Source organism: Lissotriton helveticus, chromosome 1_2, assembly GCF_964261635.1.
Source record: "Lissotriton helveticus chromosome 1_2, aLisHel1.1, whole genome shotgun sequence".
Taxonomy (NCBI): Eukaryota; Metazoa; Chordata; class Amphibia; order Caudata; family Salamandridae; genus Lissotriton; species Lissotriton helveticus.
The window spans coordinates 452,139,727-452,428,084 of NC_136058.1; the positions used below are offsets into that span (position 1 = coordinate 452,139,727).

The following is a 288,358-nucleotide window of genomic DNA, read 5'->3' on the forward strand; positions in this document are numbered from 1 at the left end:
ACTGGATTTTGTGAGGAGGTGAGTCCTCATCCCATCCTACATGATTTTTATAATGCCGGTGCCTGGGCTACTGCCCATTTCCTTGCATAAGTATATTTTTTGCGAATCGGAATGTGATTCGAGAAGGCAGGCATAATCATTTCTTCGCCACGAGGGCACTCCCTGACAAACTCTGGGGGCCAATCTTTTTCAGCTAACAGAATATCATAGCCTTTTGAGAGTTTTTCCCAAAATAGACCCCTTATTTTCCTAGTCTTATCACCCTCTATACGCAATGTTATTTCGTATATCTTATGGGGCTCGCTAACTCTGGTGTCGGCAGTTTCAACCTGAATGTATTTATTCGTGTCCACTGTCTCCAGATGACTCATCAAGATCTTGCGGGCAATAGTGATTTCTGCTGCACTGTCTAGCATTGTCTGTGCCCACTCCCCGTTTTTCAACTGTGTCCTCAGTATTCTCGGCATGGTTGATTACTCTAATACTGGCTACCTTCTTTTTTGGAAATTGAGATTTTTTTACTCTGAGCAGGTTCCTTGTCTTTGGACTTGGTGTGCTCTCCTGGGTCTGACTGTCCTCTTCTTTCCGATTTCTGTGAAAAAGATCAAGAGGGAAGTGTATCAATACTTTGATATCTATCAGGTTTTTTCAAATTATCCCTGTTTCTAAGGTTATATCTTTTCTCAGAGGGCTCCCTCTGGGGAGACTGGTGTTCTCGAGTCGGAGTTCTTTCCCTCCGTCGAAGAGACCTGCCTCTGGACTAGAAAACTTTTTCCTTGGGAGTGGATTGTTTATTTCCATCCCAGCTTTTTTTTTGAGTGTTTGAATTATTTTTAATAAATAATTTAACTAACTCTCTATATGCTTTTGTTAATTCTCTTATGTTAACTAAGAGTTCTTCTTTTGACATTTTTTCAATGTCCGGATGTGGTGTGTAGCTGGCTAGAACTGGCCACGTTGCTCCTGGTCTACCTAGTGGACCGAGCCTGGTAATATGATCATTATGTTTTAGGGCGCCTTTAAACCAAAGTAAATGTTCTTGGTATTTTAATGGGATTTTCGTCTCCTCGAAAGGAGCGTACTCTTCCGGTGGATCCTCTATTTTATAATAGTGGAACTCATGTGTTGCAGCGTTTGCCGCTGGAAATTTTATCCATGAATAGAATACCTCTGTCTGCCGATATTCGTGTGCCTCTATCACGAAGACGACTGTGCCACCTTGTGTGGTCAGTCCATTTTCTATAAGTTTTGACGTTATAGATTTTCTTAAATGTGCCGGGATGATTATTGCACCCGGTACCGTATCGTCGGGATCCTGCTGAGTCGCATTTACTGCGGGTGCAGCGGTTCCGTTCTCTAAATCTGACATTTTATTAATGCAGGTTTTGCAGAGTTGGTCTCCAAGGAGACAAAGATTAGGTGCACAATATTTTGGAACACTGTATCCTTCAACGTTGAATAAACCAGAGCTTTACATAGGAATCTCTTCCTACTAAGGTCGGGCGGATTTTAACCTTTCACCCACTCCAGACGTCTATTGGAGTATTTACGGGAGAAAGGGGTCTGTGTGAAAAATGCACGACTGAGCTACTCTAACGTCTTACGTTAGTTTATCGCCTTACCAAACGTTGGGCGCGCAGTGTAGTTCCTATTTTCCCAATAGGCCCTGCGCATTGGAATAACATAAACAGTAGTATCGACGTAGAAGTGCGGATCTTTCAGGCCTCTACTGACTATGCTAAACTTAATTGGGTTTGTTACCAACTAGCTCAGAGGTCACTGGAAACTTTCTTCTCTGAATAGGAAGTGATCAGCTTCTCTGGTACAGACAAGAAGGGATTCAGTTTTCCACCAACCGTGCAACATGACAACTTTGCTCCTCAGATAAGAGTCAATCTCTAGGGTTGTGTGAAACAATAGACAGTTATTTTACTCAGTCAGTTGTTGTGCAGATTACTTTCACAATATGTAGAGAATAGAGAGACGGGCGTTTTCAATAAAGGGTAACATTTATTGAACAGTCTTTCTTCTTGTACAAGAGAAATGAATTGCCACAATTGCAATACTTGTTATTATAAAAAGTACGTACAGTAAGGTGAGTATTACGAAATAATACTGTAAAAGCATTGATATGGTTTCTTAGCCATACAATGGTTTAAAATGAATAAAACATATATACATTCATATATACATTAGGCTAAAATACTCAACTGGTGCTTCTAACTACACCTACCCCAGTGTACCTGACCTAAGCCTAATACTTGGGAGGGGAGTAAGTAAGTAGCTTTAAGTTAAGTTGGTTTTGCCAAGGTTTGCTTCAAGAATTCTCTCTAAGGGTTTAGTCAACACCATACCTCTGGAATAGAATGATGGAGCTCTGGTATCTCCTTCAGGGAACTCGATATCCCAGTCACTCGCAAAAGTAGGCTGGAAACGCCGGAGCTGGATTTCTCAGCAAGAGAAAAGACAGCGTCTCTCTCAGCGCATCGAGGAGGAGGAGGAGGGGCAGCGTCCGCGGGCAGCTTACATCTGCTGGGCTCTTGCAGGGGACGGCTGTTCAGCTCCTAAGTTCACCACACCATCGTTCGCTAGTTAGCAGCAATAGCAGTAGTGATAGCAGCTATGGTATCATCAGCATAACAGCAGCTTCAGCATCAGCGAAAACAGCAGCGTTTGCTTAAGGCAACGTTGGTAATATTTATACCTGAAAGGTGCCTTGTTTGACGTAAGTTTTTGGACATAAGACGTCAATAAAGATGTCACTAGGAAGTGATCGTCTATCAGTGCTCATTAGAGTTCTATTACTAATCAAAACATAGCAAGCGGGGATTTCCCAGGTTGCTGAGTTTTTATCTTGTTGAAGAACTCGGAGTGTTATCTAGGAATATCAGATAGTGGCTTCTGCTATGTCATTGCTCTAATTAGCTGCAAAGGAAGTTGCAGAGGAAGCGATTCTGAAATATGGCTCTGTTCGTGTGAGGCCAGAGACGAGTTTCTGAATATTGCATTTGATCGGTTATGCCAATATAGGGGTATAATGGGATTATAGCCGTATAGGGGCATAAGGTCACAGTATCGATCAGGGTCCTAGATTAGAACGCAACGGGGGACACACATGCATCAAAGGGAACCATGTGGGGGTACAGTTGTCTGTTGACTCCACTGGAGAGTGCCTCCCCCCACCCCTGCCATCTGAGTGCTGGGAGCACAGAGAGCCGGGCATCTTTCAGCCCTTCACCAGGCGCACAATGGCCGCTACAGCCCAAAGCGCTTAGGACCCGCAACGTGATTTAAAGCGCTACAGTGAAACGACACTGAAGGATACTCCCGTCCCCTCCCAAAATGCAAACCTTGCGGCAGGGCACCCTTATGGCGTTAAGTACCACTCCACCCCTCTCTTGGGCGAAGCCACTGACCATTTCCAAAAATCCTCACAACTTGTTACCGCTTCAAGCGTCAGGCAGAGGGGGGGCGCATCCATACTGGAGGGGGCTGGGGAAGCTTGCCCTAGAGGCAGTGTTGACAGTATATAGGGTAGGCTGGAGGACTTTCACGGGCCCAGCTGTGAAATAAACAATACATACACTGTGCATTGTGGCCCAGTAATGTATTCTCGGGGTTCTGATGCCAATCACAACTCCAGCCCTCATTGGCTCGAGGGCCGATTGTCGTGTGATCATGCCAGCCCACGGCATCCACACTGCTTCATGGTATGTACAATCCTCCCTTGATGCACGTGCACGCACGTGTACATACCACACATGTATATCGCATGCGGAACTCGTCAGTTCACTGCTGGTTTCAGGCTGTCGGTGCTCGGCATCCAGGGTCCCCTGAAGGACATGGAGCCCCCGCCCCCACAGCTCTCGCCAGCGCTGCCACAGGGCCGCTCCAGGCCTGAGGAGCCGTCGAAAAGAAGTGGGCAATAAAAGCAGCTCGGCGAGTCCACGGGACACACAGTGAGGCGACCCATGACAGGGCATTAATTGCACCCCAGCGATGTTTGTTGTTTGCTCTCAAACCCCAGTAAAGGGCACTTAATTACCTACGTCCGTCAATAAGCGCTGTTTAAAGTGTAAAAACACACGCACTTCGCCGTCTCCACAAAAGAGGCCAGTCACTTCAGCCGTCGAACACATGCCATCCGCTTCTGAAGGATGAATGGCTCAGTCGTCCCCTCCAGCCCTCCAACATTTTGCCTGCAGTGTGTACGCAGGTTTCAATGAATCCCTGGTGTTCCATGTTTTATTGTGGTGTATTCATTAATTATGCATGATAAAAACTGAAATTTTGATATCCGTGCTCCTGCGGTCACGGTGGGATGGCCTGCACCGCCGCCTTATAATTATGGATGGATTGATCATCATTAACTCGGATCTAGACTGCCGCACCCCAACAGCTCTCCTCTTTGGACCTCCCATGGCCCCCCTGAAACGAAAACAGGCAGAGTCGGCCCGGCTGCGGCTAGATCGGGGCATGGGGGAACGGATCTCTCAAAATGTCCCCAGGTGGGGCACGTGGCTGCCCCGGCAGAGGGACTTGTTTCTGCCCCGGAGGGACCTAATGACCCTGCTGCTGCCCCGGCGTTGACTGACTCTGGAAAGTGCTGAACTTTGTGTGACTTGACGGCGGATACGAGAGGTGAAGAACGCAGTCACCCAGGGCGCACCTAGGGGTCCTGTCAGCTCTCCCACTGTGCGGGATGGGGTGGGTCCGGCCAAGCGCTAGAGGGTCACCCTCTCACTCACCAAGCGCTTCTTCAACCTTTGCGCAGCTCATACATACACAAAGCACAAAGAAGAGCAGCGCTGAAAGACAAGCGTGGCCTTGTGGCCGCGAAAGTTAAAGTTGTGCCTGTACAGCGTTTCCTTTACGGGAGCCAGCAGCGCAGGCCCGATAATTGCTAACAGATGGAGCTGCTGCTGGCTCCCACGAGGGAATCGCCATGCATGCACGAGCACTCATAGGAAGCTGTGCAAAACATGCACGAGTTTCAAGTAAAGTGCTGACTGATTCCAAGAGGTCCCTCTAAGCAGTGCTTACGCACTGCGTAGCAAGACCTAAAAAGGAGGTCACCGGTATGCTCAGACTGAGCACTTAAGCGGTAACTATGGGGGCGCAGTCGAAAGGCTAATGGCTAAGTGAAGTAACTGTTCCGCGGGAGATGTGCCTCTTTGTTGCTAAATTATGTGTTGTCTGTATTTTTAATTGTTCCCTAGGAATACATTCATTTGTGAAAGGAAAGCAGAGTGGTGGTACTGACCCGTGCTCTGAAGATATTGCCTCCAAATCAATAGGCAATGAAACATGTTGGCTCTCTATTATAAAAGAGGCAGCAGAGTGTCCTTTTAATGTGAGCAAACCCACAGCATAGAATAAAGGTGATAAGCTAGTGTTGGTTATAGCTCGTTTTTAAAACATAAAGTGGTGCCTAAATGCTAGGATCTACTTTATGGGGTCAGTTTTTTAGTACTTAGAGCAACACTTTAGTACACATAACCAGTAAGCTCACGACTGGTTTCACTGCACACTTAACATATGTGCACTTCACCATCACCATTATTCATTTGTCTTTACTGTTTCCTTTAGGGTACGGGTGTGCTGAGGCACCCTATACCCCTTCACATTTTTGTATGTTTGTCACTTTATTGGCACTCACTTGCGTTATTAGGATTTTTTTTCTTATTTTTTTAATTTTTTTTTATTTTTAATCCTCATTATTAGGATTGTATCTATTACACTAAGCACTGGGTTACACTGTTTGGGAACATTTCTATACATAGAACAGGGACCTATAGAGAAAGACAGTGTAGGATTCACTGCTCACGCAGGACACGATATTGTGGCAGCTATTAACAGATATTAGGTCCACGTGCATCTGTTCTAGCATTTAGGCCAGGTCTCTATTGTGTTTTACTTCAGTGAGTGGGGGGCTGACCTGGCTTATATAGGACCCCTCAGGCTCCTTGGGGAATTTAGAAATAAAGCAATTTGCCAGAATCTCCTCATGTGCTCACGTGGGTACGCCGGGACGGATCCCAGGTTTTCTTGTTTCTCATTGTGATAGTCATTGTTTGCTCAAGTGGGTACGCCGGGACTGATCCCAGGTTTTCTTGTTTCTCATTGCGATAGTCATTGTTTGCTCAAGTGGGTAAGCCGGGACGGATCCCAGGTTTTCTTGTTTCTCATTGTGATAGTCATTGTTTGCTCAAGTGGGTACGCCGGGACTGATCCCAGGTTTTCTTGTTTCTCATTGTGATAGTCATTGTTTGCTCAAGTGGGTAAGCCGGGACTGATCCCAGGTTTTCTTGTTTCTCATTGTGATAGTCATTGTTTGCTCAAGTGGGTACGCCGGGACTGATCCCAGGTTTTCTTGTTTCCTATTGTGATAGTCATTGTTTGGTCAAGTGGGTACGCCGGGACTGATCCCAGGTTTTCTTGTTTCTCATTGTGATAGTCATTGTTTGGTCAAGTGGGTAAGCTGGGACTGATCCCAGGTTTTCTTGTTTCTCATTGTGATAGTCATTGTTTGCTCAAGTGGGTGAGCCGGGACTGATCCCGGGTTTTCTTGTTTCCTATTGTGATAGTCATTGTTTGCTCAAGTGGGTAAGCCGGGACTGATCCCAGGTTTTCTTGTTTCTCATTGTGATAGTCATTGTTTGCTCAAGTGGGTAAGCCGGGACTGATCCCAGGTTTTCTTGTTTCTCATTGTGATAGTCATTGTTTGCTCAAGTGGGTAAGCCGGGACTGATCCCAGGTTTTCTTGTTTCTCATTGTGATAGTCATTGTTTGCTCAAGTGGGTACGCCGGGACTGATCCCAGGTTTTCTTGTTTCTCATTGTGATAGTCATTGTTTGGTCAAGTGGGTACGCCAGGACTGATCCCAGGTTTTCTTGTTTCTCATTGTGATAGTCATTGTTTGCTCAAGTGGGTACGCCGGGACTGATCCCAGGTTTTCTTGTTTCTCATTGTGATAGTCATTGTTTGCTCAAGTGGGTAAGCCGGGACTGATCGCAGGTTTTCTTGTTTCTCATTGTGATAGTCATTGTTTGCTCACGTGGGTAAGCCAGGACTGATCCCAGGTTTTCTTGTTTCTCATTGTGATAGTCATTGTTTGGTCAAGTGGGTACGCCGGGACTGATCCCAGGTTTTCTTGTTTCTCATTGTGATAGTCATTGTTTGCTCAAGTGGGTACGCCGGGACTGATCCCAGGTTTTCTTGTTTCTCATTGTGATAGTCATTGTTTGCTCAAGTGGGTACGCCGGGACTGATCCCAGGTTTTCTTGTTTCTCATTGCGATAGTCATTGTTTGCTCAAGTGGGTAAGCCGGGACGGATCCCAGGTTTTCTTGTTTCTCATTGTGATAGTCATTGTTTGCTCAAGTGGGTACGCCGGGACTGATCCCAGGTTTTCTTGTTTCTCATTGTGATAGTCATTGTTTGCTCAAGTGGGTAAGCCGGGACTGATCCCAGGTTTTCTTGTTTCTCATTGTGATAGTCATTGTTTGCTCACGTGGGTACGCCGGGACTGATCCCAGGTTTTCTTGTTTCTCATTGTGATAGTCATTGTTTGGTCAAGTGGGTAAGCTGGGACTGATCCCAGGTTTTCTTGTTTCTCATTGTGATAGTCATTGTTTGCTCAAGTGGGTGAGCCGGGACTGATCCCAGGTTTTCTTGTTTCCTATTGTGATAGTCATTGTTTGCTCAAGTGGGTAAGCCGGGACTGATCCCAGGTTTTCTTGTTTCTCATTGTGATAGTCATTGTTTGCTCAAGTGGGTAAGCCGGGACTGATCCTAGGTTTTCTTGTTTCTCATTGTGATAGTCATTGTTTGCTCAAGTGGGTAAGCCGGGACTGATCCCAGGTTTTCTTGTTTCTCATTGTGATAGTCATTGTTTGCTCAAGTGGGTACGCCGGGACTGATCCCAGGTTTTCTTGTTTCTCATTGTGATAGTCATTGTTTGGTCAAGTGGGTACGCTAGGACTGATCCCAGGTTTTCTTGCTTCTCATTGTGATAGTCATTGTTTGCTCAAGTGGGTACGCCGGGACTGATCCCAGGTTTTCTTGTTTCTCATTGTGATAGTCATTGTTTGCTCAAGTGGGTAAGCCGGGACTGATCCCAGGTTTTCTTGTTTCTCATTGTGATAGTCATTGTTTGGTCAAGTGGGTACGCCGGGACTGATCCCAGGTTTTCTTGTTTCTCATTGTGATAGTCATTGTTTGCTCAAGTGGGTACGCCGGGACTGATCCCAGGTTTTCTTGTTTCTCATTGTGATAGTCATTGTTTGCTCAAGTGGGTAAGCCGGGACTGATCCCAGGTGTTCTTGTTTCCCATTGTGCAAGTCGGCATCTATTTCTCTCTCTCATTTGACATAAACGTTAATTATTTGTCTTTAACTCTTGGTACATGAGGTGTGAGTCTGGGTGGCAGGAAGAAGCCACACTTGGGCTCACGGATAGAAGAGATCCTTGTGCTGAGCCAGAGCCAGGCATATGGCTCGAGCCTTCAGTGGTTTGTCCACCTCTATCGCATAATGCCATTCAAAGGGACAAAGACATAGGAACCACTCGATGTGACCGTGGTCAAATAATGTGGTCAAGTAGGAGTATTAACACCACAGCACAAGTTCCCTTGCTAGGCAGTCAATAAGATTCTCACTACTTCGTATTTCAGTGAGTGGGCTCTAAGAATAGGTGTCCTAGCCTTATGGGTAACATAAAATGGATAGTTGGCTTACAGTCCTGTTTTATACTTATTACGTGTTTAGTTTGAATGCAGTTATTCCTGTTACTGATAAAACCGAATACAAAGATCTTGAGAACACAATTTGTCACGAGGGGAGGCTGGGAATTATGAAAAACAAGTATCCTGGTTTTATAGACTTCATCTGGTTTGTTACATAATTTGGGTATCAGTGGCTCTGATGGTGCGACTCGCGGACTGCTCTTATCAATGAAATGCAGATGATGGAGAATGCCCAGACTATTAATAGAGTTCACAACCAGAATATTTTGGCCAGGATGTCAAGCCAGGAGTAAATGACAGTTAGGTTTGTGGCTGCCCAACTCAGTGAACTACGCACCTTGTTGGGGAGTTTCCCAAGGATTTCTAAAAGCACTTGCTACTTTAAATGACCCTGTTTCTAAGCTCTCCAAATGTTTACAGATAAGTCATTAAAAGCATAAGCAGATTGTGAGGCCTAAGAGTGTATTTCATCCCAATTAAATAATCTAGTTACCTCCTGTGTAAACTTGATTGACCAAACGTGGCAATAGCAGGCAGAGAAGGCTCGCTTCAGGGTCCAGTACACGGAGAGCAACTGAAATACAGCACAACACAGAACTGTCAAATCTATGTCTCTTGTAAACACTAGGGGATTCATTTAGAGGGCAGTTTGATATGCCCTCAATAACCCCATGAGTCACAGTCCACACAATATACAGGCTTTGTTTCCCTATTTACAACCTTACATCCCGCCGAATTCCCTGCCATACCCTATCCCTGCTGATGCCAATGTGGCCCTCTGTCACCCAGCAGACCATATGTTTGAGGCATGTGAGCTGTGGATCACATGCTTTGCATACTCCTGCCATCTAGTGTTGGTTCTGGATGTTTGCAAGTTGTTCTTCGAAGAAGTCTTTCCAGTCACGAGGTAGGGGATTCCTCCTTTCGGTGATAGTTCGGATGGGCACCGACTCCATTGTTAGATGTTTTTTTTCGCCATCGGGTTCGGACGTCTATTGCTGCACTCCGCTTCAAAACCGTTGCTTCGGGTTCCCCCGGTGCGCAATCCACTTTACCGACACGTATTCCACTTCTCCACGCATCGTGTCCGTCGAAGAAAAAAATCTACTTCGATCAGAGGTCTTGGAAAGGCCGTCCAGCCTACCCTCTTCGGCCCACTTCGCAGTCGATGGAATGGACCCCATTTAAATTCTGCCCTTGGTGCAGCACTAAGTATACGAGCACTGATCTGCACGAAGTTTGCAACTTGTGCTTTTCTCCGGAGCACAACGAAGAGAACTATGACGTGTGTAAATCGTACTGATCGAAGAAAACGGTCCATGATAGTCGGGCTTGACGTCACGAGATGCAAACTCAAAACGTCGACTACATGCCGGAAATCTTTGGCAAATATTTTGAATAGGAATTCAACGCACAAGGGGCAGATTCGGTTTGAGTCAAGTTCGAGCTATATAAAATTCTGCACAAAAAAAATCCCTGAATCGGACTCAGACGCGGAAGAAGACTTGCTGCAAGGTCAACGTACCGTGAGCAACGAAAGCCCCTTAACCCAAAACCCAAGTGAACCAAAACAAAAGGCTTCAGTCCCACCCCCTCCTTCAGGCCACGGTCAGCACCAACAACATGTTTCCGATGCCCTACCCTTCGGCTCGGCACAAAACACATCTCTAAACCTTCTGGCTCGGGATCGAGTCAGCCAAAGACTGGCACCGAGCCGAAGCATTCAGGCTCGAAGCTGAAATCCGCTTCGGAGCTGAAATCCTTGACGCCAAAGACAAAGCCTCCTTCGGCACCAAAACCTTTGCCGTGAAAAGGAGATTCCACCCCAGCACCAAAATCTTCGGCACCGAAACCCAAAACTATGCCTCCGAAGCAGCAGGGTCCAGATTTCGATGTTCCAACATCCAAATTGAACCTAAAACTAAATGAACTATACATAAATCCTGAGAAAGATGTGTTCTTACTAAGTAACCTCAGAAACGTAAACCTGAGTCACAAGAAAGACCCTTACTTTATTCCTGTCAAGAAGAAGAATGTGGATACTAACCCTACTCCCTTCCCACATTCTTCAACACCAACCTCTCCACCTTTACGTCATTTGTTAATCACACCCACGAACTCTCCAGGATGATGATAAGAATGGGGGGGAGACTCTTCTACATATAGATCCCTGGAGAGACTATCACACAGATTCACCAAGATCTTTACCCTGCAAAGCCTTCTCCTCCTGATGACAATGTAGGACACCTAGCGTTGCTCACTAGAGTTGCAGAATATCATGGGGTGCAGTTACACAAGGAATTTCTAGAGGAAGATTTCCTAACCCTCACTACCACACATAGGGCTAGCCACACTCTGCCTATTCTTAGAGGCATGATGAGACATGCGGACAACATTTTCAAAGATCCACTGCGGGCCCGCATTCTAACCCCCAGAATTGAAAATATAAGGCTGCTCCTTCAGATCCAGTCTTTATTGAAGGTCAGCTACCACTAGACTCTTTGGTAGTCTCTAATGCCCGTAAAAGGACCAATTCACAGACCACAGGGATGCACCCCCTCCAGTTAAGGAGTCAAAACTATTAGACGCCTCTGGTAAGAGAGTAGCTGCTTAAGCAGCAAACCACTGGCGCTTTGCCAACACCCAGGCCCTGCTAGCCAGTTTGACATCGCACAGTGGGTTGAAAGGGAGCAGTTGCTGCAACATCTCCCAGATGAATGTAAAGCAAAGGCCCAAGATTTAGTTCAGGAGGGAAAGCTCATATCCAATTCCTCAATAAGATGTGCTTTAGATGCTGCAGACAGGGCAGCTGGGGGTTTAACACAAGTTTGTTACTTAGAAGACATGATTGGCTAAAGATTTCTGGGTTCAAACTTGAAGTCCAGCAGTTTACTTTAAATATCCTTTTGACAAGGAGCATCTCTTTGACCCCGAAGTAGATAAGTCCTTGGAGAAGATGAAAAAGACACAGCGGTAGCCAAATCTATCGGAGCTCTACAGTCTCCTTCTAACCGTGGCTCCTTTTGTCGCTCTTTCTACCAGGAGGGTCTAAGGCCATGTCTTCAGACAAAACTGCCACCTCTTACAAAGGTAACAACTAATCTTCCTCTACGAGAGGTTTCTTTAGAGGAGCATAACAAAGGGTGAGGCAAGCGCTCAGTACCGCGTAATTCCCACTCTCCCAACAGTGACTTGCTCACACTTCCCCGGCTATTTTACACCTATTGTGGGACTTCTTCTACAATTCCTGCACATTTGGCAATCTATCACTACGGACAAATGGGTGTTAGGAATTATCCAATATGGTCATTGCCTGGAACTTACCAACATTCCTCCAAACATACCACCAGGTTCTCACAAAATGTCACCAGAACATTACACTTACATTTACACTTCAACACGAAGTACAGTCTCTGTTCTCCAAAGGAGCCGTAGAACCTGAGCCGTTATAACATCAAGTAACAGGGGGCGTACTCCTTATATTTTCTATTCCCAATAAAGACAGCTCATTGAAACCCTTTCTAGACCTCAGAGAATTAACCCTTTACATACTTTCAGAGCATTTACACATGGTGATACTGCAACAATTGCTCCCTCTTCTAAAGGAGGGCGCTTTATTGTCTAACCTAGATTTAAAAGACGCATATTTCCACATTCCAATTCACCCCGCTCATCGCAAATACCTCAGAATCAAGGTACTACTGTTTGGAGTCACCCCTGCTCCCAGGGTATTTACCAAATGCCTTGCACTAGTCACAGCACATCTCAGGAGAGAACACATCCATGTCTTCCCATACCTGGACGACTGGCTCATCAAATCAAGCAATTACCAAAGGTGTCTTCAACACACTGAAACCACTATTCATTTACTTCACCAACTAGGATTCACAGTAAATGTGTTGAAGCCTCACTTACAGCCTTCCAATGTGCAAACTTATCTGGGGGCCGCAATAGACGCTCACAAAGCTCTAGCCTCTCCCAATACAGCCAGGATTCACAACATTCAGTTCCTTCTCGCTCAATTTCAGCCCAACCAAGCATTGCCAGCAAGAATATTCATGCAACTACTAGGGATGATGGCGTCTTGCATTATAATTTTTTACCCCCATGCAAGGCTTCACGTGCGTCACCTTCAAGAATGCTTAGCAATGCTTAGCAAGTCCATGAAACCAGTCGCAGGGTCAGTTGACAGTTCTAGTGTTGATAGATGGCCGCACTAATCGCTCTCCAAAGGGCGGCCCTTTATCGACCCTGTTCCACAGACAGGGCTAACAGCAGACGCATCGCTCACTGATTTGGGCGCTTACATACAGACTCTCCCAGTCCAAGGGTTGTGGACTCTAAAATACAAGAGCCTCCATATCAATCACCTGGAGCTACTAGCAGTATTTCAAGTGCTCAAAGCCTTCCTACCTTACCTTACAGGCAAAACTGTCCTAGTATGCAGAGAAAACATGCTAGCTATATATTACATACAAAAACAGGGGGGGAAAGACACTATCTGCAACTGTCACGCCTAGCACAAGCAATTTCAAAATGGGCCATACATCAAAAAATGTATCTCCTAGCAGAATATCTTCCAGGAGTGAACAATCAGATTGCAGACAGAGGCAGCAAATTCACGAGTGGGAACTTCATCCTAAGGTTCTCCTTTCCTACTTTCAGGAATGGGGATTTCCACACATAGACCTGTTGGCCACAGCTCTAAAACACTAAATGCCAAAGCTTTGCCTCCCGGTTCCCACACCTGCTCTCCAAAGGCAATGCCATATGGATGAACTGGTCAGGGATATTTGCTTACGCTTTTCCATCTCTCCCACTCATTCCGCTGGTAGTTCGGAAGCTCAGACAAACATCCCTCAAACTGATTCTCATAGCTCCCTCATGGGCACGTCAACCTTGGTTCACCACCCTGCCAGAGCTCTCAGTAGTTCCACATCAAAAGCTGCATCTCAACTCCAGTCTCCTCACTCAGAGCCATGGAGAAATCAGACATCCAAATCCCAACAAACTCAACCTAGCGATTTGGCTACTGAGGTCATGGAGTTTGGTTATTTACAATTACCACCCAACTTTATGAATATCCTAAAGGAGGCTAGGAGACCTACTACTAGGGCATGTTATGCAGCAAAATGGAAACAATTTGTTATCTATTGTACAAATAACAATATCAATCCCCTTGATGCCTCAGGGCAAAACTTCATCTGTTGCCTCTTACACTTATAGCAATCTGGACTAGCCTACACATCCATTTGCTTGCATTTAGCAGCAGTAGCTGCATACTTACAAAATAGACAACACTTTTCTCTATTCAGAGTACCAGTTATTAAAGCCTTTATGGTAGGATTAAAAAGAGTAATACCACCAAGAGTCCCACCTGCACCAACATGGAAATTGAACATAGTCCTTACGAGGCTGATGGGGCCACCTTTTGAACCAATGCACAGGTGTCCATTACAATTTCTCTCCGGGAAGGTTGCTTTTCACAATCATTTCTTTAACCCCTTCCATGCTCATGATGAGCTCAGCTCGTCATGTAGTACACTGCTTGTGTGCTCATGACGAGCTGAGCTTGTCATGAACAATGGGAGTAATGGATCTGCAGCACAGAGGATGAATTGCTGCAGCATTCATGTGGTTAAGGAGATTTGGTGAACTCCAGGCGCTAACTACACAAGAACCTTACTTTCAACTTCATAAAGACAAAGTGGTTCTATGAACCAATTCCAAATTTCTACCTAAAGTGGTTTCTGCTTTTCACATCAATCTGTCAGTCGAGTTACCCGTGTTCTTTCCTCAACCTGATTCTGTAGCAGAACGAGTTCTACACACATTAGATGTTAGAAGAGCTCTTCTTTATTATGTGGAAAGAACAAAAGATTTTCGCAAGACAAAACAGCTCTTTGTTGTTTTTTTGCCACCACACACAGGCAATATTATATCTAAATCAGGCATTGCACGATGGATTGTCAAATGTATCAAAACATGTTATGTGAAAGCGAAAATAACCTTGACAATACCGCCTAGTGCGCATTCCACCTGCAAAATAGGGGCGACTATGGCCTTCTTAGGGAATATTCTCTTAGCTGACATTTGTAAGGCAGCAACATGGTCTACACCGCACACATTCACCAAACCTTACTTTGTAGATGTGTTAGCGAGGCAATAGGCTAATGTAGGCCAGGCAGTAAATAAAACACTTTTTCAAACAACGGCGACAACTACAGGTTAGCCACCGCTTTGGGAGTTACTGCTGTATAGTCTATGCAAAGCATGTGATCTACAGCTCACATGCCTCGAACGGATAATGGTACTTACCCAGAAACCGTCTGTTCTTGGCATATAGAGCTGTAGATTCACATGCGCCCACCCGCCTCCCCAGGTACCTACACCTGTTGCAGTTCTTCTTACTTACATACAAATGCATGGACATCTCTATTCTACCTTTACTAACTCCATTCTCACCCTCTGCTGGAAAACAATCTAACAATGGAGTTGATGCCCATGAGCACTATCACCGAAAGGAGGAGTCACCTACCTCGTGACTGGAAAGACTTCTTCAAAGAAAAACAACTTGCAAACATCCAGACCCAACTCTAGATGGCAGGAGCATACAGAGCATGTGAATCTACAGTTCTACATGCCAAGAACAGATGCTTACTGGGCAAGTAACATTATCCTTTTGGCCCCTGGGAACATGTTTGAGATTACCCGTACAATAAAATGGTGCAGTTGTAAACACATAGCATTTCTAATTTTTTATGTTTGAAACATTTTATTGAATAATAAAACCTAATAAACATAATATAATTAATAAAGCATAACTAAACATGAGCTGGCATACATATAATAGACAAAAGTGGTACATAAAACTCAACATACTGTAACATAGCATGCTGTAACACAGCATAGTTATGTGGAGCAAAATTCTTCATATCGGGCCACCTAAAAAGTTAATTCAACACAAGTGACCAGGTCCTAAATAGGCCTTTATATTCTTTCAAAAAGTATACATATAATCAAATACGTTGTGTCCCTCTGGTTTCTTTGTCTGTGGAGTGAGGGATCCTGCTGTGGATATTATGCGCGCAATGCCCGGAGCGCGCTAAGGGGACCCGTCTCGTTTTGTGGCCGGAGCTAATAGGGCACAAGTTTCACAGCGTTTTTTGGACTCCAAGGTATTGGAATGCCCTGGCCCCTGCACAAAGGAACAGTGCTCAGACTGCTGAAATACCAGTTTGTGACTGCACGTAGAGGCCAACACACTGTTGCTGTGTCTCCGGATTTGGCTGGACCTTCATGTATGCGGTGAGACGTCAAAGGGGGCCCGGGAGAGGTCTCAGTGCTGCGAGGACACGTGTTATTTTAATCTGCACCCACACTCAACATGTCACAGATCGCCAGCACTCACTACAAGTTACACGGAGTCAACAGCCAGAAACACTTACCTGTATGCCGAGATGGTGCATGCTGGGAGTTGGAGTCCGTACAGAGGGTCTACAAAGAGTTGTTCATGCTATTGGTTGACTCTGCTGGGCCCCCACCAATGGGAGTTAAATGGATCGTTTGAATGCCGGCGGGTGTCAGTCTCGGGCGTTTGGCATTTGATAAAGTCAGTGATGACAAAACGCGTCATGCCTACCACGCTGCATTAAAGAAACTTCTCCTTGGCTCCCCGTTGTGTCCCTCTGGTTTCTTTCTCTGTGGAGTGAGGGATCCTGCTGTGGATATAATCAAATATGATCCTTTATTTTATCTCCCCGCACTTAAATGCTAGTTGGGGTAGAAAGTACACTCTTTATAGGCCAATTTAAAAGAATTCACCAGCATCCCATATTGACAGTCAGACAAAGAATAAACAATAGTGTTCTTAATGTGCCTAAAAAAAGTGTGAAGCGGCGAGATTATCCCTCACAGACGCACCACCATCGGGATATCTGGTTGGTACTCACCAGAATTGCCCTGTTCTCATCATCGGCGGTCATAAAGCCTCAAAAGAAAGTGTCCAAACATAAATGTAATGTGAATGCAAGTGCAGTGAAGAAGGGAGAAAAGAGAAGAAAACCAAGAAAAAGTGTCTTATAAAGTTAGGAATGCACATAACTGGTCACTTTAGTCTTTAAACTTAGTGCAGCCTAACTGGTTAAAAGAAGTAGGGGAATAGGTTGCTAATCATACAGCCCAAACCCACAAGCCAACATGTTTCATTGCCTTTTACCATTTGAGGCAATTTCATCAGGGCGTATATTCTCTTGCCACCGCATCAATGCTGGACACCACATTTACACAAGACTGTCTAAAAAAGATGAAGGGAAAGACCGGCTTCATAATATGCTCGTCTATCCATTTTGTCTATAGACATGTTATGTATACACCACAAAACACACACAACAGTTCATATTTACCCCTGCTGAGCCATGGTGACTCCTACAGGCTGCATGGGTTAGTTAGATAAAAGTGAGGAATGACCCCTCCTGTGAGCCGTCCTCCGTATCCCTTCACGGGACAAAATGGATAGACGAACATATTATGAAGCCGGTCTTTCTCTTCTTCTTTTTTTTTAATCAAATTTATTTTTATTTTGTTAAGACAGAGCATTGTAACTATTGGACAAACACAACGTAGTAGGCGCAATTCCATCCCCTCTCCGGCGCCCGCAATAGAGCTCTGGTCTCTAGGGACGGATGTCCTGTGTCCATGGATGCTGGTGCGGGTAATACCCGTCAAGGTGGTGCAGATCGGAACTCTTACGCCCAACCCCCCCTCAAAGCCCACCCTAACCCCAACTGCCCCCGGCCCCCGAGAACCCCCCCAAAACCTCCCCCCCCTCTCTGGTGTAGTCCGCGGAGTGGCCGCAGAGTTGTTCAATGGACCTGATTTACACTGTGTCTCGCTCATCTCCCGGAGTCTTGTGGAACTCATCCGCTAGTCTAAGGACCTTTAGCTATTTTGGGCAAGTAAGCTCATTAAATTCCTGGGTTAGCAAAGAAAGCAATGGCAACCACGTTTCCCTAAAGGTGTCAGATGTTTGTGTGAGGGAGGCTTGAATCCTTTCCATCCCCATTATGTACCATAACCGGTAGAGCCACCCCGTATGTGTGGGTTTCCGTGTGGTGCCCCATAGTGAGAGGATGTGTTGTGTCGCCGCCCCCATTGCCAGCCCCATCTGCCTCCCCCGTAAGGATTTGAGTGGGAACGTGAGTTTGTTAGGGAGGCCCAGGATTGTGTAGGCAGGGAAGCGGTGGATCTTCGTCTCAAAATACTGGTCTATGTCTCGGAGCACCACCTCTCAGTATTCCTGTACTTCTGTGTATTCCCATAGCAGGTGAAGCATGGTCCCTGTGTGCCCGCATCCCCTCCAGCACCGGGAATCTCGTCTAGGGTTACCTTGGTGGAGCCGCTCCGGGATCAGGTGCCAGTAATAGGCTACCTTGACCGCCGATTCTCGGCTAGCCATGCTTCGGGGTGTGTGGTGCGCCCGAAAGTAGATGTCCTGCCATTCCCTGTCGGAGAGCGTGCGCCCCAGCTCGCGCTCCCATCATTTCTGACCTGCTGACCTAGACACGGGCGGGGGGGTCAGTAGTTTGTACAGTTCCGTGATCGCCCGCTTGTTTGTGGATTTGGTAAGAAGCCATTTCTCTTATGGCGTAAGCAGGCGGCCCACGTGAGGAATAGTGTCTTTATGTGTAAGCCAGTGTCGTAGCTGAAAATATTGGTAGGTGTGTGGGTCTCCGCCTTACACAGAACCACCTCTCCTTCAGAAAACAACTACAAACTTGGATATTCGATAAGTAAAGCATCCCCCCTCCCTCAAGCGCCTTGAGACCCTCTGGGTGAGTAGTGCGCTACTCTAATAAAAGAGAGAGGGACCCCGCAACCACAGGGATGGGGTACCAAATTGACTATTAGGTCAAGCAAGAAATCCCTTTGGGACACCTTTTGTAGTGACACAACGATCAACAAATAATAAAAACAAACAACATTAACATAAAACTATACTCATGAGGCAAGACAAGAATGAAATTATGAAAAAGTCCTGAACAATTTATTATACAATGCAAAGTTAAAACATAATTAAACACCAATTAAAATAACGGGGAAGAGCATAAATTAAGGAAACATTAGATTCCTATTTCATAAAAACGAGGTATAAACAGAAAATTCAATTCAGCGAAAACGTCAGAATTATTTTCTAAGCATTATAATACACAATCCTCCTTATATCATGCAACGCGTTTCGGTGGATCAAATGGTTAGACCACCTTCATCAGGTTTGTACATAGTTTCTTCCCCAAAATGTTCTAAAAACGAAAAAAATCAGTTTTGAGAATGCATTGTTGGTAATAACCAGTGTTTTTTAAAAAGAATAAAAAGAGTTTTATCTCTATCAATTACAGTAAAAAATATTTTTGCACAACATATCTCACAATGACCTCATTGTAATGCCTCCGAACTATACACCAATAAACATTATACCAATAAACATTATAAACAAACCACACATAAGACTATATAATAAAACAATTTCATCACATTTCATTATCATTTCATTACATTTTATCACATTTTATTACGTTTTATCACGGCAAGATATACAAAAAAACTTCATACCATTCTACCCAGCCAATTGATAAACATCATGTGACACATTGAGATAAACCTTCATTCAAGAAATGTATAACATCGGGTATAAGCAGTGCATCCTTTCATTTTATATTCCTGCTAATTTATGGGTAAACCCTCATGATAAATAATTCTCACATATTAACAACATGGGCAAAAGCGGGTATAAACCTCACTCCTACTCAGTGACTAATGGACCCATTGGAGAGTGATAAATAGGTACCTCCTGGGAAAGATCAAATGAGAGAGCAGCAACAATAACCAAATACTATTAGATGGTCTATAATCATGACCTTGAAACTCTCAAACCTTATCGGCTTCTAATGAATGGTTCCTACGTTAATGGAACATCTTATCTCGCCAAATGAGTTCAAAAACCTCTCAGGCTCAATAATCTGTTTACGAGAAACAAAGGTAGAGAATATCTATTTACTAGTCACCTACGTTAGAGCCTTAAAAGATTTCAAAAAAATGATTCCCGGAGTTAGCAACCAACCTTTATAGCTGCTTAAACATAAGGTAAGGTAGGACAGTCTCTCGCTGTGCTCTGATCAGCCGCCGATATAGAGCATGGTATACACAGTAAACCTAAGGAACGATAAATACAGGAAATGCCTATGAATATCTAATTTATCACGCTTTCAAAGAAAGAAAGGAGAGAACGTGTCTACCTTTTCACTTACATTTGTTAAGATTTTGAGGCACTCAAGGGACACACGGTACGAACAAGGAGCTAATGACCCAGCAACGTCCTCCGTCAGTCAGAAGTGCATAAACAAAAAGTTGCCGTGCACTCGTGGTTCCACTATTAAATGCTTTCGGATACCACCTAGATAGCGCCTACGGTAAACAATGAAAAGTATGAATAATAAAAGTTAAGAATAAACCAAAGGCTCAAGAATACAATACTGTAGCCGCAAAGAACGCGTACATGCTTACCGAGATTAATTAGAATGATGTTGTTCCGTGTGTCGGTAACCTTCACCTTTTGTGAACCGCCGAGGTACTAACCCGCCGTTTAAATACCCCTACAAACGCGGGAATCTACTAAGATACAGCAGCTGTGTCAACTGTTCAATGACCCGAACTACAACAGGCATGAACAGCAAAGAAGGACCATCTTTTACACAAGACCTTTGTTTATGTAGGTCCTTGGTTCCATCCAATATGGCCGAAATAGTTGTAAGTTGCCAGTTCATTATTTGGTAAAGCTTGAACCCACGCACAAACTATTTCTTAAACTAAATTCAAATGCCGATAATAGTAGTAGATCGCACCCTTACTCGTCCGTAAATGCCACGCATGCATATTAATGACTACTCCATCCAAAATAAGGATCCTAATCCTAATAGATATCAAATGAGGTGTAAAAATAAACCTCAATAAGTTTTGGAATCTAATGATGGAAAATGAGACACTGTATGTCTCTCACTTCGGGAGCAGCCAACGAATATTTATATAACGCAACTGCCACGTTACCATATCTAAGATTGACAATAGTCGATCCGTCATCAGACACCGCCCGTCTTTAAACTTGGACATCAGGCCAGTATACCAAATACGTGCATGCAGAGTTACATTACTGCATTTGAACTTTATTAGAAAAAATGTTACCCTAGTCTCATAGAGAGGGCTTTATTTACTAATAGTTCCATCGAAAAAATCTATAATTATACAGCTGGCTACTGAAACAATTGTGATCATATTGCCCAAAATACATTTCGAGCACACAGAATATAACAGGTGGAAAAAAGGAACGAGAATGCCCACAATGCAACTAGAGGGCCCCAATAATTCTGTCCCATTCCTCTCTTGAGTTCAGACCATTTCTGACAGTATTGAAAAAAGAGATATACCATTGCTCCCTTTGTTTACGAACAGTGGTGCTGTTACCACCCCTCTTACCAATTTTCACCCTCTCCAGGATGAACCACCTAAAATCACTCTCTCCATGGTTCTTCTCTAAAAAATGTGTCACAATGGGAGCTGTAATTTTTTTGGTTTTTATCGCTGATCGCTGCTCTTGGAAGCGAATACGTGCTTCTCTACCTGTCTCTCCAATATAGCACAGACCACATGGGCACTGGAGAAGATAGATAATGTTTTTACTTCTGCAGTTGTTATGCGTTCTGCATTTCATAGTCATTCCATTAGTAGTGAACTCTGAAGCGACTACACATTGGGGGCATATATTGCATGAACCACATCTCGAGTTCCCAATTACTTTGGTGTTGTCCAATGTTCTTTGTGAATCAATAACATTGTCCCTATAAGTGTGAACCAGTAAGTCACGCAAGTTTTTATTCTTCTTAAATGCATATAGGGGTCTCTCAAGGGGTACTTCCTCGTCATGATTCAAAATGTGCCAATTCTTATTGACCACGTTTTTTATCTGATTACTGAAACCAGAGAATTTGGTGACAAATACAATTTTATTCAAAGGGCCCTTGTCTTTCTTTGTAGTATGGATCAATGCCCCCCGGTCATAGAATCTAGCCCTTTTAAGTGAATGAGATAGCAGTTTTCTTGGATATCCACGATCTTTAAATTTGTTTTTTAATGTTTCAGCGTGTTTATAAAAATCATTAATATCAGTACAATTTCTCCGTAATCGAAGAAACTGGCTAAACAGAATACTCTCCTTCTGTGAGCTAGGATGAAAGCTTGAATAATGAAGGAGAGTATTTTTGGCCATAGGTTTGGTGTATAATTCAACCGCCAAAACGCCATTCGCATTACCAATCGAGATATCCAAAAAATCAACTTTTTTGTTGTTGTAGGACGATGTGAATCTTAGATTAGGGTCTCCCAAGTTGATCCAACTCAGAAATTCTTCAAGGAGTGTAGTTGTTCCCTCCCAAATAAAAAAGATGTCATCAATGTAGCGGTACCAGCCCACTACATTTTCAAAGATAGGGGCCACATCATTGTATATGTGTTTTGCCTCAAAATCTCCCACATATAGACAGGCCAGACTCGGGGCACAGGTGGCCCCCATGCTGGTCCCTTTTGAGTTGTTTAAAGTACTCAGTCTTAAACAGAAAGACATTATTCGTAAGAATTAATCTTACACAGTCCACAATAAATTCTTTGTTGGCACCACCCAGGTCAGCATTAGTCAGGAGCATATCAATAACTTCCACTGTATCGGATTGTGGAATGTTCGTATAAAGAGACTCAATGTCTAGGGTGACCAGACACTGAGTCTCTTCACAGAACGGGAGTCCTTCAACCAGTGAGATAATATGTGCAGAGTCTCTTACATATGACTTGAGGTTGCATACAAGTGGTCTTAAAAAATTATCCACATATTTGCTGACTGGTTCCAACAAAGAGTCAATGCTGCTAACAATCGGCCTCATCGGTGGATTCAGCTTATGTTTATGCACCTTAGGTAGTCCGTAAATAGCAGGGGTCTTTGGTTACAAGTTATTGAGGAATTTGAATTCTTGCTCACAAATGAACCCTGCATCTCTGGCTTCAGTGAGAAGATCTAGACAGTCTTTTGCTATTTGAGCAATGCAGGTAGCATTCACCCGTTTGTAATGTTCTTTCACATTCAGTAATTCATACATTCTATCCTCATAGTCTTTGGTGTCAAAGACAACTACACCACCGCCTTTGTCAGCGGGTTTTATTGTTAGTGAGACATCATTGCTCAAGTCATTAATAGCTATTCTTTCCTCTTTGCTAATATTAAAATTATAGGGTTTCTTTTTGGTACCCAACAATTTATGGATTCCGCTCTCTACAGCCAGTTCAAATGCCTCCACATTTTTACCCACCATTCCCAAGGTGGGTGTAAAGGTAGATTTTGGTTTCAAGCCTGAAATGTTTTCCCGGTCACTACTCTCTCTATTTTCAAAAAATCTGCGTAGTCTGATTTTCCTAAAAAAGGAGCGCATATCTTTCTCCAATTGAAATTTATCCAAATTAGTGGACGGAACAAAGCTAAATCCTCTGCTAAGAATTCCCAATTCAACCTCACTCAAGTCTTTGGTGGATAGATTGATTACTGGTAATCTGCCGGACGCCAATATCGTTTGCTCCGGGTGCTGATATATTCCTGCTGAGGAGGTGCCCGGTTGTATTGCTGTTGGTGGCCACGATTGTATTGACCCCTCCCTCGGTTCCCATTGAAACCCCGGGCCCTCCTCGGGCGTGACGCTAAAAAATGTCCTTGGTCACGTATGTTTCTTCCAGGATTTTCACTAGTCTGTCCACCTTCATCTTCTCTACTTGACCCTGATGATTCAGAGAAGGTGACTTGTTTATTACCTCCCCTTGAGTAGATTTGTTTATTTTGTGGTCTATCCCAGGAACCCTCATTTCTCAACTGATAATAATTTTCATTCAGGTAGGGATATACTCTTTCTTCAGAGTAGTGTTCAATGTCCTTCTTTAGTTTGTTAGTTTTTTTATTTAATAGATAGTCACTATATCCTTCGACATCTTTATTAATTTCATCGAGTTTTCTCTTTGCTTCTTCTAGGGCCGGGCAGTTTTGTGGTTCTGAAATTCTGGACCCTGCTATAATATGGTACCGAGGTCCAACACTCGTGTCGCAAAATATCATCGTACCATGACGAATTTGGTATCGACAGACCGGTAATGATTAGGGCATCATCCCTATGCATTTGCGTTGTGATTGAGTGATGCTAACACCCTTAAATCGTGGTTTCCGTTCCGAACCCTCGGACTCCATTTTGTGAACGCCATCCATCTTATGGCTTGCCCTCATATAAGTCAATTGATTAAGGCCGAGCTTGATCTGAAAGGACACGTCCAACTTAGCTGACTTCCCCATGACCTGGCCGAGCTGACTCCACTGCCTACAGCCAAACCTGTTCGGGCAGTCCCTCGCCCAGTGGCCGAGTAAGATAGCATCAAGGCACAACATGCCATAAACCATTCACTATGTGCAAACCATGTTATCCACACACATACACCTGTCCATGTTTCTTGTTTATGGCCAGTTTTATGATGAGGAGGTGCCCGATTTTATTGGGGTTTCATCGATATCTGATGGTAGTTCAGGGCCGGGCTGGGTCATCCATCACGATCTGGACATCTAAAATATGGGTTGGCCGACATGACTTCGCTCTTTGCCTTATTGTAGAAATATGTATATGACCGTATTGTAAACTCAAGAATTCTTGCCTGCAGCTGTTATTTTTGTATAAAGAGAGAAGGCTGGTTCTGTAAAAACGAACAGTCTCCTTAGAACTTACGACCCGTGCTGTTGTACTTCTAGGACGCTTGTTACTTGGTTGCAGCCAATAAAACTCGATCTCTGACTTCACCTAGAAGACTCTGTGTTTCTGTGGTCCGGAACAGGGAGAACTCAGAGGTCTGTGGGTGTTATCCCCTGGCACCACCGGGTTCCTAAAAACCCGGCACCTCAGTTGGTGCCCAACTCGGGGCGGTATCAAGCGGTATCGGTCCAAGCCAGATGTTCGTGAGGAGCTTCGTGTGAAAATCCCGGAGGACGGCCAGCCACTTCAGCGACCCCTGTATGTCGACGTGGTTCCGAAGGTCTTTGCTGCGAGGTTCCCCGCGTCCTGACGGCTACGAAGGACTGCTGCCCTGACTATCGCCCTGTTTTGGACCCAGTGATCCTTGGTAGAGCGAAACGATAGACGAGTCTTCTAGTGACGTCATCGATCTTCAATACTTCAGTTAAGTATAAGTGGAGCGTCTCCCAGTCCTTAGTTTGGTTCTTAGTTTTGGTATCCCTGAGATACACCTTGTTTGGAACTTGCAAGCGCCAAAACCGAGGGATTCGTGTATTCACGAAAATATCGTATTCAATTATCCCTTGAAGTTTGAAGCTAGACCAGTGAGCAAAGATGCCTGGTCTTAGCAGACTTGGAAACTTGTTTTGTCTTGGTTCTAGTAGGGACTCCTGATTAGAGGATTTGTGTCCGGTTCCTCCGATTGGAACTCCAACATATGAGTTATATATAAAGCACGGAGTAGGCCCTATCACATATAATGAAGTGTGGATAAAGTACACCCGTAAAGATGGTGTTTTAAAATGGCCCCAATATGGTAGCTTTGACCCAGAAATTTTAGATAACCTCAAGGTCAAATTGTTCAAGAAGAAAGCCCGGCCGGCGATGTTTGACTCTTTTCGCTTATGGCGCAAAGAAGCCAAACAGAAAGAAATGAAATTAGCGAAGAAGAATAAAAGAGGTATGTCAATGGTGCAAGCCGCCGTTGCATACAGGGATAATGAGGAAGAGCAAGAGAGTGAACAAATGATAAGAAGCAAGAAATTAGCAGTTGATAAACGCTACCCAATGTTGCCCCATGAAGGACAAGATTCAAAGGGAACATCCGAGAAAGATCCATTAATGTCCCATTTATTGAATTCACCACCCCCATATACATCGAGTATTACTGCACCCCCGAAGCATTTTGTTATACCGCGCCCCGGCGCGCGGAATGCAGCTCTTGCACAAGCACCAGCTCCTCTTCAGCTGGTTCCTACTTCTCCGGCGCAGCCTTCTCAAGGGCCGCCGCCTTCGCTACATACTCCATCTACTTCTTCTACAACTTTGCCTACTGCTCCAACTATTTATCCTGATACTACTTCTGCCACTGCCTCGACTTCTTCCGCTATGGCCTCGACTTCCTCTTCTCATCATCCTGTCTTTTCCGGCACATCCGCCTCTCCGCAAGCTTCTCCTTCTGTTCGACAGAGAGTGGCAAGTACTGTCACTGGTCTGGTCTCACCTTTCTTTGGGTCGCCTAAAACGACCCCTAAAACAGGACATAGACAGTTGCGTAGTCAACTGCCTGATTATGAGGAACGAGAAGTGCTGAATGAGTTGGCACGCAAATGGGTTACTGATACCGCAAGATATGATGTTCAGTCTGTTATGGAAGTTTTCCGTCAATGGGATGCACCCACTCAGAGATACGCATTCGAAGAGATGTGTGTATATCTTTGCGAAGATTTGGAGACGAATGATCCCAAACGCAAGATGCAGGAATTATTCCGTATGCGTTTTAAATTCTATGAAGGCATGATTGTAGGTGCCGATGTTGAAAGAGCAATAGATTTATTGTTATCTTATAGGAGTAAGGGAAACGTTTCTAGGTCACTGTATGAGGATGAAATATTAGGTAGGAAGAAGCCACGACAGTACCCCATGAGAGAGGTTCCTCCAGTTTGGAGGGAAGGTGATGCGAATGTAAATCCACCAATTCTGCCACATTTCCAGCGTGTATGGGTACATGTCCCCTGGAAAAGATCTGAAGTTTTAGCACTCAAGCAGACATTACCTGATCCCCGTAAAAATCCTGCAGGGTATTATAAGGAGTTATCACAGACTGCAAGCTCATGTATAATGAATTTAGAAGATGTAGAGATGTTGTTTGGGAATGTTGTTCCACTGATTTTATGGAGTAAAATTCGTCATACAGACCATGATCAAGAATTGGGTGACACATGGGTGAATATTACTGCTGCAGATCCTAGACAAGTTGGTGGTTCCAAACCTGAGCCTCTAATAGCTGAACTTCCTGGTAGAATTATCACGTACATGAAGACCTTAATGCCTGAATTGCGTGTTAATTGGGACAAGTTGTCTGCGTGCAAGCAGAAGAAAGATGAGAATGTGTCTGACTTTTTCACAAGATTTGAAGAAACTTTTGTCGACCACAGTGGTCAGGATATGGCTACCGAGGGTGGCCAAAGATTGTTCGTAGACAAATTCGTACATAATCTTCTCCCTGAACTGTGTAATAAATTAAAAGATTCAGAGAGTGCCTGGGCTGTTTCCACGTCAGCGCAGATTTTAGCCACAGCCCAGTACTACGAAAATAGGCGTAAAGACGAGCTAGATAAGGCAGACAAAAAGACTAAAGATTTATAAACTAAGGTCCTTCTCCAGCAAGCCTATCCGCCTCGCACTCCTAGTCAGCCCAATTATCAGCAATCACAGCAGTATTCGAGAAACTCGCAAGGAAACAAGTTTTCTCATCAGCGTCTACCGTATGGTCCGAATCAATGTGCATATTGCAAAGAAGAGGGTCACTTCAAGAATAATTGTCCAGCTTTATCGCGACATTTGAATGGCGTCTCTGGTTCAAGAGGTAGATGTGTCCAACAGGCTCCTAGAGGTAGGGGCCGTGGAAATTTCCCCCAGAATACCACTTCTTTTTCGCCTCAGAATTCTATGAATAGCTTTGACCAACAGAATAATGCGTCTTCTAGGTCAGCTCAGTACTACGCTGATGACTATTACGCAGAAAACGAAAATGAGGGTAATTATTGCTAGGACAGCCATGGACAAAGAGAGGGAGTTGTTTCAGTTCCAGAAGATCAGAATGGACCTTATGTCGAGGTGATAACATCAGGAGTGTCAGAGCAATTTCTGCTGGATACTGGTGCTACAAAAAGTTTGATTATGCACTCAAAACTTCCTGGCGCACCTTTGTCTGGCGAAATAAATGTTTCAGTAGGTTTTTCCGGCGCCCCCGTTAGGAACCCGATTTCTAGTCCTATGCCCCTTTCTGTTGGCCCATGTGAATTAGAAGCACCCCTCATACTTACAACAGGTTGTGGCAAAAACTTGTTAGGTTTGGATTTGTTAAAGAGATTATATGCAACTTTGTACTGTTCTCCTTCGGGAGTAGAGCTTACCCTAGGTAGGAAAGTTATTTCTCCAATGTATTTGTCAATGGAGAGTGTTCCAACTGAATTGTCGTGTCTTCCAGATGTACTTTGGGCTACTGGTTCTAATGATGTGGGTCTTTTGGAGATAGCGCCATATGTCATAAAGTTGCGAGCCAATGTCAGGTTGCCACGTATTCCCCAATACAAGATCTCTAGCGAATGTGAAAAGGCGTTGTTAGCGATCATTTATGATCTGATTGAGAAAGATGTCATTGAAGAGACAACAGGCAACATTTGTAACAGTCCTATTTTGCCAGTCTTAAAACGTGCTGATCCTTCGTAGCCACCTGTGTACAGATTTGTGATTGATCTTAGAGAGGTGAATAAAATTGTTGTACCACAGTTTCCAGTTGTCCCTGACATTACTGCCTTATTGACAATGGTTCCAGCTTCAGCCACTTGGTTTTCGGTGATTGATTTGAAGAATGCTTTCTTCAGCATCCCGATTGCCGAGGAGAGCAGAGATATTTTTGGCTTCAATCTAGGAGGACGAAGCTTCCGCTTCAAACGCGCTCCTCAGGGCTACTGTGAAAGTCCATCTATATTCAGTCAAGCTCTGAAATCACAACTTGACACGATTGTTCTACATGATGGTGCGACTCTGATTCAGTATGTAGACGATCTGCTGATCGCTGCAGATACTGAAGAGATTTGCAAGGAAGCCACATTGTCGTTGTTGCGTCATTTATGTGACATGAAGCACAAAGTCTCTCTTTCAAAACTACAATTTTGTCGACAAGAAGTGACCTACTTAGGTCACATCTTATCGAAGGAGGGAAGGAGACTGACCCCAGAGAGAATACAGGCAATTGCAGAATTGAGTGTCCCAAGGACACAAAGAGAAGTGCGTGCTTTCTTGGGCATTACATCGTACTGTAGACAATGGATACCGAATTTCTCACTATTGGCTAAACCTTTGCTGGCACTAATCCGTAAAGACACACCCGATCCTATGCCTTGGTCTGAAGATTGTCAGACAAGTTTCCACGAGTTGCGTGACGCATTGTGTTCGGCTCCTGTGTTGGGCAATCCCGATTACAGTAAGCCTTTTACATTATATGTCCACGAGAAGGAAGGTTGCGCGTTATCAGTCCTGACACAATACTTTGGGGACAAACAGCGCCCATGCGCGTATTTCTCAGCGACTCTAGATCCTGTAGCTAAGGCATTACCAAGTTGCTTGAGGGCCACTGCTGCAGCAGCTGTCTGTATTCGACAGTCTGCTGGGTTAGTGATGAATAACACTCTGACCGTTATGGTCCCACATGCAGTAGACATTTTACTAAACAGAACGAAGACACAGCACTTAACTAGTGCTCGACTGTCCAGCTATGAACTGACACTATTAGCGAGTCACATTCACATAAAAAGGTGCGATACACTCAACCCCGCCACGTTATTGCCCATTCCAACAGAGACAGATGAGGTCAAAATGCATGATTGCTGTTTTAGGACAGAAGAAGAGACAAAAGGGAGAGTAGACTTAGTGGACACTCCCCTTCCTGAATGTAATGATGCTTTATGGGTGGATGGTTCATGCTTCAAGTTGCCAAATGGTGATACGACTGCAGCATATGCGGTGACAACATTGCACACGATTGTAGAGACAGCGCGCATTGCCCATAATTCTGCGCAAGCAGCAGAGTTAATCGCACTTACAAGAGCGTGTGTGTTGGCAAAAGGAAAGCGAGTGAATGTGTATACTGATAGCCAATACGCCTTCGGCGTGGCTCACAGTTTTGGAAGATTGTGGCGTGAACGTGGGTTCCTGACGTCACACGGTGCAAGAATCCAACATGGTCAGCTAGTGAACGAGCTTCTCGAGTCACTGACCCTGCCACTACAAGTTGCGATTGTGAAATGCAGTGCACACAGAAAGATTCAAGATGATGTTGGTCGGGGGAATGCATTTGCAGATGAAGTTGCGAAAGAAACTGCAAGGAACACAATGAGTCGAATGTACGTTGTAGGTCCTGCGAGATGGATTGCCGATGTGGGTATGTGTGAGGACACTATTGAAAGTGTGAAATCCATACAATCTGATGCCACTGAAAAAGAGGTGAATGAATGGAGAGAAAGCAAGGGTAGATTGGATGCGAATGGTTGTTGGGTCGAATTGTCAGAACATCAGCGATGGCTGTTACCCGATGCATATGTGCTTGCAGTGTTGACAATGGCCCATGGAATGGCTCACATTAGTGCGAAAGGAATATGTAAGTTGTTGGCCCCAGTATGGCAGAATAGTGGTATCCCAAAATGTGCAGAGAATTTGGTCAGGAACTGTATGGTGTGTTTGAAATACAATCCAGGTAGGGGAACCCCAACTCCAGCTGGTCATTTTGCGCCTCCAACGTATCCGTTCGAGGTTTTGCAGCTCGATTTCATCCACATGGAAAGGTGCAACAATCTGAAATACGTGCTTGTTGTTGTTTGCGCCTTCTCCAGGTGGGTGGAAGCGTATCCCCTTAAAGACAACACTGCCTTGTCAACTGCCAAAGCCCTTGTCAAGGAATTCTTCCCTAGATTCGGTATGCCTAGAATGGTCTGGAGCGATAATGGAAGTGAATTCATGGGACGAGTGATGAGGAGAGTGTGCGAATGTCTAGGCATACACCAGAAGTTCCACGCTGCAAATCACCCCCAATCGGCAGGATTAGTAGAGTGCTACAACGGCACGTTAAAGTTGAAATTAGCCAAGATCCAAGCCAGCACAGGTCTTAAGTGGCCTGACGCCTTGCCTTTAGCACTCCTATCTACCAGAACGACTGTCCATTCTAGACTGGGACTTAGCCCCCACGAAATTGTGTTTGGGCGCCCAGCAAACATATGGGGAGTGCCAAGGTCCAAGAAACTAAGTGAGATAGAGCACCCTGTACTGCTTGACTATTTGTGCGAATTGACAACTAAATTGCGTGTTTTACACCAACAGGTTCACAGTTCCTCTCCGCCAGCCTCTGATGATCCAGGTCACTCCATTGAACCCGGCACCTGGGTGCTGGTGCGGAATTTTTGGTTATGAATAGAGGGGTCCCAGTGAGGGAGAGCAAATTAATTAGAAAAACAATCAAGTAAATCTCATAAACAAAAATACCTCTATAATGTTTTATTCACATTATAGGAAAACGAGCATTATTGAGTATTCAGGAAATATATACAATTGTGATGGTACAGGTGCCCCAGGGGGAAGGAGGGGAAGTGATGTAGTGAAGGTAAGGTGAGGAGGGTTCTTTTGTGACAATAAAAAACACGATATTTATCCAGTAATATTGGAATACAAATGTTAAACAATATACAAAGCAAATAATTACTTAATGACAAAGTTTAAAGAAACATGCCCCCATGTCCATCATGAAAACGAATGGTGGGTTGAACGGGGCTGTCGGGGGGACGGGCGTCGACGTTTCGACCCTAATAGGCAGGATAAATAGGATTCCTTGCGAGTGGGTCTTCTTCAGGACGGGCAATAAGGTAGGGGCAGCCAACCTATTGTTAAAAAGGGGAGGGGTAAGTTAATTATATAATGGACAAATCTCGATCTGGTTTAAGTGGGTAGGGTAGACAAAAAGGACGTACCTGAGTACATCAGTATGGGGATGAAATTAATCCCAATGAAGGTCGGTGACACGAGTTCAATTACCTTAAGAAGGAATCATATGAATAACCATTAGAATAGTACAATAATGATCAAATCCAGCATATTGTAAGGATATAATCAGGGACCTACTGATGAAGTGAAATCCGGAATTCCCGTATTAGATCCATTTGCTGGACGGGGGCCGCTCGAACAATCTATCAGAGAGGGAACATCATTTAGATACAGGCCGCTAGGAGCCAGGGCTCGAGTGCAGAGTTAGGTGAAAGCGGGACTTACCGAGTGGGTATGAAGTCCGCTCGAAATGGTGAAGAAACGCTGAATATATCAGGTGAAGTGTCTATGGGGTAAATAGACAAACAACTGCGTCATTACCGTTAATCGTATTGAGGCGGTGGATTTTGCCTCACAAAGTTACGGACATTTGGGTCAGCGCGCTTACCAGTCGGCAAAATGCTCGGCGTCTTAATCTGGAATCCTCGAGGCGGCCGAGGAACTTCCTGGTATTCTAGAAGTCATGGCAACCAAGGTCACGTGTGGTAGACCTGGAAAACAGACTCACGGGGTTGATCCGTTACCTAGGTAACCGGAAAGCTGTCGTCAGGAAACACAAAATACTGCGATGTGACCCGTTAAAGGCGAATTAAAAAACTGAGATTGTTTGTTAAGGGGCAGCAACATTATCAAAGAAATTATTAATGTCTGGTCCCATAGAGAGTAAGTTAAATAAAGTCCGTAGTGATTAGAGGGGCACATAAAACAGTAGAGGTGACTACCCGGTACGCTCGATAATGACCAATTGAGTCATACTTGGGAAATAACATTGGTAGTATAATCATATTATCATTGCACAATATTTACGTGAAAAAAATTTTGCGAGCAACTAGTCGGGTGGTAAATCAACAGTCACGTATTATGATGTTTGCCATACTGCGTACCTATCACATGATGGTAAGGCAGTTAGTGTCAATATTTGATAATCAATATAAAAAGACATGTTGCGTAAACAGTTGTCAAAGACCTATAAGTGTGCTCCCAACTATGTCATTAGGAGTCATTCTATTCTTCAACATCATACCGCGTACCTGTCACACGACGGTATAGGCGGTTACCCACTGTGTGTGTATCGAACTAGAGTCATATGTTAGAAAAAGGAAACATAATACAATGGATGCGTACATTACAGGGTCAGTAAATAATCTCACCATTGATGATTATGCTAACGGGTCACTAAGCATGATACAGAATTTAGTGGTGCTAATTACAGTAAGGTGGCAAGTTGTGAGAATGAACTATCATGTTCGTTCAACCCTGATTGGATGGAATCAAAGTAAAACATCCACTTTAATTCCCTGACATTCAGTATGTTGGAAATATTTCCCCCCCTGGGACCAAGATTGATTTTCTCAATCACGGTCCAGTTGAGACTCTCAGGTGGGTGTTGAGCTGATCTAAAGTGTTCAACTAGTGGTGCACCCAACACTTCACATCTAATGCGGCTCATATGTTGTAGGACCCGCTGTTTGATTTTCTGTTGGGTTTGCCCAATATAGATCAAATTACAGGGGCAAACAATCGCATAGATCACAGTTGATGTGTTGCAATTGGTTAGAGTCTTCAATCGGATTTTCTTTGAGTTGTGCACGAATTCTTTTGTCTGTATGCAACTATCACATGCTTTGCACTGACCGCATTTGAAGTGGCCAGTAGCTGGTGCGGAATTTTTAGCGCACAAACAACGAACAGCCCAGGTGGACCGGCCCGTACCTCGTCCTTCTTTCCACAAGATCAGCCGTTCGGGTGGAAGGAAAGAAGAACTGGATCCACGGGACCCATTGTAAACGGGTCCCTCTGCCTCTTCCATATGACCGGTGGGTCCAGGAGGGAATTGCTGACTCTGAGACCGAGTCTGTACCACGCTTTGCCCCTTCAGCGATGCACGATTAAAAGGAACTGGTACCGATAAGGAGAGTGATCGTATTTTGCAAGGATTTGTGCCACCGTCAATGCAGTTGGACACAACAGAACCTGAAACATTGTTTGAAGACCACACCGTACCTGGGAAACAACGATATAATCTGAGGTCAAGAAAAAGGAAATAATAAAAGCAAATTAATGCGATTTTCCCTTTCCCCCCAAGAACTATTTTTGATTTTACAGCTCTCTCGCCCAGGGAACTTGCTCATTTTTGATTTTCGAACCACCATCCGGTTCTGCTGCTAGGGTCGCGGTTGATAGTCTGGGGAGTGCAGCTGGGGACGTTTAGGTCAACGGTTCTGGTCGGTCTGAGGGAATTACCCCGGGCTGAACGGAAAGCACTCCTTGGCAGAATCAATCTCCCACCGCGGGCAGCAACTAGAGGATGGAGTTTCCTAGGGTAGAGAGACCTGCTAGACCCACAAACTTTAAAAAGAAAATATGCACTGTGATGGCCAGAAAAAGATTCTTGATAATATGTATTTTAATGTTGTGTAGCATAATGATGTTCTTGATTGGCTATAGTTTATTCACATTTCGAGTTACCTTTGTACATAACACTCAGCCCACACCTCCTCCTACTGTTTTCTCGCACTCCTTTCACCCCCTACCAGAACACGAGTCTGCCAGAAGACTAGAATTTGTAAATAACTCATTCATCCAACTCCTACACCAGCACCAATCTATAATGAACACATCGAATTGTTGGATATGTGGACTCATGCCGCACACAACCGATAAGGGCATCCCTTACTTTGTCCTGCCATTCAGTTACTATGGTTCTCTGTGGGCTTTCCAGACAATGTTCCTGTTTGCCATAGAACCATATCCCCCGCGTCCCACAGGGAGCAATTCCAGCGACAAGGCACTAGTGGCAGGAATAAGAAATATGAGCAGGGATATCGACACGTATCGGACGATTCCCAAGGATGAGTTTACCCCGTACAGTAGATGGAACATTACTAAGTATGGGATTTCCTTGAGTGAGAGCCAGAAAACAAAGAAATCCTCCCCGGTTTGGATAGTACCCCACCAAGGTCACCTATGTCTGCAAGGTATTGGCAGGGATCCCAATGCACAGTTGGGGAAGAGCGTATGCACGGAAACATATGTGTTTGCATCGCGAACTTCCCCTCCATTCTTAGCGGCTAAGGGTACCTACTTTGTCTGCCATGACAAAGCATATACATGGTTGCCCCCTGACTTCTCGGGCACATGTTATATCTCGTTTCTGCTGCCACCCACCTACACGGCCGGGGCAGATTACCATCGGACAAGGACAGTTAGGGGTGTCGTGAGTCAAGACGACACTGCGAGTCAAGAGTTTGGAGACTTCGCAAAGGGTTTTCTGCCGTTTTGGGGGCCTATGGTGAACAGCAGGAACATTCGCCAGTTAACGAGGGTAGTTGAATCCGCCGTGACCGAAACAGCCGGTGCCCTTAGTAACTTGACAGCTGAGCTCCAGTCGGACCGACTCATGACCCTTCAGAACCGGGTTGCCCTAGATGTCATACTTGCAGACCGTGGTGGTGTATGTAGAGTGATCCAATCCAGTTGCTGCATTTTCATCCCTGATAATGCTCCAACAGTGTACCAGGCCATCTCCAAGCTACACAAAATCTCTGATTCCCTTCACGTGGAGAAAGGGGATTGGTCCTTGCTAGGGTGGTTCTGGGAACTGATCTCTGCCTGGGGATGGAAAACACTGATATTCGTTGGGATGATCTTAGCCATTCTGTTCCTGTTCTGCCTGTTTGTGCAGTGCGCTCCTGCAATATGTGGCCTCTGTGCTACATCATGTGTTAGGAAGCCTGTGTCAAGGGACGAATTGAGTAACAGAATGATGCTACAGCAGCATCTCCATGACTTCATGAATACAGATTTGGACTCAGATTAGCATGAGTTATTGCCTAATATGAGGGCAAAAGGAGGGTCTGTGGTTCTGAAATTCTGGACCTTGCTATAATATGGTGCCGAGGTCCAACACTCGTGTCGCAAAATATCATCGTACCATGACGAATTTGGTATCGACAGACCGGTAATGATTAGGGCATCATCCCTATGCATTTGCGTCGTGATTGAGTGATGCTAACACCCTTAAATCGTGGTTTCCGTTCCGAACCCTCGGACTCCATTTTGTGAACGGCATCCATCTTATGGCTTGCCCTCATATAAGCCAATTGATTAAGGCCGAGCTTGATCTGAAAGGACACGTCCACCTTAGCTGACTTCCCCATGACCTGGACGAGCTGACTCCACTGCCTCCAGCCAAACCTGTTCGGGCAGTCCCTCGCCCAGTGGCCGAGTAAGATAGCATCAAGGCACAACATGCCATAAACCATTCACTACGTGCAAACCATGTCATCCACACACATACACCTGTCCATGTTTCTTGTTTATGGCCAGTTTTACGATGAGGAGGTGCCCGATTTTATTGGGGTTTCATCGATATCTGATGGTAGTTCGGGGCCGGGCTGGGTCATCCATCACGATCTGGACATCTAAAATATGGGTTGGCCGACATGACTTCGCTCTTTGCCTTATTGTAGAAATATGTATATGACCGTATTGTAAACTCAAGAATTCTTGCCTGCAGCTGTTATTTTTGTATAAAGAGAGAAGGCTGGTTCTGTAAAAACGAACAGTCTCCTTAGAACTTACGACCCGTGCTGTTGTACTTCTAGGACGCTTGTTACTTGGTTGCAGCCAATAAAACTCGATCTCTGACTTCACCTAGAAGACTCTGTGTTTCTGTGGTCCGGAACAGGGAGAACTCAGAGGTCTGTGGGTGTTATCCCCTGGCACCACTGGGTTCCTAAAAACCCGGCACCTCAGTTTTTTAGTTCAATCTCCAACTGGTCAATAGCATCTTTTTGTATAATGATCAGATGTTGAGCAGTTTCAATTATTAACAACTTCCAATCTCTGCTACAGCGGTTGGAAATCAGAGCCCATGTTTCCAAGACTTTCTTGTTATCCACAAAAAGGCCCGGTTCATTACGGACCTGAAGGCCAATAGGGATGGTGCAGGATTTCACATATTCAACTAGGAAATCTGCATGCACTTCAGTCCGAATAAGCTTCTTTTTAAGATTTAACAGTTTGCCCCAGTTTTCTCCTTTCCCTGAGGCCACAGTAATTCTGTTGCCACTTTTGGTATTGATTATGCGATTTAGCTGGTCTTCGCTGAACGCAAAGGTCCTAATCTGATCCAGTGCCATCTGCAACTAATGATATTTGAATAAAGAGACAAACTCTCCAGCCAAAAGAGGCCGTACCATATAGCTCTAATAAAAGAGAGAGGGACCCCGCAACCAAAGGGATGGGGTACCAAATTGACTATTAGGTCAAGCAAGAAATCCCTTTGGGACACCTTTTGTAGTGACACAACGTTCAACAAATAATAAAAACAAATAACATTAACATAAAACTATACTCATGAGGCAAGACAAGAACGAAATTATGTCCTGAACAATTTATTATACAATGCAAAGTTAAAGCATAATTAAACACCAATTAAAATAACGGGGAAGAGCATAAATTAAGAAAACATTAGATTCCTATTTCATAAAAAGGAGGTATAAACAGAAAATTCAATTCAGCGAAAACGTCAGAATTATTTTCTAAGCATTATAATACACAATCCTCCTTATATCATGCGACGCGTTTCGGTGGATCAAATGGTTAGACCACCTTCATCAGGTTTGTACATAGTTTCTTCCCCAAAATGTTCTAAAAACGAGAAAAATCAGTTTTGAGAATGCATTGTTGGTAATAACCAGTTTTTTTTAAAAAGAATAAAAAGAGTTTTAGCTCTATCAATTACAGTTAAAAATATTTTTGCACAACATATCTCACAATGACCTCATTGTAATGCCTCCGAACTATACACCAATAAACATTATACCAATAAACATTATAAACAAACCACACATAAGACTATATAACAAAACCATTACATCACATTTCATTATCATTTCATTACATTTTATCACATTTTATTACGTTTTATCACGGCAAGATATACAAAAAAACTTCATACCATTCTACCCAGCCAATTGATAAACATCATGTGACACATTGAGATAAACCTTCATTCAAGAAATGTAAAACATCTGGTATAGGCAGTGCCTCCTTTCATTTTATATTTCTGCTAATTTATGGGTAAACCCTCATGATAAATAATTCTCACATATTAACAACATGGGCAAAAGCGGGTATAAACCTCACTCCTACTCAGTGACTAATGGACCCATTGGAGAGTGATAAATAGGTACCTCCTGGGAAAGATCAAAGGAGAGAGCAGCAACAACAACCAAATACTATTAAATGGTCTATAATCACGTACCTTGAAACTCTCAAACCTTATCGGCTTCTAATCAATGGTTCCTACGTTAATGGAACATCTTATCTCGCCAAATGAGTTAAAAAACCCCTCAGGCTCAAAAATCTGTTCACGAGAAACAAAGGTAGAGAATATCTATTTACTAGTCACCTACGTTAGAGCCTTAAAAGATTTCAAAAAAATGATTCCCGGAGTTAGCGACCAACCTTTATAGCTGCTTAAACAAAAGGTAAGGTAGGACAGTCTCTCGCTGTGCTCTAATTAGCCGCCGATATAGAGCATGGTATACACAGTAAACCTAAGGAACGACAAATACAGGAAATGGCTATGAATATCTAATTTATCACGCTTTCAAAGAAAGAAAGGAGAGAACGTGTCTACCTTTTCACTTACATTTGTTAAGATTTTGAGGCACTCAAGGGACACACGGTACGAACGAGGAGCTAATGACCCAGCAACGTCCTCCGTCAGTCAGAAGTGCATAAACAAAAAGTTGCTGTGCACTCGTGGTTCCACTATTAAATGCTTTCGGATATCACCTAGATAGCGCCTACGGTAAACAATGAAAAGTATGAATAATAAAAGTTAAGAATAAACCAAAGGCTCAAGAATACAATACTGTAGCCGCAAAGAACGCACACATGCTTACCGAGATTAATTAGAATGCCGTCGTTCCGTGTGTCGGTAACCTTCACCTTTTGTGAACCGCCGAGGTACAAACCCGCCGTTTAAATACTCCTACAAACGCGGGAATCTACTAAGAGTGCGCTATACAAATTTTTGAACTTGAACTTGTCAATCACATACTTTTCCTTTATTATGTCCAAAGTCATGAAACCCTGTAAATCAAATAGTTGCCCAGCTGAGTCACACTCCGTCTGACGCCATTGTGGGAAGGAGCCAGGGGTCATCCCCAGAGGGAACGCCGGGTTATCTAGCAGGGGCGTCATCGGCGACGGAAAGGTCGTGGGCCCCTCGGGACCGCCACTGTGTCCCACACCTGGAGGAGTGTTCTAGTGATGGGTGACTTTTTGATGTAGGCCGGCCTGTCTGGGCGCGCCAGAAAGGGGACTCTCCCAAGTGGCATGCCCGCCATGGCTGTATCTTGGAATAACCAGCGTTTCTCGGAGGTTGGCCGGGACCATTGCAAGAGGTATCGCAGTTGTGATGCCTGGAAGTATCGCTGCATGTCAGGCACGCCGAGCCCTCCCTCCGCTGGTACGCGCATGACTAGGTCGCGCCTCAGCCGAGGGCTTTTACCGGCCCAGATGTAATGCTGTATGGTGTCTTGCTTTGGAAACTTGGGGGTATGGCCCTGTGGACAGAAGTGGGGTTGGGCCCAATATATCTTTAGAAAAAGAAGAAAGTACCCACACTTCCAATTGTTTCATCACAACTCACTTAGAACAAGAAATGAACCAACTTCATCATGTTCATCTCGGCAATTACTTATGCCTTTTATTAGTTTTTTTAGAAAAAAGCGATGTTTTTTAGAAAGAGAAAAAGGAGTTCTCCACAAACATAGCCACACGTTTTAGTGATCTGACTTATACAACAACATATGTGCACATATGTTGTTGTATAAGTCAGATCACTAAAACGTGTGGCTATGTTTGTGGAGAACTCCTTTTTCTCTAATGTGCACATATGTTGTTGTATAAGTCAGATCACTAAAACATGTGGCTATGTTTGTGGAGAACTCCTTTTTCTCTTTCTAAAAAACATCGCTTTTTTCTAAAAAAACGAATAAAAGGCATAAGTAATTGCCGAGATGAACATGATGAAGTTGGTTCATTTCTTATTCTAAGTGAGTTGTGATTAAACAATTGGAAGTGTGGGTACTTTCTTCTTTTTCTAAAGGTATGGTGTCTTGCAGCTTTTTAATCATGCCGATAGGGGGGGTGACTGGGATGGTCTGGAAGAGATAGAGGACCTTCGGTAGTAGAGACATTTTTACTGCAGCCACCCGTCCAAGCCAAGAGAGCGGCATCTGTCTCCATCGCTGGATATCCCCCTGAATGCTCGTTAGGAGTTTAGAGTAATTGAGCTCGAGCGTCTGGGCCGTTGTGGGCGTCAGGTCGATCCCCAGGTACGGCAGCGCCATTTGTGTAGTCAACCCCCCTATAGTCAGCGAACCTCTGTGGGCCTGGCGGGTGTTGCTCCCCAGAGGTAGAATCACAGACTTCCCGACGTTCATTTTAAAGCCCGACACCCTCCCGAACCGCTCCATTTCCTCCAAAAATGCCGGTATCGACGCCCTAGGGTTGTCCACAACGACAAGAATGTCGTCCGCGTAGAGGTTGATCGTTTGCTCCTCTCCCCCAAATTTGATACCTGTGAGGGCTTGGTTGTCCCGTATGTGTGGGGCGAATGGCTCAATATAGAGGGTGAACAGCAGCGGCGAGAGCGGGCAGCCCTGCCTCGTGCCGCGCCGGATGTCAAATTGTTTGGAGCTTATCCCGTTCACCTTGATCGTTGCCCGGGGTGACGCATAACAGCTAGCCACTCAGGCCCAGAATCTGTCTCCCATGCCAAATCTCGCCAGCGTCCTGTCTAGATGTGTCCAGTCCACCCTGTCGAACGCTTTTTTAGCGTCGACGGATAAAAGGGCTGCGTCAGTGACGTTAAAATGTGCTTTATCAATTACATGCATCAGGCGCTTGGTGTTATCTGCACTTTGACGGGAAGGGATGAAGCCCGCCTGGTCTGGTTCAATTATACCTGGAAGACAGGGGCCCAGTCTCGCGGCCAGAATGCCCGTAACGAGCTTTACTTCGAGGTTGAGGAGCGAGATTGGTCTGTGTGCCGCACAGAGGGACGCGTCCTTGCCCGGTTTCGGCAGGACTATAATGACTGCTTCAAGCATCTCCTGCGGGATCGAGCCCGGGCCCTGAAAGGAATTGAATAATTTTGTTAGAATTGGGGCCAGTAGTGGGCAGAATGTTCTATAAAAGCCCGCGGAAAAGCCGTCCGGGCCCGGCGCCTTCAGCGGTTTAAGATGTGCTATTGCGGAAATCACTTCGTCTGGACGTATGGGGGCATCTAATGCCAGGGCGTTTGCCTCGTTAAGGGCCGTTACATTTGCTTCAGCCAAGTAGGCCGTCCCTGCTTCGACATCCACGGCAGGATCAGCCGTGTAAAGCTTGGCATAGAAAGCCCGGAACGCTTCCGCTATGTGGTCGTCTTCGCAGAGCTCCCTGCCGTCTCCCTCGCGGATGACCGGGATCTTGGAGCGGACAATTTTGGCTTTAAGTTTACTAGCCAGGAGGCGGCCGGTCTTATCCCTCCCACATAGTAAGTGTGACGGAGGCGCAATGCTGCGTATTCTGCTCGATCTAAATCGAGGCTCGCAAGCTGCGCTCTGGCTGCCTTCAACTTGCGCCAGATTCTGGGGACCCCCGTCCGGCAGTGAACTCTTTCAAGCTCTAGCACTTGTTCCGCCAACTCCCATCGGCGTTCCTTCCGTTCCCTATTGTCCGCTGCCGAGATCGCTATGTGTTCCCCTCTAACGACCGCTTTAAGCGCCCCCCAGACGGCCGGCATAGCCACCTCACTCGTATCGTTTTGGCGTATATATTCCTTGATGCTTTGTGAAAGTTGCTGCGTGACCCCCTTGCGAGAAAGCAAGTTCTCTCTAAGGCGCCATTTACCCCTAGTAGACCGTATATGCGGGACCTCCAGGTGAAGCACCACCGCTTCATGGTCCGAGAGAGCCGGCGGGGCGACCTCCATGTCTCGAACCAAGGGGGCCAAGTCCGTAGAGCCTAGAAAATGATCTATTCTGGCATATGTGCGATGCAGGTGTGAGTAAAAGGTATACCCCGGGGATGTTTGGTGTATCTCCCTCCATGTGTCCAGGAACCCCCTAGTGGTGAGCCAGCGTTTCCCTTCAGTGGAGAGTACCCCTGAGTCTCCGAACCTCCTGCCCGACCTATCTCTCTCATTGTCCATAACCAGATTAAAGTCCCCGCCAATAATAATGTGCCTCGACTCAGTGCTCAGAACCTCCGACAGCGCCCCCTTAAGGAAGGCCTCCTGTTTGGTGTTGGGAACGTAGATAGACCCTACTATGATTGACATGTTTCCAACCAGGACCGTGTAGGCCAAGAGTCTGCCTTTGATTTCCGTCATTTTATCACCCACCCGCCCTTTAAAGTGTCTGGCGATTAGAAGGGCCACCCCCGCTTTTTTCTCTGTGGTGGAGGAGTAGAATTGAGTCGGGAAAGCCCTAGACTTCATGCGATGCCAATCTTTGGCCAGCAAATGCGTCTCTTGGAGAAGGCATATAGCCGCCCAGGAGTTTTCTAAATAGGAAAGGACTGCCCGTCTCTTCATTGTGTTGTTGAGCCCTTTAACATTTAGGGTAAGAACCTGGATGGTCTCATCAGCCATGAGTGGATGTGCATCCCGACCTTCTGTGACGAGGTCCATAGCTACCCCGCGCCTCAGTGCCTGCCGCCTGTTTGAACCGAACCCACCAGAGCCCCCCCGAACACCCCCCAGCCCCCTGAACCCCAACTTGGTGTACCCCTACATGCAACCCCCGTACCGTACTCCCCCGCCCCTCCCCCCTCCCAATCCCCAACTGTGAGTCCCCAACTGGTGAACATTGTCCCAGGCCTATGCAGCTCCAGTCCAGGCCTGTGGTAAAGTCTTGAGTGAAGGGAAAAATTGGCAATGGCGGCCCGAGGCCCCCTGTCCTGCCCCCCAACAAGGCGTTGTGGTTGTGTAAAATAACACCCCCTGTTGGTGTCCATTCAGGATCCGGCGTTCGTGTCCTTGGAGACCTCCTCGATCGCCGCTGCGTGTTCCTGCGCCACGGTCTCGGGGCCAGCTTAAGACCCATCTTGGGTGAGCGTCTACGTCTCACCTTTTGCCAGCCATCTCTTAGTGTCAGTGGGGGCTTCAGCTGGGATGACCGTAGGTCGGAGTCGGCCGCTGATGTGTCCTCTTCGTGGGGGATGCCTAGCAGGTTGCAGGTGTCTCGCAGGGACCGAAGCTGATGGAGGGCCCCTTTCCATTTGAAAATGAGCCTGAAAGGGTGTCCCCAGGAGTACGGGATCCCGTGGTCGCGCAGAAAGGCGGTGGCCACTTTGAATGTCCGTCTCTTCTGTAGTGTGATTGCCGATAAATCTTGAAAGAGTTCGATTGTGTGGCCCTGGAAGCAAATGGGACGTTTTTGACGTGCCACCTTCAAAATGCGCTCCTTGAGTGGGTAGTCGGGCAGGAAGGCCAGGATATCTGGAGGGGGAGCCGGCGCTCGGCGTGCAAGACCCACCCTGTGGGCCCTGTCGATGCGGATCTCAAAGTCCCCAGTCTCCCCTAGTATGTCTGTGAACAGACTCTGCAGATAGGCCGTGATATTCTCCCCCTCTGCTTTAGAAGGCACATGTCGGACCCGTATGTTGTTGCGTCTCGAGCAGTTTTCGAGATCCTCCGTGTGTGCCTGCAGGTCCGTGTGCTGGTCATGCAGCCCGATAATTTCTTGCTGTAGGAGTTACACCTCTTCGCTTCTGGCTTGCCCGGTGTTCTCGACCTCCGCCACCCGTTCTCCAAGCTCGTCGATGTCGCGGCGCAGTTCCTTGTAACCTCCCGCCATTTCCTGTTTGAGAGTTTGAATGTCCTCTCGTAGTGAAGTGAATAGGGCCTCCATGAACGACTTAGTTGCAGGGGCCTCCCCCTCGTCTCGGTCCTTCTCTTTAAGGGGAGGCGAAGTCGTCTGTTTATTTGGGATCTTTTCCCTCTTAGTTGCGCCTTTAGCCAGTATTTCTGGAATGGTGCGGCCCGCTCTACGGTTGGAGCCCGATATGTTCCGTCTCTGTGCTGAATCTGGGGAGCTGCCACTAATCGCCGAAGGCTTGATGAGTGCCCCTCGAGTCTTCACTCTTGGCCCCGGCGTCTGCTCCCCTCGCTCGCCCCCTGGTGATACTCTCTTCCGACCCGCGGGGGGCCCACGGCCGCCCAGCAGCCGCAGTGCCACAAACGCGCCACGTGGCGTGGCCCGCTGCAACTGTATACCAAGGGGTCCTAATTTCCAGGCCCTCGCGAGCCCCCCCGCTCACTCCTCGCCTCCGTGCTGGAGATCGCCAGGCCGGGGCCCCGGGTAGTGCGTCTCTCCGTCCGGCTCTGCTCCCGGCTCTATGTGCTCTCCACACGGCAACCGCTGGCCAGATCTCCGGCCCCCGCCACACCTTCCTCTCGAGATGGGGTTAGCCGTGATGCGGTGCGATGCTGGTCATTCCGTGGGGAGAGCCCCAGTCAGCCGCCCCGGGGGAGGCGTGCCACGTGTCGTGGCCCGCGGCAACTGTGTGTCGGGGGGGCCTTTCCCGCTGGGCCCCAGACAGGCCCTCACTCTGGGGGGTCAACTGCACACCCCTTGAACTCCAGGCCTTGGGAGCCCCTACGGGTTGCTCTGCACCCCCGTGCGGGTAGTCGCCCAATTCCAGCGGCGACCGTGACTTCCTCCGCCGAGTAGGCCCAAGCCGGGGCCTCAGGTGGCGTGTCTCGCCGCCTGGCACCGCTTCTCACCTCACGGGCGACCCGCCCGGCTGCCGCCGGCCCGATCTCCGCTCCGTGTCTCACGTCCCCGGTATCGCGAGTGGAGGGCCAGCTGTATCTTGGTGCGACGTCTGCCAATCCGCAGTGACGAGCTCCGTCAGCCGTCGTCACCCCACTGGCCGGGGTCGCTGCGATCTCCTCCCCCGGCCTGGTGCAGCGTCCTTCGGCTCCACTGGATGCGCGCCTCGGGAACCGGCGTGTGCGGTCGCGCCAGGGGCCCCGACAGGTATTCCGCCTGAAGTAGGCTACTTGTAGAGCAATTAGGGGGTGAAATAATGTGCAGTTATATTGTGTTGGGGGTTTGGGACGAGGAGCCTCTTCGTGTCGCGTCCGCTCAGGCCGCCATCTTGGCCACGCCCCCCCCTTATTCTTTTTTTTGACAGTCTTGTGTAAATGTGGTGTCCAGCAATGATGCAGTGGCAAGGAAATATACGCCCTGATGAAATTGCCTCAAGTGGTAAAAGGCAATGAAACATGTTGGTTTGTGGGTTTGGGCTGTATGATTAGCAACCTATTCCCCTACTTCTTTTAACCAGTTAGGCTGCACTAAGTTTAAAGAATAAAGTGACCAGTTACGTGCATTCCTAACTTTATAAGACAATTTTTCTTGGTTTTCTTCTCTTTTCTCCCTTCTTCACTGCACTTGCATTCACATTACATTTATGTTTGGACACTTTCTTTTGAGGCTTGATGACCGCCGATGATGAGAACAGGGCAATTCTGGTGAGTACCAACCAGATATTCCGATGGTGGTGCGCCCGTGAGGGGTCATCTCGCCTCTTCACACTTTTTTTAGGCACAGTAAGAACACTATTGTTTATTCTTTGTTTGACTGTCAATATGGGATGCTGGTGAATTCTTTTAAATTGGCCTATAAAGAGTGTGCTTTCTACCCCTACTAGCATTTAAGTGCGGGGAGATAAAATAAAGGATCATATTTGATTATATGTATACTTTTTGAAAGAATATAAAGGCCTATTTAGGACCTGGTCACTTGTGTTGAATTGACTTTTTGAGTGGAGGGCGACCAGGTTTCCTTTTCCCTCTGTGCTCCTTTTGTTGAGTAACCTAAAAAGTTAAACAATGGAAATGTTCATGAAGAAAGGAAAGAAAAGAAAGAAGGTGGGATAAAGAGATTTCATTAATGTAATGCTTCCAACATATAGAAAAACAAATACAAATTATTTTTTTACACAAATAAGTACAAAAATTAAAATACTAAGAGAAATATTGTGAACGATAATCATATTGTGAACATTGATCATTTTATATTGTAATTCAAATTCAATTTGAATGTTCAAGGAGGCTTTTTGACTTCATCAGCGTTATTTGACTTATGACTTATGATACGGACATGAATACTTTCTGGAAAAGAACCGCCTCATAGAGTTCAAAATCATATCTTTTTCTACATTAGCAATTAAGTTATAAACTTGAATTCGATCCACTTTGTGGTTAAACACTTCTCTTTCCAACAAGCATCACAGGACCACTTATTGTTATTTTCCCGATTACTGATAATGTTTTAGGTTGCAACAACAATAAATATTTTTACAATTTTACCTTCGAAAGGAAAAACATACCACGTCTAAATCATGCTGCACAACAGGGCATTTCTAGGTGTAACATTCATTAAGGTTTGACCAGCCCTGAAACCATAAGTCCTTATCTTTTGGGAATTTAAATGTCATATGGAAATAGTTCCAGCAGACCCATCACAAGACCAGTATCAATTAGAAGATGAGTCAATTGTAGTTAGAGAATATGTGCTGATAAATAATCTATTGATGTAAAATACAGTGGTCAGGCCATGTTTGTGTATCTAATCAATTCAGGTTTTAACTCCATACTTTGTTCCATAAATTAACTGAGCATAATGCTTGAAGGTCCATCTCTCAGATCAGTTCATTTACAGTTTTATTTCTGATAATAGTAATTGAGATCAATGATAAACAGCTTTTAGAAACCATGGGTGGAATTGATCCTTGGTCTAAATCTAGATTATTATCTGCAACAGACGCCAGAACAAACAGATAACATCTAAAAGGGTTAAATATGTTTATTATAGTGGTTTTGAGAAAACCAAGAAACACACATTGTTCCTGATACTCAGAAAATGCATCTAAAAATTATGATTACGTCATATCTTATGTTGAAGGCCCAGAGACAGCTTTAGCTACTTTTCTGTTTGTGACAACATTTAGAAACATATTTAACAAAACATTAAAGCTTGATGTCAGAAATTCTGTCTTTAAATAAGTATTGTGTCAGAGTGAAGCGAGATGGTTTTCATTTGATCTCAAGCAATACTAATATTACATAGGTAGGTGTACAGGTTACTAACTCAACTAATGGTATTAGCAACCTTAATTTGGAGACAATTTAGAAACATCGGGTTTTACCGTTCACGAACGCCTGATTCGGTAAATCCCATGGTTTGCAATTGTAAAACCCTTTTTGAAATATACTAAGCCCATTTAAGGATTTAGAATTTGGAAGGGGGATACCCTTCTGAAACTTTAATACATCCTTGCGGTATGTATTAAGTTTTACGACCAAACGTAGGTAGCAAAACATTATTAGGAGTCGGTAATCCAGTAGCAAACGGGAAGGAGTCCCCAAGGGGACCTTTGTGAATGTGAAAGGAAAATGGGCTGCATTTAAAAAATTGAAAGATTCCTTTATCTAAAAGCTATCACAGAAACAGTAGTCTGCTGACCCCAAAAGGAACCACTTTTACCAAATGTATTATTTTTGATGGAGGTTTAATATATTTTATATTTCTGAGATTTAGGGCCTGATTTAGGTATGAGAGAATGGTTTACTCCATCACACTGGTGACGGATATCCCTTCCGCCAAAATATAAATGCCATAGAACAAAAAGGAATTTATATTTTGGGTGACAGGCCCTTAGTCTCCAATATTTTTGTACTATGATGTAAATATTTGCTCCTGTTATTTTCGTTCCCATTTCAATATTGTCATGAAATATACCTATTCTTTTTTTCAAACATATTGAAATAACTATCACAAATTTTAGGGAACTCTAAAAAAGAGTTTTCACTCTTTAACTTGAAGCTTCCTAATAAAAATACTGATCTGCTAGATCATTTAGCTTTCTCCCTAAAACAAGCGCAGTTTTGATTTAAGAGAGATGTTATTGTAGAGATACACATTGGGGTTCATTTACAAAAAACTATTATAGCGCTTATTTCATCTTTAAAAAAGTTCAAATTATGTCCAAGAAACCCAACATTTTCATTTCTCTCCTAGAAGTTATACATGCAACATTTTATGTCCAATAATTTAACGTAATTTACTGATAAACGTATCTGGTAAAGATACATTATTTTCTTATTTCTAATGGTGTCACAAATCTGGTAGAATTAACAGACTTCTCTTCTGGAAAAAAAACTACAATGAGAAGGTATTAAATAGGATAATTAACATTCCGTTATTCTTAATGCATTTTCTTAGCACACAGAGGTATTTCCCTTAATTGATCACAATTTTCCAAGGAATGTTCTGTGCTCAAATGTACAATTAAGGGGTAAGAATACATATCCTCGGCCACATGCCACTCACAGCTCAGCTTTACAGATGCCTATTTGATTACAAATGATTATGGTTTGAGCTTAGCTTAAACCTTGTCCACAGTCAAATAAAGTAGCATAAGCTCAAGAGTGTGAATTTTGCAGCCATAAATAATGTCTTTTAAGGTTTTCCAACATACAATATGGTGTCAGCGATTCATTGCAATGTGTAATTTGGCGGATGAGTGAAAGGAGCATCGCCTGCTTAACTGCGAGTTGCAAAGACACATCAAAGGTATTTCACCACAAATGCAGTTGCAAATAATTTATCTTATCCAGATACCCGAGTTAGCGTAGTATCTGTTTTGGGAGTTGCTACATTTTTATTACCTAAGGATAAAAGTGAATTAACTGTTTTAAATAATTCCTTAGGTGAGTTTTCAGCTGCTCTGATTTTATCTGTAAAGAAGGCAGTTTTAGTCACCTGAACCATAGTTCAGGTGATACTCCTTTTTCTATAAGATTTTTAGTTATAGTTCTTCTTACATTTACCGGGATGAATATAGCATCCGGGTCATTCTGTTGGATAGTTGTGTCATCCACTACGAGCTGAGCTGCTAGTCTAGCTCTCTCTGTTTCGTCTTCACTTACCGTCATTTTTACTAACAGAAAGCTTTTGTTGCAGATCAAGTTTCAAGGAAACAAAGATTAGGTGCACAATATTTTGGAACAGTGTATCCTTTAACGTTGACTAAACCAGAAACTAATAGATAGGAATCTCTTCCTACTAAGTTCCGGCGGATTTGAACCTTTTACCCACTCCAGACGTCTTTTGGAGTTTTTACGGTAAAAGGGTTCTGTGTGAAAAAGCACGACTGAGTTACTCTAGTGTCTTGCGTTAGATTATCGCCTTACCAAACGTTGGGCGCCATGTAGTGTAGTTCCTATATTCCCAATAGGCTCTGCGCATTGGAATCATATAAACAGCAGTGTAGACGTAGGACTGAGGTCGACTAGGTCTCTACTGACTATATTAGACTTAATTAGTTTCGCCAGCTAGCTCAGAGGTCACTAGAAACTTTCTCGAATGTTCAGGAAAGAGTTAACTCTCCGGACTTAGACAAGAAGGGATTAGCTTCTGACAACCATATAACATGACAACTATGCTCCCTCAGAATAAGAGTGTATCTCTAGAGTCATGTGAAAACAATAGACAGCTATTTTACTCAGTCAATCGTGCATACTTAGTTTCACCAGAGTGCAGAGAAATAGAGAGACAGGCATTTTCAATAAAAGGTGTTATTTATTGAGCAGTCTTCTTTCTCATGCAAGAGAAATGAATTGCCACAATTGCAATACTTAACATGAAGTAAAGTGCGTACAGTAAAAGTAGTATTATGAAATAATACTGTAAAAGCATTGATATGGTTTCTTAGCCATATGATACTTTAAAATGGATAAAATGTATACATACATAAAAACATTGACTAACGTACTCAACTGGTGCTTCTAAATACGCCTACCCCAGTGTACCTGACCTAAGCCTAATACGTGGGAAGGAGTAAGTAAGTAGCAGTTTAAGTTAAGTTGGTTTTGCCAAGAATCTGAATCAAGAATTCTCTCAAGGGTTTAGTCAGCTCCGTACCTTAGTAATAGAATGTGGGAGGTCTTGTATCTCTCTCTTCAGGACTCGATCTCCCAGCAACCCGCAAGGGTGGCTGGAAATACCGGAGCTGGAATCTTCTCGGCTGGAGAAAAAGATAGCGTCTTTCTCAGTGCGTAAAAAGGGAGGGGCGGCTTCCGTGGGCTCTCGCATCAGCTGGGCTCTCGGGCAAGTAGATAGCCGCTCTGCTCCAAACCACCGTGTGTTTGCTTAAGGCAACGTTGGTATATTTATACCTGAAAGGTGCCGGGTTTGACGTAAGGTTGGACATAAGACGTCACTAAGAACTAACAGTTCTTTCTGGACTCTAGGAGTTCTTGTGCAAATCAAAACAAGAGCAGGGGGATTTCCCGGGGTGCTGAAGGCTTGGTTTGTTTAAAGAACGCGTTGTACTTTCTAGGAGTCTAGGGGAGTAGCCTTGCCGTATTTGGACTGCATGGGCTATTACTAAATATGGATATGATTCTTATGCCTTTAATAGGATATTATTTATTATAACCATATAAGGGCATAAATCGGGAATATCGAATTAGGGTCCTAGATAGAAACATAACACCCACTCCCCGTATTAATGTCCATCATTACTAAAACTAACCAATATTAAACATATAACAATGCATGTGTGTTTTCCAACCCACCCAAAAATACATAATTCGCATTTGAAATGGTATATGGTAAATACACGAAAATGAGTATTGGTACTGTACGCTTTTCAAGCAGTGTCATCATTCAGTTAAATGCATATACATAACAGCTGAATGAATTGCGAAAATTACACATGAAATGGCTCTGAATACAGAAAAGAAGGTCGAGACCATTTCATCACATATTTATAGAAATGCTGTACATGTGCTAGAGGCAAAATATTGTCTCTAGTATCCTAAAAATGGAAGCTCTGTTCTCTAAGAATAGTTCTACTTTAAGCAGAGTACATGTACCAGAAAAAGGGTAAATATTTTGGAAGTGAAAAAAAAATAATTTCGCTTTCAGGGGAAAAATAGTTCCAAATGTTTTCAGTGGCTGTGTTTATCAAATTGAAGGCCAAATTCAGAGTTCAGGGAATGCTGTGTGCGTGTTATTGTTTTTTAAAAGTTATCCTCATTGACTGGAGAGAACATCATATCAGACAGACTCGCTAAAAATTGGTCAACAACATCAGGTGAAAGTTCGACCAAGTTTGAAAATGCCGAAGCAATGCATGTGTGAGAATGATTGCTATCATCGATGTCAGGATCAGCAATGCTCACAGAAGGTTGTACCTGTGTGGTGCTGCTCTCATCTCGTACTCCACTGCCACATACTCGTAGTGGTGAAGTCTCAACGTGAAGTCCCCTCTGTGGCTACGGAAGCGTTTTTCAATACTGCCAACGCCAGACCCAGCTGCAAACCCAAGTCTTCCAGTTCTTTCATGGCCATGGCACACAAAGACACTGGAGGCAACACGCCACTGAGTCATCTGCTGCTACAGCTGGCGCAGCTGCAATACCTCTTTATTGTGTACTTTCTGACACGAATTCACCCTGTTGTAGGCAGGATCCAACATTTCCTCCAGTGTCAGAAATTGTGTCAGAGGCAGACCACTCTCGCAAATCTACCCAGACTTAACAGTGGAGACGAATGTATCCCTTCTGGGTTGGGGAAGCCATATGGGAGAGATGGATATTAGAGAACCATTGTCACCGTCAGAGGCCCAACTCCACATCTATCTGTTAGAGTTACAAGCATTTCGAATGGTGCTGAAGGCCTTCCTGCCTACCAACAGAGGGGGGCTGTTGCAAGTTCTCATGGACAACACAGTCAATTATGAGGGCCTCATCAGGACGTGACATACTTGAACTTGTTTGACAGCGAGCAGAGGATTCACTGGCTACAGGTGTTTGGAACTGCGTAGTTGAATTTGACTTCCTACCGAGTACACTGGCCAGTGAAACTGAAGATTCCTTACTAAGGTGTATAGAATACAGTGTGATAAGTATATGGGCGAGTCAGCAATGTACCGCTCTGATTAGACCATGATAATTAACTAAAACAGTCGAAATTTCGACTATTCAGGGACTGTTTCACATGACCTATGTCTCCTGAGAATCAGCTTTGCTTAAATTGTATTGTACAAAAGTCATTCACATTCCTGTTTCTGAATATAATATGTGGATCTGATTGTTTTATCATATCACTTTCAGCTTGAGCACTGCGCTGACATTACTCAGAAATGTATATATACACTTGTTGCTGAGAATGCAATTTGAATTTTTAGAAGTGGAAAAGGACTCATCTGAATTTTGTTCATTTAAAAAAGGTGAATTAACCTCTACACATGGCCTGCATATGTGATACATTCCTGTGAGATAATGAACCCACGAACCCCTGAGGTTGTTCACAATGAGAATGGTTAGTGCTCATATGTGGCTCCGCTTGTCACTCTGGAGCAGAAAGATGTTGACACTGAGTTGCGCAGCGGGACTGCTTTAAAGTTTCAGGATCCAGTCTGGTGCCTGGGGAATATTCCCAAGGTGAGGAATTAGCAGGTAAAGGAGTATCCACCAGAAACAGTGTTACCAAAGGCAAATAACTTGTTTGGTATGTTTTACTGCTGTTGTATCTCATCAAGAAAATTATGTATTCAATAATGTTAACAAAGTTTACAAAACACTGCACCCAAAATATATATTTCAGTCTTATGTAAACAAACAATGGTGAGTAGAAGCCTTTTGGTTCTCGTACATTTTAGACAGAAATAATGTGAATATTCTGGCAATTAGTTGATTTTGCAAGCACTAACATTTCTATGAATCGAGTAGTGACCTTGGAAGTTTTGTAACTTTCAGGTACTCAAACTGCTCATTTTTTGGCAATTTGGTGACTATTTTCAATCCCACAATTTTCATTTGAGGTTGCACACCAGTAGCCTCAGTCGTACTGCAAGATTTATATTGATAAATCCTATTGCAACTACAATTTTTGCTCTTTTATGTAAAGTCAGGTTGCATTAGAAGCTTTTCTGCAACTCAGGATTGATTTGGGTTCCTATTCCCCTGGTGTGGATGGATTTCTCATGTTTAGTGAGACTGACTTTCTTCTCTGACTAAAACATTTCTTGCATTCAGAGCTCATATAAGGCTTTAGTCCAGTGTGGGTTCTCTCATGTCGAATTAGATTGTATTTGTCAATAAACCTTTTCTGACATTCAGAACACCCTCAGGCTTTTTCCCCCGTGTGAGTACACTCATGTCGAATGAAAAGCAGTTTGTAAGCAAAGATTTGCTTGCATTACAAGCACTCATAATGTTTACCCCAGTATGGGATCTCTCATGACATGTAACACTGTCTTTCAGATAAAAGCTTTCTGGCATAAGGATTTTCTCCAGTGTGGAGTTTCTCATGCTGAGTGAGAAAGCGCTTTTCTCTGAAGGTTTTCTGGCATTCAGAGCACTCATCCCAGTGTGGAGTCTCTCATGGCTAGTGAGGCTATGCCTATCAAAGAGGCATTTCTGGCATTCAGAGCACTGGTAATGTTTTATTCCTGTCTGTGTTTGCTCATGTAGTGTGAGACTGCGTTTAAAATTGAATCTTTTCTGGCAATCAGAGCAAATTATTTTGGACAGTGTGTGTTTGCTTATGGCGCTTGTAACAGTCTCTACCTCTGAAACGTTTCTGGCACTTAGAGCACTGATAAGGTTTTTCCCCAGTGTGGATTCTCACATGTTCAGTAAGAAAAGATTTACGGCTGAAACGTTTTGGCCATTCAGAGCACTGATAAAGGTTTTGCCCCAGTGTGGATTCTCACATGGTCGGTAAGTAGAGATTTATGGCTGAAAAGTTTTGGGCATTCAGAGCAGTGATAGCGGTTTTGCCCAGTGTGGGTCCTTGTATGTCTAGTAAGTCTTCTTTTTTCACTGAAACATTTCTGGCATTCGGGGCACAGATAAGGTTTTTCCAAAGAATGGGTTATTGCATGTCGAGTAAGTCTCGATTTGTTACGAAACCTTTGCTGGCATTCAGGGCACTGATGAGGTTTTTCCCCAGTGTGGGTTCTTGTATGTTCAGTGAGTCTTCTTTTTTCACGGAAACATTTCTGGCATTCGGAGCACGGATAAGGTTTTTCCAAAGAGTGGGTTATTGCATGTCGAGTAAGACTCGGTTTGTTACGAAACCTTTGCTGGCATTCAGAGCACTGATAAGGTTTTTCCCCAGTGTGAGTTCTTGTATGATCAGTGAGACTGCTTTTTTCACTGAAACATTTCTGGCATTCAGAGCACTGATAAGGTTTTTCCCCAGTGTGGATTCTTATGTGCCGAGTGAGACTGCTTTTTACAGTAAAACATATCTGGCATTCAGAGCACTGATTAGGTTTTACCAAAGAGTGGGTTATTGTATGTCGAGAAAGACTCGGTTTGTTACAAAACCTTTGCTGGCATTTAGAACACTGATAAGGTTTTTCCCCAGTGTGGGTTCTTGTATGTTCAGTGAGTCTGCTGTTGTAACTGAAACATTTCTGGCATTCAGGGCACTGATAAGGTTTCTCTCCAGTGTGGGTTATTGTATGCCGAGTGAGAGTGTTTTTGTCAATGAAACATTTCTGGCATTCCGTGCACTGATATGGTTTTTCCCCAGTGTGGGTTCTTGTATGCCGAGTGAGAGTGCTTTGGCCACTGAAACATTTCGGGCATTCAGAGCACTGATAAGGTTTTTCCCCAGAGTGGGTTCTTGCATGTCGAGAAAGACTCATTTTGCTACAGAATCTTTGCTGGCATTCAGAACACTGATAAGGTTTTTCCTCTGTGTGGATTCTCACATGTTCAGTTAGATATGATTTATCGCGGAAACATTTTTGGCATTCAGAACACTGATAAGGTTTTTCCCCAGAGTGGGTTCTTGCATGTCGAGAAAGATTCATTTTGCTACAGAATCTTTGCTGGCATTCAGAACACTGAAAAGGTTTTTCCCCTGTGTGGATTCTCACATGTTCAATTAGATGCGATTTATTGCGGAAACATTTTTGGCATTCAGAACACTGATAGCGTTTATCCCCAGTGAGCAATCTCACATGTTCAGTGACATGAGATTTATGGCTAAATCTTTCTTCCCCAGCTTGTGTTATTTTGTGTTGAGTGAGGCTGGGTTGAACACTGAATTTGTTCTCATAGTCTGTGTTTTTACAAGATTTATTTCTAGTGCTAATGTCACCAAGTTTGTTCTTCTTTTGCTCATATGCCATGCTTGGAGTGAACCAGATCCTTCCTGGAGTCCGGCTTGTTTAGAAAATGGTCAGCATTAATCTCTGAAACAAATCATGGGCAATCTCCTTAACGCTTGAATTGAGCAAAATTTGTCTGGAAGTTGCCCTATAAGCACCTGTTGAAAGGTTTCTTGTAGATAATGGTCTTCAGGTTATGACCTCTCCGGCAGCAACTTATTTTGTGACTGATGTTTTTTTCACACTCATTTGTATAGGTTCTTATCAAAGCAGTGATAAAGGTGTTAGTTGGATATTTAATGATTAAATGTTAAGTTCCATTTTGCACTGACGTAATGGCAGTAACCGAGGGCGTTAGAAAGTGCACAGTACTATTGTGGATCACCAGTCGCAGAACATCAGTTCCTTTTAACCTTCTTATACAATGAGCAAAGTTTGTAGTTCTGATGACAGGGATTCACATTAGATATAGCTCCCCAGTGTTCACTTAATCAGTTTTTATATTTAACACTTCTACATATACTCCTGCACAACAGATAATGCTAATCCAATTTACATAGAGTCATCACAGAACAGTACACAATAAAAAGGAAACATTTATTTGAGATGGTCATGGACGCAATGAAGTGGTGTATCTTTAAGGGAATTGCAAAAGAGAGGCGAGTGGTTTGAGGTGTTATATCCAGAGGCAGATAGTCTCGAGTTTTCACTGGTTAAAAACGGTTGTTGAGCAAGAGTGATTTTTAATCTCAGTGCTTTTTTCTGTCGGATGTGTCAGCTTCAAAGTCTTCTTTCGGCGTCTTTTCTATGATGGTATGTAGAAGAAACCTTTTGCAATAACTTTCTGTTATGCACCGTGTGCTTCCTCTCTGGAATTAGATGAGGCTTTAGATTAACATTTATTCTGTCATGCTGAGGCAATTCGTCTTTCTGATAATATTTCAGATGAGCATGCTGAAGTGGTCTTTCAACATTATTTCTGATGCTGTGTGCACAAATATGGCTTTGCTCTGGGTTAATGAAATGCAAAATTAGAGACTTCACTTACAGGTATAGCACTTTTCTCAGCTCCCAGGTCAGCGCAACACCTAGATTTTAGAAATTCTTCAAACTTAAAATGCTGGATGTCCTTCCGTTTTTCAAAATAATCCTCCTTATGGCACTGACATTCAGTTGCCTAGCGCTAAACCTTGCGTTCTTGGCACATAATTTCAATCACCTGTAGATTTAAAATTAAACAGTTAATAGAAGTAAATTTCCAAAAATATAAGTTACAAGTCAAATGAATGCAGAATTGGAGAATTTTGATAAATTTTAGCTCTTTTTCTGACACAGAAGAGCGAAGAATTGTAAACTGAGAGCACTCGGTTGTAAGAGTGAGAATTTGTAAAATTTCCAACATTTTAATAGACTCGCATAACTTACATGTACCCTGTGGAGTTGTAACGCAGTATCCCAGAGTCATATGGACTGGCACAAATCATCTATTTATAAAAAAAATACTATTCATTCATTTGTAATGTAGATTTCTGGGTTGGGAATGTCCCCTCCATTGACAACGGGCGTTTTCCCCTGTCGAAGTTGCCAACTGCATGTATCTGTTATCCTGACTTTTGACTTTTGGCCTCGGCTTCACGATAATCTATTGTGTGATGCGAGCCCTATGCCTAGATCTATCCCTCAACTAACTGAAGCGCAAAGAAATTAAAGTGTACTTTCATGTGTTAATTTTATTCCAGCTGATTATCAGTTGTTAGGTTTTTCTGACACGATTTTTCCAGATGGAAACATTTGACGGAAAAGCTGCAAAAGACTTTGTCTGCAGCAGTAACAACCAAGACTTGTGCTATCTTTTTTTCTAACTGGGGGAACATACAATGCTTTGCCCTGTTAGACCAGATTCCCCTTCCCTCCCCTACTCTTGCCACCCCCAAAACCAACTACATGAATATATCTACCACCTGCTGGAAACAGGTGGTAAATATTAGTGAGAAAAACCCTATGAAATGGCAAATTGCGTGTGGTTTGAAGACCAGAAAAATTTGCTCCTCATGGCAGCTCCCCATTCAATGGCGTCCACCTTGCACCTGTACGTTACTGGGGAAATCTATCACAAACTAAAGGAAACCATTATGTGAGAATTTTCTGCCGCCCCAGTACTGTGCAACTTGTAACAAGGGACTATGAGAGGTCTTGGACCGGGCCTGTGACCTGGAGGGTCACACCAAGTGTGCCCTCATTTAAGGCAGAGGACTGTCATGGGTTTATCAGCTAGAGCGGTGGTGGCGATGCACCCTGTTGAAAGGATCAATAGCCTGATGAGATCTTTGCATCAGGATCACTGGAGTGGGGTCCTACTGACGCACCCATTTAATGCTCTGTTTCTATGTCCCTGTCCAGGCTTTTGCGCTAACATCTCAAGTGCGTGTTAACCATGTTGGTGGGTGTAGCCTGTGAGGGGCATACACAGAATGTGAGAGTGTGCCAGAGTACTCTACATCTCCTTTCTGCCAGTTGTGTATACAAGTGGGACCATCTAGCCCTCTTGTATGCTCCAGTTCAAAGTCCTCTGTTACCAAGGAATAAAGTGCTCTGCAGAGCACTCAGGTGCTTGCTTGCCAACAGGATTGGTGTCTGCCTGACAGTCTATCCAAGTTGAAGGGACATCACAAGTAGGCTGAATTGATTGCTGGTGTGTCTCCCTGCAAGGGCGGGTTGAATAGCCGCCGGACTCTGCAGTACCTTTCACGCAGCCTTATCTTCTGGGATCCGGACCGACGCCTCGCGGCACCCGCTCCGCGGGCACCACTCGTCTCCTTGGGTCCCCCAGTGAGTGTGTACACAGGACTCGAGCCACAATCCACCAAGGCTCGTTGCGGGACTGCGAGGACCAGCGGGCAGCGCGCCAACCTGCCACAGCTGGTCCTCTTCCCGCCGCCTCCTCCCTGTGCATTTAAATTGGGGGCTCGACATCGGCTCTGCGTGTGTCTCCCTGCAAGGGCGGGTTGAATAGCCGGCGGACTCTGCAGTACCTTTCACGCAGCCTTATCTTCTGGGAACCGGACCGATGCCTCGCGGCACCCGCTCCGCGGGCACCACTCGTCTCCTTGGGTCCCCCAGTGACTGTGCACACAGGACTCGAGCCACAATCCACCAAGGCTCGTTGCGGGACTGCGAGGACCAGCGGGCAGCGCGCCAACCTGCCACAGCTGGTCCTCTTCCCGCCGCCTCCTTCCTGTGCATTCAAATTGGGGGCTGGACATCGGCTCTGCGTGTGTCTCCCTGCAAGGGCGGGTTGAATAGCCGCCGGACTCTGCAGTACCTTTCACGCAGCCTTATCTTCTGGGAACCGGACCGACGCCTCGCGGCACCCGCTCCGCGGGCACCACTCGTCTCCTTGGGTCCCCCAGTGACTGTGCACACTGGACTCGAGCCACAATCCACCAAGGCTCGTTGCGGGACTGCGAGGACCAGCGGGCAGCGCGCCAACCTGCCACAGCTGGTCCTCTTCCCGCCGCCTCCTCCCTGTGCATTCAAATTGGGGGGCGTGTTCTCCCTAAGAACTATATAGGTGGACCTACATTTCCGGCCCGCGGGACGCGCGCGGATGCGCATGGGCGAAGACCAGGCCAAGAGCGGGCCCGTTTGTGCCCGTTCGTGACCGATCGTGTCCGGGCCGGGCCACCCCCCTTGTTTTTTCTAATACTCCTTGACATCCTTAGTGTGGGGAGATGTCCGGTCGAGAAACCAGGAGCAAGTCGTCTTTAGCCGGAGCGGCTATTACTGGAGGTAAGGAGAAATTTCTGATTAGAGCTAATACCCTCATTGACACTGAAATAAACGTTCTCGAGAAGCGTTTATCAAAGGAACTATCTGCCTACAAAAGATCTTCCCTTGGTACTATGGCTAATGCTAAAACCCCCGACCGGCTTACAGAGACTAGTAATAACGCCACGGTGGGCCCATCCTTAACAACTACTGAGACCAACCCGGCGTCACTTGATCTGGACATATTGGTTAACGAAATTCTTCCAGAAATTGATATGGTCCTTGATATTAATGTGCCCATTCCCTCAGATTCCGCTGTTATTTGTGATACTATATCAAATGGGGTTAATGACGGGCTGCAACCAAAAGTAAAAGGCCATATAACTCGAAATCGGGTGGCAAATCAAAATCTGCCAAACATCAACATGATACCCTTAATCCAACACCAGGTTCATCCCAACCTTTACCTAGCTTGGATTTTTCTTTAGAAACCCTGGGAGCCCTCTTTAAATCTTTTTTATTCCCCCTAGAGTCCAAACTGGAACGCATTGAACTTCGTCTGACTAACATTGAGAAAACCTCTGCTGCTATTCTAGCTAGATTCCCCAAGTCTAATATTCTCTCTAATCCCTCTAACCCCCAAATCACCCCCACTAATCTAGGTCCCCCTCTAGTGAATACTGCTGTTCCCTCTTTGCAACCCTCTATGGGCAATCTAGCCCCGATTCAAAGCAGCAATTCTAACATTCCTTCTTTGCTACCAGTAGGCCCAGTTCAATCAGTGACCACTACTAACGGGGCCACATCCAACGATCAATAGCTCCCCCACCCCCTGATAAGATTGTCCCTAGACCACGTAGGCCTGACCTGCCCCCTGAAGCCAATCGCTTCATGGTAGTTTTGGCCGGTGTCCCTCCCCTAGAGGTTGGAGAAGCTGAGACTTTCCAATCCCTCAAAAGTAAAGTCTTTAGATGGCTGAACTGGAATAGACCCCTCCCGGCCCACCTTCATAATGAAATTATCATGGTTAGAAGGGTACCTTGGCTGGGTAAAACCAGAAAGTTTATAATTGGGGACTGTATCACTGTGAGTTTTCGAGACCCCAGGACAGTTTTGCACATATGTGCCGGGTTTAATAGATCCCTCGATTCCACCATCCAGACGCTGCCAGTGTCCTTCTTCTTTCCCCCTATCCATATGCATCATGATCAAGGCCGAGGTAATTGGACGAGGGTTGAGCGGAGGGGCAGATTTCGTGGATATGAAGCAAGACTGGTCTTGTTGCCTCTGGAGACCCCCTTCTGCGATTTTAACCGATTAAACTGTCTTAACGGGTTAGATGGAGTCGACTGACTACCTCCAACTTATGTCTCAGTCCCCACCCTCCCTGCTACTGGTAACAGTTTAGTAGCAGCTATGGGTAAAAGTTTATCCATCACTCCTGCACCCGTAATGTCCCCCACCGCTACCTCGGTACATTCACTATCCCAGGGAACTGACCCCCTGGTAACAGTTTAGTAGCAGCTATGGGTAAAAGTGTATCTATCACTCCAGCCCCCGTAATGCCCCTCACCCCTACCTCGGTACATTCACTATCCCAGGGAGCTGACCCCCCTGTCCCTTCCCACCCTCCTGTTCCTACGATCTCCTCCGTTGCCATTATGCCATCATTGACATTTTCTAGTGTACCAGAGGCTATTGAACCAGCCTCCTGTACCCCCGGCTTCAAATTTGCCAACTGGAATATTGCTGGCTGGAGCCGGCAAATGTCGTCCTTGGGCTGGAGCGAAATCCTTTCTGAGTTTGATGTCTTATGTTTTCAGGAGACGTGGGTAACAACTGATATCATCTTTGATGGATTTGTGTCATATAACAACCCGGCACAAAGGTCTAATATGGGCAGGGCCAAAGTGGAGCTAGTAATCTTACTTTCTGTGAACCTCCCTGTCCGTGTGAAATTGCCCAAGACTGTGGGTTTTCACTCGCAAATTTTAAGCCTGGAACACAAAAGGGGTCATGTAACCCTGTTGATTAACCATTACAACAATTTGTTCGATGCTTCAAATACCTCAGTTGTGGATGAGTTGGGTTTAGCAGTGAGTAATATTTGTAAAGGCATCCATAAACCTCTTGATATCATCTGGGGAGGGGATTTCAATATTCGTACCTGCCCCCACTCATTCACTAGAATTTGCGGGTATGACGGGGATAATGCGGAAAATCGGGCACATTTTATACACTCCCCTTATGGTGACTCCCTTAACTCTTTTATGCTTAACCAGGATCTACTGATACATTCCCCGGCCACAGACCATGAGGGTAATCCAGTACCGACTTTTGTAGGAATGAATATGGCCTCTGTTATTGACCATTTATTAGTTTCTGTACATATTGTTCCATTTTGTACGGTTCCTACTCTTGTAGATTTTGGAAGTCGCGATCATAATGCTATCTGGGGGTCTCCGGTTAACATCCAGCGTACGATAGTAGAAGACTTAACCCCCTGTAGGCAGAACGGCATCCGCATTAAATGGTGTGTGGATAACTCCGAGAAGCTGCAGCATAAAAATTGTAGGAGCGGGGTCTGTAGCAATACTTAAACGTTTGGATCCAGAGGCATCCTCTCAGTGTATTATAGCCGATTTTGAGGAATTAGGTACTATCATAAAAAGATCCCTTACCATCACCAAAGGCTTATCAAAGAAGGCAAATGCCAGTTGGTATGATAGTGCGTGCACCAAATCCCTCCAAGAACTTAAGCGGGCACTCTCTAAACAACCCAGAGACAGGGAGGCCATTACATACCTCAGGCAGACATACAAACAGCACCTAACACGTAGAAAACATGAGCTAAGGGAGCTTGCCTGGGATGATCTGACTAAAGCTGCAATACTGCATGATAGTAAGCTCTTTTGGAATACGGTCAACAGCCCTTTTCTTGTAAAGGAAGACTTCCCTATACTATCAGCTCAGGTTAGCGAAGATAATTGGGTTTTATATTTTACAGAAATCTTTGACCCGGCTGGGGAGGACTGTGCTAGCTCTTCTGCCGCCCTGTATGAACCTAAGCTATCCCTGGGTATTACTCTTCAAGAAGTGGATATTGCCATCAGTAAGAGCAAAGGGGGGAAGGCAACGGGACCGGATGGGGTCCCGGTTGACCTGTTTAAATCCAACCTGGCACTTTGGAGCCCGCTTCTGACCCAGGTGTTTAATGCCTCAGTTAGGGATAGTACACCATCTACCTGGAGTGAATCCATAATTCTACTGATCTACAAGAAGGGAGATAGAGGAGAGGCTAAGCACTACCGCCCTATCTCCCTTCTGGATTCCTCACTCAAGATTATGAGCAGGGTCCTACTGATGCGATTGGAGGAATGGGCGGAGGACAATAAAATTCTAGCTGAATCTCAATATGGCTTCCGCAAGGGTCTTGGGACAACAGAGCAGTGTATTAATCTCGATCTTATCATCGGGAAACACACCAAAGCGAAACAGGGTTCTTTATTTCTCTGTTTCGCTGATCTCTCAAGCGCCTTTGATCTAGTGGACCATACTTTGTTATGGTCCACTTTATTGGAAATGGGAGCCCCTTCAGCAATATTATACTTCCTGGCCAGACTCTATAATAAATTATCAGCCCAGATCCGCTTTGGCCAGGCAGGGGAATGTACCAGGAAAATCAGGGTTAAATCAGGCATAAGGCAAGGCTGTGTGTTGGCCCCGTTGCTTTTCTCCCTTTTCCCGAATTGAAGAGGGTACAAGCAGATTCCCCACAGGTTGGTGGTTCCCCTGTGCCGGTCCTGCCATATGCTGATGATACGGTTCTACTCTCGCGTACCCCGAATGGACTCCAAAACCTTATGAACTATTTTTACGATTTTATTAAGGGGAGAAAACTAAAAATTAATAACTCTAAGACCTTCATTATGGCCTGCGGGAAACGGATAAAACTTTCCAAACCATTTCATTTTAACAATCACAGAATAGAGGTAGTGGACAAATTCTGTTATCTCGGCATAACTTTTAATAACAGAGGGACTTGGGCACCAGAGATTTTAAACGTGAATGCCAAGATGGGCAAAAGCTCCTCCGGAGTATTCCGCTTTGCATCCAAACTTGGTAGTCGTCGCATCCCTGACATGTTAAATATCTATAGACATAGATGTGTATCTATTGCCCTATATGGATCAGGTATATGGGGCTACTGTAATTACAGGGATCTGCAAGTTACAGAGAACCAGTTCCTTAAAAGACTCCTTTGCCTTCCCTCCTCGGCATCCACTGAACTGAGCCATAGAGAGGTGGGCGTGGATTATCTTACAGACCTAACGGGATTGAGACCTCTTATGGCTTGGAGGTCAATCTGGGCTAAGGATAAGACCGATTTTACCAGGCAGATCATTTTAGATTGTCTTCGGTTGGACAATGCCGTAAGATCCCCTGGTTAAATTATGTCTCATCTTCTTACAGTGAAATATTTAATCTTGATTTTTTTGATGAGCCCCTGGGCGCTGTCACTGTACCAAAAAAGGAGCTTAACATTTTTTTTCTAGGGACCCAATCTAACCTGCGTAGTGTCCAATGTAGCCTCATGTCTACTCACGTATTTTACCACTCTAACATGTTGGACGATTGGGGCATGCCTATGTACTTAAAAGCCATTACCAAACAATCTCACCAGTTTGTTCTCACTAGGTTGAGATTAGGCATTGCCCATAACCTGGTGGCTTTCCCACAGATGAAAATGTATAGCCCAACCCCTTGCCCCTGTGATGGCAAAGCAAAGCACATTGCACTTTATGCTTATCTGCCCTTTTTACTTGCACCTTCGTCTCTACTACCTCAAACCTGTTTTTAAGAAATATTCTGTGTTTACTACTGCCCAAGCGATGAAATTGTTATTTGCACTTGATACGTTGGACATTTGTTTCTTTACCGCTACCTTTTTACTAAAAGCTGTCTCTCATAGGAAAAGCCTGGTGTTTTAACCTTGGTCTTTATAAATATCCGATTGTCTGGCCGACATACCTGATACCATTTGAGCTGTTTATCTTATTGAAATATGTGTTGCACGTTTTGTATTTTATTCTGTATTTTTAATACTGTATGCTTTTATGATTGTTTTGAATAATCGAATAAAGCTTTGAAATTTGAATTTGATTGCTGGTACCGGTTCTGAAGAGCCTAGAAGCCTGCCTGCCTGTCTGTCAGGTTAGAGAAGGGATTTTGACTATCCAACAGGAGGACGAGGCTGTCCTGGTAGAAGCAAGGTCCAGCGCATCCCTAGCAGCTGTATGGGGCCGGAGGAAGCCAACTACTGGAAATCCATCCAGCAGGACAGGGAGTCAGACGGTCCCCCGAGACTCTCCCAACAGTTCAATGCAGAAAATAATACTCTATGACAACGTCCTTGACAACGCCCAGTCCGGTGAAGAATGTGTGCTGCCAACCAGCCCATGCAGGGCTGCACATGCCAAATTCTTAACTAACCCAAGAGGGGCTGAATCTACGGACTTCCTGGAGAGACTGTGTGGGGCTGTATCTGCCAAATTCCTGAGCGGTCCATGACAGAAGCCCATGAGGGACTACAACTACCCAAGTGTCGACCACCCTGTCTGAGGTTACGCTGGGGTTCAGCCGGCCACAATGTGGGCTCAATTGCAGATGGTGGGGCCCCCAGAGGGCCTTCACTCACCAACGGGCCAGGTGTACCGCAAAACTTTAGGACTGCTGATCTTCACTGTAAACTGTAAAGAAAAGGCAAAGAGGGTGCCCTACTGAACGCTGCCATGCACCCAGGACGTAAGAGCTCCACAAAAGCCTGCTAGTGGGCCAGAGCTCTCTCAAGCGCGCAGGTGTGCCCTGCGACTGCTGGACAGCTGGAAAGGGACCCTGACAGGACTGACTCATGTTGTGAAGGGGTAAGACACTTAAGACTGAGAGCACTTGTGTATGAGGGTGAATGAACTGCACTTTTGTCCCGCTCTGAACCTGGTCAGAAGCGAGAGTCTCCTATTTAATTTGTGATTGTATTTAAAAATTGTGTGAAAATACTTCCTACCTGCATTTAATTCTGTGGTGTGAAATACTTCCTTCTTACACTTCACTCTGTTGGGGGCACTCTGAGCTGGTTGATAGACTCTGTGGGAACTTCCGCTCTGTGTTTTGGGAATTGGAGTTAGCGCTCTAGTTTTGCGTGCTAACGCGCACTCACGCACGCATTATCAGCTTTAAATCTTGCCGATTACGCCTTCGCACAGCGGACGCGCGCAGTGGGTGTGCCAGTGGCAAGCCCATCTGCACCCGTCCGCGCCAGGACGTGGCCAGGGGCCAGAACCTCTGCTCGACCCTCTTCAGACAAGTATGGCTATGATAGGGACCAGCTGTTTAGAGTTAAAGGTGAGAGCAGGAGTGAGTGCGTGCATAGTCTGTCTTTAGAGGAGAAGAATATATGTTGCCCTCTATGTAACTATAATTTTAAGCCCCTCCAGGCTGCTCCCCCATTGACTAATGGTAAGGGTAAAGTAAAACCTATTTCTATTATTTTACTTAGCTTTCGCTCCCTCCAAAAACATTCTATTCAAATATACCTTCTTCTTGAGGAGAGGAGTTCTGATGTACTCTTTCTCACGGAAACATGGACGAATAAGGATTCTTATGCGGATTTAGTGTAAGCTCTCCCTCCAAACTACGCAATTTTTAGGCAAGATCGTGGCATTGGTGGGGGGGGGGACTGCTATTATTTGTAAAGACATCTATAGATGTAGAGCCACCAACTGCCACATATCTGATTGTAAAAGCCTTTCGTTTGGCATAAGTTACCCTCCAACCTGTACTTTTTCCGGGATTCTTATATATTGCCCACCAGGAGCACTGGGTAATTTCTGTGAAGACCTCCCAGAGGTAGCTACCAGTGAAGCGAGTCTGTCGTCCAATTTTTCTATCTTGGGTGATTTGAATTCACACTTTCAGGATCTCAATTTCTCCCCGTGAATGACCTTATTGAATGCTTAGAAACATTTCAATTCAAGCAAATAGTGACTGGCCCTACTCATAATCTGGGACATTTGCTTGATCCCTTATTGACAAATCTCACAGACATCGCTTGGTTGGGTCTATTGAGATTCCTTGGTCTGATCACTGCCTTTTAGCTTTTATCTGGACCCCCCAAGAGTCCTTACAACCGTCGGTTAGAACTAAACAATTTGGCCGTATATGGAATAAACTTCCAGTGGAAAGATGGGCAACCAGTCTTATAGAGTCCACTCCCATTCCTCATTCTGATCCAACTAAGACGAATGAGAATTTTTACAATTGGCTGGAGTCTTCCCTTGACATAATTCTCCCAAAGAAAGAAAGAGCTTTGTCACCGTGTAGGCCCAAATAAGAAAGCTTGGTATACTCATACTCTGGGACAGCTTAAGAAATCTTGTAAACAACTCAAAAGGACATGGAGGAAGGACTTTACAGCAATAAGTAAGGGCAAATATAGAGAGGCAATTAAGGTCTATAAAAAGGAAATAAAAGCTGCCCAAGCCAGCTATTATCACGGAAAAATCATCTCAGCATCTAATTCCCCTCGGGAAATGTTTAAAATGATAAAATCTCTTCTCCCCCCCTAGTTTCCCTGTTGATGGTGGTAATGCTTTAAAGAGTTGTGAGGAGTTAGCTAACTTTTTTTCAATTAAAGTTCACAACATCTATTCTAGTTTTCACCAAAGGATCCTAGATACAAATATTTAACTGCTTCCACAACAGGCTATGCTGGATGAGTTCCCTCTACTTTCCCTGCCTGTACTGCAGGATCTTTTGAAGTGTCTGAAATCAGGATCGCCTGCAGGCCCTGCCCCACCAGCCACTCTGAATTTGGTCTCAGAGATAGTGTGCCCAGTTATTCAGGATGTAATAAATGCCTCGCTTTGAACAGGCCAGGTGCCCTGTCTTTGGAAACAGGCTAGAGTCAGGGCCCTCTTAAAAAAAAGCAATTTGGATCCGAAGGACTGGACCAACTATCGCCCCATTTCTTTACTGCCAGGAATTAGCAAACTAACAGAAAAATATGTGAATTCCGTATTGGCAGCTCATCTTGAGGAAAATGACTACCTCCACCCGACTCAGACCGGATTCAGGCTTCATCAGGGCATGGAGACGGCCCTCCTTGTTGTGGTGGAAGAATCCAGAAAGATCATGGATGACGGAGGCTGCGCTGCTATTATTTTATTAGATCTCAGCGCAGCCTTCGACACCGTGAACCTTCATATCTTGATCCAAAGACTCACGGAGGTGGGAGTCACAGGCACTGCCTTAAAATGGCTACAGTCCTTCTCGACAGATAGATCTTTTGCCGTCTTTAAAGAAGGAGCCCTCTTACAGCAAAGACCTTAGCAGTATCGAGTTCCCCAGGGGTCGTCACTGAGCCCTACCATGTTTAACATCTATATGAGGCCTTTGGCGGGGGTGGTACTCCCCAGGGGAATACACATTGTGACCTATGCTGAGGACACCCATTTTGTGGTGTCTCTTAGTCAGCAAGATAAATCTGAGCCGGGCTTAGCTGCCTGCCTGCTGGACCTGTCCTTTCTCAAGTTAAATGGGGCCAAGACAGAAATCATGATCCTGGGCCATGCATCCCCCAACAATTTAGATCTTATGTGGCCCAGTTGTCTTGGTTCTCCGCCGGCTCCAAAGAAACAAATGAAGAGTTTTGGTGTATTGTTGGATTGCACCTTGAACCTCTCTGCGCCCGCATGTAAAGTGGCGGGGACCTGTTATGGTCTTCTTACGTGGATACGTAAGATCCTTTCCTTGCTCCCATTTGATGCCAGACGGTTGTTCGTTCAGGCCCTCATCATGTCTCGGCTGGACTCAGCGAACGCAGTGTATTTTGGTGGGCAACAGGGAACTATTAAGAGATTACAGATTGCCCAGAATTGCGCAGCCCGTCTTTTGTTGAACATCCCTAAACGTAATTCTGTTAAGTGGGCGCTTGGTTGGCTGCACTGGCTCCCTGTTCAAGAAAGAATCAGGTTTAAGGTCATGTGCATTGTCCACAAGTCCATCTCTGGCAATGGTCCCTCCTTGATTCAGTCCATGGTACAACCTTATTGCACCAAGAGGACCTTAAGGTCTAGTAATAAGCAACTGCTTGCAGTCCCTAGGATCAAACGGGTCGGTCTGGAGGCCGGCTGTTTTCTTATAATGCAGCCAATTCTTGGAACCAGCTCCCAGATTTCATCCGCCTTGAATCTGACCATCTTAGATTCAGGAAGCAGCTGAAGACCTTCCTCGTTCCGTGATCAGTGGTGATTGAATGGTGTCACAGGAAGTGTTGGGATGCCCTGGGGTAGCCATGCGCTATACAAGTGTGTATTCATTCATTCATTCTTTCATTCACATGTACTATATCCATGCCAATCCTAAATGCCCCTGGATGGGATGAGGGATCAGAACCAGAAGAAAAATAAATGATACCAGGGAGGGCAGGGATAGACATGAGTGAGCGCAGCACCCGACAACTTAGAAGGCAGAGGTATTGACCTGCTTTTGATTCATGTAGTATTGGGTGCAACTGAGTGAGTGAAGTACATTTTCTTGACAGGATAATCAGTGTGCTGGTCATTCATTCTTTTGAATCTGTAGGTTTACTGCTGAGCTCTGAGTTCAAGCAGCCAACATTACCAAGCTGAGAATTCTGGGACTACTTGCTCTCGCTACCTTGAGAGTTAAGTAAAAAAAAGGGTTTTTCTCTGCCCAGTTTGCACAGCTGTTCTAGGACAGGTCTCGGACATTAAAGGAAAATGATGTCAACCCAGTGGGTCCTGTCTACATCCTGGACGCTGAACTGGATTGAACACAGAGGTGAGTCAACACAGCCCCCTGCAGCATGTACAGCAGCTACTATTAAGGAGCCAAGTTTGAGTAGTATTACGCTTTCACGTAAAACACTATTCAGATTGAGCACATATTAACAGTGCTGTGCGCAGAATTAGCTGACCCTGCTGTCACTTGCACGACTTGAGACATTTACAGCGTCTTATTACAGTTTCAGAGTGCTGGTGTGAACATTGACCAAACCGCTTCCCACTGTGTTATATATTTAAATCAATATGCATACCTGCAGTTTCCATTGTACCATCCCGGCAGGTGGTGCGCACAGCACTTAACAGGGCGGTGGGAGCAGCTCTGGCGTTTGAAAGCGGCAGTGGGGAGGCGCCCTCGGTCCTTAAATGCACAGCAAATGTAACGAGATAAGAATATGATTTGCATCCCTTTTTACTGAAACGGAACTCCGAGCGAGTGAAAACATCAAGCACCCGTAAGAGTGCTCATAGACAAAGGAAAAAGCAGTCCCTATTGCAGTTGACAAAATGGGACAAGTGGAAGACTACAAGTATATGGGGCGGTGCCCCATGGGATGATACAACACATGAAAAAGAAGGACAAATAGAACAGATTAACCACTTGCAGCAAGGATGTGTAGAGAACAATGAAAGAAACAAATGAAAAGCAATGGGTGGGCTGTAAGTCCACAAAGTATACACAACATGTCTCGAAAGACAGCACAAGCGCTGCCTAGCCTCGATCTTAAAATAGAGTGGAGCAAATAAAGAAACAGCCCAAGCAGGAAGCAGGACTGGTTAGGATGTTACTGACCAAATTAACAGGGGAAAAGAGAGGATTAAAAGATGTGACCTACCATATGGGATTGACGAATCAAAAAGTGATTTAGATCTGCAGTTGACATTTTCAGTAAACAGAAACAGTTGGGCTGATAACCTGCAAATGCTAGGGTGAAAACAGAAACATCTGTAGGTTCCTGCACTTGCAGCAAATTAAGATGGCCTACCCCAGACCACGATAATAGTCTATATTTATTCTATTGACCTCCCTACAAATGAAACAAAAAAATCTTGCTACCAACATAAATGCACTAAGCACACACTTTCCAGCTGCTGCCAATGCCAAGCACCCATACTTTCAAAATACCATCTGATCACTACAGTCTCATCCACATCCTTCATCCAACTTAATCTACCCACTCATCAAGCACACCACCCAATCTGCCACTGCCATTCCGTCATACTTTCCTCTAAGATCACCACTATTGGGAACACCCTGATACCTCACTTACTGCCTCTTTTCTCCTTTTTATCTATTTACTGCTCTCTCTCCCTTCACTGCTTTTTTCACCTGGTGAACTCCGCATTTCTCAAATCAGTTAATCCATCAAGCACACCATCTGACCCCTTCATGGTCACGAATATTATTCACCTTTGGATATATTTCTCTGCTGAAACCCTATTAAATCTCTCTTGCCTTCTGTATCTGCTTGCAGCACTCAACACTTTAGTTCACCAACACTTAGACTGGACAGTGAACCAACTAGCCTACCATAGGCTCCAACCTCAGAACGCGTACCAGATGTTTTAAACAGAAGTAAAATAATATTGTGTGCAAACTTCAAAAATGCCCTCTGTCCAAAGGAACCACCCTTATCCCTCAGGGTCAATCATATATGTAAACTTATGTTAAAGTTGCACCACATTCCAATTTATGTACAATCAACTCAATTTGTATCCAGTCCGTTTTAACAAGGTGATTGAAATGTCTTCTTTATGGCTTTATTTTCCTTCTTTTTAAATAGGCCACAGCCAATGCGTTTCGTTCTGCAAACAAGAACTTCTTCAGGGTATTTGTAAATTCCAAAATGTCATTAGATAGATGATGATTTAAGTGTCACTCCTTGGTTTATCTTGTAGCAATATGCTCCTTGCATGTTGACCTTATCGTCTTCATGCACAGGTCAAGGTTGATTGCCGGGTATGATGACGTGATATAATAGTCACTCAAAATTCTCCAAGGCATATATGAATCAAACCCAGCACATGTCGTACCTTGCGAGGGGGTCTATACGCCCAACTCGACTTCTCAGCATTTTGCAATTCCCGCCCGTGATTCGGCAGGTCAACAAGTGGAAGAGATGCAAGGTGACAAATGTCTTCCCCTGTTGGGGTGAAGGCAAGAATTAATCGGTTCTGATGACTGAAAAAATGAAAACAGAACAATTGATATTTGGAACCAATGCACGTTTCCCAACCGCAACTTTTCCATAGCAGCTAAAACATAAAAGAGGAGGCGTGGCGTTATAAGTGGTGAATTCAAACAATGCGCTGCGACAATCATGGATTTCCCTTCTTTAAGCTGAAAAATGAACTCAAATATTAGGGCTCATCATAAAAGTGTGCGTTTTTCATGTTGGCACAGGGGGCTAAGTGGAGCAGGGTATTCTGCTAGCAGGCAGATAATCCCGTATAATGTGGGTCTTAGAAACCAAATGAGGCAGGGATTTCATAGAATTCCACGTAGGGCATCACAGTTCAATGTAGAGCGTCATGGTTGGAAATGGGTTCACTGCCTAGGGCTCGTCAGTAAAGTGCACGTCCTGCATATTGGCACAGCAGGCTAAAGTAAGCTGACCATTCTGCTAGCAAGCAGCTCAAACAAGAAAGTCATGAAGTTCTATATGACGCGTAATCAATAGGAATGAGGCAGTAATACAGCCAGGCAAAAAATGACCAATAAAAAATAAAAATTAAAATATTAAACACAGTGAAGGGGCAAGGAATTTATTTGGAAAATCTAAAGGGGCACGAAGCGGAAAAATGGGAGGCAGGATTACAGGAACATGGCCCCTACATAAAAAACAGATTAGTAATAGCACATATCTATGCCTGTGTGGGTGGAGCCCCACTCCACAGGCACTAAGTCATTCAGGTAATGGCATTCTCTGAGGGGAGATTTTTATTGAGTTCATTCCAAAACTTTGTAGGTTTGCTTAATGATCTGCACATCCATTTATAATAATTTGTCTAAATTATTCGATTCAATAAAGTTTCTTTGGGGTGCTTCTATGGTGTTACACTACCCACCCACCAGGGTATGTTTTTACTAGGACTCGAGGGCCTAGACTAATATTGAACCAAAATACACCAGATCATTATATCCATCATCCAACAGAGGAGTCAAAAAAATATAAAATGGAGATTCTTCCACAAAGTTTATTTCAATTGGCCATTGATCAAGTGTTCTTTCAGTTGAAAATTAGACAAAGTCTTGAATCAGGTCCTTCTATTAACTTTATTTTCACTTCTGAAAACATGGAGAGCAACAACAGCCGACGCATGTTTCGCCCCCATGAGCTTTTTCAAGGATCTAATTTGATAAAATCGTGTCCAAATGTTCATAACACTGCTTTTGAAAAGTTAGCCTCCTTAATAGTTATTTCCGAACAGTTATCGGATGAAGTGCCACCCCAACAGGCAGTGATGTCAACTACTTTCGAAATAATGGGTCCTTTCTATACGCTGCCTCATATAGACGCTTCGTTCTCTTTTTGTTTTAATATTTACTCAGACCTTGCTAAGTCCATTCTGCGTCTTGCCACATATAGCGCTACTTGTAACAAGTAGCGCTATATGCGGCAAGACGCAAAATGGCCTTAGCAAGGTCTGAATAAATATGGTCCAGCGAAGGTCAGACTCAGTGTGCTGGGCCTCAATCCAGTGGTTCACCAGGGGTGCAGCTCGTTTGCCTAACCTTTTATTGGATTTGTGTTCACCCATACAGAGTCTGCATTCCCTGCCCGTTTCTCCAATATAACCTATGTCGCTGGGACTGGAAGATGACGACTTAGATGCAGCATGCTGCTAGCGAGAGAGGTGGCTATACGGGCCGGTTTCAAACTCATTCAGCTAAAATTACCTCACAGGGCATACATTACAAGGACCCGGCTGTACTGTATCGGGCGAATTGACAATGACCCTTGCCATAGAGGGTTCCGGCAGAACAGTACCCTACTCTACATGCTCTGGAACTGCCCCAGGCTTCAGGGTTTCAGGAGGGTGGAGGGTGGCCGGATTTCAGAGGTCCTAAAATTCACCCTGGAATTCACACCACAGATGGTGACTTTGGGAATTTGGGAGGGTAGATACATTAGATTGCTACAGGCTTTTGGTCTGCAATGATGCACTGATGGTAGCCTGCCGAGATGTGATCTGATACTGTAGGCAGAACAAGATTCAGTCTTTGAATGCCCAGGAAGTGAAACTAAATTGGTACAGGATGCCTGAAATCTGGAGTGTCAGTCCCGGCGATGCCTAAGCAAGTTTGAAAAGGTGTAGGGCCCCTGGCGAACAACAGAAACCACAGATCTCTGAGCCCAGAGGAGACAACAGTGCGACTCCCAGTGGGAGGCCTGGGAGAGCAAGCTGAGGTCTACCAATGTATATTTGGGTCTGAAGAGCCGCAGATTGTCAGTTTGTGGGATTTACTTTATATCATTATTAATCCATTATTGTCATTTCCGTCGGGTATGCAGTGGATGCTTGTTTGTTGGGACCTGTTCGTGCGGAGAGTTCCAAAAAGAAAGGTTTATATTTATTCATTTATTTTTAATGATGAGCGTCTTTTGCTTAGAAAGACCTCACAGTGCTTCAGCACACCAGACAAGCATATCAATAGAGTCTTAACAAAGAGACTGAAATAGAGCAACCAGAACAACACAAAGAGAAGGAGGGCAAAGGGGAGCTGCTTTTGGGACATTGCTTGTCGACCAGTGGATGAGTGAATTTACTGACATTAGTTCCTCTTCAACACTATAAAGGCCAACTTAGTATTGGGAGAATGGGATTAATGCCCCGCTGATGACTGCTTTTTTTTGCTAATTGCATATGTTTATGTTAAAAGTATTTTATTGAAAGAGTACACAGATAAGAAAGACATTGAAGCAATGACATTTGTGCTGTAACCCCGGGAGCCCATCTTCAAGATAATGCTACGTGTCCCGCAAATGCAGTAGAGGCTGCATGAGCTCCGTTTCCATCCACATCACATTAAATAACACCCTGAGGTAGAAATGAAGTCCCTGTACCCTCTCCCTTTTAAAGAAACAGTTCCCCCCCAACTACCCTCCACCCTCCCTTGCCCCACTACCCCCATCCCAGTACCCCCGTCCAGTGTCTTGTCTAGCTAAACCTTCTGAGCTCAGCCCACACCCCTAACCCCTAGCCCTATACAGCCCGTGGCCATTATGCGGTGAAGTCCAGCAGTGGTGTCAGTCTCAAGAGCCTCAGGTACCTCGGACAGGTTAGTTCCCTGAACTCGGTGGCCAGTAGTGCATGAAAGGGCTGCCACAACTCCTCGAATTGATCTACTTCCCCGGCCATCATCAGTGATAATTTCTCCATACCCAGGACATGCCATAACCTATGTAGCCAACCCGTGATGGATGGAACAGTGGTAGTCCGCCAGTGTATTAGAACGTTCTGAACGCAATTTGTCTACCCCTGCGTGATTTTAGTGGATACATCAGCCCGTTAGGCAAGCCCAACAGGAATTATGCTGGGAGGCGGGGCAACTCTATCTTAAAGTGGATGTCGATCTCATCTAGCACCTCCTTCCAGTAAAGGCTCAACAACGGGCACTCCCACAGGACATGTGTCAGTGTACCAGGTTGCCCACACTCCCGCCAACAGGTATTATCAATACGTCTATCCATCTCATGCAACCGCTCCGGAGTGTAATACCAGTATGTAGACACTTTAGTGAATGTTTCAGTTAGTCCTATATGGTATGCAGAGTGTCGTGCGCGGTATGAAATCTGGTCCCACTCTTTATGGCTCAGTGTTCTTCCCAGCTCCCTGTTCCAGCGTTCCCTACCTGGGTTATGAAAGTGTGTGGGGGGAGGCTGTAACATTTTATAACGATCCGTGATGAGCTTAGTGTCTGAGGCTCGCGTCACTTACCATTTCTCATACGGCAATAATTTCCTGTATGCCAGCTCACGCACCTGTGGCTGCAAAGCCCAGTGTCGCACCTGCCAGTAGCGCATCCTATCTGTCTCGGCCAAACCATACTCCTCCTTGAGAGTCTGGAAAGGGAGAACTCCGTCCGGCCCGTACACATGGAAGAGGGTCCTGCAACCGGCGGCACGCCAGTGTGCAAAAGCTCCCTGGGTAATCCCCGGCGTGAAGTCCGGGTTGTCTGCAATAGGTGTAAACGGAGAGGGGAACGTGGTAAGCTCGTGTGCATTGTTAGTAGCATCCCACACCCTCAGCGGAACCCGCGTTACAAAAGACGCGTAGAGATTCGGGGGGCGATGAGCCCTACGCAGAAAGGGCACCTCTTGTAAGGGACGGCCCGCCACCGCCTGATCCTGGAACAACCAGTGCTTGTCCGACTCCCATCGGCTCCATTCGACTAGGTATCTCAGCTGCGCCGCTTGAAAATATTTGCGCAAATCTGGGACCCCCAGTCCCCCCGATTCCGGTGCCAACGTGGAGAGAACCCTCCTCATCCTAGGCTTGCGGCCTTGCCAAATAAAACTGGACAGAGCCGACTGTGTCTGCTGGAGCCAGCCCTTAGGCGGCTGCAACGGCAGGGCCCGGAATAGATATAAGATCTGTGGGAGGACCGTCATTTTAACCGCCGCCACTCTCACGAGCCACGATAAAAAGCCCTTACTCCACCACTCCAGTTCCTCCTTAATCTTTCCAGTCAAAGCCGTATAATTGGCTGTCACCATGGCCTGCAATGTAGGTGCCAACAGGATGCCCAAGTACTGGACCTGGTGGGCTGACCAATGCATGGGGAAGAGGCCCTGCAACTCCCGTCGTGTTGCAGGAGTCAGGGAGATGTCCAGTGCTGTTGATTTTCCCATATTCATTTTGAACCTAGCCACCCGTGAAAAAGCCTCCAATTCGCCAATGCACGCAGGCAGAGTACGCCTCGGTTCCTCTAAGGTCAGAATCACATCATCCGCATAGAGGCTGACCGTGTGTGTATATCCCCCCATCCTCACTCCAATCGCGTCCGGGTTCTGCCGGATTCTCTGGGCGAAGGGCTCCATGTACATAGCGAAAAGGAGTGGGGACAGTGGGCAGCCCTGTCTGGTGCCCCGTTCAATGCCAAACCTTTGAGAGCTACAGCCATTGACCCGCACCACTGCCGACGGGAACCGGTAGCAATTAAAAACCAGGGTGCGAACTTTTTCACCGATGCCCATCCTCACCATAACCCGTTCCAGATAGGGCCAGTGCACCCGGTCGGACGCCTTTTCAGCATCAACGATAGGAGCATTCTTTCTCCAGGAATCCGGGAAGCCTTCTCCAGAATATGTACTACCCTCTTGGTGTTATCCACCGTCTGCCTCCCGGGGATAGAGCCAGCCTGGTCCGACTCCACCAGACACGGCAAATGGAGCGCTAAGCGCGCCGCTAGAATTCCCGTATAAAGTTTTCAATCCACGTTCAAAAGGGAGATCGGACGGTACGAGCTGCATTGGGTTCGGTCCTTCCCTGGTTTAGGTATGACCGAAACTGTGGCCTGCAGGAGATCCGGTGGGATCGCCCCTGGTTCGGAGAAGGAATTAAACAATTTAGTCAGTATAGGGGCCAGCGTGGCGCTGAACGTCCTGTAGAAGAGCGCTGTGTAGCCGTCCGGGCCAGGGGCCTTACCATGTTTAAGCCTGGAGATGGCAGCAATTACCTCCTCGACCCGTATCTCCCTTTCGAGATATTCCGTTTGAGATGTTTCTAGGGACGGAAGGGTGACTGAGTCCAGGTAGTCCTCCGACTCCTGCGCCATCAGGCTCTCCCCAGTGTATAATTCCACATAAAATCGACGGAAGGCCACGGCTATCTGAACATCCTCCGCGACCAGCCCGTCATTTCCTGCCGCAATCTCCTTCACCCGATGGCGTTCGTGGGCCACCCTGAGTTTGTTCGCCACGAAGACGGCCACACCTGTCCCCCCCTGTGTAATAAGCGTGTTTCAGTTGTAGTGCTGCATATTCCGCCCTATCCATGTCCAGGGATGACAGGAGCTTCCTCGCCGCCTTCAGCTGTTTCCAAATCCTAGGGCCCCCCGTACGGCGGTGCACCTCTTCCAGTTCCCTAACTTTTTGCGTGAGCTCATCCCGTTTCTCTCTCCGTTCCCTGTTCTCCGCCGAGGAGACCGCGATGAATTCCCTCTGACCACCACCTTAAGTGCCGCCCACTGCGTCGCCACCGCCGTGTCTGCGTTGTCATTATGCGTTTGGAAGTCCCTGATCGCCGCCGTAACCCTTTGCACGACTGTTTTCTTATGTAAAAGAGCGTCTCTGAGGCGCCAGACCCCTCGGGGGGCCCGATCAGCCAGCAGAGAGAAACTCCCCGAAACCGGGGCGTGATCAGATAGAGAGATGACCCCCACCTCCGACGTCGTAGCCAGATCACGGACTGGGCCAGTAACTATGAGGTGATCCAGCCTCGCGTACGTTTTGTGTGCGTGAGAGTAGAAGGAGTAGTCTCGATCTGTGGGGTGCAGGTGGCGCCAAAGATCATGAAGATCCAGGTCCACCAGTTGGGATTTAACTACTTGTGACATTTCCCCTGTCTGTGGGGAACGCTGAGCTGACCTATCCACAGCCGAGTCAACCACCATATTCAAATCTCCACCCAAAATTATGTGCCTGTCCGGGGATGCTGTTATGTCCACTAATGCTGATTGAAAGAAGCTATCCTGATGTTCATTCGGACAGTAAATCGTCCCGATGGTAAATGTCAGGGCCCCTAGTTTGAATCTATGCGCTAAGAGTCTCCCCTTCTGCTCAGCAAACTTGTGTAGTACCTCCCCCCTAAAGGAGTTAGCCACCAGTATCGCCACCCCAGCCGTCTTGGTGTTGGACGAAGAAAAGAACTGCGTGGGAAATGCGCGGGATCGTAATCTATGGCAGTCTCGCGCAAGCAAATGGGTCTCCTGTAGAAGACAAATGTCAGCCTGTGTGTTCTCTAGCAAGGACAGTACTGCCCACCTCTTGACAGGGTTATTATGCCCCTTAACATTAAGGGTCACTACCTTAAGGGTCGCCATAGAGAGTCAAAACAGAATGAAACATGCATTGGATCCTTTGCAGTGAGGAAGGGTCTGTGGGCCTCAATTGCCCAGCGCTCCCCATCAAGGCATCGTGGAATCATCAAGAACACTGAACGGACTTTACCCACCCCTTCCCCTACCCAACTCCCAACCCCCCTGACCCCCAACTCCCCAACTCCCCCTCCTCCCACACCCCTCTTGGTGCCCCAACTCCCCCCCACCCCTTCCCCCCCCCCAAAACCCCCGAACCCCCAACACCCTCTGAGAAATTGTCCCAGCCCTGTCCTGTCCGGACAAGTCCGTGGTAACGTATCGTAGTGGACGTCCAGCAAAACCCTTCCCCCCTCTGCTCCCTCCCCACCCTCCATGGCCCTAATCCAGCAAGAACAGTGATGCAAAGTCGTTCTCCCCCGGAGCAGTCTTACGCTGTCAGCGCGACACCATCGTGCATCACGGCATCTCTGGAGGCTTCCTGGATGGCGCTCGCCATATCAGCCCTGATGGTAGGCGAGCTCGGACGCTGGGATGCCGCTGACGTTCTGCGCCTCGAGACCCTGCGCCACCCGTCCTCTGTGGCGCGTCTCCTGCGTGGCGTGGCTGAGACCTCCTCCTCCGCGGTGATCCCCAGTACTTCGCACGTGTCCTGCAGGGACCTCAATTGATGCAGTTCCACCTGAAAATAAGGCGGAAAGGATGACCCCAGGAATAAGGCGTTTCATGCTGTTTCAAGAAGTCTGTCGCGATTTTGAACGCTTTCTGCTTTTGGAGGGTGATCACAGACAGGTCCTGATATAAGGCTACGGGGTGTCCTCGAAACGTCATCGAGGGTTTTTTCCGGGCCTTCGCCATGATCCGTTCTTTCAGTGGAAAATCAGGAAGAAAGGCCAATATGTCCGGAGGAGGGGCTGTTGCGCGCCTCTGAGGGCCCACTCGATGAGCTCTATCAATCCGTACCGGAAAGTCCGCCGCTTCACCCAATATGTCTCTGAAAAGCTCCCTTAGGTATTTCGCCACATCCGTCCCCTCTTCCGTCGATGGCACTCCCCGGACCCTGATGTTATTCCGCCGAGAGCGGTTTTCCAGGTCCTCATTATGGGCCTGGAGGTCTATCTGTTGGTCCCTTAACCGCAACACTTCTTGTTGTAGCTGCGTGATTTCCTGTCCTGTCGTGTGGAGCTTTCCACCGTGGCCACCCTCTCACCTAGTCCGTCCACTTCTTTTCGTATTTCGCGGACCTCCCCGGCCACCTCCTGTTTCAGCGTTTGAAAATCGTCTCTCAGTGTGCCAAAGAGTGACTCCAAGAAGGATCTGGTGACCGGGGGCTCACCGCCTCCTGCTGTGTGAGAGCCACTCGCCGCGTTCGGCGACGGTTTATTTCTGTCTCCCCTGGTCTGAGACCTGCCAAGCATCTCGGGGAGCGTGCGGTCGTTCCATTTATTACCCTTCTGGCTCGCCATCTTGTCCTCAAGGCCGCTCCGCCGAGTACGGGCACCGCACCGGCCAGACACCCAGGCTTCGGCCCCACCTGCCTCTTCTCGCTATGATGACTCAGTCCTCCGCCGCGGGGTGCTCCACACGAACCCCCCGAGTCTGAGAATGACCTCTGTGGCCCGGGCACCACCGTCCGCCACCGTCCGCCCCCGGCTGCGCAGCGAGCAAGTGCAGGGACCCGTGCAATCCAAGTCCTCGCACCTGTCTTTTCCTTCAGCGACCGCTGTTGTCGTCCACGGCAAGCCGACCATCCGCGGCGTAGCTCTCAAGGGCACCACGCACCACCATAGTCCGCTGGTTTCGTCACTACCACAACAACTATGGCAACTATGGCGACTATGGCGGCTCCTCACGCCTCTGCCAGTTGATGCACCCCTTCCGGTGATGGCGCAGCCTCCGGGCATCTCTCTGTTCGTCCCCAGGAGCAGGCGCCTCCGGATCAGTCCTTGGAGGGTCCCGGTTCCAATTCCAATCCTCGTCGCTGCGGCCCTCGGTCCGCCTACGCTTCCAGCGACACCACCCTTCCGGCCTGCAGAGCGTCCGTTCAGCCAGGCCGCAGCCGCGGCCCCGATTTGCGACGGGACCGACAACCAAGGGCGGGTCATCTCTGAGGACAGCAGGCGCTTCTCAGGGCCTCGCAGCACCGTCACGGCACCTAGGTGTGCCCCCTACTTCCTTCCACTGCACCACCGCTGACCTCGGCAAGCTTCGGGGACAGAGCTCAGCCCAACCCCGGCTAGGCCGCTATCCGTCTTCGCTTCCGGTCTTGGCGTCGCTCCGTGCCGCGGTCCGGACAACGGGCCCCCGGCCACTCCAGATTTGGACTTCGGATCTAGCACAGCCCGACCGGTTCCCGCACCATCCCCAATCGGTTTTATGCCAATGGGGGGGAGAACAAGCTATACAGAAGGCTCAGGGCCCGGATCGGGTCGGGAGCTCCGGGCGAAAGCGTCTCCTCACTCCGCCATCTTGGCCACGTCCCCAATTGCATATGTTTAGAATGAGAATACAATGCAAAGCGCAGAGTTTCAGAAAGTACAAAGGAAGGAATTACAGCCTATATAAGAGCTGAGAGGGCACTGTAAGTTACAACCAGTCACTGACAAAGCAAACCGATCTTACATGGGCTATACCTATAGTCCAGTTCGGGGCTCAGATTATTCCTCTGCCAACCCACGCCTCCATCAGAATAATAATAAAAAAGATAAACAAAGGCATTGATCGAGACCATCCTGCATCCCGCTCCCGAGGCAACAAGCAAGCTGAGATACTAGACAACTGACTCATGAACCCCAGCATTTCAGCAACACAGATCACATGGTCATCCCCGGTGAGTAATCTCAATCAATATACCCTGTCACTGACCAATATGGGCTACCCCACCTGAACTGGTCATCTCAGGTAACCATTGGACTGTTTCAGCTTTTACCCCGGTTGGGGTGGGAACTGTTTACATTCCCCGACAGATACTTCATTGTTCTTTGAGGTATTGGGGTAGGACTTGGACTTTGATATTCGAAAGTGCCCGCAATGTATTATCTTCTCTTGGTGTACGTGTCACACACCTCGTAATCTTACTTGCTGCACACCATAACAATACATCTAAACAATTCAAATCCAATGGGGGAAATTAAAGTGGTCACTTGGAATGTTAAAGACCTTCTTGACAAGATTAAACACGGAGCTGTCCTTAGACATGCACAAAGCTTAGGGGTGGACGTCTTGCTATTACAGGAAACACACTAGATGGGGACCAAGGCCCCATGCCTGGCCCGCTTTGACTTCATACACGTCTTTCACTCTGGCTTCTTGAAGGGCTTCAGAGGTTTGGCTATCTTGAATCACCGCAGACTATCATTTACACATACTCGTACATGGGCTTGATCAGCGGAGAGTCTATAGTACTGGGTAGGGTTTAAGCTCCCCTCTCTCAGTCACATATTTACTGAACGCATTATTGTTACCTGGGGATCATTACCCGACGTCCTTGCATTGATAGGAGGAGACTGGAATTATGTCATTCACCCTGATCAGGATAGATGCCGTCCCACAGCTACACAACATACACAGAGAGTCTTGTTTGGGGCCAATGGCAGAGGCTCTGGCATGGTCCAAAACGTGGAGGACTCTTCATTCAGCAGTTAGGAGTTACAATTAGGGATTATATGTATTTCTCTACCATCCATGGGTCGTTTTCTAGCCTGGATCACATTTTTATCACTAGGGAACACACTCATCGGTTGGTCATGTTGGATATCCCACCCAGAGGCCTATCAGATCACACCCCCATACAGCTGCAGTTAGGGATAGGTCCCAGACGGGTACTGTTTCATTGGTGATTGTTGCCCTGGCACCTACACAACCCTTTGCTGTAGGACGAAGAGCTAATGTGGCACTGATGCTAGCTGGTTGGGGTTCTCTAGGTACTGCGGTGAGTTTATGGTACACCACAATTCACTAATGCCCTGGGTCTCTGTGCACAGTTCTGTGTAGGAACAGAATCCTTGCAACAATCAATCACTCTACACATGAAGTCCTACCCGAATCTCAGATAGAGGACTTCTTTCGAGATATACCTCTCAGGGCACTAATCGCCGTTGCGCGAGACTCCCTAGAAACTCTTATATCACTAGAGGAAATAACCTCAGCTGCCTCAGAAATAGCATTGGGTAAATCACCAGGACCCAGCCCATCACTAACGACCTTTGATCAGCAACTAACCATGCCGCACCGCCTGCCTTTCCACAATGGGATTCTCTCATAGGCGCAATCACAGCCACATTCACTGGGCGCACTCCAACGATCTTCAACCCGGTCACATTAATTGCTATCAATAATCCATTTGATACATCGGCTTCTAACCCACTACAAGATGGCGCCCACGATCCCCAGACCATCACTGTTGATCTTTGATCAGCAATTTACTATTTCATACGAACCCCCTGTCACCAATTAGCGCCGGATGGAGGATTTATAAACCAAAAAACCACCTCCAAGTCCTCACTCCCGGGCCACATGAGAAGGGGTAGGTCGTTGGTGAAGTTCTCCAATAGATGATGTGAGTACCGGATCTTTGGCTTTCCACCATGTGAACGGAGGATATTATTCCTCCCCCTGGGCTCACTTACAAAATTTAAAGTTTACTTCCAAACACCACGCTAAAAATGTTAGCGTTGATCTCAGTGTTTCTCTCGAGGAGGTGATGACATCACCCTCGTTGGGCGAGTGTTTTCCCGCTTTTGACCACAGTGTATTAAACTACCACCTATATGTTTTTATGAATGCATCACGGGTATTCTGTTTTTGGAAGAAAGGGGCCCCTGCCTAATGGGATGAACCCTGGCAAGGAAACAACACTTGGGGTAAAGAGGGAGCAAATTTGCACCGGGTTTTGTGCCTGTTATATTAGAGAAAGAAAACTGGCAAACTAATGACTAAAATCACACTATAATTGTGTTGATATGTTCTAATATTTTATTATTTTATAACATCTTTTTTTTGTAGAAGGTATTTTTTTTAAGTCTTGTTATAATTTACTACATACAAAATTACAATACACATAGCAGAATATGAAAAAACAGACAGTTGAATCAATTTTTATAACGTGTGCTGTCTTTGTGCCTCAGCTTCTCTTTTGTAAATCGTTAGTAAGCAGCAGAGATGACCTCTGGTTTTTAATCTTAGTAGGATTTAAGTTACAGGGGCCACTATTGTCTGGAGTTGCCTAGCAGGATAATAAGTCCCAGGGGGCCAATACTGTCTGAAGCTGGATAGCATGATTACAAGTCCCAAGGGGCCTCTAATGACCCGAATTGGCTAGGATGATAACAGGTTGTAAGGGCCACTACTGACTGGAGCAGGCTCAAAGAATAACAGGTGAAGGGGGGTCGGGGTGTGAGTGGCACTTGTGACAAGAGCTGGCTAGAAGCATTGATGACCTTTGGTACTGATTAAATGCAGCATTTCAGGTCACAGGAGGCACTGCCGAATGCATCTGGCTAGCAGCAGTGGTGGCCACTGGGAAGAAGGAATTGAGACTGCGTAACTGCATATACTTGCGGCTTTAATACCGATAATTGTTTACAAATGAATGCCATAACCTGCATTGATATATTACATACCAAATTACAATGATCTTATATCAATTTGATGCGTTTGTTCGCCTTAATATGGCTGCAAAGTTACATGATTCTGTTAGGGCCCAGAAACATTTTATTTAGTGCTGTACATCTGCACACTTTCCTGCATCTTGTAGGAAACTGAATATTGGAAATCAGAAGTAAATAATGAATTCTACAGCTTGTCTGTATATCGTTTATCTGTTTCTCAAGGACTTCTCGCATTCTTCTTGAGAAACAACCCTGCCTCATACTCATTAGTTTAGTTTCAGTAACTATTTCTATCACATGTTCATGTTTCATTGTCTTGTTTTAGGAGAAAAGTGTATAAAAATACATATTGTAGCATTAGTATTCTATACTTCAACTTGCTTTTGGGTGGATGCTCGCATCCATTGAAATGACAATTGTCACTTGTTAGTTTGCTTGGCCTTTTGCTATTTTTGCATTAAATGCATGATAGATTAGTTGGCCTTCTGATGTGTTTTGTTTTATTTGAACAAATGTACATAGCAGATAGTGGCAGGCTTTTTACAAAAATTACAATTTGATTTTATTCTTGGAATCACTCAATTTTCTCACAGACTTGGGAAGATTCTGGGTTCTTGCAGTTTGAGAGAGAGCACAGAAAAATTTTGTATCAGGATACCTGCCTCAGAGCACACTTCTTAAAGACAACTGCCGGGATATCATGTTGCTGCTACAAGGTCCTTACCTGTGTGAGTTATCGGGATCGATGCAGGGGCGGACCCAAACCAGCCACACGTGGAGATCAATGACAAACACTGAAGAATGAACAGAGCTTCCAAGTTGGTGACCATTACATAATGGACCTTGAAATTAAAAGAAACAACATGTTTTAGTATTCTGGTGACTCATGACCATAAAAACAAAAGGTTACAAATTCAATATTGTGTCAAATACTGAAAAAATTAAACTGGATATACTGAATCGGCTGTCGCCCCAGGGCATGCTAGACACCATCCATTACTATTGCTTATGGGACTTGTAGTTTTGCTTTTCTTATTAAAAGGGTGGTCTCTAAAGTCCCAGTGTTCTATTTCATTCCAGGAAACTTGGTGCGAATCGCCACCAGCATTAAACGGATTTAATCTGCTCTCCCTACTTGCTATTAAAAGCTCCAAATTCGGCCACAGCAAGGGAGGCCTAGCTACATACAGCTCTATAAAGAGCATTTATGCTATGGAGCCAATGATGCACAGCTTAGCACCTCTGCAAGTGCTCAGAATCAGGAGGAGCTCGAGAAAATTATAACGGAAGAGCATACCAACAACAGCCTGATCATTACGGGGACTTCAATTCCAATATGTTCAGGAGTACATCTGAAGATATTGATACGGATGAGGACCAATTTGTACGGAACGCAGTAATACAAGATAATAACTCAGGCGGAATACAATACAATACAATACAATACAATACCATTTGTAAAGCGCGCTACGTACCCGTGGGGGTCTCAAGGTGCTGAGGTAGGGGGGGGGCTGCTACTGATCGAAGAGCCAGGTCTTGAGGAGTCTCCTGGAGGCCGGCAGATCCTGGGTCTGTCGCAGATGGGTAGGGAGAGTGTTCCAGGTCTTGGCAGCGAGGTAGGAGAAGAATCTGCCGCCGGCTGTGGATTTTCGGGTGCGAGGTACTGTGGCGAGGGCAAGGCAGGCAGAGTGGAGGTTGCGGGTGGGGGTGTGGAAGTTGAGTCGGTGGTTGAGGTATGCTGGTACGGAGTTGTGGAGGGCCTTGTGTGCGTGGATGAGGAGTTTGAAGGTGATCCTCTTGAAGACAAACGAAAACAGCTCAGAGGCTTCTAGCGATTCGGGAGCAGGTGGGTTTCCGAGCATTAAACAGAAGTGTAGTAAGGCTTGTAGGTCCATTGTCGACAATTTCTAAATTAGCATGAGCTTTGCTGCCATGAACCTGCTTTTGCGCACGACAATGCAAAAATCTATTTCGCAATACTTATTTGTGCCCCTTTTACACATGAGAACTGTCTGCTTTGCAAGTTCTATGCTGTGCTCTGAGGTTTAGTCTGCACATGATGTTCAAGGGTAAACAACAATGCCCCTTGTTATTCTGTTCTGATCTGTCCCTCGCACCTAGACATAACAGGCTTCACACAGCTGCACCTCTGAAAATCGTGTACTTTAATATTGCAAACACAAGATGTTTTCACACACACGGAGCAACACCTTTCCAGAGAGAAGACCCGTGTTTGTCCTGCAATGTGAACATTGAATCTAGGCCTTGAGGTATGGGGTCTGCTGAAAAAGCCCAGAGGTCTTCTGTTTTATAATAAACTATCTCTTGACACGGGGAAGGTGGTTAAGTTGTTCACTCCTTTTCCATTCTTTTTTATAACATGACATCCCGTTTGTATTCTATGCACCAGTCATGCTCTGCACGGTGCAGTGCACCAGTCACACTCTGCACGGTGCAATGCACCAGTCACCCTCTGCACGGTGCAGTGCACCAGTCAAACTCTGCACGGTGCACCAGCCACACTGGACGGCGCAGTGCACCAGTCACACTCTGCACGGTGCAGTGCACCTGTCACCCTCTGTACGGTGCAGTGCACCAGTCACACTCTGCACGGTGCAGTGCACCAGTCACACTCTGCACGGTGCAGTGCACCAGTCACACTCTGCACGGTGTACCAGCCACACTGCACAGTGCGGCGCACCTGTCACCCTCTGCACGGTGCCCCAGTCACATTCTGCACACTGCAGTGCACCAGTCACACTCTGCACGGTGCACCTGTCACACTGCATGGTGCAGTGCACCAGTCACACTCTGCACGGTGCATTGCACTGGTCACCATCCATGCCTGTCAAGTATCAAGCATCAGGTGTGACACTCATGCATTTCAGTGCGGTGTTCCGCATCACCGCACTGAAATGCATTGTCATGCATTTAATGCCACTTGCCAGCGCGTGCCACCTGTGGTGCCTGTGAACCTGTGCGCCGGCTCTGCTGTTCCTAGATATGGTGGCAGCAGCTGCTTGCTGTACTCAGTAGTTCCTAAATAGTAAAAAAAATTCTGCTCGCAGCTCTGGAGTGGCTGAGAGTCTTACAATGCATCAATTAATCTGCCCGCCCTTTCGCGCCTCGCTCCAGGCTACATGATTAATTGCGGCGGCCCCGCACGGCTTTTACACACTGCTCTCGCAATTACCGATGGGGGGGCCGGCTCTCTGCAGTGATTGGTTGCTGCTACTGTCACACCCTGGGGGATTATAATCCGGATGTGACCTTTAGTGAGCTCGGACTTTGGCGGGGGACAAGGCATCCGAAGTTGCTTCGTTTATGAGGCAGGCTGACGTCCCGGCCGTGGAGGACGGGTCCACAGACTGAGGAAGAGATGTTTCTGGATAACCGAGGCACGGGGAGTCAGTCAGTGGAACCACCACAGGGCAATACTGGCTTCTGCCTTCGTATGAACAAGTGGCAGGGTGGGGTGCTCCAGACACCTCTGGGACCTTGTTGAACGTGCGGAGAGGTGCAGAGGACGACGATGCCAAGGCCGTGCAGCAGTATGAGCCGAGGGTGATAGCCAAATACCCTTGGGGCCTCGGAGACGGACAGGGCTGAGAGCACAGGGGAAACAACCAAGACTGACCAGAAGTGCCCGCAAGTCCAGAACCCACTCTACCCCATGACGGAGAACTCGTATAGCACCTACGCCGTGATGCTGCTCTCATTGACCGTCTTCGCCGTGGGCATCATCGGCAACTTGTCCATGATGTGCATTGTGTGGCATAACTAGTCCGGGTGCACTGCTGAGCGGCCGGTCACTGACCGGGAAGAGACAGCAGTCTGAACTTGTCTAGTCCAAGTAAGTGTTACTTAAGTTACATCATTCCAACAGGCAAAGTGCTGCGTGTCAGGCAGAACTGTGACTGACTTAGTACTGTACAGTCAGTTTATTATTGTACTTTTGTGTCAGTACAGCCGCAGAGCAGCACGAGTCTGATCATCAACAGAAAAAATAATTTCACAAACAATAGCATCTGGAGGCAGTTACCTAATTGCTGTTTAAACGCTGCCGCCCGGCCCTCCGCATCCAGCACGCTCCCTACTCACTTACTCTACATAGACACTTACACACAGTCACTCAGCAGAGGTGCTTCCGACTCCCCCCCTTGGCCTCTCACTCGTAAATAACAATTGCATAAACTAACTTTGCCCGTCTGTGATTTAAAGCGTCAGGAACTCCCTCAGCCCACCTGACCTATGTGCAAAAATCCCTTACTTAGCATATGCTCCATGGCAATGTCATTTTGGGTAAAGCCTCATGTTAGCCACAATTTTGTACCTTGACAATTGACGGGCAATTAATTATTATGTAGTTTTCAGAGGAAATAAGAGTCTGTGTTTTAGAATAGCGCGGTTGAAATGAAGCATCATTCTTTTCTGCACCAATAATAACACTCTCTGTGCAGCTGAGATTGAGATTTGTATAATTGTACAGAGCGCACATTTGCAAAAGTGATTCAGAGTAACTGGCCCGTCTATATTTCTTGACGCACTGGCCTCTGCTGCACAGTGTTGATCCATGAGTGAGGTCTTGTCAAGCTAAGCAAGTGTCTCACAGTCCCATCAAACGTCCTTCTCATGTGTCTTCATTGCCGTGAAAGGCTTTGCCGCAATTAGTTTAAATATGTAGTTATATTAGAAAGGGGTTGTAGGTTAGTGACCTTTCATTTCAATAGTTTCCCATTATTTTCATAATATGTTTAGAGCTTCTCATTGTTCAAAATTGGATGATTTTTTAAATGCAGAAAGTGCCACCCTAAGTGTCCCACATTTGGCCGCTGAATGGGACTCATATTCATAAGTACATTGAAATGTCATGCACCGGCGCTTTGCAGCAGTTTCCAGTTCCTTGCTGCTCAAATGGGTGTCATTTCTGATATTTATAGGTTTTCCTCGTCTTCATTGCTGGATTGTGCTCGGGAGAGAGTGTCACTCATAGCTGTTAAATGTCACTCATAGATGTTAAATGTCATTCATAGCTATTGAATGTCACTCATAGCTGTTAAATGTCACTCTTAGCCGTTAAATGTCACTCAGTCGTTAAATGTCACTCATAGCTGTTAAACGTCACTCAAAGCCGTTAAATGTCACTCATAGCTGTTAAATGTCATTCATAGTCGTTAAACGTCACTCATAATTTCACTGAAATTATAAAAATGTCACACATGGCAATCTGAAACCTTGGCAGCTGTGGCTCTCTGCAGGGTGCAGTGCACCAGCCCCTCCTCAGGGTCCCTTGGGAGGTTGTGGCCCTCCAGGCCTCGTCTCACCAGGTGCACCGGTCAGTGGAGGCAGAGAAGGCACCGCTCGGATGTCCTTGAGACTAACGCGCGCGCTCACGCCGCTGCACGAGCCACATTCCGTCTCATAACTGCGCATGCGCAGGACCGCGCGCCACAGCTGCGCATGTGCGGAGCGAAGATACTACTTCCTATCGCAGAGCAATCAAAAAGTGTTGGGACCTTGCACGGAGTACAGACCATGAACAGCCTTAGACAGAGGGTGCGGAGTTTCACTGCGCCTGCGCAGAGGAAAGACACTCCCCCTTCCATAGAGGAGCCAAACCGAGCAGCTTTGCACTTGCATACATCTTAGCGTGTGCTGTGGCACGAGGCGGTTCTTGTACCTTATTAATTGTGTCCCCGCGCGGAGCGAACACAAAACTTCATATCACAGATTAATGAAAGAGTGATGCGATCTTCCACGGAGTGCAGACTGTGAACAGCCTTGGATAGAGGCCGCAACCTGGAAAGAGTCAGATCCAGCGAGGATACAACCTGGGCCGGAAACACCGGGGAGAGGATGGAAACCAGGGTTTGAGCCTCGGGGTCGCGGCCACATCCTATGATTCTGGGCAAATCACTCAATCTCCCTGCGCCTGAATGTGTAATGTAAATACGGTTGTTGTATATTCTTGTGGTTATCCTGTAGTCATTAGCATGTCACTTGTGATTGGTTGAATGACTCTTACGTCATTTGGAACCTTGACATATGACTTGACCCGCGTCACCGCGAGTGTCACCATTCTTCTTCACCAGCTGATTTTCACAGTCACGCTGCTCCCAGCTGGCCGTGGGCTTTCTTGATGAGAATAAATACTTACTTAAACGATTTCCGGCTTCCTGATGTTCTTCTTCATTAACTGTGTTACTTCAACGGTGCTCATGGAAAGCGCTCCAATACCTTCGGGTCGAGTTCGCACTGTATAAAATATGCCAAAAAAAAACCCTGTTTTTTCCAGACACACGGAATCCTCCTGTTGAGTTGCAGTAATCGTACTCTCCTACTATGTCCCCTGTAGGCTCCCATTGTCCCCTCGCGCTCACCCTGCGTCATCAGCTGGCATTCTAGAATGCCAGCTGACATCCAATTGACAGTTGACAGTTATTGACTAGAAACCTGACCGGCAGCCTTGCCTTCCGCTCTGTCCGGTATGTTATACTTTATTACTAAATTAATAAAGGACAGTAAACTTACTCAGCTCCGGGTAATCTTTACAATGGCGACGAGGTGAAGCAACACACCGGAACATCCACGCGTGTGATATGAAAAAAAGGAAGGAATGCTTAATCTACGAAGCGAGAAAAAAAAAATGGAAGTGAAGTACAAGTTGGAGGAATAACTGGATGCCGGAAAGATAGCGAATTGATGACAGCGCAAAATATCAAAAGCGTGTGCACTAATTAAAGCATTGAAGAGAAATCAAGCATCTGACTGTATTGGCGCCTGTATCGATGTTACAGTGAGGTGATCGGCTCTGAGACTGGCAGCAAATGCGCATTGTAAAAAGAAACAGGACTAAATAAATGACAGATTGGCACGGTGTAAAAGAGAGCGCGAAGTGAAGAACGAGCATCGATGCACTCTAGAATATTGAATGCAAGTGAGAGCAAAAAGGCATCGTGAAGGGATATCTGCTTATAAAAACAGAACAATGGAGAAGTAAAAGCTGAAGAGAACGTAGATGTTTAGTGAGGAAAGATGGACAGCGCGATGTGCTGAACTAAGCACGTTGCGTGGGAGACATCTTGGGTGAGGTACAGCTTTCGGACAGTTTATATCTTACGAAGAACTATCACATGACTAAAAAAAAATGTGTTGTAAGGAGAACAGAGATAAAGTACACGGAAGCAAATAAAAACGAAGAGGTATAACGAGGCGCCCTCATGTGGCAGCTGATAATAAAGCCACATTTTCATAAGAGCCTGGCGCATTGTGTGCCTACATAAGGCAGAAATGTACTTCAAATGTACTGGGAGGGGTAAATAAAGCAGCATGTACGGCAGGACAGTGTGTTTATGCAGTGTACAGAAATGTGTTTCTTAAAAATAGATAGGAAAGTAAACTGCGTTGAGAAGGTAATGTAAGTGTTTCCAAAGAAAATGTGCCTATAGAACCCCGGATTCTCTTTCACAGCTACATCTTGCAATGAAGCTGAACATGAAATTACACCACAGATCCAATACTTTTACTCCCAGGCAGTCAGGAAGGACGTTTTTTCTGCAGGAAAGTAATCCTATGCAAAACAAATAAATACAACACATGGAAAAGTTCCAGTTAGAAGCTGCTTAAAGCAGAAACAACTAACTTTGCAAACCTCTCAGGAGAGGCAGCAGAAGCAATCGAAAGTGTACTTATGCTGTGTGCCAGCCGGCATACATTACAAACGTACCAACTATAGAACATCCTCTACTTGCTACGTAACACCCTAACCCCCTCAAGCTATGTCTACCACCCTTACCTTCTCCTGTTTGCAGTCTCAGAACTTGTCTTTTTTCTAATTCCCTGCTCAACCCATCTCCTTTCTCTTGCTGTGTCTAAAATCTCTGCCATTGGTACAGTTTACCATTGTGGCCTAGTCTAACCCCAATGCTGTATTTCTTACCCAATAAAAGCCCGCTTTTTTTGCTTTTTATATATATCCTTATACATCTCTAACCAACTTTGGTTCCCTTCCTTTGCTCTCAAACTACCAGGGTAAAACCACTATTCCTCCACTTCCCTGCTGCCCTCCCTTCTTTCTGCCCTCTACCAACCTTCTAGTTCCCCGTGTTTCTCATCTCCCTGTTCTGTTAAATGCCAAACCATCTCTCTTCTTTAAAAATCAGCATAACCCTAGCTTTGTTGTATTCCCTACCCTGAAGCCAGAAGTGGTTCCTACTTTAGGACCTCTCCCATATTTAGATGTTAACTAATGGGCCATCCGTGGTTCCCACTTTAACCCCCACCTAAGGGCATCGCTGCCTTCCTCTGCAACTCCTCCTTCCTCCTGCCCACCCTGTTACATCGCTGCCACCCTGTGTACCTCCTCCCTCAGGACATCACTGCATCCCTCCATAACCCACCCTGCACCCCTCCCCCCGGATACGTCACTGGCTCTCCATGTAACCTCTTGATCGTCACTGACTCCCGCTGTAATGCTGATGTGAATGTTTGTAAATGTTGTTACCTCTGTCATACATGTGATGGAGGGTTTTCCATGTTCTGGTGTCAGGGAGTGCTTAGAACATGTTACACCTGGAGGACTCTGACATGTGCTTCATTTTAAAAATCTTGTGTACAGCGCACAGGTGCAACACTTGCCTCAGTCTCTATTGACTTGTTCTCTGGCTGCTGTCCAGAGGGAGACACCCACGGCTTTGCGAAGTATTAATCACATACTGGGGATGTTATCAATTTTTGAAGGCTGAATACTGGGGCAGCCACCTCCAGATTAACCACATGACCAAGGTGACTGTCACATTTACTGTGAGTTCATTCTTGTTATCCTATTTTTCCATTCCTCCTTCTTCTTTTGCAAATGTCTGACTTTTTATGTTGTCTTTCTAACACCCAACTATGTAACCCTTTCTTTAAGTTGCCATTGATTTTTGACCCTATTCCACAACCTATCAATCCTTTCTGTCTATCTGCAGACTTGTGAGTTGGCTTTCCGGGACAAAATGATGGTTGAGCACATCCGGATAGCACAAAGTAAAAACTATTCATAAGTTGTTGTTTCTGGTCAAAATCCTCTGTGTCTGCGCCTATGTCCTTTCAAAATGCCCCTACAATTTGCTAGAGTACTCTCAAGCCTCCATCTGAAAAAATGGAGAAAGTTTGGAAAACAAACAAGTTAATTCTTCTGGCTTTCGTCATCAGGCCCCGCAGATCTTTTTTTGCTAGATTTGTCCTGCCAGTCATATTATTCATGGTTCTCCCTGGATGTCTGCTTATACCACTGTGTACTTTATTAAAACATGGCAGCCTTGGTTCTAGCTGATTTGTGACAATCTTTTATAATCATTGTAAATATCTTGTACAAAAATATATGTCATGTAAGTATGCAATATTGATTTACCAGTATAGCATACACCGGGTAAAGTGTAATTTCTGATTCCTGTATGCTCCCTCTTTGTGGACATTGTTCTCCCAATGCTTCAGCACTAGGATGCCTAAAATGCACTCTCTAAGATCAAACATACAGTTTTGGCGGTCGGTTTAACTGATTTAGGAAATAGGTAAGACAAGTAGATTTCTTTGCAGGACAAGTAGTTTTCTGCACAATTTTGTCCACTGGACAAGTACATTTTTAAAAATATTCCACACCCCTGGACAAAAGGTATGAAGGTATTTTTTCAACAATAGTTTTAACTGCCGCATACCACCAGGTTTCTCTACACCCAGACAGTAGGTGCCTAACCAGCTTCATTTCACCGTTCGGATGTTATAGGTTCAAAAGAGTACCTTTTGGACTAGCATCGGCAGCGGCACTATTTCAGAGACTCATGCATGAGGTATTTAAGGATGTCAAAGACATGCTCATCTTTCAAGATGACATCCTGGTAATGGGAAAAACCTAAACAGATAATGATCAAAAATTAATAAAAGTTCTCAAGACACTGGAAGAAGGTGGATTGACAGCAGAATACACCAAATGCAAATTTGCAGAGAGAACAGTGACGTACTTAGGTCATGAAATAACACAAGAAGGAATAAAACCAAAGAAAGAGTTGGTTAGGGCTATTGAGGATGCTCCTGAACCACAAACAAAAGAAGAATTAAGAGCCTTCTTAGGGCTAGTGGAATTTTATTCAAAATTTGTAAGGAATTTCTCAACAAACACATATGAATTTAGAAAATTACTAAAAAGTAAAAACAAATTTGTATGGTCTAGAGATTGCAACGAGGCATTTATAAACCTTAAAAAGGAAATTTGTGATGCTCCACCCCTACAAGGGTTCGACCCAGAGCTAGAGAGTATAGTCACAACAGACACGAGTGGAAAAGGTATAGGCGCTATACTTTCGCAAGTTGGACCAGAAGGAAAGGAAGTGACAGTTGCCTTCGCATCACGGTCACTCACCCCCACCGAGGAGAAGTACTCGGTGATTGAACGGGAGGCACTTGCATGTGTGTGGGGTTTGGAGCATTTCCGCCAATATGTGTGGGGAAAAAGGGTGACCCTAAGGTGTGATCACAAACCTTTGACAAAAGTGTTGACTGTTAAGGGACTATATAACGCATCTCCCAGATTGGCAAGATTTTCTGTATGATTATTGGACTACAACTACTAAGTAAAGTATCTTCCAGGTGCAAGAAACATAGTGGCAGGCTTTCTCAGCCGCTTACCCCTACAAGGAAGGGAAGAGGAAGAGGATAAAGAAGATAAAGAAGATGAGTGGCTAACATTAGCAAAGAATTTCCGAGCATTCAAAAAAAATGAATGGGAAAAGGAATATGAACAGGATGAAGTGATACAGGAAGTAAACAAATTTATCATCAATGGATGGCCAGACAAAAACCACATCAAAAACAAGATGAAACCGTACTGGGAACTCAGAAACAAATTATCTGTGGAAGGGGGATTAATATTAAGACAGGGGAGGGTAATACCTCCCGAGAATCTAAGAAAGAAAATTCTGTAAATATGCCACGAAGGACATAAGGGTATCATAAAACTAAACAGAGAATAACATTTTGGTACTGGTGGCCAGGGTGTGATTTGGAGTCAGGACCTGTGCTAAATGTGAAAACTCGGACAAGCCCAAAATCACACTCAAACCACCTTTGCATCCATTGCCTTGCCCTGAGATGCCTTGGGGGAGTGTGGGAATAGATGTCATGGGCCCAATACGATATCAGGAAGATCTGTTGTATATCGTAGTTTTGGTCGAACATTTTTCAAAATGCTCGGAGATCAAAATACTCCATAAAGTAGAAGCAAATGACATTGTCAAGTTCCTTGATGGAGTATTTACAAGAGAAGGTATCCCAAAAATTATCGTGAGTGACAATGGCAAGCAATTCACTTCTGTCGCCTTCAAGAAGTTTATCGAAAGAAACGGAGTAACACATAAAACTACTTCAGTATACCACCCATCTGGTAATGGAGCTGTAGAGAGGTTTAACAGAGTGGTAAAAGGTACCATACAACTAGCAAATAACAACGGGTTGTGTTAGAAAATGGAAACAAAAAAAATGATTTGGGCACACAGAATAACTCCTAGGGAGAGCACAGGAATCAGCCCGTTTGAAATGATGAGTGATTTGCATTTGTGTTTATTGTCAACTTGCCTTTTGTATGTCATATGTGCCTTCTGTACATTCTTCCTGACCTCCTCTGTAGACCAATTGGCTTTACTACTTGTCTTGAGCCATCCTACATTGGAAGAACAGCACTATCCAAGGACAATGTAGGATGGCTCAAGACAAGTAGGAAAGCCAATTGGTCTACAGAGGAGGTCAGGAAGAATGTACAGAAGGCACGGATGGCATACAAAAGGCAATTTGACAATAAACTCAAATGCAAACCACTAGCCATCCAGGTAGGTGATTGGGTGAGAGTAAAGAGAAGTGGACACATTGAGAAAGGACAGAACAGATTCACCCAACCCTTGGTGGTGGAAAAGGTGTTTTGCAATTCGGCTCTCCTGAGCGATGGAAAAGTGTGGCATGCATCTGCATTATCCAAATGCGAGATGGAGAACAATATTGAAAAGGCAAAGGATGTGGAATTGGACACCAACAAACCTGCTGATGAGGGAGATCAGAAGGACTTTGACTGACGGTATGTTGTTGCTCCTTCACATCAAGAACAAATAGAGTCCATTGGGGTAAAGAGAGATGTCATAGGCAGCGAAACCACTGATGAATCAAGAGAAGAAAGTAGTGAGTCTTATGAGGAAGAACTGGAATCTGGAGGCGGTATTAACAATGCGGAAATTATCACCAGCAGATGCGGGAGCACTGTGGCTATGCCAAGCAAGTTCAAAGACTTTGTGTGTGACTAAGTATGGGTGGATGTTTCCTTCCACATTCGTTCCATTGTTTACATCCTTTGGGAAGAAGATGTGTTGAGTTGCAGTAATCGTACTCCAGACATTCCAACCCTCCCGATTCAGGCGTGAGACTACCGATTTCAGGGCTAGTCTCCTGCTTCCCGATTCCTGCAAGCAAAAACCCGATTCCTCAGGGGTTTCAGCTGACAGGGTTTGGTACTGTGTAACGTGCTAATTCTTCGAGCAAAAGTCAGAGTGGCGATGCAGAGGCTAGATGGGATGAAAAATCTACGGGTGTGGCAGTTCAGGCTGGACAGTTCCCAAGAGGCACAGGGTCAGACTGATTTGAATATAGCCATGTCTGAACTGGGGTGGCAGAGTGGGCTAAAGAACGGTGATGGATTAAACCCAGATCTTTTGACTGGGTGTGACTGGGTGTGAGTGTTTGATTGGTTCAGATGCTCCGTCCATTACCACCCCCTTTTGTACCGCTTTTGGCCGCCATAAGTGTGGCTGGGTATGCTCAGACGTGAGTCCCTCGCTCACTTTGCCACTGGATTCAAGCACGCCGGGCTGAAGACGGCTGGAATGCCAGAAACCGGTCCTCGGAAGCTTGTTTCCGGTCCAGGGAAGGCATGGCGTGGCAGTTCGGGCTGGACTGTTCCCATGAGGCACAGGGTCAGACTGATTTGCATGTAGCCATGTCTGAACTGGGGTGGCAGAGTGGGCTAAAGAACGGTGATGGAGTAAACCCAGATCTTTTGACTGGGTGTGACTGGGTGTGAGTGTTTGATTGGTTCAGATGCTCCGTCCATTACCACCCCCTTTTGTACCGCTTTTGGCCGCCATAAGTGTGGCTGGGTATGCTCAGACGTGAGTCCCTCGCTCACTTTGCCACTGGATTCAAGCACGCCGGGCTGAAGACGGCTGGAATGCCAGAAACCGGTCCAGGGAAGGCATGGCGTGGCAGTTCGGGCTGGACTGTTCCCATGAGGCACAGGGTCAGACTGATTTGCATGTAGCCATGTCTGAACTGGGGTGGCAGACTGGGCTCACCCTGCGTCATCAGCTGGCATTCTAGAATCCCAGCTGTATTCTCCTGCTGTGTCCCCTGCGGGCTCCCGTTGCCCCCTCGCGCTCACCCTGCGTCATCAGCTGGCATTCTAGAATCCCAGCTGTACTCTCCTGCTGTGTCCCCTGTAGGCTCCCGTTGTCCCCCCCTAGTGGAGAAGTGTGGTTCAATGGTTAGAGCGGCAGACCCTGATGCAGAGGTCTAGCCCGGGACCAGGGTTCAATTCCCCGCCTCTGCGGGTCTTGGACTCAAAAATTCCACAGACCTGATAATTCTCGCCTCGGTGCCTATTCTAATCATAGAGTCCCACTCTGCAACTCTGGGCAATAGCTTGCTTAATCTCCACAACGGCCCCCACAATGCTAAGGATGCCTGGCCTCACCCTGGGGGTGCCCAGGAGTGGATGCCTCACAGGGAAAGCCAGGATGGGTTCCACAGCGGTGTTCGTAAAAGCGCCTTGAGACCCTTGCGGGTGAGTAGTGCGCTATACAAGTATCAATTTACATTTACATTTACCCCCTGCGTCATCATCTGGCATTCTAGAATCCCAGCTGTGCTCTCCTGCTGTGTCCCCTGCAGGCTCCCGTTGTGCCCTCGCGCTCACCCTGCATCATCAGCTGGCACTCTAGAACCCCAGCTGTACTCTCCTGCTGTGTCCCCTGTAGGCTCCCGTTGTCCCCTCGCGCTCACCCTGCGTCATCAGCTGGCATTCTAGAATCCCAGCTGTACTCTCCTGCTGTGTCCCCTCGCACTCACCCTGCGTCATCAGCTGGCATTCTGGAATCCCAGCTGTACTCTCCTGCTGTGTCCCCTGTAGGCTCCCGTTGTTCCCTCGCGCTCACCCTGCGTCATCAGCTGGCATTCTAGAACCCCAGCTGTACTCTCCTGCTGTGTCCCCTGTAGGCTCCCGTTGTCCTCTCGCGCTCACCCTGCGTCATCAGCTGGCATTCTAGAACCCCAGCTGTACTCTCCTGCTGTGTCCCTGTGAAGATGCACTTTTAAAGAACACAGGAACAGGCTGGAGGCTTAGTTGAATGAAGTAAGGTAAGTTTATTACCAAAGTAACAGAGCACCACAGGAGCACGTCCACACACGGCAAAGCCTCAACTGTCTAAGTCGCAGACCCACAGTTGAAGGTTGCATGTGAGAGATGCCACGAGGAACGCATCTCTTGAAAGAAAACACTCTTTCAAGAGATGCGCGTGTGAAGCAAGAGTATGCACGAGCAATAACAATGAGAGCAAGCAATAACAACGTAAGCATAGAATCTTACCAGCATCTTAGTACTCTACATCTCCTCCCTTCCCTCAAAACAAATAAAGAAAACTTAACTAACGGAAATAAAACTTAGTCTACGTAAAAGTCTTTAAAACGTGTAGGGAAAGAACAATTCCTGTGTGTTCTAGTTGTCACATCTGAAGTGGAAGTAGAGGGAGATGAAATTTCAACATTTTCTTGAGTGTCTTGAAGAGGAAGGGTGACCTCAACAGAAGGAGAGGACATCTCACCTTGGGAATCTTGGGGAGAAAGAATGGTATTATTGGGAGACAAAGATTCCACCTGGGTGAGAGAAGGAGTATCTAACTTTGTGGGAAAATCATAATCAACATAGGAAGAGTTGTCATTCCCATGTTTATTTCTGCGAATGATCATGACTTGTTCAGAGGTTAATTTAATGAGAGAGCGTATGTTACGCCACCCTCTCTTATCTAAAAACAGGGAACCTTTAGAAACCTTGAGAACTTGAGTGGGCATAGAAAACTTGGAGAGACTCTATCCATGGTTTTGAACATGACCCAATCACCTACAGTAAACATTTCAGGGGTGGAAAGAACTTTAGGATCAAAATTTCGCTTTTGTCCAGATTGTTGTTTCACAACATTACTTTTTACAACCAACTTATCAGAACAGGATATGCATTTGGAAACCTGAGGGGTTAAATCTTTGATCCAAGAAGGGCAGACAGTACCATGTGGGTTTCTTTTTTTAAGGAGTCTGAAAGGTGAAATGCCCGTAGTGGAGTGAGGGGTAATTAAGTAGGCCCAAACTTTTTCCCTTAGATAAACTTCAACATCCATTTTGCAGGAGAAAGCAGTTTGAATGCCTTCTTTCAAAAATCTATTCATCCGTTCAACCAAACCATTGGATGCGGGAGAGTAAAGAGCGACTTTTAAGTGTTTGACGTCAAACTTCTTCAAAAATTCTTCTAAGACACGGGAGCAAAAATGCGAACCATTGTCACTGACTATTTCCTTAGGGGGACCTTCTATTCTAAAAATTCTTTCCAAAAATGTAATTGCTGACGTAGAATCTGGGTTAGTACAAAAATCAAAGTCAAACCACTTAGAGTGATAGTCAACAAGGGAGACTATGTAACGTTGAGATCTAGGAAGAATCTCAAAAGGACCAGAAAAATCAATCGCTAGCTTGACCCAGGATTCCTCAGGAATGGGAACATTATGTAAAGGTAGGTTCTGTAATTTCCAGTGTTTGTCTGATACCAGACAAGTACTGCAAGAATCAACCCAATCATTGACGTTTCTCTCCATGGCAGGCCACCAAAAATGTTCTTTCAATTTGCGAGAGGTTCCACCTACACCTAAGTGACCTTGATGGGCTGCAAAAAATAATTTTTTTCTTAAAGCCAAAGGAGGAACACATCGATCACCCCTAAAAACAATGCCATTGATAATGGTCAAATCGTCTGAAACTTGTGCAAAGGACTTCAAGGGGGCAGGAAGGGAACGTATCTTAGGCCAGCCTGAAACTATTAAGTTTTTCACAGCCACAAGAATTTCATCTTCGGAATAGCATTTGGACCAGTCTTCCTCAGAAATAGAAAGAGGAGAAAGAACTAAGTCTTCCAAAGAGGCTACGACACACTCAATGTCATCTCTGAGAACATCTTCGTCATTTTCCAAAGGCAACCTGGAAAGTGCATCTGCTCTCATATTTTTACCTCCAGGTACATGGTGAATGCTGAAATTAAAATCATGTAGCTTAGAAAGAATCCTTACTAACCTGGAAGAGGCTTTACCAGTACCATTTCCGTTTAAAAGGTGTAGTAGGGGTTTATGATCAGTGTATAGTAAGAAATGTGAACCCCAAATGTAGACTTTGAATTTTTCTACAGCCCATGCACAGCCAAGAGCCTCTTTCTCAATTGTGCTATAATTACCTTCGGCATTGTTCAGTGACTTTGAGGCAAAACCAATGGTGTGTTCTACAGAACCTTTCCATTGACAAAGGATTGCACCAAGACCCTTTTGGCTAGCATCAACATAAATGCCACACTTCAGGCCTGGTGTGAAAGATGATAGGGCTGGGGCATTTACGATAACCTCTTTTATGTTATTAAAAGCTGAATTTGCCTCATCATTCCACAAGAAGGTAACATCCTTTTTTATTAGCATCCTAAGAGGTTGAACTAACTGGGCATAGTTCATGACAAATCTCGAGTAATATTCGGTGAGACCGAGGAACGATCTCAAAGTGTCCTTATTGTTAGGGATGGGTACATTGGAAATAGCCTGCGTAAGGGAAAGTTTTGGTTTGATACCTGAGGTGGAGATAGAATGACCTAAATAGTCTAATTCTTCCACAAAAAACTTACACTTTTTTTCTCCCAGGGTGATTCCTACTTTTTTGAAGCGTGACAGAACAATACGTAAATCCTTAATATGTTCATCAACATTTTTAGAATGAATCAAAACATCGTCTTGATATGCTTGCACACCTTTAACACCACATAAGACGCTGTCCATAAATTTTTGAAACACACTTGCGGCACTTGCCAATCCAAAAGGTAGTCTTAAATATTTAAAAGCCCCAAAAGGAGTAATGAAAGTGGTGAGTTCAGAAGAGCATTTAGTCAGGGGAATTTGATGATAAGCACTCCTTAAATCCAAGAGCGTGAACAATTTTGATTCAGCAATGCCGGTGAGGAGTTCTTGAATTCTGGGCAAAGGGTAACAGTCGATAAGAATATTTTGATTAAGTGATCTAAGATCCGCACAGAGACGAATACTGGAATCCTTTTTCTTCACGACCACAATAGGACTAACCCAAAGTGAAGAATCCACAGCTTCAATAATCTTCTCATCAACCATTTTAAAAAGTACTTTTTTTAAATCGTCTCTTACGCTAAGAGGAACATTCCTCAACTTGTGAATTACAGGAATTGCGTTAGGTTTGAGACGAATGCGATGTTCGTAGTTTTTTATCATACCAACAGAATTATTAAAGACTTCTGGGAAATCAGCAATAATTTTGTTGACAATTCCAACATCTATAAAATTGATGAAAGAAAAGGTACTCTGTTCATTGATTTGAACAGGAAATTCTGAACCAGGAACAAGTTTGAGGCCCATTCTAGCAAGGTCTTGCCACCCTACAATACATTTACCATCAGTAGCTACATAAACTTTTGTGTAAATGCACCTTCCAAAACAAGTTACACTGGTGATAAAGAAACCCCAAATGTCAATTTGCTTGCCAGTATATCCTTTAGGTATGATGTCCAAAGGTTCAAGGGTAATTCTTGAAGACCAGTGGGTCTTGAACAAATGATCAGATATGATGGTCACTGGAGCACCAGAATCCGCCATCATGTCAATATCTATTTGATCAACAATAACTAGGCAAGAGGGATCCTTTACACGTTCTGAATTAATGCAATCAACCATACAAATAGAGACAGAATGAATGGAGAGAATTTCCTTTACAGCTAAATTTCCCTCATTAGCATCAATATTGACTGAACTAATAGTAACATTTTTTAAATCAGAATCAATAGATTGAACATCTGCATCTTCGCCTGAAAAATAAGAAATGTTATTAATTTGAGAAGACTTTCTGTTGCGACACACAGATTGGAAATGACCATTTTTGAGACAAAAAGTGCACTTTTTCCCTTGAGCTGGGCAAGTAGGGTTGTTGCTCAAGTGTGTTTTAGAACCACAACGAAAACAAAAAGTGTTTGTTCTCCTTTGAAACGGTCTTTGAGAAGGCTTGCCCTTAGAATAAACTGCGTTAACACTCAAGTCAGTTGGAGTAAAGGAAGAGGTACTTTGAGAGATGCACTTAGAAGATACAATTGATCTCTCGATTCCTTTGGCCATTTCGAGTACTTCAGATAAGGATGGATCTCTGCAGCTTAGTATACGTTCTTGAATTTTTTTGTGACAGCAGTTATACACAAATTGATCTCTAAGAGCTGTGTCCAAATAAGAGCCAAAACTGCACTCAGAAGCAAGATTCCTCAAAGCGGAAATAAATTCCTCAACAGTTTCATCTTGTTCTTGACGCCTTTTCATAAAGTTAAAACGTTCAAGGATCACACTAGGTTGATCAAGAAATTTTCTATTTAATTTTAGAATGGCAGCAGAATATTCATTAATTTCATCTCCACTTCCTGAAGCTGGGAGAGGATTAGGCAAATTATTAAAAATTTGTCTCCCTTCTTTTCCTAAATTGCTATAGAGAATAGCCATTTTTCTCTTTGGTGAATATTCATCAGCTCCAATAGCAATTAAGTAACTTTCAAAGTTCTGAAACCAATGCCTCCAAGGTTCCTTAGGTTTACCAGGAACTGGTAGAAAATAATTTAAAGCAACAATTTGCTGGTTAGTAGCCATGTTGAATGAATAACACGGATGTAAAGTATTTTTAAACAGCAAAAGCCTGAAATCTTTTAAAAATGTTCACAAGAAAAGAACTTTTTAAAATAAAAAGAACTTTTCAAATGTCTGAAATGCAAGGAAAAGTGAAATAACCTTGAAAATAGGCTCACCGTTGAAAAATAACCTTGAAATGCGCTCACCGTTAATGCCTGAGAGACATGCGATTATTCATTTGCTTTGCGATCTTTCCGATCGTGAAATCGTATCCATGGTAACGCTGAATGACAAAAGAAAACAAAATGGCCCCTCTGCGTAGCGTAGGTACGTGATTGCGCGTGTGAGCGTGATGACGTGTGCTTGGAACGAGAAGATGATCTCGCTAACGTCTCACGTCATAGAGGAGGCGCATCAAGGAAGGAAAATCGGTGAAAGTGAAGAAAATGTCCGATACCTTGATGCAGAAGGCCAAATTAAACCGGGTTTTCTTGACGGTGAAGGATGAACAGCATGCTCTGGCGAAGTACGATGAGGAGGAGAACGGTGCAAGGTTGGTGATGCTCTGTTTTCGAAGAAAAAGGAGTCCCTCGTCGCCAAATGTGAAGATGCACTTTTAAAGAACACAGGAACAGGCTGGAGGCTTAGTTGAATGAAGTAAGGTAAGTTTATTACCAAAGTAACAGAGCACCACAGGAGCACGTCCACACACGGCAAAGCCTCAACTGTCTAAGTCGCAGACCCACAGTTGAAGGTTGCATGTGAGAGATGCCACGAGGAACGCATCTCTTGAAAGAAAACACTCTTTCAAGAGATGCGCGTGTGAAGCAAGAGTATGCACGAGCAATAACAATGAGAGCAAGCAATAACAACGTAAGCATACAATCTTACCAGCATCTTAGTACTCTACAGTCCCCTGTAGGCTCCCGTTGTCCCCTCGCGCTCACCCTGCGCCATCAGCTGGCATTCTAGAACCCCAGCTGTACTCTCCTGCTGTGTCCCCTGTAGGCTCCCGTTGTCCTCTCGTGCTCACCCTGCGTCATCAGCTGGCATTCTAGAATCCCAGCTGTACTCTCCTGCTGTGTCCCCTGTAGGCTCCCGTTGTCCCCTCGCGCTCACCCTGCGTCATCAGCTGGCATTCTAGAATCCCAGCTGACATCCAGTTATGGACTAAACACCTGACCGGCAGCCTTGCCTTCCGCTCTGTCCGGGGTGTTCTACTTTATTACTAAACTAATAAAGGACTGTAAACTTACTCGGCTCCGGGTCATCTTAACACCTCCGAAATAAATCACGTGCACAGGCTGAGAAATGTATTAACTGCGCCTGCGCAACAAATGTTTCTAAGTCACATTGCGCCTGCGCAGAGAAAGACTTCCCCATTAGAGGAGCCGCCCGAGGAGCTTTGCACTTAAATAATTCTCAGCGTTGGCTGAGGCGCATCGTGCTCCGCCAAAGGAGGAAGTGTTTGTCCTCAGCGCATGCGCAGGTGTTCATCCAAGACACACTCTGTAACCCTAGCTGCGGTGCTGCGCGGTGAAACGCAGTGTCAGTCCTCGGCGCATGCGCAGTTGCTAATCAATGTGCTCTCTTTTGCCTGCGCTCGCGGCGGTGTCTGTCCTCAGCGCATGCGCAGTTGTTCATCCAACAGACCCTTTTTAACCCGCGCTCATAGTTGGGTCCTGGGGTTTTCCCGTGTTTGAGGGAAGACAGTGTTGACGGTCCCGGTTACATCCTCTCTCGGTTGGACTCCGCAGGCCCCGCTTCCCTGTGAGGACGCCTGCGCAATGCTCAGTGACACTATCATGATCAGATTAAACCTGCGCATGCGCACTGGTGACAGGCCCCGTCTCCTGGGCATGCGCGGCTGAACCTCAGAGCGGCTCTTGTCTCGCGCGCGGTTTGTTGTCTCCCTCTCAGCGCGAGGTACCGGATGAAACAATGTTTACAGCTAAAAATACCAGATCAACATTTGATTTACCCATTTCCTGCCCGCATCTATAAATGATGTTTGATACATGTGTGTCCACGTGAGCATCTTTTAATTTGGCTGATCCGGGGCTTGCAGCAAATATTGTTTTTTAAAGCCATGCTCTTGTATTTACAATTAGCAGAAGCTGGTGTTGTGAGGGCTGGTGCAGTGAGGGCTGGTGCTGTGAGGGCTGGTGCTGTGAGGGCTGGTGCTGTGAAGGCTGGTGCTGTGAGGGCTGGTGCTGTGAAGGCTGGTGCTGTGAGGGCTGGTGCTGTGAGGGCTGGTGCTGTGAGGGCTGGTGCTGTGAGGGCTTTTGCAGTGAGGGCTGGTGAAGTGAGGGCTGGTGCAGTGAGGGCTGGTGCGGTGAAGGCTGGTGCAGTGAGGGCTGGTGCTGTGAGGGCTGGTGCTGTGAAGGCTGGTGCTGTGAGGGCTTCTGCAGTGAGGGCTGGTGCAGTGAGGGATGGTGCAGTCCGGGCTGGTGCTGTGAGGGCTGGTGCTGTGAGGGCTGGTGCTGTGAGGGCTTCTGCAGTGAGGGCTGGTGAAGTGAGGGCTGGTGCAGTGAGGGCTGGTGCAGTGAGGGCCGGTGCAGTGAGGGCTGGTGCTGTGAGGGCTGGTGCTGTGAGGGCTGGTGCAGTGAGGGCTGGTGAAGTGAGGGCTGGTGCAGTGAGGGCTGGTGCTGTGAGGGCTGGTGCTGTGAGGGCTGGTGCAGTGAGGGCTGGTGAAGTGAGGGCTGGTGCAGTGAGGGCTAGTGCAGGGCTGGTGCAGTGAGCTGGTGCAGTGAGGGCTGGTGCTGTGAGGGCTGGTGCTGTGAGGGCTGGTGCGGTGAGGGCTGGTGCAGTGAGGGGTGAAGGCTGGTGCTGTGAGGGCTGGTGCAGTGAGGGCTGGTGCAGGGCTGGTGCAGTGAGGGCTGGTGCAGGGCTGGTGCAGTGAGGGCTGGTGCAGGGCTGGTGCAGTGAGGGCTGGTGAGGGCTGGTGCTGTGAAGGCTGGTGCAGTGAGGGCTGGTGCAGTGAGGGCTGGTGCTGTGAGGGCTGGTGCTGTGAGGGCTGGTGCTGTGAGGGCTGGTGCTGTGAGGGCTTCTGCAGTGAGGGCTGGTGAAGTGAGGGCTGGTGCAGTGAGGGCTGGTGCTGTGAGGGCTGGTGCTGTGAGGGCTGGTGCAGTGAGGGCTGGTGAAGTGAGGGCTGGTGCAGTGAGGGCTAGTGCAGGGCTGGTGCAGTGAGCTGGTGCAGTGAGGGCTGGTGCTGTGAGGGCTGGTGCTGTGAGGGCTGGTGCGGTGAGGGCTGGTGAAGTGAGGGGTGAAGGCTGGTGCTGTGAGGGCTGGTGCAGTGAGGGCTGGTGCTGTGAGGGCTGGTGCAGTGCGGGCTGGTGCTGTGAGGGCTGGTGCAGTGAGGGCTGGTGCAGTGAGGGCTAGTGCAGGGCTGGTGCAGTGAGCTGGTGCAGTGAGGGCTGGTGCTGTGAGGGCTGGTGCTGTGAGGGCTGGTGCTGTGAGGGCTGGTGCTGTGAGGGCTGGTGCTGTGAGGGCTGGTGCGGTGAGGGCTGGTGCAGTGAGGGGTGAAGGCTGGTGCTGTGAGGGCTGGTGCAGTGAGGGCTGGTGCTGTGAGGGCTGATGCAGTGCGGGCTGGTGCTGTGAGGGCTGGTGCAGTGAGGGCTGGTGCAGGGCTGGTGCAGTGAGGGCTGGTGAGGGCTGGTGCTGTGAAGGCTGGTGCAGTGAGGGCTGGTGCAGTGAGGGCTGGTGCAGTGAGGGCTGGTGCAGGGCTGGTGCAGTGAGGGCTGGTGCAGTGAGGGCTGGTACTGGGAGGGCTGGTCCAGTGAGGACTGGTGCAGTGAGGGCTGGTGCAGTGAGGGCTATTGCAGTGAGGGCTGGTGCAGTGAGGGCTGGTGCTGTGAGGGCTAGTGCAGTGAGGGCTGGTGCTCTGAAGGCTGGTGCAGCGGGGGCTGGTGCAGTGAGGGCTGGTGCAGTGCGGGCTGGTGCAGTGAGGGCTGGTGCTGTGAGGGCTGGTGCGGTGAGGGCTGGTGCAGTGAGGGCTGGTGCAGTGCGGGCTGGTGCTGTGAGGGCTGGTGCAGTGAGGGCTGGTGCAGTGAGGGCTGGTGCAGTGAGGGCTAGTGCAGGGCTGGTGCAGTGAGCTGGTGCAGTGAGGGCTGGTGCTGTGAGGGCTGGTGCTGTGAGGGCTGGTGCGGTGAGGGCTGGTGCAGTGAGGGGTGAAGGCTGGTGCTGTGAGGGCTGGTGCAGTGAGGGCTGGTGCAGGGCTGGTGCAGTGAGGGCTGGTGCAGGGCTGGTGCAGTGAGGGCTGGTGCAGGGCTGGTGCAGTGAGGGCTGGTGAGGGCTGGTGCTGTGAAGGCTGGTGCAGTGAGGGCTGGTGCAGTGAGGGCTGGTGCTGTGAGGGCTGGTGCTGTGAGGGCTGGTGCAGTGAGGGCTGGTGCTGTGAGGGCTGGTGCAGTGAGGGCTGGTGCTGTGAGGGCTGGTGCAGTGCGGGCTGGTGCAGTGCGGGCTGGTGCAGTGAGGGCTGGTGCTGTGAGGGCTGGTGCTGTGAGGGCTTCTGCAGTGAGGGCTGGTGAAGTGAGGGCTGGTGCAGTGAGGGCTGGTGCTGTGAGGGCTGGTGCTGTGAGGGCTGGTGCAGTGAGGGCTGGTGAAGTGAGGGCTGGTGCAGTGAGGGCTAGTGCAGGGCTGGTGCAGTGAGCTGGTGCAGTGAGGGCTGGTGCTGTGAGGGCTGGTGCTGTGAGGGCTGGTGCGGTGAGGGCTGGTGAAGTGAGGGGTGAAGGCTGGTGCTGTGAGGGCTGGTGCAGTGAGGGCTGGTGCTGTGAGGGCTGGTGCAGTGCGGGCTGGTGCTGTGAGGGCTGGTGCAGTGAGGGCTGGTGCAGTGAGGGCTGGTGCAGTGAGGGCTAGTGCAGGGCTGGTGCAGTGAGCTGGTGCAGTGAGGGCTGGTGCTGTGAGGGCTGGTGCTGTGAGGGCTGGTGCTGTGAGGGCTGGTGCTGTGAGGGCTGGTGCTGTGAGGGCTGGTGCGGTGAGGGCTGGTGCAGTGAGGGGTGAAGGCTGGTGCTGTGAGGGCTGGTGCAGTGAGGGCTGGTGCTGTGAGGGCTGATGCAGTGCGGGCTGGTGCTGTGAGGGCTGGTGCAGTGAGGGCTGGTGCAGGGCTGGTGCAGTGAGGGCTGGTGAGGGCTGGTGCTGTGAAGGCTGGTGCAGTGAGGGCTGGTGCAGTGAGGGCTGGTGCAGTGAGGGCTGGTGCAGGGCTGGTGCAGTGAGGGCTGGTGCAGTGAGGGCTGGTACTGGGAGGGCTGGTCCAGTGAGGACTGGTGCAGTGAGGGCTGGTGCAGTGAGGGCTATTGCAGTGAGGGCTGGTGCAGTGAGGGCTGGTGCTGTGAGGGCTAGTGCAGTGAGGGCTGGTGCTCTGAAGGCTGGTGCAGCGGGGGCTGGTGCAGTGAGGGCTGGTGCAGTGAGGGCTGGTGCAGTGAGGGCTGGTGCTGTGAGGGCTGGTGCGGTGAGGGCTGGTGCAGTGAGGGCTGGTGCAGTGCGGGCTGGTGCTGTGAGGGCTGGTGCAGTGAGGGCTGGTGCAGTGAGGGCTGGTTCTGTGCGGGCTGGTGCTGTGAGGGCTGGTGCAGTGAGGGGTGAAGGCTGGTGCTGTGAGGGCTGGTGCAGTGACGGCTGGTGCAGTGAGGGGTGAAGGCTGGTGCTGTGAGGGCTGGTGCTGTGAGGGCTGGTGCAGTGAGGGCTGGTGCAGTGAGGGCTGGTGCTGTGAGGGCTGGTGCAGTGAGGGCTGGTGTTGTGAGGGCTGGTGCAGTGCGGGCTGGTGCAGTGAGGGCTGGTGTTGTGAGGGCTGTTGCAGTGAGCTGGTGCAGTGAGGGCTGGTGCTGTGAGGGCTGGTGCTGTGAGGCCTGGTGCTGTGAGGGCTGGTGCAGTGAGTGCTGGTGCAGTGAGGGGTGAAGGCTGGTGCTGTGAGGGCTGGTGCAGTGAGGGCTGGTGCAGTGAGGGCTGGTGCTGTGAGGGCTGGTGCAGGGCTGGTGCTATGAGGGCTGGTGCTGTGAGGGCTGGTGCGGTGAGGGCTGGTGCGGTGAGGGGCTGGTGCTGTGAGGGCTGGTGCGGTGAGGGCTGGTGCAGTGCGGGCTGGTGCAGTGCGGGCTGGTGCAGTGAGGGCTGGTGCACTGGTGCTGTGAGGGCTGGTGCAGGGCTGGTGCAGTGAGGGCTGGTGCAGTGAGGCCTGGTGCTGTGAGGGCTGGTGCGGTGAGGGCTGGTGAAGTGAGGGGTGAAGGCTGGTGCTGTGACGGCTGGTGCGGTGAAGGCTGGTGCTGTGAGGGCTGGTGCAGTCCGGGCTGGTGCTGTGAGGGCTGGTGCTGTGAGGGCTGGTGCTGTGAGGGCTGGTGCTGTGAGGGCTTCTGCAGTGAGGGCTGGTGAAGTGAGGGCTGGTGCTGTGAGGGCTGGTGCTGTGAGGGCTGGTGCTGTGAGGGCTGGTGCGGTGAGGGTTGGTGAAGTGAGGGGTGAAGGCTGGTGCTGTGAGGGGTGAAGGCTGGTGTTGTGAGGGCTGGTGCTGTGAGGGCTGGTGCAGTGAGGGCTGGTGCAGGACTGGTGCAGTGAGGGCTGGTGCAGTGAGGGCTAGTGCAGTGAGGGCTGGTGCTGTGAGGGCTGGTGCAGTGCGGGCTGGTGCTGTGAGGGCTGGTGCAGTGAGGGCTGGTGCAGTGAGGGCTGGTGCAGTGAGGGCTAGTGCAGGGCTGGTGCAGTGAGCTGGTGCAGTGAGGGCTGGTGCTGTGAGGGCTGGTGCTGTGAGGGCTGGTGCGGTGAGGGCTGGTGCAGTGAGGGGTGAAGGCTGGTGCTGTGAGGGCTGGTGCAGTGAGGGCTGGTGCTGTGAGGGCTGGTGCAGTGCGGGCTGGTGCTGTGAGGGCTGGTGCAGTGAGGGCTGGTGCAGGGCTGGTGCAGTGAGGGCTGGTGAGGGCTGGTGCTGTGAAGGCTGGTGCAGTGAGGGCTGGTGCAGTGAGGGCTGGTGCAGTGAGGGCTGGTGCAGGGCTGGTGCAGTGAGGGCTGGTGCAGTGAGGGCTGGTACTGGGAGGGCTGGTCCAGTGAGGACTGGTGCAGTGAGGGCTGGTGCAGTGAGGGCTATTGCAGTGAGGGCTGGTGCAGTGAGGGCTGGTGCTGTGAGGGCTAGTGCAGTGAGGGCTGGTGCTCTGAAGGCTGGTGCAGCGGGGGCTGGTGCAGTGAGGGCTGGTGCAGTGCGGGCTGGTGCAGTGAGGGCTGGTGCAGTGAGGGCTGGTGCAGTGAGGGCTGGTGCAGTGAGGGCTGGTGCTGTGAGGGCTGGTGCAGTGAGGGCTGGTGCTGTGAGGGCTGGTGCAGTGCGGGCTGGTGCAGTGAGGGCTGGTGTTGTGAGGGCTGGTGCAGTGAGCTGGTGCAGTGAGGGCTGTTGCAGTGAGGGCTGGTGCAGTGAGGGCTGGTGCTGTGAGGGCTGGTGTTGTGAGGGCTGGTGCAGTGAGCTGGTGCAGTGAAGGTCGGTGCAGTGAGGGCTGGTGCAGTGAGGGCTGGTGCAGTGAGGGCTGGTGCAGTGCGGGCTGGTGCAGTGCGGGCTGGTGCAGTGAGGGCTAGTGCAGTGAGGGCTGGTGAGGGCTGGTGCAGTGAGGGCTAGTGCAGTGAGGGCTGGTGCGGTGAGGGCTGGTGCAGCGAGGGCTGGTGCAGTGAGGACTGGTGCGGTGAGGGCTGGTGCTGTGAGGGCTGGTGCAGTGGTGCAGTGAGGGCTGGTGCAGTGAGGGCTGGTGCAGTGCGGGCCGGTGCTGTGAGGGCTGGTGCAGCGAGGGCTGGTGCAGTGAGGGCTGGTGCAGGGCTGGTGCAGTGAGGGCTGGTGCAGTGAGGGCTAGTGCAGTGAGGGCTGGTGCGGTGAGGGCTGGTGCAGTGAGGGCTGGTGCTGTGAGGGCTGGTGCTGTGAGGGCTGGTGCAGTGAGGGCTGGTGCAGTGAGGGCTGGTGCTCTGAGGGCTGGTGCAGTGAGGGCTATTGCAGTGAGGGCTGGTGCTGTGAGGGGTGAAGGCTGGTGCTGTGAGGGCTGATGCTGTGAGGCTGGTGCTGTGAGGGCTGGTGCAGTGCGGGCTGGTGTTGTGAGGGCTGGTGCAGTGAGCTGGTGCAGTGAGGGCCGGTGCAGTGAGGGCTGGTGCAGTGAGGGCTGGTGCTGTGCGGGCTGGTGCTGTGAGGGCTGGTGCTGTGAGGGCTGGTGCAGTGAGGGCTGGTGCTGTGCGGGCTGGTGCTGTGAGGGCTGGTGCTGTGAGGGCTGGTGCAGTGAGAGCTGGTGCTGTGAGGGCTTGTGCAGTAAGGGCTGGTGCAGTGAGGGCTGGTGCTGTGAGGGCTGGTGCAGTGAGGGCTGGTGCTATGATGGCTGGTGCAGTGAGGGCTGGTGCAGTGAGGGCTTGTGCTGTCAGGGCTGGTGCAGTGGTGCAGTGAGGGCTGGTGCAGTGAGGGCTGGTGCAGTGCGGGCTGGTGCTGTGAGGGCTGGTGCAGTGAGGGCTGGTGCTATGATGGCTGGTGCAGTGAGGGCTGGTGCAGTGAGGGCTGGTGCAGTGAGGGCTGGTGCAGTGAGGGCTGGTGCAGTGCGGGCTGGTGCTGTGAGGGCTGGTGCAGTGAGGGCTTGTGCTGTGAGGGCTGGTGCAGTGGTGCAGTGAGGGCTGGTGCAGTGAGGGCTGGTGCAGTGCGGGCTGGTGCAGTGCGGGCTGGTGCAGTGAGGGCTGGTGTTGTGAGGGCTGGTGCAGTGAGCTGGTGCAGTGAGGGCTGGTGTTGTGAGGGCTGGTGTAGTGAGCTGGTGTTGTGAGGGCTGGTGCTGTGAGGGCTGGTGCAGTGAGGGCCGGTGCAGTGAGGGCTGGTGCTGTGAGGCTGGTGCTGTGAGGGCTGGTGCAGTGCGGGCTGGTGCAGTGAGGGCTGGTGTTGTGAGGGCTGGTGCAGTGAGCTGGTGTTGTGAGGGCTGGTGCAGTGAGCTGGTGCAGTGAGGGCCGGTGCAGTGAGGGCTGGTGCAGTGAGGGCTGCTGCAGTGCGGGCTGGTGCAGTGAGGGCTGGTGCAGTGCGGGCTGGTACTGTGAGGGCTGGTGCAGTGAGGGCCGGTGCAGTGAGGGCTGGTGCAGTGAGGGCTGGTGCAGTGCGGGCTGGTGCAGTGAGGGCTGGTGCAGTGCGGGCTGGTACTGTGAGGGCTGGTGCAGTGGTGCAGTGAGGGCTGGTGCAGTGCAGGCTGGTGCTGTGAGGGCTGGTGCAGTGAGGGCTGCTGCAGTGCGGGCTGGTGCAGTGAGGGCTGGTGCAGTGCGGGCTGGTGCAGTGAGGGCTGTGCTGTTCCTGACCTCCCATTCGGTTTGTGGAAGTGCCCGTTTGTGGATACAGATCACGCCCACTCTCTTATCGTGCTTCAGTGCGCAGGCCCGATGTGGCTGCCTTCACAGCTGTACCCCACACACACGCGTCTACTTGCACACCCTGCAGCCCTTTACAATCACTTCTTCTCAAGCACCAAAAGACAGACAGTCTCTTTCGCTAACTCTTGTTTTAAAAGGAACAATTCTGTCCTTCTCTGCTTGGTGCTTCTGAATTCATACAATGCTAAAAATACTAGATCAAAATTTGATTTTCATCATACACAATCTATGTAAAGCATTTTAAGTGACATGTTTTTGTTTTGGACAAATATATAACTTTTAATCGTAAGTCACTTGTATTTAAAAGCTGTAGGTACAACTGGCTTGAGTAAAGCCACGCCAATTACAGCCTTTTCATTGAGACCATTGTTATTACAAAAGCTGATCACTAGAGCAAATACGAGTCTTCTGTGGTAATAAGTGAGATTGTGATAACAAATAACTCTCTGCTGGATTTAATGCAGTGTAATAGCAATTCTCCTATATTACATCCCTATGCACTTTTAACATATGCTTTTCACAATAAATACATCCGACCATATGTTTTTGCATATCTTTTATTAATAAACAGATTAGGCATATTGCCTACAATAAAATTGATTGAAATTATTTCAGGGAGCTAGCAGCTAAGCTGAAGCCTTTTGAGAAATGTACATCCTGTTTGCCTCAGCTTCTCACTCTCCTGCGGTTTGCCCAGTGCTGCGGCGGGCTGGGCAGCACTCTGAGTTAGCAGACTGTAGTTACTTTAAGTAGTTATGGTAATTTATTAGCAGGCAGCTGAGATTATCCGCGTTGGGGCCTCTCACATCCTGGTTGGTACAGTCAGATCCCAAACAGGCCTCGAAAAATCCGAAAAATGTTAGAAGACTTGTAGGACTAGTTACTTAAATAATCTACTCAACCTAATTATAATGCTCTTGACACCTACATTGATTTCAAATGATGTGATCCCGGGCAAGTGTTTTAATTTCCGCAGGATAAGACTTGAAACCTTTTTTCAAGAATAAACCTTAGCTTGTACTTTAGTCAAGGGCACACAGATTTGAAATTGGAATTATCTTTTAATTCCCAACCACGTTGTATCCCGCCTGAGGTTTTGGCCTCAAGATGCTGAAGAGGGGCTCTTTGGCAGAGATCTTTTGTTCCTTGCCGTTTGGTGCAGTGGAGGTAAGGGATCTAAAAAGTGTAGATGTGGTGTAATGGAAGTGATTAAAACAGGTTGGGTAGTCCAAATAATTACTTTTATTCAGGTTGGCTCCTCCCCTGGTTAAAAGGAAGAGTGGCGACTATCTGAAGTAATGGTTTGGGATAACTGCGCTCTACAAGGGGTCGACAGGTTTGATGCCTCATAGTCTGGAGGATCAGTGGCGATTCATCAGGACCTAGTGAAAAACTATCAGTATGAATGTTACATGCATATTGTGCTGTATGTTATGTACAGACCCCCCAGGATCTAGCGACATGGGTTAGTAAATTTAGCGGCACAAATATGGCAATTTAGCGACATGTTTGCGACACTTTATTTTACTCGTAATCATTAATTTTCAGCCTTATATCAATGGAAACTGTTTTAGCAGAGTATTCCGCTTTGAAATAGGCAACCTGGGATATGGAACAGAGGTAGCAGCCCACAGGTGAAGGCTGTTATTCCTTGGAATGCAATCCTCAATTTGATTTAGTATAGGTTCTGAGAAGCTCCTCAAAGATGGCCTGGTAGCAGAGCATCCCATAGGAAATGGCATTCCAGAACCTACCTTAGTGAAATTTAATATTTGCCTAAAATCACACGATTTCAGCATGGAAGCCACAATTTTATCCACATTTTCTGGTTTCACTCTCTACAAAATAGCAAGTAACTGGGTATCAATTTGTCTTTCCTTATGTTAAGACTTTGTTTTTCGTTTTAACCTCCTAGTGCATTCTTTTGTAGTTTTTTAAATTATAGATCCAACTTGACCCGAAGGTATTGAAGCTCTTCACATGTGCACCAGTGACACTACACAATTACAACACAAACACATGCATTGTTCATAGGGAGATTAAGTGACGTGCCCAGAATCACAGGATGACGAGCCACAATTTCGTAGTGTATTAAAGCAAATCTAACTCAGCAACTTTCTAAATTGGTTAACATCCTGGAAGATATGCTCTCTGCCCTGTCTGCCACACAGGGAGGTCTAATACCTCCTCTGACACAAGTGCTTCCAGAAAACCTGCCCCTATTCCTCCTTGTACATCCATTCCAACCTATGACCTCATTCCGCCACCTGACCCCACTCAAAGCACTCACACTGTCCAAAGTCCACCCAATGTCTTCTGGTGACCCAATTCTCCACTTCCTTCAACTATTCCGCATCTCCCTAAATTATCCCATACCCCTAAACCTCACCATTTCCATAAACATTCCTACCCAGTAGACTCAGGCTATGCCCCCATAAAAATCTTAAAATCCCCAACCAGACCCAAAATGTAGGAATTTCATATGGTCTAAGTGTATATAATGCCCTAAGAGGGGGACATTAATACAAAGGTAAATTTTGAAAGTTTTTTTAATAGGTAAATCCGTGGTAAGTTAAAACAAGCATTTACAATGCAATGGTCTCGGCATTATTAAAGGTAGAGCTATTGGCATTGCTCATGACATTTTTTTTTTAAATCATAAATAAATGGCATTGTCATTTACATTGCCAATAGCTTAATCGTTAAATAAATGGCATTGTCATTTACAATAGCTTAATCGCTCGCAAATGAATGGCCTATTGCATTTACACCCACACAGAGCCACACACAGAGTCATTCACATAGAGCCACCTACACAGAGCCACCCTCACACAGACAGAGCCACCCACACATAGAGCCACCTACAAAAAAAGCTATCCACACAGAGCCACACACACACACACACACAGAGCCACATACACACAGAGCCACACACACACAGCCACACACACATAGCCACACACACACACACAGAGCCACACACACAGAGCCACACACACACACAGAGACACACACACACACAGAGCCACACACACACACACACATCCACCCCACACACACACAGAGCCCCCCACACACACACAGAGCCCCACACACACACACACAGCCACACACACACATTCCCCCCCACATGCACACACACACACAGAGCCCCCCACACAAAGAGTCCCCCCACACACAGAGCCCCCCACACACACAGAGTCCCCCCCACACACAGAGCCCCACACACACAGAGCCCCATGCACACACACAGAGCCCCACACACACACACAGAGCCCCCCACACACACAGAGCCCACACACACACACACACACACCCAGAGCCCCCCCACACACAGAGCCCGTAACACACAGAGCCACACACACACAGAGCCACACACACATACACAGAACCCCAGAGCATATGGGGTGACCTCCATGGAAGCACTTCCTTTTAGCCCATCAGGCTCAGCAATGGGTAGTACAAACAACAGCTTGTTCAAGTAAGAAAGGTAAAGAAAAAAACGACTCCATTAACCTTAAACATGCCTATTTCAAACCTAATACTTTTTCTCGAATAGCTTCCATTTTTAAAGGCTGAAAACAAACAATTTTAAAGTAATGAAATACAATTGTGTGCTGCAAAGTTTTATTTTTGATGCTGCAAAATTTGCTAATCTATGATGCAATGTCTTTGGGGGTGGTGAGAGTCTATCTAGAGTCTTCTCGCCAGAGATGTGCAACAGGTAAGATAATCTCCAAGCTGTCAGTTACATTTTAGGAGAATAGATAGTTAAGTGGCAAATATCAGCAAATATTAGCAAAACCAATAGATCCACGATAAGAATTTGTTGCGAAAGGAACTACATATTTAGAAGCTGAATAGCCTTGGCTAAATGGCTGAAAGTAGTATATAGATACTGCCATAGACATCCAATGTGACCGTGTTCTAGTACCGTTCAGAGTCCCAGGCCTATCTTCACGTGTCCCAGAAGGCTCCGTGTGCATGAACCAGGCATTGCCCCGGACCCTGGGCAGAACTATGGGCTGCAATCCGGGGCAGGTCTGAAGGAAGCGAGAGAGGACTGGGGGCGCACAAAGGGGCTTGTGAAAATCTGAATCCTGGGCACGGAGGGCCTCTGCGGGTCTGGGGCCACCAGAAGGTAAGACGGGGGTGGGGAGTGAAAGCTACAGTGAGAGCTACGCCGACCGGTAAAAACAGGAAGCCACAGAGTGGATGGAGGGGCAGAGAAAAGAAGAGTCGCCAGAGCAGTCGAGCTGGAGGGAGGGGAGAGCAGCTCTAAGGTCAAGACAAGGAGAGCGAGTTGGTGCGATGAGGACTCGGAGAGGTGCATGTGACTCCGCCCAACCCCGGCCCGCCGTTCAGAGTCCCAGGCCTATCTTCATGTCTCCCAGAAGGCTCCGTGTGCATCAACCAGGCATTGCCCCGGAGCCTGGGCAGAACTGGGGGCTGCAATCCGGGGCAGGTCTGAAGGAAGCGAGAGAGGACTGGGGGCGCACAAAGGGGCTTGTGAAAATCAGACTCCTAGGCACGGAGGGCCCCTGCGGGTCTGGGGCCATCAGATAGTTTTATCAGAGACGGGCGGGAGGCAACTGCCAGCGTGTGAAAGGCGGTCTGGGTGTGGTGCCCAGGGCACGGGCACAGATAGGACCTGGGCTGACCACACATTACCGCCCCCTCCCCGCCTCCCTCCCCCGTGAACCGCGGAAGGTGTTTTATGCCACCCAAACGCCGCTTCGCAGCACTGCGAGGGAGGAGGTGGAGCTGCGGGGTCTAAAGAAAGAAGAGGGGGCAAGAAATTAGGCGGAAACAAGGCCGAAATTAACCCAGTCATACACACGCCTTGCAGCGGTGCAAACTTCAAGCAAATGCTCCTTTGCGCTATTTTCTGTCTCCTTCATAGGAACAGGAAAGGATTTGCTCCACTCCAAAACGATTTTGCACCCTGGCAAAAGATAGATTAAAGCGATCTGCTCTACTTTTGCTGAAGTAACATGTTAAGGAGAGGTGTAGACAGCGTTTTTCCCGCCTATAAAATGTGAAAGATTAAACTAGATTTCGTGAAAAGTCAGCCCGCTCCGCTTCCAAAGCAAAACAGTGAAAAATCAACCGGTTTCATTTTCACATTATTTTTTAGCACTGCATTACTAATTAAAGAAGAGGTGGGAAGAGATGGGGAAGGAGGAGGAAACCAGGGGAGGGATCGTGAAAGAACCCCGTCCTTTTCAGACTGGGGGGCGTGTTTTTTCATGATGACGTCACAGCGAGAAAGAAACGAAAAAACACGCCCCCCAATCCACAAAAGACGGGCTTAAACAAAGTGACGCCCCTCTCCTCCAATGGCTGTCCAGCATTTTCGAGGCCAGCCAATGAAGAAGAGGGGCGGGTTCAAGCCCCCTAACTAAAAATCATTAAATCTTCGGACCGAACTGCGCAAGCGCAGCCTACGGTCCTCGACCTTAAAAAATCACATTACACAACAAACTACAGAATGCAACAGACCATGTTATTAGTTAGAACAGCACCGCCTGAGTCTTCTGTAATTCTAAAGACCAAAATACATTTTTCTTTCATATTAGGCAATATCCAACATTCTGAAATATGGTCATGGCCATTTTTCACTTGTCTATTAAGAGTCTGTTGAACTTACGCCAAGACAGAGGGCTGGAACCCGATTAGAAAAGGAGGTCTTAGAGCATTATAATCTTCAGGTATGGCCTTAAAACTATCAGTCAGAGTTGAGTGAATCAATCTGAAGCTGATGATTTAATTGTATGCCTAATTAGGGAATCAATCAATTCAGACATCAGAACACCTTTACAATATTTAATTTCAGAAAAGTTCACAATTTCAGACATTAGCTTCAAATTAAAATTTTCCAACCAGGTACTTGGTTTAACAATTCATTATTTTATTTTTCACTTTGACTTTTTCATAATTCCGAATTTTAATTCTCATATCTTTAATGTGTCTGTAGAGATAAATTAACTGTAGCATTTTAATTAAAGGGGCACTGCTTCCGTCACATAGAATGAAACATGTAAACCTTGAGCAACCTAGGATATGGCCTAATTTTAATTTGTACAAAAAGGGGGAGGTTACATAACATAATATATATTTATATTGCCAGATACCAAGCTGGCTACTCTTGATTTCACTCCATGCCGTTTTCTTCTACCTATCTACACTTCCTAGCTCTTTTATCACACTTGTGCAGAATGTTCTTAATTCCCACGGTCTCCTTTTGCCACTGTTTTACCCCGTTGAAGTCCCTGCATTCCTGGGTACTTTGTAAAAATTGCGGCATTTTTACAAAAGTGCAGATTTTGCGGTTTGCTGTGAAATCCTGGAGGGTTTGTATGTAGTTGGCTTCTCATATGCAATGCATTACTTCTCTCTTCTCGTTGAGTCCATTGTCGGTTGTGCCCAGACGTAGGATCGTTTTTGCTTCGAAGCGCGATAGTATGGAATTAGTGCAACTTCCTTTTACGTGTTTTAGGATTGTCCATTTTATGTCTTGTGTCCCATGTCTTTTTTCTTCGCAATGTTGTACCATGGATGCATTCTGGACTTTGCATTTAATTATTGATCTGTGTTGAGTGATCCTCTTTTTTCCTGCCTGAGTTGTTTCACCTACGTATGCAAGCTGGCATGGCCATATTACACAATATATTACTTTGGTACTATTGCAATTTGTGAATTTTTCATGGATGATACTTTTGCCTCTGTATTCAAATTTATCTCCTTCGATGGTACTCAAGCGTGAGATGCAATTTCCACATCGGTGATGTCCTTTTATGGGAGGTAGTGCTAGCACGGTCAATATGGAAACCTGTGGTCTATTCATCTGTGTATTGGCACGTACCCGTTTGTTTGTGATGTTTTTGTCAGCTGACCGCTGTCAGGGGCCTCTGTTGGTTGCTGTCTTAATTCACAGAGTTTACCTTGGGTTGGGGACAAAAGTCTGATCCAAGGGGTGTAACGAACCAGATCACATGGTGGTACTGTCTGCCAACTGGGATGTATCTGTGAACAAGTTAGTGTTAGGTGCTGCACAGATGATGAGAAGAGCTCCCAGTGGGTCAGTTCCGTGGCTCAGGAGAGTATAGATAGAGGTATCCAACTGAGTTCAAAGGGGCATAGAACTGATGAGTGCCTCTGAAGTAGAGGGCCACTGTCCACGTTCTATCACCTAAGCAGGAAAGTCTATCAAGGTATTGATTAAACTCCCCTGTCGTTAGGCTGGAGGGGGTAGTGTTAGAACTGCCCTTTTTGCAGGTTCATCCCCACACTTTATACCTTCCTCCTACTACTTTTTGATAAATTTGTTTTGTTGGCCTTGGGACTCTGTGCACTTTACCAGTGCTAATCCGTGCTAAAGTGCGTGTGTTCTCTTCTTAAAACATGGCCACATATACTTCTGCCCATGTAGCATATTTAATCTACTTGTTAGGTCCTAGTTAGGTAGCCCTACATGTGCCCATGGCCTGTAAAATAAATGCCACTAGTGGGCTGCAGCACTGCTTGTGCCACCCACTTAAGGAGCCCTTCGAACGTGTCTCAAGCCTGCCACTGCACGAGACATCACTGGCAGGATACGAGGGAGGGCCTGAATAGGCTCTGTAGTGTCTCAACACAAAGAACGTAACAACCGCTGATATGGATGATATCAGTCCCAGGATGCATCACGACTTGTAGGATAATAACCAATTGCCTTTAATACAGCGTTACTTCACACTTTTGGAGGGAAAGAGTTGTTTATGGGACAATTTACATGGCTGACATATAAGGTGTTTAATGTTGCTCGTGTTAATGAGTTTATAGCATTCTAATGGCAATTCTTTCGATTAACATTTTTTAGAACAGAACCCCTGACGAAGGACCGGTACGGCCCGAAATGCATTGGTCAAGCTTTTCATCATTGTTAAAGGAACTGGGAATTTCGACATGCTGTATTAAAGGCAATTGGGCATTATGCTCGCATTTCAAAATTGGAATAACCTCGTTCTACAACCTCATTTTTCAAACAATAAAATTATGGGACATTCATTAAATTTGGTTTACGATGATTTTTTCATCCTACAACACGTGATGCATCCTGGGACTGATATCATCCATATCAGCGGTTGTTACATTGTTTACTTGGTGCCGCAGGACGCAGCGCAAGCCAGGATTGCTCCCCTAAAGACTACCATTGGATTAAAGAGAATAGAAACAAGGAGTGCAGGCCACAGACTCTTCCATACAATCAACACAAAGAACTACACACCCCCTGTAGTTAGTCTGGAACATGGGCAGGGAATGGAGGGCATCTGTACACTTCAAAGGTATGCCTCTAGACGTTTCTGCCCACTTCAAAGGCACCACTGTGTATGAAAGAAGGACATTGGACACCACCACTTTGACTTGGGGACACTGCCAGGAAGAAGGACTACTGTGCCGCTACAAGGAGTGCCACTTTGCTGGACTGCTGCTCTATAAGGAACTGCGCCCTGCTTTATTGGCCTGCTGAACTCTTGTCTGGGGAAGAATATCTAGGCCTGCAACTCTGTCTTGAACCCGAGATCCCCGAGTGACTCAGAGGGTTTGTCTGTTGGCTCCCTGATCTTACTGACTGACTGACTGATGGTATTTCTAAAGCGCACTAATGCCGAGGCGTCTTGGCGCTCAGTAAAGTAATCAACCAGGTACTGACCGATGCATCATTGAGTGAAAAGCCATGCCTTAATTTCCTTCCAGAACAGTCTACGGTTAGTGATCTGTCTGAGCCTCTGGCACAAAACAAGCTCCCAAGCAGCTCCTGGTCCAGTCTTCAGTGCGTTCCTTGCTCCCAAATGGTGCTTCTCAGGCCCTAGACTCTTGCTGTGGTTCAGTGGGCTCCTAAATCAAGCTTTTGAACTCTTCATGAGTGCAAATGAGCCCGTTCGCACCGGAATCCCACTGCTCGCACAGAACTTCAGCACGAGCCCCTGCCGCCTATCTCCTTGAACAGCAAGGATCAATCGATGTGGAAGACCATCAACGCGAAGCTCCAGCCCGACCGTAAGCGATACCCGGCCTGCTCTTCGTGCCATGTCCACCACCGCCATCGACACTCTCCTTACTCCCTGCGACCCTGTCCAATGCGAACGGGGCTCTTGGCTTAAAACTTGAGAGGGTAAAACCTTCAGCTGAACTAATCTGGGGCTCTATCTAATTTGTGCTCCATCGTGATCAGCTTGAACTTTTGACTTTGACCTGGTTCAGCATGACCAGATTGCCTAGGTTGGTGCTTTATGTTTTTAGGTGCTGTATAGAAGTGTATTCTTTAAATATTCATATCTCTGGTTCTACTCATTGGATTGTTGTCGTTTGGGTTTCGATTTGTTGATTAAACTGAGCTCTATTTTTCTAACCTGGTGTTGATTCTGTGTGCTGTTTACGCTGTTTTACTGTTTGAAGTGTTGCACAAATATTTACACATTTCCTGTAAATTAAGCCTGACTGCTCTGTGCCAAGCTACCACGGGGGTTGACCACAGTTCAATTTGGGGTTTGCTTGTGCCTTATCCTGACTAGGATTGTCAAATTCTGAAAAGGAGCATACAGTTATAACTAGATTCTTTCATCAATTATACTCAAGCATGTAATTAAACCTCATTTCATTTGCAAACTATACAAAATATTGCTCCCGGTTTTCCGTTTAAATGGATTTTTACATATAAATACAGACGGAATACTTTTATTCCTTTGTCACTATTTATAAATAGAAACGGAAAAATACTTACTAACCGGCTTTATGGTGTCTATTGTCTCCTCTGAAAAATCAGTGTCTGGGGCGCACAGGGGCCAAGGAAAGAAATCTGAAGCTGCTACTGCGATGTCCTGTAGATTATTCTCCCCTCTAAATCACCCCGCCCTCCAGAGTCTGAACTAAGCACTCTGCTGCCAAGGGAGACTGATCTGTGAATGACCGAGCCTCTCTACCTCCGAGGCAGCAGCAGGCCGAGAGCGCTTATCGGCCTTTATCAATGCATCATTCACACACTATTGACAATGCCACGGGGTTAATTGCCCCCCTAGACATCCTGTCAGAAACTGCCTGTCCAGAGGCATAGTTTAAAGCGCAAAGAAATGGGCAAGCAGCAGGACAGTGATGTTCTCTTCGAATTAGTGGTGTGGAAGAGTCGGTGTAGCTTAATTTCTTTGTTGATCAACAAGAAAAATGAAAGGTCCATCAAGAGAACTCGTTTAAGGAGGGCCTGGCACCACAGCGAGGTTATGGCTTCATTTACCCCCACAAAGTCTGGGGAGCAAAATCTTTGAATATTTTCACTGGCAGGGTCCTAGCTGTCAATGGCAGCAGAGGCAGTGGGCATCCTAAAATGAGTTCGAAACCAGCGTATTGGGGGTCGGTGTGAGGAGGGGGGTTTGTTTTCTTTAGTGTTCGTGGCACCTTTGCTAAGCCATTCTTCACCGTAAAGCAGTTTTAAAAAAGACAGATATATCGGGCGGTGTTTGCCACTTGACCTTGGAGCACTGTAGATTTGAAGCCCGAGGAAGGCAGCCATGCATCTGAAAGTGCACGTGAACATCTGCACGTCTAAGGTGCTGCAGCGCCTGGTTCTCAGCTACAGCCCAGAGCCAAGCACAGCACCAAGGTTAGTTACAGGGTGGCAAAGGCAAGCATGCAGTTCAGGTTCATTGGCACACCGGTGGATCGAGGTGCAGGACACCGGAATGCAGCCTCTCCCTGGAGAGCAATGCTCGCTCCCAGGCAAGCACAGAGCCGTCAAATGGAAATTTAGGCATGCAAATGAGTGAGTAGATATCGCCACATCTGAAACCTAACCCTAGCGACTGTCACCAAGTGCCGTCTCGAGCAATGCTTGAATGCTAGCCCTCGTGATTATTCGTCGATGCCCTGAACGTAGTTCTTTCTATTCAAATTAATGGACAATCTTAAGTCACTGTACTTTACAGACCTTGCAGGTAGTCTGACTTGCTGCTAACTGTAGCATTTTTAGTACACAGGTATAACCACGCGAATACTGTAGGGGTGAGGAGGACACAAGGGTGACTTGTTGAGTAGCTCTCAGCATGTAAAAGCTATATAGATGTCTAATCGTTGACGTTCCACATTTCTGTAGCCCAATCTCTAATTGTATTGAGAAAGCCCATTACAAGTGCATTAATCTTGGTGGCCTAAAGTGTCAACCTGTGGGCTCTGTCTTTACATTTATTCTATTAATTATATGGCAATGGGTGTATACATCAACCAAAAAGGTGGTGGGTGGAGGAAATGGGAGTAGTAGATTTGGAGGGACTTGAACGCTGTGGTAAGTTTGCGTTATTGAGGAGTACAGATAGTGAACCACCCGACTTGCCTGGTCATCACGGCTGTGGGAAAAACAGGAAGAAATCAGGAATCTAATAGCCCTGATTACGTTCCTTGATTTTCACTCAGCTTTATTTTCTTAGCCGCACAGCAGGAATTAAGTGACTTCTGTGGGGCTAAGAGTGGATGTAACCCTGCAATGGCAAAGGGATTGTGATGTCACCTTCACTACCCATAGCACTGGGGTGAATTAACTACCATGGATGTGAACATATAGGCTCAAGTCTCGGTTTGCCTCACCATCCCATGATTCTGACCAAGTCCCTTAATTTCCCAGTGTCTGTAAAAATGAAAAGGACCTTGTGTAATCAAACTGTTGCTCATGTTAAGCACTTCAGTACCTCTGGGGCAAAGTCACACTATACAAAAACGGCAAAAAGTGTGCATTGTCTATTTAAATAAATGTGAAAAAATACTAGCTGCATCGTCTTCTTTTGCTTGCCACAGAAATGAAAGCGGATAAATACAGATAAAATGATAAAAAAAGAAATATGGATAAATACAGACGGAAATGTGTAAAAAATAAATACCATAAAACCGGGAGCACTATTTATAATATAAGGTAGCAGGGCTCTATATTGTTTACAAATGTGTACGTATGTTGTTATCAGTCGCATCCATGTTCAATTCCCAACCATCTAACATGGCACAAGATGGGCAATATTGTCAGCAATCCAGACGAGAAGGGTGTAACTTTGGACACAAGGGTGGAGGGAGGGAGTCAGGACCGCCTTTTAGAAGGTTCACACTTACTGTGCTCATGTTGTAAGTATTCCCGCGTGGAGGCAGCATCATCACTACCTGCTGTGAGCAGCAATCACCCTGCACAAAGTCCTGGTTTGTGCTGCAGAAGAAAATGGATGATGAAATGAAACCAGGGAAACTGGTAAACCCAGACAGGGAATAAGCATTCAGGGTCTGAAAATACCACAGAAAAGTGGGTCACAAACATATGGGCTTTGTTGTAACTCAAGTTGCTTTACTGCCCGACACGAAGAGCCGCTGTTTCAAGATAAGTATCACTGATAGTGAATCCCCCGTAGGCGAGGGCACATTGCCTGGTTTCTGCAAGTCTTCCGGGATGACACTATTGCCCCGGGCAGTGGCCCTGTGAGCTGCCTGTCCGATGAGAGGGAAGAGGAGAGAGCCTTGTCTGGCAGAAGTCTGCCTGCCCTTTGAGGAGGACCAGCAGCAGAGCCCGTTGTGAGGAACGGCCCAGAAGGAACAGAGGAAATGTGGCAGAGTGCCGAGAAGCCCTGTGAAGAGCCCAGGGTCCCCCAGTCTCCCTGACTGAGCAAGTCTGTATAGAGTTCTTCCAAGCACTCAAAAGTTTATAATAGTAATAAGTTCTCCAAACGTTATTTATCAGTTGAGTTGTCCAATTTTATTCCTCCAAAGAAACAGTGATCAAGCTCAGTTCAATAAACAAGCATTGCCAAGCACAGCCAACACGTGTTTCGTCTAGCCAATATACAGCACTTGACTTCTTCAGGGCTGCAACCCAAATAACAGGTATGAGACAAATAAAAATATAACAATATAATAATACATAGTGTAGAGTACCATTGTACCTCTAAGTTATTCTAAAGTCTATAGGGGATAAACCCTCAAACCACACCATGTATCGGTGCAATAGTATGGAAAGAAGAATAGAGCCACACAAATTTCTAAAAACGGGTACACCAACATATGTGCAAAACAATAGTAACTGCTAGAAGGAAGACATCGACAGGTTCAAGAGAAGAAGTATAGTATAAGTAAATAATTAGATAAAGTACGATACATGCTAAGAGACAACTAACAACTACCAACCTTAATAAACTACAGTTGAAGTCAAAGTAGATATCATGTTCAAGTAGACTGATCCTTCATCGTCAAATCTATAAAATATATGCACAAAACCTAAGTTATAAGCACCACTCTAAACAGCAGTAACAATTACTCCATTCAATACATCTAAACACATTCTCTATGGCCTGTAACCCTTCCATAATTTCCATAACCCTCGTTATAGCGATTACGAGTGAGCCCAGTAAGCCAGCGTGCCATGTCAAGTTACACCAGTAAGTCAGCGGAATTCCCAATTAGGTTGCAGCCCTGAAGAAGTCAATTGCCGTATATTGGCTAGGCGAAACACGTGTTGGCTGTGCTTGGCAATGCTTGTTTATTGAACTGAGCTGGATCACTGTTTCTTTGGAGGAATAAACTTGGACAACTCAACTGATAAATAACGTTTGGAGGACTTATTACTATTATAAACGTTTGAGTGCTTGGAAGAACTCTTTATATTGGTTAACTCACCTCTGTGGGTTAAGTTAGGGGTTGTGGTAACCGATCCCTACCTTCTTGGAGCACCTCTTTTTACTTTCGCAAAATTGACTACCTTGATTTGCTGTGCGCTCTTTGTTTATCAACTGTTACCATTTTGTTAAAGTCTGTGTAGAGGTTGTGTCTCACTGGCCAGTGTCAACTGCTAAATAAAAAAAGCTGATTCGGAGACCGCAGAGGGGAAGATGCAGACAACCACTGCTGACTCTACTGTTGTTGCACTTCTGCGATAACACCAGCACCTCAGACCCAAGAAGGTGATCCTTCCACCGCGACTACTCAACCTTCCACCATGACTTCTGGGGCAGACATCTCAACGTGTCTTCATGGAGACACTGTCACACCAGCGAGCTGCCCATGGAGAGGAAATCAAAGGGACAGCGATGGTCTGTCCCTTTGCCCTAGAGCTGGCCGTTTTATTCATGGCCAAGTTTTAAGAGAAATTTTCCTATGAAAGCAATCCATTTGTGCATCATATTCACAAATGGTTTCGGTTTATTGATGACATTTTTTGCATTTGGGATGGACAAGATGATATCTTAAATGTGTTTATTGAATGGTTGAATGCCAGATCAGTAGATATACAATTCTGTCTGTCCAGTAGCCAGTCATCTATCACATTTTTGGATGTAGCAGTCTTTGGCCACAATGGCAGATTATGAACTACCATCAACGAGCCTTCTCTGGCGCTGCACCAGATATTTGGAACTCTCTTCCACAGGAAATTCATATAATCTCCTCCAAGGATGCTTTCAAATTGGAAGCAAAAAGATTCCTCATGAATAATTCTTACCTTAACACGACGGACCCTAATCGCTCTGTAAATACTACAGCATTGGTTAATAATTCTGTTTGTTATAATTGTATTCGCCCCGCTTACATCATTATGTATCATCACTTCCAACGATGTCATTTTATCATTGACTAGCCCACTCTACGTTAACCCTGAATTAGATAGGATCTGTTATGTTTGCACTATATGATTTTATGCATATTAGTTTCACCATTTTAGTCTTGTTGTGATCTTTTCCTTCCTCTCCCTCTAACTGTAAAGCGCTCTGATATCCTTCGGGATCAAGTTCGCACTATATAAAACTTTATGAATAAATACATTGTTTACCAAATCAAGGGTTAGGAACAATGCCCTGCATTATACAAGTCATCATCCACACAGTTTACATGACAATTTGCCTTCAGGCCAATTTCTCCGAATAAGACGGAATTGCTCAGGTAAAAGTGATTATTTCATGAATGCAGAAATTCTTCTGCACAAATTAAAGGAACGCGGATACCCAAACAAGTTGCTGAAAATACGATGAAACGTGCTTGGTGGACTCCAAGAGAGACCCTTCTGGAAAATAGACCAGCAAATGACAAGTTAGAACGCATGGTATGCATCTTCACATTTTGTTCAAAGACTACCTGTAGGAAAGTGGGTTTCTGTTATAGCAACCCCCCCACTTTTTGCCAGACCACTGATGCAATTTGACTTGATGTGCCCTGGTACCCTGCCAATCAGGTTCCCAGGGCCTGTGTTCTTTCCCCAAAACTAAATTAATTTGCCTATTTATTTATTTATTTATTCAAGAGTTTTATATAGCGCTGGCTAGACCCGGAGGTATCAGAGCGCTTTACATGAGGTACCACAAAAATTACATTACAAGATTACGTCAGTTCAATTTACATCAGTTGCTAGACAAATAAATGCAAGAGCATAGAAGACGGGATGATTGAAGTGTAGAGGGGAAGGGGGTAAGGGTGTGGTAAATAAATAAATAATACCCTATTTTTGACTAGACTTATAGCATAACAGATAGCTCAATAAAATAAGAGTCAAGATTCGAGGTAGTAGGAGTTTCTGCAGGTTTATTACAGCATAAGGACAGGATCAGGACAACCTGCATAGGAACAGAGGTAACAGGGCCCAGCAGGACAACTGGGGCCCAGCAGCTGCTGGGGCTTGGTCTGGGATGAGCGCGCTAACTTTTAATAATAATACATTGACTTATATACATAGCGCAAACACATAGCATTACATTGCAGTAGGCGTAGCAGTGGGTGGAGCAGAAGGCGTGACGCGTAGCAGTCGCGAGAGATAACAGTAAAAGTAGGTGTAACTGGGAGTATACATAGACATGTGATGCAAACGTAACAGAATATGTCATGAATGGGCGGAAACTTTGGAGGGGGCTACCTAAGGAGCCGGGACCTCTAACCTAATGGTGCGCGAAAACTGGCAATGACGTGTTACTAGGAGAAGCTGGGGGCTATGAACTCTGTGCTAGGAGCAGAGACTAGAGTCTGAAGGGTCGGAGCGACATGCACCTAAACCTTATCTGGTATCTAATGTTTAGAGAACATGTTGATATAAACTAGGAGTCATGAGGGGAAAAGCTAACTTGATTCTAAGACTGGACCATGCATTATTCTACATGTAGTGCGTGATGAAGAATATTAAATGACCATTAATACAGTATTTCTCTAACGTGGAGACGAGAAGGCTAGACAATGACGGAAACTATTGATGCAGTTCAGTAGCTTAGGAATGCAGAAGAGGAGGACTGAACTGATAACTGGAACTATAACATACTTTTGGCAGACTCAGAGGCAGAACCAAGCTGCACCGGGCACTGCGAGGCAGGAAGTAAGTGAAGGGTCGAGGATACAGGTGGGGGCTGTATCGCTCCTCAGCGAGGCTTTCAGGAGACAGGAGCTGAATCTGATGTCCGGGCCCTTTTGAGGCCTGGAAACGGGGACTTTATAATGGAATAACGTGCACACTGGGAAACGTGGCAACATAACTTTACATAGGCCTGATATTCGTAGTATTCACGAGGACTGGAAACTAACATACTAGAGGTGGACACAACTGGAATTGCGTCATTAATCGGACATGGGGAATAACATATGCATATTGGTCATGCACACATAACATATGATACACAGGGACACAGAACATGGCAAAATTTACTTTTCCACATTCCCTCCTTGTCACTACGTTTCCATCAGGAAACATCAATTTTCATGATACCATCTATCATTTCATACAGTACCATTTGCTCGTCTCGAATTGTCTTGGAACGGGATTTAGAACGGGGCTTGGGACTAGGAATACAAGAGGTAGCACACATGCTGCAAATCGCAGGGCCACATTGTATACAAAGGCAGCAGCTAAATATGATTGCTACTGCAATACCTAGAAAGGACAGGACTTTCCATCCCCATGCGGAAATTATATTCCAGAACCAACCGGACCATGTCCAGGTGCCTGGATCTTGCTGTAACAGATGGGCAATTTTATGGAGTCTGGTTATAGCTGAATAGACAGACGGCGCGTTATTTGGAATGAAAATGCAGCAACTAGATCCGATGACTCTACAGGCCCCGCCCCTATCGGCCAGTATGACGTCAAGGACGAGACGATTTTGCAAAACAACAAATCTCATAGCAGATTGTTCTTCGGTTAGGTTGCCTAGAGCAGAGGCAGTCTCATTTACTACAGCTTCAAGGGTTCTTGTTAACCTACGGATCAGTTTACTATTCTGGACAGGTCCTACAAAGAAGAAGAAGCCTTTATTGAAATCTGTATACTGTTCTAGAGTAGTTTCAGTATAATCGACAATTGGGGACTCCCTTCTATGTCTAATGTGTACTAGATGTGTGTTTCTGTGATAATCAGATGGGGCTAGGAAAACAGGTGGCAGTAGAAAAGCAATGTAACAGGTTCCCTCCCAATTGAGGGGCAGACGGACATATGCAGTTTGACCACAAATAAAATAAGAATGACGTGAAGCTTTGAAAACAGATTTCCCACTGTCACTATACTTGACAACAGTAGTACATTCACTATGACCTACATGTACAGAACCATAATTACGGACACATAATTCGCCTTTGACTGGTAGTACTGAAATAGCAGGTAAGTCTGGAGTAGTATCAGACTGAACATTCAGGACCATGAAATTCGACGAATAATTACCTAAATTATAAACTTCATTTTCTAGATCTAAACCTGTTCTGTGGGGGAAACCTTGCTTGTCTGGAAAACATGTACTGTTAAGAAAAGACATATCTGTTGAGGATGACGTTAACGTGGACCATGCTCCACACGAACCATTGTGTGAGAATGGATAAGGAAAGAGTGGCAGAACTCCCTTCGGTGTCTGGAAAGGGGGGAGTCGACCACACACCCAACAATTAGTGGCATTGCTGGTCTGGTGTGAATAATGTAACATACGGATAAATGTGTTGTTACGCACAGCGAGGCGGTAAGAATATTCGTGAGGAGGCAGATCACTAAACGTGTGCTCTACTGTAGTATTAGCAGACATATTTACATGAGGAACTGGACAATACAGATAGAACGCATAGCTGGTGCAGGAAATCATAATGCTGATGAATAATATGAAACTCAGAAAAATGATACATCTGATTGAACTTCGACTGACTCTCTCACTATGGGGGTCTATTTTATACATGTCAGAAACAGTCTAACCGTTTCACCTAGGGGAGGACTTATACAATCAAACTGACTGACTTATTTTACTAGACCTGAGCTTTAACTTATACTCCTGCTGCGGAGTTTTCTCTAACAAGGGAGGGGTTGTAATAATGTCTTGTGCGGGACAGTCCTTTAAAACAATGTTCTGGCAATCCTTCGAATCCTGGGAAATGTTTTTAGAAATGTTTTTGGAGACTGGTTTCAATCCATTGAAAAGTTTTACATGAGAAAGATGGACCCACCCCTTCCTGCCTTCCAACTTGACGGCAGTACGGGTGGTCAAGAGGACCTGACGTGGCTCTTTCCAACGTGGTTCCAGCGGACTTGATCTGTCGAAATTTCTGATCATCACTAGGGAGCCTGGAACGATCTCGTGCGGTGCCACCTCGGTATTGTCTGGAAATGCGGCGGCAACCTGTGAACGACATGAGTTGAGGGCAGACATCAAGGAAGCTAGGTAATCTGTCAGCATATTACATGAAACATCAGTAATACTTTGGGGTCTAGGAGTACCCCACATGTTAGGGGGGCGGCCGAATACGACCTCATACGGGGACAGACCTGATCTGGAATGTGCGACCATGCGCATATAAAATAAAGCGACTGGCAGAGCTACTAGCCAGTCTACACCTTTGTCCTTACAGACTTTTGCAATGCGGATTTTCAGAGTCTGATTATGTCTCTCGACCAGACCGGCTGCTTCAGGATGGCGTACACAATGGAACTTCCACTGGTACCCTAACAACAGGGAAACGTGCTTCATGAGTTCAGATGAGAATGGCTGGCCGTTATCAGAATATACGACTCTAGGGAGTCCGTATCTAGGGAAAAATTCACGAACCAACTGCTTGGCAGTGGTCGCGGCTGTGTAATCTGGGACTGGATATGCTTCTGTCCACCTGGACAAAGCGCATACAACTACAAGGACATACTTGAAACCTCGACATCGCTCCATCTGAATATAATCCATCTGGAGGACCTCAAAAGGGTGGTCAGGGGGCTGGAAACCACCTTGTTCCACCGGGACACTTTTACCTGGATTAAACTGACAACATATCATACAGGTACGGACTTTCTGCTTGGCTGCAGCTCGTAAATGCTTGTTGAACCAAATGTTCTGGATACTGTCTAACATAGCTTTTTCTCCTAAATGTGCTGGACTATGTGCGGTATTGATAATGACTTGAACCATAGAGTCGGGGAGAAACCATGTGGCTCTACCCTTCGTTAACCATCCTTGATCTGTCTGGACCCCTCCTTGTTCAGACCATTTCTTGATTTCTTCGGGAGTAGCATGTAACTGGATATCTATGACATCTTGTGTAGGGTCCTTAACTGTCATGCAGGTAGTCAGATCTGGAGTATGTGTCTGATTAACTGGAATGTCTGGAGTCTGTGCTGTAAGCTTGGCTGTGCGGTCTGCTAGATCATTACCTTGGGAAATAATGTCTGTAACTTTCGTATGTGCTTTACATTTCATAATAGCAATGGATGTCGGTAAATGTATGGCATCTAACAGGGCTTGAATAAGGAGACCATGCTGAATCTTGGTTCCATGAGAAGTCATGAAACCTCTCTCCTGCCAGAGCACTCCGAAGTCGTGTACAACTCCGAATGCATAACGTGAATCTGTGTAAACATTAACTTTCAGGTTCTTGGCATGTATACAGGCTTGTGTCAGAGCGACTAGCTCTGCTGCTTGAGCGGACAGGGTATCAATACGGTGTGTTTCAATAACTTCAGTGTCAGTAGTCACTGCATACGCGGCGACTAGTTCTCCTGTACTAGTTCTCATACATGAACCATCCACATAAAGTGTCAGGTCGGGATCTGGTAACGGAATGTCTGTCAGGTCTTGTCTTGGCTTTGTCGTAATATTAACTACTTCCACACAGTCATGTGGGTCTGGATTTGAATTAACTGATGGTAACAGTGTAGCAGGATTCAGAACGTTGCAGCGTCTAATTTCTATGTGTGGCTGGAACAGTGTCAATTCATAACCTGTCAAACGTGCAATTGTCAAGTGCTGAGTTTGTGTTCGGTTTAAAAGAACTTCTACTGAATGTGGGACTTGTACTGTCAGGGAATGTCCTAAAACTATGGAATCACTTTGTCTGATAGCTAGTGCTGTGGCTGCAACTGACTTGAGGCACGCAGGCAACGCCTGGGCGACTGGATCTAATGTGCTCGAAAAATAAGCACAGGGCTTGTATTGTCCTGCTTGATCTTGTGTGAGAACAGATAATGCTGTACCTTCGCGTTCTGTAACGAAAAGTGTAAAAGGCTTACTGTAGTTCGGTGTAGCTAGAACTGGAGCTTGACATAGGGCTTTCTTTAACTCGTTGAAACTAAGTGTATGTTCAGATGTCCAAGGGAGGACAGTCGATACGGCTGCCTCCTGTGTCGTTAACTGTATCAGTGGCTTGGCTAGAAATGCATACTGGGGAATCCATTGTCTACAATAAGAAGTAAGGCCGATAAAGGCACGTACCTCCTTCTGGGTTCTGGGCTGGGGAAGACTCGCTATTAACTGGATACGGTCTGGTGTCAACTGCCTACCCCTCTTGGACAGCAAGTGTCCTAAGTATACCACTTGCTGAACACAGAATTGAAGCTTCGAAGGTGACACCTTGTGCCCCATCTCGGCTAGAAAATACAGGACTGTAAGTGATGCTCGCTCGCAGTCACGTTCAGAACGGGCTGTGATCAGTAGATCATCGACATACTGGAGCAGGGCAGTGTCAGTTGGCATGTGAATGTTGTCTAGTTGTCTCTTGAGTGCTTGACTGTAAATACTAGGACTTTCTGTGAAACCTTGAGGAGCGCGTGTAAACATATAGCTCCTTCCATTTAAACAAAATCCGAAAAGAAACTGGCTGTCTGGATGAATAGGAACACTGAAAAATGCATTCTTGAGGTCTATGACAGTGAAGAACATGGCTTCGGAATCAATAGCAGTTAACAGGGAAGAAATATCTGGGACAACTGGGTACTGAGGAATAATACATTTATTAAGCTCTCGTAAATCAATCACTAATCGATATACTGGGGGTGCATTCGGATCAGTACGTTTCATGACTGGAATGATCGGAGAATTACATACATTGGAGTCAGTTTCTACAACTACTCCTTGAGCCATGAGCTCGTCAATAATTTTGGATAAGGCTGCTACAGCCTCAGGTGGCAATCTGTACTGTCTGATTCGGGGTAACACTACACCTGGTTTGAGAGTCACACGATGGGGTGTGATATGCATGTAACCTACATCTGCTGGACCTTGCGCCCATAAGTGCTGCGGAACATTAGACAATCTTGAATCAAAATCTCGTAATACATAGTGACCCTTAAAGTCACGTAGGAACAGACGTATTCCCTCTGGGGAACAGCAAATAACTGCACCTAATTCTTTCAGTGTCTTAATGCCTAATAGATTTTCTGGACATGACTTAGTAAGTAATAGATCAGTAGTACGGGACAATGGGCCTACTTCTAGAGTAACTGGCTTAGATATCTCATTAACTATTGGCTTTCCTGAAAATCCAAGGGAAACATTTCTTGAGCCTGAGAGTGGAGCCCCTGGAACTTCGGCATGATTAATTGTGGTCCTACTTGCCCCTGTATCGATCAAAAACTTTCTATCTTTCCCTAATACTTGACTGTGAACGTAGGGACCTTCTTGATCTACAGGTATCTCGATGAGAGGCAAGCCTACCTCCCTCTCTAGGCTGTTTCATGAATATGACTGGTACTCTGGATACTCAGACTGCGCATACTGATACATCTGCGATGTAACGTGCTGTGTTGCAGCAATAGGCTGCGGTACTGTAACTGTCTGTTGTGCATTCTGTGGCTGAGGAATCTGTGAAACTTGTTCTTGTCTAGGCGGACGTGGTCTTTCTTTAGTCTTACCAGTAGCTATGTTATGTTTCAGAACTGCACACTCGTTTATAAAATGACCTGGCTGTTTACAATAATTGCAGTTCCCTTTAACGGGAGCTGCAGGATGACTGGCTTGATTCGGACCCCTCTTCTGACTGTCTTGAGGAACAGATTGTGCAACTAGCACTTTCATTTTCGTGTCTTTCATACGTTTTCTTTCGTGTTCTTGCTCTTCTCTGATTCTATTCTGGTGGTACTGGAGCATCTGGAGCATCTGGGACGGAGTATTAGCTTGCCAGGTGCTTTCAACTTTCAAAACTCGATTTTTAATTTGTGGACTTGAATTCTCGACTAATTTAGTAACGAAAAGATGAGGGTATGACTCACTACTTGTCTTGAGACCACTATTAATACTGAAACATTTCTCAAATCTAGAATAAAAATCACTAATATCTTCATCTTGTTTCTGTTTACAGGCTGAGATTGCATCCCAGTCTTCTTTTCTCGTTGTCAATAATCTGGGTAAAACTTGAATCAATAATTCTGGTAATTCTTTACATTTATCTCCAAGACCGGTACCTGGTACTCGTGCCTTGTCTTCAGCTTCTAGAGCTGTCCAATCGATCTTTTTCTCTCCCACCTCCCATTCTTTTTCTTTTAACTTTTCATACACCCCTGCGGGTAACAGGACCTTTAACATTTTAATGATATCTGGGTAAGTGTATTCTCCCATACGGAGCATGTCTTTTAATTCTCTATGGAACCCTGCTGGATCTTTGTCATGACTAGGAATTAATTTCTTCATTTCAAGAAGTTCCATCTTTGAAATCGGAGTGTATACAAACACTCGTTGCATTACGCCACCCGCCCCTTGGACTGGGTGGACTTCTCGTAACGGATTCTGTCTGTCTATGTAAAACGATTTACTTTCTGGGGGTGAGACATGAACAAAATGCGGGTTCAGGAACGTTCTATACTTGTGGCGCTGTTCTAGAATGACACTTATTAAATCGGTACCTAAACCTCTCCATCTATACTGGAGTAACTCGTTCAGAATATCATGCAACGGACCTGGATCAGAATGTTGACCCTCATACAGAGTAATGAGGTGCTGGATCATATACATACCCACCAGTCGTTGCTCGGCTGGGGGCAATTTCAGAAACATTTGTGCCACTATTTCGTCTGGAAAAGTGGTAGAATCAGTAATCCATCGGACTGCTGATCGGGCTAGTTCTTGTTCATGCATGGTACTTAATTCACTGTAACCGACTCGTGATTTCAGAATGTGATCGGTAGCTTGAAATACTTGTTCTAGAGATCCTTGTTCTGGTGCTTGATGATGAAAAATAGACTTGGGTTCTAGGCGTAAATGGCGATCTGGAAATCTGGATTTTCCTACATACGCTATTCTGGCGGGATTCTCGTTCTCTTCCTCTTCAGGATCAGAGATACTTTCTTTCTCGCTTACTTGTGCTGCTTTACGCTGTTCGTGTAACCTTATTATTTCTTTACGAATTTTCTTGTACATACTCTCCATGGCACCGACGGTCTTGTGCTTACCCTCGGCTATATTATCACTCCACCTTGTCAGGATTCTCATTTCGGCGGGATCTTTAGACGGATAATCTTGTTCTCTTATTAGACAATTGATCAGGAACTTTAATATCATGAGCTGAATCTCGGCTTTCCTTTGAGACATAATCTCGCCAATACTTTCTGGATCATCCCCTGTACGGATGAAACGATATATTCTGTCTAGATCTTCTTTCATATTCGGTAAGGTGACTAGATACTCGGTCACTCTCCTTACACGTAAGGAATATAAAACCATAGTATACTCGCCTGGGACTGCGTCATAGACACATTCGTTAAGGGCTTGTCTGATTTCTGTGACAGACTTATTACTTTTAGGAGTACGCTGTGATGCTTGAGCATGTAATTCGAGTGCTGATAAACGCTTGTGTGGCGGCGGGGTTTGAGGAAGACCTCCTCCCGCGGCCCCTAAACTGGAATCGTCGACTGACATTCTTCGTCCTGGCAGGGTCGGTAATTGTACTTGTATGGCGGACTTGTATGGCAGACTGGACCGGGGGAGCTGTTAAGGGCACCCCGGTGTCTGGAGGAGCATGAAGTGCCTGATTTACAGGGACTGGCGGAGCGCGAACAGGATTTGCATATTCGGGGACTGTGTCGTCCAAATAGGACGAAATAAAAATATCAGCTGCGGTCTGTTTGTGACGTAGCTTGGTCGGAACTAATGGCGGCGGGAAATTACTGGATGCCTCTGGGGTCGCTTTTGGCAAGCCCTCGGCAAGAAGAGGATACATACCCCTAATGAGGGCATGCCTCTGTCTGTCTGACTGTTCGGCTTTGACTTGTTCACCTATCTCGATTAATTCTCTTTCTTGGGCTCGTTCTTGAGATTCTCTACTTAACTCTAACTTTCTGACTTCCTTTTCCGTTCTTCTATGCGCTTCCTTACGCCATAACTCGATGGCATCTTTCTGTGACTGTCTGGCTTTCTTTTTCCATAATGCTTCTTCTACTCGCATGATACATTCGGCATCCCATGTACCCGATACGGGCCATCTATACTTTTCTTCTAACTGTTTGGTATACTCTACCCATAAATCTAGATACATTATGGCGCTTATGCCATGTTTCTGATACATAAAATGACCTGGACTGTCCCTAGGCGGGACAGGAACCGCTTCCTCTAACAGACCCTTTCTAGTTTTTAACTGACGTAACTTGGAAAATATAGGCATGACTGAACTGTAATCTGGACAAAATACGATACACAATAAAAACACGAAATCACATCGCACTCATACCACAACAGTAAAATACATGAAGAACATTTATAAATAACAGTTCGAACAGAATATTACCTGGAATACTGAGAACAGAAATACAAGAATTTTCTCGAGAACGGAACAGACTAGAGTTACTGGATGCACTGCTGTAACAGTACGGAACATACCGGTCCCATAAAGGAACGCATCAAGACCCGTATCCACCTAGGTGAACACTTCGTTTGTGAGTCTGGGCACCACCAACCCACGGACCAGGAGTCAATTTAGATTGGTCCTGTCTAGATACTACCCCAGCAATGGTACTCACCGGGCAGCACGGAACGGAAGGCCTCGGACGGGACTGGACTGCTACGACGACGGACTTCGGACTTCGGACTTCAGTTACAGGTGGGCCTCCGGATACCTCGGACCTTGGACTCTCGGCTTGGGCTCTGGTCGGGACTCGCCGCGTTCCTCCACCGTCTCGTTCGGATGCTGGACCGCCTCCTCCGTCTCCTCCGTGGGCCTGAGGGATACTTGAGCAGAAATATCTGCCACTGCGCAGAAGAGTTCCGTCACGACTGCAGAGGGTCAGGGGGTCGGCGTGGCTTCACCGACGCGTGGGGAAAGGGCAAGTCCCTATTCGGGCGCCATTATGTGGTAAATAAATAAATAATACCCTATTTTTGACTAGACTTATAGCATAACAGATAGCTCAATAAAATAAGAGTCAAGATTCGAGGTAGTAGGAGTTTCTGCAGGTTTATTACAGCATAAGGACAGGATCAGGACAACCTGCATAGGAACAGAGGTAACAGGGCCCAGCAGGACAACTGGGGCCCAGCAGCTGCTGGGGCTTGGTCTGGGATGAGCGCGCTAACTTTTAATAATAATACATTGACTTATATACATAGCGCAAACACATAGCATTACATTGCAGTAGGCGTAGCAGTGGGTGGAGCAGAAGGCGTGACGCGTAGCAGTCGCGAGAGATAACAGTAAAAGTAGGTGTAACTGGGAGTATACATAGACATGTGATGCAAACGTAACAGAATATGTCATGAATGGGCGGAAACTTTGGAGGGGGCTACCTAAGGAGCCGGGACCTCTAACCTAATGGTGCGCGAAAACTGGCAATGACGTGTTACTAGGAGAAGCTGGGGGCTATGAACTCTGTGCTAGGAGCAGAGACTAGAGTCTGAAGGGTCGGAGCGACATGCACCTAAACCTTATCTGGTATCTAATGTTTAGAGAACATGTTGATATAAACTAGGAGTCATGAGGGGAAAAGCTAACTTGATTCTAAGACTGGACCATGCATTATTCTACATGTAGTGCGTGATGAAGAATATTAAATGACCATTAATACAGTATTTCTCTAACGTGGAGACGAGAAGGCTAGACAATGACGGAAACTATTGATGCAGTTCAGTAGCTTAGGAATGCAGAAGAGGAGGACTGAACTGATAACTGGAACTATAACATACTTTTGGCAGACTCAGAGGCAGAACCAAGCTGCACCGGGCACTGCGAGGCAGGAAGTAAGTGAAGGGTCGAGGATACAGGTGGGGGCTGTATCGCTCCTCAGCGAGGCTTTCAGGAGACAGGAGCTGAATCTGATGTCCGGGCCCTTTTGAGGCCTGGAAACGGGGACTTTATAATGGAATAACGTGCACACTGGGAAACGTGGCAACATAACTTTACATAGGCCTGATATTCGTAGTATTCACGAGGACTGGAAACTAACATACTAGAGGTGGACACAACTGGAATTGCGTCATTAATCGGACATGGGGAATAACATATGCATATTGGTCATGCACACATAACATATGATGGATGAAGCGTAGGGACACAGAACATGGCAAAATTTACTTTTCCACAAGGGTAAAGGGATAGTAGGGAGATAACGGCAGAGAGACGAAAGGAAAGTCTGTCTAAAGTCCAGCTGGGTAGGTGACGGTCGAGGGGAAGTCCCAAAACCCATCTCCTCTATAGCTATCAGGTGGCTCCACCAGGCGTTGTCAAATAGCTTGGTCTCGATTTGAGAAAAAAAAACAAAAAAAAAAGCATGGATGGCAAGATAAATGGAGCGTAGCGGGTAGGGGGCATGGAAGGAGAAAAAGGGGGGGATAGGGGAGGAGACAACAGGGATAGACGAAATGAAGTCTGTCTAACGGCCGACTGGGTAGGTGACGACCAAGGAGAGAGTCTACGGCCCATCTCCCCTATAGCTAAACCTGGTAGCTTCTTCGGGCATTCAACAAAATAGTTCAGTCTCAATACATTGAGAGAGTAGAGAGGGAGAGACAAAGATAGAGGGAGCACGCGGGAAGAGACGACAGGAGAGACGAAAGTAAGTCTGGCTGACGACCGACTGGGTAGGTGACGTCCAAGGAGGGAATCACTGACCTGTCTCCCCTATAGCTAAACCAGGTAGCTCCATCGGGCATCAGACAAAATAGCTAGATCTCACATGACCACAGGTCAGCCCCTGGTAAATGGTACCACAGGTACCCAGGGCACAGTGACCAGAGAAGGCCTCTAAGGGCTGCAGCACTTATTGTGCCACCCTTAGAGGCCCGGTACCTCTACACACACATACTGCCTTTGCAGGCTGCGTGTTTTGATGCAGAACAAAGTGAAGAGTCAACATGGCACACATCCTTGTGAGCCATGCCTACAACCCACTGCCCTGGCCTAGATCAGCCACCCCTCCAGCTAGGTGTACTATACCAGTGGTGAGGGTACAGGTGAATGAGCCCTGTACCCATACAGTGCCCAAGTCCATTCTTGGGCATTGTAAGTACAGTCCTGCCATTAAGAGTATATGGTGCTGGGAGTTTGTCATTACGAACTCCACAACACCATAATGGCTACACTGAAACCTGGGAAGTTTGGTATCAAACTTCTCAGCACATTAAACCCACACTGATGCGCCAGTGCCTCATGTATTTTTATCTGAAGTGTTTTAGTGCGCCAAATTATATTTTGTACCTGGGGATTAAAATTAGAACTGTTTATAGGGAGTCACATACATAATCTCCTTTTTACGTACAAAGGAAATAACATGAGTTGTATTTTTCTATATTAAAGCTACTATGTGGAATTTCTTTCTTGGTGGTATATATGTATAATTAACAGATCTTGTGTAGATGTGATTGAGTAGAGTGGATTGAATGGTGGCTATAACTACTTGGTGATACTTTTGATTCCAAGAGGATATTTTAATTTCTACTCTTCAATAAAGACCAGATCTCCAGAGGACAGCGGACCTGTCCAGAAAACCTCTAACTTCAAGGATTTCGAACAATTGAACTCTGAAGTTCTGTCGTCTGCCCTTCTCAACTCTCAACGCACCTCCAGGCCTGGCCACTGTGACTATAAACCTGTCAATTTACAAAGATGTGTTTTCTTCTTGGTTTCAGTGTCTAAAAGGTGTCAGCCAAGTATGGTTATGGTATGCCACTCCTGGAGTTCACAGACCTAAGGGTTCGTTCCTGGTATATAGAATGGATGACAGAGGGCGTCCCTGCCCAGTTCCCCAGGTGATATGAATGGCGTTTGAGTTGAGCCCATTTACGTAAACTCAGGCCATAGGCTGTGTGTCCAGCAGCTTCCTACGTGATCTCAAATTCCCTGACATACCAAGGCGCCTAAACGTCTCGATCATAAAAGACTGTTCCAGGGAGTCAAACGCCTTATCGGCATTATCAGCCTTCATGTGTGTGCTTTCCCGATGCAGCACTGCGAATACAGTGCGTAGATGAACCGCTGTGGGTTTATGTGGGACAAATCCCAACTGTAACGGGGAGACAATTCTCTTTCGTAGGAGGGATAGCCGAGTCGCATCGCCTCAGGCAGGAATTTATTTCTAAGCTTTGTAAAACTCTACACCTGACTTTCACATCCCGGAGCCTTTCCTCCTCCTAGGGCGTGTTGGACTTGGCCTTTCTGGCAGGTTCATCCCTAAACTTTTTGCTTTTACTTGTGACATGGTGTTAGTGATTTTTGGCTTCTGCGCACTTTACCACGGTGCCCCAGGGTAAAGTGCGTGCGTGTAGTAAGGTTGGCCTGCCCTCCCATAGGAATGCATGGGGAATGTTGTGTCCCTGGTAGTTCCTGATGCGTGGGGAGTGCAGGTGCGAATTTGGTATGTGTGGACTCGATGGATTAAATGCTGCGCAATTATGTGTGCGGCGTTATTGTGTCTAGTGTGGAAGTGCCACTTCTATAAGTTGGCCTGTCTGTGTAATTTATGTGAATTGGCTGTCTGGCTTGTGATTGGCTGGAGCTGGCTGGTGAGCCTGGCTCCATGAGTCATGATGGGTCTGCCCCGGTGGTGAGTGGAGAGATCTGCATGAGTGATGTGAGGGAGGAGTGCGCCTGGGACCTGAATAGGGCTGGGCTTTCCCCACACAATGCTGGCTCCGCCCCCTGTGGTGCGTCTAATTTCCCTAGCCTGGCCAGTGAATGAGAAGAGGGGGTGAGCACATCAGAGTGCTCCAAAACCAGCTGCGACTGGTTTTTCCCCCACCCTGCAGCCTAGACAACGGATTTCTGGGTATAAGAAGGGCTGTGACCCCATACCAATGTTCTCTGTTCCTGATCCTAATCTGAGGGGGGCCTGCTGCTGCTGGGCGCCAGGAGGACCGCCACTGGGACTGCCTTCCTGCCTGGAGGGCCCTGTGAGCTGGCCTCTGAACCCAGCCTTTGCCCCCCCCTACCTTTCTCTTCTTCCTCGGAACTTTGCTGGACTTTGGCTAGGACTCTGCCTCTGGAGGCGCCAGGGGAGCGCTGTTTCCTGAGTGCTGGGAGCACTCCTACTTTTGTCTGCAGTCCAGAGCTGCTTTCACCTCTAAAGAGGGATTCCCCAGCGTGGGGATCCCCCTGCCTTTGTTTGTTGGCACAGGTGCCCACCCTGCATTTCGCCTGCATTTTGCCCTAATCTGCGGCGCGGGTGCCTACCCCGCTCATTGCCGTATTTCTGCCGATTTTCGGGAGCCCGTTGTTGCCGCGGCCCGCGAAGAATTACCTCCGGGCCGCTGCCTAGTGCGACCCGGAAGTACTGTTCCGACACCGGAAGCCACCGGGAGCCCACCCCGCGCTCCGGCATCCTAGGGCGAGGTGTGCAGTTCGGGACACCAGCAGAGTGTGCCGGTGTCCCGGGAAGTGTAGCCCTAAGCGATCCCAGGCGGGAGCCTACCCCGCGCTGGGAGTGAGCAAGACCCGGGGTGCGGGTCGAGGAGCAGCCGGAAGACAACGGAGACTCCGCTCCGGGGATTAGAGGAGCATCGGCCGCCGTAAAGAAGCCCCGCGGAGACGCCTCCTCCAAGCAGCTGGTGAGTGCGGGCGTCTCGGTGGGAGTTCCCAATTTAATGAGGAGCGGTCCCAGTTGGCAGCGGGTCGCTCCCCTGCTAAAGTACTGCATTTTTCAGGTGTTTCCCGAGTCCCCAGAAGGGGGACTCCAACGAAGGGGCCATAATTGTTCGAGGGGGCGTCGGGGCACATTGCCGGTGCCCGCCCCACTACTGCTAAAGTGCTTGCTTCATTTTATTTTAGAGCCTGCGAGGCTCCACGGACTTCACGGGCCATTATTTCCAGAGTCCCTAGAGGAGGGACTCCAACGAAGGGGCCATCGTTGTTTAGAGCCCGAGAGGATCCCACACCCGCATTGTTAGGGGCATTTTGGAGGGTAGAGCGGCCCCGGTTGGCAACGAACCGCTCACCCCGTGAGGTGGCATTTGTTTCTTGAGCCCACGAGGCTCCCATGTGTCCTTGGGCCCCATTGTTGTTCAGAGCCCCACGGGAGAGCCAGGAGGCACGCTGGTGCCAGGCTCCCTGCTATAGCTGAGAGAAAGAAGAACAGGACAACCTGACCAAGGTTAAGCACAACCAAAACAATAGTAAAAAAGTGGATGTTGGTGCTGCACACTTCAAGTGCCTGTTGTCCTAGGGCACAGGTCCCAAATGGGTGAAGTTATAAACGAAAGTAGGAGGCGCACTCAAATAGATTAAGGAGACGCTGTTAATGCTCCAAATAACTCTTCTTTATTTCGGTCAATTAAACCAGGTAAAAACAGCCAACGCGTTTCGTTACAATATGTAACTTCGTCAGGGCAAATGTTTAGGCGCGACATATAGTAAGCCAATGTGTGGATTTCAATATGCAGTTGGGCGTGTGATATGACGATGGGTCAAGAACAAAGTACTTATCTCTTCAAATTCAAAATTCAGGAGGCATCAATTTCACAGAATATCTCTGAGGTAATTGGCACAGCGAGAGCAGCCTTAAGAAGAACAGAGATCCGATGAAAGCTAGAGTGTACTCATGAAAATATATATCAAATCCAGAGTGGGGCGCGTATTTCAAGACGCTCTTTTCTATAAACTATTATGAGCCTGGTGCCCCAAAGTATTATAGAGCACCTCCTAGGTGTGACTGGTAGCGAAATCGGTCGAGGGCATCTGCGTCCCAGCCTGATAACGGGGATGAACCTGCTACAGCTGCCCAGCACTTAGTGGGCAGCGGCTACGTTTAGGCCCTGGTGCATCTCCTTTGGCTGCCCACGCAGCTTGCCCTGACATTTTGGACACAGGGCGTTTCAGCCCCTGAGAGGCCAGTTGGCCTGGGGACAGTTCATGTGTTGTGCCCTTGCGTGGGGTACATGTTTTTGGCCCTATGTGATCTTTGCGCAATGTGTAATGACCTGCCTAGTGTGATTTCTGCATCATGTATAATGTCTTTGTGCCTATTCCTCTGAATGTGTTTTATCATACTTAGGTGGTTGTTTTTCCTAGTATTGTTATACTAGTGAGTTCATGATTCCCTGCGTGATACATGCCTAAGGTGGTTAGGGTTGCGTAGGTGGTACTTACCTGTTACTAGTGGCTACTGGTTGTGTGCTACATTTGCTATTTGGTGCTACAGTTATTATCAGGCACATGCATCAAGCGATTTTGGAATCGCAAACGGTGCGATTCACAAAAATCGGCCGTTTGCGATTCCAAAATCACTTATTGGGATGCATCATTTATTTTTCATGTATTGCAATTTAAGAATTCACAATTTTTTTGCGATTTCTTAAATGCTATGCAAGATTAATTTTATTTTGCGAATTCGCAATTTTGTAGGGAAAAATTACCATGAAGTACACCTTCATGGTAATTTTGCGAAAAGTGTAAAAAATTCAAATAAATGCATATTTGACACTTACATGTTACACACACACATGCCCTTGGGACATGTGTGTGAGTAAAATGTACTTATGTGACATTCCAGGGGTGCAGGGGGGGGTCCTTTGGACCCCCCCCCTGCACCAGTGAAATTGCAATCTCATTTTGCAATTCCTTAATTGCGAATTCGCAAAATGAAAATGCCTTCCGATTGATTCCTATGGGCCACTAGGCCCATAGGAATCAATGTTAAGCGATTCCTTATTTGCGATTCGCAATTAAGGAATCGCAAATAAGGAATATTAAGAAATCGCTAAAACCTTTGCGATTTCTTGATGCATTGCCGTTTGCGATTCCTTAATTGCGATTCCTTAATTTTCGCAATTAAGGAATCGCAAACGGCACCAATGATGCATCTACCTGTATATGTGCTAAGTGCTATTCCTAAAAGTATTCTATGTTCTACAAAGTGCTAATTCTACCAAGTGCTAGTTGTAAAAGTGCTCATTCCTGACAGTGGCCCACGTAGCCCTGTCCCATGTACATAATCCCCTGTAAATTCTGCCCGTGCCTATGGCACATTGTAAAGTGTGTGTTTATCATCTAATGTGTTTGGTATAATACAAAGGCTATTTTTATATATAACCTTGTGTGGTGTTTCCTTTGTGGTGGGCTTTGGGTGTTGTTGCTGGGTGCGTGCGCAAATACTTAACCTACATTGCCTCCGGGATAAGCCTTACTGCATGCGTCACGTTACCTAGAGGGTGAGCAGGGGTTATCTTTGGCGTGTAGCTCCCTTGCCCTGACTAGAGTGGTGGTTTCTGCCTGACTTTGGCGCAAGCCTTAGCCAACCGGAAATCCCATTTCTAACAGGCGTCTATAGCTGCAACGATCTGTTGCCCAGAGATCGTTGGCTTATGACTGGATGTGAAAGCAAATTAATATAGCACCGAATAACTAGTTCGGGAAAGAAGTGTCCTGGCGCTAGTATAAGCACATACGTATCAAAATCCCACAGCCGCTGAACATGAACAGAAAGGTTTTGATTTGTTTCCTGAAAGAACTCATGTTTTCTTGGGCGCACAGGGCAGGTGGGAGGGCATTCCATTCCAGGTACCTGCAGTCACCGCAGGCAGAGAGAAGCCATCTATTCTGATTTTTATAAACTTAGAGACTTTACGCCGCAAAGCATGATGGGTTCTTCTTACCACTTGGCCAGCTGATACCAGGCAAAAGGCGAGGACATATAAGAATGAACCCCCTGATTGTAGAGCATTTATGACATGAAGTGCTTTATATTGACATCTTTTCAGGACAGGAAGCGGTTGCAATTTGACCAGTTTGTTGGAGATCGACCTTGATTTTATTAACCTCAGAACAAGCCCAACTGCTGTCTTTGTAGCAGCAACAATCTATGTAGGCGATATTCAATTATGCCTATGTATAGTGATGTAGGAATTCATTCTCGATAGAATCAGAACCTGTACCAGATCCCTCCTAGATAAAGCAGGGATTAATGGAAGTATTTTTCTGATAACTTTCAGCAGTCAGAAGCCTATAGAGCAGGTGATTTTAATGTATCCTTTTAGGAACAGATGCAAGTCCACCCAAACTTCCAGTTTGCTGACCTGAGGGAATGAGGTGAGCAGAGCTCCCAAAGACACCGGCCGCCACCCTTGTGCCATGAGGCTCCGGTCCCGAATACCACTATTTCCGTTTTTCCACTGTTTAGCGCCAGGGAGTTTGAGCTCATCCAATCAGCTACTTCCTGGCAGCAGCTCCTGAAATTAGTGAGCATTTTATCTGTATTTGATTCTAAACCAATGATTTGTGTATATTAGAGTAGAGGTGATATTGAATGGCTCCATCAGGCGTATTTTCTTCTAATCTAATGATTTGTGTATCATCGAGTAGATGTGATATCGATTATCAAATGACTCGATCAGGTGTATTTTCTTCTATCTAATGATCTGTGTATCATCGAGTAGAGGTGATATCGAATGACTCGATCAGGCTGGCCAAATGGGCCATGTAAATATTGAAAAGATTGTGGCTCAAAATCAGCCGTGTAAAATATGAAAAATTAGTTGGCCCTTTGTTGAATGAATACATTAAAGTGAACCGTAGTTTATATTAATTTCTGTCTTTCACCTGCTTACAAATAATATGAGCTCACTAATCATAATGAAAGGTTGCTCCATGGTGCACAGCTGGTGCACAGAGGGTTAAACTGAATTGTCTGAAATTCAGTTAAAACCAAATGGATTGCAAACAAACGAGTACGTGTCCCTTCTGATGCAACTCAAACATGTGTAACAGTTCTCTGGCCTTCACCTGTTTACAGAAGCCGGTTCAGAGAGTTAATTCCTAGAATTGGCTCTCTGAACTGGGACGTGTCAATCTGCTCGGCCTCTGCTTGGGTAAAAGTGTTTGCTTAGGACAAATATCGTGTGTGGAAATTGTGCATCTGCTGACCACCTCAAACAGTGCATGTTTGACAAAAACAAGATAACAGACTCAGGCTCTAGGTCAGAAGGCAGTAGCGTAAGAGATTGGCTAAATATTAACATGGTCATGTGCGTCATGTATAAGGTAAATGTACACGTGGACTATTTCTGAAATGATCACCCCATGATGTCATTGTTAATAATTAATGTGTCCATGTACACGTGGACTATTTGTGAAGTGCTCACACCATGATGTTGATGTTAATGATTAATGTATCCAGGTTCTGAAAAATGTATATAAGGACTGATTTCCTTTCTGTAAAACCAGATCACTTTGCAGTCCTGCAAATTGTCTCAGCTGCAGCTTATTGGCAATAAAGCCATTTTCTTTGAAACCTTGTATGTGCCCTTCTTGTCCCTATTCACAAATTTTGTGCTTTTACAGATGGTGCCCGTGACTCGCTAGGGACTGCTGGTTCCTGCAGGGGTTGATGAACTGCGGTCTCAGGACTCTACGGGGGCCTTCAACATCTCGGTGTTTGCTGCGCAGCTCCAGAGAGGACTTGTTTCCTGACACGCCCAGAAAACAAGGCTCCCATTGATAAGCCTTTGACACAAGACACCTGCAGCTCCCTTCGAGCCATCAGGAGGTTTTCTGCCACAAAAAGAAGGACGCATACAAAGGCATTACTGATCAGATGATCAGGTAGGCAGTGCATAATGCACTGAACTGACTTTTATAAATAGAATGTTGTTCTACTGACACCTCAAAGGGTAGACACTGGAATTCATTAGGAATTCCTAGGGGAGGTCTGAGGGCACCTTTAACATAAGTGCCTGAGGAGGACTGTCCAATCTGTGAAAGATCATAAGGATCACAAGGACAGAGGAGGGACCGTTGGAGGTTGCCTCAGAGGGACCGTGGGTGGTTGACTCAAGACAGAGCATGCTTCTGAAAGACGTCTAAAAAATATGCATATTGTTGAAATAGGGTGTACAACAGTGTATTTCTAGAAAAGAAATAAAAAGTGATAAAGGAAGAAAAATAATTAAATTAGTAACTAAATAAAATTAAAAATGCTTAGCAAATTATTTCTGAGCACAGCTTAAGGCCGCAGGGCAGCGTTAGATGTCACTCAACCTACAGCCCCTCGCGGTACCCCAGCGTGGTACGTATCAAAGAAAAAGGGATACTCTGCAATTCTCCATCTAGATCAATGGACTCATTACACCAGGAAAAATAATGAATTGCAATGGCCAGAATATGGCACATTTGATAAAGCTAAAATGCTTTATTTAGAAGATTGTTTAAGGAAACGTGAAAAGAAAGGGAAGAAGGTACGTTTGTTGCAGTGGGATGCTTTTCATGCGTGGCGATCATATGTAGCTTCAAGGTTCTCAAGTAAACCTAAAACTATGAGAGGAAAAGCTATGGTCCATGATAGGGAGAAAGGAGAAGAAAGACATGTAAGTCATTGTAGGGAAAAGGAAATGGAAGTAGACAAATGCTTCACAGTTCACAAGCCAATACCTGATATTTACCCAACTCTACCTAATGCTCCCTTAGAACAGGAAGATTCCGAAGACCCTGTAATAGAAGGTTTATTGACAACTCCACCACCATACAGCCCGCAAACAATGCAAGCTTCATCAGCACCACACACATCCACACCACAAGTTACATCACAAATTAGTAAGACAATACCTATACAACTTCAAGATACGCCTCTTTCTGGCTCAGGTAGACAAGGGTTACGGACAAAAATATCAGACAAAGAACAGAAAGTGGTACACGAGTGGGTAATAGAGTTTATGAAAAGTGGTACTTCTACATGGCGTAATGCAAAAAGCCGCTTCCCAACTGATTTCACGCCTGCACTTCAACGCAGCGCTTTGGAAAAGTTGGACAAAAAAAGTTACAGCTGGTTTAAAGACTGGGACAAATATTGGCCTGAGGAAGACGGCTACCCCCAACCTGACAGGTTGTCCCGTGTTCATAACGGCACAATATCAGCAGTAATGGACGATGTAGGGGCAACAAGCACAGAAATATTAGATGCTGTCCAGATATTAGCTGAATGGATAGATACACTACTGATACTAGAACAAAAATGTACAAAACTTTAAAAAAGTAAAGAGGAGGAAGCTAGTACTCTTTCCCCTACTCACACCATGCCATTAAGAGAAGTACCAGGAAGTCAGGAAGGGCAGACCACTATTAAAGTTCACACACCATGGTCAAATGTTGAATTACATAGATTTGCACTTCAGTTTCCAGACATTAGACAAGAAAGAGAGGAATGGTATAGACAGACGGAAATAATATAAAGAGTGGGCACTCTAACACTAGATGACATAGAACAGATGTTTTCCATAATATTGCCACCAGACCTTTGGGGAAAGATAAGAAGAGAAGATGATGAATGCTTAAAAATAAAATGGGAAAAAATAACTACAGAAAAGAGGGAACAAGGAGAAGATATTTCAGAGGAAATTAAAAATTTGCCGGCTAAAATAATGGGCAAAATAAATATACTAGTGCCAAGAAAACAAATTGACTGGTCAAAATTAAATGCATGCATTCAAGATACTGAAGAAACAGTATCCGGGTTTTTCTCTAGAATACAGAAGGTCTTCACAGCTTCAAGTGGTTTAGATACTGAAAAAGAAGCAACACAAAGCGCACTTGTCTCCTGTTTTGTAAATTGAATTTAAAACCTGCAATTAAAAGAGGGATTCTAGAGTACAACCCTACTTGGTCATGCAAACCTCTAACAGAGGTTTTACAATTATCACAGTATTACGAAATGCTAGGGAAAAAGGATTTGGAAAATTAAAATAACAAAATAAAAGAATTAAAAACGTCTTGATTCAGCAGGCTCACCAGTATAGCAGCCGTGTTCCAAGAAGCAGGGGGAGAGGAAGAGGCCGTGGGGGCCCACAAAGGTCATTCTCTGCACCCCCAACACAGCATACAACCACAAATGAACTAACACGCACACAGGGATGCTTTAATTGTGGGGACCATGATCATTGGAGAGCGCAATGCCCACACCCCGTAAAGCAGTCACAGAGAGGTGGTGGGATAGGGAGATCAAGAGGCCGGGGAAGGAGCATGGGAAAAGCTGGATATCAACAGCAAGGACGTGACTCACAACCTGGCCCAACAGGGTATCCCCCCAACACAAATTTGATAATGAAGAAATACCAAAAATGCAGGTGCATCACCCTTATGATCAGGATCCATCAGGAAGGGCCCCAAGGGGAATGGGTTTACTATGCTCGTTAGGGAGGCCCGAGAGAGTTAATACAGAGGATGGTAATCCCTGTAGATCCCACTGAACCATATGTGAGGGGTAAGATTGAAGGTACACCTGTGGAATTACTAATAGATACAGGGGCCACCAATTCCTCCTTAACAAAGAAAAAGTTTCCAGATGTTCCTCTCTCGTGAAAAATAAATAAGTCAGTGGGATTCACCAACATACTTGTAACAAGCCCAATTTCAGCACCCTTGAAATACAGTATAGGCCCAATTCAGGACACGCATTCATTCCTTATATCAGACAAATGTGCATTTAATTTGTTGGGATTGGACTTGCTAAAAAAGATGAATGCCACAATTAAGTGCACTGCAGACGGAGTTTTCTTGGAAGTAGATGGACCAATGACAGAGGAAATGGGCAACTGTTTCCTATCAATAGGAATACAAAATATTACAGCACAAATAATGGATCAGATAGATTCAAGGATATGGGCAAAACACAAAAATGACACTGGGAAAATCAACATCACACCTGTAACAATTACAGTCAAACAGAATGTGAAATTACCAAGAATACCACAGTACAAAATAGCTCCAGAGAGTCTAAAGGGATTGCAGGTTATAGTAGCTGACTTACTAAAAGAAGGGATTGTTAAAGAAATATCAGGCAGTCCTTGTGACAGCCCTATTCTTCCGGTCTTAAAGAAAGGCGATGGAAATACTGATGAAAAAAGTTACAGATTCATAGTTGATCTCAGAGAAATTAATAAAATGTTGGTGCCACAGTTCCCGGTTGTCCCAAATGTAGTATCAATATTGTCAACATTGTCACCAGAAATGACATATTTTTCAGTAGTGGATTTAAAAAATGCCTTCTTCTCAATTCCAGTAGATGAGGGTAGCATGTACCTCTTTTCATTCTCTGTAAGCGGGAGAACCTTCTGTTTCTGTCGTATCCCTCAAGGGTTCACAGAGAGCCCGAGCATTTACAACCAGTCCTTGAAAAGAGAACTAGACACATTCAATTTATCACCTAATTCTGTGCTAATACAATATATTGATGACCTGCTGCTTGGTAGCATCTCTGAGACAAAATGTACAACTGACACCATTAATTTGTTAAATTTCTTAGCTGAACGTGGTCACAAAGTTTCACCAGAGAAAATACAATTTGTTCAACAGGAAGTATCCTACCTAGGACACATCCTGTCGAAAGGGCAGAGAAGATTGGATGATAAGCGCATGAAATTGATTCTACAGACACCAGTGCCACGCACCCAAAAACAGGTGCGAGCCTTTTTAGGTATGGCCAGTTATTGTCGACATTAGATTGCTAACTTCTCCTTGATTTCAAAACCCTTATTGGCCCTGACCCACAAGGACACGCCCGAACCCCTTCAGTGGTTGCCAGAACATGTTGTTGGAGCCGCCTCCCTGCATCTCTTCGTGGGGGCACTTCCGGTCGCCCTGCTGGAAGAGCGGTTAGCGCTCTAGTGCTCTACTTCCTGCAGGCTACTTAGGCAGAGCAGGGGCTGCAGCGCGCTGCGGGAAGGAGACAGTGGCAGTGTCTCCAACCCGTTTAGCGTTTGGACTTTGGCAGTAAGATTGAGACAGCGCTCGTCTGTTTTAAAACTCTGTGCTTAAAATAAATTGTAAATTGTAAATAGTGTATTTGGATTAGCGCCTTGCAAATTGCTGTGCTTTTTTGTAAAATTCACCTTCCCCTGCACCACACGCCTTACTGATTATTGTTGGAGCCGCCTCCCTGCATCTCTTCGTGGGGGCACTTCCGGTCGCCCTGCTGGAAGAGCGGTTAGCGCTCTAGTGCTCTACTTCCTGCAGGCTACTTAGGCAGAGCAGGGGCTGCAGCGCGCTGCGGGAAGGAGACAGTGGCAGTGTCTCCAACCCGTTTAGCGTTTGGACTTTGGCAGTAAGATTGAGACAGCGCTCGTCTGTTTTAAAACTCTGTGCTTAAAATAAATTGTAAATTGTAAATAGTGTATTTGGATTAGCGCCTTGCAAATTGCTGTGCTTTTTTGTAAAATTCACCTTCCCCTGCACCACACGCCTTACTGATTATTGTTGGAGCCGCCTCCCTGCATCTCTTCGTGGGGGCACTTCCGGTCGCCCTGCTGGAAGAGCGGTTAGCGCTCTAGTGCTCTACTTCCTGCAGGCTACTTAGCCCTCGCAGACACACGGGCGCGTAGCGTTCGCGCGCAGCCCCGCCGAAGACCCGCCAAAGAGCTGCCCGTCTGCGCCCGTCCGCGCTAAGGCAGCGCCAGGCGCCAGTCCCCCTGGTTTTTACATTCTAGCGTTCTATCGTTACCCGGTAGGATGTGTTACTCTAAAGCGGAACTGCTTGATCTTCAGCACTCCACCTGTACCTGTGCGAGACGCAACCCAGCCCACATACGACATCCTTTACTACATCCCTCTCAACTTTGCTCTACTATAAAAACCACACCCAAACCCCCCAAGACCCACACTCTCAGGATAGGTCATCTTAATGTGAGATCTGTGCATAAACACCACTCTGAAATTTCTGACCTCCTAACTGGTGCGGCGCGCCTACTCAAAACAGTGCGGCGCGCCTACTCTACAACATCCCCCGCTGGCAGTCAGCTAAGAACGCCCTAAGGGAACTCCATTGGCTCCCTGTGGTGGCAAGAGTGCAATTTAAAGCCATGTGTATTTTACACAAATCGTTCCATCGAACGGGCCCTGTAATTTTACATCCCATGGTTACGCCATATGTCCCGTCCCGTTCTCTTCGCTCTTGCACCCTCCAGCTGGCAACGTCCGTTAAAATCAAGAAAGCTCGTTGGGGAGGCCGCTCTTTCTCTCATACGGCGGCGAGACTTTGGAACTCCCTCCCGCTTTCTCTTCGGAAACACAACAACCACATGTCCTTCAGGAAGGCCCTGAAAACGCACCTGTTTGCTAACACCTGCTAATCTACCCCAAGCCCGCATTAAGTAATCATTCGCAAGCGCTGCGAGGCCTCCGGGTAGCTATGCGCTATACAAGTGCAATTTTCATTCATTTCATTCATTCAACTGACCACTCTCTCGATGCCCTGTTCATGACTGAGACGTGGCTTCTCGATGAAATGGACTCGGTCTGCAACTTGGCGACTCCCACAGGTTATACCATTCACACTGTGAATAGGAGCACGAGAGGGGGGGGCTTGGCCCTAATAATCAAATCCCACCTTGACTGTCAATTCAGCAAAATAGATATTAAGGGCTGTGAAAGCGCGCGTTTCTCGATCAAAGCTAACCCTCAGTTCTGCGCGACGGGGCTCTTAATCTACAGACCCCCTGGTGCAGATACCCCTTTCATTAGCTCACTCTTACAATTTTTAGACACCAACATCCTTAAATCTGCTAACTTTACAATCATGGGTGACCTTAATCTTCATCTTGATAAGGACTCCGAACCCAAAGTGGCCACCTTTCTTGCTGATCTTGCGGCTTTCCAACTTACTCAATTTGTGAGGAGCTCCACTCACAGAGCGGGTCACCTTCTTGACCCCATTTTCTCCAATATTACTAGCTGTTCCGCAGGCACGCCAATCCCTATGACCTGGACCGATCATCATTTAGTAACTCTGTCTATCCCGTGCATCTTGAGATCTGTAGCGGTACCTACTCCTTCAGTCCAGAAACGGCCATGGAGAAAGCTTCATCTTGAAGACCTACACAATCTTCTGGTATTAAATCCTCCACCCCCTACCGAAGATTTAGACGTAAGCTATGACCAGTTCTGCCTTTGGATCACTCAGGCACTTGATACCTTGATCCCGGCCAGATGCACCAAGGTTCGCACCCACACAGCTAGCCCTTGGTATAACTCCGAATTAGCAAGCCTGAAAAAGGAATGCAAAAAGGCAGAGAGGGGTTGGAGGAAAAACTACGATGCCAATCTAAAACTAGAATATGTCATGCTTCAAAAAACCTACCATCGTAAGATCTGCAAAATAAGGGCGGCATATTATGCCAATGAAATCAATAACAGCTCTAACACCTCGAAAGCTGTATTTAAAATTTTGAAAGATCTTACCGCAAAGAAAACTGTCAACACCTCTATCACTTCCCCTGACCTCTGTAATAATATGGCCAACTTCTTCACCAACAAGATCATGAAAATCTACGACACCTTTCCTAAAGGCCCGCAGCCATTGGCCATCTTTGATCCCATTAGGCCCTCTCTCTCCTCTTTACCCACGCTTGAGCGAGAGAGTTTCCAAAAAATCTGCAAAAAGATTAAATCAGGCTCTCCGGCAGATCCCCTTAAACCGGATACCTTCTGTGAAGCCCATGAATCTATCACTGAGCACATCCGAGAAATCATTAACCGGTCCCTTCTGACCGCTAAAGTTCCCTCCAAGTGGAAGCAGGCCTGGGTTTCTCCCATTCTAAAAAAACCCACTCTAGACCCCTCGCTTCCTGAGAACTTTAGACCTATCTCTCTGCTTCCCTGGCCTGCCAAAATTATCGAGGCACATGTCAACAACATTCTGACAGATTTCCTCCTCACCAATAACATCTTGGATGACTCTCAACACGGGTTTAGAGCTGGTCATAGCACCGAGACCGCCTTGCTCAGTGTCTCAGAGGACCTCCGTACCATCCTTGACACTGGAGGCACGGCAGCACTGGTCCTGTTGGACCTTAGTGCTGCCTTCGACACGGTGTCACACGAGGTCCTCTTGTCGAGATTGGAGGAAATTGGAATCACAGGGTCAGCTCTGGGTTGGTTTAGAGACTTCCTTTTCAACAGGTCTTTTAGAGTCTCTACCCCTCCTTACATCTCTGAGGAACATAACATTGGACAGGGAGTGCCGCAAGGCTCTTCCCTGAGCCCTACCCTGTTCAATGTATATGTCCGCCCCCTGGCAGAGGTAGCTAGAAGAAATGGACTTGCCCTGGTATCTTATGCAGACGATACCCAGTTGGTGGTGGCACTTAATGACAACAGTGGTCTGGAGGCACAACACTTTAAACAGACACTCACTGACATCACCAACTGGATGACGGCGAATTTTCTTCAATTAAACGCCGGGAAAACGGAGATTCTCCTCCTGGGCAAAAACACTTCGTCCTGGGGTGACAGCTGGTGGCCGGATGCGCTAGGCCCACCCCCTACGCCTAAGGAATGTGTCAAAAACCTGGGAGTTTGGGTGGATTCTGCTCTAAAGTTCACGCACCACACAAAAAAAGTTGCCGCCACATGTTTTGGCGTCCTGCGTAACATCAGGCCCATTCTGAAGTTCTTTGACTGCCGCACTCGCCAACTAATCGTCCAGGCGACCATCCTTTCCAGACTGGACTATGCCAGCTCCCTTTTATTGGGGCTAATCTAGCTGAAATTACTAGATTGCAAAGAGTTCAGAATGCGGCTGCCAGGGCTCTGGTTGGTCTCCCGCGCCATTCCTCGGTATCTGGAACCTTGAAGAAATTGTACTGGCTCCCGGTGGGCAAAAGGGTCCAGTTCAAAGCATTGTGCCTCGCTTTCAAAATTCTTAAAACCTCCTCCCCCCCAATGCTTCGCCCACTTCTGTCAGAGTACATCCCCAGGAGATCGCTCCGGTCAGAGGGGCAGCATCTTGCGATCATCCCCCGCATCAGACTGGCCAGAATGGGCGGCCGCTCTTTCAGCTTCCTAGCGGCCAAGTTATGGAATAGTCTTCCTGAAGCTATCCGTGGGATACAAGATCTCCTAGCCTTCAGAAAGGCTGTCAAAACACACCTCTTTTAACAATAGCTTCATCCTTAGCGTCTCCACCTCACTGTAATCTGTCCTTCTGCAGCGCCGGGACGCCCCTTCGCTGGGGCAGCCGTGCGCTATACAAGTCACCATAGCATAGCATAGCATGAACAAAGCTTCCTTGCCATTCGGCAAGCTCTCTGCTCTGCTCCTGCTTTAGGCCTACCAGACTATTCTAAGTCTTTCCAACTCTATGTTCATGAGTCTGACGGGAGTGCTCTTGAGGTTCTATGCCAGCAGTTCAGTGACCACAAAAGACCATGCGCATATTTCTCTGCCACCTTGGATACTGTAGCCAAGGCTTTACCTTCCTGTATACGTTCTGTTGCAGCAACTGCCTTATCACTACAACGTGCAGAATGCATAATAATGGGACATGAAGTTGATGTCTATGTACCACATGCAGTGGAGCTGATATTAAATAAGACACGTACTCAACACCTCACAAATGTCAGACTTACGCAATATGAGATCTGTTTATTTGCAGCACATGTAACACTTCACAAGTGTAATGTTCTTAACCCTGCCACTCTGTTACCTGTTCCCACTGATGATCTAGTGGACTCAGACCATGATTGTATTTTGTTAACTGAGGAGCAAACAAACGGTAGAATAGATATGACTGATACACCCTATGCAGATGCTGAAGGAGAATTGTGGGTGGATGGTTCCTGCCTTAGAACAGAGGATGGAAATACATCAGCAGCTTATGCAGCTGTGACAAATAAAACTGTAGTTGAGTCCTGTAAGATACCTGAGTTGTCTGCACAAGCAGCCGAACTTGTGGCACTCACACAAGCTTGTGAGTTATCTGAAGGGAGGTGTGTTAACATATACACAGACAGCCAATATGCTTTTAATGTGGCACATTCCTTTGGAAGACTCTGGAAAGAAAGAGGTTTTATTACCTCACAAGGCACAAAGATACAGCACGGAGTGCTGATCACTAAATTACTTAACTCCTTGGCACTTCCAAAGAAATTGGCCATAATTAAATGCAGTGCTCACAAGAAAGTTACTGACAAGGTAGGCCAGGGAAATGCATTTGCTGACATAACAGCAAAACAGACAGTAAGAAATAATTCAGCACTAGTACTAACGGCCCAAGAATTACCTGATGAAGTGAAGTCACTAGATCTAACAACTGAAGGTATAAGACTAATGCAACAAGGAGCAACAGCAGAAGAACAGATGGGTTGGTCAAAGGACGGGTCATTTGTTCAAGGATGTTGGATGAATGACACCAAGGAGAAATATATGTTACCAGACAGGATGGTCTACTCCATGTGTTTGGCCATGCATGGCCCGGCACACATATGCAGGGATGCCATAGTAAACTGTATGGACAAGTTCTGGGTGAACAAGAATATAAGGAAAACAGCACAGGAAATATGTCAAAGATGTATGGTATGTGCACAGTACAATGTGGGTAAGACTGCTCCAGTACCCAAAGGCCACTTTCAAAAACCAACAATGCCATTTGAAGCCCTGCAAATAGACTATGTGGAGATGCCACCTACAAATAAGTATAGGTATATCCTGGTGGTGGTGTGCATGTATTCAAAATGGATAGAGGCATACCCGGTAAAACACAATGATGTCATCTCAACAGCCAAGTGCTTGATAAAGGAATTGATCCCACGTTTTGGGGTCCCAAAAACCATATTTTCAGACAATGGCAGCCACTTCTGTAATGAAATAATAAAATTGACATGCAAAGCCTTGGGAATACAACAGAAGCTACCCTGCGCCTATCATACAGAGGCAGCTGGTGCAGTAGAAAGAAAAAATGGCGTGCTCAAGAGCAAAATAGCAAAAATATGTGCCGACACAAAATTGACCTGGATGGATGCCTTGCCTATTGCCCTAATGAGCATGAGGAGCACACCAGATGCCAAGACCAAACTCAGTGCACACGAAATAGTCACTGGGTTGCCAATGGTAGCTTGGGGAGTTCCAGACAAAAATGCTCTGCCTATGATGACGAATGAATTGTTGAATGATTACTGCATGTCACTTACACGCACTCTTGCTTCTATCAACCAGCATGTGAAGGGGGCCCTTCCAGAGCCACTGCAAGTTGAAGGACACAAGTTTAAACCTGGGGACTGGGTGCTCATCAAGGCATTCCAGAGGTCCAACTGTCTCCAAGCTCGCTGGAAGGGTCCACAGCAAGTCCTGCTCGCCACGAAGACTGAGGTAAAGTGCACCAACAACAAATCCTGGATCCACGCCAGCAACATCAAGAGGGCACCTCCTGACACCACATCCAGCCAAGATCCAGGTCAGCAGCACATGCCAACACCGGAATTGATCAAAGAGGAGAAGAGGTACAATTTACGGTCAACAAAGAAGACAGAGATGAAATGTCAATAATACCTATAATTGATCCTCTTCAGGAAATAGATGAAGTATTACTGCTAGATATCATCCTAACAGATATTTTAACAAATATCTTTGACTTTGGGAATAACGGTGAAGAAAACAACGAAAGCGCACTACTGTACATCCAGGAATCATTTGATCAGCTAGAATATGAGCTAATGCAAGACTTAAACAGTATAGCATTACGAGAAGCTTTAGATAGAGTACTTTCTGACTAAGAAAATTCAACTAGGGTATATTGCACGCTACCACCAGGAGTAATAGCTCAGTTGCAGAACAAGAAAAGTTTAGCAAACTTCATCAGGGAGTTCTTAGTAAAAAGTGGGCCAGTACAACATTGAGTAGATGAACTGATCCAGGAGGTATTTGCGAGTCCTCCTGTAACTGCAAAGTGCCCGTGCCACTGCAGCAATTAGTAGATGAACTGATCCAGGAGGTATTTGCGAGTCCTCCTGTCACTGCGAGCACCCGTGCTGCTGCAGCAACCAGCAAATAACTTTTCATAGGTTGGCAAGACAGCCTGCTTTAAAAAGCTACCTTTAGGGTGAGGTACAGTGGACAATATTGTAAAAATGAAGTAAGGCTGCACTAAAGGTTGATATACGTGACCTTGCATTACAAGAATTACATGCATATCTTTGGGAGGCGAGAAGTACCAAGAAATTCTCAGAGACCATCTGAAATATTAACGAATAGCTGTTCGCAATATATTCTATACTACAGCCTCACCTTATATGTGTTCATGCTTTTTGTGTGTTTAGCTTATATTATAGTAAAGATTCACAGTGATAATTCACAACATAGTGTCATCAATAGCACTACATCCAATTAAAGAAAGTATAAGAATAGATAGGTATGAATAGAAAATATACAGCTCAAACAATGAAGAAAAAATGGTACAAGTCTAAAATGTGCATACCTGGGGTGATATTCTGTCTTTTATTGCTAGCATTAATTACTGTATACTTATTGGACGTGTTCTATCCCATGGAACAATTGATACCAACACCAACACCCCCTGTTATCATACCTGCATACACTTTGTCACCTGAAGAAATAGCCCACAGAGAAGATATGCGCCACAAATCCTTTGTGACTTTGTTGCATCATACCAATAAGATATTAACAAGGGGAGATTGCTGGATATGTTTGCAATTCCCAGCTTCGGTGGACCAAAGTTTGCCCCTGGTTCAAGTCCCACTGCCTTTTGAAGCATCCTGTTATGCCATTTACATAACAATAGTAAAAATAGAGCTAATAGCTGTTTTGCAGAATTTAACCCCTTCCATGCTCATGACGAGCTGAGCTCGTCATGATGCACGGGTGAGCTGTGCTGATGACGAGCTGAGCTCGTCATGAAACAATGGGAATAAAGCAAAGCCAGCACAGGACGGGAAAACACCTAGCAGCCAAGGTGTTAAAGAAAAGTACTGCTGGTGCAGGGACAACAATGGCTCCACCTGCAGGAACATTATATAACAAATATATGGCAGATATTCTGACTCTGGGGAACTGCACGGAAGTAATAGAACAGAATGCAACATTCCCCCTGTCTGACATCTTTACTCCGCTCTTTCAAACTAAAAATACAAGCACTGGGATAGCAGGCCCATCAAAAGAGGCAAATAAGAATATACCATTTTTGAAGTTAAAATTAAAAAAACACAACGCAATAGGGAGTATTTGTATTAAGAGTAATGGGACCTATCAGGTGGGCAATAGTACAAATTGTAACATGACATTTGAAATGACGGCCGGAAATATTAGCATTCCACTTTATGTAGGTGACTCAATTTATTTCATTTGTGGAGAAAGGGCTTATACATGGCTTCCAACAAGTTGGAGTGGTTGGTGTCACCTAGGTTTTGTATTACCTGCTATAGCAATAAAAGACACAAAGGAAGTACGAAGGGACATGCAAAGACATGCACCACGGCGAGGCAGGAGAAGTGTGGATCAAAGAGATACAGCATCACAGATAGCGGGTGATATATTTAAAGGGGTGATACCATGGATTGGTCCATCTATCAACTCAGGGGATATACGTAGATTGTCCAGACTACTAGAAGCAACAATAAATGAAACGACAAGTATACTTGAAAATATTACAGTAGAGCTTCAAGCTGTGAGATTAGTTTCGTTACAAAATAGAATGATTCTTGACATGATGCTAGCAGAAAGGGGTGGAGTCTGTGCAATTATAGGGGCGTCCTGTTGCACCTATGTCCCTGACTCCTCTGTTACTGTCAGGGAGGCAATAAAAAGATTGCATCATATAGGTGTAGAAGCACATCAGGATTCTGGTACATGGGATATAGAAGGTTCACTTTGGAGTTGGTTGAGCACATGGGGTTGGAAGATAGGAATGGTGTTCATAACAATTTTCCTACTAATAGTAGGCTGTTGTCTATTAATAAATTGCCTGCCAATGTGCTGGCAACTATTGGGACAGCTGACAAAATGCCAAGGGAGGAGATTAGAGGAAAAAGAAAGAATGCTGATGCAAACAGTCACTACTGAGTTGATGAACATAGACATTTCTGACAATGATAAGAATGGACAATATAATTATTAAATTATGACATGCTTCGTGATGAAATTATTTTAAACTAAGGTTCAAAGGGTCGTTTTGTAAAAGATGAAAAATTAGTTGGCCCTTTGTTGAATGAATACATTAAAGTGAACCGTAGTTTATATTAATTTCTGTCTTTCACCTGCTTACAAATAATATGAGCCCACTAATCATAATGAAAGGTTGCTCCATGGTGCACAGCTGGTGCACAGAGGGTTAAACTGAATTGTCTGAAATTCAGTTAAAACCAAATGGATTGCAAACGAACGAGTACGTGTCCCTTCTGATGCAACTCAAACATGTGTAACAGTTCTCTGGCCTTCACCTGTTTACAGAAGCCGGTTCAGAGAGTTAATTCCTAGAATTGGCTCTCTGAACTGGGACGTGTCAATCTGCTCTGCCTCTGCTTGGGTAAAAGTGTTTGCTTAGGACAAATATTGTGTGTGGAAATTGTGCATCTGCTGACCACCTCAAACAGTGCATGTTTGACAAAAACAAGATAACAGACTCAGGCTCTAGGTCAGAAGGCAGTAGCGTAAGAGATTGGCTAAATATTAACATGGTCATGTGCGTCATGTATAAGGTAAATGTACACGTGGACTATTTCTGAAATGATCACCCCATGATGTCATTGTTAATAATTAATGTGTCCATGTACACGTGGACTATTTGTGAAGTGCTCTCACCATGATGTTGATGTTAATGATTAATGTATCCAGGCTCTGAAAAATGTATATAAAGACTGATTTCCTTTCTGTAAAACCAGATCAATTTGCAGTCCTGAAATTGTCTCAGCTGCAGCTTATTGGCAATAAAGCCATTTTCTTTGAAACCTTGTATGTGCCCTTCTTATCCCTATTCACAAATGTTGTGCTTTTACAGCCGGGTGAGGGAGAATTGTCTTAGGGGTTGATCTGAAGTTAGCTGAGGCCACCGCTTGGGTCGGATCTTTCAAAAAGGATAAAAACCAAGCAGGCACTTTCCCCAAAGACCCACCATCTGCAATCTCTGTAGTAATGTCGAGTGGGAGATGGTGTCAAAGGCTCCAGATAGATCTAATCAGATCAGAGCCCCACCTCCCCACCCCCATACATAATTTCTCTAATATCCCACGTGGCTTTAGCTCTTTTGGAGCCCTGGATGGACTTTGTGCAGAAGTTGGTAGGACTCAAGGTATTTGGTGAGCTGCGTGTTCACCTTGGCCTCAGTTAGTTTGATAAACATCAGGAACAGAGAGACAGGCCGATCCTTAGAGTTAGAACTGCTGTGACTACTGGAGCAGACCTCTGGAAGTAATGTTGTCTAAAACTCTCTGATTGGCTGCAGGCTGGGGTGCAACGGAGGGCGAGAACAAGAAGGTTGGGCTTGGATGTGTCCCAGAGTAATTACCAGAGCCTGGGATGAACTCAACCATCCCACCCATCATTTTACTTATTCATAAATACGCCAGGTGTGCCCAGATGTGGGACCCGTGCTCGCTGCACCACTGGAATCAAGTCGCACCCTAGAGTCAGAGCCCAGATGTGGGTTCCGTGCTCGCTGCACCACTGGAATGAAGCCGCACCCTACAGTCAAGGCCCAGATAGGCTGAAACCGGTCTTGGGCTGATTGTGTTCTGGTTCAGAAAGGATCTGCATTGGCTCTTCAGGCTGGACTGGCCTATTGGAAGAAGTCTAAAGCTGATTTGCCTATGTCTGCTTCCTGTTTGAGGTGGCATTGCGGGCCAACAACCAATTGATCTCCCTCTCCGGCTTGGCCCGGTGAGGACCTGGACGTGAGCCGGAGTCTAGTGAGGAATAGGATGTGATCAGGGCCTGTTGAGGACCAGGACGTGAGCCAAGGCCTTGTGAGGACCAGGACATGTGTCGGAGCCTGGTATGGACCAGGACGTGAGCCGGAGCCTGGAGAGGACCAGAACATGAGCCGGAGCCTGGTGAGGACCAGGACGTGAGCCCGAGCCTGGTAGGGACCTGGATGTGAGCCAGAGTCTAGTGAGTACAAGGATGTGAGCCAGAGTCTAGTGAGGACCAGGATGTGATCAGGGCCTGGTGAGGCCTGAGATGTGAGCCTGGGCCTTGTGAGGAACAGGACGTGAGCCAGGGCCTTGTGAGGACCAGGGCATGAGCTGGGGCCTTGTGAGGATGAGGACATGAGCCAGGGCCTTGTGAGGACCAGGACGTGAGCCATGGCCTTGTCAGGACCAGGATGTGAGCCATTGCCTTGTGAAGACCAGGACTTGAGAGCCAGGGCCTTGTGATGACCAGGATGTGTGCCGAGGCCTGGCAGACCAGGATGTGAGCCAGCACCTTGTGAAGATCAGGACGTGAGCTGGGGCCTTGTGAGGATCTAGGACATGAGCTGGGGCCTTGTGAGGACCAGGAAGTGAGCTGGGGCCTTGTGAGGACTAGGATGCGAGCTGGGACCTTGTGAGGACCAGGACGTGAGCTGGTGCATTGTGAGGATCAGGACATGAGCCAGGGCCTTGTGAGGACCAGGACGTGAGCCATGGCCTTGTGAGGACCAGGATGTGAGCCATTGCCTTGTGAAGACCAGGACTAGAGCCAGGGCCTTGTGAGGACCAGGATGTGACCCGGGGCCTGAAGGACCAGGATGTGAGCCAGCACCTTGTGAAGACCAGGACGTGAGCTGGGCCCTTGTGAGGATCTAGGACATGAGCTGGGGCCTTGTGAGGACCAGGAAGTGAGCTGGGGCCTTGTGAGGACCAGGATGCGAGCAGGGACCTTGTGAGGACCAGGACGTGAGCTGGTGCGTTATGAGGACCAGGACGTGAGCCAGTGCCTTGTGAGGACCAGGATGTGAGACAGGGCCTTGTGAGGACCAGGTCATGAGCCAGGGCCTTGTGTGGACCAGGACATGGGCCGGGCCTGTTGGAACAGGATGTGAGCTGGAGCCTGGTGGACCAGGACGCGAGCCGGGCCTTGTGAGGACCAGGACGTAAGCATGGGCCTGGTAGACCGGGATGTGAGCCAGGGTCTGGTGGACCACGACATGACCCAGGGCCTTGTGGGGACCAGGGCGCGAGCCAGGGCCTTGTGATAACCAGGACGTGAGCTGGAGATTGGTAAACCCCGACGTGAGCTGGGGCCTGTTGGACCGGGATGTGAGCCAGGGCCTTGTGAGGACCAGGATGTGAGCCAAGGCCTGGTGGACCAGGACATGAGCCGGGGCCTTGTGAGGACCAGGACGTGAGCGTGGGCCTTGTGGACCTTGTGAGGACCAGGACGTGAGCATGGGCCTGGTAGACCATGAACTGAGCTTGGGTCTGGTGGACCAGGACGTGACCCAGGACCTTGTGAGGACCAGGACATGAGCCAGGGCCTTGTGAGGACCAGGACATGAGCTGGGGCCTTGTGAGGACCAGGACGTGAGCCGGGGCCTTGTGAGGACCAGGACGTGAGCCGGGGCCTTATGAGGATCAGGACATGAGCCAGGGCCTTGTGAGGACCAGGATGTGAGCCATGGCCTTGTGAGGACCAGGACGTGAGCCAGGGCCTTGTGAGGATTAGGACGTGAGCTGGGGCCTTGTTAGGACCAGGATGGGAGACGGGACCTGGTGGACCAGGATCCTGAGCCAGCTCTCACTCCCTTGAAGAGGCCAGACTAAACACATGGTTTGTCCTCTCTTGCAGGACCAGGGAAGGGTCAGTCCAGAGATCCAAGGATACCAGAGACTGGGGCGCCCCCTGTTTTTCCTTGTATTTCTCCCTGAAATAGATAAAACTGTGTGAAATCTCCTTGAGAGAGATTCATATTATCACAGATCTCACTGGACTCACAATCAGCAGAAAGAGGCTGAGAATGAACGTCCTTGCACATGAACTGTTCTACTCTTATCTGCCCCGATGCCCTGGGAAGTACCAAATATTTCCGAAGCGTGATCCCCTGAATATTCATGCCTGTACTTTCATGTAATACGTAAGTGCATTCTGGGGGTTGTAGTCTTGGTTACTTTACTAAAGACAGTGGTTTAAAAAATAAACTCCATGCTTGGAGGAGATGTGTGCCTTTGTCAGGAGCCATCTAAGGCTCTGTGGTAACTCCGGATACTTTTCAAAAACGCGGATTATGAGCTCTTAAAATAAAATGATATGTCTGGAAAGGAGCATCTCTGGGCGGTGAGAGCAGCGGCTGAGGCGGTCCACATTCTTCATACCAAGAGAACAGGACAGGCCTCACCTCCTACCCCTACAGGGCAGGTTTCATCCCAGCAGACGACACGCCTCCACTCCTCTGCATCTCCCTGGACAGGCCTCAACCACTCTGCACCCCTCCCGGATACGCCTCAGCTCCTCTGCACCCCCAGCCCAGGACAGGTACAACCTCCTCTGCACCCCTGGACAGGCATCACCTGCGCTTCACCCCCTGAACAGGACATGCTTCACCTCCCCTGCACCGCGGACAGGCCTCGCCTCCTCTGCTCCCCCTGGACAGGCATCTCCCCTGAACCCCTCAGGACAGGCCTCACCTCCTCTTCACCCCGGAACAGGCCTCACCTCCTCTGCACGCACCGGGACAGGCCTCACCTCCTCTGCACGCTCGGGACAGGCCTCAACTCTTCTGCTCCCCCTGGACAGGCATCTCCTCTGCACCCCAGAGGACAAGCATCACCTCCTCTGCACCCTTGGACAGGCCACACCTCCTCTGCACCCCCATGGAACAGGCCTCAACTCTGCTGCATCAGATTTGCAGGCCTCATCACCTCTGCACCCCTGGACAGGCCTCACCTCCTCTACACCCCTGGACAGGCCACTTCCTCTCCTCCCCTGGGGAGGCTTCACCTCCTCTGCGCCTCTTGGACAGGCGTCACCTTCTTTGCAACCCCCTTAAAAGGACATACCTCCCCTCCTTTGCACCCTTTGGACAAACCTCACCTCCGCTGTACCCCCCAGACAGGCCTCACCTCCTCTGCACCCCGGACAGGTCTCACCTCCTCTTCACCCCTGAACAGGCCTCACATCCTCTGCACCCCTGGACAGGCCTCACCTCCTCTACACCCCCGGACTGGCCTCGCCTCCTCTGCTCCCCCTGGAGAGGCATCTCCCCTGCACCCCTCAGGACAGGCCTCACCTCCTCTTCACGCCGGAACAGGCCTCACCTCCTCTGCACACACCGGGACAGGCCTCACCTCCTCTGCACGCTCGGGACAGGCCTCACCTCTTCTGCTCCTCCTGGACAGGCATCTCCTCTACACCCCAGAGGACAGGCATCACCTCCTCTGCACCCCTGGACAGGCCACACCTCCTCTGCACCCCCGTGGAACAGGCCTCAACTCTTCTTTATCAGCTTCGCAGGCCTCATCACCTCTGCACCCCTGGACAGGCCTCACCTCCTCTACACCCCCTGGACAGGTCACTTCCTCTCCTCCCCTTGGGGAGGCTTCACCTCCTCTGCACCTCTTGGACAGGCGTCACCTTCTTTGCAACCCCCTGAAAAGGACATACCTCACCTCCTTTGCATCCTTTGGACAAGCCTCACCTCCGCTGTACCCCCCAGGACAGGCCTCACCTCCTCTGCACCCCGGACAGGTCTCACCTCCTCTGCACCCCTGGACAGGCCTCACATCCTCTGCACCCCTGGACAGGCCTCACCTCCTCTACACCCCTGGACTGGCCTCGCCTCCTCTGCACTCCTCTGGACAGGCCTCTCCTCCTCTGCACCCCCTGGACAGGCCTCACCTCTGCTGTACCCCCAGGACAGGCCTCACCTCCTCTGCACCCCTGGACAGGCCTTTCCTCCTCTGCCCCCTGGACAGGCCTCACCTCCTCTGTACCCCTGGACTGGCCTCGGTGCTTCTCCCAGGAGCTCTCGATGAAGGATTCTCATTAAGGACAGAGGAGCCCAGACTTCATTCCACCCCATACAGCACCTCTCAGTCCGCCCTGAGCCTCGCGGCGCTATGCACAGTCCCCCGAAGAGAGACACTGCTCCCCTGGATAGGCCTCACTTCCTTTGCACCACTGGACAGGCCTCACCTCCTCTGCACCCCGAACAGGCATCTCCTCCTCTGCCCCTTGGACAAGCCTTTCCTCCTATGTATCCCTGGACAGGCCTCGCCTCCTCTGCACCCCTGGACAGGTCTCACATCCTCTGCAACCCTGGACAGGCCTCACATCCTCTGCAACCCTGGACAGGCCTCACCTCCTCTGCACTCCTCTGGACAGGCCTCTCCCGCTCTGCACCCCCTGGACAGGCCTCACCTCCTCTGCACCCCTGGACAGGCCTCACTTCCTCTGCACCCCTGGACTGGCATTGCCTCCTCTGCACTCCCCTGGACAGGCCTCTCCTGCTCTGCACCCCCTGGACAGGCCTCACCTCCTCTGCACCCCTGGACAGGCCTCATCGCCTCTGCTCCTCTGGACAGGCCTCTCCTCCTCCGCTCCCCTGGACAGGCCTCACTGCCTCCGCTCTCCTGGACAGGCCTCTCCTCCTCTGCACCCCCTGGACAGGCCTCTCCTCCTCCGCTCCCCTGGACAGGCCTCAACTCCTCTGTACCCCTGGTCAGGCCTCTCCTCCTCTGCACCCCTGAACAGGCCTCACCTCCTCTGCACCCCTGGACAGGCCTCTCCTCCTCTGCACCCCTGGACAGGCCTCTCCTACTCTGCCCCTGGACAGGCATCTCCTCCTCTGCACCCCTGAACAGGCCTCACCTCTTCTATACCTGTGAACAGGCCCCTCCTCCTCCACACTCCTGGACAGGCCTCACATCCTCTGCACCCCTGGACAGGCCTCACCTCTTCTATACCTCTAAACAGGCCTCTCCTCCTCCGCACTCCTGGACAGGCCTCACCTCCTCTGCACCCCTGGACAGGCCTCACCACCTCTGCTCCTCTGGACAGGCCTCACCTCTTCTGTACCCCTGGTCAGGCCTCTCCTCCTCTGCACCCCTGGACAGGCCTCCCCTCCTCTGCACCCCTGGACAGGCCTCACCTCCTCTGCACCCCTGGACAGGCCTCAGCTCCTCTGCACTCCTGGACAGGCCTCACCTCCTCTGGACAGGCCTCACCTCCTCCGCTCCCCTGGACAGGTCTCCCCTCCTCTGCACCCTTGGACAGGCCTAACCTCCTCTGCACCCCTGGACAGGCCTCACCTCCTCCGCTCCCCTGGACAGGCCTCACCTCCTCTGCGCCTCTGGACAGGTCTCCCCTCCTCTGCACCCCTGGACAGGCCTCTCCTCCTCTGCTCCCCTGGACAGGTCTCACCTCCTCCGCTCTCCTGGACAGGCCTCTCCTCCTCTGCACCCCCTGGACAGGCCTCTCCTCCTCCGCTCCCCTGGACAGGCCTCAACTCCTCTGCACCCCTGGACAGGCCTCGCCTCCTCTGCACCCCTGGAGAGGCCTCAACTCCTCTGCACCCCTGGACAGGCCTCTCCTCCTCTGCTCCCCTGGACAGGCCTCACCTCCTCTGCGCCCCTGGACAGGCATCTCCTCCTCTGCTCCCCTGGACAGGCCTCTCCTCCTCTGTACCCCTGGACAGGCCTTTCCTCCTCTGCACCCCTGGACAGGCCTCTCCTCCTCTGTACCCCTGGATAGGCCTCGCCTTCTCTGCACCCCTGGACAGGCCTCTTCTCCTCTGCACCCCTGGACAGGCCTCTCCTCCTCTACATCCTCTGGACAGGCCTCACCTCCTCTGTACCCCTGGACAGGCCTCCCCTCCTCTGCACCCCTGGACATGCATCTCCTCCTCTGCCCCCCTGGACAGGCCTTTCCTCCTCTGCACCCCTGGACAGGCCTCTCCTCCTCTGTACCCCTGGATAGGCCTCGCCTTCTCTGCACCCCTGGACAGGCCTCTTCTCCTCTGCACCCCTGGACAGGCCTCTCCTCCTCTACATCCTCTGGACAGGCCTCACCTCCTCTGTACCCCTGGACAGGCCTCCCCTCCTCTGCACCCCTGGACATGCATCTCCTCCTCTGCACCCCTGGACAGGCCTCTCCTCCTCTGTACCCCTGGATAGGCCTCGCCTTCTCTGCACCCCTGGACAGGCCTCTTCTCCTCTGCACCCCTGGACAGGCCTCTCCTCCTCTACATCCTCTGGACAGGCCTCACCTCCTCTACATCCTCTGGACAGGCCTCCCCTCCTCTGCACCCCTGGACATGCATCTCCTCCTCTGCCCCCCTGGACAGGCCTCACCTCCTCTGCACCCCTGGACAGGCCTCTCCTCCTCTGTACCCCTGGATAGGCCTCGCCTTCTCTGCACCCCTGGACAGGCCTCTTCTCCTCTGCACCCCTGGACAGGCCTCTCCTCCTCTACATCCTCTGGACAGGCCTCTCCTCCTCTGTACCCCTGGACAGGCCTCCCCTCCTCTGCACCCCTGGACATGCATCTCCTCCTCTGCCCCCCTGGACAGGCCTCACCTCCTCTGCACCCCTGGACAGGCCTCTCCTCCTCTGTACCCCTGGATAGGCCTCGCCTTCTCTGCACCCCTGGACAGGCCTCTTCTCCTCTGCACCCCTGGACAGGCCTCTCCTCCTCTACATCCTCTGGACAGGCCTCTCCTCCTCTGTACCCCTGGACAGGCCTCCCCTCCTCTGCACCCCTGGACATGCATCTCCTCCTCTGCCCCCCTGGACAGGCCTCACCTCCTCTGCTCCCCACTCAGCATCAGCAGCAGGAATAGCTGAGCTCTCCTGACAACACCATTAATGGGGGGAGGGGAATCTGATCCAGTGATTAATAAATTGCAGCCAAGTGAGTTAGCAGCTGTCCTACCTGAGCAGAAACCTGTCCAGACTCTCTCCTCCTCCTGGGGGCAGATCTGGGGTCTGAGGGGGGATATGTGAGGGTCTGAAGATGGCGGTAACTGCAGTGCAAACACAGACAGACAGGGCTCCTTCCTCCTCTGCAGCAGGCTGGGCACAGAACACAGGGAGGAAGTGATGTCACCACTGCTGCTGGTGCTGTCTCTGCCACCGCTGACCCGGAACAGGAAACCCTTCTCACTTTCACCCAATGTGCAGCTCAGGCAAGGATCGCCCTCTGGTGGCCGCTGATGAAACAGCTGCCTCCAGGCTCCAGCAGTGAATACATTTCACACAAACAAATGCAGGGCCTCACACTTGGCTGCTGTGAAAAAGTATTTATAGCTTCACTTCAGACAAGCATCTTCCAATCACTGATGTAGAGGACTAAAAAGTATTTACAGAAAGGTGACAACTGGAAGTGTCAGTCTGTATTTCAATGAATATATCTGTATTTAAATGAATATATCTGTATTTAAATGAATATATGAGTATTTCGGTCAGTTTTGCAATTAAACTGGACAACTTTTTTTTTTTTTTTAATAATTTATTTGCAGGTTTTTCAAATCCACAGCGTGGTACATAGGAAAGTAAACAGAGGAAAATGCCAGGGAGTTTTAAACACCAGATCAAATAAAATTTGACATAGGTCATGTGTCAAAGCGACAATTAAAGGAACAGTTTATTTCCAATTTTTCGGTGTCTGTCGCTTATTCCTTATATTTGATACAGTTTTATATCCTCGAACAAGACTGAAATGTAGGCCCTAATTAGGTCTTGAGTTTCTTATTTAAGAGCACAACTGTCTCCTAAATTATTAAGATACCGGCCTCTTGCAGACTTTGTTGTTTTCTTTACAGTAACCACCTCCCTCTCTCAACAAAGATTCACTGACAAAAAAAAGCAATTTTTCTTTGAAACAATTCATTCCTAAGATAGAGATATCAAGTATGAACCAGAAATGTCTCACATAGTTTGCAATGTATCATATAAATGAGTGGGTGTTTCTGCTCTGAGGAACAGGGGAGGGGTATTTCACTACTCAAAAATATTGTTCTCCTTCACAGAGGCCCCTATATCACAGTACGCTCGTCATCAATACACCATTGATTAGTGAGTGCGTCAACTCTTTGTAGCATTGTCATGCAAGCAGGCTTGAGTGCCTCGACAGCGACATTATTTCGGACATGCATACATCAGAGCCCTCAAGCGTCACCCATCACGAGTGACACCAACACATTTGGAGGTCGGTCTGAAGTCTCACTCAAACCTGGCTCATTCTTCCAAAATATGGGGATAAACTAGAACTTCACACATGACTATTCGGCACAGAGCAGACCCTCTGTCCCACATTTTGTTGGCAAAACCTCTCTCATATTTCACCATGAGTACTGCACACAGTTCAGTAGAATTTTAAATTGAATATCTATTTTAGTGAGACTTGGTTGTTAATTTTATCACTTTACAGGTGTTCTGATCATGTCTATAAATTCAGTAATGTCTCTTACTTTGGAATTGTCAAAGTCAAATGTTAAGTGACTCCACTCCCTGTCTCTTTTTTTAATACCTCAATTCTCTATTGATTTTTCATATACAATGAGCATATTACAGGGATCGAAGTTTATCGACTCAGCAGAATCCAAGATACTGTGTAAACTAGAACTTGTGAGAATACATTGAAAACAGGAAAAACAATAAGATAACCCGTCCAGATAGAGGTGAGATGTGACCCAGAAGATCCTGCAGATTATCAGGTAAGGATGACGAGGGGAACACAAGGGAAAGGGATGTGGGAACAGGAGAGAATAGTCAGTGTGCCAGGCCCATCGTCACCACCATATGTGCTTTATAGACCCCCTCCGGCATCCAGTGCCAGCGGTGTAGGAACTTGAAATAACTGAATTTCAACCTGACCACCTTGAGGAAACTGCCTTGGTCTTTCCAAAGGTCATGCCAGTGCTGCTCAGAGAGTGAGAGGCCCAGCCTCTGCTCCACAAACAGCGTAAAGTGTGGGCAGTGGTGCTCGAAAAAAGGCTGTTCATAGCTGTAACATACAATCCCACCATAGTGTCCTTGTATCCTTTCCGCATCAGGATATAATGTAACATTGGGTCAGTGTTAGACCTGGCACCTTTGTCGTGAGTCGTCCTTCCATTTTTCTCTTTTGTCTCCTCTGTGTTTGCTGGTGTTAGATGCTCTAGGCGCTGTGCCACTGCCATAAAGTGCCACAGCGCGAATGCTCCCTATTGTAAATTGACTGTATGAATTAGTACAATCCTAATTGACCCAAGGAACATGATAGAAAATTCGAATTTAGTATGCCTGAGCTCCGAATATTAAAGTGCATGTTTTAGTGATGATTATTTTTATATTCTGTCAATCAATCAATCATTTCCATTTATAGAGTGCGCTACTCACCCGTGAGGGTCTCAAGGTCCAGAGGGGGGGGGGGGGGGTGCTGCTACTGCTCGAAGAGCCAGGTCTTGCTTGAGGTGCTTCCCTTCCTGAAGCTGAGATGGTCCTGAGTCAGTCGTAGGTAAATAGGGAGGGAGTTCGAGGTCTTTGCTGCCAGGTAGGAGAATGATCTTCCCCCGGTGGTGGTTCTGCGAATCCGTGGGACGATGGCGAGGGCGAGGCTGGTGGAGAAAAGCTGGCGGGTGGGGGTGTAGAACGAGAGGCGGCCGTTGAGGTTTTCGGGGCCCATGTTGTGGAGCGCTTTGTGTGCATGGGTGAGCAGTCTGAACGTGAATCTTTTGTTGACGGGCAGCCAGTGGAGGTTCCTCAGGTGGGTGGATATGTGGCTGTGGCAAGGGATGTTGAGGATGAGTCGTGCGGAGGCGTTCTGTATGCGCTGGAGGCGATTCTGAAGTTTGGCGGTGGTTCCTGCGAATAGGGCATTTCCGTAGTCCAGCCGGCTTCTGACGAGGGACTGGGTGACTGCTCTACTGGTTTCTGTGGGGATCCATCGGAAGATCTTTCGAAGCATGCGCAGGGTGTTGAAACATGAGGATGAGACGGCGTTGACTTGTTTGGTCATTGTGAGGGAGGAGTCCAAGATGAATCCCAGGTTGCGTGCGTGGTTCCGTGGGTGTCGGTGCGGTGCCCAGCGCCGAGGGCGACCAGGAGTCATCCCAGGCAGATGGGGATTGTCCAAGGATGAGGACCTCCGTCTTGTCCGAGTTGAGCTTAAGACGACTGAGCTTCATCCATTCTGCTACCTTTTTCATACCTTCCTGAAGCTGGGTGTCGTCGGCGTAGGAAATGATGTTGATGTTGTGTTTTCATGCGATGGTGGCGAGGGGGGTCATGTAGAGGTTGAAGAACGTTGGACTGAGTGAGGATCCTTGAGGCACGCCGCAGATGATCTCGGTGGCCGCGGAACAGAAGGGGGCCTTTGCTTGGATTCCAGTGTCGTCGATTAGGGTGCGGTGGCAGACGGTGTCAAAGGCAGCTGAGAGGTCTAGGAGGATGAGGGCGGCTGTTTCTCCGTTGTCCATCAGGGTTCTGATGTCGTCAGTGGCTGCGATTAGGGCGGTCTCGGTGCTGTGGTTGGGTCGAAATTCAGACTGGGTGGGGTCGAGCGAGTTGTTTGCCTCGAGGAAAGCAGTCAGCTGTTTGTTGACGGTCTTCTCGATGACTTTAGCCAGAAAGGGGAGAAGAGAGAGGGGGCGAAGTTCTTGAGGTTCTTGGGGTCCGCTGTGGGTTTCTTCAGGAGGGCGTTGATCTCTGCGTGTTTCCAGCTCTCAGGTAAGGTTGCTGACTTGAAGGAGCTGTTTATGACGTTCCGCAGGTGGGGTGCGATGGTGGTGTCGGCTTTGTTGAAGATGTGATGGGGGCATGGGTCGGAGGGGAAGCCGGAGTGGATGATATTCATGACGTGGATGGTGTCTTCACTGCTGATCGGGGTCCAAGAGCTGATGGTGGTGGTGGGGGTCGCTGGTTTGGTGTCCGAAGGTGGAGTTTGGGGTCCGAAGCTGTTATATCTGCGATCTTGCAGTGGAAGAACGTGGCGAGGGAGTTGCAGAGGTCTTGCGAAGGGGTGATATTGTTGTAGCTGGCGTTGGGGTTGGAGAGCTCTTTGACGATGCTGAAGAGTTCCTTGCTGTTATGGGTGTTGTTGTCCAGTCGCTCTTTGAACGTTGTCCTCTTGGTGGCCCTGATCTGCTGATGGCATTTGCGGGTGGCGTTTTTGAGGGCTGTCATGTTTTCTGTTGTTTGTTTGTGGCGCCAGGTCTTTACGAGTGTACGGCAGGATCTCTTTGCGGTTTTGAGGGCGTCTGTGATCCATGAGAGTTTTCTGGTGGTGGTATTGCTGTGGGGGTTCTTCAGTGGGGCGAGGTCGTTGGCGCAGCTGGTGATCCACTGTGCGAGGTTGTGGGCAGCGTTGTTTGTGTCGGGTATGTTGGTGTCGGGTGGTGGATTCTGGCTCAGTGAAGTAGTAAGCTGGTCTGTGGTGATTTTGCTCCAGCATCTGCGGGGAATCTGATGCATGAGGTGGTGAGATGTAGTCTTCTTGAATGTGAAGTGTATGCAGCTGTGGTCGGTCCAGTGTAGTCCGGTTGAGTGGCTGAAGGTGACGTGGTTACTGGCGGAGAAGATGGCGTCAAGAGTGTGGCCAGCGAGGTGGGTGGGGGTGTCCACCAGTTGCTTGAGTCCGAGGTTGTCGAGGTTGTCGAGCAGGGTGGTGGTGGTGCTGTTGTTGTTTTTCTTCAGGTGAAAGTTCAGGTCTCCTAGGAGGATGTATTCTGGTGAGGCTAGGGCATGCGGGCTGATGAGGTTGGCGATGGTTTCGCTGAATTGTCTACGCGGGCCGGGGGGGTCTGTAGATGAGCGTTCCTCTGAGGGTGGTCTGGGGGTCGGTGTGGATCTGGAAGTGTAGGTGTTCGTGGTGGAGAGTGTGTCTTCGGTGTTGGTCGTGACGCTGATGGTGTTTCTGTAGATGATGGCGATCCCTCCTCCTGTTTTGTTGACGCAGTCCTTCCGGGTGATTTTGTAGCCGTCCGGGATGGCTATAGCGATGTCGGGGGCTGAGTAGGCATTCATCCAGGTTTCCGCGAGGAAGGCGACGTCAGGTGCTGTTGTGTCGAGGAGGTCCCAGAGTTCGATGGCGTGCTTGTGAACGGAGCGGGTGTTGAGGAGGATGCACTTGAGGTGGTTGTTGTTATGGTTTGGTTTGGCGGGTGGGGTGCGGGGTCGGAGGCAGGTGAATTTGCAGGCTTGACAGGTGAAGGGTCCGTGGGTGCGCCTTGGGGTGGCTTGATAGCAGGCGAGTGGTCGTCCGGTGTTGAGTGCGTTGAGGGCGGCGATGTCGTACTTCAGTCGGATGTCCAGGTTCCTGTGGGGGCCAGGGGTTCTGGCACTGGGCGCAGTCCAGGCATGGACGGGCACAGACGGGCTTGCCTTTGGTGCGCCTTGGCGCGCCAGCGGCGCTTCCGCGTGGTCTCCTCCATAAATGGCGAAGTGGGAGGGAGGAGTAGCTGGGAGGCGGGAGCGGGGTGGCGAATGGGTGTCGGGGAGCGGGTACAGAAGAGAAAAAGGGGCGGGTCTGCCGGGGAGCAGCGGTGGGAGCTGGTGGCACAGAGCAGGAGAAATACAGTCACGGGGAGTGCAGAAAACAGAAAAGAGCTAAACACAGGGCACAAAGCAAATACAATAATGGGCACAGTAAAAACACAAAATACTCAGAGCAGACGGAGCACAGGAGCAGCGGCAAACTCACGGCAGCAGCGGTGAAGGTCCTGGTCACACACGGGGAGCCGTGCGGTGCATGGAGCGACCGGCCCTGCGAGCAGGGTCAAGGATCACAGCTCACCACCATGCGGTCTCCTCCATAAATGGCCAAGTGGGAGGGAGGAGCAGCTGGGAGTGGGAGCGGGGCGGCGAATGTGCATCGGGGAGCGGGTACAGAAGGGGCCGCCGGGGAGCAGTGGCGGGAGCGGGGAGCGGTGGGGCACAGAGCAGTAGAAATACAGTCACGGGGAGTGCAGAAAACAGAAAAGAGCTAAACACAGGGACAGAAAAGAGCTAAGCACAGGGATGTGATTGAAAATATCACTTTTAGGAAGAAGGTAATTTCTTGCCTAAACCTTCCAGTGTGCGCTGCTGTTATGTGTATTGGCTATCTGGTTTTGGAGGGTCAGGGCAGGCTGATCCCGACCAATATTGAATAGAGATATATGCAGTTGGAGTATGGGGAGGGGTGACCCTTTGATCTGAGCAGGGCTGTGCCTGGCAAGGTCAATGATGGCTCCACCTCCCACTGTGTGTCTGATAACAGACCCCCTCTTCCTAAAAGGCAGGATGTTATGTTATTTTATATGTAATAGAAAGCTTGTATCGCGCACTAATACTCTACAGTGTCCTGGCACGGAAGTGAACTGGGGCGGAACAGATGGAAACCAATTAAGTCTTGAGTAAGCTGAAGATTCGCAGGGAGCGAATTCCAAGCCACTGCTGTTTTAACAGAAAGAGACTGGCCTCCCAAGCGAGCTCTGTGGAAACGCGGCATTACCATCCGGCGTAAAGAGGCAGCCCGCAGAGATCGATTGGGTACATACAGGGCAAAGCGCCACCTTAGATACAAAGGACCAAGACCATGAAGGGCCCTGTGCGCAAGAGTGAGAGCTTTGAATTGTACTCGCTGGGCCACAGGCAGGCAGTGCAGATCCCGCAAATGCTGTCGAACACTAGATCTCCTGGAGATGTTAAAAAGGAGTCTAGCTACGGCATTCTGTATGGTTTGCAGTTTTTTCAGCAAATACCCGGGAATGCCAATGAACAAGGCATTGGCATAATCAAGACGGGAAAGAATCAAAGCACGGGCTACTGTCTCTTTGGCCTCTCTAGGGAGCAGGGGAAATAACTTTCTAAGTGCCTGGAGGGTGCCAAAGAAGACAACAGTCAGTTTTTTAGGTCGAGGACCAAAGGCCGCGCTTGCGCAGTCTCCGGGAGGAGATTTAATGATTTTGAGTCATTTTCAGTTTGGGGGCTTGAACCCGCCTCTCTCCTCCAGTGGCTGGCTTCCTAAACGGAGCCCAGCCATTGGAGGAGACAGGCGTCACTCCAATAAAGCCCCGTCTCTTTCGGATTCGGGGGCGTGTTTTTTTGCGTTCTTTCGACTGTGACGTCACCCGTCACTCAGAACGCCAAAACACGCCCCTGAATCCGAAATTTGCAGACGTTTGCGGCCGCCATTTCTATCTGCTCTCTTGCAGCGTGCTCCTTTTTCTGCAGGAATAGCTGGTGGCAAGAGCGCTTTATCAAGCGTGGATCGACCTGCACTGCTTCCCAGAGACACTCTTATCACCCGGGAGAGGATGGGCGACTAAACTGGTCCTTCCTCGGGTCAATCCTGACGTCATTAGGCACTGAGGGTGCGCGTGGAGGCAGCGGAGGTGCCGCTTGCACAAAGCCACTTCAGTGCTGCTCGCCACACCTCAATCCGCTCTCATATTGTGCTCTCTAAGCGTTTTACCCTCGTCTTTCAGCATCTGTGACGTGTGCGCCTGGAGATATCTCACGTCCCTTATCGCTGCCATCTCCAGCCCCGCGCATTTCGCAGGCAGTTTATCAGCCTGGCCAGGGCCCAGGGTGCTGATGTGTCACGCAGATTGCCATTGCGGGCCCTGTGAGAGGCGCACGGATCCACTGTCCGGCAGTATCCCCTCGCAGGACAGCTGGGGGCGATGCTATCGCGGCCTCCATTTGCGGCAGTCGATTTCAGAGTCTGGGATATCCTTTCTGATGACAGGCGCAGGCCTCGCAGGCCTTCGGCTGTGCGCCCGCCCGCAGCCAAAGGCAGCCGCGCAGTGCCCTCTAGGCGCGGATGTGCGCGTGTTCGGACCCCTTGGTGTGTGTTTAAGCCCATAAACTGGGTCCCTAGCATTGGCAGCATGTATGACTAAAGCGCATGAAACAGGGAAGGTCTATGTCGCGATACTCATGCAGGTGGGTGCCCTGTTGTGGCCGCTGTATGATGAATGCATGTCGTGACTTGTCGGGAAGTAATACTTGAGTTCTTTAACCTTTGACTGGAATTCCATTCCCAAGTCTTGGTTGTTGTTCGCCTCTCGGATTGTGGCATCGTCTGTGAACTGGGTGCAACAAGTACCTTACAGTTGAAGTGGGTTCGATGTTCTCTTCGGAACTGTTCTGTGGAGAAGTGTAATTGTGTAATTCTAATAACTGAAATGGCAACGTTCGTATTACCCCGGAGTTAGCATGCCCCTGGTTGTCTGCGTTCGCGTCCCACCTCCCTTCCTATGTCGTCTTGTTGTGTTTTATTTCACACTGTGCTCGGGAGTCTGTCATTGGAGCTATGGGGGGAGACTGAGTCTGGAGAACAAGTAGGCGCCTAGCTGCCATTGGTGCAGCTGGTACAGTAGCACCGGACCTCAAAGGCTCCCCTGAAACGTGATAATATATGTATATTATCATTGAAACAGCAGCCAGGGAGTCCATTTCCCTCCTTGCACCAGGGCCGACACTGGCTACGCCACTGGGCCCGTGTGGGAATTATCTCAAAAGACCCACTTTCAATGCAATTCACTCTCCTGCAACAATCTGGTGAGAAGAGGACTCCTCAGTGGAGGCAGGAAGAGAGCAGCCTTGCTGAGGAGGGTGGACGTTCACTTGTGTTTGCCAATCTCCGTCCTTTCCACGTCCTCACAGCATTTTTCAGGTTTTCACCTCTGTATCTATGATAAATTAAACACGTACTGTGAGTACCGATTGCCACGAGGTTAGCCACCATGCCCTTGCCAATTAGTTCGTATTTACTCTAGTCTGTGTCTATACCGTACGCGATGACGTCATCTAACTCTTTACGGGCAGCGTTCCTGGAGCAGTCCTGTTCCATTGGGTGTACAGCCAGCATCGGCTAGATTTGTTTTCACCTGGATGTAGCTGCCAAACGTGTATCCTTGTGACGGTGCAGTGTTTGTTATAACTCTCCTCATCCTTTTGCCAATCAATGCTGTTGTTTACTCTAATTTCATAGGTATGTTTCAGTTTTGTATCTTAAGTGACATCAAGGCACAGATGCCAGCTCGCAGGTCTTGCATGCAGCAGCCCAACTAGTCCTTCAGCAATCATGATAAATATCCGTGCAGTTCTTTAGTCCCCATAATACTGAGGGGAATCAAGATGCTAGTTAGTTGCTAGCTAGGGATGGGAGAAATTCGCGTTACTTGATTTTGCATACTTGCACGAAATTACACGTAATTACATAAAATGCAAAAGTGGCATTTGGCGATGTATTTTAGTACGAAATGCATTTGGACGTGAGGATACATTTCACTCTACCAAACCGTGCAAAAAACAGAACCCACCACAAACAACAGCAGCTTCTGTTCCGTTGTTCGCGTCGCGTAGTTCCTGTGTGTTGACAGAATACAGAGCATAATTTTGCCGTGTGGCATAATGGTATAATTTCAGGAATTTTGTGAAACAAGAGTGACTCAAAATTATGCTAATGGAGGTTTTGTCTGGCTGATTGGGTCACTGTGCCACAGGTCAGCTGCAACTTGTATCTGAGTGTGGCCTTCCTTAGAAGGAATACTAGTAGATGGCAGGGCATTAGTACAGTGCCCTACAGTAGAAGAGTTATCATAGAAAGCCGGGTCCACCATGGTATCAGAAACAACACTGGTGGTTTAATGCACACAGCATCAAATCAGTAGGAAAACAGCAACACTATGTGCATGGGAAAGTATTCTGACACAAGTGAACTAAGCTGGCACAGCTCTATGCCAGCTCAGATATAAACCATTAGGGCAGTATGCATTAAGGACTTCAATCATGAGCCCCTGCTTCAGAAAAAAGTGCATAAGTAAGTCTCATCTGTGGGTTGGGGAAGACGCCCCGCCTCCAGAAGAGTTTACCCTTCAGTAAACTGAAACTGGAATCAATGTACATGGGGTAGTTTCACACCTCCTTGGAAGAGTCTGCCTTTTGAATGATCTCGGGCGCAATAGTCCGGCTAACCTCAAGCAAGAAAACATAGCACTTAGGATAAGTGTTAGGAGTTTTAGAATCACTTGTTCTATAGTAGAACGGGAGAGAGGGATTTTTCTTGCCTCTGCTCCCCTGATTGTGCCATTTTTCTTGCCTCTGCTCCCCTGATTGTACTCGTTTTTCTTGCCTCTGCCCCCCTGATTGTGCTTGTTTTCTTGCCTTCTGCCCCCTGATTGCACTCGTTTTTCTTGCCTCTGCCCCCCTGATTGTGCTTGTTTTCTTGCCTTCTGCCCCCTGATTGCACTCGTTTTTCTTGCCTCAGCCCCCCTGATTGTGCTTGTTTTCTTGCCTTCTGCCCCCTGATTGCACTCGTTTTTCTGGCCTTCTGCCCCCTGATTGCACTCGTTTTTCTGGCCTTCTGTCCCCTGATTGCACTCGTTTTTCTTGCCTCTGCCCCCCTGATTGTGCTTGTTTTCTTGCCTTCTGCCCCCTGATTGCACTCGTTTTTCTGGCCTTCTGCCCCCTGATTGCACTCGTTTTTCTGGCCTTCTGTCCCCTGATTGCACTCGTTTTTCTTGCCTCTGCCCCCCTGATTGTGCTTGTTTTCTTGCCTTCTGTCCCCTGATTGCACTCGTTTTTCTTGCCTCTGCCCCCTGATTGTGCTTGTTTTCTTGCCTTCTGCCCCCTGATTGCACTCGTTTTTCTGGCCTTCTGTCCCCTGATTGCACTCGTTTTTCTTGCCTCTGCTCCCCTGATTGTGCCATTTTTCTTGCCTCTGCCCCTCTGATTGTGCCATTTTTCTTGCCTCTGCCCCCCTGATCGTGCCATGTTTCTTGCCTCTGCCCCCCGGATCGTGCCATGTTTCTTGCCTCTGCCCCCCGGATTGTGCCATTTTTCTGGCCTCTGCCCCCCGGATTGTGCCACCCCTGCCCCATGACATGCAAGTATTGAATAGTTAAGTGTGTTGGGGCTCTCTTGACATGTCACCCCAATGTTAGTTCAATGCTGATATTATAGTGTGGTGTATGAGGACTGCCCTGGCTGAAGTCCATTACTCTCTAGGGAGGCAAACAACATGAGACTGCCTTCATGGTATAAATCACCTGTGTCATGAATCCCGGGCTCCTTCAAGTGTCTCAGTTCATGGTTCGTGATAGTCGTGGGTCCTCTGGATATACCCAGCAATGGTAGTGCAGGGGCATATGGTTTTGTATCTCATGTAATCCACACGCTTCTGCTATAGCATCTGTATGCTACATTAAGCAGTAATTGCGCTGGAGATCTCTGCCTGGTACATGGGTGGAATAGTGTGAGAAGAGCTTGATGAGATGAAGGTTGCGAGTGTGTTGCCGTGTCCAATAGGTAGCGCTCGGAGAACCACAGAGCCACCCATTGCAGTTGTGCTGTGTGGGTGGCTTTGTGTGTGTGGCTCTGTGTGGGTGTACATGCAATAGGTCATGCATTGTACAATGACAATGCCATTTATTTATAATTAAAAAAAAAAAAATCATGAGCAATGCCAATAGCTCTACCTTTAATAATGCTGAGACCATTGCATTGTAAATGCTTGTTTAACATGTCAGCGAACCGAAGATCCTCACTAAATCATACCCCTAAGTTCTTTGCTGGGGCTCCCACAGAGTTAGGAGACGGGAAATCAGGGGGCCACAGAGATTGTCTAAAGGCCAGAGGGAACTGGCCGTACAAGAGGACCTCAGATTGGTCCTCATTGCACTTCACAGAGACATGGCCAAGCCAGCGAAATACGGACGTTAGGCACGTCTGGGCGATGTTGGTGTCCAGATCCGAGCCCCTCCAGGTAAATAACAATTGGGTGTCGTCTGCAAACACTATGATTTTTGCCCCAACCTCCTCTGCCAGATAAATCAAAGGGGTCCGATAAACATTGAAAAGCAGAGGGCTCAGAGTAGAGCCCTGTGGCACCCCCATAGCGAATTTCCTGACAGAGGATAGACAGGGAACCATGCAGACCTGCTGCTTGCGAGCATCCAAAAAAGATTTAATCCACTCCCAAGCCAGGCCCGTGATGCCAATGGAAGAGAGCCGGGCAAGAAGCATCTGGTGAGGCACCGTATCGAAGGCGGCAGAGATGTCAAGTAAAATCGGGGCCTAGCCAGACATGGATCAGTGGATGAGCCAGACTTCAGAGATCTAAGGATGGCCAAAATGTCAGACTCGGCGGCAGGCAAGAATGATGTGAACCGAGGGTTAGGGAAACAAAGTGCCTCAGGACGACACCAAACTGGTTCTGGCTGGGTTCAGTGATATGTGACTTTTTGAGAACAAAGACTTTTGGGGTATAAAGATCTGTGCAAAAACCCCTATACAGTGTGCTACTTCTGGATGTCAAGACGAACCTGTCCAAGTAACTAGAGGGAATAGGGAAGAGGAGTTGGCCTAACGGCTAGGGCGCTCGACCTCGGACCTCGGACCTGGAGGAACTGGGTTCGAGTATCGGTAACGGCGCCAAACTTCCTGTGATTCTGGGCAAATCACTTAATCTCCCCGTGCCTAACAAAATGAATGTGTGTCCTAAATGTAACATAACTGGTGCTATGTAAAGCGCTCTGATACCCGATTCGGTTTGGGTCTAATTCGCGCTATATAAAACTCTGCCAAAAAAAATTGACTTTGAAACTTTCACTCATCTTGCTGAAGCAACTACCCAAAGGCCTGATCTGAGCTTGCCTCCTGCCGAAGTCTCAAGGACATTAGACTTCACACATCAGCAGTCCGGATTCCTATTTGAGAGGGATTCTACTCGCATGTGAGGCCTCTGTTGGGAATTCCGGAGCCTCTGGTTCTACTGCGGGGAATGCGGGCTGAAAGTCATTGCATCGCTTTTGTGGGCCTCCACAGCTGAGGAGCTGTTGCCGCTGAAAACCCGCATTTGCCTGTGTTACCAAAGTCATTGTGATCGCTATTGTGGGCCGCCGCAGCTGAGGAGCTGTTGCCGCTGAGAGCCCGCATTTGCCTGTGTTACCAAAGTCATTGTGATCGCTATTGTGGGCCGCTGCAGCTGAGGAGCTGTTGCCGCTGAGAGTCCGCATTTGACTGTGTTAACAAAATCATCGCTATCGCTATTGTGCAGCTGAGGAGCTCTGCCGCTAAGTGCCCGCATTTGCCATCCTACAAGAATCATCACTATCGCTATTGAGGGCCGCTGCAGCTGAGGAGCTGTGCCGCTGAGTGCCCGCATTTGCCGACCTAAGAGAATCATCGAAATCGCTAATGCGGCAAGCTGCAACTGAGGAGCTGTGCTGCCGAGTGCCCGCACTAGTCCCCACTTCTTGGGTCTTGTTACCACCTGCGCGTGCCGCTGGGTGCCCGCCTTTAAGCCCCGTCCCGCGGACCGCTACAGCTGGGAGCTGTGGCCGCTGCGAGTCCGCCTGTCATCACCGCAACTTCCTTGTGAGATTGCGTGCTGTGCCCCTTTAAATCTCAGGGACAATGTGCACCACCGGGTCGCGTGGACCCCGGCCTCGCACTAAGTTCGTTCCACATGCTTTTTGAGTGCCTTTATTGCATTTGAATTGAATCTGTAATTATGTGCATTGTGGCTCCTTGAGCTCTTTTACGCCTCGTGTTCAATCTATATAAAGATAACTATTTTTCTATAACTGCTTGTGGTGTCGTTTGTAGTGTCTTCCCTGCGTTATTGTGTATGGTCATCAATGCTTCACACACTGCCTCTGAGATAGGCCTGTCTGCTTGTGCTATGTTACCACAGGGTTGAGCAGGGGTTATCAAAGGGTGTAGCCCCCTTACTCTGGCTTAGGAAGAGGGTCCCGATTTGGACCTCTGCGGCGGCCGCTGCCAACTAGAGATCGCCATTTTTAACCGTCAGTCTCTAGATCGTAAGGAGGAGCACCCAGCATGTGTCGCAGGCTATGCATAGGCTGTCGGAACTGTCAGTGATGCGATTGTGGCATCCCATAATCACGCATGAGAGTAGTAAAGGGGGCCAACGCACCGTCCTCTACTATATCGTCCACAGAGCGTATCCCTCTGGCCCTCCACTGTGTATTCAGAGTTAAGATCATACTTGGCCCCAAGCAGCTCCTTGAGAAGAGCAGGGATCAGCAATGCGTTATACGTCTGAGTCAGATGAGGCGTGAGGTCACTCAACCAACACTGTTATGCCTCACAGCGGCACTTATAGGCAGCCAAATCATTCATCAAATTGCCTCTCAGAGGCAATCCTGCCCTCTCACAGCACCTGTGCAAAGGAGATGGAGCCAATGTTCTCCTCCAAGTACTGGCTCAGATATTGGCACCGTCTGTGCTTGTCTTCAGGGGCTTTATACCCTGCTGTATACATACGCCAACGGACCTGAGGGGTTTGCAACAATCGAACATTATGGTCGGTTTGGCAGGATCAAGGCATAAACGTTTGCAATGGGTGCAGGAGGTGAAAGTATAGTCCACGTCCCTCAGGTGCGTCAACCACTACGGATCCATCAATGCATGATCATCAATAATGTCAGAGAGGATGAACCGGTCTCAGGGCTGCCTGGTCGTATGGTTTCTGGACTATCAAGGTGCCATATTCCAGCACCCCCCTCATGAATACCCTGGCTGTCCCAAAGGAGAGCAGGAGTTTGGTCAGCCGCCGGGGCATAGATGGAGCCCACATACAAAGACTCATTGAGAATCTGAACCTTGGCAAAAATATATCTGCCCAGGGGGTCCCGCCATGTCCAATGTGTGCAAACCTCCAGGAAGTTGTAAAATAAGATGTCCAACCCACTCTCCCCATGTTCCAAAGGAGTAGATGGGTGTGTAAGGGTAGTAAGGATCCTGCTGGCATGTAGTACCGTACTCATCCAATCCCTTCTGAATGTATCATGTTCAATAGGTGACAGGTGTGTTTCCTGGAGCAATGCTACATCAAGGTGGTGCATCTTCTGAAATGAGAGGATTTTCTGTCTCTTGATAAAATAGGTCAGGCTGTTGACATTAAGGGGCATATTTACAAGGAAGTGGTGGAGCACGGTGTTGGCCTCCTTGGCTTAACGCCACGCTCTCCACTTCTGAAATGCAGGGCTACACCGTATTTACAAGAATACGGTGCAGCCTTACATTTCACCCTATGCTGGTGCTGAATTTAGCTGTCTAGCGTAAATGCAGGCAGCCTTGTACCATAGTGCAAGGTTGCCTGAGTTGATGGGAACAGGCCTGCCAAGTACCACGCAAAACACACAAGATGATGGATGGAATGTTGCACAAAGAGAAGTGTGGCTCACTGGTTAGAGGAGGCAGACCCGGACGCTGAGATCAGACCCGGGACCAGGGTTCAATTTCCGACGTGGCAGGGTCTTGAGCCCAAAATGTCCACGGACTCGGTAATTCTCGCTACGGTGCCTGCTCGAATCACAGGTTCACACTCTGCAACTCTGGGCAATAGCTTGCTTAATCTCCCCTACGGCCCCCGCGGTGGGATGCCTGGCTTTCACCTTGGGGATACCCAGTAGGGGCTATCTCACAGGGAAAAACCAGGACGGGATCCCAATGCAAAGCGCTTTGAGACCTGGCGGTGATATTGCGTTATATAAAAACCTATCCATCCATCCATCCATCCACAATGGCAAAACATTCACCCCCAGTCCCAGATCTGGGTTTAATCCATCGTTATTTTGCTCACCAAGCCACCCCAGTTCAGACATGGCCAATTTTGAGGCATATGTAGTGTCAGGGGAGAGTGCCTTAAGGTGAACGACATGACAGTAGAGTCAGGAGGTGTGAAGAGATACCCGGTTGTAGAGGCTTATCACAGAGAGCGGGGGGTTAAGATAGCTGGTGCCGCTCGTAGGTCTTGGCGCGATAGTCAGATCTTTGAGGTGAGCCGGCCTAGCGTGATTGAGGTGAATCAGGGCGGTTTGTGAGAACTAAGATATGAGTCGAGAGTGTCCCACATGTGTCTGGTAGAAGATTTCCATGGCGAGTTCTGGAGGGATATATTGTCGGCGCTTCTTAGATTGATGACCCAGTTTAACCAGCAATTAAAGGAGTGCTTTGTGTGTGTCTTTCCAATTGTTGAGGATAATCTTAATCGCCGCAGTTAGAAGTAAGTCTAGGAGTGTCCTGTCCATTTCAGTCAGTGCTTTTGCTCTAAGGAAACCAAAAACTAGTGACGAGATATCTCTACTAGGGGAGTAAGAGAAAAGGTTAGATATGAAGTCGAAGATCTTATCCCAGAATGGTGTCACACAAACGCACTGGAGTGTGAGATGATCAAGGTCACCAACTTTGTCCTTGTTTCTCAGCGTTGAGGCCCAAGTTTTGGACCAATCGAGCTCTGAGATCGGGGAGCAGGACTGCGATTCCCAAAAGGTTACCAACTTCTTATTAAGGGAAGTATGTTGAGGGTGAATTAGCTTATACATCCAGGAGACCTGATGACCTAGTCTATTTACTTTCAAGAGATAGTGCGGGAGTGAAGGAGAGAGGAGAGGTAACTTTGCTTTATTTAATGCTGATTTTATTTTTAGGAAGTTATAGAACTCGATTGATTCCGGGTTATAAGTAGCTTGTATTTCTTTGAACGAGAGGGGGTAAGCGCTGTTGAGGAGTTGGTGTGGAAAAAAGATGGCTTCGTTAACCCAGGAGTCATTGTATAGAGGGCTTCCCTTGTAGAGTATTTTATGATTGTTCCAAAGTGATTCAAGGTTGGAGCGCTTAATACTGTAGTCCAGAAATTTATCGATCTTCAGTAGGGCCCATTTTGTGTTCTTAAACAAGGACTTTCAGAATGTAACCGCCTTGAGATTCGTGGTAAGCAGGGACGCAGGGGAGAGATTCATGAGGATTGATTTCTCAATGTCCAGACAAACTGGGGTGTAGTCCTCTGATTTAAGGAGCCAATAGGAGCCTTGTTTTGCTAAAAAAAGCTGTCTGGAGAGTTTGAAACCTGCAAGATTGATCCCACCCAGTGAATGATCTAATCTAAGTTTCTTCAAGCTAATTCTTGCTTTCTTCCCTTTCCACAGGAATTTGGAGAGCAGGGTGTCTAATTTATGGTGGAAGTCCTCAGTTAAAAGGAGGGGGAGCATAGTGATTATATAGTTATCTAGGGGCGAGATCATCATTTTGATGGTCTCAATCCTATCCCACCATGTTATGAATCTTGGGGACCATGCATCAAGGAGACATTTAATTTTCTCTAGGGTGTTAGCCTTGTTGCGATGGAGTGTCTCGAGGATCGTACTGCCAAATTCAAGCCCTAGATATTTTATGTAACCAGGTTGCCAAGCAAGCCCAGAGTCCCCTAACATATCTCGCGTACCAAGGATGTTCAGGGGTTTGACTTCGACTTGTCGCGGTTTAATTTGTATCCAGAGTGTCTAGAGTATCTTTCTATGGTGGACATAAGTGCTTTGATGGAATCACTCAGATTCTCTGTAACCACTAGGATATTATCCGCGTAAGCGGCCTGCTTCACTATGGTATCTCCGAATGACACACCCTTTATATCGCTATTACGTTTGCTATCCGTGATCAGTGGTTCCAAGGCCAAAATAAATAATGCCGGAGAGAGGGGACAGCCCTGTATGGTTCGATGTTCTAAGCGGAAGGGTTCTGCCAGGGTGCCATGAATAGCTATTTGGGCAGTAGGGCAAGTGTACAGGGCCAGGACCATATTGATATAAGCCTCACCTAGATTGAAAGATGACATGCATTTAAAAAAAAAAGACCATGATACTCTATTGAATGCTTTTTCTTCGGCTAAACTAATGGCAATGGAAGGGACGGGCGTTATCTTAGCTTTTTCCAGGATGTGGCACAGTAAACTCGTATTATCATTAGACAAGCGATGCTTGAGAAACACCACCTGCGAATTTCTAATCAGCTTTGGCAGAATCGCCTTTAGTCTATTGGCTAGGGTTTTTGCATAGAGCTTGCAATCAAGATTGATAAGCGAGATTGGCCTGTAATTTTTGTTTAAAAGGGAGTCCTTACCGTCTTTGGGAACAACGATGATGTTGGCTTCACCCATTGATTTGGTTACACAGCCGTCCTTAGCAATAGAGTTGAACAGTTTTGGATTTTAGTGACTTATCAAATTCTTTGTAAAAGGAGGTCGTGATGCCATCTGGGGGTGGGGCTTTATTGCTTTTGAGGGATTTAATGGATATAGAGAGTTCCTTTTCAGAAATGGTGTTCCCTAGCGCTGAGCTCTCATTTTCACTTAATTTTGGTAGGTTCAATGTCTCTAGATATTTAATTTAGCTCTCTAGATCTATTGTTTGTTTATTTTTGTAAAGGTCCTCATAGAATTTTTGGAATGCATTTAGTATGTCGTTTTGTTTAGTTTGGACAATGTTCTTGGAATCTCTAATCGATTGGATGGTGAATTATTTCTGTTTGTGCATGAGATACGAAGCTAACAATTTGCCTGCCTTATTTCCCTCACATAATTTTAGTGCTTTAAATGTATTATTCCACACACCCGTGCGTTTACTCATTATCCTATTGTATTCATATTTCTTCTTGATCAAAAGGTAAAGGATGTCTTTATTAGCTATATTCGCAGAGTGTTTTACCTCGATTGATTTGATTTCTTTCTCTAGCGACTCCAGTTCTTGATTTAGTTTTTTATTAATTTATGTCTTAATACTGATAATGACACCTCTAATAGTCGCTTTGAGAGCATCCCATAAAGTGGATGAGCTCGTTTCAGGACGGTCATTTAGTTCAACGTATTCTTTAGTTGCGGATTCGATCTTTGTTTTGTTTGCTGGGTCAGAGAGGATGTCATAGTTGAACCGCCATCTCTTTGGGGGAAGAATAGTGTGTGTACCTGTGAGTTTGGCACTAATGCAAGAGTGAACGGAGACTAGTTTGGGGGCTATATCTCTTTAGTCTATGAGGTGTGTAAAAGCACTTGAGAGTAGGATGTCGTCAATCCTAGAGAAGGAGTTATGAGGGGCAGAGTATAATGTATAGTTTCTTTTGTCTGGGTGTTGGAGGCGCCACAAATCCCTTAGGTTATATTTAGAGCATATTTGTTTGAGGATTTCATGTGAGCGTGTGGGCTGGTATTTGCATTTAGATTCGCGGTCTATGTGTGGGTCTAGCTGCAAATTAAAGTCCCCTCTGACTATGATAAGGTCATCCTGCCGAAGGCTCTCAAGATTACTGGAGACCTTCTCCCAGGTGTTAGGGCCATATATGTTGACTACATGTATGGGGTCATCACCTCTCTGGAGGTGTGTGATTAAAAGTCTACCATCATCATCGTGGGAGCTCGATACAGTGGTGATGTTGGCCTTTTTAGCAATGAGGGTAATCACTCCTTTTTATGTCGAGCCTTCGTTCATGCACTCGTACACTTTAAAGGTAAACACTGGCATGGGATATTTTTCTACAGCTCGGGGAATTGAATCAATCCGATTTCGCAGGAAGAATTCTCATCCGTTTGGCCGCTTTTCCTCTACATCGATCCCCTGAGAACTGCAATGGCTGTGTGGATACCCAGTTCTGGGAAAAGATCTGTTTTAACAGTGGTAAGCCAAGGGCAGAAGCTCGTGCCAATCAGAGAACAGGCTTGTGACATTCTAACACTTAGAAAAAAAGTTTTACGCCCCAGAATCTAGATCAAACTAAGAGGCCCCAGACTGAGTAAATCCTTCCCTGTAGCTAATGGGACACTGGGAAAATGTAAAATAATGTATTTGGGCTTTATTGTAAATCATTTTACTCACAATTTGTAGAATGTGAACTATTTCATTTTATTTCACTGGGTTTGATTACATGCTTCTTTTGTTTACTTCCCAAGTTGCAGTAAATTGTTCACACATTTGTTGCTTGACAAGGAGGGTACTATTCTCTTTCTTACATATTTTAGATTTAGCAAGGTCAGAGAAGGAAAGTTGCAAGGCCAAGGAGGTCATGTTAGCATAAGAGTACATGAAACAAGCTTTTGCAGGTCTTAATTTGAGCCGGTGATTTCCGGCTGCGGCCACCTCTATTTATAACACATCTGATTTTTACCGAGCTGAAGAGAGGAAAACACACAGATCAGAAAGACGAAAGAACCATAACAGAGGGAGAAAGCAGGAACCTTCTAGAGTTAGAGAAAGGGCCAAGGGAGAGGGAGGGGGTGAGGGTGACTGGTAGGGTATGTAAGGCTACCAGCCTGGCACTTGGCATGTCCACGTTTTATTAAACCGGCCGCTGAGCTTCGGACACGGGCATACTTTCTTTTACAAATTAAGCACTAGCTTTCAGGTTGTTGCGTTTAACCCAGGCAGTAATTATCTTCCTTGTTTCCTGGTGGATGATCAGTTGCTTTTTGTCAAACACTCGCTGAAGGGGTGTACAATATCACTTTAATTCACTAAAGGCATCTGTGTATGTTTAAAGTGTTACGTAGCAAGGAACCAGGGATAAACTTAGACCACAAGTAGGCCCGGACATACCAAAAAAGTGTCCCACATTGGTAGATCGCAATTGTTTGCGAACTGTGGCTTTATTAGAGCTGAGGGCTAATTTGTGGCAATATATTTGATAAATGACAAGCGTTCTTCCCTTAGCTCTGCTCGGCCCTACTAATTTCTTCACCTACCTTCATGCAACTCAGTTCTTCACCCACCCTCTTACAACTCTCATTCTTCTACCTTCTGTCCTGCACCTCTAGCTCTTCATCCCTCTTTTTGCATCGTCTCACCCCACCAGTATTCTCCATTCAGCTTGTGTGTCTTTCCTCCCACGTTGTCTGTTCTCCTTTCCTTTTCTCTACCCCCTTCCTGCCCTGTGATTCCCTTCTTGTATTTGTTCTGAGAGGGAAAAAGCTCGCCCTGTTGCTACCTGGTTTTTCATCGTCCATGTCCATGACAGTACCTTTTGCCCACACCACAGCCCCTGATGCTCTTGCCTCCTGACTTCTAACTATTCTTTGTGGCGGGGAAGCTAATTAGACTATTGGTGAAGGCTGAAATATATATTTTCGTTCCACAAACGCCAAAATGAGTGCGATTGCCAATAATCAATGCATGATGCCAAAGAATGAACTTTGACACAATAGGTCAACAGAGTTTACTTTGATTTTGCATATGAAACTGTTTTAGAAATTGACTGGACTGCTTTGTAAAATGAGTGACTCCATTTCATATGTGACATCTTCAGTTTTTCCTGTTGTTTTAGCCAACCTCACTTTGCATGTGAGGGAATTTGAATCCATGTTTCAAAAGCCAAGACAGATTGATGATATTACATGACATGGAGCCACTTCCCAGTAGTTTAAAAAGCAAGCTAAAATGCTATTTTGATTTTCTAGTTTTCCTCCACCCAGTCATACTTTTTATTTAGGTTTTATATTAATATGTGGTTTGAAAAGTGACATTTTGTTCATGATAACGTTTTTTTCTTTACATAAATAAAATCTAATTTTGGGATTTTCTTTTTGAAAAAAAAATGATTACTGTTTGTTATAGGGCTCCATCGAAAAAAACAGTACAATTCAGTGAAAAGAACTGCCTGCTGGATGGTATTTATAAATTTAGCGGGTATAGTAGTCTTGTCTTGCCTGAAGTAAAGTCCTTTATTAGGCCAATGGTGATTGCTCAGTTGGCCAATGATTGAATCGGACCCTTAACTCATCAATCTTTTTACTATACGCACAGTTTCACCTCTGAACATCTGGTTAAAAGGAGTTACTTTTCTCTCTCTGGATTTGCCTTCGCTCAGTACCATGTAATGAGTAACTGGTTGGGATGATTCTGCCCATTGAATAATACATAATACACATGGCCGAAGATTTGAAGCCCTTTCTGCAGTGCAATATTTAAATATGGGCTGTTCCTGCTCATGAGTGGCTAATGAGCTTGAATATAATAATTGCAGGTAACTTTAGCTTTAACAAAAGTTAAAGCTCCAAATTTCTGTTCAGAGAGGGCTCTCCTTCTTGTTAACAGGACAGCATGTGCGCCATACCTCTCATGACTGATAAAGCCTGAGTATGTCTTGCCTGCATTATTGATCAATATGTGAATCAACAATAGTCCAGTATATCATGCACCAGCCCCAGACAGGTGACCTGCCTCCCTGCCTCAATTTGCTGAAAGCATTGTCATCCATAGCCCTCGCAAGAAGCATCAGAGTGTAAGTTGTCTTTTGGTAGGAACCAGAAAATGAGAAAGCACTAACCCCACTCCCGCACCATCTTATAACATACATTTTAGGCAGTCACCTAGCCTTGTGAAATTGCACACTTACTTTGTCTAGACTAACGTTACCTTATGACCTGCCTGGGTAGGACCTGGCATCGGTAATGCACACGTTCTTCCTGCAAAAAGCTTCCTCCTGGACCCCAAATCACCAAGCTAATTACATTCTTTCAAACTCTCACCTTCCCAGTGGTGCCAGCCTTTTCACCATTGTTCCTGTACAACACCGGAGTTCCTCCCATCACCAACAAGCATTGGAATAGCCAATAGGTCTCGCCTTTGGGACCTTATAAGTGTTGAGCCATGCAACAGTTGGTGTTGTTGCACCAAGGATATTGTGTTGGATAACAAACACTTATAAGGTCCCAAATTCGAGACCTATTGGCTATGCCAATGCTTGTTTCTTATGGTCTGCTGGGGAGCATAAGACATGAGAGATCCAGTTATGTTTTATGAAGCCTACGTCTTCTTCTGAGAGTTTGGTTTCTTGTAGGAGGATGATGTCCCCTTTGGTTTTCGCTAGGTATTCAAAGAAATGTCTGAACTTCACTGGATGGTTGAGGCCTTTAACGTTCAGAGATACAATATTAAGGTTCTCTGCTAAGGCTCGATTCTGTGTCATGTAGGTGTTTGTTGTCGCTAATTACTGGACGCAAGTTTAGGGGCAAGCCTCTCCTGATGGTGACCCAACTCCATTGCTAGCTAAGTCTGTCTGCCTTGCAATACCTATCATTCAGGAGAGACAACATTTTATAAAGCCTTCACAGGCGGTATACGGTTAGAATCAAGGCTGCAGCTTCCTCTGACCCATTGGCTTGGATGTTAACTTTGCCAACTTACAACCTCTAGTCATCCAGACAGCCAGCTACATCAAAGATACCACGGATTTCCTCACAAAATTATCTGAAATTCAATTACAAAGCAGTGATCCCTTTGTTCTCTGCACTGCCGATGTTAGCTCCTTATACACCTCGATACCCCACCAAGGGGGAATCGAAGCCATCGAACAAATCCTACTGAACAGTGACATTGACTTACCCATGCAAACCTTCCTAATGGAACTGATGATCTTCATCCTGTACCACAGTTACTTTAAAGTAGATGACCAATGGTTCCTGCAACTCTCCGGAATGGCGATGGGAAACTGCGCTGCCCCAGCGTATGCTAATGTATACATGGAAAATTTTGAAAAGCATCACATATACACTAACTCCAGTTTCCAAAATCACTCCAAAATGTACGTGCGGTACATCGATGATCTGTTCATTCTGTGGTCTGACACCAAAGAATCTCTCCATAGCTTACTCACTGAAGTGAACAGTAAAGACCCTCGCATCAACCTTACATGGCAAATTAGTGACACGGACATAGCCTTTCTGGATGTCCACATCAAAATCACCCCTGAAGGGTTGGTCACTGACCTACACAGGAAAAGCACAGACCGTAATAACTCCCTCCACTTTTCTAGTTTCCACCAAGGATCCTTGAAGAAACACCTCCCGTTCTCTCAAATGTTGCGCGTCAAGCGCATTGTATCTGATGATACCACAGTTGACACACGTATCAAAGAAATGCACCACAGGTTTCACCAACGAGGTTATCCTGAGAACATTCTACATCAAGCACAATCTCGTGTGGCTAACATATCCAGGACAGACAGCCTTGTAAAGACTCACAAAACCACAGAACAACGTATGGTGTTAGTCTCCAAGTTCTCCACAGCGAGCTCCTCTTATAAAAAAAATCATATGGAAACACTGGCCCATACTGCAGAATGAACCTGACTTTCGGGGCATCTTTGAAAAACCACCAATTTTCGCTCATACCAGGAGCAGAAATATCAAAGAGATACTGTCCAGGCCTACTGACACACCTAAACGTTATCGTGGAACCCAACCTTGTCTAAACTGTAACCATTGCAATAATGTCATCAAAGGCAATAGTATACAACATCCCATCAAAGGACATAATATCAAACTCCAAGTGGACGCTACCTGTGATTCCATGAACTTGATTTATGCACTGAAATGCCCTTGTGGCAAGTTATACGTTGGCAAAACTGAGCGTAAAATAAAAACACGGCTCAACGAACATAAGTCCAACATACGGCTGAAAATGGAAAAATCCAATGTTGCTATGCACTTTGTTGATGCACGCCACACCATCGCTCAATTGAAATACATTGTATTGGAAACCATATCCAAGAAGGAGGGAATTGACAATAACAAGCTGCTGCTAAAAAGAGAACTTGAATGGATCTACCTATTACAGACACTGAAGCCTCACGGGCTCAACGACCGCATCGAATACAGTTGTTACCTTTAAAAAGTGTATGATGTTCCACCTAACTGTTTTACTGTACTCCTTTTCCTCCCTCATCCTTTTCCCTACACACTCCCTGCACGCCATACTAGCCTCCCGCTAACTTACTCCACTCCAAGATGGCCGCGGATTTCTCCGCTTGTATCGTCATTCCATGCATGAGTTTTCTATGCATGAGTCCATCGACGCTTTCTACTAACGCCGTATTAACCACCCTCACTCACGATCACACGAGACAGCGAGCTGAGAGCCCCGACGGATAGCGTGTTTTCGCGCTACGCGTGACTATGAAGTAAGTCCCTGTGTTAGCATTAAGCTATTATTAATGCGTTCGCTGTATTCTTAAGCACTCGCGGTAATTTCCCTCCTCACGTCCCATACCCTCACATTAGTACCGAGCACAGTATAGTTTTATGCCACCAACTTCCCTCACTTTTAGCACCAGTAATTCCCCACGTATTTTCCAGACAAACCGCCCCCTCACACTCGTTTTCTTTGCCTTCCTCCACAGCACTCCGTGACCAAGGGCATTTTTGCCCGAAATGCATTGGAGAAATAGTTCATAAGTTAACCTGCATGGATGTACGCTGTTTTCTGATATGCTGCTAATATCAGTCAAAAATTGCTAAAACCAATTGAAGAATACGTATGAAAAATAAACATACCATACCTGCAATGGAGTATTGAATCATATTTGTGATCAACCTTGGTGTGCCTCATAAGGGGATGTACCTGCAGTCCTCTGCATACACAACTTAAGCGATATTTATTGGTGTTTTGACGGACAACACCACCCTTGAGAGCACCCTTAATCTTGGAATTGTTTTCTAAACACGTTAATTTACTTCGCTGTGCACCCCCCTACCTTTACTATTTGTCAACTTTGCCAATTGGACAGTAACATTATCTGCATTACTGTGTCTGTGCTGACTACTTGTCCCAATTGTTCCTACTGCTGATATCATAGGCACACTCATCATCCTACCTGTGGACCTACCTGGGCTTTAACTGTATCTAGGTGCTAATATTGACAAGCGCAGTCCCTGGGATCTTTGTCGACCTTGCAGTCTACGAGATATAGCTCATTGAGAGTAAGCCTGCCCTTAATCATCGCGTCACCTAGCCATCTCAATCACCTCTTGACTAGAATTCACAAACCCGAGGTCTAACAACCGACTCCCGCCATCCACCCAAGAATTATGTGAGGATCTAGGGAGCTACTTTACTAAAAAAATGAACGTGATCTATCGCGCCGTTGGGCCTGAAGAGGTAGCTCTTGAAAAGGTCCCTGTGCCAGAAAACCACTGTCCTTCGAGCCTAGAATCTTTTCCCAACATCTCGGGGAACAAGTAAGACTGTTATTACCACAGGTGAAATCGGATCCCCGCTAGACCGGGTGCAGCCTGCTGTTATGTCTGAGCTAACCCCAGTCTTATCTTATGTGCTTGCTCAAGTTTGTAACATCTCAATAGGCACAGCGATGGTGCCACGAAAAGGGAAATGTGCTCGTATTAAACCTTTGCTTAAAAAGGCATTAGCGGACCTTATGGATTTACAGAATTTTAGACCGATTTCCTTGCTTCCCTGTTGTTGAAAAATTATGGAGACACTAGTCAACCGGCACCTTTCCTGCTACTTGGAACAGAATAACTCACTGGACATATCCCAGTCGGGCTTCCGTGCTTCTTATAGCACGGAGGCCGCTTTGTTGGAGGTTACTGACACTTTAAGAATGTCTCTGGACAAGGATATCCCTGTGATGTTAGTGCTGCTTGATCTGTCGGCGGCCTTTGCCACCATCTCTCATCGCATCCTGTTGGACAGGCTTCGAGAGATTGGTGTCAGAGGCATGGCCCTTAAATGGATTCAGAACTATCTGTTTGATAGAACACAGAGTGTCCAGTTGGACTCTTTTGTGTCAAAAACCACTTTGGTAGATAAAGGAGTCCCACGAGGCTCAATATTGAGCCCTACCTTGTTCAATATATATGTGTCCCCCTTAGCTGCCATCATTAGGAATTTTGCTTTTGAAACTATATCCTATGCAGACGACACACAGGTGATAGTCCCCTTTGAGGCTCACCCTTCAGTAACCAAACTTAAATTTATAAACTGCACGATCAGCATCGCAAGCTGGATGAAGAAGAATTTCCTCCAACTCAACTCCTCGAAAACGGAGATCTTACTGTTTGGCAAGGCGGAGCAGATATGGACCCCAGATTGGTGGCCAGCAGAATTAGGAGAATCTCCTTCCCCTAGAGGATGGGCTAAGAACCTGGGTATCAAAATTGACAACAAATTATCCATGGAAGAGCAGGTGAAGACCGTGTCAGGCATGTGTTTTGGTACCATGAGGATGCTCAGAAAAATCTTTCAGTGGATCCCGCTAAATGCCAGAAAGACTCTTATCCAGTCACTCCTAGTTAGTCGACTGGACTATGGCAACTCTTTGTTGGTGGGAGTAAGAGAGGACTTGGCGGCCAAACTTCAAGTGGTTCAAAATACGGCAGCCCGTCTTGCCCTCAATAAGCCTGCTCGAACCCCCTCTTTACCTCTCTTTCACCAACTGCATTGGCTCCCCATTAGAAAACGAGCCATCTTTAAGCTGTTGTGTATGGTTTTCAAGGCCCTCCAGGGTATGGGGCCATTATATCTGACAAAAAAATTGATTGTTATCAACCCGTACGACAGCTTCGATCCAGCAACCGCAACTTGCTCTGTACTCGGAGAATTCGGAAGACCAAAATGAGTGGGCTAGCCTTTTCTTATCTGGCACCCAGTTATTGGAACTCTCTCCCGGAAGAGCTCTGTGCCTGTTCCAGTTTCTTTCAATTTATGAAATTGCTTAAAACCTGGCTTTTCTAATCTGGTTCCCACTGTCAATAGATTGTTCTCTTCTCATGCGCCGAAAGATCCCCCTGGGGATGATTCGCTGCACCCAATAAATGACCAAAATATAATAAATAAACAAAATAAATGATAAACACCTCTGTTGTATACAATCTATCTAACCATGAATCGCTTACAGTCAGCGGTGAGTTAAGGTCCAGCTTGATGATAAACACCTCTGTTGTATACAATCCATCTAATCGTGCATAAGCTACATAGTCAGCGGTGCGTAAAGATCAAGCTTGTTGATAAACACCTCTGGAAAAGGGCCACTTTGATGGGTGCATTTACAGACGCAACGATGGACAATGGAGTCACTTCTTCCACATCAGGGCTTGGGTGGTAAATGCAGTGCACTGCAAGCATTAACCCTGAGAGTCACAGCTCACATTCTTCTCCTTTCATTTTTTAATGTCAGGGCCTGGGTGGTAAATGCAGTGCACTGCAAGCATTAACCATGAGAGTCACAGCTCACATTCTTCTCCTTTCATTCTTCCATGTCAGGGCCTGGGTGGTAAATGCAGTGCACTGCAAGCATTAACCCTGAGAGTCACAGCTCACATTCTTCTCCTTTCATTCTTCCATGTCAGGGCTTGGGTGGTAAATGCAGTGCACTGCAAGCATTAACCCTGAGAGTCGCAGCTCTCATTCTGATCCTTTCACTCTTCCATGTCAGGGCCTGGGTGGTAAATGCAGTGCACTGCAAGCATTAACCATGAGAGTCACAGCTCACATTCTTCTCCTTTCGTTCTTCCATGTCAGGGCCTGGGTGGTAAATGCAGTGCACTGCAAGCATTAACCCTGAGAGTCAGAGCTCACATTCTTCTCCTTTCATTCTTTAATGTCAGGGCCTGGGTGGTAAATGCAGTGCACTGCAAGCATTAACCATGAGAGTCACAGCTCACATTCTTCTCCTTTCATTCTTCCATGTCAGGGCCTGGGTGGTAAATGCAGTGCACTGCAAGCATTAACACAGAGAGTCACAGCTCTCATTATGATACTTTCATTCTTCCATGTCAGGGCCTGGGTGGTAAATGCAGTGCACTGCAAGCATTAACCCTGAGAGTCAGAGCTCACATTCTTCTCCTTTCCTTCTTCCATGTCAGGGCCTGGGTGGTAAATGCAGTGCACTGCAAGCATTAACACAGAGAGTCACAGCTCACATTCTTCTCCTTTCATTCTTTCATGTCAGGGCCTGGGTGGTAAATGCAGTGCACTGCAAGCATTAACCCTGAGAGTCACAGCTCACATTCTTCTCCTTTCATTCTTTCATGTCAGGGCCTAGGTGGTAAATGCAGTGCACTGCAAGCATTAACTCTGAGAGTCAGAGCTCACATTCTTCTCCTTTCATTCTTCCATGTCAGGGCCTGGGTGGTAAATGCAGTGCACTGCAAGCATTAACACAGAGAGTCACAGCTCACATTCTTCTCCTTTCATTCTTTCATGTCAGGGCCTGGGTGGTAAATGCAGTGCACTGCAAGCATTAACCCTGAGAGTCACAGCTCACATTCTTCTCCTTTCATTCTTCCATGTCAGGGCCTGGGTGGTAAATGCAGTGCACTGCAAGCATTAACCATGAGAGTCACAGCTCACATTCTTCTCCTTTCATTCTTCCATGTCAGGGCCTGGGTGGTAAATGCAGTGCACTGCAAGCATTAACCCTGAGAGTCACAGCTCACATTTTTCTCCTTTCATTCTTTCATGTCAGCGCCTGGGTGGTAAATGCAGTGCACTGCAAGCATTAACCCTGAGAGTCGCAGCTCTCATTCTTCTCCTTTCATTCTTCCATGTCAGGGCCTTTGTGGTGAATGCAGTGCACTGCAAGCATTAACACAAAGAGTCGCAGCTCTCATTCTGATCTTTTCACTTGTTCGCGTCAGTGCTTGGGTGGTAAATGTTGTGTACTGCAAGCAATATACCCAAGAGTGACAGTTCACATCCTTCTCCTTTCACTTTGCTTTTGGACACTGTTCTCTGACCGCTGTCACTAAATCATTACTGTTGTAGAATACAACCAAACACCACAATCAGCTGTGACTATTCACCAGTGTGTGCTTGTTAAATTAGTTCTTCTTGCAGGGACTCAGTCCAAGTGTGTTGAGTTTATAGGTTTTATCACTAATCCCTAAAGTTAGCTGAAAATACCCTTCTTAGTCCAAGCATTGTTTCTAGAGCTGCTTTTGTTGCGGGGATTCTGCTCATGCGCAGAACTATGCGCAGGAAACCAGGACCTCAGTGTATTGTGGTGTACCAAAAACCCACCTCAGTGCCCAGAAGCCCTTTCCGACTAGCAACAGTGTCTCACTCATTCTCCGTACTACAGCAAAGCTACCAATGATTAGACAACCCAGAACAAGAGACTTTGGGACCTCTAAGAAATAGTGGGCATTAAGAACACTTTTTTTTTTATTCGAATAAATGTCCACAACGTGAGTAATCAGAGACACGGTATAGTTTACAATGCTTATTTCAACTACGTGCTCTAAGATGCAGTATCTTTACCGACATAAGTAAAAAGAGGCATAAAATCAATACAATCAGCATTGTTACAATTCCATAAAATTCAAAGGGAGAAATCCTATTATAATGATAGTGGAACCAGGTCTATAGCGCCTTGTGTACCACCATCCCTTGGCTAGGAGCTATGTATTATAATAATAGAAGACATCTAGGTTAAAACGGGGAACCCCATACCTCCAAAGTCAGGTAAAGTGAATCACATCCCAGATCAGCACAGCTCTTTGTCGATTCAAAGGTTTTTTCCAAGTGCTAGTCTCATGCATGCAGTTCAATATTAAAAGCATCTGAGTTTCAGAAATGAGCAGCTGTGTTCGTGTTGTGTATAGAGCGTGGGCCGATCAACCTGCATCAACAGCATACATTGTTATTTTAGCCTTGAACACTTTGTGCAGACTTGAGGCCGCATTGTGAGTCTAGAGATGTGAAAAACAGACCATTCTCATGTGAAGGAAAATCAAGCAGTTTGTCTTTATAAAAACAGAGACATGTAGTGTTATGTGCAAAAGCAGCAAAATGGCGTTTGAGCAACTAACTCACTTATGCTAACATAGCAATGTGTGCAGGCAGAACCGTATCCTCAATACACCCTCCCTTGATCGGGTCAATGCACGAAAAGAAACATAAGAAGAATGCAGAGTTCAAATTCATCCGAGACAGAAATAAGTTCATTCTTGTCAAAAAATGGGTAACGAGGAAATGAAAGGGGCAAAAAGAAAAGAATGTCTATTAAAAAAGAAAAAAAAATGCAAGTGAGAAAAAAAAATAACATCACGGGGAGAAGCAAAAAACTTGAGTGATGCATCGCATGCTGGATCGTGGCCAATCTAATCCATCAGCGTGTATGCACAGTATGTCGCAACAGCCTCCAAAAGGAAGTCATTGTTATTGTCAGCAAAGAGTTCTGCCATTCAATTTAGTAACGGAAATGAACATACATATTCTTCAATTGCGGGAGCCTCTAGCACAATCAGAGGACAACTTGCGTTTACTTCAAGATAACTTTGTTCCAGGAAGTCATGCGCAGCCGTATATATGTCCCAATTCGGCAAAACTCAGTGCGCTGCTGCACAGACCATAATCCTGATTCCAGAACAGGCAAACTCATGAGCCACTAAGGGACTCAATAGATGGTCAAAATCAGGAGCAGGAGACACCGTATTTGAGAGACAGAGTTCTAATGCCCCTTCGAATTGGCAATCCAGGCACTGGAACATGGGGAAGCCGCTAAAGATGCTGGAAAAAATAGAATGAAAAAATGCCAGTACCACACCAAATATAGTTTGGAATGAGGTCACAAGGCCGGAGCTAACAGTTTTAAAAAAGTGGGCCAGGCCTGTAGTGGTCGAGGCATTAAAGATAGTGTGGATTAAAGCGACAAAATGAAGTGGGAGATCCGTATTTAAAAGCGTGTGTACTTCTGTACACGTGTTAGCAACATGAAGGACAAATGTTTCACAAGAAGAAGTGAGAGCGACTTCTGTTTGAGACAATAAAGCTCTTATTCTGTTCAACTTGTTGAACTCTGCTTTCAGTGTCGGAATGGAAGGCCACATAGAGATATCGAGCCTCCATTGCGGGGGCGGGAAAAGCAAATTTTTACAGCAATATACTCGCTGTGAAACAGTGACAATGTACAGAATTCTAGCTAACATCCCGAAGCAAGCTTCATTATTTAAAAGCAAATAGCTATCAGTTGCTAATAGTGTGAATGTTGGTAGGATAGCTGGCACAGGAATTCCCTTCAAAATGCAAGCTAAATTCGGAGCCTCCACATTACACGTCCCGTGCAATTGAACATTCTTGCATACGAGTGAGTGATCAGGTGTGGAAGTGCACTCCTGCCCTTTTAAGTAAACCTCTTAGCCATCCCTCGGACATCTGTATGAGAAGGGCAGAGACCAAACTTCATGGAGAAAAGCGGTACTAAGTGGTTCATATCTACCCAGGGCACAGTGTTTCATACATGAACTAAACTTAAACAGAGGAAAAGGCAATGGTATTAAACCATGGATGAGCCACACAGCTGAATTAGATTCGGCTACAGAAAATGGTAATGGTTCTAATTTATTTATATGCAATAGAGAATGTGACTCATCCTTCATGGACATGAACTGTTGTTTTTCTGTTAAATTAAACGGTATAAACACTAACAAAATATTAATGTAGTCCCAAGGCACTTTCCCAGATTTTAAAGTTTGTAAGGTCCAAGCAAACTGCGTGATGGACCGCAATTGATTTTGACCATGGAACAAAACAGAAACATCATCTTGCACAATATGCACAACAGATAAAACAATATTATCCAAGGTGTATATCCTGGAAGAGAGTGTGTTAACGCTATTATCAATGAGAGGAAGCAGCCTCAACCTGCGACAGTTTCCAAACTTCATTGTAAATCGCACATATATATATCTTTTAGATCTTCCACTCACAGGACCCTTAACAAAATCAGTTAAATCAACATTGTCGGTCAACAAAGATAAATGATGTTTAACAGACGAAAGAGTGGATTGTTTCAGCCAATTTTGACATCATTTCCCCACTGACTAGGTGGTAACTGAATGGGAAGTTTCAAAAAGGGATCAGTTCTTTCCTGTGTAAGGCCAGGGGCTAAACCCAGAAAGCCATGTTGACAAGAATCAGAACTTGTTGGCCACAACAGCCAACCCTCAGGATCCAGGGACGAAATGTTAAAGGAGGAATTTGAAATGAAAGATTGTAATTCATCAAGGGATCTATCAGTATGATTCTTCCAATTAGGGTAAGCATGCAGATTAGGAATTTTAGGGGTATTCATGTGTTTTGAAGTGGCCAAACTAAGACAAGTTGTTTGTGAGATCGTACTATTTAAAAACAACATGTGGCCCGGAATAAGACATGCTCGGTGTAAAGCTTCAGTGCACTGCCCTTGCAGATGAGAGGCGAAAACCCAAGGTTTTAGATTGTTTAGTGCAATATCAGAAAGAATAGAGGCTTCAAGCTAGATAATTCAAACTTTATTGTTTTTCTGCATTTTACACAGAAAAGTGACAAAGCCCTGATGACTGTCTGCGAACTGGTTTCCTCAGACTAGACACGCGTCAGCCCATCTGAGGGAGCAATCAATATCACTAAGCGTTTGAACTAGCTCTGGCTGGTTGTAAAAGTCAACCTTATATTAGAACGTGCTCCTTCCTTTTGACTTTGTCTCTTCATTCTTTATGAATTCAGATTAACTTTATTGAAAATTTCAATTGTTTGTGTTTGTATAGTGAATTTTTTGTGGAATGTATGATAATTGTGTATATGAATTGTAAATATTTTGTTTGTAAATAGTTAGATGTTGGAATTTAAATGTATTGAATAAACAGTTGTCTCCTTTTTTTGCAAAACTTTCAAAAGAAGAATTAATTTTTTTTCCGAAAGAGACAGGTATAAATAAAAATACCGGGCCAAACTCAATACGTTTGTGTTTCTCCTATGATCTGAAATAAGTTTTTGGAAATTAATTGGGTGTAGACATATTCTTGTGTTTTCTAGTTTATTACGATCCAGTCTACCTGTCGTAAATATTTAATTTACTATCATAATTTCTATGCAGGTAAGTACTTAATCAATAATAACTCAATCGGAAAGAAAGAGGCAGAGTCCGTGGTGTTAGAGTTCTTAGGGGTTTTATTCCTTAAAAAGGAATGGTCATGACTTGGCTATCATGTTCCCGCAACCACACAGGGTTCAGGAAGGGATAGAAGAGTGCGCACCGCACTTTATTGACAGTACATAGCTTATATACTTAATTCATTGTCATGAAAAACGTATGGTAGGCGTAACAGCTGAGAGAAGACAAGATAACAGCATCCACGTGTTAGCAATACGTAATCAGAAGGCGTGAACTAGGCGTGAACTAGAGGTGTGTGCTAGAAACGTCACCAGGTAGGTGTCACAGAAGGGGTGGCACTAACAGAAATGTTGCAATGTCAGCAGAAATCGGAAGCTTGGATGCGCGCGCAGCTGCATGACGTGTGATTGACGTGAAACTGGAGGGTGCAGGGAACTTGACATTTACACTGACGGAAAGAGACAGAAGTCTGGCATGTCAGATCAACTTGTACTTCTATCATATCTGATATCTGATGTTTGGGAACCATACTATCTGGAGGGAAAGGTCTCTGGGGCAGAAGCTATTCTATACTGACTGTGAGTGCGTGTATAAGCGCCTGAGTGTCTGCATGAGAAGCGTGGGGGCATGGGCCTTCCATGGGAGCATGGTAACAGAGGCTATGAATTACTTGCACGGGACAGGTTGGCCCTTTGCTCTGCAGATGAGGGGGATGTTTACTGAAGCTAGTAGGCAGGAATGTATTTTCGAGGAGCGGAACAGATAACTCGAAGGTTATAGTCAGTCTTGGCAGGCAGCAGGCTGAGCTGAGCACGGTGGGCCGCGCTGGAAGTAAGTCAGAGTTCACGGGTACAGAGGCAGCCTGGGCTGAGGTTTTCAGAGTCAGAAGCCAGAAAAATGGCTCGATGGCAGAAATTCAGGGCCTATTTTGCCAGAGCTGAAAAACGTGTAAGGTATACTACAAAAAGACGTTGGCATAGCATACTTAGGAACGGACTATTCAACCCATTCAGGGTGGGTCTGAAAGAGGACATGTTAACGTTGGACGCAAATGTATTTGCGTCTTCGTAGCTGGCACAGGAGGGAAATTACATGCACTTTAAGCTGGTACATGGAGTCGGTGGGGTACACGCTAGGGAACACAATCTTGACCATAAAATTTATATTTCCTCATTCCCTCCTTGTTCCCTACGGACCCTTCATGATATATCGATCCTCATGAATCGATCAGTTTGTTCTTGTAACATCATTTGCTCTTCTTTCTTTCTTTCACGTTTTGAGAGGAAACTGGAATGTTCAATGCACGATGTGGCACACAGTCCACAAATCGCTGGCCCACACTGTAGGCACAGGCAGCAACTGAATACTAGGACTAGGCCAATGCCTAGGAAGGATAGGATCTTCCATCCCCAAGCGGTTAACGTTGTCCAGAACCAACCGGGCCAAGTCCAGGTGCCTGGATTCTGATGTATCAGATTTGCAATTTTATGAAGACGTGTAATAGCTTGATATACAGATGGTGCGTTTTGTGGAATGAAAATACAGCAACTTGACCCGATGACCTTACAGGCTCCACCTCTATCTGCCAAGATGACGTCAATCACAAGACGATTCTGAAGAACAACAACCCGCATGGCGGACTGCTCTTCTGTTCAGTTACCTAGGGCGGAGGCAGTTTCATTCACTACTGCTTCAAGGGTTCTAGTTAATCTGCGTATTAGTTTACTATTTTGGATGGGACCTAAAAAGAAAAAGAATCCTTTATTAAAATCGGTGTATTGTTCCCATGCTGTTTCTGTATAGTCGACAAGTGAGATATCTCTTCTGAGTCTATTCTTTGCTAGATTTGTATTTCTGTGATAATCAGGAGGAGCTAGAAAAACAGGTGGCATAAGGAATGCAATGTAACAGGTACCATCCCAATCTGGAGGTAAGCGTATGTATGCGGTATGACCACAAACAAAATAGGAATGATGGGTAGCTCTAAAAGAAGACTTGCCTTGATCACTGAATTCGACCACAATAGTACATTTACTATGGCCTAAGTGTACTGAACCTTTCTTGCTGACACATAATTCACCAGTGACTGGTAGTACTGACATAGCGGGCAAAACTGGAGCAGGTTCGGATTCAACTGTAAGGATCATAAGGTTAATTGTGTAATTACCTAATCCATAAACTTCGTTTTCTAGATCAGTTCCTATTCTAATGGGGAGTCCCTTCTTGTCAGGATAACAGGCATTAAGCAGAACTAAGTTCAAGTTTCCCCAAACCCAGCTCCCTTTGAAAACAGCAATATCAGGATCTACGGAATTTATTATTCTAAACCAGGCACCACAGGAACCGTTGTGAGTGAACGGGTACGGAAAGAGGGGCAGAGCTCCCTTGTATTTCTGGTAGGGAGGGAGTCGGCCACATATCCAGCAGTTTGTAGCGTTGTTAGTCTGATGGGAATGATGTAACATACTAATGAATGTGTTGTTGCGCAGCGCAAGTCTGTAAGAAAGTTCATGTGGAGGTAGTTTACTAAAAGAATGTTCAGCAGAAACATTATAAGCAGATTGTTCACGCTTGAAAATAGGATAATAGATGGGGAGCAGTATACTCGCAATAATTATCAGAACACTTAGAAAAAACATAATTAATAATGTCACCATACAGTGACTACGTAGTGATTTACAATATGTACGTTTCTTTAATTCTCTCTCTCTATCTCGATCTAGGGGATACATGTCAGAAACTATTTAACCGATTCACCTAGGGGAGGACTTAAACAATTAAACTGTCTGACTTGCTAGATCGGAGCTTAAGTCTGTATTCCTCTTGGGGAGTTTTCTCTCGTTCGGAAGTTTTAAAGTCACTAGTTTTGATACAGTCTTTGCTGGGGGTGGACGAGCCTGGATCTGGTTTCAGTTCATTATATTTTTTGATATGGCTCGTGTGGACCCACCCCTTTCTGCCTTCCAGCTTCACTGCGGTCCTCGTTGTAAGAAGGACGATCTTTGGCTCCTTCCAGCGGGGCTCCAGCGGACTCTTCCTGTCGAAGTTCCGTACTAAAACTGTGTCCCCAGGACGGACATCATGTGGCTTTACATCAGTGTTGTCGGGGAAAGCTGCGGCAACCTGTGAACGACATGATTGGAGTGCAGACATCAAGGAGGCAAGGTAATCTGTCAACATATTACAATCAACATCAGTGATCTTCTTCGGAATGGGCGTCCCCCACATATTCGGTGGTCTACCAAAGACCACTTCGTACGGGGATAGTCCTGATCTCGAGTGGGCAACCATCCTCATGTAGAACAGTGCCACGGGCAGGGCGACTATCCAGTCGACCCCTTTCTCTTTACATATTTTTGCAAGGCGTGTCTTTAATGTCTGGTTATGCCTTTCTACAAGGCCTGCGGCTTCGGGATGTCGGACACAATGGAATCTCCACTGGTATCCTAGCAATAGGGAAACCTGCTTCATTAATTCAGATGAGAATGGCTGACCGTTATCTGAGTACACGACACGAGGCAAGCCGTACCGTGGGAAGAATTCACGAACCAGCTGCCTGGCAGTGGTCGGAGCAGTATAATCTGGGACTGGGTATGCTTCGGTCCAACGGGACAGTGCACAAACAATTACGAGGACATATTTGAATCCTCGACAACGGTCCATCTGGATATAATCCATCTGGAGGACTTCAAAAGGGTGATCGGGAGGATGAAATCCACCTTGCTCTACAGGGACGCTTTTACCTGGATTGAACTGACAACAGATCATGCAAGTACGCACTTTCTGTTTTGCTGCTGCTCGTAAGTGTTTATTGCTCCAAAGATTTTGTAAACTGTCTAGCATTGCTTTTTCTCCTAGGTGTGCTGGACTATGTGCTGTATTAACCATGACTTGAACCATAGAATCAGGGAGAAACCATGTAGATTTTCCCTTCGTCATCCAACCTTGTTCTGTTTGAATCCCTCCTAGTTCAGTCCATTTCTTTATTTCATCTGGAGTAGCATGTGCCTGAATGTCGATTACATCTAGTGTGGGATCCCTGACTGTCATACAATTTGTCGGTCCTATTGTCTTTGTCATGTCAGTTGTCTGAGTGTGAGTCAATGCTGTATGTTTTGCTGTCTGGTCTGCCAGGTCGTTACCCTGGGAAACAGAATCTGTAACTTTAGTATGTGCTTTACACTTCATGACGGATATACCTGAAGGCAGATGTATTGCTTCTAACAGTGCTTGAATGAGGGGACCATGTTGGATCTTGGCACCATGAGAGGTCAGAAAACCTCGTTCTTGCCATAACATACCGAAGTCGTGTACAACTCCGAACGCATAACGGGAATCTGTGTATATGTTAACATTTCTGTTTTTGGCTAGAATACAGGCTCGGGTCAGAGCAATAAGCTCTGCTGCTTGAGCGGACAGTGTGTCAATACGATGTGTTTCTTTTACTTCGGTTTCAGTGGTCACTGCATAGGCGGCCACTAATTCTCCTGTACTTGTTCTCATACATGAACCATCCACATAAAGTCTCAGGTCTGGATTTGTCAATGGGACATCTGTTAAGTCTCGTCTGGGCTTTGTTACTGCATTAATGATTTCTATACAATCATGCGGGGCTGGATCTGTCATTATTGAAGGTAATAATGTTGCGGGGTTCAGAATGCTGCAGCGTCTAATTTCTATGTGAGGCTGGAATAGCGTCAATTCATAACCTGTCAGTCGTGCTATAGTCAAGTGTTGAGTCTGGGTTCTGTTTAAAAGAACCTCTACAGAATGTGGAACTTGTACTGTTAACTGATGCCCTAGGACAATTGAATCACTCTGTCTGATTGCTAATGCTGTCGCTGCTACAGACTTTAAGCACGCAGGGAGTGCCTGGGCTACTGAATCCAATGTACTTGAAAAATAAGCGCAAGGCTTATATGAACCTGCTTGATCTTGGGTGAGGACAGACAATGCTGTACCATCACGTTCTGTAACAAAAAGTGTAAACAGCTTGCTGTAACATGGTGTTGCTAAAACTGGTGCTTGGCATAATGCTTTCTTTAATTCCTCAAAGGCTTGTGTATGTTCCTGAGTCCAAGGGAGGACAATCGAAGTCGCTGCCTCCTGTGTCGTTAACTGGATGAGTGGTTTAGCTAGAAATGCATATTGAGGAATCCATTGTCTGCAGTACGAGGTGAGGCCTATGAAGGCCCGCACTTCCTTTTGTGTCTGGGGTCGTGGCATATTTACAATTAACTGAATGCGATCGGGAGTGAGCTGTCTCCCCACTTTGGACAGCAAGTGACCCAAGTACACAACTTGCTGACCACAGAATTGTAGCTTCGAAGGAGACACCTTGTGTCCCTTGTCGGCCAGAAAATGTAAGACTGTCAGTGATGCTTGTTCACATTCGGGCTCACTTCGTGCGGTGATCAGCAGATCATCGACGTATTGCAGTAAAGCGGTGTTAACTGGCATTTGAATACAATCTAGTTGTCTTTTCAGTGCTTGACTATAGATGCTGGGGCTTTCTGTGAATCCTTGAGGTGCGCGTGAAAATTTGAAACTTCGTCCATTTAAACTGAATCCGAAGAGATATTGGCTCTCTGGATCAATCGGTACACTAAAGAAGGCGTTCTTGAGATCAATTACAGTAAAGAACGTCGCTTCTGAATCAATAGCAGTCAATAGAGAAGAGATATCGGGGACCACAGGGTACTGTGGTACAATACATTTATTCAGCTCTCGAAGATCAATCACCAGCCGATATACTGGCGGTGCATTAGGATCAGTACGTTTAAGAATTGGAATGATGGGTGAATTACAGATATTGGAGTCGGTCTCCACGACCACTCCTTGGGCAATGAGCTCTTCAATGATTTTCAGTAAAGCCACTACAGCATCGGGTGGTAACTTGTATTGTCTGATTCGTGGTAGAACAACTCCTGTCTTGAGTGTAACACGGTATGGTGTGATATGCATACAACCTACATCAGTTGGGCCTGTTGCCCACAAGTGATCTGGTACATTTTTCAATCTGACATCGAATTCTCGCAAAACATAATGACCGTTGAAATCCCGCAGAAAGAGTCTAACTCCCTCCGGGGAACAGCATATTATAGCTCCTAGAGCTTTCAATGTTTTAATTCCTAACAGATTTTCTGGACATGATTTCGTAAGTAACAAGTCTGTAATACGTGATAATGGACCCACAGCCAGGGGAACTGGTTCTGATACTTCATTTATAATGGGCTGTCCTGAAAAACCAAGGGAAACATTCTGTGAGCCTGAGAGGGGTGCCCCTGGGACTTCGTCATGACTGATTGTGGTGCGGCTTGCCCCTGTGTCAATTAAAAACTTTCTATCTTTTCCCAATACTTGACTGTGTACATAAGGACCTTCTTGATCTACAGGAATTTCAATAAGAGGCAAGCCAAATTCCCTCTCTAGGCTGTTTCATGTGTATCGCTGGTAATCGGGGTAAGCAGATTGGGCATACTGGTACATTTGTTGGGAAACTTGCTGAGTCGCGGCAAGAGGCTGTGGCTGAGATACCGCTACTGTCTGTGCTGTATGGGATGAGGCATGCATAGGCTGTGTGTTCTGTGAGGTCTGTACATTCTGTGGGGTCTGTTGCTGGACCTGATCTTGTCTTGGTGGATGCGGTCTCTCTTTCGTTTTACCTGTTGCTATATTGTGTTTCAGAACTGGGCATTCATGTACGTAGTGACCTGGCTGCTTGCAATAATTGCACGTCCCTTTAACAGGACCTGCGGCGTGATTTGTCTGATTCGTACCTTTCCTATTTCCGTCGGTATGTACCGACTGGGCTACTAACATTTTCATTTTTGTGTCTTTCATACGTTTCTGTTCCTGATCTTGTTCTTCTCTAATTCTATTCTGATGGTATTGTAACATTTGTAACATCTGTGATGGCGTATTTGCTTGCCATGTACTCTCGACCTTGTATACGCGGTTTTTAACTGCTAACAGGGAATTCTCGACTAGCTTTGATACAAAAAGATGCGGGTACGATTCGCTACTTGGTTTAAGACCACTATTAATAATAAAACATTTCTCGAATCTTGAATAAAAGTCACTAGTATCTTCGTCGGGTTTCTGTTTACATGCTGAGATTGCATCCCAGTCTTCTTTTCTAGTTGCTAGTAATCTTGGCAGAACCTGTACTATTAGACCTGGTAATGCTTTAGTTTTGTCCCCGAGGCCTACCCCTGGGACACGCTTGCTCTCTTCGTCTTCTATTTCTGCCCATACAATCTTTTTGTCTCCCACCTCCCATTCCTTTTCCTTGAGTTTCTCGTATATGCCCGTAGGCAGCAGTACCTTTAACATTTTCATGATATCTTCATATGTGTAATCCCCCATCAGTAACATGTCTTTAAGCTCTCTGTGGAAACCTGCAGGGTCTTTATCATGGCTCGGTACTAGTTTCTTCATTTCTAACAGTTCTAACTTAGTCAGTGGCGTGTGTACATACACGCGTTTCAAGAGATGATCCTCACCCATAACTGGGTGTACTTCTCGTAAGGGGTTCTGACTTTCAATGCCACTCAGGCATTCCATACGATACATTTTTCTTTCTGGGGGTGGAGCGGGAACATATTCAGAGCTTACAAAAGTGTCATATCTACGTCGTTGTTCTAGAATTATTTGTATTAACTTGGTACTTAGACCTCTCCATCTATCCATGAGTAGTGCTTCTAGAGTTTCGTGTAAGGGACCTGGATCGGAATGTTTATTTCTGTATTTCGTGAGGAGGTGCTGCATCATGTATACACCTGCTAATTTCTGCTCGTTTGGGGAGAGGTTCAGGAATGTCTGTGCTACGGTGTCATCATTATACATATCCGGATTTTCAGCCCATAATATAGCTGACCGGGCTAATTCCTGTTCATCCATTGAATTAAGTATGTGGTACCCCACTTGGTCTCGGAGTCTTTTATCAGTCTCCTGGAACTGGTGTTCAGAAGAATTCGGGTTGGTTAAGGCAGAGAGAAAAACTCTCTTGCTTTCCGGACGGGTACCTTTCCTAAGGTAAGTTCCCTTACCTACATACGCTATAGTATCTGTAGTCTTTTCTGATTCTTCAAGTTCTTCCTCCTCCTCGGAGGAGGCCCTTTCTTTCTCTTTTTCGTGCATTTCTATCACTGCTTTTCTTATTTTCTTGTACATACTGGCTATGCAAGCCCCCTTATCATGTTTTCCTTCAGATATATTTTGACCCCACTTGTTTAGTGCATCTAACTCGCTCTGATCTGTCCCAGGCCTGTCTCTTTCTCTTATTAGGCAATTTATGAAAAAACGTAGTATCTGTGCTTGAATGTCAACTTTCTGATGCCCCATGGCATCCTTAACACTGTCAGGGTCTTTACCAGTCTGAATGAACTGATATATTCTATCTAGGCGCTCCTTCATCCCTGCAAATAACAGCAGGAAATCAGTAGCAGATTTTAACCGTAATGAGGCCATCATCATTCTGTCGTTTTTTCCGGGTACTGGATCATATCTGCAAACTGAAAGTTTTTCTTTGAGTATGTCAAGACGGGGTGACTTGAACGTGAGAGGACTCTGCATATCCCTAAGGTTTACTCTGTGTGTCAATGGTGGGGTGTGAAGACCCCCAGTCGCACCTCCTGAAGCGGAAGCTTGGGCATTATCTCTCTGTGGAGTCTGTATCTGAACTTGAATTTGTCCTTTGGTAGCGTCAGGTAGACGTGGTTTCGGTAGATCTATTTTAACTGCGGGAAGTGGTGGAGGTGGAGGAATCTGTTGTGGTACTGGCGGAATATGATCTTGGGGCGGGTTACCACCCCCATCCCTGTCGTTAGGCAGGGCGCGGACAGGCAGATTGGTGTAAGCGGGTGCTACATCCTCTAGATAGGAATTCAGGAATATGTCTTTAGTGGTCCTGTGATTTACTTTAGTTGGTACCAATGGTGGCGGTAGATTTTTCGGTATTTCTGAAATGGCCTCAGGCGAACCCTCGGCCGCGAGATACATACCGTTTACGAGGTTATTTCGTGCACGGTCTACTTGCTCTGTTTTTACTCGGATCCCTTCAGTAACTAATTCGTTTTCTTGGGCCTTATCTGATTCTCTAAGTCTGTCTTCTCTACGTAGTGCTTTTTCAGCACGCTTATGTGATTCCTTACGCCAAAACTCTATGGCGTCCTTCTGAGATTGTCTGGCTTTCTTTTTCCATAGTGCTTCCTCTACCTTCATGATGCACTCAGCATCCCATGTTCCAGTAACTGGCCATCTGTGTCTCTCGTCTAGATGTTTTGTATAATCGGCCCATAAATCTAGATACAATATGGCATCTAAGCCATGCTTGTGGTACATGAAGTTTCCTGGAGTGTCCCTAGGGGGAATAGGAATTTCTTCCTCCAGTATCCCTTTCCTAGTTCCTATCTGCTTTAACTTGTTGAAAAACGGCATCTTGTTTCTACTTAGTACTGAAAGCTCGATTTTCCCTACTTAATACTGAATACAGCTATTTATACAAGAACACACAATAATGCACATTAAAAACAGTCACACTCATACCACGACATTAATCACATGTAAAACATTTAAAACATATATCACTACCCCTTTATACTGATGTACTGCTAAACAGCACAGATACACTGTCTAAAAACAGTGCAGACCTTGAAATAACGGAAGTACTGCTAAACAGCACAGATACACTGTCTAAAAACAGTGCAGACCGGACTTGTGTACCCAAACCCGTCTTGATACAACCCAGCAATGGTACTCACCGGGAAGCACGGAAATCGGAAGGCCTCGGAAAACTCGACTGGACTGGACTCGGCTCAACTTCGGAAAACTTCGGAAAACTTCGGAAAACTGGTGGGCCTCTTGACACCTCGGACCTTGCTTCTTTCGGCTAGGCTCTGGTCGGGATCCTCCGCACTCCTCACCGCCTCGTCTGGGTACTGATCGCAGTCTTCGTCACCTCCGTGGGCCAGAGGGAGATGCAGGAAATCCTGCCGGTACGCGTAGTTTCCGTCTAGCTGATGGCAGGGTACAGAGCTTGCAATGCACCAACCGGCGCGTGAGGTGGGGGAGGGGTCCCTGTTCGGGCGCCAAAATGTCGTAAATATTTAATTTACTATCATAATTTCTATGCAGGTAAGTACTTAATCAATAATAACTCAATCGGAAAGAAAGAGGCAGAGTCCGTGGTGTTAGAGTTCTTAGGGGTTTTATTCCTTAAAAAGGAATGGTCATGACTTGGCTATCATGTTCCCGCAACCACACAGGGTTCAGGAAGGGATAGAAGAGTGCGCACCGCACTTTATTGACAGTACATAGCTTATATACTTAATTCATTGTCATGAAAAACGTATGGTAGGCGTAACAGCTGAGAGAAGACAAGATAACAGCATCCACGTGTTAGCAATACGTAATCAGAAGGCGTGAACTAGGCGTGAACTAGAGGTGTGTGCTAGAAACGTCACCAGGTAGGTGTCACAGAAGGGGTGGCACTAACAGAAATGTTGCAATGTCAGCAGAAATCGGAAGCTTGGATGCGCGCGCAGCTGCATGACGTGTGATTGACGTGAAACTGGAGGGTGCAGGGAACTTGACATTTACACTGACGGAAAGAGACAGAAGTCTGGCATGTCAGATCAACTTGTACTTCTATCATATCTGATATCTGATGTTTGGGAACCATACTATCTGGAGGGAAAGGTCTCTGGGGCAGAAGCTATTCTATACTGACTGTGAGTGCGTGTATAAGCGCCTGAGTGTCTGCATGAGAAGCGTGGGGGCATGGGCCTTCCATGGGAGCATGGTAACAGAGGCTATGAATTACTTGCACGGGACAGGTTGGCCCTTTGCTCTGCAGATGAGGGGGATGTTTACTGAAGCTAGTAGGCAGGAATGTATTTTCGAGGAGCGGAACAGATAACTCGAAGGTTATAGTCAGTCTTGGCAGGCAGCAGGCTGAGCTGAGCACGGTGGGCCGCGCTGGAAGTAAGTCAGAGTTCACGGGTACAGAGGCAGCCTGGGCTGAGGTTTTCAGAGTCAGAAGCCAGAAAAATGGCTCGATGGCAGAAATTCAGGGCCTATTTTGCCAGAGCTGAAAAACGTGTAAGGTATACTACAAAAAGACGTTGGCATAGCATACTTAGGAACGGACTATTCAACCCATTCAGGGTGGGTCTGAAAGAGGACATGTTAACGTTGGACGCAAATGTATTTGCGTCTTCGTAGCTGGCACAGGAGGGAAATTACATGCACTTTAAGCTGGTACATGGAGTCGGTGGGGTACACGCTAGGGAACACAATCTTGACCATAAAATTTATATTTCCTCATACCCCATACCCTACATGGACCTAACTCCTTTGTTTCACAAAGATACTCCAAAACCAGGCAGTACGACCCATCAGGTTTGGTAACAGTGAAATGAGGATTATTCATAGGTGACACACATGTCTCAATCACACCTTGATATTCTAATTGTTCAAGGATTTCCGCAATGGGGGCTTTAGCCAATCGCCGCATGGGATATTGGGGTTGTGGCTGTGGCATAAACCGCAATGGAATCTCGTGTCTGGGAGAAAGTTTATCCCACCCGACTTGAGTATGGTACAACGCAGGTGCAAGCACCAGAGCACACTCTTCTGCAAAGTTCTGCGGACTGCTCCTTGGGCACATTGTGCGGAAAGCTGGGGAGGGTGACCTCCTCCCCTCTTGGAGCGGCAAAATGAAAAGCGGGGACCAGTCTGACTCAGCTAACAGAATGTCATATGTAGAGGTCAGATGGTCCCAAAAAATCCCTTTTATTACACGTTGGATATCACCTTCTATTAAAAGAACTATATCATATAGTCTGTCGGGGGAGCCACCCACTGTCAGCAGTTTCCATTGTGATAAAAGTGTCAGTTGCTGTCGCCTTCAGCTATGGACGCAGTGCTTTCCGCACTATTGTAACCTCCGCTGCGCTGTCGAGCAGCGTTAATGCCCATGTCAGGATCCGTAGCTGTGTTCTCACTATCCGTGGCATACCTTACGGATAACGCAGCAACTTTCTTTTTCTGAAAATGAGGGCGTTAACGTTATGTTATGTTATGTTAAGTGCCATTTGTAAAGCGCACTGACGCCGAAGCTTCCTGGCGCTGCTAGACAGGTGAGAGAGACAGAAATACACAAAACCTAACATAAGGATGGAAACAGATGGGTCTTTAAGAGTTTCCTGAAGGAGAGAAGAGAGAGGGAGGATTTGATGGACAGGGGGAGAGAATTCCAGAGAGTGGGGGCTAGATAAGAAAAACGGCGGCCACCAAATTTCTTGGTTTTATTTTTTGGGGTGATTAGTAGGTCATTACGGGCAGAGCGTAGATTACGTGTAGGGCGGTAGGGGCGGATGAGGGAGTTGAGAAACCCAGGACTAGGGCAGTGAAGACATTTGAAAGTGAGGCAAGCCACCTTAAAGGCGACCCTTTGATTCACAGGGAGCCAGTGAAGGCTATGGAGCAAAGGTTTAGCGGATTGCCAACGAGGTAGTCCATGGATCAGGCGAGCTGCCTGGTTTTGGACGACCTGGAGGCGATTCAGCAGATAAAGTGGAAGGCCGTGATAAATAGAGTTAGAAAAATCAAGACGTGAGAGTACCAGTGAAGTAACAGATTGGGTGAGTGCTGCAGGGGGGAGGAAGTGACGAACTTTGCGAATCCTTCGAAGCTGGAACATGCATGATGAAATTACCGCTCCAACTTGGGCTTTGAGGGTAAGTTCGGTGTCAATAATTACGCCCAGACTTTTTATTGTTTTAGCAGGGGTGGGGGGGGGAACCAAGCTCCGGCGGCCAGAACTGAGGGCCCCAATGGATATGGCTGAGGCCAGGAAGAAGAAGCTCAGTTTTTCCTGGGTTGAGTTTTAATTGGTTCTGGTCCATCCAGAGTTGTATGTGAGTCATTACAGCATGGAACGTATTGATGGCCAGAGGGGAATTAAGTGAAAAAACAAGCTGCAAATCGTCAGCATAATTAAAAATTGTGATATCCCATTTGAGGAGGGATTGAATCAGTGGCCGGAGATACAAATTAAATAGAAGCGGGGAAAGAGAGGAGCCCTGGGGGACTCCGCAGACCGTGGGAGATTTTTTTGCCGTAAAAGGACCCAAGCGGACTGCCTGTGTTCTGCCAGTGAGGAAGGATCTGACCCAATCGAGGGCCACGCCTCGGATGCCGGCCTGTTCGACACGGTGGAGAAGGATGTTATGATCCACCGTGTCGAACGCAGCAGACAGATCCAGGAGGACAAGGGCTTGAGGGTTCCCGATATCAGCGTTGTACCTGAGTGTATCGAGGACTGCTAAAATGACCGCCTCCGTCGAGTGGGCGGGTCGGAAACCCGCCTGGTTGGGCTCAAGGTACTGGGAAGATTCGACAAAGTTTGATAAGCTGCGGGTGACATGAGCCTCCTGCTTGCCTTTACCATCAGACCGGCGGGGCTGCTCACGTCCTTGTGGGGAACCCCGACCCCTGCCGTGTTCTCCTCCACCAGCTTGCGCGCGATGTTTCCTGTGAAGAACGAGGAGAAAGTTGCTCAGGAACCTGAAATCTATCAGGAGACCTAATTCTTGCGTGGTCGCACAAATCATAAGTGCGCTCAGTATTTATTTATTTATTTATTTATGACATTTAATATTTATTTATGTCATTTATTAAGCGCGAACAAATGCCCGTGGGCGTCTCGGCGCTAAGATATCTGCGAATGATTCTCCTACTGCCAGGGTAGATCTTGTGTTACTGGTTGAACAGCCAGGTCTTTAGCTGTTTGCGGAAGGTCCAAAATGAGGGGCAGGTTTTTATTGACTGGGGTAAGGAGTTCCATAGTTTCGGAGCCGAGACCAAGAACCTCCGATCCCCCCAGGAAACAGTTTTGGTGCGGGGAACCACTAGATCGTTTAGGGTAGAGGAACGTAAAGATCTCGATGGACGGTAAGGAATCAGATGTTGTTTGAAAAATGAGGGTCCTTGATTGTGCAGAGACTTATACACAATGCAGAAAGTTTTAAACTTAATCCTGTTTCTGATATGAAGCCAGTGCAACTTTCTAATGGTGTCGGTCGCTGACTTATATTTGGGAATTCTGGCCAAGAGTCTAGCTGCTGAGTTTTGGACGGTTTGCATTTTATTGATGACCCTTACTTGGGCATTTGCAAACAGGGCATTACAGTAGTCCAGCCGTAGACAGCACTAAGGAGGTCACCAGAGTTTTACCGGCCGTTTCAGGGAGGAAGGGGATGATTTTCTTTATAAGGCGCAATTTATGGAAGGCTGAGGATGCAATTTGGTTGGCGTGTAAAACAAAGTTGAGACGGTCGTCAAAGACGACTCCCAAGTTCCTCACCTTGCGGAATTCCGAAGGCGGTGGGCCACCATACGGAGGACCAACCTGGGTTAAGTTGTCCGAATATGACGACTTCCGTCTTATCGGAATTAAGTTTTAAACATTTGGGGGCTATCCAGTCCCCAATTGCCAACATACCTTCTTTAAAGTTTTCTGCTACCTTATCGCCGTTGTTTTTTATGGCCAAGACCAACTGCGTGTCATCCGCATAGGAGGTAAGGCTCATCCCATATGCTCGAATGATGTTAGCTAGGTCCGACACGTAGATATTAAAGAGTGTCGGACTTGGGGATGAGCCTTGTGGTACCCCGCATGGCAGAGACACGTTGGACGATTGGAAGGGGCCCAGTGTGACAGCCTGGGTTCCGTCAGACAGAAAAGATGCCAGAAGTTCCTTGGCTGTGTGTTGAATGCCCATGTTATCAACACGGTTGACCAAAATCGAGTGATCGACCGTGTCGAAAGCAGCCGATAAATCAAGCAGTATTAGTACTGCTGTTCCACCATGATCTCGGATGGATCTTGTAAATGGGTGAACATTTCATTAAGCATTTCAGTAAGACTTTTCATTAAAATAATAACCAGCTCATCTAAGCAATGAAACATTAACTAACCCCGCCTGTCGCATCAGACTCTTTGGCAGGCAAAGGGGTAATTGTATAAACCTGGAGGATCCTACAAGAAGCGACTATAGTATTGCGTTTAAGTAACACATCAAACCTCTCATGGACGCTTTTCCTAGAAAGTAATAAAACATTCCAGCAAGTACTTATCAGTCTAACAAGGAACTTCAAAGAACACAGCCTTTAGTCATCAACCACAAGCCTTTCTTCTTGTGAATACAGATCGGTTTGCGACCCAGATCAGATCATCAGAGTATTATGGAAGTCCACCTCTGCAAGAAAATTCAGTACAGTGAAGTGACTCTCCCTCTCATTAACTGGCTGGCAAATAAGGTACACTTTAAACATATCAGGCTTGTAAATACGGTACACTTTGAACATATCAGGCTTGTAAATATGGTGCACTACGATATAATTGTGAGAAGTTGGCCTGGTATATGATGCTCACTAGTTCTAGTGATCACCTTGTACCATGCCAAGCAACCCTTATGATGATTGGTTGTAAGTCAACCGTATAGACCAGCTATCCTAGTAGTAGCGTGGACAAAGCAGTCTTAGGCTAAACTCTGAAAGGCATGTGAAGCAAGCTGTTTTACCATATACAACTCCCTTGAATACCAAATGAAAGGACACCACACAGATATATATTGAAAATATATATAGATTTATTAACTACAAATATCCCCTGGACTCTTTATGAGCACAGAAGCACAATCGTTAAACACAAGACAGTTTAAAATACACAAAAGTTGCACAATATGGATGAGCCCTTGGGGCCACCTAAACCATATACTAAGAAAGTGGTATAAGAGATACCAATCGAAAAGGAAATAGGCCTAGGGCCTTGGGAATCGCTGGAGCTGATCGGGACTAGCAGTGACTAAGTCGGGAAAGGCCCGCGGGACTCGGGTGCAGTGTTTAAAGTGCACGCACTCACCAATGCAATGTCTGTGGTGCGTAAAAGTTATAAAGTTAGTTAGAAAGGAACCTTCCGTGTGACCTAGAGGAGTGAAACTTAAGACACAGACACTAGAGGTGTGTACCAGTGTGGGAACACCGGCGTTGCTGAGTTACCTCATCCACAGGACGCGGGTGCATAGGGTCGAAGTAGTGTCGGGTTTCGTCACGCTGGCCGATGGTGATTGGAGCTGAAGATGCTGCAGGCAGCTCGATGTGAAGAGTTCCGGTGGATCCAAGGGTGGATCTGAAGTTGTGAAGACCTGAAAGCAGAGGCGAAAATGTTCAAAGTCACTAGCCAGTGACTACCGTGGAACCAGGATGGAACCAGGTGATGTCGGGTGCAAACAGGCATTGAGGTGTAGATTCTCTCTGCAGCCATGTGGACACGAAGAGGTCGAGGATGTCCAGGAGTTGATCACGAGCTGTACCACGCAGGCTTCTCGCTGTTGGCGGTGTCGGCAACTTGATTGGAGCAAACAGGCCTTGGCTAATGCAAGCCACGCAGGAATAGAAAAAGGCTTATCACTCGGACCAGCAAGGTCAGAGCGGGTGCTCCTTTTTACAGGAGCGAGAGCAAGTCTGGAGCAACCAGACCCGCAGTGTAGTTTGTAGATTTCATTATGAGAAGAGAGAGTTCTCCCAAATATTTTGAGGCCCAGAGGGGGGATATTAGAACGCGTTCACGCACCTCCAGGCAAAGATCCATCGATTTTTCGCAAAAAAACGCGAAACCTTTTGGATACATCATCTGGACACAGTCCGTTTTGGGCACAATGAAGAAATCTCGTGGATAGTCACAGTTTAAAAATATGGCAACATCTGTAACAAACACCCTTGCCATTCAAAAATGTGTTTTCAGCTATTCATATCTGGCTCCAGCTCATGAGATGCTGCAAACCTCCACAAATAAATGATACCCTGTGTCACACTATATTTAAATCGTGTCGAGATCTGCCACAATCCGGTACCTTGCTGTTTAATTCTTCCCTATGAAGTGTTGACATTTTTTGTCTCAACCAACTTCTGTCGTTTTATGTACACATTTGGTAATTTCTTATTACCCTCCTCCGTTATAAGATGGATGCCAAAGAGCATGCAATCTCAGCCAAAGTCCTTTTACCATGTTCCTCCTCACAACATAGTATTAGTCCTATCTTTGTGTTTACGACTTCCCACCTGGCTCCAGTAGTTACATTATATTTAAATTGCTACACATGCCTGTTTCTGCCTCATAGCGGAACTCTTTCCACAGAACCCCCGGTCGCGGCAGTAGCATCTTAAGAGTAAGGTAAGAACCGCTTTTCCAACGCGTTCTGCATAAGCTCTCAACCGCATTCCGCTGTTGCGAGCTCCTTGTTATGTCAAACTGCACTATCGGCGAGTCTCAAATTACTCTCTCCGATGGTATTTCAGGCTTTGTTGAAATAGCTCGCGTGTATCTCTGACCGATATGTCTTTTTAACTCTAGACACGGTCATTCACTCGAACTACCGACGAAGAGCCGAACCCTCGGAAGCACTGTATGAGGGAAAATAACGCTACTAAACAGGTACGACGAACCGCCCGCAAGTTCCATCTAGCATGATAAAAAAGTGCTGCATCAACTTAATAAACTATAGCTAAAAGCGATGTTACAATGTTTCACTGTGAAGCGGAAACCTCCTTAACTAGCGCTCAGCTTCTCCTTTAAATTCCGTAAGTGTCTCTTATCGCCAAGTGCTGCATTAACTCAAAAAGCTATAGCTATAATTTAAAGCGATGTTACAATGTTTCACTGTGAAGCGGAGACCTCCATAAATAACGCTTAACCTCGCCTTCACAAAACCAGTAGGAATTCAAATTCCGTAAGCGTTTCTTATCGTTAAGTCTCTCCGCATTAGAGCAGCCTCAATCAGGGAACAGCTAACATTAACATTGCGTGCCCCGTAATCTTAGTCACAATTTTTAAATCGTTACCTATATGTGTGATTATTTCATTATATAGATCATGGCGCCCTAAACCAAACAACCCAAGTTTTTACTATCAATACATCGTGTACTCTCTAACAGGTAATGCAACCACCATCTGTCATAAATTCACTTTGAGCTTTGCTTTATTCTATTGCTCACCTTCATACTTGTATTTATACAGAAACTACTCCTCTGCTTTCAGAAGTCCCCCGGGTGGCTCAAACAATAAGGAAACCCTAAGGCATTTGCCTCTCTTTCTGAGGTAATTGACAACCAATAACACCAGCATTATAAATATAAACTCTTTTCGTACCATAAAACTACAGAAACTCTCTGTATTCTAATTTTTCAGCACATATTCCAAAAAGTCCAGCCAGAATCTTAAACATCCACATATGTAGATTCTCCAAATCATAGGTAATCCCTATATTTTTATTATTTTTTTCTCAAATTGGGGTAACAGCACATTACCACAGATCTTAAAAGCACAGCATGCTCTAGGCACCCTGCCAGTCACCATTTTAGGTGAACTAGACCTACTGGGCTCATCTGTTTGGACTTTTCTTTCTATCTCCTCACTATGTGGATTCACAACGTCTCTGGTCTACCTAATCTATACTTAGCAAGATGTCTAGCTAGCTATGAGTTTTTATTAAACCCCTGAATTTGCAAAGCAGATATGTGTGTATATATGATGCCATAGATTAAAATCAAGATGTAAAAATGTAAAAAAGCAAAAGAGATCATGATACTTAAATTTCTTTTATTCTCTGTTTTTCAGAACTTTGTATGTTGCCCTCACATTTTTAAGATTTTGTATCACTTGTTTGTTAGTCTTTTGTCTCTGGCCCTGAGGAAGGTGACTTTCACCGAAACGTACGTCGGCCCAACATCCCTGTCTTGGATACGATTTGGTCAACTACATCATAACCAATAGAACCACTCCATCTAGGTTCCTATACGTACCCTCTTAAGTACACCTTAGAGCTATCACTTGTGTCAGTCAATGTCCTGTACAATTTTGCTTAGTTGTTTATGTTGTTAGGTATGTCCTTTATTCTGTATTGATACTGTGTGATGAATGTGTGATTCTGTGTTCCTGATCAATAGGACCAATTGCTACTAGAGGGCATTTTGAATGATAGGATTATCACCAAATGCATGTAAAAATGTTGATTTGCACAGTGATAATGAAATGTATTTATATATAAGAGTCTCTAAAACCTTTTTATAAAAAATGACAAAATAGTCTAATAAAATTTTTTCATGTTTGAATAATATTTCAAGGATCTCTCTTTGGCATCTTTTTACTAACCATTTGGATATATTCAATGTTGAAAGAAATATAGGCCCCTCTAGAGGTTCTGTCTTCTTTTTGCTTGGTTTGTAGATTTCATTGCCAAGATGGCCGCTGACCACGTGGCTAGTGGCCGGGATGGCGCGTCGAGTGGCACAATGCAAAAGGGCCCCACGCAGATCGTGGAGATGCTGGGGGGCTGATCTTCGGTGCAAGGGCTGCTCGGTAGTAGGGGTTCTCAGTCCCCAAAGCACAACGTCGAGTACTCCAAGAGGTCCGGTCCCACGTCTCTCGGTGCCTCCACGGGTCCCTTCTTTGCAGGGACTGTGGATCGGGCTATGAGAAGTCTAGGAGTCTGGGTCTTGTCAGGCTCTGGGCTCCGGCTCCGGCGGGAGGCGGCAGCAAAGCACATGCCGAGTTGCTGTTTGGTACCGGTGTTCACAGGGTGGCCACTCCTAGGCCACAAGGGAGATACTCTTCAGTCTTCTGAGCAGCAGAATGTCGAAGTCCAGTCGTCTTCTTAGTTGCAAGTTGATTTCAGGATGATCCGAGGTGCTATGGCACTGCTCCTACTCTTATTCCCAATCTGAGGGGTGGATCACCTGCTAGGTCCCTCCTCTGGGTGGGACCAGGAAGGGGGGCGGTTACACCCCCTTTCCTTTGTCCAGCTCCTCGCCAGGCCTGGGTCTGGAAAGTCCCAGGACCGGTTTGGACAGGCTTATGCACGAGGACACCTTGTGTGCCCCGGGCATGTCTCAATCTATTTAGCCCTGTCCTACCCAATACACAAAATCCTGTCTGGGGTGCTGCTCGCACCTCCCAAGGCAGGAAACCCTTTGCCCAAGCCCTCCTCGCTGGAAGGACTCCCAGCAGCAGGAGGTCAGACTTGTGTCTGTGGTGGCAGCATCCATTTTGTGATGCTGAGGCTCTGGTTAACTTTAACCGGGGTTAAGGCTAGGTACATGTCGTGTCCCTCTAGAAGGGTGGAATGCTATCCCCGTCGACAGAACTGTCGAGGGGATAGTATTCCAAATCGTACGACACCTTACTCGACATGTTTTGATAAAGCCAAACCAAAGTTAGCAAATAACCGCGAGGATTATAATGCACTAAAGAGTATATGGTATGGCAATATCCCGGAACAGCTATGGGAGTTGTTCCCGACAGCAGCAGACAGGCTCAGCTCATGCTAGATCACCATTTCACATGAAACCATGCACTCTGCCCCCAGGATTGCAGGAGCCTTCCATAGGAATGGCTTATAGATTAACATGTGTCCAGTTAAGGTTAGATATAGGGATACTATATCTAAGCAAGAGGTGATTACACCAACTTACCCCAGCAGAGTGATCAGCCAGTTGTGTCAAAATATGGAGGCCAGGCCAGAGGTGGCACAATACATGCTGCAGCTCCTGGTAGGCCTTGGCTACACCTATGCCCTGAGTACCTATGGTACACTGTACAGGGCCTATAAGGTGAACCAGTTCCAATTGTGTATGCACCTAAGGTACATGGAGTCCATTTTAAGGAGAGAGCAATTAGCCTGGGGCCCTGAATAGCAGGATCCCAGGCCAACTATGTCAAAAACCAGCTAAACACCAGGCAAAAGGTTTGGGGGTAACCATAGTCAGATATCGACCTTCCTACAAACCCCCCCCCCCCCAAACGAAAGGAGATAAGGCTATCCTTGACCAGGTAAGCCTATATTGCCTAAGTGGCCTTATAAGGAAGTACCAGCTCTGGCTTGGTAACCCCCTGTCTCATGGTCCACTAAGCAATCCCTCACCCTAAGGGTATCTGAGGGTCTCCACCATAGGGAATCTCTACCTGTGGTGTGTCTTTGCAAAGTTAAAGGCTGGTGTTGGGATGGAGTACTGAAGTGAGATTCCTCTGTAGGACTCCGCTTCCTCCAATCACTCTCCACCATGCGTGCCTTTCTTTCTTTGACTGAGTTGCACTGTGCTCTCAGGGTCAACTTCTGGCTACCTAAAGCTGGAGGCTGGGTCCCTTTGTTTGGCTTACTGGAGGGACAGGTCAGGTTTGGGGCCTTGGGGCCCCAGGTTTGGCTGTGCCCATCAGAATCCATCCGTGGGAGGTCCCTAACTACTTTTAAGGGTGCTCCCTCAGGAGTTTTTAAAGTTTTCACCTCACTAGGGCTACTAGTTTCGGTGCCCCTAATCTGTTGATGGGGGTGCTTTATTTGACAGGGGGCCCTTTGGGGCTCACTGTCCTTCTTGTCCTCTGCAGCCCAGGGCTGAGTAAGGCAAGGTAGAGAGGGGCAGGTTACCTGCTCAAGACTGGGTCCCACCTTGGAAGGGTCCACTGCCATCAGGGGCTCTGTCAGGCCAGGCCTAACAACCTCTGAGACAGTTCCTTCATCAGGGGTAAGATCAGTTCCCTGAGGAGGCTGATCCTTTCCTAATGTCTGGTGAGGGGGAGATTTCTCTTCCTCCTCCATGCTCTCAGTTTGGGTGGAGTGATCCATCATTTCAGGCTTCACTACCCATGTAATAGTTTGAGTTTGGGCTGTGGCCATCACAGCCCCACCAACCTTTTCAGGAGGAGACTCAGTTTGGGTATGAGCTGTTATCATCACAGCTCTGCTAATCTTTTCAGGAGGGAAGTTAGCTAAAGATGGGGCTGAGGTTTGCTCAGCCCTCCCAACCTTTTCAGGAAGGACATCTTGGATTGGGGCTGTAGCCATTACAGCCCCACTAACCTATCCATGGAGATTTACCATTCTAGAATGGGTTTGCTGTTCAACCTCAGCCCAGGCTGAGATTTCCAAATCATTACCAAGTGGGCAATCTACAGGCAAGTTTGCTGACACTGCCACTCTCTTGGGGCCAGTGACACCTCCCCAGCTAAAATTGACTACTGCCATGGGATGTTTGGTTTCTATGCCATCAATGTTTGTCACCTGATATTTGGCATCAGGTAAAAGTTGCCTTGAGGGGACTAGACATTCAGCCACCATGGTGATGCTAGCCCCGGTGTCTCTAAAGGCCTCAACTTTCAAACCATTGATGAGGGGCTCCTGTAAGTATCTGAGTTAGGGGACCTGGTACACTGTTACAGGGCCTATAAGGTGAACCAGTTCCAATTGTGTATGCACCTAAGGTACATGGAGTCCATTTTAAGGAGAGAGCAATTAGCCTGGGCCCTGAATAGCAGTATCCCAGGCCAACTATGTCAAAAACCAGCTAAACACCAGGCAAAAAGTTTGGGGTAACCATAGTCAGATATCCAACTTCCTACACAACTCTCCCCCCCCAAACGAAAGGAGATAAGGCTATCCTTGACCAGGTAAGCCTATATTGCCTAAGTAGCCATATAAGGAAGTACCAGCTCTGGCTTGGTAACCCCCTGTCTCATGGTCCACTAAGCAATCCCTCACCCAAAGGGTATCTGAGGGTCTCCACCATAGGGAATCTCTACCTGTGGTGTGTCTTTGCAAAGTTAAAGGCTGGTGTTGGGATGGAGTACTGAAATGAGATTCCTCTGTAGGACTCCGCTTCCTCCAATCACTCTCCACCATGTGTGATGACTTCCGTCTTATCGGAATTAAGTTTTAAACATTTGGGGGCTATCCAGTCCCCAATTGCCAACATACCTTCTTTAAAGTTTTCTGCTACCTTATCGCCGTTGTTTTTGATGGCCAAGACCAACTGCGTGTCATCCGCATAGGAGGTAAGGCTCATCCCATATGCTCGAATGATGTTAGCTAGGTCCGACACGTAGATATTAAAGAGTGTCGGACTTGGGGATGAGCCTTGTGGTACCCCGCATGGCAGAGACACGTTGGACGATTGGAAGGGGCCCAGTGTGACAGCCTGGGTTCCGTCAGACAGAAAAGATGCCAGAAGTTCCTTGGCTGTGTGTTGAATGCCCATGTTATCAACACGGTTGACCAAAATCGAGTGATCGACCGTGTCGAAAGCAGCCGATAAATCAAGCAGTATTAGTACTGCTGTTCCACCATGATCTCGGATGGATCTTGTAAATGGGTGAACATTTCATTAAGCATTTCAGTAAGACTTTTCATTAAAATAATAACCAGCTCATCTAAGCAATGAAACATTAACTAACCCCGCCTGTCGCATCAGACTCTTTGGCAGGCAAAGGGGTAATTGTATAAACCTGGAGGATCCTACAAGAAGCGACTATAGTATTGCGTTTAAGTAACACATCAAACCTCTCATGGACGCTTTTCCTAGAAAGTAATAAAACATTCCAGCAAGTACTTATCAGTCTAACAAGGAACTTCAAAGAACACAGCCTTTAGTCATCAACCACAAGCCTTTCTTCTTGTGAATACAGATCGGTTTGCGACCCAGATCAGATCATCAGAGTATTATGGAAGTCCACCTCTGCAAGAAAATTCAGTACAGTGAAGTGACTCTCCCTCTCATTAACTGGCTGGCAAATAAGGTACACTTTAAACATATCAGGCTTGTAAATACGGTACACTTTGAACATATCAGGCTTGTAAATATGGTGCACTACGATATAATTGTGAGAAGTTGGCCTGGTATATGATGCTCACTAGTTCTAGTGATCACCTTGTACCATGCCAAGCAACCCTTATGATGATTGGTTGTAAGTCAACCGTATAGACCAGCTATCCTAGTAGTAGCGTGGACAAAGCAGTCTTAGGCTAAACTCTGAAAGGCATGTGAAGCAAGCTGTTTTACCATATACAACTCCCTTGAATACCAAATGAAAGGACACCACACAGATATATATTGAAAATATATATAGATTTATTAACTACAAATATCCCCTGGACTCTTTATGAGCACAGAAGCACAATCGTTAAACACAAGACAGTTTAAAATACACAAAAGTTGCACAATATGGATGAGCCCTTGGGGCCACCTAAACCATATACTAAGAAAGTGGTATAAGAGATACCAATCGAAAAGGAAATAGGCCTAGGGCCTTGGCAATCGCTGGAGCTGATCGGGACTAGCAGTGACTAAGTCGGGAAAGGCCCGCGGGACTCGGGTGCAGTGTTTAAAGTGCACGCACTCACCAATGCAATGTCTGTGGTGCGTAAAAGTTATAAAGTTAGTTAGAAAGGAACCTTCCGTGTGACCTAGAGGAGTGAAACTTAAGACACAGACACTAGAGGTGTGTACCAGTGTGGGAACACAGGCGTTGCTGAGTTACCTCATCCACAGGACGCGGGTGCATAGGGTCGAAGTAGTGTCGGGTTTCGTCACGCTGGCCGATGGTGATTGGAGCTGAAGATGCTGCAGGCAGCTCGATGTGAAGAGTTCCGGTGGATCCAAGGGTGGATCTGAAGTTGTGAAGACCTGAAAGCAGAGGCGAAAATGTTCAAAGTCACTAGCCAGTGACTACCGTGGAACCAGGATGGAACCAGGTGATGTCGGGTGCAAACAGGCATTGAGGTGTAGATTCTCTCTGCAGCCATGTGGACACGAAGAGGTCGAGGACGTCCAGGAGTTGATCACGAGCTGTACCACGCAGGCTTCTCGCTGTTGGCGGTGTCGGCAACTTGATTGGAGCAAACAGGCCTTGGCTAATGCAAGCCACGCAGGAATAGAAAAAGGCTTATCACTCGGACCAGCAAGGTCAGAGCGGGTGCTCCTTTTTACAGGAGCGAGAGCAAGTCTGGAGCAACCAGACCCGCAGTGTAGTTTGTAGACTTCATTATGAGAAGAGAGAGTTCTCCCAAATATTTTGAGGCCCAGAGGGGGGATATTAGAACGCGTTCACGCACCTCCAGGCAAAGATCCATCGATTTTTCGCAAAAAAACGCGAAACCTTTTGGATACATCATCTGGACACAGTCCGTTTTGGGCACAATGAAGAAATCTCGTGGATAGTCACAGTTTAAAAATATGGCAACATCTGTAACTAACACCCTTGCCATCCAAAAATGTGTTTTCAGCTATTCATATCTGGCTCCAGCTCATGAGATGCTGCAAACCTCCACAAATAAATGATACCCTGTGTCACACTATATTTAAATCGTGTCGAGATCTGCCACAATCCGGTACCTTGCTGTTTAATTCTTCCCTATGAAGTGTTGACATTTTTTGTCTCAACCAACTTCTGTCGTTTTATGTACACATTTGGTAATTTCTTATTACCCTCCTCCGTTATAAGATGGATGCCAAAGAGCATGCAATCTCAGCCAAAGTCCTTTTACCATGTTCCTCCTCACAACATAGTATTAGTCCTATCTTTGTGTTTACGACTTCCCACCTGGCTCCAGTAGTTACATTATATTTAAATTGCTACACATGCCTGTTTCTGCCTCATAGCGGAACTCTTTCCACAGAACCCCCGGTCGCGGCAGTAGCATCTTAAGAGTAAGGTAAGAACCGCTTTTCCAACGCGTTCTGCATAAGCTCTCAACCGCATTCCGCTGTTGCGAGCTCCTTGTTATGTCAAACTGCACTATCGGCGAGTCTCAAATTACTCTCTCCGATGGTATTTCAGGCTTTGTTGAAATAGCTCGCGTGTATCTCTGACCGATATGTCTTTTTAACTCTAGACACGGTCATTCACTCGAACTACCGACGAAGAGCCGAACCCTCGGAAGCACTGTATGAGGGAAAATAACGCTACTAAACAGGTACGACGAACCGCCCGCAAGTTCCATCTAGCATGATAAAAAAGTGCTGCATCAACTTAATAAACTATAGCTAAAAGCGATGTTACAATGTTTCACTGTGAAGCGGAAACCTCCTTAACTAGCGCTCAGCTTCTCCTTTAAATTCCGTAAGTGTCTCTTATCGCCAAGTGCTGCATTAACTCAAAAAGCTATAGCTATAATTTAAAGCGATGTTACAATGTTTCACTGTGAAGCGGAGACCTCCATAAATAACGCTTAACCTCTCCTTCACAAAACCAGTAGGAATTCAAATTCCGTAAGCGTTTCTTATCGTTAAGTCTCTCCGCATTAGAGCAGCCTCAATCAGGGAACAGCTAACATTAACATTGCGTGCCCCGTAATCTTAGTCACAATTTTTAAATCGTTACCTATATGTGTGATTATTTCATTATATAGATCATGGCGCCCTAAACCAAACAACCCAAGTTTTTACTATCAATACATCGTGTACTCTCTAACAGGTAATGCAACCACCATCTGTCACAAATTCACTTTGAGCTCTGCTTTAATCTATTGCTCACCTTCATACTTGTATTTATACAGAAACTACTCCTCTGCTTTCAGAAGTCCCCCGGGTGGCTCAAACAATAAGGAAACCCTAAGGCATTTGCCTCTCTTTCTGAGGTAATTGACAACCAATAACACCAGCATTATAAATATAAACTCTTTTCGTACCATAAAACTACAGAAACTCTCTGTATTCTAATTTTTCAGCACATATTCCAAAAAGTCCAGCCAGAATCTTAAACATCCACATATGTAGATTCTCCAAATCATAGGTAATCCCTATATTTTTATTATTTTTTTCTCAAATTGGGGTAACAGCACATTACCACAGATCTTAAAAGCACTGCATGCTCTAGGCACCCTGCCAGTCACCATTTTAGGTGAACTAGACCTACTGGGCTCATCTGTTTGGACTTTTCTTTCTATCTCCTCACTATGTGGATTCACAACGTCTCTGGTCTACCTAATCTATACTTAGCAAGATGTCTAGCTAGCTATGAGTTTTTATTAAACCCCTGAATTTGCAAAGCAGATATGTGTGTATATATGATGCCATAGATTAAAATCAAGATGTAAAAATGTAAAAAAGCAAAAGAGATCATGATACTTAAATTTCTTTTATTCTCTGTTTTTCAGAACTTTGTATGTTGCCCTCACATTTTTAAGATTTTGTATCACTTGTTTGTTAGTCTTTTGTCTCTGGCCCTGAGGAAGGTGACTTTCACCGAAACGTACGTCGGCCCAACATCCCTGTCTTGGATACGATTTGGTCAACTACATCATAACCAATAGAACCACTCCATCTAGGTTCCTATACGTACCCTCTTAAGTACACCTTAGAGCTATCACTTGTGTCAGTCAATGTCCTGTACAATTTTGCTTAGTTGTTTATGTTGTTAGGTATGTCCTTTATTCTGTATTGATACTGTGTGATGAATGTGTGATTCTGTGTTCCTGATCAATAGGACCAATTGCTACTAGAGGGCATTTTGAATGATAGGATTATCACCAAATGCATGTAAAAATGTTGATTTGCACAGTGATAATGAAATGTATTTATATATAAGAGTCTCTAAAACCTTTTTTATAAAAAATGACAAAATAGTCTAATAACATTTTTTCATGTTTGAATAATATTTCAAGGATCTCTCTTTGGCATCTTTTTACTAACCATTTGGATATATTCAATGTTGAAAGAAATATAGGCCCCTCTAGAGGTTCTGTCTTCTTTTTGCTTGGTTTGTAGATTTCATTGCCAAGATGGCCGCTGACCACGTGGCTAGTGGCCGGGATGGCGCGTCGAGTGGCACAATGCAAAAGGGCCCCACGCAGATCGTGGAGATGCTGGGGGGCTGATCTTCGGTGCAAGGGCTGCTCGGTAGTAGGGGTTCTCAGTCCCCAAAGCACAACGTCGAGTACTCCAAGAGGTCCGGTCCCACGTCTCTCGGTGCCTCCACGGGTCCCTTCTTTGCAGGGACTGTGGATCGGGCTATGAGAAGTCTAGGAGTCTGGGTCTTGTCAGGCTCTGGGCTCCGGCTCCGGCGGGAGGCGGCAGCAAAGCACATGCCGAGTTGCTGTTTGGTACCGGTGTTCACAGGGTGGCCACTCCTAGGCCACAAGGGAGATACTCTTCAGTCTTCTGAGCAGCAGAATGTCGAAGTCCAGTCGTCTTCTTAGTTGCAAGTTGATTTCAGGATGATCCGAGGTGCTATGGCACTGCTCCTACTCTTATTCCCAATCTGAGGGGTGGATCACCTGCTAGGTCCCTCCTCTGGGTGGGACCAGGAAGGGGGGCGGTTACACCCCCTTTCCTTTGTCCAGCTCCTCGCCAGGCCTGGGTCTGGAAAGTCCCAGGACCGGTTTGGACAGGCTTATGCACGAGGACACCTTGTGTGCCCCGGGCATGTCTCAATCTATTTAGCCCTGTCCTACCCAATACACAAAATCCTGTCTGGGGTGCTGCTCGCACCGCCCAAGGCAGGAAACCCTTTGCCCAAGCCCTCCTCGCTGGAAGGACTCCCAGCAGCAGGAGGTCAGACTTGTGTCTGTGGTGGCAGCATCCATTTTGTGATGCTGAGGCTCTGGTTAACTTTAACCGGGGTTAAGGCTAGGTACATGTCGTGTCCCTCTAGAAGGGTGGAATGCTATCCCCGTCGACAGAACTGTCGAGGGGATAGTATTCCAAATCGTACGACACCTTACTCGACATGTTTTGATAAAGCCAAACCAAAGTTAGCAAATAACCGCGAGGATTATAATGCACTAAAGAGTATATGGTATGGCAATATCCCGGAACAGCTATGGGAGTTGTTCCCGACAGCAGCAGACAGGCTCAGCTCATGCTAGATCACCATTTCACATGAAACCATGCACTCTGCCCCCAGGATTGCAGGAGCCTTCCATAGGAATGGCTTATAGATTAACATGTGTCCAGTTAAGGTTAGATATAGGGATACTATATCTAAGCAAGAGGTGATTACACCAACTTACCCCAGCAGAGTGATCAGCCAGTTGTGTCAAAATATGGAGGCCAGGCCAGAGGTGGCACAATACATGCTGCAGCTCCTGGTAGGCCTTGGCTACACCTATGCCCTGAGTACCTATGGTACACTGTACAGGGCCTATAAGGTGAACCAGTTCCAATTGTGTATGCACCTAAGGTACATGGAGTCCATTTTAAGGAGAGAGCAATTAGCCTGGGGCCCTGAATAGCAGGATCCCAGGCCAACTATGTCAAAAACCAGCTAAACACCAGGCAAAAGGTTTGGGGGTAACCATAGTCAGATATCGACCTTCCTACAAACCCCCCCCCCCCCCCCAAACGAAAGGAGATAAGGCTATCCTTGACCAGGTAAGCCTATATTGCCTAAGTGGCCTTATAAGGAAGTACCAGCTCTGGCTTGGTAACCCCCTGTCTCATGGTCCACTAAGCAATCCCTCACCCTAAGGGTATCTGAGGGTCTCCACCATAGGGAATCTCTACCTGTGGTGTGTCTTTGCAAAGTTAAAGGCTGGTGTTGGGATGGAGTACTGAAGTGAGATTCCTCTGTAGGACTCCGCTTCCTCCAATCACTCTCCACCATGCGTGCCTTTCTTTCTTTGACTGAGTTGCTCTGTGCTCTCAGGGTCAACTTCTGGCTACCTAAAGCTGGAGGCTGGGTCCCTTTGTTTGGTTTACTGGAGGGACAGGTCAGGTTTGGGGCCTTGGGGCCCCAGGTTTGGCTGTGCCCATCAGAATCCATCCGTGGGAGGTCCCTAACTACTTTTAAGGGTGCTCCCTCAGGAGTTTTTAAAGTTTTCACCTCACTAGGGCTACTAGTTTCGGTGCCCCTAATCTGTTGATGGGGGTGCTTTATTTGACAGGGGGCCCTTTGGGGCTCACTGTCCTTCTTGTCCTCTGCAGCCCAGGGCTGAGTAAGGCAAGGTAGAGAGGGGCAGGTTACCTGCTCAAGACTGGGTCCCACCTTGGAAGGGTCCACTGCCATCAGGGGCTCTGTCAGGCCAGGCCTAACAACCTCTGAGACAGTTCCTTCATCAGGGGTAAGATCAGTTCCCTGAGGAGGCTTATCCTTTCCTAATGTCTGGTGAGGGGGAGATTTCTCTTCCTCCTCCATGCTCTCAGTTTGGGTGGAGTGATCCATCATTTCAGGCTTCACTACCCATGTAATAGTTTGAGTTTGGGCTGTGGCCATCACAGCCCCACCAACCTTTTCAGGAGGAGACTCAGTTTGGGTATGAGCTGTTATCATCACAGCTCTGCTAATCTTTTCAGGAGGGAAGTTAGCTAAAGATGGGGCTGAGGTTTGCTCAGCCCTCCCAACCTTTTCAGGAAGGACATCTTGGATTGGGGCTGTAGCCATTACAGCCCCACTAACCTATCCATGGAGATTTACCATTCTAGAATGGGTTTGCTGTTCAACCTCAGCCCAGGCTGAGATTTCCAAATCATTACCAAGTGGGCAATCTACAGGCAAGTTTGCTGACACTGCCACTCTCTTGGGGCCAGTGACACCTCCCCAGCTAAAATTGACTACTGCCATGGGATGTTTGGTTTCTATGCCATCAATGTTTGTCACCTGATATTTGGCATCAGGTAAAAGTTGCCTTGAGGGGACTAGACATTCAGCCACCATGGTGATGCTAGCCCCGGTGTCTCTAAAGGCCTCAACTTTCAAACCATTGATGAGGGGCTCCTGTAAGTATCTGAGTTAGGGGACCTGGTACACTGTTACAGGGCCTATAAGGTGAACCAGTTCCAATTGTGTATGCACCTAAGGTACATGGAGTCCATTTTAAGGAGAGAGCAATTAGCCTGGGCCCTGAATAGCAGTATCCCAGGCCAACTATGTCAAAAACCAGCTAAACACCAGGCAAAAAGTTTGGGGTAACCATAGTCAGATATCCAACTTCCTACACAACTCTCCCCCCCCCCCAAACGAAAGGAGATAAGGCTATCCTTGACCAGGTAAGCCTATATTGCCTAAGTGGCCATATAAGGAAGTACCAGCTCTGGCTTGGTAACCCCCTGTCTCATGGTCCACTAAGCAATCCCTCACCCAAAGGGTATCTGAGGGTCTCCACCATAGGGAATCTCTACCTGTGGTGTGTCTTTGCAAAGTTAAAGGCTGGTGTTGGGATGGAGTACTGAAGTGAGATTCCTCTGTAGGACTCCGCTTCCTCCAATCACTCTCCACCATGTGTGATGACTTCCGTCTTATCGGAATTAAGTTTTAAACATTTGGGGGCTATCCAGTCCCCAATTGCCAACATACCTTCTTTAAAGTTTTCTGCTACCTTATCGCCGTTGTTTTTGATGGCCAAGACCAACTGCGTGTCATCCGCATAGGAGGTAAGGCTCATCCCATATGCTCGAATGATGTTAGCTAGGTCCGACACGTAGATATTAAAGAGTGTCGGACTTGGGGATGAGCCTTGTGGTACCCCGCATGGCAGAGACACGTTGGACGATTGGAAGGGGCCCAGTGTGACAGCCTGGGTTCCGTCAGACAGAAAAGATGCCAGAAGTTCCTTGGCTGTGTGTTGAATGCCCATGTTATCAACACGGTTGACCAAAATCGAGTGATCGACCGTGTCGAAAGCAGCCGATAAATCAAGCAGTATTAGTACTGCTGTTCCACCATGATCTCGGATGGATCTTGTAAATGGGTGAACATTTCATTAAGCATTTCAGTAAGACTTTTCATTAAAATAATAACCAGCTCATCTAAGCAATGAAACATTAACTAACCCCGCCTGTCGCATCAGACTCTTTGGCAGGCAAAGGGGTAATTGTATAAACCTGGAGGATCCTACAAGAAGCGACTATAGTATTGCGTTTAAGTAACACATCAAACCTCTCATGGACGCTTTTCCTAGAAAGTAATAAAACATTCCAGCAAGTACTTATCAGTCTAACAAGGAACTTCAAAGAACACAGCCTTTAGTCATCAACCACAAGCCTTTCTTCTTGTGAATACAGATCGGTTTGCGACCCAGATCAGATCATCAGAGTATTATGGAAGTCCACCTCTGCAAGAAAATTCAGTACAGTGAAGTGACTCTCCCTCTCATTAACTGGCTGGCAAATAAGGTACACTTTAAACATATCAGGCTTGTAAATACGGTACACTTTGAACATATCAGGCTTGTAAATATGGTGCACTACGATATAATTGTGAGAAGTTGGCCTGGTATATGATGCTCACTAGTTCTAGTGATCACCTTGTACCATGCCAAGCAACCCTTATGATGATTGGTTGTAAGTCAACCGTATAGACCAGCTATCCTAGTAGTAGCGTGGACAAAGCAGTCTTAGGCTAAACTCTGAAAGGCATGTGAAGCAAGCTGTTTTACCATATACAACTCCCTTGAATACCAAATGAAAGGACACCACACAGATATATATTGAAAATATATATAGATTTATTAACTACAAATATCCCCTGGACTTTTTATGAGCACAGAAGCACAATCGTTAAACACAAGACAGTTTAAAATACACAAAAGTTGCACAATATGGATGAGCCCTTGGGGCCACCTAAACCATATACTAAGAAAGTGGTATAAGAGATACCAATCGAAAAGGAAATAGGCCTAGGGCCTTGGGAATCGCTGGAGCTGATCGGGACTAGCAGTGACTAAGTCGGGAAAGGCCCGCGGGACTCGGGTGCAGTGTTTAAAGTGCACGCACTCACCAATGCAATGTCTGTGGTGCGTAAAAGTTATAAAGTTAGTTAGAAAGGAACCTTCCGTGTGACCTAGAGGAGTGAAACTTAAGACACAGACACTAGAGGTGTGTACCAGTGTGGGAACACCGGCGTTGCTGAGTTACCTCATCCACAGGACGCGGGTGCATAGGGTCGAAGTAGTGTCGGGTTTCGTCACGCTGGCCGATGGTGATTGGAGCTGAAGATGCTGCAGGCAGCTCGATGTGAAGAGTTCCGGTGGATCCAAGGGTGGATCTGAAGTTGTGAAGACCTGAAAGCAGAGGCGAAAATGTTCAAAGTCACTAGCCAGTGACTACCGTGGAACCAGGATGGAACCAGGTGATGTCGGGTGCAAACAGGCATTGAGGTGTAGATTCTCTCTGCAGCCATGTGGACACGAAGAGGTCGAGGACGTCCAGGAGTTGATCACGAGCTGTACCACGCAGGCTTCTCGCTGTTGGCGGTGTCGGCAACTTGATTGGAGCAAACAGGCCTTGGCTAATGCAAGCCACGCAGGAATAGAAAAAGGCTTATCACTCGGACCAGCAAGGTCAGAGCGGGTGCTCCTTTTTACAGGAGCGAGAGCAAGTCTGGAGCAACCAGACCCGCAGTGTAGTTTGTAGATTTCATTATGAGAAGAGAGAGTTCTCCCAAATATTTTGAGGCCCAGAGGGGGGATATTAGAACGCGTTCACGCACCTCCAGGCAAAGATCCATCGATTTTTCGCAAAAAAACGCGAAACCTTTTGGATACATCATCTGGACACAGTCCGTTTTGGGCACAATGAAGAAATCTCGTGGATAGTCACAGTTTAAAAATATGGCAACATCTGTAACAAACACCCTTGCCATCCAAAAATGTGTTTTCAGCTATTCATATCTGGCTCCAGCTCATGAGATGCTGCAAACCTCCACAAATAAATGATACCCTGTGTCACACTATATTTAAATCGTGTCGAGATCTGCCACAATCCGGTACCTTGCTGTTTAATTCTTCCCTATGAAGTGTTGACATTTTTTGTCTCAACCAACTTCTGTCGTTTTATGTACACATTTGGTAATTTCTTATTACCCTCCTCCGTTATAAGATGGATGCCAAAGAGCATGCAATCTCAGCCAAAGTCCTTTTACCATGTTCCTCCTCACAACATAGTATTAGTCCTATCTTTGTGTTTACGACTTCCCACCTGGCTCCAGTAGTTACATTATATTTAAATTGCTACACATGCCTGTTTCTGCCTCATAGCGGAACTCTTTCCACAGAACCCCCGGTCGCGGCAGTAGCATCTTAAGAGTAAGGTAAGAACCGCTTTTCCAACGCGTTCTGCATAAGCTCTCAACCGCATTCCGCTGTTGCGAGCTCCTTGTTATGTCAAACTGCACTATCGGCGAGTCTCAAATTACTCTCTCCGATGGTATTTCAGGCTTTGTTGAAATAGCTCGCGTGTATCTCTGACCGATATGTCTTTTTAACTCTAGACACGGTCATTCACTCGAACTACCGACGAAGAGCCGAACCCTCGGAAGCACTGTATGAGGGAAAATAACGCTACTAAACAGGTACGACGAACCGCCCGCAAGTTCCATCTAGCATGATAAAAAAGTGCTGCATCAACTTAATAAACTATAGCTAAAAGCGATGTTACAATGTTTCACTGTGAAGCGGAAACCTCCTTAACTAGCGCTCAGCTTCTCCTTTAAATTCCGTAAGTGTCTCTTATCGCCAAGTGCTGCATTAACTCAAAAAGCTATAGCTATAATTTAAAGCGATGTTACAATGTTTCACTGTGAAGCGGAGACCTCCATAAATAACGCTTAACCTCGCCTTCACAAAACCAGTAGGAATTCAAATTCCGTAAGCGTTTCTTATCGTTAAGTCTCTCCGCATTAGAGCAGCCTCAATCAGGGAACAGCTAACATTAACATTGCGTGCCCCGTAATCTTAGTCACAATTTTTAAATCGTTACCTATATGTGTGATTATTTCATTATATAGATCATGGCGCCCTAAACCAAACAACCCAAGTTTTTACTATCAATACATTGTGTACTCTCTAACAGGTAATGCAACCACCATCTGTCATAAATTCACTTTGAGCTCTGCTTTATTCTATTGCTCACCTTCATACTTGTATTTATACAGAAACTACTCCTCTGCTTTCAGAAGTCCCCCGGGTGGCTCAAACAATAAGGAAACCCTAAGGCATTTGCCTCTCTTTCTGAGGTAATTGACAACCAATAACACCAGCATTATAAATATAAACTCTTTTCGTACCATAAAACTACAGAAACTCTCTGTATTCTAATTTTTCAGCACATATTCCAAAAAGTCCAGCCAGAATCTTAAACATCCACATATGTAGATTCTCCAAATCATAGGTAATCCCTATATTTTTATTATTTTTTTCTCAAATTGGGGTAACAGCACATTACCACAGATCTTAAAAGCACAGCATGCTCTAGGCACCCTGCCAGTCACCATTTTAGGTGAACTAGACCTACTGGGCTCATCTGTTTGGACTTTTCTTTCTATCTCCTCACTATGTGGATTCACAACGTCTCTGGTCTACCTAATCTATACTTAGCAAGATGTCTAGCTAGCTATGAGTTTTTATTAAACCCCTGAATTTGCAAAGCAGATATGTGTGTATATATGATGCCATAGATTAAAATCAAGATGTAAAAATGTAAAAAAGCAAAAGAGATCATGATACTTAAATTTCTTTTATTCTCTGTTTTTCAGAACTTTGTATGTTGCCCTCACATTTTTAAGATTTTGTATCACTTGTTTGTTAGTCTTTTGTCTCTGGCCCTGAGGAAGGTGACTTTCACCGAAACGTACGTCGGCCCAACATCCCTGTCTTGGATACGATTTGGTCAACTACATCATAACCAATAGAACCACTCCATCTAGGTTCCTATACGTACCCTCTTAAGTACACCTTAGAGCTATCACTTGTGTCAGTCAATGTCCTGTACAATTTTGCTTAGTTGTTTATGTTGTTAGGTATGTCCTTTATTCTGTATTGATACTGTGTGATGAATGTGTGATTCTGTGTTCCTGATCAATAGGACCAATTGCTACTAGAGGGCATTTTGAATGATAGGATTATCACCAAATGCATGTAAAAATGTTGATTTGCACAGTGATAATGAAATGTATTTATATATAAGAGTCTCTAAAACCTTTTTATAAAAAATGACAAAATAGTCTAATAAAATTTTTTCATGTTTGAATAATATTTCAAGGATCTCTCTTTGGCATCTTTTTACTAACCATTTGGATATATTCAATGTTGAAAGAAATATAGGCCCCTCTAGAGGTTCTGTCTTCTTTTTGCTTGGTTTGTAGATTTCATTGCCAAGATGGCCGCTGACCACGTGGCTAGTGGCCGGGATGGCGCGTCGAGTGGCACAATGCAAAAGGGCCCCACGCAGATCGTGGAGATGCTGGGGGGCTGATCTTCGGTGCAAGGGCTGCTCGGTAGTAGGGGTTCTCAGTCCCCAAAGCACAACGTCGAGTACTCCAAGAGGTCCGGTCCCACGTCTCTCGGTGCCTCCACGGGTCCCTTCTTTGCAGGGACTGTGGATCGGGCTATGAGAAGTCTAGGAGTCTGGGTCTTGTCAGGCTCTGGGCTCCGGCTCCGGCGGGAGGCGGCAGCAAAGCACATGCCGAGTTGCTGTTTGGTACCGGTGTTCACAGGGTGGCCACTCCTAGGCCACAAGGGAGATACTCTTCAGTCTTCTGAGCAGCAGAATGTCGAAGTCCAGTCGTCTTCTTAGTTGCAAGTTGATTTCAGGATGATCCGAGGTGCTATGGCACTGCTCCTACTCTTATTCCCAATCTGAGGGGTGGATCACCTGCTAGGTCCCTCCTCTGGGTGGGACCAGGAAGGGGGGCGGTTACACCCCCTTTCCTTTGTCCAGCTCCTCGCCAGGCCTGGGTCTGGAAAGTCCCAGGACCGGTTTGGACAGGCTTATGCACGAGGACACCTTGTGTGCCCCGGGCATGTCTCAATCTATTTAGCCCTGTCCTACCCAATACACAAAATCCTGTCTGGGGTGCTGCTCGCACCTCCCAAGGCAGGAAACCCTTTGCCCAAGCCCTCCTCGCTGGAAGGACTCCCAGCAGCAGGAGGTCAGACTTGTGTCTGTGGTGGCAGCATCCATTTTGTGATGCTGAGGCTCTGGTTAACTTTAACCGGGGTTAAGGCTAGGTACATGTCGTGTCCCTCTAGAAGGGTGGAATGCTATCCCCGTCGACAGAACTGTCGAGGGGATAGTATTCCAAATCGTACGACACCTTACTCGACATGTTTTGATAAAGCCAAACCAAAGTTAGCAAATAACCGCGAGGATTATAATGCACTAAAGAGTATATGGTATGGCAATATCCCGGAACAGCTATGGGAGTTGTTCCCGACAGCAGCAGACAGGCTCAGCTCATGCTAGATCACCATTTCACATGAAACCATGCACTCTGCCCCCAGGATTGCAGGAGCCTTCCATAGGAATGGCTTATAGATTAACATGTGTCCAGTTAAGGTTAGATATAGGGATACTATATCTAAGCAAGAGGTGATTACACCAACTTACCCCAGCAGAGTGATCAGCCAGTTGTGTCAAAATATGGAGGCCAGGCCAGAGGTGGCACAATACATGCTGCAGCTCCTGGTAGGCCTTGGCTACACCTATGCCCTGAGTACCTATGGTACACTGTACAGGGCCTATAAGGTGAACCAGTTCCAATTGTGTATGCACCTAAGGTACATGGAGTCCATTTTAAGGAGAGAGCAATTAGCCTGGGGCCCTGAATAGCAGGATCCCAGGCCAACTATGTCAAAAACCAGCTAAACACCAGGCAAAAGGTTTGGGGGTAACCATAGTCAGATATCGACCTTCCTACAAACCCCCCCCCCCCCAAACGAAAGGAGATAAGGCTATCCTTGACCAGGTAAGCCTATATTGCCTAAGTGGCCTTATAAGGAAGTACCAGCTCTGGCTTGGTAACCCCCTGTCTCATGGTCCACTAAGCAATCCCTCACCCTAAGGGTATCTGAGGGTCTCCACCATAGGGAATCTCTACCTGTGGTGTGTCTTTGCAAAGTTAAAGGCTGGTGTTGGGATGGAGTACTGAAGTGAGATTCCTCTGTAGGACTCCGCTTCCTCCAATCACTCTCCACCATGCGTGCCTTTCTTTCTTTGACTGAGTTGCACTGTGCTCTCAGGGTCAACTTCTGGCTACCTAAAGCTGGAGGCTGGGTCCCTTTGTTTGGCTTACTGGAGGGACAGGTCAGGTTTGGGGCCTTGGGGCCCCAGGTTTGGCTGTGCCCATCAGAATCCATCCGTGGGAGGTCCCTAACTACTTTTAAGGGTGCTCCCTCAGGAGTTTTTAAAGTTTTCACCTCACTAGGGCTACTAGTTTCGGTGCCCCTAATCTGTTGATGGGGGTGCTTTATTTGACAGGGGGCCCTTTGGGGCTCACTGTCCTTCTTGTCCTCTGCAGCCCAGGGCTGAGTAAGGCAAGGTAGAGAGGGGCAGGTTACCTGCTCAAGACTGGGTCCCACCTTGGAAGGGTCCACTGCCATCAGGGGCTCTGTCAGGCCAGGCCTAACAACCTCTGAGACAGTTCCTTCATCAGGGGTAAGATCAGTTCCCTGAGGAGGCTGATCCTTTCCTAATGTCTGGTGAGGGGGAGATTTCTCTTCCTCCTCCATGCTCTCAGTTTGGGTGGAGTGATCCATCATTTCAGGCTTCACTACCCATGTAATAGTTTGAGTTTGGGCTGTGGCCATCACAGCCCCACCAACCTTTTCAGGAGGAGACTCAGTTTGGGTATGAGCTGTTATCATCACAGCTCTGCTAATCTTTTCAGGAGGGAAGTTAGCTAAAGATGGGGCTGAGGTTTGCTCAGCCCTCCCAACCTTTTCAGGAAGGACATCTTGGATTGGGGCTGTAGCCATTACAGCCCCACTAACCTATCCATGGAGATTTACCATTCTAGAATGGGTTTGCTGTTCAACCTCAGCCCAGGCTGAGATTTCCAAATCATTACCAAGTGGGCAATCTACAGGCAAGTTTGCTGACACTGCCACTCTCTTGGGGCCAGTGACACCTCCCCAGCTAAAATTGACTACTGCCATGGGATGTTTGGTTTCTATGCCATCAATGTTTGTCACCTGATATTTGGCATCAGGTAAAAGTTGCCTTGAGGGGACTAGACATTCAGCCACCATGGTGATGCTAGCCCCGGTGTCTCTAAAGGCCTCAACTTTCAAACCATTGATGAGGGGCTCCTGTAAGTATCTGAGTTAGGGGACCTGGTACACTGTTACAGGGCCTATAAGGTGAACCAGTTCCAATTGTGTATGCACCTAAGGTACATGGAGTCCATTTTAAGGAGAGAGCAATTAGCCTGGGCCCTGAATAGCAGTATCCCAGGCCAACTATGTCAAAAACCAGCTAAACACCAGGCAAAAAGTTTGGGGTAACCATAGTCAGATATCCAACTTCCTACACAACTCTCCCCCCCCAAACGAAAGGAGATAAGGCTATCCTTGACCAGGTAAGCCTATATTGCCTAAGTAGCCATATAAGGAAGTACCAGCTCTGGCTTGGTAACCCCCTGTCTCATGGTCCACTAAGCAATCCCTCACCCAAAGGGTATCTGAGGGTCTCCACCATAGGGAATCTCTACCTGTGGTGTGTCTTTGCAAAGTTAAAGGCTGGTGTTGGGATGGAGTACTGAAATGAGATTCCTCTGTAGGACTCCGCTTCCTCCAATCACTCTCCACCATGTGTGATGACTTCCGTCTTATCGGAATTAAGTTTTAAACATTTGGGGGCTATCCAGTCCCCAATTGCCAACATACCTTCTTTAAAGTTTTCTGCTACCTTATCGCCGTTGTTTTTGATGGCCAAGACCAACTGCGTGTCATCCGCATAGGAGGTAAGGCTCATCCCATATGCTCGAATGATGTTAGCTAGGTCCGACACGTAGATATTAAAGAGTGTCGGACTTGGGGATGAGCCTTGTGGTACCCCGCATGGCAGAGACACGTTGGACGATTGGAAGGGGCCCAGTGTGACAGCCTGGGTTCCGTCAGACAGAAAAGATGCCAGAAGTTCCTTGGCTGTGTGTTGAATGCCCATGTTATCAACACGGTTGACCAAAATCGAGTGATCGACCGTGTCGAAAGCAGCCGATAAATCAAGCAGTATTAGTACTGCTGTTCCACCATGATCTCGGATGGATCTTGTAAATGGGTGAACATTTCATTAAGCATTTCAGTAAGACTTTTCATTAAAATAATAACCAGCTCATCTAAGCAATGAAACATTAACTAACCCCGCCTGTCGCATCAGACTCTTTGGCAGGCAAAGGGGTAATTGTATAAACCTGGAGGATCCTACAAGAAGCGACTATAGTATTGCGTTTAAGTAACACATCAAACCTCTCATGGACGCTTTTCCTAGAAAGTAATAAAACATTCCAGCAAGTACTTATCAGTCTAACAAGGAACTTCAAAGAACACAGCCTTTAGTCATCAACCACAAGCCTTTCTTCTTGTGAATACAGATCGGTTTGCGACCCAGATCAGATCATCAGAGTATTATGGAAGTCCACCTCTGCAAGAAAATTCAGTACAGTGAAGTGACTCTCCCTCTCATTAACTGGCTGGCAAATAAGGTACACTTTAAACATATCAGGCTTGTAAATACGGTACACTTTGAACATATCAGGCTTGTAAATATGGTGCACTACGATATAATTGTGAGAAGTTGGCCTGGTATATGATGCTCACTAGTTCTAGTGATCACCTTGTACCATGCCAAGCAACCCTTATGATGATTGGTTGTAAGTCAACCGTATAGACCAGCTATCCTAGTAGTAGCGTGGACAAAGCAGTCTTAGGCTAAACTCTGAAAGGCATGTGAAGCAAGCTGTTTTACCATATACAACTCCCTTGAATACCAAATGAAAGGACACCACACAGATATATATTGAAAATATATATAGATTTATTAACTACAAATATCCCCTGGACTCTTTATGAGCACAGAAGCACAATCGTTAAACACAAGACAGTTTAAAATACACAAAAGTTGCACAATATGGATGAGCCCTTGGGGCCACCTAAACCATATACTAAGAAAGTGGTATAAGAGATACCAATCGAAAAGGAAATAGGCCTAGGGCCTTGGGAATCGCTGGAGCTGATCGGGACTAGCAGTGACTAAGTCGGGAAAGGCCCGCGGGACTCGGGTGCAGTGTTTAAAGTGCACGCACTCACCAATGCAATGTCTGTGGTGCGTAAAAGTTATAAAGTTAGTTAGAAAGGAACCTTCCGTGTGACCTAGAGGAGTGAAACTTAAGACACAGACACTAGAGGTGTGTACCAGTGTGGGAACACAGGCGTTGCTGAGTTACCTCATCCACAGGACGCGGGTGCATAGGGTCGAAGTAGTGTCGGGTTTCGTCACGCTGGCCGATGGTGATTGGAGCTGAAGATGCTGCAGGCAGCTCGATGTGAAGAGTTCCGGTGGATCCAAGGGTGGATCTGAAGTTGTGAAGACCTGAAAGCAGAGGCGAAAATGTTCAAAGTCACTAGCCAGTGACTACCGTGGAACCAGGATGGAACCAGGTGATGTCGGGTGCAAACAGGCATTGAGGTGTAGATTCTCTCTGCAGCCATGTGGACACGAAGAGGTCGAGGACGTCCAGGAGTTGATCACGAGCTGTACCACGCAGGCTTCTCGCTGTTGGCGGTGTCGGCAACTTGATTGGAGCAAACAGGCCTTGGCTAATGCAAGCCACGCAGGAATAGAAAAAGGCTTATCACTCGGACCAGCAAGGTCAGAGCGGGTGCTCCTTTTTACAGGAGCGAGAGCAAGTCTGGAGCAACCAGACCCGCAGTGTAGTTTGTAGACTTCATTATGAGAAGAGAGAGTTCTCCCAAATATTTTGAGGCCCAGAGGGGGGATATTAGAACGCGTTCACGCACCTCCAGGCAAAGATCCATCGATTTTTCGCAAAAAAACGCGAAACCTTTTGGATACATCATCTGGACACAGTCCGTTTTGGGCACAATGAAGAAATCTCGTGGATAGTCACAGTTTAAAAATATGGCAACATCTGTAACTAACACCCTTGCCATCCAAAAATGTGTTTTCAGCTATTCATATCTGGCTCCAGCTCATGAGATGCTGCAAACCTCCACAAATAAATGATACCCTGTGTCACACTATATTTAAATCGTGTCGAGATCTGCCACAATCCGGTACCTTGCTGTTTAATTCTTCCCTATGAAGTGTTGACATTTTTTGTCTCAACCAACTTCTGTCGTTTTATGTACACATTTGGTAATTTCTTATTACCCTCCTCCGTTATAAGATGGATGCCAAAGAGCATGCAATCTCAGCCAAAGTCCTTTTACCATGTTCCTCCTCACAACATAGTATTAGTCCTATCTTTGTGTTTACGACTTCCCACCTGGCTCCAGTAGTTACATTATATTTAAATTGCTACACATGCCTGTTTCTGCCTCATAGCGGAACTCTTTCCACAGAACCCCCGGTCGCGGCAGTAGCATCTTAAGAGTAAGGTAAGAACCGCTTTTCCAACGCGTTCTGCATAAGCTCTCAACCGCATTCCGCTGTTGCGAGCTCCTTGTTATGTCAAACTGCACTATCGGCGAGTCTCAAATTACTCTCTCCGATGGTATTTCAGGCTTTGTTGAAATAGCTCGCGTGTATCTCTGACCGATATGTCTTTTTAACTCTAGACACGGTCATTCACTCGAACTACCGACGAAGAGCCGAACCCTCGGAAGCACTGTATGAGGGAAAATAACGCTACTAAACAGGTACGACGAACCGCCCGCAAGTTCCATCTAGCATGATAAAAAAGTGCTGCATCAACTTAATAAACTATAGCTAAAAGCGATGTTACAATGTTTCACTGTGAAGCGGAAACCTCCTTAACTAGCGCTCAGCTTCTCCTTTAAATTCCGTAAGTGTCTCTTATCGCCAAGTGCTGCATTAACTCAAAAAGCTATAGCTATAATTTAAAGCGATGTTACAATGTTTCACTGTGAAGCGGAGACCTCCATAAATAACGCTTAACCTCTCCTTCACAAAACCAGTAGGAATTCAAATTCCGTAAGCGTTTCTTATCGTTAAGTCTCTCCGCATTAGAGCAGCCTCAATCAGGGAACAGCTAACATTAACATTGCGTGCCCCGTAATCTTAGTCACAATTTTTAAATCGTTACCTATATGTGTGATTATTTCATTATATAGATCATGGCGCCCTAAACCAAACAACCCAAGTTTTTACTATCAATACATCGTGTACTCTCTAACAGGTAATGCAACCACCATCTGTCACAAATTCACTTTGAGCTCTGCTTTAATCTATTGCTCACCTTCATACTTGTATTTATACAGAAACTACTCCTCTGCTTTCAGAAGTCCCCCGGGTGGCTCAAACAATAAGGAAACCCTAAGGCATTTGCCTCTCTTTCTGAGGTAATTGACAACCAATAACACCAGCATTATAAATATAAACTCTTTTCGTACCATAAAACTACAGAAACTCTCTGTATTCTAATTTTTCAGCACATATTCCAAAAAGTCCAGCCAGAATCTTAAACATCCACATATGTAGATTCTCCAAATCATAGGTAATCCCTATATTTTTATTATTTTTTTCTCAAATTGGGGTAACAGCACATTACCACAGATCTTAAAAGCACTGCATGCTCTAGGCACCCTGCCAGTCACCATTTTAGGTGAACTAGACCTACTGGGCTCATCTGTTTGGACTTTTCTTTCTATCTCCTCACTATGTGGATTCACAACGTCTCTGGTCTACCTAATCTATACTTAGCAAGATGTCTAGCTAGCTATGAGTTTTTATTAAACCCCTGAATTTGCAAAGCAGATATGTATGTATATATGATGCCATAGATTAAAATCAAGATGTAAAAATGTAAAAAAGCAAAAGAGATCATGATACTTAAATTTCTTTTATTCTCTGTTTTTCAGAACTTTGTATGTTGCCCTCACATTTTTAAGATTTTGTATCACTTGTTTGTTAGTCTTTTGTCTCTGGCCCTGAGGAAGGTGACTTTCACCGAAACGTACGTCGGCCCAACATCCCTGTCTTGGATACGATTTGGTCAACTACATCATAACCAATAGAACCACTCCATCTAGGTTCCTATACGTACCCTCTTAAGTACACCTTAGAGCTATCACTTGTGTCAGTCAATGTCCTGTACAATTTTGCTTAGTTGTTTATGTTGTTAGGTATGTCCTTTATTCTGTATTGATACTGTGTGATGAATGTGTGATTCTGTGTTCCTGATCAATAGGACCAATTGCTACTAGAGGGCATTTTGAATGATAGGATTATCACCAAATGCATGTAAAAATGTTGATTTGCACAGTGATAATGAAATGTATTTATATATAAGAGTCTCTAAAACCTTTTTTATAAAAAATGACAAAATAGTCTAATAACATTTTTTCATGTTTGAATAATATTTCAAGGATCTCTCTTTGGCATCTTTTTACTAACCATTTGGATATATTCAATGTTGAAAGAAATATAGGCCCCTCTAGAGGTTCTGTCTTCTTTTTGCTTGGTTTGTAGATTTCATTGCCAAGATGGCCGCTGACCACGTGGCTAGTGGCCGGGATGGCGCGTCGAGTGGCACAATGCAAAAGGGCCCCACGCAGATCGTGGAGATGCTGGGGGGCTGATCTTCGGTGCAAGGGCTGCTCGGTAGTAGGGGTTCTCAGTCCCCAAAGCACAACGTCGAGTACTCCAAGAGGTCCGGTCCCACGTCTCTCGGTGCCTCCACGGGTCCCTTCTTTGCAGGGACTGTGGATCGGGCTATGAGAAGTCTAGGAGTCTGGGTCTTGTCAGGCTCTGGGCTCCGGCTCCGGCGGGAGGCGGCAGCAAAGCACATGCCGAGTTGCTGTTTGGTACCGGTGTTCACAGGGTGGCCACTCCTAGGCCACAAGGGAGATACTCTTCAGTCTTCTGAGCAGCAGAATGTCGAAGTCCAGTCGTCTTCTTAGTTGCAAGTTGATTTCAGGATGATCCGAGGTGCTATGGCACTGCTCCTACTCTTATTCCCAATCTGAGGGGTGGATCACCTGCTAGGTCCCTCCTCTGGGTGGGACCAGGAAGGGGGGCGGTTACACCCCCTTTCCTTTGTCCAGCTCCTCGCCAGGCCTGGGTCTGGAAAGTCCCAGGACCGGTTTGGACAGGCTTATGCACGAGGACACCTTGTGTGCCCCGGGCATGTCTCAATCTATTTAGCCCTGTCCTACCCAATACACAAAATCCTGTCTGGGGTGCTGCTCGCACCTCCCAAGGCAGGAAACCCTTTGCCCAAGCCCTCCTCGCTGGAAGGACTCCCAGCAGCAGGAGGTCAGACTTGTGTCTGTGGTGGCAGCATCCATTTTGTGATGCTGAGGCTCTGGTTAACTTTAACCGGGGTTAAGGCTAGGTACATGTCGTGTCCCTCTAGAAGGGTGGAATGCTATCCCCGTCGACAGAACTGTCGAGGGGATAGTATTCCAAATCGTACGACACCTTACTCGACATGTTTTGATAAAGCCAAACCAAAGTTAGCAAATAACCGCGAGGATTATAATGCACTAAAGAGTATATGGTATGGCAATATCCCGGAACAGCTATGGGAGTTGTTCCTGACAGCAGCAGACAGGCTCAGCTCATGCTAGATCACCATTTCACATGAAACCATGCACTCTGCCCCCAGGATTGCAGGAGCCGTCCATAGGAATGGCTTATAGATTAACATGTGTCCAGTTAAGGTTAGATATAGGGATACTATATCTAAGCAAGAGGTGATTACACCAACTTACCCCAGCAGAGTGATCAGCCAGTTGTGTCAAAATATGGAGGCCAGGCCAGAGGTGGCACAATACATGCTGCAGCTCCTGGTAGGCCTTGGCTACACCTATGCCCTGAGTACCTATGGTACACTGTACAGGGCCTATAAGGTGAACCAGTTCCAATTGTGTATGCACCTAAGGTACATGGAGTCCATTTTAAGGAGAGAGCAATTAGCCTGGGGCCCTGAATAGCAGGATCCCAGGCCAACTATGTCAAAAACCAGCTAAACACCAGGCAAAAGGTTTGGGGGTAACCATAGTCAGATATCGACCTTCCTACAAACCCCCCCCCCCCCCCAAACGAAAGGAGATAAGGCTATCCTTGACCAGGTAAGCCTATATTGCCTAAGTGGCCTTATAAGGAAGTACCAGCTCTGGCTTGGTAACCCCCTGTCTCATGGTCCACTAAGCAATCCCTCACCCTAAGGGTATCTGAGGGTCTCCACCATAGGGAATCTCTACCTGTGGTGTGTCTTTGCAAAGTTAAAGGCTGGTGTTGGGATGGAGTACTGAAGTGAAATTCCTCTGTAGGACTCCGCTTCCTCCAATCACTCTCCACCATGTGTGCCTTTCTTTCTTTGACTGAGTTGCACTGTGCTCTCAGGGTCAACTTCTGGCTACCTAAAGCTGGAGGCTGGGTCCCTTTTTTTGGCTTACTGGAGGGACAGGTCAGGTTTGGGGCCTTGGGGCCCCAGGTTTGGCTGTGCCCATCAGAATCCATCCGTGGGAGGTCCCTAACTACTTTTAAGGGTGCTCCCTCAGGAGTTTTTAAAGTTTTCACCTCACTAGGGCTACTAGTTTCGGTGCCCCTAATCTGTTGATGGGGGTGCTTTATTTGACAGGGGGCCCTTTGGGGCTCACTGTCCTTCTTGTCCTCTGCAGCCCAGGGCTGAGTAAGGCAAGGTAGAGAGGGGCAGGTTACCTGCTCAAGACTGGGTCCCACCTTGGAAGGGTCCACTGCCATCAGGGGCTCTGTCAGGCCAGGCCTAACAACCTCTGAGACAGTTCCTTCATCAGGGGTAAGATCAGTTCCCTGAGGAGGCTGATCCTTTCCTAATGTCTGGTGAGGGGGAGATTTCTCTTCCTCCTCCATGCTCTCAGTTTGGGTGGAGTGATCCATCATTTCAGGCTTCACTACCCATGTAATAGTTTGAGTTTGGGCTGTGGCCATCACAGCCCCACCAACCTTTTCAGGAGGAGACTCAGTTTGGGTATGAGCTGTTATCATCACAGCTCTGCTAATCTTTTCAGGAGGGAAGTTAGCTAAAGATGGGGCTGAGGTTTGCTCAGCCCTCCCAACCTTTTCAGGAAGGACATCTTGGATTGGGGCTGTAGCCATTACAGCCCCACTAACCTATCCATGGAGATTTACCATTCTAGAATGGGTTTGCTGTTCAACCTCAGCCCAGGCTGAGATTTCCAAATCATTACCAAGTGGGCAATCTACAGGCAAGTTTGCTGACACTGCCACTCTCTTGGGGCCAGTGACACCTCCCCAGCTAAAATTGACTACTGCCATGGGATGTTTGGTTTCTATGCCATCAATGTTTGTCACCTGATATTTGGCATCAGGTAAAAGTTGCCTTGAGGGGACTAGACATTCAGCCACCATGGTGATGCTAGCCCCGGTGTCTCTAAAGGCCTCAACTTTCAAACCATTGATGAGGGGCTCCTGTAAGTATCTGAGTTAGGGGACCTGGTACACTGTTACAGGGCCTATAAGGTGAACCAGTTCCAATTGTGTATGCACCTAAAGTACATGGAGTCCATTTTAAGGAGAGAGCAATTAGCCTGGGCCCTGAATAGCAGTATCCCAGGCCAACTATGTCAAAAACCAGCTAAACACCAGGCAAAAAGTTTGGGGTAACCATAGTCAGATATCCAACTTCCTACACAACTCTCCCCCCCCAAACGAAAGGAGATAAGGCTATCCTTGACCAGGTAAGCCTATATTGCCTAAGTGGCCATATAAGGAAGTACCAGCTCTGGCTTGGTAACCCCCTGTCTCATGGTCCACTAAGCAATCCCTCACCCAAAGGGTATCTGAGGGTCTCCACCATAGGGAATCTCTACCTGTGGTGTGTCTTTGCAAAGTTAAAGGCTGGTGTTGGGATGGAGTACTGAAGTGAGATTCCTCTGTAGGACTCCGCTTCCTCCAATCACTCTCCACCATGTGTGATGACTTCCGTCTTATCGGAATTAAGTTTTAAACATTTGGGGGCTATCCAGTCCCCAATTGCCAACATACCTTCTTTAAAGTTTTCTGCTACCTTATCGCCGTTGTTTTTGATGGCCAAGACCAACTGCGTGTCATCCGCATAGGAGGTAAGGCTCATCCCATATGCTCGAATGATGTTAGCTAGGTCCGACACGTAGATATTAAAGAGTGTCGGACTTGGGGATGAGCCTTGTGGTACCCCGCATGGCAGAGACACGTTGGACGATTGGAAGGGGCCCAGTGTGACAGCCTGGGTTCCGTCAGACAGAAAAGATGCCAGAAGTTCCTTGGCTGTGTGTTGAATGCCCATGTTATCAACACGGTTGACCAAAATCGAGTGATCGACCGTGTCGAAAGCAGCCGATAAATCAAGCAGTATTAGTACTGCTGTTCCACCATGATCTCGGATGGATCTTGTAAATGGGTGAACATTTCATTAAGCATTTCAGTAAGACTTTTCATTAAAATAATAACCAGCTCATCTAAGCAATGAAACATTAACTAACCCCGCCTGTCGCATCAGACTCTTTGGCAGGCAAAGGGGTAATTGTATAAACCTGGAGGATCCTACAAGAAGCGACTATAGTATTGCGTTTAAGTAACACATCAAACCTCTCATGGACACTTTTCCTAGAAAGTAATAAAACATTCCAGCAAGTACTTATCAGTCTAACAAGGAACTTCAAAGAACACAGCCTTTAGTCATCAACCACAAGCCTTTCTTCTTGTGAATACAGATCGGTTTGCGACCCAGATCAGATCATCAGAGTATTATGGAAGTCCACCTCTGCAAGAAAATTCAGTACAGTGAAGTGACTCTCCCTCTCATTAACTGGCTGGCAAATAAGGTACACTTTAAACATATCAGGCTTGTAAATACGGTACACTTTGAACATATCAGGCTTGTAAATATGGTGCACTACGATATAATTGTGAGAAGTTGGCCTGGTATATGATGCTCACTAGTTCTAGTGATCACCTTGTACCATGCCAAGCAACCCTTATGATGATTGGTTGTAAGTCAACCGTATAGACCAGCTATCCTAGTAGTAGCGTGGACAAAGCAGTCTTAGGCTAAACTCTGAAAGGCATGTGAAGCAAGCTGTTTTACCATATACAACTCCCTTGAATACCAAATGAAAGGACACCACACAGATATATATTGAAAATATATATAGATTTATTAACTACAAATATCCCCTGGACTCTTTATGAGCACAGAAGCACAATCGTTAAACACAAGACAGTTTAAAATACACAAAAGTTGCACAATATGGATGAGCCCTTGGGGCCACCTAAACCATATACTAAGAAAGTGGTATAAGAGATACCAATCGAAAAGGAAATAGGCCTAGGGCCTTGGGAATCGCTGGAGCTGATCGGGACTAGCAGTGACTAAGTCGGGAAAGGCCCGCGGGATTCGGGTGCAGAGTTTAAAGTGCACGCACTCACCAATGCAATGTCTGTGGTGCGTAAAAGTTATAAAGTTAGTTAGAAAGGAACCTTCCGTGTGACCTAGAGGAGTGAAACTTAAGACACAGACACTAGAGGTGTGTACCAGTGTGGGAACACCGGCGTTGCTGAGTTACCTCATCCACAGGACGCGGGTGCATAGGGTCGAAGTAGTGTCGGGTTTCGTCACGCTGGCCGATGGTGATTGGAGCTGAAGATGCTGCAGGCAGCTCGATGTGAAGAGTTCCGGTGGATCCAAGGGTGGATCTGAAGTTGTGAAGACCTGAAAGCAGAGGCGAAAATGTTCAAAGTCACTAGCCAGTGACTACCGTGGAACCAGGATTGAACCAGGTGATGTCGGGTGCAAACAGGCATTGAGGTGTAGATTCTCTCTGCAGCCATGTGGACACGAAGAGGTCGAGGACGTCCAGGAGTTGATCACGAGCTGTACCACGCAGGCTTCTCGCTGTTGGCGGTGTCGGCAACTTGATTGGAGCAAACAGGCCTTGGCTAATGCAAGCCACGCAGGAATAGAAAAAGGCTTATCACTCGGACCAGCAAGGTCAGAGCGGGTGCTCCTTTTTACAGGAGCGAGAGCAAGTCTGGAGCAACCAGACCCGCAGTGTAGTTTGTAGATTTCATTATGAGAAGAGAGAGTTCTCCCAAATATTTTGAGGCCCAGAGGGGGGATATTAGAACGCGTTCACGCACCTCCAGGCAAAGATCCATCGATTTTTCGCAAAAAAACGCGAAACCTTTTGGATACATCATCTGGACACAGTCCGTTTTGGGCACAATGAAGAAATCTCGTGGATAGTCACAGTTTAAAAATATGGCAACATCTGTAACTAACACCCTTGCCATCCAAAAATGTGTTTTCAGCTATTCATATCTGGCTCCAGCTCATGAGATGCTGCAAACCTCCACAAATAAATGATACCCTGTGTCACACTATATTTAAATCGTGTCGAGATCTGCCACAATCCGGTACCTTGCTGTTTAATTCTTCCCTATGAAGTGTTGACATTTTTTGTCTCAACCAACTTCTGTCGTTTTATGTACACATTTGGTAATTTCTTATTACCCTCCTCCGTTATAAGATGGATGCCAAAGAGCATGCAATCTCAGCCAAAGTCCTTTTACCATGTTCCTCCTCACAACATAGTATTAGTCCTATCTTTGTGTTTATGACTTCCCACCTGGCTCCAGTAGTTACATTATATTTAAATTGCTACACATGCCTGTTTCTGCCTCATAGCGGAACTCTTTCCACAGAACCCCCGGTCGCGGCAGTAGCATCTTAAGAGTAAGGTAAGAACCGCTTTTCCAACGCGTTCTGCATAAGCTCTCAACCGCATTCCGCTGTTGCGAGCTCCTTGTTATGTCAAACTGCACTATCGGCGAGTCTCAAATTACTCTCTCCGATGGTATTTCAGGCTTTGTTGAAATAGCTCGCGTGTATCTCTGACCGATATGTCTTTTTAACTCTAGACACGGTCATTCACTCGAACTACCGACGAAGAGCCGAACCCTCGGAAGCACTGTATGAGGGAAAATAACGCTACTAAACAGGTACGACGAACCGCCCGCAAGTTCCATCTAGCATGATAAAAAAGTGCTGCATCAACTTAATAAACTATAGCTAAAAGCGATGTTACAATGTTTCACTGTGAAGCGGAAACCTCCTTAACTAGCGCTCACCTTCTCCTTTAAATTCCGTAAGTGTCTCTTATCGCCAAGTGCTGCATTAACTCAAAAAGCTATAGCTATAATTTAAAGCGATGTTACAATGTTTCACTGTGAAGCGGAGACCTCCATAAATAACGCTTAACCTCGCCTTCACAAAACCAGTAGGAATTCAAATTCCGTAAGCGTTTCTTATCGTTAAGTCTCTCCGCATTAGAGCAGCCTCAATCAGGGAACAGCTAACATTAACATTGCGTGCCCCGTAATCTTAGTCACAATTTTTAAATCGTTACCTATATGTGTGATTATTTCATTATATAGATCATGGCGCCCTAAACCAAACAACCCAAGTTTTTACTATCAATACATTGTGTACTCTCTAACAGGTAATGCAACCACCATCTGTCATAAATTCACTTTGAGCTCTGCTTTATTCTATTGCTCACCTTCATACTTGTATTTATACAGAAACTACTCCTCTGCTTTCAGAAGTCCCCCGGGTGGCTCAAACAATAAGGAAACCCTAAGGCATTTTCCTCTCTTTCTGAGGTAATTGACAACCAATAACACCAGCATTATAAATATAAACTCTTTTCGTACCATAAAACTACAGAAACTCTCTGTATTCTAATTTTTCAGCACATATTCCAAAAAGTCCAGCCAGAATCTTAAACATCCACATATGTAGATTCTCCAAATCATAGGTAATCCCTATATTTTTATTATTTTTTTCTCAAATTGGGGTAACAGCACATTACCACAGATCTTAAAAGCACTGCATGCTCTAGGCACCCTGCCAGTCACCATTTTAGGTGAACTAGACCTACTGGGCTCATCTGTTTGGACTTTTCTTTCTATCTCCTCACTATGTGGATTCACAACGTCTCTGGTCTACCTATCTATACTTAGCAAGATGTCTAGCTAGCTATGAGTTTTTATTAAACCCCTGAATTTGCAAAGCAGATATGTGTGTATATATGATGCCATAGATTAAAATCAAGATGTAAAAATGTAAAAAAGCAAAAGAGATCATGATACTTAAATTTCTTTTATTCTCTGTTTTTCAGAACTTTGTATGTTGCCCTCACATTTTTAAGATTTTGTATCACTTGTTTGTTAGTCTTTTGTCTCTGGCCCTGAGGAAGGTGACTTTCACCGAAACGTACGTCGGCCCAACATCCCTGTCTTGGATACGATTTGGTCAACTACATCATAACCAATAGAACCACTCCATCTAGGTTGCTATACGTACCCTCTTAAGTACACCTTAGAGCTATCACTTGTGTCAGTCAATGTCCTGTACAATTTTGCTTAGTTGTTTATGTTGTTAGGTATGTCCTTTATTCTGTATTGATACTGTGTGATGAATGTGTGATTCTGTGTTCCTGATCAATAGGACCAATTGCTACTAGAGGGCATTTTGAATGATAGGATTATCACCAAATGCATGTAAAAATGTTGATTTGCACAGTGATAATGAAATGTATTTATATATAAGAGTCTCTAAAACCTTTTTATAAAAAATGACAAAATAGTCTAATAACATTTTTTCATGTTTGAATAATATTTCAAGGATCTCTCTTTGGCATCTTTTTACTAACCATTTGGATATATTCAATGTTGAAAGAAATATAGGCCCCTCTAGAGGTTCTGTCTTCTTTTTGCTTGGTTTGTAGATTTCATTGCCAAGATGGCCGCTGACCACGTGGCTAGTGGCCGGGATGGCGCGTCGAGTGGCACAATGCAAAAGGGCCCCACGCAGATCGTGGAGATGCTGGGGGGCTGATCTTCGGTGCAAGGGCTGCTCGGTAGTAGGGGTTCTCAGTCCCCAAAGCACAACGTCGAGTACTCCAAGAGGTCCGGTCCCACGTCTCTCGGTGCCTCCACCGGTCCCTTCTTTGCAGGGACTGTGGATCGGGCTATGAGAAGTCTAGGAGTCTGGGTCTTGTCAGGCTCTGGGCTCGGGCTCCGGCGGGAGGCGGCAGCAAAGCACATGCCGAGTTGCTGTTTGGTACCGGTGTTCACAGGGTGGCCACTCCTAGGCCACAAGGGAGATACTCTTCAGTCTTCTGAGCAGCAGAATGTCGAAGTCCAGTCGTCTTCTTAGTTGCAAGTTGATTTCAGGATGATCCGAGGTGCTATGGCACTGCTCCTACTCTTATTCCCAATCTGAGGGGTGGATCACCTGCTAGGTCCCTCCTCTGGGTGGGACCAGGAAGGGGGGCGGTTACACCCCCTTTCCTTTGTCCAGCTCCTCGCCAGGCCTGGGTCTGGAAAGTCCCAGGACCGGTTTGGACAGGCTTATGCACGAGGACACCTTGTGTGCCCCGGGCATGTCTCAATCTATTTAGCCCTGTCCTACCCAATACACAAAATCCTGTCTGGGGTGCTGCTCGCACCTCCCAAGGCAGGAAACCCTTTGCCCAAGCCCTCCTCGCTGGAAGGACTCCCAGCAGCAGGAGGTCAGACTTGTGTCTGTGGTGGCAGCATCCATTTTGTGATGCTGAGGCTCTGGTTAACTTTAACCGGGGTTAAGGCTAGGTACATGTCGTGTCCCTCTAGAAGGGTGGAATGCTATCCCCGTCGACAGAACTGTCGAGGGGATAGTATTCCAAATCGTACGACACCTTACTCGACATGTTTTGATAAAGCCAAACCAAAGTTAGCAAATAACCGCGAGGATTATAATGCACTAAAGAGTATATGGTATGGCAATATCCCGGAACAGCTATGGGAGTTGTTCCCGACAGCAGCAGACAGGCTCAGCTCATGCTAGATCACCATTTCACATGAAACCATGCACTCTGCCCCCAGGATTGCAGGAGCCTTCCATAGGAATGGCTTATAGATTAACATGTGTCCAGTTAAGGTTAGATATAGGGATACTATATCTAAGCAAGAGGTGATTACACCAACTTACCCCAGCAGAGTGATCAGCCAGTTGTGTCAAAATATGGAGGCCAGGCCAGAGGTGGCACAATACATGCTGCAGCTCCTGGTAGGCCTTGGCTACACCTATGCCCTGAGTACCTATGGTACACTGTACAGGGCCTATAAGGTGAACCAGTTCCAATTGTGTATGCACCTAAGGTACATGGAGTCCATTTTAAGGAGAGAGCAATTAGCCTGGGGCCCTGAATAGCAGGATCCCAGGCCAACTATGTCAAAAACCAGCTAAACACCAGGCAAAAGGTTTGGGGGTAACCATAGTCAGATATCGACCTTCCTACAAACCCCCCCCCCCCCAAACGAAAGGAGATAAGGCTATCCTTGACCAGGTAAGCCTATATTGCCTAAGTGGCCTTATAAGGAAGTACCAGCTCTGGCTTGGTAACCCCCTGTCTCATGGTCCACTAAGCAATCCCTCACCCTAAGGGTATCTGAGGGTCTCCACCATAGGGAATCTCTACCTGTGGTGTGTCTTTGCAAAGTTAAAGGCTGGTGTTGGGATGGAGTACTGAAGTGAAATTCCTCTGTAGGACTCCGCTTCCTCCAATCACTCTCCACCATGTGTGCCTTTCTTTCTTTGACTGAGTTGCACTGTGCTCTCAGGGTCAACTTCTGGCTACCTAAAGCTGGAGGCTGGGTCCCTTTTTTTGGCTTACTGGAGGGACAGGTCAGGTTTGGGGCCTTGGGGCCCCAGGTTTGGCTGTGCCCATCAGAATCCATCCGTGGGAGGTCCCTAACTACTTTTAAGGGTGCTCCCTCAGGAGTTTTTAAAGTTTTCACCTCACTAGGGCTACTAGTTTCGGTGCCCCTAATCTGTTGATGGGGGTGCTTTATTTGACAGGGGGCCCTTTGGGGCTCACTGTCCTTCTTGTCCTCTGCAGCCCAGGGCTGAGTAAGGCAAGGTAGAGAGGGGCAGGTTACCTGCTCAAGACTGGGTCCCACCTTGGAAGGGTCCACTGCCATCAGGGGCTCTGTCAGGCCAGGCCTAACAACCTCTGAGACAGTTCCTTCATCAGGGGTAAGATCAGTTCCCTGAGGAGGCTGATCCTTTCCTAATGTCTGGTGAGGGGGAGATTTCTCTTCCTCCTCCATGCTCTCAGTTTGGGTGGAGTGATCCATCATTTCAGGCTTCACTACCCATGTAATAGTTTGAGTTTGGGCTGTGGCCATCACAGCCCCACCAACCTTTTCAGGAGGAGACTCAGTTTGGGTATGAGCTGTTATCATCACAGCTCTGCTAATCTTTTCAGGAGGGAAGTTAGCTAAAGATGGGGCTGAGGTTTGCTCAGCCCTCCCAACCTTTTCAGGAAGGACATCTTGGATTGGGGCTGTAGCCATTACAGCCCCACTAACCTATCCATGGAGATTTACCATTCTAGAATGGGTTTGCTGTTCAACCTCAGCCCAGGCTGAGATTTCCAAATCATTACCAAGTGGGCAATCTACAGGCAAGTTTGCTGACACTGCCACTCTCTTGGGGCCAGTGACACCTCCCCAGCTAAAATTGACTACTGCCATGGGATGTTTGGTTTCTATGCCATCAATGTTTGTCACCTGATATTTGGCATCAGGTAAAAGTTGCCTTGAGGGGACTAGACATTCAGCCACCATGGTGATGCTAGCCCCGGTGTCTCTAAAGGCCTCAACTTTCAAACCATTGATGAGGGGCTCCTGTAAGTATCTGAGTTAGGGGACCTGGTACACTGTTACAGGGCCTATAAGGTGAACCAGTTCCAATTGTGTATGCACCTAAGGTACATGGAGTCCATTTTAAGGAGAGAGCAATTAGCCTGGGCCCTGAATAGCAGTATCCCAGGCCAACTATGTCAAAAACCAGCTAAACACCAGGCAAAAAGTTTGGGGTAACCATAGTCAGATATCCAACTTCCTACACAACTCTCCCCCCCCCAAACGAAAGGAGATAAGGCTATCCTTGACCAGGTAAGCCTATATTGCCTAAGTGGCCATATAAGGAAGTACCAGCTCTGGCTTGGTAACCCCCTGTCTCATGGTCCACTAAGCAATCCCTCACCCAAAGGGTATCTGAGGGTCTCCACCATAGGGAATCTCTACCTGTGGTGTGTCTTTGCAAAGTTAAAGGCTGGTGTTGGGATGGAGTACTGAAGTGAGATTCCTCTGTAGGACTCCGCTTCCTCCAATCACTCTCCACCATGTGTGATGACTTCCGTCTTATCGGAATTAAGTTTTAAACATTTGGGGGCTATCCAGTCCCCAATTGCCAACATACCTTCTTTAAAGTTTTCTGCTACCTTATCGCCGTTGTTTTTGATGGCCAAGACCAACTGCGTGTCATCCGCATAGGAGGTAAGGCTCATCCCATATGCTCGAATGATGTTAGCTAGGTCCGACACGTAGATATTAAAGAGTGTCGGACTTGGGGATGAGCCTTGTGGTACCCCGCATGGCAGAGACACGTTGGACGATTGGAAGGGGCCCAGTGTGACAGCCTGGGTTCCGTCAGACAGAAAAGATGCCAGAAGTTCCTTGGCTGTGTGTTGAATGCCCATGTTATCAACACGGTTGACCAAAATCGAGTGATCGACCGTGTCGAAAGCAGCCGATAAATCAAGCAGTATTAGTACTGCTGTTCCACCATGATCTCGGATGGATCTTGTAAATGGGTGAACATTTCATTAAGCATTTCAGTAAGACTTTTCATTAAAATATTAACCAGCTCATCTAAGCAATGAAACATTAACTAACCCCGCCTGTCGCATCAGACTCTTTGGCAGGCAAAGGGGTAATTGTATAAACCTGGAGGATCCTACAAGAAGCGACTATAGTATTGCGTTTAAGTAACACATCAAACCTCTCATGGACACTTTTCCTAGAAAGTAATAAAACATTCCAGCAAGTACTTATCAGTCTAACAAGGAACTTCAAAGAACACAGCCTTTAGTCATCAACCACAAGCCTTTCTTCTTGTGAATACAGATCGGTTTGCGACCCAGATCAGATCATCAGAGTATTATGGAAGTCCACCTCTGCAAGAAAATTCAGTACAGTGAAGTGACTCTCCCTCTCATTAACTGGCTGGCAAATAAGGTACACTTTAAACATATCAGGCTTGTAAATACGGTACACTTTGAACATATCAGGCTTGTAAATATGGTGCACTACGATATAATTGTGAGAAGTTGGCCTGGTATATGATGCTCACTAGTTCTAGTGATCACCTTGTACCATGCCAAGCAACCCTTATGATGATTGGTTGTAAGTCAACCGTATAGACCAGCTATCCTAGTAGTAGCGTGGACAAAGCAGTCTTAGGCTAAACTCTGAAAGGCATGTGAAGCAAGCTGTTTTACCATATACAACTCCCTTGAATACCAAATGAAAGGACACCACACAGATATATATTGAAAATATATATAGATTTATTAACTACAAATATCCCCTGGACTCTTTATGAGCACAGAAGCACAATCGTTAAACACAAGACAGTTTAAAATACACAAAAGTTGCACAATATGGATGAGCCCTTGGGGCCACCTAAACCATATACTAAGAAAGTGGTATAAGAGATACCAATCGAAAAGGAAATAGGCCTAGGGCCTTGGGAATCGCTGGAGCTGATCGGGACTAGCAGTGACTAAGTCGGGAAAGGCCCGCGGGATTCGGGTGCAGAGTTTAAAGTGCACGCACTCACCAATGCAATGTCTGTGGTGCGTAAAAGTTATAAAGTTAGTTAGAAAGGAACCTTCCGTGTGACCTAGAGGAGTGAAACTTAAGACACAGACACTAGAGGTGTGTACCAGTGTGGGAACACCGGCGTTGCTGAGTTACCTCATCCACAGGACGCGGGTGCATAGGGTCGAAGTAGTGTCGGGTTTCGTCACGCTGGCCGATGGTGATTGGAGCTGAAGATGCTGCAGGCAGCTCGATGTGAAGAGTTCCGGTGGATCCAAGGGTGGATCTGAAGTTGTGAAGACCTGAAAGCAGAGGCGAAAATGTTCAAAGTCACTAGCCAGTGACTACCGTGGAACCAGGATGGAACCAGGTGATGTCGGGTGCAAACAGGCATTGAGGTGTAGATTCTCTCTGCAGCCATGTGGACACGAAGAGGTCGAGGACGTCCAGGAGTTGATCACGAGCTGTACCACGCAGGCTTCTCGCTGTTGGCGGTGTTGGCAACTTGATTGGAGCAAACAGGCCTTGGCTAATGCAAGCCACGCAGGAATAGAAAAAGGCTTATCACTCGGACCAGCAAGGTCAGAGCGGGTGCTCCTTTTTACAGGAGCGAGAGCAAGTCTGGAGCAACCAGACCCGCAGTGTAGTTTGTAGATTTCATTATGAGAAGAGAGAGTTCTCCCAAATATTTTGAGGCCCAGAGGGGGGATATTAGAACGCGTTCACGCACCTCCAGGCAAAGATCCATCGATTTTTCGCAAAAAAACGCGAAACCTTTTGGATACATCATCTGGACACAGTCCGTTTTGGGCACAATGAAGAAATCTCGTGGATAGTCACAGTTTAAAAATATGGCAACATCTGTAACTAACACCCTTGCCATCCAAAAATGTGTTTTCAGCTATTCATATCTGGCTCCAGCTCATGAGATGCTGCAAACCTCCACAAATAAATGATACCCTGTGTCACACTATATTTAAATCGTGTCGAGATCTGCCACAATCCGGTACCTTGCTGTTTAATTCTTCCCTATGAAGTGTTGACATTTTTTGTCTCAACCAACTTCTGTCGTTTTATGTACACATTTGGTAATTTCTTATTACCCTCCTCCGTTATAAGATGGATGCCAAAGAGCATGCAATCTCAGCCAAAGTCCTTTTACCATGTTCCTCCTCACAACATAGTATTAGTCCTATCTTTGTGTTTACGACTTCCCACCTGGCTCCAGTAGTTACATTATATTTAAATTGCTACACATGCCTGTTTCTGCCTCATAGCGGAACTCTTTCCACAGAACCCCCGGTCGCGGCAGTAGCATCTTAAGAGTAAGGTAAGAACCGCTTTTCCAACGCGTTCTGCATAAGCTCTCAACCACATTCCGCTGTTGCGAGCTCCTTGTTATGTCAAACTGCACTATCGGCGAGTCTCAAATTACTCTCTCCGATGGTATTTCAGGCTTTGTTGAAATAGCTCGCGTGTATCTCTGACCGATATGTCTTTTTAACTCTAGACACGGTCATTCACTCGAACTACCGACGAAGAGCCGAACCCTCGGAAGCACTGTATGAGGGAAAATAACGCTACTAAACAGGTACGACGAACCGCCCGCAAGTTCCATCTAGCATGATAAAAAAGTGCTGCATCAACTTAATAAACTATAGCTAAAAGCGATGTTACAATGTTTCACTGTGAAGCGGAAACCTCCTTAACTAGCGCTCAGCTTCTCCTTTAAATTCCGTAAGTGTCTCTTATCGCCAAGTGCTGCATTAACTCAAAAAGCTATAGCTATAATTTAAAGCGATGTTACAATAATTCACTGTGAAGCGGAGACCTCCATAAATAACGCTTAACCTCTCCTTCACAAAACCAGTAGGAATTCAAATTCCGTAAGCGTTTCTTATCGTTAAGTCTCTCCGCATTAGAGCAGCCTCAATCAGGGAACAGCTAACATTAACATTGCGTGCCCCGTAATCTTAGTCACAATTTTTAAATCGTTACCTATATGTGTGATTATTTCATTATATAGATCATGGCGCCCTAAACCAAACAACCCAAGTTTTTACTATCAATACATCGTGTACTCTCTAACAGGTAATGCAACCACCATCTGTCATAAATTCACTTTGAGCTCTGCTTTAATCTATTGCTCACCTTCATACTTGTATTTATACAGAAACTACTCCTCTGCTTTCAGAAGTCCCCCGGGTGGCTCAAACAATAAGGAAACCCTAAGGCATTTGCCTCTCTTTCTGAGGTAATTGACAACCAATAACACCAGCATTATAAATATAAACTCTTTTCGTACCATAAAACTACAGAAACTCTCTGTATTCTAATTTTTCAGCACATATTCCAAAAAGTCCAGCCAGAATCTTAAACATCCACATATGTAGATTCTCCAAATCATAGGTAATCCCTATATTTTTATTATTTTTTTCTCAAATTGGGGTAACAGCACATTACCACAGATCTTAAAAGCACTGCATGCTCTAGGCACCCTGCCAGTCACCATTTTAGGTGAACTAGACCTACTGGGCTCATCTGTTTGGACTTTTCTTTCTATCTCCTCACTATGTGGATTCACAACGTCTCTGGTCTACCTAATCTATACTTAGCAAGATGTCTAGCTAGCTATGAGTTTTTATTAAACCCCTGAATTTGCAAAGCAGATATGTGTGTATATATGATGCCATAGATTAAAATCAAGATGTAAAAATGTAAAAAAGCAAAAGAGATCATGATACTTAAATTTCTTTTATTCTCTGTTTTTCAGAACTTTGTATGTTGCCCTCACATTTTTAAGATTTTGTATCACTTGTTTGTTAGTCTTTTGTCTCTGGCCCTGAGGAAGGTGACTTTCACCGAAACGTACGTCGGCCCAACATCCCTGTCTTGGATACGATTTGGTCAACTACATCATAACCAATAGAACCACTCCATCTAGGTTCCTATACGTACCCTCTTAAGTACACCTTAGAGCTATCACTTGTGTCAGTCAATGTCCTGTACAATTTTGCTTAGTTGTTTATGTTGTTAGGTATGTCCTTTATTCTGTATTGATACTGTGTGATGAATGTGTGATTCTGTGTTCCTGATCAATAGGACCAATTGCTACTAGAGGGCATTTTGAATGATAGGATTATCACCAAATGCATGTAAAAATGTTGATTTGCACAGTGATAATGAAATGTATTTATATATAAGAGTCTCTAAAACCTTTTTATAAAAAATGACAAAATAGTCTAATAAAATTTTTTCATGTTTGAATAATATTTCAAGGATCTCTCTTTGGCATCTTTTTACTAACCATTTGGATATATTCAATGTTGAAAGAAATATAGGCCCCTCTAGAGGTTCTGTCTTCTTTTTGCTTGGTTTGTAGATTTCATTGCCAAGATGGCCGCTGACCACGTGGCTAGTGGCCGGGATGGCGCGTCGAGTGGCACAATGCAAAAGGGCCCCACGCAGATCGTGGAGATGCTGGGGGGCTGATCTTCGGTGCAAGGGCTGCTCGGTAGTAGGGGTTCTCAGTCCCCAAAGCACAACGTCGAGTACTCCAAGAGGTCCGGTCCCACGTCTCTCGGTGCCTCCACGGGTCCCTTCTTTGCAGGGACTGTGGATCGGGCTATGAGAAGTCTAGGAGTCTGGGTCTTGTCAGGCTCTGGGCTCGGGCTCCGGCGGGAGGCGGCAGCAAAGCACATGCCGAGTTGCTGTTTGGTACCGGTGTTCACAGGGTGGCCACTCCTAGGCCACAAGGGAGATACTCTTCAGTCTTCTGAGCAGCAGAATGTCGAAGTCCAGTCGTCTTCTTAGTTGCAAGTTGATTTCAGGATGATCCGAGGTGCTATGGCACTGCTCCTACTCTTATTCCCAATCTGAGGGGTGGATCACCTGCTAGGTCCCTCCTCTGGGTGGGACCAGGAAGGGGGGCGGTTACACCCCCTTTCCTTTGTCCAGCTCCTCGCCAGGCCTGGGTCTGGAAAGTCCCAGGACCGGTTTGGACAGGCTTATGCACGAGGACACCTTGTGTGCCCCGGGCATGTCTCAATCTATTTAGCCCTGTCCTACCCAATACACAAAATCCTGTCTGGGGTGCTGCTCGCACCTCCCAAGGCAGGAAACCCTTTGCCCAAGCCCTCCTCGCTGGAAGGACTCCCAGCAGCAGGAGGTCAGACTTGTGTCTGTGGTGGCAGCATCCATTTTGTGATGCTGAGGCTCTGGTTAACTTTAACCGGGGTTAAGGCTAGGTACATGTCGTGTCCCTCTAGAAGGGTGGAATGCTATCCCCGTCGACAGAACTGTCGAGGGGATAGTATTCCAAATCGTACGACACCTTACTCGACATGTTTTGATAAAGCCAAACCAAAGTTAGCAAATAACCGCGAGGATTATAATGCACTAAAGAGTATATGGTATGGCAATATCCCGGAACAGCTATGGGAGTTGTTCCCGACAGCAGCAGACAGGCTCAGCTCATGCTAGATCACCATTTCACATGAAACCATGCACTCTGCCCCCAGGATTGCAGGAGCCTTCCATAGGAATGGCTTATAGATTAACATGTGTCCAGTTAAGGTTAGATATAGGGATACTATATCTAAGCAAGAGGTGATTACACCAACTTACCCCAGCAGAGTGATCAGCCAGTTGTGTCAAAATATGGAGGCCAGGCCAGAGGTGGCACAATACATGCTGCAGCTCCTGGTAGGCCTTGGCTACACCTATGCCCTGAGTACCTATGGTACACTGTACAGGGCCTATAAGGCGAACCAGTTCCAATTGTGTATGCACCTAAGGTACATGGAGTCCATTTTAAGGAGAGAGCAATTAGCCTGGGGCCCTGAATAGCAGGATCCCAGGCCAACTATGTCAAAAACCAGCTAAACACCAGGCAAAAGGTTTGGGGGTAACCATAGTCAGATATCGACCTTCCTACACAACCCCCCCCCCCCAAACGAAAGGAGATAAGGCTATCCTTGACCAGGTAAGCCTATATTGCCTAAGTGGCCTTATAAGGAAGTACCAGCTCTGGCTTGGTAACCCCCTGTCTCATGGTCCACTAAGCAATCCCTCACCCTAAGGGTATCTGAGGGTCTCCACCATAGGGAATCTCTACCTGTGGTGTGTCTTTGCAAAGTTAAAGGCTGGTGTTGGGATGGAGTACTGAAGTGAGATTCCTCTGTAGGACTCCGCTTCCTCCAATCACTCTCCACCATGCGTGCCTTTCTTTCTTTGACTGAGTTGCACTGTGCTCTCAGGGTCAACTTCTGGCTACCTAAAGCTGGAGGCTGGGTCCCTTTGTTTGGCTTACTGGAGGGACAGGTCAGGTTTGGGGCCTTGGGGCCCCAGGTTTGGCTGTGCCCATCAGAATCCATCCGTGGGAGGTCCCTAACTACTTTTAAGGGTGCTCCCTCAGGAGTTTCTAAAGTTTTCACCTCACTAGGGCTACTAGTTTCGGTGCCCCTAATCTGTTGATGGGGGTGCTTTATTTGACAGGGGGCCCTTTGGGGCTCACTGTCCTTCTTGTCCTCTGCAGCCCAGGGCTGAGTAAGGCAAGGTAGAGAGGGGCAGGTTACCTGCTCAAGACTGGGTCCCACCTTGGAAGGGTCCACTGCCATCAGGGGCTCTGTCAGGCCAGGCCTAACAACCTCTGAGACAGTTCCTTCATCAGGGGTAAGATCAGTTCCCTGAGGAGGCTGATCCTTTCCTAATGTCTGGTGAGGGGGAGATTTCTCTTCCTCCTCCATGCTCTCAGTTTGGGTGGAGTGATCCATCATTTCAGGCTTCACTACCCATGTAATAGTTTGAGTTTGGGCTGTGGCCATCCCAGCCCCACCAACCTTTTCAGGAGGAGACTCAGTTTGGGTATGAGCTGTTATCATCACAGCTCTGCTAATCTTTTCAGGAGGGAAGTTAGCTAAAGATGGGGCTGAGGTTTGCTCAGCCCTCCCAACCTTTTCAGGAAGGACATCTTGGATTGGGGCTGTAGCCATTACAGCCCCACTAACCTATCCATGGAGATTTACCATTCTAGAATGGGTTTGCTGTTCAACCTCAGCCCAGGCTGTGATTTCCAAATCATTACCAAGTGGGCAATCTACAGGCAAGTTTGCTGACACTGCCACTCTCTTGGGGCCAGTGACACCTCCCCAGCTAAAATTGACTACTGCCATGGGATGTTTGGTTTCTATGCCATCAATGTTTGTCACCTGATATTTGGCATCAGGTAAAAGTTGCCTTGAGGGGACTAGACATTCAGCCACCATGGTGATGCTAGCCCCGGTGTCTCTAAAGGCCTCAACTTTCAAACCATTGATGAGGGGCTCCTGTAAGTATCTGAGTTAGGGGACCTGGTACACTGTTACAGGGCCTATAAGGTGAACCAGTTCCAATTGTGTATGCACCTAAGGTACATGGAGTCCATTTTAAGGAGAGAGCAATTAGCCTGGGCCCTGTATAGCAGTATCCCAGGCCAACTATGTCAAAAACCAGCTAAACACCAGGCAAAAAGTTTGGGGTAACCATAGTCAGATATCCAACTTCCTACACAACTCTCCCCCCCCCCCAAACGAAAGGAGATAAGGCTATCCTTGACCAGGTAAGCCTATATTGCCTAAGTGGCCATATAAGGAAGTACCAGCTCTGGCTTGGTAACCCCCTGTCTCATGGTCCACTAAGCAATCCCTCACCCAAAGGGTATCTGAGGGTCTCCACCATAGGGAATCTCTACCTGTGGTGTGTCTTTGCAAAGTTAAAGGCTGGTGTTGGGATGGAGTACTGAAGTGAAATTCCTCTGTAGGACTCCGCTTCCTCCAATCACTCTCCACCATGTGTGCCTTTCTTTCTTTGACTGAGTTGCACTGTGCTCTCAGGGTCAACTTCTGGCTACCTAAAGCTGGAGGCTGGGTCCCTTTTTTTGGCTTACTGGAGGGACAGGTCAGGTTTGGGGCCTTGGGGCCCCAGGTTTGGCTGTGCCCAACAGAATCCATCTGTGGGAGGTCCCTAACTACTTTTAAGGGGGCGCCCTCAGGAGTTTTTAAAGTTTTCACCTCACTAGGGCTACTAGTTTCGGTGCCCCTAATCTGTTGATGGGGGTGCTTTATTTGACAGGGGGCCCTTTGGGGCTCACTGTCCTTCTTGTCCTCTGCAGCCCTGGGCTGAGTAAGGCAAGGTAGAGAGGGGCAGGTTACCTGCTCAAGACTGAGTCCCACCTTGGAAGGGTCCACTGCCATCAGGGGCTCTGTCAGGCCAGGCCTAACAACCTCTGAGACAGTTCCTTCATCAGGGGTAAGATCAGTTCCCTGAGGAGGCTGATCCTTTCCTAATGTCTGGTGAGGGGGAGATTTCTCTTCCTCCTCCATGCTCTCAGTTTGGGTGGAGTGATCCATCATTTCAGGCTTCACTACCCATGTATCAGTTTGAGTTTGGGCTGTGGCCATCACAGCCCCACAAACATTTTCAGGAGGAGACTCAGTTTGGGTATGAGCTGTTATCATCACAGCTCTGCTAATCTTTTCAGGAGGGAAGTTAGCTAAAGATGGGGCTGAGGTTTGCTCAGCCCTCCCAACCTTTTCAGGAAGGACATCTTGGATTGGGGCTGTAGCTATTACAGCCCCACTAACCTTTCCATGGAGATTTACCATTCTAGAATGGGTTTGCTGTTCAACCTCAGCCCAGGCTGAGATTTCCAAATCATTACCAAGTAGGCAATCTACAGGCAAGTTTGCTGACACTGCCACTCTCTTGGGGCCAGTGACACCTCCCCAGCTAAAATTGACTACTGCCATGGGATGTTTGGTTTCTATGCCATCAATGTTTGTCACCTGATATTTGGCATCAGGTAAAAGTTGCCTTGAGGGGACTAGACATTCAGCCACCATGGTGATGCTAGCCCCGGTGTATCTAAAGGCCTCAACTTTCAAACCATTGATTAGGGGCTCCTGTAAGTATCTGAGTTAGGGGACCTGGTTAGGCCAGAATCTACCTGACTCCCAAAAGTAAACCCACCCAAATTCTTGGGGGTGCTCCCACCCCCGGGGGGACCACTGCTAACAGTGACAGGAGGTGTTGGAGCTTTACTTGGAGGTATATTCTCCTTATTACCATTCTTTGGACAACAGCTGTCTGATTTATAATGTCCAACCTGTTTACAGGCATGGCAGTAAGGCTTTTTCTCTGTAGAGGAAGTGTTCTGGTGCCCACCCTTTCCATTGGAGTTTTGGGGCCCTGGGGAAGTCTTCTCATTGGATTGATCCCAATCCTTCTCTTGAGGCTTGGTAGTCTCTTTCTTTTGGTCACCACCCTGGTTCCTAGGCCTGATCCTGGTTCTGACCCATTTGTCTGCCCTCTTACCCAATTCTTGTGGAGAGGTCAGATCAGAGTCAACCAGGTGCTGATGTAGAAGCTGATTTTGACAATTATTTAAGATTTGCTCTCTCATCATCAAATTATACAATCCTGTATAGTCTGTAACCTTACTTCCCAGCAACCAGCCCTCCAGAGCCTTAGTGGCACATTCAACAAATTCAGACCAGTCCTGAGTCTGTGTCTTCTGGGTATCTCTGAACATTAACCTGTACTGTTCAGTGGTTAAGCCTAAACCATCAATCAGAGCACTCTTCAGGACCAGTTAGTTTCTAGACTCCCCATCACTAACTGTGAGGAGTCTGTCTTGGCCTCTACCTTCAAAGGAGAGCCACAAGATTGCTGCCCACTGCCCCTGAGGGATCTGCTGTACTCTGCAGGCTCTCTCAAGTGCAGTCATTCATTTGTGGATACCATCCCCAGCTTTGTAGGGGGGCACAATCTTACTCAGGTTTCTGGTATCAAAAGACCTGTCTTTATCCTTCTGGATAGTGCTGCCACCAGTGGATTCTATTAACCCACTCTCTCTAGGCTGTCTTGCTCTAGCAAGTTTCTCTTGGGACAGGGCAACTTCTAATTCTTGTCTCTGGATCCTAGGTTCAGCCTCTCTCATTTTGGCCTCATGTTTCCTTTTCTGAGGGCTAGTCATCTCCCTCCTGGAGTGACCATGAGAACCTCTAGAAGCCTGGGAGGTATTGGAGTCACCTGAGTGATTCCTCCTCCTCCTAAGCTCCTTGTTAAGTCCACCTGGGTGCCTGGGCAAGGTCATCCTTGCTTCAGTCCCAAATATACTTAAGTTAGTCTGGTTAAGCCTGCTGACTAGTACCTGACTATTTCTGCCATGATCAGAATCACTGCTCCCCCCTTCTGTCTCCTCTTCTTCTTCCTCCTCCTCATCTGCCTGAGGAGCTCCAGTGACTTGGTCATCCTCATCTACCTGGATTATGGGGACAGTGGTCTCAGTACTGTCATCTTCAGTGGGAGAGCCTCCTTCAGCATTCCCTGTGGGGTCTGCTTTAGAGGTCTTTAGAGCCTCAGACTGGTCTAAGAGCTCTCTAAGGTGGTCTGTAGTAGGGGATGGCCCTGTCTTCAGACCCCTTAAGACACAAAGCTGTCTTAGTTCCTTAAAGGAAAATATAGCAAATCCGGATGGTGCCTTTGGAGGGTCACTCTCAAGAGAGACATTCCCAGTGGAACCCTCTCCCCCAGACATTGCTCTAGTGTGGGTGGATATGTTGCAGTCTATCTACACTGGTGTTTACCTACTAAACCTATCTAGTAGTTGTAGTCAGGGTGTGCTACTCCCTATCCTCTACAACAACTAAGTTCAGTAGAACTTAAGTATACTAGTATTGTTTTATATGTACCTAGCAGGTACCTGTATGATCTTTCAAATGATAATCTCAAAGATTGTAATGGTAAAACAACAGCAAGCTCAAATCCGAATCCGCTGCTCACCAATGTGAGAAGTTGGCCTGGTATATGATGCTCACTAGTTCTAGTGATAATCTTGTACCATGCCAAGCAACCCTTATGATGATTGGTTATAAGTCAACCTTATAGACCAGCTATCCTAGTGGTAGCGTGGACAAAGCAGTCTTAGGCTAAACTCTGAAAGGCATGTGAAGCAAGCTGTTTTACCATATACAACCCCCTTGAATACCAAATGAAAGGACACCACACAGATATATATTGAAAATATATATAGATTTATTAACTACAAATATCCCCTGGACTCTTTATGAGCACAGAAGCACAAGCGTTAAACACAAGACAGTTTAAAATACACAAAAGTTGCACAATATGGATGAGCCCTTGGGGCCACCTAAACCATATACTAAGAAAGTGGTATAAGAGATACCAATCGAAAAGGAAATAGGCCTAGGGCCTTGGGAATCACTGGAGCTGATCGGGACTAGCAGTGACTTAGTCGGGAAAGGCCCGCAGGACTCGGGTGCAGTGTTTAAAGTGCACGCACTCACCAATGCAATGTCTATGGTGCGTAAAAGTTATAAAGTTAGTTAGAAAGGAACCTTCCGAGTGACCTAGAGGAGTGAAACTTAAGACACAGACACTAGAGGTGTGTACCAGTGTGGGAACACCGGAGTTGCTGAGTTACCTCACCCACAGGACGCGGGTGCATAGGGTCGAAGTAGTGTCGGGTTTCGTCACGCTGGTCGATGGTGCTTGGAGCTGAAGATGCTGCAGGCCGCTCGATGTGAAGAGTTCCGGTGGATCTGAAGTTGTGAAGACCTGAAAGCAGAGCGGACAATGTTCAAAGTCACTAGCCAGTGACTACCGTGGAACCAGGATGGAACCAGGTGATGTCGGGTGCAAACAGGCGTTGAGGTGTAGATTCTCTCTGCAGCCACGTGGACATGAAGAGGTCGAGGACGTCCAGGTGTTGATCACGAGCTGTCGCACACAGGCTTCTCGCTGTTGGCGGTGTCGGCCACTTGATTGGAGCAAACAGGCCTTGGCTAATGCAAGCCATGCAGGAATAGAAAAAGGCTTATCACTCGGACCAGGAAGGTCAGAGCGGGTGCTCCTTTTTACAGGACCGAGGGCAAGTCTGGAGCAACCAGACTCGCAGTGTAGTTTGTAGATTTCGTCACCAAGATGGCCGCTGACCACGTGGCTAGTGGCCGGGATGGCGCGTCGAGTGGCACAATGCAAAAGGGCCCCACGCAGATCGTGGAGAAGCTGGGGGGCAGATCTTCGGTGCAAGGGCTGCTCGCTAGTAGGGGTTCTCAGTCCCCAAAGCACAACGTCGAGGATGCCTCGGATGCTGCGCAGTCAGCTTATTGGGGGTCTTCCAAGAGGTCTGGTCCCACGTCTCTCGGTGCCTCCACAGGTCCCTTCTTTGCAGGGACTGTGGATCGGGCTGTGAGAAGTCTGGGTCTTGTCAGGCTCTGGACTCGGGCTCCGGCGGGAGGTGGCGGCAAAGCACACGTCGAGTTGCTGGTTGGTACCTGTGTTCACAGGGTGGCCACTCCTAGGCCACAAGGGAGATACTCTTCAGTCTTCTGAGCAGCAGAATGTCGAAGTCCAGTCGTCTTCTTAGTTGCAAGTTGATTTCAGGATGATCCGAGGTGCTATGGCACTGCTCCCACTCTTATTCCCAATCTGAGGGGTGGATCACCTGCTAGGTCCCTCCTCTGGGTGGGACCAGGAAGGGAGGTGGTTACACCCCCTTTCCTTTGTCCAGCTCCTCGCCAGGCCTGGGTCTGGAAAGTCCCAGGACCGGTTTGGAATGGTTTATGCACGAGGACACCTTGTGTGCCCCGGGCATGTCTCAATCTATTCAGCCCTGTCCTACCCAATACACAAAATCCTGTCTGGGGTGGTGCTCGCACCTCCCAAGGCAGGAAACCCTTTGTCCAAGCCCTCCTCACTGGAAGGACTCCCAGCAGCAGGAGGTCAGACTTGTGTCTGTGGTGGCAGCATCCATTTTGTGATGCTGAGGCTCTGGTTAACTTTAACCGGGGTTAAGGCTAGGTACATGTCGTGTCCCTCTAGAAGGGTGGAATGCTATCCCCGTCGACAGAACTGTCGAGGGGATAGTATTCCAAATCGTATGACACCTTACTCGACATGTTTTGATAAAGCCAAACCAAAGTTAGCAAATAACTGCGAGGATTATAATGCACTTAAGAGTATATGGTATGGCAATATCCCGGAAAAGCTAAGGGAGTTGTTCCCGACAGCTGCAGACAGGCTCAGCTCATGCTAGAGCACAATCTCACATGAAACCATGCACTCTGCCCCCAGGATTGCAGGGGCCTTCCATAGGAATGGCTTATAGGTTAACATGTGTCCAGTTAAGGTTAGATATAGGGATACTATATCTAAGCAAGAGGTGATTACACCAACTTAGCCCAGCTGAGTGATCAGCCAGTTGTGTCAAAATATGGAGGCCAGGCCAGAGGTGGCACAATACATGCTGCAGGCCCTGGTAGGCCTTAGCTACACCTATGCCCTGGGTACCTATGGTACACTGTTACATGGCCTATAAGGTGAACCAGTTCCAATTGTGTATGCACCTAAGGTACATGGAGTCCATTTTAAGGAGAGAGCAATAAGCCTGGGGCCCTGAATAGCAGGATCCCAGGCCAACTATGTCAAAAACCAGCTAAACACCAGGCAAAATGTTTGGGGGTAACCATAGTCAGATATCCACCTTCCTACACAACCCCCCTCCTCCCCCAAACAAAAGGAGATAAGGCTATCCTTGACCAGGTAAGCCTATATTGCCTAAGTGGCCTTATAAGGAAGTACCAGCTCTGGCTTGGTAACCCCCTGTCTCATGGTCCACTAAGCAATCCCTCACCCTAAGGGTATCTGAGGGTCTCCACCATAGGGAATCTCTACCTGTGGTGTGTCTTTGCAAAGTTAAAGGCTGGTGTTGGGATGGAGTACTGAAGTGAGATTCCTCTGTAGGACTCCACTTCCTCCAATCACTCTCCACCATGTGTGCCTTTCTTTCTTTGACTGAGTTGCACTGTGCTCTCAGGGTCAACCTCTGGCTACCTAAAGCTGGAGGCTGGGTCCCTTTGTTTGGCTTACTGGATGGACAGGTCAGGTTTGGTGCCTTGGGGCCCCAGGTTTGGCTGTGCCCAACAGAATCCATCTGTGGGAGGTCCCTAACTACGTTTAATGGGGCTCCCTCAGGAGTTTTTAAAGTTTTCACCTCACTAGGGCTACTAGTTTCGGTGCCCCTAATCTGTTGATGGGGGTGCTTTATTTGACAGGGGGCCCTTTGGGGCTCACTGTCCTTCTTGTCCTCTGCAGCCCTGGGCTGAGTAAGGCAATGTAGAGAGGGGCAGGTTACCTGCTCCAGACTGGGTCCCACCTGAGAAGGGCCCACTGCCATCAGGGGCTCTGTCAGGCCAGGCCTAACAACCTCTGAGACAGTTCCTTCATCAGGGATAAGATCAGTTCCCTGAGGAGGCTGATCCTTTCCTAATGTCTGGTGAGGGGGAGATTTCTCTTCCTCCTCCATGCTCTCAGTTTGGGTGGAGTGATCCATCATTTCAGGCTTCACTACCCATGTATCAGTTTGAGTTTGGGCTGTGGCCATCACAGCCCCACCAACCTTTTCAGGAGGAGACTCAGTTTGGGTATGAGCTGTTATCATCACAGCTCTGCTAATCTTTTCAGGAGGGAAGTTAGCTAAAGATGGGGCTGAGGTTTGCTCAGCCCTCCCAACCTTTTCAGGAAGGACTTCTTGGATTGGGGCTGTAGCCATTACAGCCCCACTAACCTTTCCATGGAGATTTACCATTCTAGAATGGGTTTACTGTTCAACCTCAGCCCAGGCTGAGATTTCCAAATCATTACCAAGTAGGCAATCTACAGGCAAGTTTGCTGACACTGCCACTCTCTTGGGGCCAGTGACACCTCCCCAGCTAAGATTGACTACTGCCATGGGATGTTTGGTTTCTATGCCATCAATGTTTGTCACCTGATATTTGGCTTCAGGTAAAAGTTGCCTTGAGGGGACTAGACATTCAGCCACCATGGTGAGGCTAGCCCCTGTGTCTCTAAAGGCCTCAACTTTCAAACCATTGATGAGGGGCTCCTGTAAGTATCTGAGTTAGGGGACCTGGTTAGGCCAGAATCCACCTGACCCCCAAAAGTAAACCCACCCAAATTCTTGGGGGTGCTCCCACCACCGGGGGGACCACTGCTAACAGTGACAGGAGGTGTTGGAGCTTTACTTGGAGGTATATTCTCCTTATTACCATTCTTTGGACAACAGCTGTCTGATTTATAATGTCCAACCTGTATACAGGCATGGCAGTAAGGCTTTTTCTCTGTAGAGGAAGTGTTCTGGGGCCCACCCTTTCCATTGGAGTTTTGGGGCCCGGGGGAAGTCTTCTCTTTGGATTTATCCCCACCCTTCTCTTGAGGCTTGGTAGTCTCTTTCTTTTGGTCACCACCCTGGTTCCTAGGCCTGATCCTGGTTCTGACCCATTTGTCTGCCCTCTTACCCAATTCTTGTGGAGCGGTCAGATCAGAGTCAACCAGGTGCTGATGTAGAAGCTGATTTTGACAATTATTTAAGATTTGCTCTCTCATCATCAAATTATACAATCCTGTATAGTCTGTAACCTTACTTCCCAGCAACCAGCCCTCCAGAGCCTTAGTGGCACATTCAACAAATTCAGACCAGTCCTGAGTCTGTGTCTTCTGGGTATCTCTGAACATTAACCTGTACTGTTCAGTGGTTAAGCCTAACCCATCAATCAGAGCACTCTTCAGGACCAGGTAGTTTCTAGAATCCTCATCACTAACTGTGAGGAGTCTGTCTCGGCCTCTACCTTCAAAGGAGAGCCACAAGATTGCTGCCCAATGCTCCTGAGGGATCTGCTGTACTCTGTAGGCTCTCTCAAGTACAGTCATCCATTTGTGGATACCATCCCCAGCTTTGTAGGGGGGCACAATCTTACTCAGGTTTCTGGTATCAAAAGACCTGTCTTTATCCTTCTGGATAGTGCTGCCACCAGTGGGTTCTATTAACCCACTCTCTCTAGGCTGTCTTGCTCTAGCAAGTTTCTCTTGGGACAGGGCAACTTCTAATTCTTGTCTCTGGATCCTAGGTTCAGCCTCTCTCATTTTGGCCTCAGGTTTCCTTTTCTGAGGGCTAGTCATCTCCCTCCTGGAGTGACCATGAGAACCTCTAGAAGCCTGGGAGGTATTGGAGTCACCTGAGTGATTCCTCCTCCTCCTATGCTCCTTGTTAAGTCCACCTGGGTGCCTGGGCAAGGTCATCCTTGCTTCAGTCCCAAATATACTTACGTTAGTCTGGTTAAGCCTGCTGACTAGTACCTGACTATTTCTGCCATCATCAGAATCACTGCTCCCCTTCTGTCTCCTCTTCTTCTTACTCCTCATCTGCCTGAGGAGCTCCAGTGACTTGGTCATTCTCATCTACCTGGATTATGGGGACAGTGGTCTCAGTACTGTCATCTTCAGTGGGAGTGCCTCCTTCAGCATTCCCTGTGGGGTCTGCTTTAGAGGTCTTTAGAGCCTCAGACTGGTCTAAGAGCTCTCTAAGGTGGTCTGTAGTAGGGGATGGCCCTGTCTTCAGACCCCTTAAGACACAAAGCTGTCTTAGTTCCTTAAAGGAAAATATAGCAAATCCGGATGGTGCCTTTGGAGGGTCACTCTCAAGAGAGACATTCCCAGTGGAACCCTCTCCCCCAGACATTGCTCTAGTGTGGGTGGATATATTGCAGTCTACCTACACTGGTGTTTACCTACTAAACATATCTAGTAGTTGTAGTCAGGGTGTGCTACTCCCTATCCTCTACAACAACTAAGTTCAGTAGAACTTAAGTATACTAGTATTGTTTTATATGTACCTAGCAGGTACCTGTATGATCTTTCAAATGATAATCTCAAAGATTGTAATGGTAAAACAACAGCAAGCTCAAATCCGAATCCGCTGCTCACCAATGTGAGAAGTTGGCCTGGTATATGATGCTCACTAGTTCTAGTGATCATCTTGTACCATGCCAAGCAACCCTTATGATGATTGGTTATAAGTCAACCTTATAGACCAGCTATCCTAGTGGTAGCGTGGACAAAGCAGTCTTAGGCTAAACTCTGAAAGGCATGTGAAGCAAGCTGTTTTACCATATACAACCCCCTTGAATACCAAATGAAAGGACACCACACATATATATATTGAAAATATATATAGATTTATTAACTACAAATATCCCCTGGACTCTTTATGAGCACAGAAGCACAAGCATTAAACACAAGACAGTTTAAAATACACAACAGTTGCACAATATGGATAAGCCCTAGGGACCACCTAAACCATATACTAAGAAAGTGGTAAAAGAGATACCAATCGAAAAGGAAATAGGCCTAGGGCCTTGGGAATCACTGGAGCTGATCGGGACTAGCAGTGACTTAGTCGGGAAAGGCCCGCGGGACTCGGGTGCAGTGTTTAAAGTGCACGCACTCACCAATGCAATGTCTATGGTGCGTAAAAGTTATAAAGTTAGTTAGAAAGGAACCTTCCAAGTTACCTAGAGGAGGGAAACTTAAGACACAGACACTAGAGGTGTGTACCAGTGTGGGAACACCGGAGTTGCTGAGTTACCTCACCCACAGGACGCGGGTGCATAGGGTCGAAGTAGTGTCGGGTTTCGTCACGCTGGTCGATGGTGCTTGGAGCTGAAGATGCTGCAGGCGGCTCGATGTGAAGAGTTCCGGTGGATCCAAGGGTGGATCTGAAGTTGTGAAGACCTGAAAGCAGAGGGGACAATGTTCAAAGTCACTAGCCAGTGACTACCGTGGAACCAGGATGGAACCAGGTGATGTTGGGTGCAAACAGGCATTGAGGTGTAGCTTCTCTCTGCAGCCACGTGGACACGAAGAGGTCGAGGACGTCCAGGAATCAATCACGAGCTGTCGCACACAGGCTTCTCGCTGTTGGCGGTGTCGGCCACTTGATTGGAGCAAACAGGCCTTGGCTAATGCAAGCCATGCAGGAATAGAAAAAGGCTCATCACTCGGACAAGCAAGGTCAGAGCGGGTGCTCCTTTTAACAGGAGCGAGGGCAAGTCTGGAGCAACCAGACCCGCAGTGTAGTTTGTAGATTTCGTCACGAAGATGGCCGCTGACCACGTGGCTAGTGGCCGGGATGGCGCGTCGAGTGGCACAATGCAAAAGGGCCCCACGCAGATCGTGGAGAAGCCGGGGGGCTGATCTTCAGTGCAAGGGCTGCTCTGTAGTAGGGGTTCTCAGTCCTCAAAGCACAACGTCGAGGATGCCTCGGTTGCTGCGCAGTCAGCTTATCGGGGGCCTTCCAAGAGGTCCGGTCCCACGTCTCTCGGTGCCTCCACGGGTCCCTTCTTTGCAGGGACTGTGGATCGGGCTATGAGAAGTCTGGGTCTTGTCAGGCTCTGGGCTTGAGCTCTGGCGGGAGGCGACGGCAAAGCACACGTCGAGTTGCTGGTTGGTACCTGTGTTCACAGGGTGGCCACTCCTAGGCCACAAGGGAGATACTCTTCAGTCTTCTGAGCAGCAGAATGTCGAAGTCCAGTCGTCTTCTTAGTTGCAAGTTGATTTCAGGATGATCCGAGGTGCTATGGCACTGCTCCCACTCTTATTCCCAATCTGAGGGGTGGATCACCTGCTAGGTCCCTCCTCTGGGTGGGACCAGGAAGGGGGGCGGTTACACCCCCTTTCCTTTGTCCAGCTCCTCGCCAGGCCTGGGTCTGGAAAGTCCCAGGACCGGTTTGGAGTGGCTTATGCACGAGGACACCTTGTGTGCCCCGGGCATGTCTCAATCTATTCAGCCCTGTCCTACCCAATACACAAAATCCTGTCTGGGGTGGTGCTCGCACCTCCCAAGGCAGGAAACCCTTTGTCCAAGCCCTCCTCGCTGGAAGGACTCCCAGCAGCAGGAGGTCAGACTTGTGTCTGTGGTGGCAGCATCCATTTTGTGATGCTGAGGCTCTGGTTAACTTTAACCGGGGTTAAGGCTAGGTACATGTCGTGTCCCTCTAGAAGGGTGGAATGCTATCCCCGTCAACAGAACTGTCGAGGGGATAGTATTCCAAATCGTATGACACCTTACTCGACATGTTTTGATAAAGCCAAACCAAAGTTAGCAAATAACCGCGAGGATTATAATGCACTTAAGAGTATATGGTATGGCAATATCCCGGAACAGCTAAGGGAGTTGTTCCTGACAGCAGCAGACAGGCTCAGCTCATGCTAGAGCACCATCTCACATGAAACCATGCACTCTGCCCCCAGGATTGCAGGGGCCTTCCATAGGAATGGCTTATAGGTTAACATGTGTCCAGTTAAGGTTAGATATAGGGATACTATATCTAAGCAAGAGGTGATTACACCAACTTACCCCAGCTGAGTGATCAGCCAGTTGTGTCAAAATATGGAGGCCAGGCCAGAGGTGGCACAATACATGCTGCAGCCCCAGGTAGGCCTTGGCTACACCTATGCCCTGGGTACCTATGGTACACTGTTACAGGGCCTATAAGGTGAACCAGTTCCAATTGTGTATGCACCCAAGGTACATGGAGTCCATTTTAAGGAGAGAGCAATTAGCCTGGGGCCCTGAATAGCAGGATCCCAGGCCAACTATGTCAAAAACCAGCTAAACACCAGGCAAAAAGTTTGGGGGTAACCATAGTCAGATATCCACCTTGCTACCATAATGAGGAAAGTGTCTGACCCTCCAGCCTCCAAATATTCGAGGCACATTCAGAAGGGGGCCAACAGGACCCAGTCTCAGCTAACCCCGGGGGAGCAGGACCCAGTCTCAGCTAACCCCGATGGGAGCCTGCCTGGGAGCAGGCAGGCTCCCATCCTGCCTGCCTTGAGTTAGCTCAGAAAATTAAACCCACAATGGTGGCTGGGCCCAATGGGAGGGAGGGTAGGCAGGGCCACACTAACGTAATACAAGAAAATTTGCCTATGCCTCCAATTCACATTAATTCAAGCAATGAATGGTTGTAGATAAACCATAAGTTTATTAGTTTATCCTGACAAAACTTTTTTGTCACTGAATCAATTCGTGATTTAAACAACTTGCTTTATAAAGAACAGACAAAGAATTACCATCAACTTCATTTCTAGCCACACGTAATTCAGTGAAATGATATGTGCGTATTTACAGTGAAAAAGACTTTTTTTGAAAAACCAAAAACATTACATTGAATGATACATACATGGACATAAATAAATCAGAAGTGAAATGAAAAAACAGGTAAACAATTCACAGTTCTAGAGTTATGAATACAACAGCGTGCAAGAGCGGGAGTGAATATTTTCAAAGGAACAACTCCTAGCTCATGAACTGGATTCGTTTGTATCAGATACTCAGAAAAAGCCCATTTTATATGACTGACAAAAGCCATTAATGTCAAGTCAAATGCCGACGCGTTTCAAATCCTGTTGCTTTATTTACAGGATTCTCATCAGGGCGGTGATTCTAGTCCATGGGAACTGTTTTACAAAAAGAATTGAAATTAATCTGGTGACACTAGTTTCGCTTTTGTTGCAGCCCAGACCCGCCTGTCATAAACGATATTGTCAAACAGAAGCCATATGGGGCTTACATCTATAAGGTATGCCGCACTCCAATGCGGTTTTACTTTTCTTTAAAGAAAAATGGCTTGAGTACGAAGTTTGCTAATCAAACTTTTCAATTCTTTTTGTAAAACAGTTCCCATGGACTAGAATCACCGCCCTGATGAGAATCCTGTAAATAAAGCAACAGGATTTGAAACGCGTCGGCATTTGACTTGACATTAATGGCTTTTGTCAGTCATATAAAATGGGCTTTTTCTGAGTATCTGATACAAACGAATCCAGTTCATGAGCTAGGAGTTGTTCCTTTGAAAATATTCACTCCCGCTCTTGCACGCTGTTGTATTCATAACTCTCGAACTGTGAATTGTTTACCTGTTTTTTCATTTCACTTCTGATTTATTTATGTCCATGTATGTATCATTCAATGTAATGTTTTTGGTTTTTCAAAAAAAGTCTTTTTCACTGTAAATACGCACATATCATTTCACTGAATTACGTGTGGCTAGAAATGAAGTTGATGGTAATTCTTTGTCTGTTCTTTATAAAGCAAGTTGTTTAAATCACGAATTGATTCAGTGACAAAAAAGTTTTGTCAGGATAAACTAATAAACTTATGGTTTATCTACAACCATTCATTGCTTGAATTAATGTGAATTGGAGGCATAGGCAAATTTTCTTGTATTACATTGAGTTAGCTCAAGGCAGGCAGGATGGGAGCAAATTGTAGCGTTTGGCCCACAGTTCAGTCAGGGGGAGACAGGTAGGCCCAGTTGTAGGCAGGGGATGCGCAGGGCAGCACAGTCCAGTACCTGGTCCCAGGAAGCAGGTTTCTTGGTGCTTGGATGGTTCTGCGCCCTTAGTTGCTTGTTTCTTGAAGTGGAAGGGGGGGGGGTGATGAGTTGAAGGCTTGAAGAATTACTCCTCAGTCACTGCAGATGGGCCCTGGGGTTCCTTACCACTGGGCCAGATCAGGGGGCTAGCTTTGGACACCTCACCCAGCTTCAGAGGCAGCACCTTAATCCTGTCACTCCCAGTAGCATAGGTTCCTCACTAGGCCCTCCCGCCTAAAACTCCTGCGTGGGTTCCCCAGGTCAGTGATGCCCTCCCTTGCTTATATATGCCCAGGTCAGGTGACCACTCTCTAAGGCGGGAAAAGTCAGGTCCGCCTTTCTTCTGGAAGGTTCCAGGAGCTTCCCCACTCTAACTATGGACAGGGGCTGGGTGGCTGGTGTTGCAACATTGTATGGGGACCCAGCCTGCTCCTGGCAACTAGGGTGCTACACTAAAAAGACCACGCTGCAGTAGCAGGGGCCAGTGGCAGCCATGTTGGAAGTAGAGAGCACCTGCACCCTAACACAGATTAGCTATGAAAAGGTGCCCAAAGACCTAAGGGCCAACAAAAAGAAGGTGGGAAAAATGATGCAAGGGCAAAAAAATCACGGGGAAAGACCACCCTAAGGCTGACAGGTCTAACATGCGTCCCCCCCAGCTGAAAGTGGGGAGAGCTACCCAACCTCTAGGGAGTTCTCGTCACTAAGGCGGAAAAACCGGGAGAGACCGTCAGCATTGGTGTGGTCAGCTCCGGGCCGATGTTCCACCCTAAAGTCCATCCCCTGTAGGGAAATGGACCACCTTAGCAACTTTGGGTTTTCGCCTCTCATCTGCATGAGCCAGCGAAGGGGACGGTGGTCGGTATGAACCAGGAAGTGAGAGCCAAAAAGGTATGGCCTCAACTTCTTCAAAGCCCAGACCACAGCGAATGCTTCTCACTCAATGGTACTCCATCGCCGTTCCCGAGGGAGGAGTCTCCTGGAGATGAAGGCCCCAGGTTGGTCTTGGCCCTCATCATTGAGTTGCGATAGCACGGCACCTACGCCATGCTCTGAGGCATCTGTCTGCACGATTAATTCTTTTTGGAAGTCCGGAGTGGCCAGCACCGGAGCGGTACACATCGCGCGCTTCAGTGTTTCAAATTCCTCCTGGCAAGCAGCCGTCCAGATGACCTGTCGTGGCTGCTTTTTGGACATCAACTCGGTCAAGGGGGCCACGATGGTGTCATATCCCTTGACGAATCTGCGGTAATAGCCAGTGAGGCCGAGGAAAGCTCGGACCTCAGTCTGAGTTTTGGGCGGCTCCCAGGCCATGATGGTCTCAATTTTGGCCTGGAGGGGTTGCACCTTACCTCCGCCCACCAATTGTCCCAGGTACACGACAGAGCCCTGTCCAATCTGGCACTTGCTAGCTTTGATAGTCAAGCCGGCACGTTGTAACGCCCGCAGCACCTCCTGGAGATGTTGCAGATGGTCCTCCCAGGTGCTACTGAAGACAGCTATGTCATCCAGGTAAGCTGCTGAGAAGGACTTCAGGCCAGATAATACCTGGTTCACCAACCGCTGGAAAGTGGCCGGAGCATTCTTGAGCCCGAAGGGCATCACTCGAAATTGGAAGTGACCCTCGGGGGTGGAGAACGCTGTCTTCTCCTTCGCTCCATCGGCCATGGCAATCTGCCAGTACCCCGATGTCAAGTCGATGGTGCTGAGGTACTTGGCTGCTCCCAGCCGGTCAATCAGCTCGTCTGCCCGTGGTATCGGGTGAGCATCTGTCTTGGTGACAGAATTCAACCTCCGATAATCCACACAGAACTGAAGTTCTGGTGTGGTGCCCGGTGGAGCTGCTTTCGGCACCAACACAACCGGACTAGCCCACGGGCTGCTGGAGGGTTCGATCACACCCAGCTCCAGCATCTTGATCACCTCACCCTGGATGCTATTCCTCACTTTCTCGGACAGCCGGTAAGACTTGTTTTTCACTGGCGGACTGTCCCCTGTGTCCACATCGTGGGTACACAGATGTGTGATTCCAGGCGTGAGGGAGAACAATGAGGCTTGCTGCGCCAATACCTGGCGGCAGTCCCTCTTTTGTTCTGGGGTCAAGGATAGGGAGAGGACAACTCCCTCCACTGAACCATCCTTCTCCTGAGCCGCTAGAAGGTCAGGAAGAGGCTCACTTTTCTCCTCCTCGCTCCCATCCGTCACCATGAGGAGAGCAAGCTCTGATCGCTCATGATGAGGCTTCAGGCGGTTGACGCGGAGCACCCGGTGTGGTTGTCGGGGGGTCTTCAAGTCCACGACGTAGGTGGTCTGGCGTCGACGCTCCACAATCTCGTACGGACCAGTCCACCGGTCCTGGAGGGCACTAAGCGCCCCAGGCTCCATGACCCACACCTTCTGTCCAGTGTCCAACTCCACCGTCCGAGCGTTGTGGTCATACCACTCCTTCATGACGGCTTGACTAGTCTCCAGATTGTCTGAGGCTTCATTCCACAGCTTGGCCATCTGGCTGCGGAATGCCAGCATGTAGCTGACAACATCATGGGGAAGCTTCTTCGAAGTCTTCTCCAACCCTCCTTGACCAGGCTGAGGGGTCCCCTAACGGGATGGCCATAGAGCAATTCAAAGGGGCTGAACCTGACTCCCTTCTGGGGTACCTCGTGGTACGAGAACAGCAAGCAAGGGAGGAGGATGTCTCATTTCCACCTCAGGTCTTCTGGCAGACTCCGGATCATCCCCTTCAAGGTCTTGTTGAAGCGCTCTACGAGCCCGTTAGTCTGGGGGTGGTAAGGAGTGGAGAACCGATAGGTCACTCCGCATTCCTTCCACATGGCCTGCATGTAGGCCGACATGAAATTTGTGCCCCTGTCCGACACCACGAACTTGGGGAATCCCACTCGGGTAAATATCCCCATCAGGGCCCGCGCCACCACAGGTGCAGTAACGGTCCTCAGAGGGATGGCCTCCGGGTACCAAGTGGTGTGGTCCATTAACACCAGATTGAACCGATGTCCCGCAGAGGTCGGAGGGTCCAACGGCCCAACGATGTCAATACCGACCCGCTCAAAAGGGGTCCCGACCACTGGGAGTGGTTCCAATGGGGCCTTCAATTTGGTCCCAGTCTTGCCACTGGCGTGGCAAGTCTTGCAGGTCTTGCAATAGGGGTCAGAGGCAACTCTCATCCTAGGGCAATAAAAATGTGGGACTAGCCTCGCAAAGGTCTTGACCTGGCCCAGGTGTCCGGCTAGAGGTATCTCATGCGCCAGTTCCATCAAAAAGGCCCGGTAACACTGGGGGACCACTAAGGCCCTCGAGGACCCATGCACCGGAACCCTTGGTTCACTGTACAGGAGGCCATCCTCCCAATACACGTGATAGTTGCCGGTCTCCTTGTTCATCGCTTGGGCTTTGGCCTGTCGCCGCATGCCTTCAAGCGTGGGGCACTCCTTCTGCGCCCAACAGAATTCCTCCCGGGTAGGACCTCCTTCCACATGCCACTGGGCAAGGGTCGGCAAGTCCCCCACGGGAACGACATCCACCTCCACGGACTCCGGGGTTACCTCCGCGGGCTCCCCATTCATCACACGGGGTGTGTCCTCCACAACACTTTCCTCTGGACCGACAGTGGGTTGGGCCGTTGTTTCAGGCTCCAACCCGGGTTGAGCTTCTTGCCGAGCAGCTGTGGTGACTACGCAAGTCCACCTTGGTAATCCCAGCATCTCAGTGTGGGCCTTAAACTTCACTTCTTTCCAGGCGGTATGTTCGAGGTCATTACCGAGCAGACAGTCCACAGGTAAGGCAGGGCTGATCGCAACTCTCAACGGGCCCGACACTCCTCCCCATTCAAAGGGAACTTGAGCCATGGGATAGTAGCTCATTCTGCCGTCAGCCAACACGGCCAGATGATACACATCAGGAACAACCTGCTCAGGGGACACCAGCCGCCTCACTACAGTGGTCATACTGGCTCCCGTGTCCCTCAGAGCGTCCACCTCCTCCCCATTGACCTTCACCCTCTGCTGGTACTTAGCAGTATTCAATGGTAAGGGCGTCACTGGGACCATCTCTCTATCCCCAAGTGAAACCAGGGTCAGGCCTGTCCACTCCCCTTCCCTATCTAGGGGCAGCTCCAACCCAAGCACTACGCTAGCCACCCCGGGACTCTTGCCACCAGTGGGGGTTGGGGGTCGTTTGCGACACTGGGGATCTCCCTTGTAGTGTCCGACCTCTCCGCACTCATAGCACCGGACCACTTTTGGCTGCTGACTCTTGTCAGGGTAAGTGGGTTTTGGGGAACGGTTCTGAGGTGGGGTACCTACTCCTTTCCCAAACTGTCTAGTTTGTGGGCCTCGTGAGAACTCCGTTCTTTTAATCTCCACCCTCTTTCTTCTGAGGGGCGCCCTGACCGCCTTTCGGGCCATATCCACCGAGGCCCTTGTGTGACACCCGGGTGCTGACCCAAATATCCGCCTCCTCCGCGAGCTCACGGGAATCAGTAAGCTTGGGGTCCACCAAATGCTGGCGCAACTCCAGAAAACACTTATCCAAGAGGAGCGCTCTCAAAAAAAGGTTATACAGACCCTCAAAATCACGCACCTCGCTGCCACGCACCCAACCATCCAGAGCCTTTCGGGCATATTCAAAAACATCCACCCAATTCTGCGTGGACAGCTTATGGCTGCCACGAAACCTCTGGTGATACCTTTCAGGGGTGAGGCCAAAATGTTTGATAAGTGCCTCCTTCATGGGGGAATACCTAAACTGGTCTGCCTTCTCCAATTACAGGAGTGAGTCCCTGACATCAGGAGGTATATACCGGTACAAATCACCTCCCCAGTGTTTCTCAGGCCCCCCATGGGCAGTCAAGGCCACTTCATACGCCTCCAACCACCTGGCAATGTCATCCCCCTTGGTGTAGCTCGCTATCACCTCCTTGGGTAACCAGAATCTGGGCTCCTGATGAGCTCCTGGTACGCTGCCACCATTAGGACTTCCTGGCGCACTCAACTGCAATGCTTGCAGCTCCATTTCCTTGAGCTGCAGCTCGTGCGCCAGCTTCCTTTCCTCCAATGCTAATTTCTCTCTCTCCAAAGCAAACTGCTTATCTTCCCTTTCTGTCTCTAAAGCCAGATTCTTATCTTCCCTTTCTCTCTCCCTCCCGTGCTCTAACTTGGCAAGCTCCCACTTCAATCGTCTCTCCTCCCTCCTGTCCTCGTACTCCTGCGGTGACACACTCTCCCTAGATACACTGCTTCCTGACCCGGAACATCTTCCTGGCAATATATTGTCTGACATGTCAATGTTGAGCAGGCCTGGGTCTTCCTGAGTGTCCGCCTCCCCGTGTGTGACCTGTTCCCCATCCTCTTCTTCCTCTGGGTGGGCCCTTACCCATGCCCTCAAGGCGGTACGGAGCTCTTCTTTTACAGCTCTCGTCCCCTCAGGCACCACCATCCCCTGACAAAACTCCCTTAACTGCACTACAGTGTACCTATCAAGGTCAGCCAGCTGGAACTCCATTCTGTCAGGTGAGGACCTAGATAACCTGGAAGAAAAATTCTAAGATGTGGGCAACAATGCTGGTTCAACACACTTTGCTGCAGGCTAGACAGTAGTGGGCATTTGGGTTTGCTTGAAGCACGACAGGTGTCCAATTAATTGCAGTACACTCTATCCCAGTGGAGGGTGTTAGGTAGCTACAGGTCCTCCTGGATACCACCGCTCGCCAACAATGTAAGAACTGGGACCACCAGTTCTCCGGGGGGTAGCATGGCTCGAGCAGGAAGGCAGCCAGGGGCTTGCGTGTAAAGCAGCCAGTTAACACACACATCCAATGAAACACACAGTGGCGCAATAATGGAGACCACACCAGTAGTTGTATTTGAAAGAAATCAAGATCTTTTATATAGGCTTTCAAATAGAGCGATGCATTAGTAATTCATTAGTATTTCAGATAAGCATTTCATTAAGACATTTCATGAATCACGTTCAGATTGCATTTCCTCTAAATGGGTGAACATTTCATTAAGCATTTCAGTAAAACTTTTCATTAAAATAATAACCAGCTCATCTAAGCAATGAAACATTAACTAACCCCGCCTGTCGCATCAGACTCTTTGGCAGGCAAAGGGGTAATTGTATAAACCAGGAGGATCCTACAAGAAGCGACTATAGTATTGCGTTTAAGTAACACATCAAACCTCTCATGGACGCTTTTCCTAGAAAGTAATAAAACATTCCAGGAAGTACTTATCAGTCTAACAAGGAACTTCAAAGAACACAGCCTTTAGTCATCAACCACAAGCCTTTCTTCTTGTGAATACAGATCGGTTTGCGACCCAGATCAGATCATCAGAATATTATGGAAGTCCACCTCTGCAAGAAAATTCAGTACAGTGAAATGACTCTCCCTCTCATTAACAGGCTGGTAAATATGGTACACTTTAAAGATATCAGGCTTGTAAATACGGTACACTTTGAACATATCAGGCTTGTAAATATGGTGCACTACGATATAATGAGGAAAGTGTCTGACCCTCCAGCCTCCAAATATTCGAGGCACATTCAGAAGGGGGCCAACAGGACCCAGTCTCAGCTAACCCCGGGGGAGGGGCGACATCGGGCCTCACTCGGCCTACCGCCCTCCTCCCCAGGGGGTTACCTTGTGTTCTTCGGCCCTACGGGACCCTTGCAAAGTGTCCGCTTGGGGGGAAAGGAGCTCCGGCCCTGTGCGCCGCGGGGGCAGTTCTGGAGCCCCGGCGCCGGGGCGAAGCTGGACCAGCTTTTGGGGCGCCAAGCGGAGGGGGCTCTCAGGCTCAGCGGCCCCCTCCGTAGTGAAGTGCAGCTCTCTTTGGCCGCCGAGCCGTGTCAGCGGGGCCCGCGGTGACGGCCAATGAGGGAGCAGTGTGGGCCGGGCCGCGGGACCAATCGCGGCACAGGGAGACGGGGCGCAGCCAATGACGAGGCCGAACGCCCTCGTCACGTGATGGAGGCAGTGACTTGGCTTCAGGCCTAACGAGGCCTGACTGGACTACGCGGCGGCCTTCCTCAGGCTCCGAGGGCCACCACGGGACCTCCCCTTAGTCGGGTGGGGCCCGGCCACACTGCGGCGGCCCTCTTCTGGTACCGGGGGCCACCAAGGGGTATCACATCGCTTCCGTGGGCTGCGGCGGTGATTTGGTGCGCTGAGCAACAGCGCCTGAGGGGCAGTCTCGGCTGGGCAGAAGGAGGGGGCCACTGGCGCCTCCAGGCCCGGCGGGACAGCGGCAGACAGCGACAGGCTATCGCAGCGCTCGGGGACAGCAGGTGAGCGCTTGGGGGCAAATGCAGCGCCTCACTGCCAAGATGATTCCTGAGGGGGAGAAGCGCTTTAGAATGCCAGTGCCTCACAGGGGGCTGCAGCGCTAGAGTCTCGAGGGCAGTTAGCTCAAGGCAGGCAGGATGGGAGCAAATTGTAGCGCTTGGCCCACAGTTCAGTCAGGGGGAGACAGGTAGGCCCAGTTGTAGGCAGGGGATGCGCAGGGCAGCACAGTCCAGTACCTGGTCCCAGGAAGCAGGTTTCTTGGCGCTTGGATGGTTCTGCGCCCTTAGTTGCTTGTTTCTTGAAGTGGAAGGGGGGGGTGATGAGTTGAAGGCTTGAAGAATTTCTCCTCAGTCACTGCAGATGGGCCCTGGGGTTCCCTACCACAGGGGGCTAGCTTTGGACACCTCACCCAGCTTAAGAGGCAGCACCTTAATCCTGTCACTGCCAGTAGCATAGGTTCCTCACTAGGCTCTCCCGCCTAAAACTCCTGCGTGGGTTCCCCAGGTCAGTGATGCCCCAACTGACTAGAAAAAGTTCCCTCCCTTGCTTATATATGCCCAGGTCAGGTGACCACTCTCTAAGGCCGGAAAAGTCAGGTCCGCCTTTCTTCTGGAAGGTTCCAGGAGCTTCCCCACTCTAACTATGGACAGGGGCTGGGTGGCTGGTGTTGCAACATTGTATGGGGACCCAGCCTGCTCCTGGCAACTAGGGTGCTACACTAAAAAGACCTCGCTGCAGTAGCAGGGGCCAGTGCCAGCCATGTTGGAAGTAGAGAGCACCTGCACCCTAACACAGATTAGCTATGAAAAGGTGCCCGAAGACCTAAGGGCCAACAAAAAGAAGGTGGGAAAAATGAGGCAAGGGCAAAAAAATCACGGGGAAAGACCACCCTAAGGCTGACAGGTCTAACAGATCTGATGTCATCTGCGGCTTTGATCAGCGCAGTCTCTGTACTGTGGAATCGGCGGAACCCAAATTGAGTATCATCGAGTAAATGATGTTCCTCTATGAAAGCAGATAGTTGTAAATTCATTGCTTTTTCGGCCACTTTGGCCAGGAATGGAAGGCTTGCAATTGGC

The 288,358-nt window shown here is 46.9% G+C and overlaps 1 protein-coding gene across 4 annotated transcripts; it reads right to left on the reverse strand.

Moving 5' to 3' along the window:
• Nucleotides 1-49,364: 49,364 nt before the first annotated feature.
• Nucleotides 49,365-168,911, reverse strand: LOC144807708 (uncharacterized). 4 transcript variants are annotated; one of them, XM_078673355.1, is made up of 4 exons: nt 168,757-168,911; nt 83,925-84,042; nt 55,966-56,136; nt 49,365-55,786 (listed from the first exon to the last, which is right to left on the reverse strand). In XM_078673355.1, the coding sequence occupies exon 4, from the start codon at nt 54,936-54,938 to the stop codon at nt 53,466-53,468; it is 1,473 nt and encodes a 490-aa protein (XP_078529481.1). In that variant the 5' UTR covers nt 54,939-55,786; nt 55,966-56,136; nt 83,925-84,042; nt 168,757-168,911; the 3' UTR covers nt 49,365-53,465. The 4 variants fall into 4 exon arrangements, with proteins under 4 accessions (XP_078529481.1, XP_078529478.1, XP_078529479.1 ...); XM_078673352.1 differs by having other exon boundaries at nt 49,365-56,136; nt 168,757-168,890; XM_078673353.1 differs by lacking the exon at nt 168,757-168,911 and adding an exon at nt 88,435-88,556 and having other exon boundaries at nt 49,365-56,136.
• Nucleotides 168,912-288,358: the final 119,447 nt, after the last annotated feature.

Bases quoted from the DNA above. Each gene is read 5' to 3' on its own strand.
- LOC144807708 (XM_078673355.1), bottom strand. From the start codon at position 54,938: ATGGCATATGAGCAAAAGAAGAACAAACTTGGTGACATTAGCACTAGA.